Source organism: Seriola aureovittata, chromosome 11 (assembly GCF_021018895.1).
Source record: "Seriola aureovittata isolate HTS-2021-v1 ecotype China chromosome 11, ASM2101889v1, whole genome shotgun sequence".
Taxonomy (NCBI): Eukaryota; Metazoa; Chordata; class Actinopteri; order Carangiformes; family Carangidae; genus Seriola; species Seriola aureovittata.
In genome coordinates, this window is record NC_079374.1 from 14,782,030 (window position 1) to 14,997,445 (window position 215,416).

Genomic DNA, 215,416 nt, shown 5'->3' on the forward strand with positions numbered 1-215,416 from the left:
TGATCTAAGTATACTGCTGCAGTACATTTACACCAGTCTATAGCTGCAGCATGTAATGCTACTGAAGCACTGAGTGAATAATTCAGATATCACTTTTTTTTTTTTTTTCCCCAACATCTTCAGTCTATATAAGCGATGCAGGGTTTCCATCCAAACCTGAGACCTTCTTATTTGACCATGAATAGTGCTTTCCTCTGGAGCCTTAGATTGTTATTGTACAGGATGGCCTTATTCCTGTTAAAGGCCTGGAGCCCAAGCTGGGACATCTCTCCTTTAAATCAGCTTTGGGATCTCATAGACTGCACTGATTTCCTTGTAGGCCTTTGTGCTCTTAAGAAGTGATCACCCTCCTTCAATGCCCCGTGGATTAAACAGGGCAGGCTGGTTCACTCCTCTCTCACTCGGCTTCACAACGACTCTACCTTTGTAGCCAATAAAAGACTAACTAGAAAAGAATGAAGCGATGGGAGAATCAATCTACTGGAAGCCTCCCCACAGTTTTCTCATCATTTCTCGTGTCGTATGTCATCTTGGATTGTAACACAAAAAGCAAAACTCAGTGTGAGGGATGGTTTCTCAGCTATTCAATGTTCAGAGAAGCCGGAGCGTGAAAGGGTTTCAGGAGAAGTGTGAGATAAGTTGTGTTTAGGAGTTAAGTGGAGTGTGTAGTTGTTTGTGGATCAGAAATGAGTATCAGTAAAAGTATCTCTATTCAAGACACACAGCCACTGGTTAGCTAAATGTTTGTTTTTTCTTTTGCCTACGTCGTTCTTTTTGTACAATGGCTTTTTAATTTATATCCTCTATGGAGAAGGCACCAAAGCCCAATCAAGGTAATTGTTATCTAATGATTAGGCTAATGATAACTGAAACAATCAAACAAATAACAAACAAAAAAACAAACACAAAATGAAAGAAAAGAGAAAACAGAGAAAATGTTTATTAATGCAACAGCCAATTAACAAGCTTTGCTGCTATTGTTCATAAGAGGTTCTATGATTCTTCATCAGCTATAATATGCATTTCACTATAATTAATTCTTTCACATGCACTCACAAACAGGCCAACATCAGCAATGCTGATGATCATGTTACCATGGCAATTTGATATATTAATTTAGTTGCATGCTGACACATTTATTAATTAACACATCTTACAAATGTACAAATCCATTTAAATCCATATATCCATTACACATCCATACTTATGTGCATGCTTTTATTTGCCTGTATAAGTAAACATGCAATCATCTGTCTGCATATTGCTAATTAATAATATTAATTTATCAATGTTTTTTTTCAAAACTATTATTAATAATAATAATAATAATAATAATCCATCTGGCACTAAAATGCTTTCTTTAATATGTTCCCTATTACTGCTACTGTACAGAACTATTGTATTTCCTTTGGTCTGCTTGGCTCTACTATGTGACTACTCCATATCAGGGGATGAAGCTGTCTGTTCAGGTGATTGACACAAGCCCACATTAAGAGGTGGTTTTGGAAATTAGTCCGTGGAGACCCTTTGGAGCTGAGCTGGAGAAGGAGGGCTGTCTCTGAGAGGAGCCGTGCCTTTTTAACCCCACTCATTGGTATGCCGATGCGCGAGTGGCAAGCTGCTCTCTAAATGGCTGAGGCATCCTGGCTGGTACCCCCTCGACACGTTCCTGCACAGACAGACCCCGTGGAGAGCTGCCAACAATATGCAGCACAGAATCCTCAAATTACAATGGGCCCAATTAATAATCACATAGTTAGTTCATATCTTAAATCTTATAGAGAGCTCTGCAGAACAAAGCGTCCATCAGAAATTTATATCCCCTTTTTTTTCTAACCATGACCAAGCTTTACCTTAACACTGTGAACTCTGTGTTTTCTTTTCCTCCGAATGTTACAATTTTGGATTTTTTTTTTAATGATGTGGTAGCTTGACCATTCTTTCACCCTCCTTTTAATTCACTATTATGGGCAGATGTGTAAAAAATACATAATAATGGGACCACTAAGGGATGGTCATGAAATTTGAATGAGTCTGTCTTGGTGGAATACACCATGAAATAAGACATATACCTAAATCAGTAAAGCATTGCTTTAGAGCCACTTTTTGACCGGTTACTTTCTAAGCACTGAATAGCTTAGTTTCCCATTTTAATTTATGGTTTTAGAAAATGTGGCCAGATGAAGCAACATATTGTTCTTACTTTCATATTCCATCCTAATCATTTGCTCATTTGTATACCACATTTTCTAAAATGCACATTTTCCCCCTGAGGAATATACAATTACCAAGATGCTTTAATTCACAGCAACTCTATATGCAGCATGCACATGTGTTAGCCAACATCATATGATCGTAATCACAGTTTGTGTTCAACGTTTTGTTCCATTACATCTTATGGTACAGAATCAACGTGCTTCTCTCCATGTCAGTGATGAACAATTTCCAGATTTTGACATGTTCATTTAAAGTTGTTAATCAGATGTAAATATGCAAAGTGGCTTCCCAGGGGCTCCCTTTGAAATGCAAATACAGGGTGCAAACAAAGGTGGGGTGGGTATAGGTTCTGATGCAGCAAAATCATGGCGGTGTAACACTGTTCATGTCTCATTAAAATATGAAAGACATCATTCCCTCAGCCTTTTATTAATGGACTTACTGTGATTTGGAGGATTTTGTGATAAGATTTGACATTTTTGAGTTTCATTTCCACCACTCAAATACTAGAAGGTTCTATCTATCTATCTATCTATCTATCTATCTATCTATCTATCTATCTATCTATCTATCTATCTATCTATCTATCTATCTATCAGTGAAGTCTACCTTGTATTTTAAATAGCAGATCTTATAAATGTGCCACTGAGAAGCATTTGAAATCGGGTGGGAGGTTGGTGGGAGGTTTTAAGTGATTGTATGAAGGCAATTTATGAAAAGTGCCCCATTATGTGTTATGCATTATATTAACCTATTATTACTTGTATAATTTCTATACATGTGTTCATAAGTTATATCAGGGGGAAATGTTTTCTGCTCGCATACAGCGAACTGGAAATCTTTAAAGTGTGAATCTCTCTCTTTATCAGAGCTGATGGATGTTTGGCTTTGCGCTCTGGTTTTGACTATCTATGTCATAGTCGGTAGAGCCCTTCTCTTTCTTTTTTTTCAACTGCTCCAGTCTTTACAAATGGTAACACAAATTTCTCAACACTGAGTTCATCTTTTTGAAAAAAACTCTTCACACAGTCAGCTCAACAGCAGTAGGTGTGGACAAAATGTGGATGCTGATCATTTTCCATTGCTGTGACACAAATTGCATTCAATGACCACAACTTTCAAAATTCATGGTCCTCGTTCTCACTCAAACTCAACCACCGCCAATTGTCTGTATATGCACACTCCATTTATACTATTGTATGCAATTTATACCATTTGTACAGTCTGCATGTCTACGTCTCTACATCTAATTTCTACAGTATGCAGCACTAGGCTACACATGCAATAAAGAAGTACCCTTCATTTTTGTTGGAATGGGTTCTTGACTTATGCTAAATAAATAAACGCTACTTCAAAGACAACAGTGATACAAGCTGTAATGTTGCCTGCTCTTAGTGTTTGTTGGGAGACAAATGTCACTTTTCTAGCTAGAGAGTTGATCCTGAGATGTGTCTCAAGTGTGTCGGTCACATTAGTGCATTTTAGATCTGTTGTGCCGAGCTGCATATTGGTAAAGAGAACGAAAGAGTGTGAAGAATTTTGAAAATTGGTATAGAGAATGGTGTATTACCAGTTGTAAAAATGAAACCTGTAAACATACGTGTATTTACCCGCATGAGATGGTTGAACTGTGGCGGGGAACTGACGCTGGAGTGAGTTGAAAGGTTTGGACAAGGAAGTATAATGCGTGGAATAAATATATCTCTATCTATATCTCTGGTTCTGCTTCATCAGTTATTTTAAAGTCCAACTTGAGTCCCATAGTGTTATAGGAGAGCAATGCTAAACCGGTGCAGTACTCTTTCAAACAACCAAAAGCCGCACTGGCATTTTCATTTTAATACGCCATATAGAAAATGATTGTAAGTAGAATCATTTATAGCATAGTAATAGCCAGACAGAGATTATGCGGACAGTTGAATCTAGCACTGCCTCTTGCCACTGGTCAGCCAAAACTTTGTTGATGATTTGCACCTCACACTCATGTCTACACATTTCCAATTTCAGGAGGAAAATTGGGATTCCTGAGTGTCTGAAGTACCATTTTCTGACTCTATGGAGTGGAAAATAGGATTCAATTCCTGTTCAACACCTCTTCATTAACTAACCACCAAATGCCAACCACAAAAAGTGCTTGTATCAAAGAACTTTGATAACTGTGTTTCCATGCTTCTTAAAAACATTTTGGGGCGTTTTGCACAGATGTTTTAATGCTTTGTAAAAAAAAAAAAAAGAAAAAAAAAAAGTGCACTGAAACACTAGAAAAGTCAAGTTTTGTGTAATTATTCACTGTGCCTTTGCAGAGACTGGTGAACGCAATTTTGTTTAAACAGAGTAACCCTGACCAATCCCTCTAGAGAGGTGTTTCAGCTCCCGGTGTGTACAGCCACTTAACCAGACTCACAGACATTAGCCACCCATGACTTTACCGCCAATCCAGAGTCGACACCCACTGTACTCCCCATTAAAATTTTACAGGTCAAAAATTTAAAAGGCAGTTAAAGAAATGTTCTTTTTCATTACATGGGACAAAAAATGAGTAGGTCAGCCTGTGGCATAATGGCACGGTAATTAGAGCCTTCCGCTTTGATAAAGTGTGACTGTGAATCAATGTAAGACTAATTAATCAATATTTTAATTATTAGACCTTTTAATGAGCATTTTGTTAAATTCCCCTGGATCTTGCTGCCATATTGGCCTCCTCTGTCATCATTAGCTAGAACACTGAGGTTTTACTGTGTTGAATGTACAATGCGTATAGTGACACCTTCTTTAGTTGTTTCTTCAAACCTTTTCACTACGTTCTTGTAATATGAAGTGTGGACACACTATTCTACTGAGATATGGCTCTATACATAAATAGGTATTTCATTGGCAGCATAACATGACGTCTCATCATTTACTTCCAGAATTTCTTTTTAAAATGCAGGTGATACGGTTGTTCACAAATGATATATATTGAATATTGCTAAATAAAGGTAGTAGACTCCATCTTAACCTGTCTTTGACTCTCAGCCATGCAAGATCTAAACAAGCTTTTAGTCAACAGAGTGCTAGTTGTGCTTCTCTACTATGCACTAACTATAGCTTATCCAGCTCTCACCTTGACCATGTAGTGATAGCAAGTACTCGCATATAGCACCTTTAAAAGTAAATTTCTTTTTGGCTACGTAATTTCAGGGTTTAAATTACAATGAGGCCCCTATATTCTGGCCAGGGCAATCCTTGCTCCATTTGAAATTAAAACTCGGGGTGGCTGTTTAATTCTGTCGTATTTGTTAGTTTCTATAACCGCTGTGATAAATTGTCGTCTCAGTTGGTGTAATTTTCAGCCACACTGCTAGGGGCACTGTTCTACTATCAACAGGCCTCTTAAGAAATAGTCGTCTGTGAGGCTTGTGAATTTTGTGATAATCGATGCTATGATGTATTTTTGAGTGTCAGTGATAGTGAATGTTACGAAGTCTATTATTTCTATGCTTAATTCTGATGTCCAGCAGTAATGAAATTAAGTTAAATGACAGACTGCTAGATTTGTAATATTTTTTTTTGTTGTTGTAATTTTCATGTGGCACACGTCAACACATAGTTTCCTTTATGTTCAGCACTAGTAGTGATAGTAATCTCTCTGCGTATCGGTGGATTTTGTTATTGTTTGTGTTTATGGCGTGTGGCATTTATGGTCAATATATGTTGCTGACAGATGTTTGTGGCCTACTACTGTGGGTGTTTGCTGCCTGACATACACTATCCTATATACAGTATTTGCCCCCACACATTTCTGTATCATCTCTCCATTTATACATCTGAGTGAATATAGGAACAGTTCACAATCGTGACAGATTGTCTGAGAATTAAATAAAGGGGTGATGGCCTGGTGAGAAACATTATTTCTGACACAGAGCTGAAACTGTCGGAGTTTAAAGCATGTGCACCGTTGGCAAATGCAGTAACGCAGTGATCAAAACTTCAAATGCATTCACTTATCTTGATTTCTGGTTTACTTCACACAGTTCTCACACAACGACAAAAGCGCACGTTGAAGAACACTTAACATGATTGCAGATACTTGGTGCGGATTTCACCTGAGAGTTTTCTGCTCACAATATTCTCAGTCTTCTTCCCAGTGAAAAGAAATGTGTCTCTGTTGTGTCGGTTCAGTCAATGTGTGAGAATTTGCAGAGGTACAAAATTTTGACTCCACAGTCTGTATGAATTCAAAACACCTAAAGCAAAAATGAAAGCAAAGAGATTATGTAATGCAGCTGTTAGAGATTAGAATGTGTGAATATAAACTGTGAAATTCTGCTGAGGGGCAACAGTTGCCCAGCCTTGTTTGTTACATCATATGGGACAATGTGCTGGTCCATGAGATCGGGAGAGGTTTATGTGAAGCCATTCAAGAATATAAAGGGTCCGTTTTCCGCCACACTCACCTTGACGTTTGGCAAAGGTGAAAGTTACATTAGATGCAATGTGGATGGAAATTGTGGGATGTAAATGACAGGACAGACACGGACCAGCAAACATACTGCCTTTTTTCACATAACAATGTTTTTTCACGTGTGATTTTGAGCATGAAGTTTTTGTTGCAGCATTTTTTTTTTATTTTATTTTTGTTCGAACACATTAGCATGTGATTCTGTTCGTTGCATGAAGAGATTTAACAGCGCAACACAATTTATATGCTCTAAAACAGTCTTGGTGTTTAAATCTCCTGCTCTCAGAGTGAGGCCTTTTTGTGTAACAGGGACAGGAGAATAAGAAATAGCTATAAAGCCTTAGTGCAACACATTAGTTTCATACCCTGTTTTGAAACTAGCATTGTCCCTATCAAATAAATAAATAAACCAAACATGCATCCAAACATCCAATGGAGACAAACACATCTGCAATAAATACACAAGAATGTACAAATACGCTGCTAAACGCTTAATTCATACCAGTGCTTGAATTTGCCTGCATTACATCGTCAGTACTGTCAGGACAAGGTTTCACATTTTTTCTCCTGATTGGGCTGAAAAAAGAAGCAAAGCGCCAACAAAAGCTGCAAAATAGAAAGCAGCCAGAGAGCGAACGCGTATGCGGATTCTTCTTTTAAAGATTGGTTTGGAAATCTTTTATCAGGAAGAAGATGCACCCAGCATACACTTAGGGATATACACAATGTGTTCTGGTGGGTAACAATGAATGTAAACACACTAAGGTCCTGGTATTGTGCACGCTGGCTCACTGTCACAATGTCATGGCCAGAAAAATGCTACTGTTCATCTATAATTCAAACTCCTCTATGCAGTATAGGTCAATGACGATCCATACCACCTTCTGAGGACAGATTACAGCAAAACAGATTTAGTGGTGTTATTTTCCATGCACACCAGCACATGGTTTTGGCCGAGGTTGGGTGGGGAGGTGGGGTTGGGGGTCGTATTAGCAGTGCTATGAAGTGGAAGAACAAGCAAGGTTAATGAGCAGGAGTAGACGGAGCAGTGCTGACACCGGTGAAAGAAGAAGGCTGTAAGACAGGTTAAAAGGGAATGCCGTTGTTTTTGATGGTTTAAACAAAGGTAACACATGGTAGAAAAGAAAAAATACCCACTTCACCTACTGCATGAAACGAAATGTAATGTTAACATGTGTTTAAACATGTTGACAAACACTAGTATCAGTTTGGGGAATTATGATCTGCCAGTGGGGTGTGCTATATCTAAATGAGATTACACAACTCATCTGAGTGTGGCCATTGAGTGTCAAGCTACATCTTAACCACAACTGGCAAAACTGTGTGGAGCTCATCTCCACTGAGGCAGAACTAAAATCTGGAAATAATCAGCTAGTGGGGAACATAAGAAATTCTCCAGAAAACACTTTAACGCCACTGGAGCCCACTGCTCCTCAAGATTGGATTCAGGTACCTAATCCCAGGAGGCAGCTGCCCCCCTCCCCTCCTCCTCCCTTGCTTTCCTTTCATACGGTGGAGCGGAGCAGCCATGGGGTGTCAAAGGGGGCAGAGAGACTGCTGTGGTTGACACCTGCTGGGCGCTATAAATATAAAAAAAACTGGAGCTGCCACTGTTAGTTTGTACTGTAGTTCTCTCTCCCAGGCTTCTCTCTCTCGTAGGCTGATGTCTGCTTTAATGCAGACTGAAGGCTTCTGCCATCACCAAACCATTAGATAAGCAAGGCATCCAAATGACTCAACTGATTCTCCCCAACAGCAAAGATCTTGGCCTAGATCACAGAGGAAAGCTGTCACTGTTGTTGGTGTTCCACAGAACAAGGGGAATAAAACCAGAGAAGAACAGTCTCTCCCACAAACATTTCAAACTGTTGGTGCCACATTGGACAACTTGTGATGTTTTCTTAATCCGTTCCTATTTGAAAATGTTCACTGTAATTGCGCATACATGGTTCAGCTGGCTTTTTATGTTCAAAATATCATGATTACAATGAGAGTGTCGCGCTTTCTTTTTAGGTTACTTTGCTTTCATCATATCTAAAACATAGCCAATGATTACAGCTATGATGTGATTTAGTGTATGACTGAGCTGAGTTATGAACAAGCACTGCTTTTGATCCTTTTTAAAAACCCAACAAGGTGTACAGTGTTACTGTAAGAGAATAGAGTAATGCCTCGGAAATCCCAAGATATCGGCTTGTGATTGAATGAACTCATAACAAGATATTCCCGCTAAGAAGCCAATATGTTCCTTAAGAAAAGAATTACTTTAATACGTGTAGTTAATCTTTGTATATGACCTGGTCAAATTCCTTTAGGTAATGCAATTTGCCCCACATGTTCTAATAAATACCCAGGGATCCTGGTAAAACTCAACATCCCAGCAGATGTCAGGGAGATGGAGGGCTTTTCGTTTGAAGATCAGCAAGATGTGAACCACACACTCCTGACAAACAGCTGAATGGCAACACATGACACAATATATTGCCTGTTCTATGTTACATTCATTTGGTAAATACACACGGGGAAATTATAAGCAGAGTTCCTTTGAATTTTTTTTTTTTTTTGCTCTGGAAATTTCTTGGTCGTATTTTGCTAGAATAGCTGGAATGCATTTATTCGTTTTACGCCAGGCTGTTTGCTTTCTGCCTCTTCCTCATCTCCCCTCTCTGGCTCTGTTGTATCCTACACCACCGGTGGACGTGTTCTTTACAGATGATCTCCTCTGGATTTCCAATTTGCAGTGCTCTGACTGTTACAGGCAGCAGCAGTGCTTTAGCAGGGCTGTCAAAGCCGAACTGCCCCTCCACTGTCTGCGAGTGTGACACCTCCATTCCATGCTCTTGTCAGTCTATAGAAGAAAAAGTGGATTAATGTCAGTTTCTGGGAGCCTCACAAAGCAAAGTGTAGCTTTGAACATGAGAGTGATTCTTGTTGAGATGGTCATCTGCAGCATCTGTCGGAGGGGAGGGAAAAACAGAGGGGGGTATAGAGAGAGAGAGAGGGAGGGAGAGAGCGATAGCACTACACCACATAGGATACACACACCAGCAGGGTCATCAGACGCAGCCTGTTTAGAGGCACAGGCCTAATCACATGTAAGCAGCATCAGACAGCCGACACCTTGATGTGTTTTGGAGATGTGATCCCTGTGTGTGTGCGTGTTTTTTCTGCCAGACCCTCCCCCCCCAATGGCCTTCCCCTCCCCTTGATTTTCCCAAGAGACACCCCGCTGAGAAAACGACAGGGCAGCAAAAATGTACAAAACCAGCTCTCCGCTGGCTTACACCACCTTTCTCTGCTCAGAGAGAAAACGCCTGAACCAAGCCAAAGGCATAAAAAAAAAAAAAAAAGCTGATAAGCAATCCTGTTCACTGTCATGCAAATGCATTGAGCTTGAATACCCCCAAACATGATAATGCATTAATTTAACCTTTAGTTTTTTTTTTCTGATAATACTGTTAAAAAGCTTTTCTTTTTTAAACAAAAACATTTAAAATGAGGGAATTGCATTTGGTCAGGTTGTAATGTTTTCAGAGGACTAAATGGTACACTGTATATTATTATTAACAACAAACATCCAGTAATCAACATATTAAAAAAAATAATTCTTATGATTTGAACATGAGATATAATTATTGCACTTACTATGAATACATGCATACCACAAAAATTAATGTATTTAAAAATAGAAAACAAGAACAAAACACAGTCAAGGCTTTAAAAGGTGCAACTGCAGCGTCACCACTACAATCTGCTGCAAACTGACTGACAGATCGTTTCATACACAAGCACTAGAAAACCAACACCAGAAAACATGCCAGTTTTCATTGTTAGTGTTTTCTGGTGGCATCAAAGGTTTACAGTACTATTTGTAAATACAAATGTAAAACGGGTTTAACTTTCAATTACGAGTAATTGATAAGCATTTTTAAATGGTAAATTCTGTGCTGTTCTGACTGTAGACCTGTTATTTCAATGACCAGAAGTCACTGATAGGACCTTTAAATATCAGCAGACTTGAAAGGATTAGAAGTGGTGGAGACTCAGCGGGAGTGGAGGTGAAATGTGCCAATAAATATGTATTGGACTTTTTTCATAGTTAAAGGTTACATACCATGTGTGCCGATTTGTTGTTTGTATGTGTTTTGGTATGTAAATGAGAAGGTTGGTGAGGACGTTTTCAAGTGTTATATACTTTATGTACTGTGCACTTTTTAAGCAATTGTCAGTCAGAATTGGGCGCATTATCGAGTCGCCCGTGCCGACACCAAGGTCCTAGAACAAACCTGCTATCACATGCCTGACCATTAGAACAGATAGATTTTGCTGCTATTTTTCTTGAGTGTGGTTTTTTTTGTTTGTTTTGTCTTTCAACAATAAATAAGTCTAAACAATTAGAGAGATGCATACTGCGGTGTCTTAAATATTGTTGTTTCAAAGTAGGACTAGTAGCAGTGGACTATGCTGCATAATGATCACCGCACAGTGTATGAAACCATTAGAAGTGGTCAATTTAAAGTTGTGACAGTTCAAGGGAACCGGGAGCCATAACATATTCAGAATGGTCCACAGCAAGGTCAGTGTTTTAGTACCTCTCCATGTCTATGCACTGAAGCAGACAAGGATGCAGCACATTTCATTTGGGACCGCCGGGGAAGACAATGTAGAGCCATGACTTGTCTAGACACCTGGTACTCGTCCTTAGCACGATGGCTCTGTGTTGAAATAAATCTGTGACCCAGTCTGCGTCTGCATCACGGAATCGATGGATTCTTTGCACCCCAACTAAGCAATGCACTTCATCTGCTTTGTAATGCATGCACTTTACATTGCGATATATATAATATTGGCTCGGACTTGCCTGATTGACCTGCATTCCAGAGCCAGCCCGCTCTCTGCTCACCACACCTGGGGCCCCGGAGCTGGCGTGTGGCTGTCACCGGCCATCGCCACGCCATGCGATTGATGACAGCTATTCACTGATGAAGCTGTATTCATCATTCCTGTCCAGGGCTGCACTGACCAGATGGACCCTGACCATCCATCCTCTGTCAGGGACACATCTGTTCCCGTTGTTGCTTAGAGTACTAACAAGTCACCTGCTCCCTGAAAGGCTGGTGTCAGCCACAGAGGGATGGACGCTGCTTCATGCTGCCTGTTAAAGACGGAGAAAGATCCCCAGAACAAAACTAGTGGATCTTTGTTCCACAGTTGGAGGCGTCTTTACTCGGCATGATGGCACAATCTCATTGTCATTTAGAAGGCATTCTGCGACAGTGCATTGTGATGAAGGGTTTTCATTTATTGAGCCATTGTTAAATCATTAAATTAACTTCCACATTGAGCAATTGAACGTTGAGGTGAAATTAGTTTTTTTTTTTCTATTTTCCAGGGAACTTTTGTGCTTTAAATAGAGCTGATATTTTCAGCTAAATTCCTCCCTCTTGTTCTGTGACAGGTGGACACTAGTCTAGAAGAAAAATTAAGAAAGTTGTTTAACAGCTTTAATCTTTAACGTGCCAATTTTGTATTATCATTATAATTTTCTTTCTAGAAGGTTGAAATTATCTTAATTTTCCTCAGAGATCATGTTTGACGAAGGTTCGACACTGACTGGAAACACTCCATCCTCTGTCACAAGACATTAAAACACAGCAGCCATGAGTTTGAGATAGTATGTACAGAAACACACCTCCATCCTCGTCAACTTATCCATTCGACAAAAAAGGAAGAGAGAGAGAAAAAAAAAAACAGTGGTTGCTTTGACTGTGCAATGAATATACTGTCGCGTTCTCCTGCTGTTTCTAAACATGTAACCTTCTGTCAGCACACAGCTTCCTATTCCAAACTCCACACAGAGGAAAGAATGATTTGTATGAGGGCTCCATGCAAGGTTTCAGTGGTCATCATCTCTTTCTTTCTCTTGTTACGAAAGGTTTTTGCTGCTCCTAGCCTGTGCGTGTGCGTGTGCGTGTGTGCGTGTGTGTGTGTGTGTGTGTGTGTGTGTGTCTAAATGCATGCTCACAGGTGAGAGCTGGTGAGTGTGGCAGGCAGCAGTGCAGCAGGGCCAGTCTCTCAGGATCTTTAGCTGAAGTGGTTTGGAGGCCTATTTAGCAGGTCTGAGTTCATTAGACTCCCTGTGAGGAGGCTGAGTGTGCCTGAGGAAGCCCCGCGAAGTTCTTCATTGTCTTAAGACTCAATTGTAATCACCTTACTCAGCGTGACTGACAGAAGAGCTCTCTGGCATGATTGAAAGTATTGATCTTTTGGCAGCTCTCTCTAGACGACTTGAAGATGCACAATCACAGCTCTCACTTTCAAAAAAAAAAAAAAAAAAAAAAATCTCTTCATCTGCCTTAATCATCTGATCAATAATTAGCATCAGGACAGTGGGGGCTTTGGCCACGTGCTCGGTTTAGGTTGCTTTCAGCTGCCTGCTGCTTCTCCTCTGTTTCCCACCGGAGATGAATCTGCTGAGTAAAGCTGATCTGGTGGACTGGGGCAGTAAGGGCAGGGTGGAAGCCCAAACAGCAGTGACTTTCATATTCATAAGCTCCACCCAGCCGGCTCTGTCCATCCCCCTCCACTGTCGTGCAAGATCGGCAAGATTTCTGTCACCTTCAGCGATGGCAAACAGCCAGATGCACTTGGAACCAAAATTCACTCTCACAGCATCCTGTCGTACCAGCGTGAACTTGTTAATCTTCTGATAATTGCAGCTTTAGAGGAATATCACAACTCAGGTGGAGGGAGAACGGCAGGTACTTGATCACAGTGTGTCATGTTGATAAACATCTTTCTGCATCTAATTACCAGTAGCCTCTATATGGACACATAATGAAGACAATATTTAACTGCTTTTTTTTTTTTTTTTTTGTGGACAGTGATATTTTGTTTTCAGTGAATTCATTAAACAGGTTGCGGAGAAGTGCTGCAAATCTGGCCCAGTCACAGTAGCTAACTCAGTAGTTTGCAGAACTATACACCCTCGTTAAAACTGCTTCTGACACATCTTTTCCATGGTAACGCAATAATGACTGCCCACCTCGCTGATCATGACCAGTTTTCTTTGGTTACCCTCAAAGTAGCACTATGCTGTGCGTGGTGACAATACATGTACGGGTCAGTGTCCAGAACCAAAAGGAGGAAATCTGGAATCCATTATTATTGGCATAGTACTGGCAAACCCTCGATTTGAATAAAGCGGCTCAAATCTATCGCTACACAAACACCTAATTGCTGGTTTATACAGCAATGAGTGCAGCCTGTTGCCTCTCTCTCTCTCTCTCTCTCTCTCTCTCTCTCTCTCTCTCTCTCCCTCTCCCTGCCTAGGGGCCAGTACGGTGGCCATAAGGTGCAAAGCACAACAACATTGGACAAGCACGCACTAACAAAAGAGGAAAAAAATACATTTCACAGAGCACTTAAACAAAACATGTTGTCTTAAAGCAGAGATAGAATGTGTTGTTGTGGTGTTTTCCTAATGACTTTGGTAAATCACTGACTTTATCTTTAGCGCCATCATAGGTCAAAAATAAACATTTACTTTGGTTTATCGTAGAAAAATAAAATAAATTAAAAAAACCCTGCAAAACTAATGACATTCCCACCAGCCTCAGCTGTACTCTAGTGTTAATTAGCTAATGTTAGAATGCTAACACTAACAAGCTGACCATAGTAAACATCATACCTGCTAAACACCTGCTGTTAGCGTTGTCACTGTCTTTCACTAAACTTGACAAAGGCGTTTTAGTAGCATAAAGCGAAACTGCACGTCGGACTCTGGACACTAACCTCGGTCTCATTAACCTTTGACTTCTGTGGAACAATTGCTGGCGTGGAAAATACCTTGCAAGTGAACACACTCCGCATCACATTTCTGATTCTGAATGTATTTGGATGAATAATTTAGCAGTATACATAAAGTTGATTTTTAGGAAATACAGTCGGTTTGTTGTTCCGGTATTTTCGTGTTTTGGTTATGTGTCGGAGCCTCTGCAGTGACCAGGCATCAGCAAGTTGAATCTTCAGGAAGAAAAACAAAAGAGCCTTGTGATTCCTGACATGGACCTTTCAACACATGGCAACTGCTTGTTTTCTACCCAACAAGTCCTTTCACTGAGGAGGGTAATGAATATGTGCATGATTATGTATTGCAGCATTCTTGATATCACACATCGCTATAGCCTTATAGGCAGATAATTACAGGGATGAAAATCTTCCATCTAGAGTTCATTCGGATGATTTTGCTGTACTTCTTGAATACTGCATCTAGGTTCACATTTGTCATGGGCCTCCCCTTCATCAAACACCATTTGATTATTGTTTTGTAATTAATAAAATGCAGTAAGGTAAGGGTGCTTGAATGCCAAGCTAGTTCCTCTTCTGAAAAGCCTCCTTGTGTTTGTGTTGATTACAGCCCGATGATACTGACCCACAGTACAGACAAACTCATCAGCTAATTGCTGAGGGTATATGGAAAGGTCACTGAACAATTAAGAGAAATTGAACCTTCTGGGGACTGTGACTGCACACGGCTCACAAAAAAAAAATCACAAAACAAACGTTAACTTTCCTCATGCAAGAGAAATGAAAATGAATATATCTCACAAACTAGATGAAGTGGAGAAAATATAATTATAATCACTAAAACCTAAATTTAAATAATCTTTTTTTTTTTTGATACAGCAATATCATTTTTTACTTTTACGCATGCTTCCTATGAGATTCTAGCATTACAGGTACTTTAAGCATATTTCTGTCCAAAGAAAGGACAGACAAGTGTATAACATTATCATAAAATAGAGAGCTGGCTTCTCTGGAAGCTGCGGTCACACCTCTTCTCTGCACAATAGATGTGTAAAGTGTTTCTGGTTTGGATTAAACTGCTCGGAACATTTTATTAATCATTATCTGCTCTGCAGTACAAAAGCATGTAATTTTGTGGTGTGTATCCAGATCGTGAATCACCTTCCCACAGGGCTATTCAGCACCTTATAGTCAGTACAGTGATAAAGGAATTGATGATAAGAATGCAAAAGCAAAACAGGGCTTTTTAAAACCAACCTCGAGTGTTTTTCACATTCAGGATTGCGCTCCTACTATCATTGCAATGACTTTGCAAACAGGAAGAAATTCATTCTGGTGTTTGTCAGGATGCATGTGCAGTGCTCGGCTCATTCTGTCTATGAAAGAAAGGAGAAAGAGAACACGACAGGAACACACGAGCGTAAATGTGTCTCCATTAGGAAAAATTCTCCTAGCAGATTTTTCTTGCCTTTATATTCATTTGAAATAATTCATATAAAATGGATGGCATGGTTGTGTGATTAGCAGTCATCCCTACACAGAATAATATATAGGGATGACTATATATAGACTGTAATGTCTATAGTCCAAAATGTAAATGTTCAGGCAGGCAAGTAGGCTTCTTCCTTATTGGGGCTAAGAACTTTGAGTTTAAGACACATGCAATTTTTCTGCGTTGGTGATTACAAACAATTGGCAAGGGAACCAATTAGCGTTTTTCAAGTGAGGGAATAATTGAAAAAAAAAAAACCTACTCCATGTTGTGATTTTCTACCAGGAAGCATTTAGTGAGGTATCTCTTTGTTTGCGTAATTGTAAAGCTATTGTAGCATTGCTTTCCTTGGGGCCATGTCTTGTTGGAGATATGCCAGTGGTGTTTCACTTGTTGAGTCCATTACTGTGCTAGCTCAAAAGCAAGCAAAAGCACACAGATGGACTAGCCCCAGCACACACAGCGCTGTCTCAGAGGCCCAGAGGGCTGCATTGTTATTATCTGCTATTCAGGAACAACAGATGACTACCATATAGCACTCAGTAAGGCACTCACCACTCCATATCCTTACATTGTTGAAATATGCTTGTCATCATACTTTTGACTTCTTGTATATGCTTGTAATTGCAATTCTGCAAATGGCGGTAAATTCATCTGGTGGTTATGATATTTAACATTTTACGTAAAACAGAGAAGACGGCTGCATGCCTCACTTTGTGTGGATTCAATCTTTAAAAGATTTCGACAAACCTGTGCAGCAAAATTTGTGCTTCCTCCAAAAGTGGTCATTTTGGTTGAAGTATAATCTCTGGGAAAATGATTCAAAGAGTAGCAGGTATTTAGTCTCTAATAATTTACAATCCAAATAGAATTTGTGAGAAACGTATTTGCTGCCTGGATTATGTGGACTACAGATTTAGGCACCTTTGGTTAAGTGTAGGATGAAACGGTTTTGTTTAAATGATGAGGGAAACGTATCCTGCCTCATGCTTCTTTTAACTTTATTCAAGGCAATGATCTTTCTTTAACCTTGACCCAATGTTTTAACTCCAAACCTCACTATAAAAATCTTAATCATGTAAGTTGCTATGAGCAGATATTGTATTGCAAGAGTGGATACTGTAGCAAAACAAATGAAATATGTTGTAGTTTCATTTGTGGATATTTTGAGGTTCAGTATGAACATTTTGCTACTCGGCAGATAAATTCATTAAAACGTTTTTTTAATGTGTTGATATAAAATGCAATTTAGGTGGCATTACATTTCCTGCGCAATGATTTGGAGACAAAAATAATTTATGAAACATAATGTAAACTCAATTTCTTTTCACAGTGAAACGTAAAAAATAAAACAAACTAATATTAAACTCCTCGTTTATTCTCGTGTAAGTATATGAAGATGTATTTGTGTGTTTTATGTGTTCATGTTTGTGTATTTGCCACCTGTGTACATACAGTACAGGTGTCAGTGCCCACGTGTATCGGTGCATGTACATGCGTGAACGGGTGATTCTGTGCATGAGCTTGAATACATCTGTTTGTATGTGTATGTGTGTATGTGTGCGAATGTGTTTTGCTGATGCCCATTGTGTGCTCCTCTGCTCATGCACAGGCACTCCAGAGATGTCCGCACTAATGGAAGCTGAAGCTGTCGTGGCTGTATTGATTGCACAGACCTGCAGATTATTGCTCTGAAGAGTGACCAACAGCAACCCACTGAGGTAAAAAACTTCTCTAACCAACAGGAGTCCGGCTGCTCTACCCTGAGAAGCAACATGTTTAATTGTTTGTGGTGTTCTCCGGCCCCTCTTGTTCAGAGCCCTGGGGGAGAAAGGCAAGTCCAGGGCCTGACCTTTCCCTTCCATAGCCAGCCTCATTCACACATAGACTAGGAAATGTATCAGTGCTCCTCACTTCAACATTCCTCCAATTACCGGACACAAACAAAATTGGAGCCCTTATCAACTGGAATAGGAGCACTGTATCCTTCGGAGACTGTGAGGCAGCTTATGCACCGAATCCAACAAAAGTGAATCAAATACGCAGCGAATGAGGCATTTTATAGTTTACTGATAACGCCGTGTATTTCTGAATTTATATCTTCCCATGACAGCTGTGATGTTTGTACTGTACGTGCATGTTATGACTGTTGTATGTTAATTTCTCCTGGGTGTCATGAGCTTCCTGATTGAGTGGAAAAATGAGTAGAAGTCAGATTCTATTATAGACATCTTCCTAAACACCTCCATTTATTGTTCCGCAGATGCCATGAGAGATGCATTAGAAAAAGCAGGCCCGTGTTAGCATCTGAACACACTCCATCAGCATTCAGCTCAGTAGTTTGCAATTATAATGAATATTAATGACTGTTTTCTCATACATAATATTCTCATAATGACTCTACAAAGTAAATGCAGCCCTCCTAAAACAACCATTTATCATAACTACATACCAAAGCAGTAACACTGTCAGCCGCTGGAAAGATAAAGCAATCAGCTACACTCTTTAAACTCTAACATGGACGCAAATGACAGAGGAAGCAGCTATTATTTTTGTGAAGAAATTGTGTTTTATATTACGTTAAAACCATCTACCGTAGTCTGAATATCCATCCTACTTTTCCATGTTGTTAATTGGGGGGAATTGTATGAATTTTGGCATTGAATGTGACTGAGACAATATAGGTAATTTTAGTGCTATAATGTTAAGTCATTTACACACTATTATAAACACTGTCCGCAGAAGAAATGCATTACAGGAACCAAAGTGAAATGAAATCCAGTGCTGTGTATGTGCTTAAGAGTACTTCTTTACTTCCGTCAAATACCTTTTCCCGTGGGCCATTAAAACAGCAGAGGAGCCAGGCTCAATCCTCACAGACATTATCTGTGAGCGACTGAACCCTATTTGGGAATTGGTAAAGCGTACAGAGAAATAGACTTGGGATAGAACACCCTGGCAAATTCCATTTCACATCTGAAGTGGTCTACTTGTGAAAGATCATTTGGTTTGGAGTGAGTAAACAGAGGGGACTCCATCGCTCTCAATGACTTATGTGTGAAAGCTGGGGATTACAGCCGATCAGGAAGTCTTGGAGCTGTTTGGAAAAGCATTGGCTTGCAAAATGAATCCAACTCCAGGCACCGTGTTTCACAAGCCTCCGCTTCTCTCACATTTGTCTGTGCTACACGAAGCTGCACATACGGTGATGCTTCCCACGTAGTGTTAATACATTATGTGTATTAATGCTTATTAATGCTTTGTTTAATGTAAATATTTTCATTGCACCCGGGAACAGAAGAAAAAAACAAAAACATTAACATAAAGGAAATTTTTGATTTTTGTGTAATCAGTTTTTTTTTTTTTCATTTCATTTTGATGATATTTTAATCACCAGTTCCTTTGCTGAGATATGAAGATTTGGCTTCACGCAAGAGTCCATTAAACACAAGTGTTTAAACATCAGACAGATTTGAACCTAAATGCATGGCTGCAACACTCCTACATACCTCAGGTCAGCACCATCACTAATTTTAGAACATAATTATAGCAGTTATAACCTCAATCATTTATACATGTCAAGAAATTTTATTTTCAGAGCTTACTGATGTCATATAACAGTCAATTCATAATAACTGATGTTTGAAATACGTATTGTTCTACCTTAAATACAGGCACTTAGCAGACAAAAAGAAGTCGGCACAGTAATCATAAATCACATACATTGTCTTGTAGCCATTGCAAAACGGTTGTGCATACTCTGCTGTTTGACTGTCGAGCTCATGACCTTCGAGCCAATATTTTCACACTCATTCTCCAACTCGACACAAAAAATAGAATACTTCAAAAACATTTATAATCCTTCATCCATATTTTTATTTTCCTGTTGTCAGAGCCCTCCTCCCTCACACAAAGCGTTGCTCTGCAGTGAAGCTGACACATTATGTTACTGTGACAAAACACTACTTAAGAAATGTTCTAACCATTGTGTCCATGACATTACCTCCCAAGAAAGACCCTACAGACTTTTCTAGGGACAAAGAGGAAAACAATGATTTTGAAAATTCTGAACATTCTGATAGCACAAATGTTCTACAAATTACTTTGAGTTTGAGTGGATGGGACTTGAGGGCTTAGTTGTATGTAATAGATTAATTTAACAAGGGAGTACTGTGGTTTAAGAGACCCCGGTTTTACAATATGATCAACACTGAAAAATTGTAATGGTAAGCCTGTATTCATTTTAATGTTTGAATTTGTTGCTTTCAAATGATTGAAACAAGATTGAATGAAAAGTGACCGTGTCTTCACCTGGTGATTGAAATGTCTTCATAACTAATAATAATAGCAAAAATACCACCCTGTTTGTACAAAAGTGGGAAACAAAGGTAATTTTATTTTTTAAATATCTTCATGATTTCTTTCCACTGTCATCAACCAGCAACAAAACCTGATGTTGTGTGATCATAGTTGGCTTCAGTCTTGGGCACAAAGGCACTTGTATAGAACGGGCAAAGTGGCACTGAGTCACCATGAAGCTACTGAAGCTGATAAAAGGAAGAGACATTAATTGAATGACCTTAGCATCAGTGGTTGTAGTAAGTGGACTTACTTCAATATTAACAGCATACAGCTGGAGATAATTGTGTCATAGAGCCTATTATAACATCTAGACCACAGCCTCAATCCTGTTTTACTGTTGGCAAAAATAATGTTTAATTGTTAACTGGAGGCGCCTTCTAGAAAGTTGAATAAATTATGTTAGAGGTGATTATAAGTCATTTACAATGCAGGAGGTTATTTATCATTTAATTAAACAATTATTTTAACTGATTACTGTCAGGTTATCTGGAAAATAAAGAGATCACAGCATCTGGATTGTCCTTCAAATGCACCTGTATAAAAAATAAATAAATAAATAAAAAAGAGAAAATAGACTAAAAAGCTAAGCTTGGATAGTAACATGTTAGTGGTGGGTAATACCTGAACCCCAGGTGAGGGCAGACACTGGCTGCTATCACAGATCCATCAAAGCAGCAGAGGCTGTCTCTCCTGATGCGGACTCCGGCATGGGCTCTGCCTGCTGCTGAGAGCTGAGGCCTGCTCTGCATTGTCCACTGGCACTCAGCCAAACTGGCCCTGCTACTATTGTCCTTCACCCTCCAAGCTCTGAAGCCTGCTATTCAATTAAGATACAGTAACTTTGTAATCCATGCTTCAAGAGATGCTTCAAACACAGTCCCAGCACGAGGAGCGTGCGACTAAATGAAGAGCGAGTCACTGCGGAGGATCTTTAAAGTTAATCGTGATGAGGAGACTGTAGAGAGACTGTTTTTGTCATGCTTTCCTGCAGACCATATGACACCGTGCTGTACAGTATGCCTTGGACCAGACTTTCAAACAGTCCCTGCATCATCTGGTGTATCTGTCACATCCACAATTACATTATTGCTGTTTCACTCACACGAGCCACTGTGTCAGAGCTCTCAAAACCAAACAGATGGAGCGAGTTGGCAACAGAAGGCATGCAAATCATGGATCATTTGATTGGAGATCTTATTTAATTATTCAACCAAGTGGCCATTTTGGAAAAGACTCAATGCATGCTGCCTACTGTACAATATGTGTAAGCAACTGTTACAACATTTAACTAATAATCAGTAATACGGAGATGAAAACTAAGACGAAGCGTTAGAGTCTGTGGAGTGGACATGAAATATCATGAGCTAATAAATGCCGCTTCAACCATTAGTACTCTGACTTTGCTTTGTGAAACATAATGCAGTGATCAAGAGGAGGCAGCTGCACTGATTTCTTTATGGCTGCATTGTATAACATATAGCATACTTACTTATCGAGCACATGCAAGAGTAGCTCATAAAGTATCACTCCAGCCACATTCAGGTGCGATGTTCATTTTATGCGAAACCTTGAAATGAAGGGAAAAATAGTGGGAACTGGAGAGGCAGCTCTGACAATGAACCAAAATTACAATCATGTGGAACGAGACCAAGGATCTCAAGTGCTGAAGTAAATTAAATGAAAATTTAGTGTTGGCTGAAATAGTTTGCAGAAAAACAAAAATGAGCTGTATTTAACATTCAGGCACAATGCTGAAAAGTGACAACTGCTTATCTCCATGGAGATCAATAATGGCTGCAGGATCATTGTGTAAAGTGTCTGCAGGTTTAATGCAGATAGGATGTCATTATTATTTTCTTTCTCCTAATGACCATCATTATGCACGGACACTGATTGAATTCCATTTGTTACCTACGTTTGAGCCTGAGTGGAATAATTACCATTTAAGTATCTCCATTAAAATTCATGCACGGATGTTCATACTCAGACCTTCTTTTTAAAATAACGAAAATATTCTTTGAATACAAAATGCATTGGATATAACCCTGCCTTGCTTTCATACTTCAAGTATAATTACATGTGAGTGTTATTAAAGCCTGTCCTCTCTTTTAGCTTGTAATTTTTTTTTAAAATAATGGCAAAAGAAAGGCAAGAAACAGTTGCTGCTCAGTTGCTATCAATTCAGCACAGTCCTTTAATATTTAATTAAAATGGATCTGCTGGTAAGTGTGATCAATATCCAGTACACTGTCTAAATTGCTTTTTCAACCGCTTGTGCCACATACAAAATAAATATGTTTTAATAGTACATACATATCTATTACAATTCTGTTTTTATATCACAGCATGAAAGGCGATTGTGTTGCACGAGGACATTAGTGTGCATTTCTGCTGGATGACAGTTTAAGATGTGATTTCCTCCTCGCAAAACAACTCAGTCATAGGTCTATTAACCTGTTGGTTTATCCATCGGTGCATGAATTCAGTGCCAACAAGGATGTGTCACTTCTTGTTTCGTGTTTTACTGCTGGTCATTCTGAGCGTATAGTCGCCCAAGTGGAAGTAACTCTGTTTATGTTGCAGGTAAATAAGGCAGCCTCTTCCCTAATACAGCCATCTTTCTGTAAATACACAGCTGTGGCTGAACAGTGAGCCAGCAGAGGAGAACGGAGAGGGGATTTGGCCACACCTAATCAATCACTGACAGATTACTGCTAAAGCCACTTCCATACACATTAAAGAGGGACAAATGCAGAATTGCAACTGAACAAGTTCTAGTTTTAAGCCAACAGTGAGACTTCCTGGTGATTTATCAAAGTCACTGCTGCTGAGCAGCATGCCTGTGTGATTGTAGTTCACAGCAGACAGAACTGAGGCGCAGCATTGAAAGGAGTGTTTATGCCCTCAGCTGTGGCACTGTCAGCCTTGTGGAATTTACTGTAAATCACATTGCTTTTATTGCAAGATTTAGTAGCTTATCCTCTGTGGGCTCTATTCACTCCAAGCTTGTCCCTATTAGGACTTTAGCTCTAGCCTATACAAGGACTTGGATACACATCTTGAAATAATGTGGGAAATCAAGCCTGTAATTTTTCACTTTTTGCACATCTTAGTCTCTGTAATAGCTGTTGCTCTTATGTAGTAAAAACATTTCATTGCTGAGACTAGACAACAGTGTCTTTCGCCTCGGTGTGTGTATTATTTCTACTCAGAGATCTCTATTCCTGATGAGAATCACTGCCTCTGACAGCCCAGAGATACGATACAGCATCTTGGCAAATGATGTTGTTTACAGCGATGCTCCATGAAAAGCCCCAAATCAGATTTGGTTAAGTTGTTAAATGATAGAAAATATAAACACAGTTTGAAAAAGGGAAAGCCTCACTTTTCAGCCCCAGTGGAATTACTCAATATATATTTTTATTTCAGCTAAAGATTGATGCTAGGTACGACTATTATTACACAATGTCAAACAACAACCACTGCAAAGATTAGTCAATGATTCTACAAACCACTGATCAGGGGAATAAAAACTCCTTTGTTATATCAAGATGCATACTCCTGTGAGAAAAGAAAAGACACCACAGCAGCTGGTATCTCTAAAGTCAGTCTTTAATGGCAGAAATAATAACCGCCCGGCAACATTGCTGAAGTGATCACACATGACACAAGAGTCTGTAGGCAGAAGGTTAAAAAACAGTCAGTCACGTGTCATGTAAACCCCTAACCTCATTCCTGGGGAAATGAACAAATTTTGTGTGTGTGTGTGTGTGCGTGTGTGTGTGTGTGTGTGTGTGCGTGTGTGTGTGCGCGTGCGCGTGCAGGAAAGCGAGTGTCAGCAATTGTAGTAGATTCATTCACTTTTTTTATTCGTTCAAAGAATGTTGTTTCTCTTTACAGCTGTAATAAATTAAAAAAAATATAATCTGATATTCCTCTATAAATTACTGTAATATTCTTGCTTCAGGAGAATCAAAACAAATATGTTGTTTTTCTGATATTCAGCAACATCATCTTACATCCTTTAATCTGGTTTAGACACTTCCCAGCAAAATCCATAATCTGAAATTTTGATCTGAAACTGCCTGACACCAAATCATAGAAACTTGATGACTTCTTTTTCTCGAGGTTTGATCTGTGTCAAGGAGGATTCGAGTGTGTGATGGACATGAACTGTGATCCCTGTAGCTATATGTGCGGGTGTCTGCATGATGTGTGTATTGACGTGCTGTAGCAAGAGTTCAGGGAGGCAGCTGAGCAAAATAATGTAGAATGTCCTGCCTGCTGACACAAGGACAAAGGCACAGTCTGAACATGCCCATATGAGGAAGGAGACAATGGACGTGACCACACCTGGAAATGCACTGCTGTTGTTTTCACCGTGACCTCCACAGCACACAGAGATTTTCACAGGCTGTTCCTACAAGCATTGGACATTCACTTCTGGTCGAGTCAGCTGAGTATTAGCACGATATTGTTCCACTATGGCTAGAAAATTACCTGATGAGCACTGGCATCTTTAAATAGCCAGCAACTCACAGTGTGTTATCATGGTAGCTTTCTCTACCTTTTATTTGTTTATGTGTTTAAATGTTTAAATCTGGGATGATTTTGAAGAAAATCTGCGAATATTGTCTCTAAATTTTGCCGATTGGACTTTATGCATGTTATTATTCTAAGGCAGGGTTTTGCTTCAAATTAGCAATGTATGTACACTACATTGTATGAAAAGACTTACAATGTGCTAATCCTGCACAATACCAATGACTGACACTGGGGTGTATGAGCTTAAACTGTTACTGCCCAGAGCAGCTTAGTGGCTGCTCCATGTCCTGCCTTATAGGTAGGATTTCTCCAAAGAGCTCATGCAGTTGGAATTAGCATGGTGCAGCCAAGGGAGTACTGAAGGCTGAATCAATGCATCACTCCTTGGGCCTTGGGTATGGATATGAGAGGGCATAATGGGACTTTTGGTGCCGATCCTCATATCATGTGTCTAACCAGGGTCTTCTTGCAACGCCTCCCCAAAGGAGAAGAGATCACCTCCCTCTTTCAAGGTGGCATGTACAGATAATAGAGAAGGCTGGAGAATAACCTGCTGAAGTATATGTCAAAACAATCAAATGAAGATGTTTTATTTTACATTTTGGTAGAGTTGGATGAGAGGATTGATGACACCTTGATACCACATTTGCCATATAAATATTAAGCTATAGCCATGCAGCCGGTTAGCATAGCCTAGCATAAAGATTTGAAATGGGGGAAGGAGCCAATCTGGCTCTGTCCAAAAGTAATAAACCTATAACCTCTATAGCTCACTAATTAACACATCATGTCTTCTTTGTTTAATATATACAAAAAGGAAAGTCTATAAACGACAAACAGCAGTTTTACGGAGGGGTTATGTGAGGGACTATGCAGTGACTTCCTGTCATCGCTGTGAGGTTTCCAGGCAACCTGCAGAGGCCCCAGATTCCCCATTTCCAGTCTTCATGCTACGCTACCTGCTACTTCATATTTAGTGGACAGATCTAAGATTGGTATCAGTCTTAACTTCTAACTCTCAGCATGCAAGCAAATAAACAGTTTTTCTACATGTGTATAAAACTATTGCTTTAATACATTTTATTACCTCTAAGAAATATGCAACTCTAATTGCCTCTGCAGTGAAATCAGTTGAGAACAATGGAGTATACATGCTGGTTGGTGCTCCATATAGAGATTATTCTTAGTGACAGATTTGCAGCAGTGTTAAGAAATTTATTTGAAATCTGTTTACATCTTTGAGATAATACACCATGTTTACAGATGAATATACAATGAAGAGATACGCAGACTCTCATGCAATGAAATAAGCACGACCTGCCTCAGTATGTGCAGGGCACTACATGTATTGGCTCCACAGTTCAAGGCACAAGATGGCAGTTTCCAGTAGCCTCGTGCTTGCAGACAGTACAATTAGATTGTTAATACACCAAATTGCCTACAGCGTAATGTCATGATAGGCTACTTGTGAACTGCTGCTCATTAAGGCCGATTCTCTTTGAATTTGGCTCCCGCCGCAGAGAACATGCGCAGTATGCAGCGTGCTGCCTTCAGTCAGTGTAGCAGCTGTCCAGGGTTTGGAATTCCAACATGGCAGAGGCTGTGGTCAGTCTTCCCCTCACTAACTTGGAATGGTTTCAAATCGCGAGCAGCCGTGCTTAACCCCAGCGAGCCATTCATCTGCACACTCACCGGATCGATGCTACTGTAAACCCTGAGGCTGCCCTGTCACCTACACAGGTAAGTCTCGTCCTGTCCGCCAGTCATGTTAACAATTCTGAAAGAGAAACGGAGCAGCGCTGTGTATATACGCGCAAACGCTCGCGGACTGGGAGACCGTGTCGCGCATCACAGTAACTGCAGCGCGGACTGTGGTCGCTCATTCTGCGTTTTCCACAGCAGCGTTTACTTGTCATCGGCTAAGAAAAGGAAGAAAAATTACCGCGTACGTTTCGGGATTACACAGACATTGCAATGACTGTTTCACCCCCGCGCTTTGAGCAGAGGGCTGCTTGCACACACGGCTGGAACCAGTCTCTTAAATAACTTTCCCACAACGAGAAGTTTTTGCATGTCAGCCTGAATAAAACTTGCCCGCGATATCCGCAGGCGGGAGGTTAATAGATGGGTTGTCATTGCGCTCTTAGTGGGACAACTGCTGGCAAGTAATCTATTTTAAAAGTAAAGGGAGGAGGAGGAGGAGGGGGGAGGGAGGAGGGGGGCATCACGCTGGTTTAGCCTCTTCCTCTAATGGGCGGCATGAAGAATGTGTGTTTTATGTCATCTACTCTCTCACATGCTTCCTATTCTCTTGTTTCAACTCGCGCAAGAAGTGACAGGCTCCAGCCGTGCCTGTGTGGCTCTAGCGTTCTCCGTACAAGGCTTTTTTTTTGTTCGTTTGTTGTTTTTGGGTTTTTTTTGTTTTGGGTATTTTCCTAGCCTATTTTATTCTATTATATCATGTTCCGTTTCCCTCGGTCTGCTTTGCTCTTAATTACACGGCCTAAATGAATACCTGAGGAAAGAACAAGGGACCGTGCGTGTTTTAAAGTTGTGAAATCCGATAGCTGAGGAAAAAAGTGCCTGTAATGAGAAGCAACCTTTGGAATTCCTCCTCGTGAAAATTCCGATTCTGCTGTTTTCCCTCTCCTCTTGTTTTTAGGCTTGAAGACATGATCACTAGCACCAGTTTTTATGGTATGTTCATTTTGTGATTACCTTTCCTATTATTGTATTATTATTTCATATTTGTCATATTTGAAAAGAGGCTGTTATTGCAGTAATGTATTTGTTTTCATTGTGCATGCATGTTTCATCTTCAAAGTTTATTTAATTCAGGTTATAACAATTTAATGACCATAGTCCAGAGATGAGAGCACATTATGTGATTAATTTCATGCTAATGGCATTATCATCTAGGTTCAAAGTACCCTGTGATGGCTAAAGAATTTGCCCCCATTTTAATTTGGTTTGGTCTCTTTCTGACATTCTTCATGTGCAGTTTAACTTTCTCTTTCTCATCTGCTCACTGCTTTCATATTTTTGCATGCATAACTTTGGATATATGATTATTTTTGTCTAATAGACAGTGGATGTGAGTTTATCCAGAGGAGTTGCAAATTTTCATTAAGAGATTCAAGTCTAAACTCACTTATTTTAAACAGGTTTTTGTGTGTGTGTGTGTGTGTGTGTGTGTGTGTGTGTGTGAGAGGAATCTGCATTTCACCCAAAATTTAATATTTGCTCTTAAAAGAATTTACAGAAGATATTCAGCAGCCTTAAAGATGTAATTTATTTTAAAATTTATGACGTAGCTGTCAGTCAGGAGCTCATAAATGTTAAGTTATTTTTTAAATTAAATTATTATCTCTTGTGAATATATGAGAACTGGATAGAACAAAAGATTTAGTATCTCAGTTTCATCACAAAAAAAACAGTAATGTTATAAGTAATTATAAATATGAAGGATGACTGGAAAGAAGTAGTACAACAAAAATACTTGTATTATAACAATGCTATACTAAGTAGACAATATAATTATTGTAAAACCTCCTATGCCAAATAGAATGACTTTTAGGGAAACACACACATGTGGGCTGTGTTTTAAGTTTAATTTATAAAGTTACCATGTGCTTCTTTATTTACTTGTCACACTCTGTAACGATTCACTGGTGCAGCTTTGAACTAATGTGCTCACAAATTAGTGAGCAGAGGCAGCGTCTGAAATAGCTGTTATTCATGTTCCAGTGGAAATGGTCTGTGACAAGCCAGTAAATGCATCTGAGCATGGACACAAAGTCAGGAGAAGTAACAAGTTGTGTTCTGTCTCTCTTTTGCAAACACTTTGTCCTAAGTGAACCTTTCCCACCTCCATAGAACAATTTACTTAATTGTGTGCACACATTTCATTTGCATGTTTTGCTTTGAGAGGAAATTAACATCATCAGCAGTGAGCTGAAGTATGTTTTTATTCCTCTTCAAAAAATAACAGCATTGCAGCATCTGTCACTCAGTGGCGAAAAAAAAAATGTACATTACTACCGCATTCATTATGATTGAGTGTTTGGTTGTAATGTGTTTTTGTAAAGTGGGTATTAAATTTGTTGGTCAGATTTTTATGTTTTTCATATTTAGACACCCCCCCACCCCACCCCCCCCCCCATGCATGTGTGGTGGGTATTGTTATTACAAAAGAATTTTGATTTGAGCTGCTTCGATATGGACACTTAACAGATTGGCACATAGTTTATTTTATAAAAATATATTTATATCTGTAGTCACAGCTTGCATACACTCCAAGTCTTAGACACCCTGTACTATCTCTTTAAATATACCATTTTATATTTGGAACTGCATCATTTAATTGTGAACTTCTCAAAATCACGCTAATGCAAGTATCTTCATGCTGCTGTATGGTCACACCTAATGTTAGTGGAAGTTGAGGTGGAAGAGTAGCTGTATCTTGATAAAGTACAATGCATCTGCACAGAAAAAAAAAAAAACAATCTTGCAATTGTCAAGTCTTTCTCTCAGAGCTTCCATCTTAACTATCCTAATTATTGAGTACTACCTGAGGACATTTATCAGTTCATGCCCTGGAAAGGTTCCATGTCTGAGCTCCTGCAGTGTGTTAGGTGGTTCTTGCAGGTCCTTACTTAACCCCAGAGACCTCTGGTGTGCATGGAAAGAATTTGACACCTCTGTTTATTTCTGATAGGATAGCACTTATGATAGCAATCTAAGCTGTTGCTTGACATGAATCTCTGAGCTGAATTTGATGACAGATGCTGACCCTCGTGTTTCCATCGCCCTCTTTACAGAGTGATACACATGTTCACACTAAGAGTGACTGTAAATAACAAGAAGTTGCATGAAGTAAACTAAATTGCATCCACTTATTTCACAGTGACACGAGCATATAGAAATGTGGTTGTTATATTTAGTCGTGTTACATTTACAAAGAGATTGCTTGCAGATGGTGGCCAAAGCACTTTCCCGTTCCACGACGCACTCAGTGCACCTTTTATGTAGGCAGAAGGGTTAAAGAAAATATTTTCCAAAGTAGTTTTGAATTTTCTAAATCTTTTCTTGTCTTCTTGGAAAATGCTGCTGTAGAGGCTCATATTTATTTTATGTGTACTTGGCGCTGCACATAAATGAAATTAGATTTCCAGAAATTCAGCTTTTGTGTTTCTGACTGTTCTACAGTTTATAACTATTCTAACATACTTTATATTTCCAATTCATTGTTTGTTTACTAAACCCAGAACACAAAGGCATAGCTCATCTTTCACTCACTCATGTGTCAATGTGAACTCATTTAGCTGCTCTAAATGTTCTGTCCATAATCTGAAGTGTGTAACACTATCAGTGATCACTAAAATTGACAGCATCACTTAAACCATTAATACAAGGGAAGTGGTGAACGGCAGGACTGACACTTTATACACGTCCACTAATGATGACAATTAAAGCCAGCTCCTGGATTCCTCGAGCTGAGTCTGTGTAAACACCCCCTGGGATGTCTGCAGGGCTGTTGTAAATTGATGAAATGTTCATCTTTACAGAGGGATCTATTTGTCAGTAACTACAAGAAATGCCATTCAGCCTCCTGACTGTATTGTACGAGATCAGTGCAGGATTGTCATCTTTAAGCAAATATGTTAAGTGGTGTCTTTCCTGTTTTTCATATAAAATGCGAGGGAGTCCCCCCAATGGAGTCGGACTTGGGCAAAAAAGGGACAAAAAAAAAAAATCTTTCTTCCAAGTATTCGATGTGTTCCTCCCTCTCTCCTCTCTCTTCCTCTCTTTCTCTGTCTGCCTCCCTCTCTTGTATCCACATCTCTGTCGTTTCCCTCATGGCAGCTTGCTATGTTATCTTTGTGTGTTTCTCTCTACACTGACAATTCTTGCAGTGATCTAAGTTGGACTGCATTAGAAAGTGGAGGCAGCTGTCTGTTGCTATACTGAGGGACGTGTTTGCTCTACTGCAAAGATGAAGGACCATGAATCCTTGACATCCTCCCTTTCTCTCCCCTCCTCCTCCTCTTCCTACCATCTCATTTAGACACAGCGACTGTCTGCTCAGACTTGTTTTTTTTTTTTTTTTCCTCTGAGTGACAGCATATGGCATAGACATTTTCTAAAATGCATGTGCCTACCACTGGCTGCTTGTAGTTACCCTTCATATGTCTCCTAGCTACAGGCCTGTCATGTTATTTTTTACTGTAATTCAGACAAAATACTTACAGTTTAATTTAGTTGAACAGATTCTGGTGGATAAAGCAGAGGCTGTGTGTTGAGGAAGCAGGCAGACATTTAGTCTGACTGTTTCACTGCCTGCAGTGCCAATCTCTCTTTAGATTCCTTTAGTTTTATTGTGCATATATTGTATTTTTTTATTTTCTAAGGATTATGTGCAGACATATAATTGTGTGTGCACACATTGTATGTGTGTGTGTTTGTGTGTGCATGTATTTTTTTGTGTTTTTTTTTTTTTTTGCAGAACCAGCTTGAGAGAGAACACAATTCCTCCTTCTAATTAGTTTTTTCTTTTTTTAAAAAGAAACTAATCCTTCCCATATACATGCTATGATGTTATAGTGATCCATACCATAATGCATAATGTGCTTATAGAATTTAGGGGTCATTACATGACAGATTATAATAGAAACGCTGTCGTAACTCATGTTGTAGAGCTGGTTTACTCAGGCCATAAGTGCCAGGCATATTATTTATACAGAGTATAGCATTTGTTGACTTAAACTCCTTGTTCTCCTCATTTCCAACACATTGAAACAGAGGCTTTGTTTCATCTCCTTCACATGAAGTGTCTCTGCACTCATAAGGAGACAAGGCAGCTCCGAGCCTGTTGGGGATTGGCTAGAATAGACAATCCCCAGGTGTACTAAACTAGGTTTAGCACTAAGGCTTTTAATCTGGACTTGTAGGAGATTCATGTGCATTCATAGATTTGCCTCTGTAATTATCATACCCCCAGTGGCAGCCAAAGAGATGTTTGCCTAAATCACTGATGTCCTCATTACACTGTTTACATTTTAATTAGACATGCTAAATTCTGGATTTTTTTTTTTCTTTTTAGTGGCCAGAAAGATAGGAGGTTTTCCTGCCTTCAGTTCAGCAGAGACAGACTATGTCTAGAGTGTTGTGTGGCTGTTGAAGCTGAAGTCTTGTTAATGTAGCATTCTTTACATCCCCCTCCAAATGATTTATAGAGCAGTATTTTGTGGCTGAGAATATAATCGGTACATTGCTTTATGAACAGGATCTGAATGGAGTGGCAGTTGACAGCTCTAGACAACATAATGAACATGTTGTTCATCCACAAGAAATCATACAACATTACATGCTTATGACTAAATCTGCCTCCATATATTTAAATGATGTCTTTGGCCAGATTATTTACTGCTGCTCTCAGGCAGTGAATATCTAACGCTCAAGGACTATAACAAAATATACAATTCCATGACTTTTGAAAATAGCTGGCACTTTGAGCCGTCATTGTGTGCCTGAGTGCTGTTGCTTATCATTGAATAACCTTGGTGAAGACAGGTGTTTTTTTTTCTGTCCTTCTTCCAAGGTTTTTTTTATTATTGTGTGCTGTTGGTGAGTTTCGTATTGTGAGAGAGCAGCAAGCCTTTCACAAGAGGATAAGAGAAAACTGTATTTGCTGTATTGAAATTCCTCTTGTGTTCCCACAAAACAGCGTCTGACTAATCTGGTAATCGAGGCCGCCATTCTAGCTGGACTGAAAACCCATGCTGCAGGAGACGTTTTCACCACACCACATTTGTCTGTTTCATTATAGGCTACTCCGACTAGTACATGTTTTAAATGCCTACTTTTTTCCTCAAATTTGTCTTGATTCTGGCTCGTCTCAATCAATTTAATACCTTAATTATGATAACAAAAAAAGACTGTGGTCGTACTGCTGTGATACAAAAATGAATGTAATGAGAAATAAGATATATAACTATTAGAGGAAAAGTAATTGTGAATACATTTGTTTCACGTTCTTAACAGTTTATCACAACCATTTTATTTTGCCATCGTAGTAATGACGATATAAAAGTGTTATAATTCATGTATTGTAATACATGCTTAAATTAACTTTGATATTCTTATTCAAGAGCATGCATAGATTTGCTTTGAATATAAAAGTTCATCTTTTGACTGTTTTTCATCCTCCCATTCATCACATCCCGTCCTAATTGCCTCAAATTGATATTTGAGGCAATTAGCTAAAACGATGATCAGACGAGATGTGAGCTATCAGTGGCTTTCGCAAAGTTCTCAGCGCTTCATTCATCCTCGGTGGCGTCGGGGTGGCTGACAGGTTGGCGTTGTGCCAGGTGCTGGCGGAGGGAGCCTTGAGTGCCAGGACGAGGAGAGGATGGGTTGAGGTCTGCCTGATGGTGTGGAGAGGAGGGGGATGAGAATGAGCAGGGGGAAGGGAAGGGAAGGGAAAAGGGGGGTGGGGGTGGGGGTGGGGGGGGGGGAGTACTCGCTGCCATGGAGGTTCAAGGTGTCAGGCTGCGGCAAGGCAGTCGGTGTCTGCAGTGACACCGTGATGTGGCCACAGCAGCCTGTGCAGGAGTGAGGCAGGACGACTGGATATTTGGGGGCAGCCAGTGATGCTGTGCATTTTCTCTTATTGTGGCCAGCTGATTAACAGAGCTGTGCTTGTTAGCTGCATAAGCCACAAATAACCTTTGTTTTCCTCAAGGTGGGTGTTAGGAATGGAGGTGAACCTGTGACTAATGCTAGCTGCTTTCAACAGAGATAATTAAATATGCAACAATCAGGAAATATTTTTCTTTTGATAACTGACAGAACAAAACATGTCATTTGATTTTATAAAGCCTTTTTCTCACTTGCATGGCGTAAGTGAATAGTTACTGAAAGTCTTGTCTGGCGTGTGGCCTATTTGACAATCCCTCTTAGAGTCTACACGGAATTAGATTAATTTAAGTCAGAAAAAATAAGTGCAAAAAAAAAATGAGCACTCAAGAGTTCAGCATCATCACAGAGCTTTATGAGGGCTGACACTTCTTTTGTGTTCATTATCAGGAATTCACCTCAGGGAGTCGTGTTGACTTTGCGTGGTCTAAAATAGCTGTTAGAGTGGACTGCCCCGCGCTCGCTCACTTGCTCGCTCACTTCCACTCTGTGTATCTGGGGAGGGAAGGTGGAAATACCAAATTAAGGTTTTTGTTGAGAAAAGCTAAACACTGTTTTAACTCCCACTTTAGCGAAGAAAATTAAGCCATTTGCCATTTGTGCGTTTGCGTTGCCTGGGATGTTGTGTGCAATCAACAAAAGTTGATGATCTGTTAAAACAGGTATGACTCCACTGTGTAATCTACAGTAATATTGTATCCGCGCGCTACCGAACTGTTTCAAGTCTTTGTTTGTGCTGTGTCCAACTCATTTTGCCCACAGATCATTTCTTTCACCAATCGTTGTTTTATTTTTACTCTCCTGATTTAAAGGAAAGTGTTAATGTGTCATTGTTGGCATTGACAGGCTTGCGGACAGTTTATAGCGGCATTTCTATACAGTGCAGAACAATAGTAGATTCATTTACTCGGAGCGTGATGTTCCTGCAGTCCAGACCCTGACTGCATCGCCTCTCCCACATCTTTAAATGGATCCCATGAGTCTTCGGCTCTGTTGTTTCCATTATTCATTTCAAAACTTCCATGTAGCATGGAGAGGCTAGAGGGGTGAAAAATAATTTTGTGTCTGAAAAAAAAAAAAAAAAAAATGATGTAGAGCAAAGTCACTGCTTTATGCAAAGTGTGCCATGCCTTGGGAGCATGTGAGCTGGCGTACTGTAGGAGTGAGGAGTGAGTGCTTGGGCAAAGGATGGACTGTGTGTGTGTGTGTGTGTGTGTGTGTGTGTGTGTGTGTGTGTGTGTGTGTGTGTGTGTGTGGCTGTCTCTGTGTGTCTGTATGTTCCTGTCAGTCTGTCAATAGGCCTAATGTGGCTCCCTAGAGGTACCTGGGGGAGACCCATCTAGCACCCAGTCAGCCTGTGCTGGCGTCCAAGTAGTGACAACGGGTTCCCACAGAGAGAGGAAGTGTCATAGTATGTATGTAAACTAGTGACAGATGACTGGAGACATGTGGCCTGTAGACACTGGGCCTGAAAGTAAAGCAGTTTTGCCTGTTCGGCCTCCTTTCTTTCTTTCCCACTTGAGACTTCAGAGAGGGAGCGTCAGGCTCCACAACAGCACGGAATACATTGACAACAAGTCAAAGATGTGAATAAAAAGGATGCAAATCATTTGGCATGAAAAGACACAGGCTATGCGCAAAGGTTTTGTTTGCCTTTGAAAGGCTGTAGCAAAGAAGTGAGGAGTTTTTAGTGTGCAGAGCTTCAGGCAGCTTTTCTAGGCCACAGGTCATGTGGGTCAGTGTTACACTCCCTGCAGCCTCACTTCAACCTTCGGTCTGGAAATAGAACATGCAACGTCACCCAGCCAGGAGGGAGGTAGATTCCAGACCTCAGTGGCCACGGGCTGCACATGTGGAATCTGCTCATGTAGTTGACCCCAAGTGTTTGAAACTCAGAATGCTCCCAGTAGGATATTGTTATTTCATGCATACCCAAATGAGCAAGGCTGTACGAATTGCCTTGTACAAAGTGGACTAGTATACTTAGACTCTTCGATGTCGGCCGTTCACAATTCATCAAGGGAACTCGCACTAGCCAGGGGCAGATTTGTTAACAGTGTGCACATAACCTGTAAGAGAAGCAAAAACTGTGGAGTAGATGTTTTTTATTGCATATTTCAGCCAGCAGGCTATTTGCCTACTTTCCTCTTTTAAGCATTCAATGTAATAGATGGAAAGCTGGCACATACACATTCAACCAGTGTACAGTAAAGAATCCAGCTACCTTTTTATAAGGATTTCATCATAGACTCTGAAGTCCCTCTTATATTAGGCGAATTGCTGTTTTTTCCTATATCAGTCTTATCAGTAAAAGTCTCTTATTATTTTCAGGACATTTAAACTGAACTTCTGTGTGTAACTCACATTGCTAGTGTTAAATTAGGACAATTTTAATAAAGAAATATTTGTCAGTGTTTGAATATTATAAAATGTGACTTGGATGTTAATACCATAGTTCTTCTAGTGGCTTTTTGTACCTCAGTTTTCGCACTGTATTGGCCATAAAACAAAAGTAAAAGGGGGTTTGCAGAAAGAAAAGGCAGGGAAAATGACTCATAAAAACAATAGAACAAAACAAGAACACAAAAATGAAGAATAATTCCTAGTACACACTCATTTCGGCTGATATTACTTGGAAATACATATAAGGAGTCAATAGCTGGATAGGGTGCAATGAAAGGTCACCAATCAGAGTTAAATTCAAACTTATATTGTAAGGACACAATATAACTTCAGATGCAGATTTTACCATCTAATACTATTGAAAAAACCTGAATATTTTCTATTGTGTTTATTTTTGTTTTTTGCCTTTTTCATTTTTATTTTTTCAGTGGCTTTTTTCAGTTGTTTTTACTTTTGTTTTCTTTTGAGATGTGGCAATGAGTTACAGGATTCAGGATTACAGTAACTTCCTGACCACATAGACTGGAGCAGACATTTGTTCCACCGCGTAATTCACCAGTAATTCGGATTCCTTTGTACCGTATTACTCGCATTAAACAGTTGATCAGTATTTTATAATTAGAGCTGAGGTACAGTATGTGTGCACAGTTGTGTATACAGTGACATGTGCGCACTGGTTGTGAGAGAAAGCTGTATGTCCCGGTGATGCCTCGTGGTCCTGCTTTCTATCCAGGGAAGTAAAATCTATCAGCACTGATGAGTTCATGCTCCATCGAATATATCCGTGCCAAACTGCTTATTGTGAGCTCCAATAGTGCTATTGTGCTATTCTCTAGTCCATGTGGTGCAAAGAGCCAATTCAAATTTGAGCAATGGGTGACCCCAGGTTGTGTATATTGATGAGTGGGATTTGTTTCTTAATAGAATTGTGTCTAATTAATTAGCTTTTAATTGGTTGAACTCTGAACATGCAAATGCAGCACAATGTAGAACAATCATTACTTTAAACTGCATAAAGAAACTGCATATTGAGGTCGCCATAATGAAAGGTGGGAAGTGTTTTACGTCTGTTTATTCTGTTAATGATAATTTATGCTTGGTGGAGTAAAATTCACTTCTTACCTCCAAACTTACCTGAGGAATGGATTCATAAAACCCGAGAAGGGGCTAGTTGAACAAAGAGAAAATAGAAATATTAGAAATACCTACCTATCAATTTCTATTAATTATCTCATTTATTTTTCACAATTGCTTTGTGCCACAGATTAACCTTTTTTCTTCCCTTCATTTTGTAATCTATTAAGGAATGCTCTGGAATAATTTTCATGGCACGGTAATTCTTGCTTTCTTGCCTTATTTCTGTCAAAGCAGTGAACTCTTTGAAGGCTGCCACGCTCCCATCCACCTGCCTCACACAGTTGCTTTCAATAGACACTGACAGTTCTCATTCATTTCTGCCATTAGTACAAATTACACTACCGAGACGATGACAGTGTTGCTGGGCTACAGTGTGCATATGGATTCACTGTCAGTTACACTTAAAGCCATTTATACATTTATACAAAAGAAAAATCTTCAGTGATATTTTGTGTTCTTTCATCTGGTATATATTTTGTTGTGATCATTTGTGTGGACCAACAGCAAACATCTCCTGCTTTTGATTGGTCGATTTAGAGAAGCTATGGAGCTATACAGAGCACACTAGTGTTTGACCATGTTACTGTGTCGACCCTGTTACCATCTTTCACTTGGTGTTTTCGAAGTTTGCAAATTTTTCAGTACATGGTTGAAAGGATGAACGTGCTTGTATTCTATAGCTCAAGTGGGCATTTTCATGATGCAGACAGAGACACACTAACTGAATACTATATAAATAATGGAAGAAAATAGAAAATGAAAATTTCATTATTATTCTGCTATTGTAAGACACAGACATATGTTATTTTACATCATATAAATAATGGAGCCACACCAGAGATTTTAGGTTTTTGCTAGCACTCAAGGCGAGTCACAACATTTTCTCCTGCCTTTACAAAACAATGGAAAAAATAATGTAACCTCAAAGACGGTTCGTGAGGTGGTTAAGTGATAATTTCCTGTCCATCAGCTTCCTAGAGAAATGACAACAACCACTGTGATTATGAGCAAGCTGTAAAAATCCATTACACATCTTGAGTTGTTGGTTTGACAAGATGCACTGCACTCATCAAACAGACACACAGCAGGTTCACTCGGTGTATCTGTACATCACCCAACAGGTGTTGTCTTTCTGCATATGTTCACATATAACTATATATACATGTACATAACTCTAGTGGTGCTTGTTTCTATTTATGAAAGACTTTTATGATTGCTGAATGCTGGCAGGATGAATGCAGACTTCATGATGGTCAATGCCTCATTCAGAGTTCCCAGCTTTTTTTTTTTTCATGGTATCAGTATTTGTTTTCTGTTTCACAAAGGGATTTGGTGTTCTTGTTTTATTTTTCAACCCCATCACAAACTCGTGAAGTATAAATATGCACAGTATATTAAGATAGACAATTGTAGGATAATCAAATCCAAAACATCTTGGATTTGCTTTGAGAGTGCAGCCACAAAAACATGGCATTCTGAGTGTGTCATACTCATTGTATAGTTGCGATTACATGTCGGAATAAGCATATACAGAATTTGACATTCTCGTGTCATCACTTAAAAGATACTTCAAGGAAAATTTTAAACCGTATCAAGATTCAGACTAGTCTGAATTTTTTCAGAGCAATATTTTTGTCACATACATAACAATAAGTTATATTGAATTCCTTGTAAAAAAACCAGACTTACTTTTAAAAGCGAATGCTGTAATTCAACTCCATGCTACTGTACTGACCATGCCACCTTAGCTCTTAGAAGCCACTGTTTGCCAGTGGGCGAACCAATCTTCTAGACAGCTCTTTCCTTGTAAAAGTTCCCCTTTATGGCTTCACTACTTCACTTCAGTAACTTTATTACAGTATAGCTGAGAGATTTCTATTTCATATTGACCTAAGATTGCTTCAGTTGTCTCATTTCACCTTTTGTCTGGCCTGTGTTGGAGAAGTGACCTTCTTTGAGACTTGCAGTCGATACCACAGAATGCTTCAGAATGCTTCAACGAAAAGCTAGCAGCAGTCACAGGCAAACATCCTTTTTCTCTTCACTCGGATATTTTCAATTAAAGTTCAATTGAAACTTTTAATCACTTTAATGTGTAGGTAACAATAAATAGAACCTCAGACTGCCCGGGTTTTCTATGTATAAGCAAAACAAAATTTCTCTTTTGAACTCCAGAAGTGCATTTGCATTCATTTATGGAGAAAGTCATGGAATGATTTTAGGCAAGTCCAAACAAACAAAGTGTTGACTTTAGTTTTCTTCAGTTGAACTCAATGTAAGACAAACAGTTAGCAGTGTTGTGTTATTTGTTGTTTCTGCCATAGAGAAAGGAATCTTAATTACTAATACTACTAATTATTTTCTGTTATCAAAATATTTTTTTATTGTATATATTGCTGTTTATCACCTGTAGAAAGAACAGATGTGTATCTCTATTTTCATTGTGCATAAATGCTTAAACATTGGCGTGTAGCAACTGACTATCTAAGTTAGGTTACAACTATATGTTGAGGACTCAAAGTAGAGCAGCCGTCGTTCTGTGGAAGGTTAAAGTAAAGCCACTGGCTGTGCAGCTAGCTGTTTCACATTTAAAAAAAAAAAAAAAAAAAAATCATTTTACTCATTTTCATTTTCAGTCTGATTTGTGTCTCAACATCGCACTTGGAACAATGAGGTTTCTTTACAATGTGATTTCCTTCCAGGTTAACACAGCTGTAAAGTCTAATGGTTGGAAGTGTGGAGTAATCACAGTTGTGAATCGGACCAGTGAACAAGATAATCTTTTAATTTCCAATGGGGCTTGGCCTGTTGGTTTGTAAATCAGATGACTGGTTCCTGGCGCCATTACAATAAAAGTCACAACGTTCGCTAAATTGTGATGAAAAGTCCAGAAATTCCTACCAAAATAAATGTTCATTTTACTCCTTGCGTTTTTTTCCCTCACCATTGTTCCTCTTTGATTGGAGTTTTCCTTGGGGTAACAGGACTTTAGGGATTGAAGATGTTAGTGAGTAGCTTTTGGTCAATGAGCCTTCATGTAGCAAGGTCACAATCTGCCTCTTTTCTCTTTTGAAGTGTGTAAGTGATCCCTTGAGAGGCAGAGTAGCCAAGTTCATAGAGGCTCGCAAAACCACTGCCTCTACTGTACATGTGCTCTATGGTTAAACAAGTTTCACCAAGTGCTTGAGTTCAACGACTGTGTTCTTTTAACTAACAGGCCATTCGAGTATTCATCAGTATTATGCACTACAGAGCAGGCTGAAGCCTGCCTCCTATAATTGTCTTAGTTTTATTCAATGTGCAAGTTCTACTTGTGTGTTTGAGTGCTGTTAGTTTAGCATGTGTGTGGATTTAGCTATACTTATGGTAGTAATGGAAGATGTAGCCTCGGGGGCCTCTTGGCCTGAAGAGTCATGGTTTAATGAGCATCACTGAGACAGAGAAATGACAGCTCAGAGAATCTCTCAACCTCACGATTTACGGTATTACAGGGGAAAATGAGAAATATATGTTCCCCTCTAGCCAATATAGTTTACCATTAGCTCAGACCAAAGACCCAGAGGACTTCAGAATATCCAGGATATGCAGCAAAGAAGGCATTATCTTGTAAAATTGAAGTTTTCAACATCTGTGTGAATTCAGTCAGAATCACTGTAGTTTAGTAAGTAAATTTAGCCAATGAGATATGGATGAATATGAACATGCTTATTCTGCTATATGTAAGGTTTGGTTGTCACGCAGCAAATAATCGTGTTGTTAATTTGTTCACAAGTAACACATTTATTATTCTAATGATTGTTTTTAATTCTATTATAATCTTTATTATATTTTCAAATACATAGAAAAAGCAGTTGTACATGCAAATACCCCAAGCCCCATTGGTTCCCTACTGAAGATATAAATCTTTAAGTGGACACAAAGATTTGATTGGATGTTTTAAAAACAACAGATGGGCACTGTAGTCTTTAACATAATTTCTCAGAGAGGATTACATTTTTATTTGTTGGGGACTATTTTCAGATGCAGGTTAAGATGCATTTGGAGCTGCATGTGGAACTGACTCTTTGTGCTCTCCCCAGTACTTATTTTTTTTAATCATAACTTTGAATACCAAAACATTTACACAGATACTCTCCAACAGTCATAGGTTTTATACTACCTCTTTTAAAGACGGATCCAAAGTGGGCATTTGTACAGTAAAATTATGAAATTATTTCTGAGTGGGTACATTTACATCTTCTCATCACATTTCAGATGAATTATTCAAATCATTAACAGCTCTGTGCCAGAAAACATTTTTATTCTCTTACAAACTCTTTCAGCTGCTGTTAGAATAATGTGCTGCTCTGTAAATGAGTTTTTAGACTGACTGTAAGAAGACCAGGCTTTTCTGTTTTTTGTTTTTTTTTTGTAACCACCATCTTGTGTGTAACAAAAACACAAGACATGACTTAAGCTGCAAGAGTGCATTTACTTGTAGCTCCAGTTAAAACAGGTATTATATAATGAGGATTCAAATTTCCATTCAGGGGTAAAGCCTTTGTGCCAGGCAGCCTCTATCCTGCCAGCATGGTATACAGCTACAGAGAAGGCTGGTGGGCTTAAGTAGTTTTTCAATATAGTTAAACTGGCAAAATCATTTCTTTCAGTCAATTGTAGAACTGCCAAACAACTGCAGAAACCATCTTTCTCAATTCTGTATGATAATAACAGGACACTGTTCACACTAGTCCAAGCAAACCCACGGTCGGGCTGTCCTTATAGAGGTAAAACAACTATTTACTTTATCTGTAAGTAGCAAAGTTATTATGTTAAATTTCTTCAAGACTCAGGATCAAATGTTATCCTTGTTTTCAGGCTTGTGTAACTGCAGTATTTGTAATTCTCTATTTTGTTACTTCTTGTCTTTTTGTGGTATGAGAAGTGTTTGATGAGAAGTAGCGATGCCTCCATTTTGGCCAAACGTTTCTAAGGAACACACAGTGGGCAGGGTTTGTGTGGTAAGAAGCCAGTGAGGGATGACGTAGCTGCACTAAGCAGTTCCTACTGGTTGGTTAGGGCGCTTGTACCTTCACCTTTCTGGCAGACTCTTTGCATATAGCTTACCTGTCAAGATGTGTCAAAATACCTGCACTCATGTCGCGCTGTGCCTCACCTACAGGTTACAGTCCATGAATATGTACTTACAATGAGCACTTGAGAGTGTCTTGCTGCTGCAAAACTGCAAACCCCTACCACTACTGCCCTGTAGTAACACGATTAAAATCACTACGTGCTTCCTCAGCCGGGTGGTATGTAGGCTGTTTAGCTACTGAGCCAGAATGCGAGGTGAACGGTACTCAGCCTGGAAGTGTCAGCCTGTGAGGCTGGGCTCAGGGCAAAGTAAACCCTGAGAAAGGACAGATTGCCACACACATTAGCAGATCTCAGGCATGGCTTGTGTGTAGCAAAGGTCACATGCAAAAATGCAGACGATTGAGAGGCAGACACAAGGTGGAAAAGAAGAATTCTATTTTGTATGTCCAGCTCTTGAAGCTACATACTCACAGCTTCGCTCGTAATAAACCGGCATTTTTAGTGCACATATTTTCAGATTCTTTTGCAGGAATCTTACTCACATTTATAGATGTGTATACACATTTATAGTTGCATTTACATATACACAAATCATACTACACATTTAAAGATGCCTGCACACCTCCACCACCACACATGTAGAGATTGAGATACAGTTCCACAACTCTCCACACACACACATGCGCAAATAATATTACTATGATAATACCCTCATATTATTAAATGGGCTAACATCCACACACTTATCTCCTTTGCACCAAATTAATTATCTAAGCTTTCAGTCAAAAGACCTTATCTATTTTATCTAATGTTTTTAAAGTTTTACTATTATACATTGTTTATCAATATAACCATTAATTAATGTTTTACTTGTTGTGATTTAAAGTTGTTTGGTGGCATATTTCTCAGACTCTTAGTTTTTTTACTGAGTTTTATCTAAAACATTCTACCACAGGTAAATGTGTTTATAGGTACACTTTCAGATGATTTACAAAGTGTTAACAGCTCAGTCATAATGGACTGTACAGTCTAACTCCCTCTGCAATATTGTAATTACAAAGAGACATTCTGTCACGGGAAGATGTCTGTCTGACTGGCAGGTTAACTACAATAAACATACTGTAAGTGTGAGCTTGTACAGTCATTTTCCGACTTTTATATTTGGATTAGCAATGGGATCCACTGGGATCGGTGGACTTTGATAGTGTGGAGACATGTAGTAATTTGCTGCCATGGGTGGTCAGACTGTGAAATGTATGGGCAGTAGCCCTGGAAAAGACAGTGACTGAGGAAGGCATATCTTTTCTAAATGAGGGGTTAAATGGCACCCTGCCGTCTAAAGATTGGAATTACTGCCACATGGAGCTCTAAATTGAGTTTAAATAGTCTTAACTTGATATGTGAGATGAATGAGACTCTGTAGCCATACCGATTACCATTTCACATTGTATTAGAATGTTTTGCTCCACCCCTACTTAGAATTTCTCCAGTGAATTTGAATATGAATATGAGCTTGTTTTTATTTATAAACGTAATTACTGTCTGTCTGCAATATTTGCACGCTTGTCAAGTAGAGTGGTCTGTGTGTGCAGAATAAAAGCAAAAGCTCCCATAATTATGTTTACGTCCGGCGATGAAAATCCCAGGGTTGTAATGATCAGTAATTATAAATACTTTTCAGCATGTCTACTGCCTCAGCTGGGACTATTGTGTGGAGTGAAGTGCAGAGTTTGTGCAGCTTAATTATGACATTGTACATGACTAAATGTACCAGTCTGCTTCGGCTCTGCAAAACACTTCCAGTGCATAATCACGCTCAAGTCTGACTTTAAAGAGCTCATTACAGTTAGTTTTCTAAAGAGTGGCTTATTAAACACAGTTACCTAATAGGCATCTTTGGTGGTGCAAATTGGTAAAAATGGTAATGAGTCTGATTAGGCCACGTTTCAATTACGACAGCTTTCACTTCCCTCCCCCCTCTCCCTCAACCCTCCCACCTTCCCCTCCCCCCAAACCAAAAAAAAAAGAGGAAGGAAAGTCCAGCTCTATATGCTTGGGAATCCTCCTGGAAGGCATTTTGCTCTCTCCCTCTCTCCCTCTCTCTCTCTCTTACACACGCACATACACTCATGCACATACACAGAAAAAGGAAAAGAAAACCGCTCTGCCACCTCTGTGCTTCCTTTCAGCAGCACAGTAATGAATAGAGAATTGTGCAAGCGGCGGTCCAATTTACGCGCTGGGAAATTGGATGGACAGAATGGAGGCCCACTCTTGTTTGCTTAAAAACGGCCTAGGCTACCAGATTAATAGTTCCCAAAAAGGTCAGCATCTCTGTTTCATCGATGATGATCACTGAACCAGAAATTAAACACCATAGCGCAGTATAACACCATGGCGTCACATGTCAAATGCATTGCGGCTCCACCTGGTCTTCTTATCTTTAATGAGTCTGAGATTGTATATGAAATACACAATATATAACATAAATTGTCAGGACTTCGCTTTTAATCACAGTGATGATTGTATAGATTTTTGTACAGGACTAATAAACCTCACATTTAACAGAGGATCATTCAGATCTGAGTCGAGCTGTAAGACAGACACACATTTTGGACAAAAGCTCATTTTCTTATATGTTGACCATCTTAAATTTACCATAGAGGATTATTCAGATCTATGAATGGACAAACAAGAGAAGAGTCTAACAAAGGCCTTATTTGTTGGTGGCTGATGAGTGGAATTTGAGCTCAAGCCCCAAGGCTATCTGAAAACATTCCACTAATAGAGCGCTCTGTAATTGTACCAATTCACAGAAAGACAAAGGAACCTATGCACGTTGTATTTGAATTTCTATGCAGGTGGAATAAAGGACAAGGTTTTATTGTAAAAACCAAAAGATCATTATGCTAATGTTCTTGCCTAAAATGGTACATAGTCTTAACTTTCACTTCTTCCAGAGAAATATGGAAATTATTTTACACTTAAACACACAAACTGTGCAGACTATTTCATTATGTTGTTATTACTATATCCAATACTAAAATGCTTTTGTTCATTTAATATGGTTCAAAAATCCTTGTATCCCTGCATTTCTCTATGTCAGTAAGTGATATATTAATGGAATTCCTTACAGAAATAGCATGGTTTTTCTCAGACTGTTTTAAGCACTGTACTGTATGTAGATAATCATCTTGAATGGTTTCCATTGTATAAAATACCTGGTGCTCAGCAATCTCAAGTACACTTTGCAAGTAGCACTTCTTTGATTGTCCAAAGTGGCACATTGTTCAGAGAGGATTAACAGTAATAGAGGAATCTCACTCAAAAGGCTGTGTGCAATTTTGTTATTGACAAAGTGTGCCTTGAGTGTTAATGAACTCTACTGAATGATTTTACGAAAACCATTATCCTGATACTCGCACTGCAATGTCAGTAAATGCTGTGAGTTTTTTTCTTCTTCTTTTTTTTTTTGCCAGACAATGCACTGCGAGTTTCTGTTGCCCGAATACAGTTTTGTTTGTTTTAAAGATAACAGTTTTCTCAGGGATAATGTGGAAGAAAAAAAGTCATATTCAACAGTTTGTATAAAGGTATTTTAGTGTAGTAATAATAAGAGGGGCGGTGGGGCGGGGATGTTTAAGGCTTTTCCTGGAAAAATAATTTTCCACTCAAAACCTCTGCTTTTGCATTGCACCCACCTACACACCTAAGAAAACAGCTGCTGACCTAGAACATAGTGGGTGACTAATACTTGAGAATGTAGAGCATTAGTCAGTGAGACTTAGCTTTGATATCCTCAAGAATGTCAACTCCTACATTTTCTTTTGTTCATCCAGATTTCAAATAAATAAGGTTTTCTTTTATATGAAAGATATAACTCTAAATGTAGAAATCATAATTGTACTGTGATGATAGAATTTGTTTTCATGCTTTTTTTCTCTGTAGGTTAATGAGCCTCTGTGCTCCAGCACAGTATGGCCACCATATTTGTCTGCTCTGGCTTTTTTCCTCATAGCTTTTTTTCTTAATCATTAGCTTGGATAGTTGACAACCATGTGAGCCATAGCATAGATCTCTTTGACTAAAACCTTGTAAATTAACACAATTAGTGCAGCATCATCCTGCTAATTAGCTCCTGGTGTCTAGTGTGGCGGGTGGGGAAGTAGCTAGGAGGGAGTCGGAAGGGAATCTGCTTTGGCTCTGGACAGTCGCCGTTTGTTGTCGAAATCCTGTGATATGGATTTAACCTACTGAAATTTAAAGTATAGCAGTGCTTTGCAAAGGCAAGGGCCATTGTAACAGCCAGGGAAGGCTTGGTTAAATACATCTGCTCTCGTATCATCTTGTAGCTTTTGGTGAGATTAGTGTTGATGTAAGATGTGTGAGGCTCAGCACACTATCTCTGATTGTTTTGAGCCATAATCTCTCTAATAGTCTACATTCTTTGGGGGTATAGTACATCCTCTGATAATCCCAAACAGAGTAAAAGATGACAGCATGTGTAAAAACTTTTATTTGCAGATTGACTTTAGGATTTAACATGATTATTTATGTCATTCACACCCTTAAGGCCATATAGAGAGGCTGCGGAGAAAAAGACAAGTGAAGCCTGTTTTTGTTTTTTTTCTCTCCTCCCTCACTCTGTGGACTAGGAAGCAGTAGGCAGACTGGATGTGGATGTAATTCATGCTGGGCTGAGGGGTTTGTGTGATGAAAGCAACAGAGCGCTGCCAAGGAAGATTGCTTTGCTGCTCTCCTCCAAGCAGATTTGAAACTGTCTCAGAATGCCTCAGATGAGAGTTGGATTATAGACTGACCCGCAATGTCGGTGTCATTCTGCTCTGTGTTGGGTGGATTATACCACGCTAACCAGGTGTTAGATCCCACATCCTCATCCTGACCATGATGTGTGTTCAGTTGGTGTTGTCTGTTTGTCTTATAGGAGACATGTGGGCATTATGGTGCAAGTTGTATTAAAACACATTTTCTGGAAGAAAATGTGAAAAACTGTTGTTTTGTTTTTTTTTTTATATCAGAATATTTTTTCTTTATAATTTCCCACCTTTTCCTCACCTAAGCAATTAGAAAAAAACAAGCAATTCTTGCATAATGAACCATTTATCAGTGTTTGAATTATTTTCTATTTGAACATTGTAGAATTTAGAAATATCAGAATATATATTTTTAATGCTTGAATGATTATTAGTTATAATTTATTGCTTATTTTGACATATTTCTCCCTTATGCGGAAAATCTAGGTCTAAAGATGCAGTGGACCCCAGAGCACACACAATGGGCAGAGCAACACTTTGACATCTCATCTACTACCCGCTCGCCAGCACACAAAGTAGAAGCCTACCGGGGGCACTTACAGCGAACGTACCAGTATGCGTGGGCAAACGATGACATCTCTGCACTGACTGCTTCCAATCTGTTAAAGAAATATGCAGAGAAGTACTCTGGGATCCTAGAGGGCCCGAATGAAAGAGCCCTGCTGTGTTCCTACTCTGATAGCAGCACTGGACTCATGAATGGACGAAAGTCAGAGAATGAGTCCTGGCAGGAGGGGATTTACCCAATGAACTGTGCTCCAGATGTTATATCTGTGAGCAAAGCTGGAATGACAGCTGCCCTACCCCCTACAGATGTGTCCGCTAGCATAGGCAGCTCCCCGGGGGTGGCCAGCAGCTTGTCTGAGCCTAGCTATTCCAGCAGTAACTGTGGGAGCCACACAGCCACTACTCTCCACTCGGGCCTCCCCTCTCAGGAATATACTGCCAGCTACAACGCCTCCTACCTACATTCTAGCTACAGCAGCCAGAATACCCCAGCCCTCCCCTCCCCACATCCATCTCCTTTGCACAGTGCTGGGCTCTTACAACCGCCACCCCCACCTCCTCCTCCTACCTTAGTGCCGAGCTACAACACCGGGTCTCCAAACCTTCCAAACTACAATTATCCTCCAACAGGGTATCCTTCTCAGACTGCTGTTGGCCCAGGTTACAGCCCTGGGGGAGCACCCCCTCCTTCAGCTTATCTGCCGTCCGGTATTGCAGCTCCTACACCAATCCCTCCCTCCACACTGCCTGGCTACACCTACCAGTCCCATAATCATACGCCAATTGCACCAACACCTTTGAATGGCAGCACATCCAACTCATTAAAACGAAAAGCTTTCTACATGAGTGGACATGGAGATATGGACTCTAGCTATGGTAATTTCAACTACAACCAACAGCGCTCTTCACAGAGCCCGATGTACAGAATAACAGACAGCAGCGTCTCAGACTCAAACAGGGGAAATGGCTTTGAGAGAAATGCAGAGGCTTCGTCTTTAGCGTTTAAACCAACCAAACAGCCAATGTCCTCTGATCAGCAAAGAAAATTTAACATGCACTCTGGCAGAGCACTAACTCCTCCCTCCTATGGATCAACCAAAAGCTCTGTGGGTGATCTCAGAACTAGTGAGCCCTACAGCAAGTTTGGATCTCCCATCATGAGTGAGCAAACTGAAGAGCACAGAAGGCACCTCTCTCACTCCCTAACAGGGCCTGACCTTGGTACGGCTACCTCGTCCATCCATGCTGCGGAGGAGCAACTGAAGAACAGTGATTCCAACCTGGTGGAGATGGTGACCACGGAAATCCTTCAGCAGGGCCCTCCGGTGGACTGGAGTGACATCGCAGGTCTGGAAATGGTCAAAGCAGCAATTAAAGAGGAGATACTATGGCCCATTTTAAGGCCAGACATGTTTAGTGGACTTGCCACATTACCTCGAAGCCTCCTTTTATTTGGACCTCAGGGAACTGGTAGAACGCTGCTGGCACGCTGCATGGCCAGCCAACTGGGGGCTGCCTTCTTGCGACTCAGCAGCTCAGGTCTGGTGACGAAGTGGCTGGGGGAAGGCGACAAGATCATCCAGGCTTCTTTCCTGGTGGCCCGGTGTCGCCAGCCGGCGGTGGTGTTCATCAGCGAAGTGGACCTGCTGCTGTCAGCCCAGCTCAGCGAGGAGAGCCCTGTGAGTCGCCTCAAGGCCGAGCTCCTCATGCAGCTTGACAGTATTCTGACCTCTGCTGAGGACCATGTCCTCGTGGTCTGCTCCACCAATAAGCCTGAAGAGATCCCAGAGTCCCTAAGGAGGTACTTTACCAAGCGACTGCTCATCCCCTTGCCTGATGGGACAGCACGACACCAGATAATCAGCCAACTGCTCTCACAGAACAACTACTGTCTTAGTGACAAAGAGATGTCACTGCTGGTTCAGAGGACAGAGGGCTTTTCTGGACTGGACGTGGCCCAGCTGTGTCAGGAGGCTGTAGTAGGTCCTCTTCATGGCATTCCTGGTACTGACTTGTCAAGTATCCATCCCAGTCAGATGAGACCGGTCTCCTACCAAGACTTTGACAATGTGTTCTGCAAATTTCAGCCTAGCATATCACAAAAAGAACTTGACATGTACACTGAGTGGAATAAAATGTTTGGTTGTAGTCAATGAAAGAGATCCATCAAACACAATTTCTTTAAACCCAGTAATTAAATACAAATATGATTTGGCCTTCAGTGAAGAAGAAAAATATCAAACAATGGTGAAATGAACACGTTATACACAGCAAAGGGATTGTCCTTGAAAGACAGATGACGACAGTCTGGATATCACACATTGGTAACTATTAATTAAATGTTTTATATGGCTGAAGCCATGTACTCACTAAAGTTCAAACAACTTGTAGAAGACGCCCCCTCTTTTTGTATATACATATGTGTGTATATATATACATATATATATATATATATATGTATGTACATATATGTGTGTATATATATGTATGTATATATATGTATATATATATATATATATGTATGTATATATATGTATATATATATATATATATATATATATATATATATATATTATATATATGTATATATATACTATTCTGCTGATCTTGAGATTTAGTTGCTATCAAGTGCCTGAGGTGGTGCTGTTTAAGTTGGGTTTTTTGGGGTTTTTTTGCCTCACAATCTTCATTGGTGACATGTGGTGATATAAAAAAGCTTTAAAATGAGACAAAAAACTTTCCATTTCCATTTGAGCAGTGTTCTACAGCTGTGTCGGTTTCGTGGTCTCTGTGAACAGTTGTGGTTAATTTGAGGTAATTTAAATTTATTGGCATAATTTCAGTTGGGCTTCATTACCTTACGCAGGTTTTATGTATGTGTAAATCATTTAATTACAATAACACTGACATTGAACTTGTTTGCTAGATTACATGATTTGTTTTCTGGCAAACTTGAGGTGAATTTGGTTTGCTTAACTAGCCTCTCCACTATCGATGAAATAAAAAAAATATATATATTATTTTACAATGTGACTTCAATTTAAACAATAAATTACTATGTAATTGCTGTTAAAATATTGTTACAGTAGTAATTCACAGTGTTTCGCATAAATGTAAAATTCTACCATTTTTTTCTTTCGATGTTCTCTATTTGAAAACTCAGGAAAGTGATAATGACATGTATCGTACCTCATAAGCTTGTGTCGAAGCACTACACACTACAAGAGCATTTGGCTTGCATTTGAAATTCCATCATCAAACCATGAAAGGCTATATAATACCTCAAAAAGCTCAAAATGAAACTAGAAGGTTCCTACAATGAATGTATGAGAGTAATTGTGGTTTATTTGCAAGAGACAAAAAAAAAGTTATTTTTGGGGGGTTCTTTACATTTGGATTTGTTTGAAATAGAAACTTGTAGTACGATTGGAGATTTGCCTTTGAAAAGAATCAGAACCATAATGTAAGTGTCAGTTGTAGCCTTGAGGCCATTTCTGTTTGGAACACAGTTTTTATTTCCTGTTGGGTAAAAATCTTCATTTCCATCATTTACAATGATCCTGTTCTTTAGTTCGCTGTTTGCAGACACAACTGTTCAGCTTGTGGTGACGCAGAGCGGAGAGAGATTTGAGAAGTGCAGACAAATATCTTGGGGTTGAGGAAGACAACTGCCCTGAGCTGTTTCATTCCATCCTGCTGCTGTTTTATCATTAATAAGACCTAAGGATTATGTATAGCCTAAGTTCCTTTCTACCTCAGTTTGTTCGTTATCTCTGAAAGGCAAATTCATGAAGACAGCGAAATGTCAGCACCTATTCTGCTTGTTTGATGCGGAAACCTTTTGAGAGAAACAGTGTTGTGCTGTTTGCAAAATCTATTAGCTTTACATTTTGATAACTCCCAAGAACCCTGTTTCTCACCACATAATGCACTTAAAGGGGAATACCACTGAATGTCAGGTTTGGTATACACTATGCCTTTGCCTTAGGACAATTTGGTCTGTGTTAGCTAACATCCGCCAGTGGATAAGGTTGCTATAACTTCTTTTGCCCCTGAATCTGTGATGTCAACTAGAGAATTTAAAAGTGAAAGCATCCACAATGATGTTATGTACATATTTTCTGGCCAATTACATTAGTTTAACATGAGGTATACGGAAAAATTGGTTTGACCTTTGTAGGCCATAACTGTAACATTCATGAATTGAGTGGCATTCCTTTTTAAGAACATGTCTTAAAGGCTCGTCTCACAAGATCTGTGCACAAAATGCAACTGTTATTTTACCGTTTGTCATCGTCACGTTTAAACTGTTACCGTGTTATTAATCACTATTGGCTGCCATTAATCAGTACATTTCCATGCAGCATTTCTAACAATGAAAAAAGCAGGTCTGACAGCTGAATTGGCAAGTAAAAGTATTGAATGTATTATGTCCTCTGAGCAGTAAGGAAAGCAAAGCACTTGCACATTGAAAAATGCCACTAAAGTAGAAAGCACTGTATGTGTATAATACTGCAGAGGTGTTAAAGGACCTTGTGTTTCTTTTCATAGGAGGTCCCCTCATGTTTGTTATCTATTGCACATGTTTATCCTGTTTCTTTTTTTTTCTTCTTCTTCTTTTTTTTTAGACAGTGTGCGTATTGATTCACTGCCACCTGCTTTGGAATCATTAACTCCTCCAGACCTGAATCAGGATGTTTTCATCCAAAACAATAACAGAAAACACTTCTCAGCAGCAAGGAAAGCTAGCAAGCTTGCCAACAGTAATATCTTGTTGTGGTTTCACACTATCTGTGTTATATATTTATAGATGTTAACTGCAGTCATAAGATGGATGGCGTTTTCAGTGAATGCGCACAAACTTACATTCATGGGTAAAGTAGTAACCCAACCCCACACCATTTGATTTACCTAGGAGCATCATTATTTCATTTGTTCAGTTAGAAAACATTCACCACACGAGACATTTTGTGGATGTGTTGTACATGTAACTGAATAGACAACAGTGTTAATATGTGTGTTTGCTTTTAAGAATTGTTTTTCTGTTGTGTCAAGTATAATCAAAAAAACATGTAGTTACATAAAATTAGACTAATATTCATGTGAAACGCATTTTTTAAAAACTGATTTTACTGTTTTCACTGGATGATATGAAGGAAATGAGCAGAAAACTTAAAAATTGCAGCGCTCCCCTTTAATATTATGTCATTAATTATTGCACTTTGATGTGTTTATTAATAGATTTTTCTTTTCTTTTTTTTCCCTTGAAGCCAAAGCAAATCATCTTTCTTTTGACGGCGTTATGAATTTCACTGTCTTTAATGCCACAATGTAAACTGTGGATATTTTTAATTGGAAATTTTAGAGCACTCTCACTGGGCAGTGTCAAGTTATCGTATCACAGTATGTCAGATATTTTCAGGAGACGTGAGTTTTGTTAAACATCAGTACTTTTTTACCCTCTCTGAGTTAATGAACAGTCATTCACCTCTGCCTGGAGTACTCGTAGACACATGACTAATTTGTTTATCTTTAGAATACAATGCAACACAGATATCAGCAGAAAATGTCACCTACCACACAGACGTATTGTCACACTGGAATATAATTGTTTCTGTGTCCGTGATTACTAATTTTAAGAAGTCACTTTATTCATGGCTAGGTTTTTGACAAGACGATAAGAAGCCCTAAGTGCCATTAACAAGCACAAATCTCACAAGTTTAAGAGGTCGACTGTTCATGAACTTAGAGAGAAATGTGTGTTAAAAAGGCAGAAATGTTCCACTCGCATTAAGTACTACTTATAATCACTTAGACAATAATAGATCTTGTCACATATTTGCTTCTTCTTTTTTTTTTTTCCTTTTTTTTTTTTTTTTTACTGTCTCCCAAACAGTGAAACAGAGCACAGTGTAACACAAGGCACATGGATGAAAAGTTACTGTAAATTTGTATGTTTTTTAATTTTCATCCGAGCTACACAGTAAAAAGACTTACAGCAAGATCTGACATGAGGAAAACTATTCTACACTTGTGTGTATATTTAACATGCTGTAGATGTTATCATTAAAAATAGTCATTCATTATTGAGGGTGATGTGATGAAAGGGCCTACAGTCACAAACAACACTTGAGCAGAACCTTTGATAAGCACATCGAGTCTCACAGTGATGCTGACTCAGTCACTTGAATCGCTTTTTTTTCAGAATCTGTCAGTATTCCTGTAATTACATTTGTTGAGAAACTGCTTAAGCTTTTGATTCCATCCTTATGTAGTTTTATAGTCTGGCATTCTTTATAACCATTTCTACCTCATTACTACATATTGTACATGTAGTACTTATGTCCTGTCATTTTGAATGTCATTACATTTGTGGATAAAAAGTTAAAACAACAACAATAAAAAAAAAAAAGTTAAAAAAAGTTAAAAAAAAAAAAAAAAAAAGTGAATAAATAAAAGCTTGCCCTTGAATCTGAGCAGTCTACCTCAAAAAGACTGTCTTTACACTGTCAAGTACAAGTCAAAGAAAAAAAATGAGGCACCTTGAGGGCAAACATGAAGTTAACCTGCACATACTGGCATACAGTTTATTTACAATTCCACCTTTTCATCGAATTGTTGTGGACTGTGTAGGTCTTCTACAAGGTCTCCAATGCAAATTCATTTCCTGAAAAGTAACAAATTGCTTTAATCTTTTGTGAATTGTTGTAGTGCGCATGTTAATGTGTATGTATGTGCACTTGCAATTCTACATGCAAGTATGAGGGGGTAACATTATGATATGAAGAATTTGATTTTTCACTTTTCATATACATGTACAGAGAATAAACTTGCACATAGCTGTATGTATTGTACATTTGCTAATGATATACAGCATACATACGAAAATGCACCACATACATGTTTATATGTGTGTATGTATTGCCATACTTACAGTACAGTCGATTTAAATGTATTTTAATTTCAAGGTACATAAAGGTTATTGAAATACTGAATAAAGATGTTTTCCTTTTTTTCCTGAAAACTGGATGCATTTTGTACCTTTACTTGATTAAATTTGCGTTGGTGTGATTGATTTAAGCCTGTGCTATTTCCATTCTGAGCTATTTCTTGTGCAAAACAATGTTCAATATGTGACAACTTAAATCAGAATTTCTCTATTTCACTGGTGTTTAGCAAAAACACAGGAATGGTAATTGAGTTTTCAGCAGTGTACAGAGGCTGAATTAAAGGCTTACTTTTTTATTGCACTCCTCCCACTATATACCTCTTATGATCCATAATATTTTATAAATCCTTACTGGCTGCTTTTTGTTAGAAAATGAACAGCTATGCTTGAAAAAAATCCTCTTTCATGGTATCATTAAGTAGTATATGCGTGGGAAGTTTATGTGCAATTAATATTCATGAGAAGAGACACTGCACATTGTATCAGTGTTGACGATTCTCTTTTTTTCTATCCTGCAAATATGTCAATATCAGATGTAGTGGGTGCAGTTTATCCTCAAATCTAACATATTTCTATTAGTTCACGACTGTAAACATGAGGTGAATAACACTGGTGTCACACTTTAAAAAAAAAAAAAAAGGAATACATTTTGTATGTTTTGTTTGTTTCATGTATTATGTTATTTATGCCAATAGCTGAGGGGAAATATCCATTCTTTGCACTGCGAATTTTAAACAAAACAAAGCTTTCATTTCTATGAAGTCTTTCTAAATAAAGACTTGTACATGAGTTGTACATGTTGTGGAGTAAAATTAACCAATTCACAAAAGCTAAGGGGTGTGAAAAAGGTAATTTCTTATATCAGCGCATTGTGTGTGTCTGAATACTCTCTCTCATAAGCACTGATAAGCATGTCAAGGCGAGAACACCAACACTTAAAAACACTGCACTCTCCCATGGAGAACTGTCCTTGGAGGATGGAATTGTTCACTAGAAAAATGGTCTTATTCAGTATGGGTATTATGCTGAAGCACATTACCTGACAGATGATGTCTCCAGGAAGAGAAGTGTAATTTAGTCAAGTTCATTCTAAACAATTCATCTTTTAATTAAAAACAAAAAGTTATAAAAAGACTATTTTAACATTTCTGATACAAGAAAAAAAACAAACTCTAACCCTGTTTTACTCCACCACTGCAGCTGTAACCACATCCATATTATTATTTTAGCCTTGTGTTAAACAACAAAGCAGAAGAAATGAAGCCTGTGTCTGTGTGAACATGCTGTGTTCTATTAACTTTAAGAAAAACTCATAAACGCATGAATCAATTGTCGCTTTTCAGGCTCTTTGTGTGCATTATTATTTACTAAACTTAAACCAATCCGACAAACTGCTGAATGCTAGATCCAGACGCTACAAGGAGGTAAGTATATAAACAATTTATATATCTGTGATGACAATTGAATCCATTTTCCACAGTAAGTTGTAGCCACCACCCAGTGCGCCCTTAAACTGAGTCTCTACAGCCGTGCTTCTCCTTAATATTGTTTCTTTAGCAGGCTGTCCCTTTCACAGCGTAAAATGTGACTGGTGTGGGTTGTTTGATAAACAGATCAAAACACTAACTGCATGTGCGTGTGCATGCTTTGTTTTCATGTTTACCACTTCACAGTGTCTGTCTTGGGCTTGTGCCACAGCAGCATGTCTGTCATAAGAGAGAGCCAGTGTATATCTATCTATGTCTGTGTCGATATACTGTAGATGTGTACAGTACACATCCTTTTCTCCACCCTGCTGTCTCCTGCTGTCTCTGAAATTCTAGCAGCAAACAGGCTCTTTGTTTCTTTCCACTGAATTTTTAAACAAGAGCCATTTGACCGGGAGAAAAAAAAAACAACAAAAAAAAAACAATCAGGACTGATAAGAGAAAAATAAAGTTGAGTCAAACAAATTACACTCAACTTATTAGTGGCTATTTTGTAAATATCAAAGATCCACTTGTCCCAGTGTTCTGTGCTTCATTTGCATTCTGATGAAACTGGAGTGGATGTGTGTGAACTCGGAGGTTATCTGTGGAGCTGCAGCGCTGAGCAGTCGAATCAGACAGCTCCGCAACCACATGGCTCAAGAGGATGAGCCACGGACCTCTCTCAAATCACTTCCTTCATAACAATTAAAATATGCAAAGTGATAATTTTCCTTAAGTAGCCTTAAATGTGCAATCTATTTAAATGTGAGGGAAATTGCCTAAAGCTTGCGGCGTCTGTGTGTGTGTGCGTGTGTGTGTGTGTGTATGTGTGTGTGTGTGTGTGTGTGTGTGTGTGTGTGTCTATGTGTGGGGGTGGTGGGGTGGGGGATAAATTATGCAAATAACAGAAAGAACTCTTGAAAGCCTAATTTTTCTGTAATAAGCATACTGTTTCATTTAATTTTTTGCCTCTTATTAAAAGTGACAGTTCTTTTGCTCTGTCTGATGGCTATATCTGACACAAGCCCATGGAACTGACTGCTAGACTAAATGGTAAAGCATTTTTGTAGCTTTTAGATGATGGTTACATTCACAAAGTAATTATGCACTAGAGAGTCCAGAAATAAGGTTTAATTACACAGTAATCGCTTCTGATGGACACTAGGAAGTGTGAGCACTGCCAGACTGCAATCCATCAATGACAAACCTCTGGCCAGTTTTAATTCCTCCTCATTTGCATCATAACCTCGGCACCAAGTTGCACAAATGCTGTTAAATGTTAATAGGACCTGTCTCTCTTCTCAAAATGAATGCTTAAGCCATTTCAATTCTCCTTTTCTCTCTATCTCTTTCTTTCACTCCCTCTCTCTCACCCTCTTTCCCTCATAACACACACACACACACACACACACACACACACACACACACACTATCTCACACAGTCCATATCTCCTCTCTCTCGCCTCAATTCTCACATTCTCATGAGTCTTCACATAAATAGCCCCTCTTCAGAAGAGAAGCTGAGCACAGGAGACGGTGCACGGTCACTGCTGTGCTAATTGGGAGCAACATGTAAAGTTTTATCTCTTGAGTGCTAACAAACCATACAGACAAGTATAATTCCTTGCCGTGTGTGTGTGTGTGTGTGTGTGTGCGCGTGTGCGCGTGCGTGTGTGTGTGTGTGTGTGTGTGTGTGTACGTGTGCGTTTGTGTGCGCGTGTCTGGGCACAACTGAGATAGAATGTCTGAGTGTGTCTTGCTCACGCAGTCACACATTCACACAGCTTCCAGAGCTTAAAGGTTTGTTCACACTATGTGAGGGAAGGCCCTCGACTTATCCCCATCCTAGGGGACTGGACAAAATTATGTTTTTATTAATTGAAAATTGTTATTGGTGCAGAAGACACATTTCTGCTCCTCTTCAGACTTTCATAAGGTCGATTAGAGCCAGGATGTCTCATTATCAGCCAGTCTCTGTCATATATTGTAAGTATAGCTCTTATTATACATGGGACATCCCAGTGTACTACAGTGTATTTCAAATACACATGACAGCTTGCCAGAGGTGGACATTAGACCCAATAGACCACCTGTGTAAACAGAGTGCACTATGTTTATTTATTGTAATAACATGGAAAACAGCACATTTTGTACTTTACAGATCCCTCTGCAATATCAAACCCACCATATAGTCTTAGATACTTATGATGACCTTGTTAATCCCCAGGCATTCAAAGCAATTTTATCTTGATCTAGAAAATAATGAGATGTATGGAAACAAAGAAAAAAAAAAACATATTCGCAAGTCAAACTGTGACCCATGAATATAATTAGCATGTGGATCTCTTAAGCATGATTTCCAGTGTTTTTTCTATCAAATTTTTAACTAAGATGAATGAATACTTTTAGAGACATTCAAAATTTACAGTAATCACGAGAACCATTATCACTTCTCTAGCACAATGCAGGAATATTATTGGAGAGAGAATAAGGTTTAAAAATATTCTTCTGTTGTTTTAAGAACTTTCTCCAGCACATATTATTAACCAGCATTTGAAACCCCTGCAGTGCTGTTCCCATTGTTCCTAAAGCGTGAGCTACAATCTGTATCTGAAGCTGCAGCTACATGTGTCTGTCTGTTCTATGTAGTCAGCTAATCCATCCCAGTCACACCATTTTATGCCTCAGCTCAATTGGTTTTATGATGGTTAATGGTGAAAGTATCTTCATACTACAGGTACTATTATGTAAATGTTTCTATTTACAATATATAGTATAACAGAGATATTTTACAATATCGAAATACAGTATTTATCTATAATTAAGGTTTTAAAAGTAAAAGTAGGCTACTCTTGCAAAATAGCACCAACAATGAGTGTTGGTATATTGTATGTATCATGTGTTCGATATATACTGTATGTTATTCCAGTGTTATTATAGATTCATTAATGTATAAGTAGCATTTTAACATTATCAAAGCGAAGCAAATTGAAACAACTTTGGTAGTTTGAATGTAAAAAATGCATCATATTTTATAAACTCACCAAACGTTTTATGTTTAAATGTTTTTTCTTAGTCTCACATTCATGTTCCTTTTAGATTCACATTGTTGTTATAAAAGTGGCGGTCATTTTCACATTCGACCACATACATATGTGGAACGCACCTAGCTCAGATAAACTTGAGAGGAAATCTGACGACTTTGCCGTTCAACTCATCAGTGACCACAAGAAATTCACAGACAGCACCCGAGACATTCCCAACTTTCTCTCTCTTCAGCCGTCACAGAGAGAACAAGCCGCCTGACTCCGAGTGTAGAGGTCAACATTTTCAGATGCAACCACCAAAGTGAGGAAATATGTGCTGGAATCACCTGTAGTTTATAGCAGTGTTTAATAGTGTTGCGGCAGCAGGAGAGATGTCTCCTCTCTCTCAGCATACACTGGGCTCAATAACAAGCTGGCCCCCTGCAACAGTGTGATCACGTCTAAATGTCGCCAGGTCAGTGCCGTCAACTATCCACTTCCTATGTTTATAACAAATTCTGGGTTGTGCACTGTAATATGGCTTTACAAATGCAGTACACTCGTGTGTGTGATCTCCACGATTCAGATAATTCCATGTCACATTTTCGCAAAGTGGCCAAAGTGGTATAGTTACCATTACTGTGTGATCTCCTTTGGAAAATGATGGGATCACTGAGTATTCCTGTAACAGCAGGGCCAGTGCTGCAATATTAAGTCAATGGGATGGCAGTCAATAGGGAGGGGTTTTTTTTTTTTTTGTCCGTCTTTTATACATTAAATAATAATGATATCACACTTAAATTGGCATAAATTCTCTTTCTTTTAAGGTGTTGAATAGTCAATTAATGTATTAATTGTATTAATTAATGTCTCTAAATTGAGATGTAACATCACAAGTGACCTAAAAGTCTGATCATTTCTTTTCTTACCATCTTAATTACTGTTATGAAATCTCCAACTAATTGTAATATTTGGAGCTTTTATGTGCTGCTGGTCACCACAAATTTGAACACTTCAATGAGGTGACCAATAGGGTGGAATTAATTAGCATTTTCACAGTTTTACAATTTCTTTACTTAAAAGTTGACTGATGGATCTCTTTAGTCCGCCTTAACCCCTGGTGGGGAACAAGTGGAGCTAATGGGGAGCAAAGACAGTGGAGTGCATGTCCGATAGCCGCACATCCTCCAGTCAAGGCAATCATGGGAAACACAGAACGTCACTCTTTCAATTTCATCCTTTCCACTGTTCAAGCCGCCCTCTATAACGTCATTATCTCCAGCAGATCTGCAGGGTCCTCTGACAGGGCCATGTTATCCAGACACCGGGGAAATGCAAATTGATTTCATATCAGCCATGGCATTTTTAAGGCCTCCACATGTTACATAGACTGTCATTTCAAGCAAAGATATGAAAATCAGAGGGAAATGTCAAACTGTGGAGGGACTATATTATACGCAGTGTGTTGTTTAGTCTGATCACCAGCTCTAGTTTTCTAGTTTTAGGACTCAAAAAGGCAGAACACAGGCAATAAGACAAGGCATAGTTAAAAAGTAGTTTTTATTTTCACTTAAGCTGAAGAGTTGTGGCAGGTCTGTTGAAGCAGAGATAAAGTTGAGCTTGTGGTGATTGTGGGAGGGGGGGGGGGGGCAAGTCTGGCCAGAGTAGGAGCTGGAGCAGAGGTGGATTTTGCATGAGGCGCGATCAGATGGCGAGGGTTTGCAGGTTGGAGTTGTCATGCGTTGAGACAGACAGTACGAGGCAGGTGAGGCAAAGCCACGGCTGGAGAGCAGGAGCTGGTGGCGGTCTGATTCTGGTGAGACAAAGGGGAGCGAAGCTGGGCGAGGGGAAGCAGCAGAGCTTCCAGAGAGTTATGGGCAGACGCAGACCTGGTGATGACTGCAGAGCAGCACCAGGCTTAAAATACAGGAGAGGCTTGATGGAGTTGATGAGATGATGAGCAGCAGGTGTGAGAGTCGAGTTGGCGGGAACAGAGACCAGGAATCCACGCCCAGTAGGACACACGCACTCTCACACACACACACACACACACACACACACACACATATACACACAAAAGAGAGACAAACTGGGAACAAACACGACACACCAGGGAGGGGGAAAACAGAGGAAAAGGGAAGAGGAACCTGCCTAACCATAACAATTACACTTGTGATCCATGAGGGTGTAGATTGATTTTTCACATCAGAATAAAACTAGACCAACAGGAATATGCATGATTAATGTAATGCAACAGCAGCTAACAAGAGGACAGATGCTGAGAAGTGATTAATTTGAGTGACACCTTTAAAATGGATCTCACAGGCATGTTATTAAAGCTGCTATATAATCAATATTTTTATGTTAACAAAGAATCACATGGCTACTTGAGCGTGAAAGGGCTCGCTCCTAGCGACTAACCCACACAGAATTAACACCTGACTCTGCAGTCGTCATCAGCTTTACAGAGATGTTAGCATCTCCGAGCTCATTGTTTTTGATTTCCAGCTTACCTGTTTTGGTTCACAATCACTGCTCTCGTGTTGTCGCAGATGACATTAGCTGCAAGATAATACTTTCTACAAACTGAGAGTACGCCACTTGCGTCGCACCAAACATCAAAGTTAACGGCTAGCTGGTGAATAAGGTGGAACATTTAGTAGGCAGACATTTCCCTCAGGAGCTGGTGGAGACCAAAAACAGAGCTAAAAGGAGAGTTAATTTTGAAATAACATTCATCAGGTGACCAGAACACACCGTCAAATGAATGCTAATGTTGCTCTGTATTTGCAGGACGTGCAGATGGGCAACTGTAAGCTAAAAAAGTTTGCCATATCAACTTAAAAACATTTAATATGTCAGTGTAAGACTTTGAAACCAATAAAGATACTAGCAAATAAGTGTAGCCTGCTCTAATAACTATAAATTGCTGTTGTCTACAATAATTCAACACAGTCTTTGGAGAATAACCTATTTAAGGTACACAAATACTGTCAGGTGAAAATATATAGACTGAGAGGGAGAGGAGGAGGAGAAGAAAGAGTGGAAAACAGATGGCTAAAGATGAAGGTCAAAACCAATTGAGATGTTTGTCAAAATTTGATGACATAAGCAATCTGTAAGCTGTTATTGCACCCAAGCTCTCGGTCTAGAGAAACATATTGAAATTACAAAAAAACACTGCAGCTGCCAGCACACTGCCAGGAATGATTGCCCCGAGTGTTTTTTTCTTGCATTGCCTCTCTCTTTCTGTCCCTTAACCCCCCCTCACACGCATGGCTGCCTGCCAGATGTGAAGAGAGGCATATCTGGATTTAATGATATTACAAATGGCTTCCTTTATGCTCAATAATAACTCAATTTTGATTGATACACAACTGTCAGCGCCTTATCTTGATACAAATAGAGTTGTCTGTCATCCAGTATTGAGTCATCAATTTTAGCCGGTGATGAGGCTTGTTTGCCGCACCTAATCATCTGTCTCGTTGGGAAGCCTCTGAGGCTGATCAGATAGCACTTGTAAATACTCACAGCAACAACCATCACAACACAAGCTTTCAGGGAAAATTGAGTGGGCCCCATTATGCTTGGACTCTTAGCAATGTCCGAGATTTCTTTGTACATAAAGCAAAGCCTGGAATAAATCACACAGTACACCCACATTTCTATTGATTAAAGCCATTCCCATGCCTGCATCTGCTGAATTGTCCACAGAATAAAGAGCAGCTTTATATTTTGTCCTGTCAAAATGTTAGGTCATTCCATCAAGGCCAGCCAGTTCCATACAATAGCACAGTAAGTCTTCTGTTGAAAAACACCAAGAGGCTGAGAATGAATTCTTGTATTTTCTGCAATAGGAACCTGCTAGGAAAAAAAGTGTCCTTTATTTTGACCACTAGATATTATAGCTTAGTACTGTGTGTAAATACTGCATGTTCTGTACAATGAGTAGACAAGTATAGACTAATTAAAATTGCTCTGGGGCAACACTTTAGTTTTAATCCCCCTATTTAGCACCCATAAGCTGTGTGTAAACATTTGAACAACAAGTGTTTTATAACACACTATAATGCAGTTGTAAGTAGATATGTATACTTATATGTATACTTATTCATGTATTTGTCAACAACTATAACTCCTGTGGGCACCCGTAAGTAGAGACTGGGCTATAAACAAATATATGTCAATGGATGTATGTCCTCACACAATACGTATTTTATTTGCTGACAAATACTATACATCAATAAACACTTATAATGTCTTTATAGCTCCATACAACTACATTTTTTACATTCTTCATCGAATTTTTGTGTTCTGCTTAGAAATCCTAAATAAGAGGACAATATTTTCGTAAAGAAATAATGAGACAATACAGCTGTATACTTAATAATAGTTGGTTTAAAAGTGATTTTCCCTCCATCTATAACCACTTATTATTATTACTTGTTATTACTTTACAATTACTATAACATGGGTACATATTATCACGTAAGTAAATGTATCTTAATCAGACTGATGACAAGTGCTGCCTGGCTTCTCTAAACACTGTCTCGCATTTTTACTGCATCCTATACAATTATCCTGATGAGAACTTGAAAGACCTCTGTTAATGTGGGAGTGTGAGAAGGCCTGTAGCCTATAGACCCCTGCTTTCATTCATCTCACTAACATCAGGGAGCTCAAGCTTGGCGTCACTCAAAGCTTTTTTCCTTTGAAATTCCCCAGGCAGACCCACAAATTAAGCTCACTTCTGTTTGACCAAAGATGAGACCAGCCCTGAAGTAAGACAGCTTTCCCTCCCTTTTCTCACAAGAGTTTGCAATCTATCCCTTAGAACTCCACAGACCTATAAATCTCTTGAAAATCTCTCCATTCATTGTGAGCCCGCTATAAAGAAGCATATGGAAAATTCCTTCTGTCGAAATTTCAGTCACGATCTGACAGCAAAGGACAAACACGGTTTGCTTGTAAATGTCGAGAGTGCAGTAGCAACAATATGTCTTACTTTTAAAGCATTTTCTTTAAACTATTAATAGAACTGTAGCTGTAAACATATCTCGATGCTGAATGTTGATAAAAAGTATAGAAATAATGATCACAATTTTTGAACAGAAAACGTTGCTTGCTTGCCTTTAGGATGTAAACACGTAGGTCTGCTTGCTTGAGTATGGTACTGAAAATGTGGCATTTTAATCCATAAATGTAAATAGCCTGCTCCCTCATTTGTAATGATAATATATTGTTTGGATGAAGCTTGATTTCCAAGGAGGAAAAAAAAAAACACTTTTTATATAAGCTGGTGGGTAGAATTTATTGATTGAGGATTCATGCAGCTTGCAAATAAATATTCATTATAAAGTATGATTTTGAAATCGAAAACTTGCACGGATCTGTTTTTTTTTTTTTTTTTTTCTGTTTTTTTTCAGTTGCATCCATATTGCATTTTTGTGGTTTGAAAGAACCACTGTGGTAAGGTTACGTCCTCTGACAGCAGCTGGGTATGTGTGCCCACAAGTTAAAACTACCCAACTTGGAGGACATCTCATGACAAGCAATCACTCTTAATAGGATTCTTCTCCTCCAGAAAGATTCACAAGGAAAGATTATCTGAATCTATTCTGAGCACATTCAAAGGCAAGGGACCATGCACTCCCCTTGCGAGTTCATTATCATTCTCAGGTTATCCCAGGCCCAGTGAATCTGGAACGCAAATGAATTAGTGAGAATTAAGAAGTCTCTGTGGTCTGAAACCTCTCCAAATCTCCTCCAAGATGAAAGGTACATAGCAATGGCTTATGCACAGTCGCTCTCCTCGCCTGAGCCCCCACGGTAGTACTATATCTCCAGACCCACCACGGGACACTCCCGGCCCCCCGCACCACCCCTCACACACACACACGCAGACACACACACACACACACACACCACCACCACCACCACCACCACCACCTCTTCCTTTTAGAAAATGGAAATGGTATGGGCAGTTAATGTTGCCTAACATCGGCTGACCGCAGGTTTTGTCGGGAGGGAGAAGTTGAGCAGGGCTGCAGGACTGAAGCTGCCATCACTGGCGATTAATTACAGCACTGTGGTGCTGGCACTTCGGCATGGTTGATCCCTCTGCAGGCAGGGCTCCCTCTCATCTCAGCCTCTCTGTAGCCTTCAAAGGGCTCTCCACTGCCTGTAAGACTGAACCTAGGCCAGGTAAGAAAGATGCCATGGCTCCATTGTGCCTGTACTTCACATATTTCAATGGGACTTCAGTCGCAGCCTGTGTCAGTATCACTCCCCCATTGTCCTGCTATCTTGGACAGTTCTTGTGTCATAACAAAGGTGATGATAGCTTAGGTTTTAAAAAATAATGTAAAGAATAGATATATAATAATGATAATTTTGTAGCATGTAGTATAAGATGTGACTTTATGGGTTTTGAGAAAAAAAAAAATGTCCCCATGTTTCCCCCCCACACCAGATTCCTACATGTGCTTCGCGACCATTTTCTCTCTGACAAAACAGATGAAATATAGTAATGGTCTGTCTGTGCTCAGTATTTTTCCCTCCTTCCCTACCCGTCAGGCTGGGCCTTTGTAACAGACTGCAGAGTCTGCCTCTCTCCCTCAGCTCATTCAGCATCACACCCTGCCCTTGTGCTGGACATCAAATGACCAGCTCACCCCCTGAGGAGCTCTCAAGTTTCTTCATTTCAGCAGCCGCCTGGCTCTCCCCTGGTCAGCAGCCGGCCACGCAGGGAGAGGGGACATCTGCCTGTCTGAGGATAAGGGACAGGCTGGCTCACTATCCGTCTGTCAGCCCCTCAGACTGGACCCCTCACGTCACTGCTCCACTCCCTCCTTGTTATTCTGCAGAGAACGCAGGGATCTGATATGTGGCATTGTTTGTGCCATACTGGTCAGAAAGACAGAGGGGACTGAGGCTAATGCACTGTAGGCATGATCTGCAAGAGAAAATATCGCTGTTTGGCACAAGCTGCTTATAACACAAAACCCTGCGAGCACATTGTTAGAGGAAATTTATCATAAATTTAATCCGTGTGACAGCATTCTGAAACCAGAAATATTCTAGCCACAAATTAAAGTCATAAGTATTAGAAATTCTTGAGTAGTTGTATGCAACAGATCATCTTTTCTAGGCTGATGTAAACATGCTCCATTAGTGATTATTCCATAATGATTATCTCTATCTAATTACATGCGGTTTTCTCCATCCTGTTCCATCAAAGAAAGGAAGGGCTAGCGATCGATAGAGATATATTTGCATAAAAATCTATTTCACCGTAACTGAAAGATCAGGACTGAGCTCCCTGGATAAAGATGCCTTTGGCCTTCTCTCCTGTATAACCTGCAAAGTAATTTGTTTGCTTCCTAAACTTAATATTTGTTCTCTTCCTCCACTGATTTATAAATGGGGTTAGAGTGCAATAGCATGTGGCTAAAGGAAGTGAGGAGTCTCACTGAAATCATGTACAAATGTTAATTACCACTCAAGCTGGTAACCTGCTGCTTGAGTTTCTGTTTAATTGGATTTTATAGAAACTATTTGAACACATCCATGTAAAAGTTCTACAAGTTGTGAATCTCTACATTTACAACAAATCATTATATTTCCCCAGTTTTAGCGTGTTCATTCGTGCCCGGCTATTACCAAAGCAAAAACAGAACAATGGTGTAGAATCTGACACCCTGGTGCACAGACAGAAGCAGTGTACTGTAAATGATCCTGTGCGTTTGACTGCTGGCCAGCAGCCACATCTATATGAGCAGTGGAGGACCACTCCGAAGAGCCCACACCTCCTGGACCGAGCCGGAGGTGAAGGAGAGAGTATCACACTCTCCTTGTCAGCTGCAAGGGTAATTACTGCTGGCTGAAATTACTCAACATTTGTTTATTAGCTCCCCAGAGCACACTGTAAATAGATTGTCTGTTATAGTCCGATCACATTAAAACACTGTGCTGCGTGAAGCCCCCCCACCACCACCACCACCACCGCCGCTACCACCACCACCTCCTGTTTGCTGTGAGCCAGCCTGCTGCTCACTTATTGAACAGCTAGAACCAAGGAGCCATGTTAAATGTGATTGTTTTCCATTAGCTACATCCTGTCTAATACCTCACTTGTGCGTTGCAATTACTGAATTCTGCCATGCAACATAACCTTCATTAGCTGACTGGAGAGTCCTGCAGCTCCAATAGCCCCCTCACCATTTTTCATTTTTGTTTTTTTTTTTATTCATGAGTGGGGAGTGTTTTAATTCAATATTGATTTCTACATAGACACTCTGTGCCTTTGCTTTGTGTACAGCATGTTTACCATGCTTTAAGTGTATGCAGTGATCGAACAGAAAAAAAAAAAAAAAAAAATTCAGCAGGCCGTGTCTTTCCTTGTATTCATCGTGCTGGTTGGTTCCTGTCAAAGATGACATTCTGAAACATTTGACCCACTAAAAATGAATTCTTGGCCAGAGCCCAGTGACAGTGGAGAGCAATTCATTCCATGAAAATGTAAGGAGATAAAAAGCAGAGGCATGCAATGGTCCTGTCAAAAGAAAAAGGTAGAGAGAGTGAGAGAGAGAGAGAGAGAGAGAGAGAGAGAGTGGGAGGTGGAAAAAAGGAGAGAAATGGAGTATATTAATGTGAATGAAAAATGTGAATGAAATTCATATTCACGGCTGCCTGCACATAAAATCCTTTCACACAGTTTGAAACATTACACCAAATAACTCATCTCCAGACAACGCTGGAACACTTTGGTGATAATAGCCCAAATGTTGTTCCATAGACAGAGACATTTGTAACAGAGATATTTAGCTGTAAAATGAACTAAAACAGCATGCTTTGTGTGCCTGTGACAGGTAGAGCATGGCTCCCTGGGAACCAGAGTAATAAAACGCTCTCTCTCTGTGGCATCCTCCCTTTTCCTCTAATGTTACCCTAATAAAAGCAACCGCTGAGGTGACTGCGCACAAATAAAGGCCTAAAGCTGCTGGACATCTATCCCAGCCCCCTGGAGCCACATTACACACACCTAATGGCCACTCGAAGCTTCATTAGGATATTAATTCTCCACGTTTCTGAAGTGATTCCATCCGTAATGTGACAGTATCTGGCTGCTAGCAAGACAACTTGTTGTTATTGTTGTCCCACTCCCTCCATTCCACTCATTTCATCCTCCACACTCACACTCCACCCCCTTCCTTCTCTTAGCATATTGTTATTCTTATAGTGCCACTGTCTCGGTTTTTTTTCTGGGGAAGAGAAATCTGATAATACTGGGTGTCCTTTGAGATGGAGGCCAATGGAACAGCTCTGAGCACTGCCAAAAGCATAGCTCCATCTGACCAGGGGAGCAGATGGTCAGGTCCACCACGGGTCTGGGAAACAAGCAGCAACGCAAAACATTAGATGTCATTTTGCATTTTTAAATACATATCACCTCCTCCCACCTGCAGGATGTCAGAGTCCAATAGCCACAGCCAGCAGTCATGCGGAGTGAATGTGGCAATAATAGATTTGTTTCTAAACCACACAATTCAGCCTGAGATAAAATGAGGACAGCACAGACAAGCACCTTTAAAGACTTACCAGTAACATTAACATACACTGCTCTTATATCTGCTAACAACTGCATTATAATGCGTTATAAACCACTTATTAATTGGTTGTATGGTGCTCATAAATGCTTAACAGGGCAGGGTTAAAAAGTGTAAAATATATACATGAATTAATGATTTATATATGTATGACTGAATAATTGTAAATAGTTCCATTCATTTTAATTGACATTCTTCCCAATTCATACTAATATGTAAATTTTCTTTGTTTGATATTGTTTGTTTTGAGTGAAAGCAGTGTGATTAATTACATGTGGTTAGTTTAGACTCTTGTGTTTTTAATATGTTCAGATTAGTCTGTTAATGGATTAGTTGACTGACAGCGAAACAATCAACAATTTGGCATTCGAGTGACTGTTTCGCATATATCAAGGAAAAATGCTGTTTTATGTGATTGTAAATGGACTATCTTTGAGTTTTGGACGGTTCGTCATTGTTTTTTCCGCACTTCTTTTAACAATCCCATGAAGTAAATTGTTAATCAGTTCATTCGTAGTTGCAGCCCCAGTGATACTGTAGTTGGTACAGTTTATATTCAACCATGCACTCACACACAGCTGGGCTAATTCAACGGAAAAACACATTCTCCGTTACAAGAATTTCATCCCGTCACTGCTTTCACACCAATTAAACCTTGAACCTAAAACCTCTCCATCAGTGTGATTCTATCACTTCTGTGCTCTCATCCTATATCTTGAAATAACACAGCAGTTTCTTGGAGAATATCAAAGTAGGGGGAGGGGGAGGGTGGGGGTTGAATTAGGAATATTTAAAATGCAACAAAAAAAAAAGAAGAAGAAGAAAAAAAAATTCCTCTCTTGTTTCAAAGGCTGCAGTATCAGAAGGTTCGGGGGTTGGTGGGAGAGGGCTACTCATCTTTGTCGGTGAAGAATCCCATTCATCCCAACAAGGCTCCTGAAGATACAACTGAAGTGTAGGATTCTGACACTTCTGAAGTGAAATGATAATTGGCTTTAAAGAGTAAGGAGGGAAAAGAGAGAAGAGATGAAAGATAAAAAGGTTGGAACTAAAGAGAACATTAGGGTGGTGAGAGGGAAAAGCAAGCCACAGACCAGCCACATAAATAGTCATGAAATGAGAACTTTCTGCTTTGTATTGAAGTTAAGAAAGAAACATTCAGCGAGAGGCCATCAGGCCAGACTAAATAATCCTTGACTGAGCCTCCCATTCTGAATCCCATATTAGCTGCCCAGATTTTAATGTAAATATGCCATTACGCTGTCATTACAGTGATCAGACTGCATGGCTTACAGGTCAGCCCAGCCACTGTTAATTTTGCAGGCAAAAGCTTTTTTTCTGTCTTTTGAAATGTTAATAACTTTCTATTAGTTAATGTAGCGTGACTAAAATTCAAATTAGACATAATTTATTTTAATATCTGTGACTAGCTTGTCTGACCATTTAGCAATGGTCTCCCGCTGAATACAACACTCTAAATTGTGGTAATTTGCATTAGATGGTTGAGGCACGCCTTGTCTCACTGTTGTGCCGTTGTGAAGTCAAGGATGATTCATTTTTGCTCCTTGAGGTACAAGTATCCAGAATTAAATAATGCCATCCGTCACATTTAATGCAGGCTCCTTTGTGAGGCTGTAATTCCAGCAGTTGTTTAAAATGGGACATTGTTAAGATTTATTTTAGGTTTCAGAGCCACTGACCATCAAATATAACAGGAACAGCTGACCTTTTTTGGTACAATATTGATGCTCGTACGGCTGGATTAACCTGTTCGGGGGCCCATGGACAAACAGTTGCTGTTGGGCCCCTGTTGACCCTCAACCTACCTCCCTCTGTGCATTGTGTTTGTACCCTTTTGACTCCAAAGTCCCATCAAGTACAGTGCACACAGCACACAGTTCATACATGGCAGCTGCCAGCTTCAATATATAACCAGAGACCCAGAAAACATTGACTCCTCGTATGACAGAATAATACTTCCAGGCCCCAAATCTTCTCAGTGTCAGTTAGGTTGAAGTATTTTTTATCAAATAAAACTTTATTTTGGGACATACAACATATAAGCACAAAACAAAGGGTCTTAATACTAGATTTTGATACAGTACCCTAAGAAAGTGCAACAAGTTAAGCTAATGACGCAAGATCCATTAGTATTAATATTGATCTGCTTGATGAAGAATTAATGAAATCACCAAAGCCAATTTACTCATAATGAATCTGGGATTTCTGTGGCCCCTGGTGGTCTGGGGCCCTTAGATTACCCACTTTGTTGATAATCCTTCCTTTAAAAGTCACTGTGATGTCATTCATCATCTATTTTGTAGGGGTTTCTTTTGGTATGTTCTATTTATTGTTATTCATTACTTATTTTGTACAAGGTTAAAATATTTTCATGCACAAAGCGCTTTATGGTTCTCTAAACAGCATACCATCTAACAAAATTACACGCGCCATTTCCTTGTACTTTGAAGTTTGTCCATGTGTACTGTGAAGGCTGATGTTAAGTGGTCTACATCACACCTTTTTCTCAGTCCCTTCATCGTGCTATTATAAATGATTAGCACTGTTGCTGTGTCTGTTTGACTTAGAGACAAGGTCACTGGTCCGAATGTGCCAACTTGTCTCGGGCACTTTTTCCTCCTACAGTGTCAAATCATAGTAACAGTTTTACTGTTTTACCATGTTTCAGATCACGTTCGACACACAGGCAATTTCACTACACCTTATTATTGTATATTGCAGCTCCTGCAACCTTCATGTTGTAAAAACATGCTTTTAACAACATACACAAATATATATACAAGCTGTGCTAAACTGCAGTTTGGATAAATCAAGCTAATTGGTAATCAGTCATGCTGATGGAAAATACTGTCAAAGAGGGGAAGAATTACTGTCACTGATTAGCACTGTTAACATGCACAGGAAATGGATATGGGTTAAATATAAAAAGGTTAAGAGGCACAAAAACACACTACAGCACCCACCTAACACACACATAACCATCCTTACAAAATCATGCAATTAGAGTGCACCTGAAATTTTCATTATATTTCATGACACTACATAGAGAATTTTTAAGTTTTAAAATATTCAATTAACAATCTGTTACACAGCAAAGTCAAAACTTGCCCACAAACAACTGCTCATTATCTGCACAATACTTTTATTTCATTTATTTGAGTTTTGCTTGTGCCAAGAGTTAAGGTGACAAGTCACATAGGAAAAAAAAAAAAAAAAGGAAGCAAGTTATCATTGGAAATGTCAGCACAGGTTTCAATTAATCAGATTTTCTCATTCACTTTCATGAAATGTTTCCAGTGGTTGATGGTGGCACTCCAAATCCAGACAGTGCCGAAAGTGGTTGAGGAGGATAGGAGAAGCCCAGCTGATTGGAAACATCTGGGTGATTGTAGGGAGCACTCCCACATCATCCAGCGCTGGCTGAGATTTGACAGTGCCCTCTGAAGTGACAGCTTTGACCTCAGCCAGTGTGCATGCGTGCAGCTGCCAGAGACCAGTCTGGCTGAAAAAGAGGACAGAGCCAGACGCTCTAGGCACTGGATGGTACTGCTGCTTTTGATGGGAGTTCTGTTGACAGCCAGCGTTTCAGTACGGGTAAAATACAACCAGCTTGTTGATGCATTTGGTACCAAAAAAAAAAAAAAAAAAGTGGCAATGCAGCAGCTTTTCAGAACATTTGGGGCACATTGGTGAGATGTATGCCATAACATGTTTTCTTTATGATAAGCTGCGCAGTGTGTTTCTTGGGAGAACTACAGATATACAGTGTCACTGTGTGTAGATATCAACATGCCAAGTAGCTCCATGTCAGTGAAATATAATGTATACTTTTTTATTTCATTGTTTTGTTTTTTTTTTCCATCATAGACTTGTTTTATGTTGTTTGCCAAAAAACTCCCATGCACAGATGAAAATGCAGCTGCTTTAAATACAGTGATTTTCAGCAGATGTACATTGTTATTCCAAACAGATGTGACTGGGAGAAGCAAAAACATAAGAGAGCAGACAAAGCTTTTTTAGATCTTACCTGCCTGCAACCCACTGAAAGACTGCAAATTGTAAGTATGTTATGTATGATCTGTATCAGTTTTCCACAATTGCTGTCTTAACTTTTCTTTCGATAAATTGCATATTTAAAGGAACAATTACAAAGAGCATTTTGGTTTCCTTTTTTTTTTCCTGCAAACACTGGCATATTGAAACACATCATTAAATGTTTTAGCTCAGCATCACCACATAATGACATTAATATTAATGTTTATGGTAATGGACTTTTTTTGAAGGGGAACACTTATTCATATTTGATTCATTAATGTAATGAATGCAAAGAATGATCAGATATTATGTTCTTGTGCCCTTGATATGCAATGAGGAGTGTTAAATTCAAGATAGGTATGCCTAAGCTGTATTAATCTATGCTAGAATATAGAAGCTATAAACTCTGTGAGAAAAGACTGCAGAAAACCTACAATGTTATAGATTAAACAAAACAGAGGGAAATGGAGTTCATTTGCATCACCCTCCTCTTTTCAGAGGAGCTAAACTGCTTACCATTATTCAAAGATATCTTTTAAATAAGGCCCAAATATGCGGGTGAAACCAATTTAACGAGTGGCCACCAAAGACGTTTGTCAAATGATCTATATTGAGATTTTGACTGTGTAAGCCTCTTATCATAACTGCTATAAAACACACATCATTCTGTTTCAGGACTGAATTTCAGAGATATGAAAATACAATAAATGTGACATTTTAAAGCTTGGCTTACTTGTTAATTACAAACCCGTTTCAAATTGAACTTGGGGAACTTAATAAGTGCATATTTGTGTTGAGGAATGAGATTCACTCTGAAAAGGGAATGAGTCGTGGCTCATGTGTTCCACAAGAGATCAACCAAAGGTCTGCTATTGCAGGTCATTTGATTTAACTGCTGATCAAGTTGCATCGCAGGTGCTTTCCTTATTTAAGCGACTTACAACCTCTGCATTCCTTAAGTTTCACCCAAAAGTGAAAATTAAAATGTTCAACTTCATGTTGTGTGTGTTCTCTCTCAGCGTCTGATGGAATGTGCACGAAAGGCGGCTTCAGTCAACGCAACAAAAGATTGGAGGAAAATCACATTTGCATGAAGCAGGGGACAATAAGGACAACATCACTCATGCGGAAGAGCTTAATTACCTCAAAGAAAAACAAATTAATGCATCCTCTTTAATTGTCTGCTGATAACCAAGACAGAGGGAGGAAATCACCACACACCTTGTCCAACAGCGGCTGCGTGCAGCATGATACAGCATGTGTAGGCTGTGTAAGCTAGCGCATTGATTGTTGTATCTAACTCTTAACAACCAGCATCCCACCTATAATAGACGCACTCTGACACTCACCAGCACTACAGGCACCGCCCTGTCAGGAGATGGTGCAGCTATCTTTTGTGCCTTAATTACAAATTTATTCAGCATTTATTCTTGTGTCAAGTGAAACAAAAACAGTTCCTTATATATCAACAGGCCCCCCGTAACAAGTCTGATATACCTGGCCAAACATCTGCTAATGAGCTGCTATGACACTGAAAAACTGATTAAAATTCACAAACGTGACGGCAAAACGTGGGAGACTCTATGTGATTGTTATGGATCAGTTATGAAACTAGCACAGACACTAAGATACAAATATGATTTCCTTAAATTATGGGGCAGAACAAACTGTCACTGTAAATGCCAGGAATCTAATACAGCATGTTACATTCTATACTTTGTGTCCTTACACCGGCTGTGTGGCTTATTAGGCTCTCTGTCTAGCTCTGTAAACACTGCACTCTCCACACACCGCACGGCAAAGATGGATGAGCAACACTCCTCGGTTACTACAGCCACATTTATTTAGAAACAGTGGGGAGAGTTTTGGAGGTGAGGAATAATTCCAGCCAGCGGTTGGTGCCCAGTTTGAGAAAGAGGAGGAGGACCACCATGGGGCACCTGACAGTGATGAAGAGCATGGGCGCATGCTGGCAGATTCATCTTGAGCCACAATGAGAGAGAGAGGGTTTAGAGAGAGAGAAAGAGAGATAGAGGGAGATGGAGCGCAGGGAGGGAGGGCAGACAATGGCTGAACACAGGTTTAACAATAAAAACAGCATAGAGTGTCGTCTTTGAGGTTTGTTCTGCAGCAGCGAGGTGCTGTAACTCTCTTTGCAACCTGCAGGTATTCTTACACATAAGTGAAACCGCTGATAAGGAAAGAGTGAGGCAGAGAGGGGAAGAGAAAGAAACAAGAAAAAAAAAAAGACTGAGAGACCTCAAGATTTCATGTGACTTACAAATTGACACAGGGCTTTCAAAACATTACCTGCTACCTGGCTGGTGTTGGTCAATTACCTGTCACTCCACCATTCTTTTTATTCCCCACTTCCTCCACTGTGTCCCCCTGTGTGGTACTGTGATAGGGTTGATGCTGATCACAGTCCCCAGCTCTCTGCGGTCCAGGCCAGCTGTCAGACAGGAGCTGAGCAGTGTGTTGGGAACCCAGGGATGTAAATGAGCGCATGCCTTTGATGACTGAAAGATGCACCCTTCTAGTTTGTATTTATGTATTCAAGCTGCCCTCTGCTGTTCGCATTCCCAATGACAGGAGATGGAACAAAAGGAAAAAACGTCAAATCACATCTAACGTGCTCCTCAGTCTGACATGTGAAATCAGTAGCACAACCCTCAGCTTTCATTCATGGCCCTTTGCTTGAAAAATCCTTGCTGCTATTTGATTCACCGTGCTCTCTGTTTTTCTTTTCTTTTTCTTTTTTTTCTTTTTTTCTTCATGATACATCTCTATATTGAACCTCTTCCACTGTGTGTCATGATTACATGGGTATTTATAGAGCAATCAGAGGACACGTGTGAAGGGTTATTATCACAGCTTTTTCTTACACACAAGTGACATGAGGAACGTAGATGTAAGAGATAATTCTGGTGGGCAGGAGGCGGGGAGTTGAAGTTGGTGGTGTATTTCGCTGATTATACCTGTGGATAAAACTTTGAGTTTTCCATGTAATTCATCTTCAGTGAATCCTTGCTTCCTGTCTGAGGCTTACAGTGGATGGCACAGGTTTCAAGACAGCAGAAGCAAAGACGCTGCATATGTTTTCAGTTTCATTCTTTCTTTTAATCTCTTTCTTTTTGTTGATTTTTTTCTTCTTTTCTAGTGTTCTTTCACAGCGTGTTAATTCATGATAATCACTGATATGCATACTGAAAAAAACCTTTAACAACCTCTTTCGCCACCATTTGATTTACAAAGGCATCCATCTTCCCTCTTTTTTCTTTTTTTTTTACCACATTATCTTTGACCTTACTGAATGAAAATGATGCATTTTTTTTTCCTACCTGACAATTAGATTATTACTGTGATTTTCAGAAATGTGCAGGCTGAATCATAATAAGTTTCTGAAATGCAAGTGGCCCATATGCTAACTAGGGCAACATATTTCCCCTTCACATTAACATATCATCTGAATTCAGTTACCTGACACAATTGCAGAGATCAACACAGTTGATGTGTCAGCTGCATGTATGTGTTGGCTTGTAAAATCGGCTGCACTCAAAGTCAAGTGGATGTTAATGCCCCACAGACCCGTCAGTCTGATTTCCCTCATAAAGTAGCAGTGCATTTGAGCAATAGCTCTCCTTACATCTTTTAAGAGAAAATTGTGGAGTTTAACCTCCCAATATTATCTCTCCTTTTTTCTTTGTGCAGGGGACAGGCGTATATCCACAAGGAATTTGGCACAGTCTACACAGTCAAGACGCTGATAATCCCAAGTCTTTGACTACTGATAAGACGGCCAATTTAACATAATTATAAACCAGTAGTATGAATAGTAACGATTCATTAATTCAGTACATAGAGGATGATGATAATTCAAATCTAGCATTTACTCACAATTATCACTCATGATAATGATTTCATTAAATCCTGCTAGGTTTTTGGCATTATAAACATAATTGTTACACAGTAAAAAAAAAAAAAACAGTTTAACATAATAAAATTGTGGAGTGTAAAAAAAGGATGTCTGTGCTGCATTAGAGAGGTGAGGCTGACAAATCCCTCCCTCAAAACAAATGCTGTTGACCAACACTATTATTACCTCCACACTTAATTACTTTTTGCTTTTTGGTTTAATTGCTTCAATAAAAATAATCTATAACGCTTTTTTAATTACACTTTCCGAGCGACCTATGTAAAGAGAATTTTATAATGTGCGCACAGTAATTACCCTGTCACAGTCCAGTTAGGGGCTATTGTCTGACTATCCTTTGCATAGCTGTTACTGGCATGACCAGCATGCCTAACTACCTATTTACTGAGCTCATAACTTTTTCAGTCTAGCCGCACAATATGTTACAATGTGAGCACATTTGCTGTTGTTTTGTGACAGATACCCTTTAAAGGAAAAGAAAAGCAAGAGCAGCAACTCAGACACATCTGGATAATATTTGTGGGCAACAACAAGGTTTAGCTACTAATGAATTATAGAAATGAAACATATGATTTCTTAATCAGAGTAGTTTTATTAGAGGTTACTGTACAGTAACTATACAATAACTGGTCCACACACTGATTTTTAATGTGGAATTTGTCAGCTCCCAGGTGTTTCTCTGCCTATAAATTAAAAGGGGTGTGTGGGTGGGAGTTGGAGGGAAAGAGGGAGGGTGTGTGTGTGTGTGTGTGTGGGGGGTGGGGGGTGGGGGGTGGGGGGGTGAATGATGAAATCACTTTAATTAAATGGCTGAGGACACTGTGCAATATGTATGCTGCTAATGAGTTGCTAATACATACATAGTAATTGTGATGTTTTGTCAATCTCAGAAATGGCATGCTTACCTAAATATTATTGTGGCTCTTAATTGCTTTTAGTTCAGTTTGGTTGATCATGCAGCTCGAAAGCCACACGCAAGCTGTAAATGATGTAAATGAACATCCTCTGACTGCCGCCTTGTCAGGGCGCTGCTCCATGATCCTCTTCTACTCCATGGTTGTAATTTTAGAAATCCAAATCCTTTCCTCAGCTGGCAAATGTTGGGAGCAGCACGTCGTAATAAGAAGCATCATTTAACAGAAGACGTCGTTTTTCTGCTGTATAGCTGCTGTTCGATGAACAAAATGAAAAGGTCTACGGGTGTTAAGACTAATAAAAGACTACAGTACATAGTATGGACAGAAAACAACAAGCAGCAAGTATCAAAGTAATCGTGTGATTATTATTGTGGCTGTACACATTCATTTGCCACCCCTCCCCCAACTGTATCACTAGAGGCCAACCCTTCCTTTGTATGGGTGGCCTTGTCAGTCCTCATCCATTTCCCAGCAGCCATAGCCTCCCAGATTCCTCCAGCTCTCACTAGTAGGTTAACATCAGCTCCTCTAGAAATGTGTATATCCCCGAGACACAACATAAAGAGATAAATTAGCGAGGTTTGTGCTGTAGTTAATAGCTACTTTAATTATAGAATCTACTCACGAGGCCACTTATCACTGTTACATTACATGCAACATAGGTACATATACAGCATTTAGAAACTAATAACCAATATTTTTGCAACAGTTTCAACCAGGTCCCGAGTCAGTCTCCTCAGCGAGTGGAAAAACTTCTATCTAGGAAAATTCAGTACACCCCTGCGCTGTACTGTATTTTTATCTGTGCTGTATACATACAAATATTTTAGTGCCTTTTTATGACACTATATTTTGGCAGTAACAGATCACATGTACATTGGAATATATCTATGTCAAAATAAATATCTATAAAAAATACATTCAGCCTTGCCCTCTTAGCAAAACACAATTTACTGAGGCCTATATTTTTCAAAAGCTCTGAGATTAAGAGGCAAAAACCAAAAAATGTTAAAACTTCCGAGAGAAATACTGTGTGAAATTCACAACACATTTACGCCACGGATCATAAGCACCATTTGAGCAGTTTAGTATACGACCCTGCTGTAACACTAGCACTGACTATGCTGAAAGCAGGCTTTCAGAGAAACTCACAATTTCCAGCTGTACTATAGGACGGCCGCAGAAACGTAAAGCCTCACAGCAGATATATATCGTCCTCAGAATCTCGGCGCGAGGGCTGAGTGGGGAGCAGTGGGACAGCCTTGGGACTGGGGGCCTTCTTCATGCTGGCTTGCCAGAGAGCCGCCCAAAGCATGGACAATTAGAGGGGTCCCTGGTGCCTCTTTGCTCTCTGTGCGTCTGGTGGGCTGCTCTGTAAGGCACCGGGGGGCTTGAGGAACCGACTGGGCTGGCTTGGCTGGCTGGGCCAGAGGCATAGAGCTGGGGGAGGCCTGATCTCAATAATCCCTTTGCCCCAAGAGGCTGTCACACCACTCACACTGCTGGAAGCTAGAATGGAAATTGACCGAGGGCTTTCTGAAGCTTTTACCTGCTGGAAGAGCTCATCATTGTGAGACAGAGACGTACGGGGAGCTCAGTGTGGTTCAAACACAGAGACAACCTGTTTTTATAAAATTGAACCAATGCCTTTGATTTGACATGCGGCACTGTAAAACACCCCTCTTTATATTAAGACACTCACTTGGAATTTCATACACATATGTGTAAATTAATTTTCTGCTTAAGTAGCTCTGAACTCTTCTTCATTTGTACTGCCACAGAAACAAAGAGGCATCATCAGTAGTATTTTACACCCTAGACGTCTCCGCCTCTCATGAGGTCTGAGGCTCCTTTACTTAAAAGATGGAGAGGAAAAGAGCAATAACCCTGTCGCAATTCTTCTCCGCAGCCATTCTCTGCTTTCATTAATGTACAATTTCTTCATGAAATTCCCTAGACCATGGCATAATCTATTGGCCTGGTGGAGTATATATGCTGTAGAATCACCTTGTTGTACAACTTAAAGTGAGCTGTCCCATATGAATATGGCCACAGTCAAAACCATTGGCCTAATTAGACCGACATGCTTCTGAATGTGAGGGGAAACTTAGTGCAAATGGATAAAGGTCTTTCAGCACTGTGCCACTGGCTGTCTCAGTCCCTTAATGTATTACCACCTGCACCCGCAATCAGCACAGGAACATTTAAATGACTGCGATTCAGAGGAGACCAAGCTCCAAACTGGTGGGAAACACATGAGAGGTGATTTAAGATATTGGCTGTAATGAAGCTGACCGTTGGCAGGTCTGCTCTGAATGTGATGGGGGAAATTAGGGGCGGGAACAGGTCAGAGACGTACGTATACCGGGGGCACGGCGGCAAATGAAATGCAGAGTAGAAGTCTACAGTCCACCTTGCTGTTTACTTCGTGTCAGGTAAACATCAACCATGGTGAGCTTCGGGTGTCTGTAAAGATGATATAATCAATGTTTTGTGTTTGTTTTCCAGCAGCTAGAGTATATTGTGGTGTTCCCTTCTTATCACCTCTGACTGCTCTCTTCCCCAACATCAGCCTTCCCCTTTATAGACTCCAACACAAACACAGAAACAAACAGCCTCCCTTGAGGTTGAAAATAACATATTTCCCTCACCCTTTTTTAAGCCGAAGGAATATATTTCTTTCTTCTAAACAAGCAAGGAGTAAAATAATCAAAAGTGTCCGACAACATTAGTTTATGATGTGTGAAGGCAGAAATCTCAAGAACAAAAAGTAATGGTTGGAAGAAAAAAAGGGGCAGCCTTTTGAGCTAGAACATGAGGAGATGGAAGACAGGCAACATCTGGGTATGGCTTCTCAGACTGATGGCTGCTAACTGATCCTTGTGATTGTGATTGACAGGCACTGACCACCACTCTACTGGCCCTGGCTTCTCCACACTGCTGAGCACAGCAGGTAGTGTGAAGGCTCGCTGAGATTCCCAATAAAATGGACATTACAGGGATAAACAACAGCCGGCTTCGCAGAGGTGAATGTTGGGCACGTAGCACTCCCACTCACACACAATGTACCAGGGTTCACTGACTCTGCACTGTTTCAGGATTGCAGAATATAGAGCCACACTCAGGCAAACATCTTATTGAAAAAGTTAAAATGACCAGTGAGTTCTCGCAAGATGTGCTCGATGTTCAGTCGAACAAGAGCTCACCCAAACGGAAGAGTGAGAGGCAGACACTGTAGTGGTTAGTGTTGTACAATAACGTTGGAGATTGTGTGCATATTTACATCTATATGGAATTAGGTTAAAAAAATAAAATAAATAAATAAAGAACAGAGAAGCCTTCATGCTTCAATTTATTTATTTTTTTAAAGGTGCAGTTGTTAAAAGCATGCTTTAAATAAGTGTTTAGTGTTTGTCCTTGAAAATGCTTGAGCACAATTCATGCAGTTTCCAAAAATGAAAGTATATGTATAATGTAGGTTACGTAAGTGTCGTCTTTATCCGGTAAATATTCCCACGAGCAATGAAAATAAAGGCTCAAAGCCATTTACATCCCTAATTTTCACATCCATTAAAAAGATGAATGCTTTGATACCATTGCAGTGTTTATCTGCGGTCTCCGGGGATTCATTAAAGTGAACACTCCTTTCAAAATATAATCTATTGCTTAATTAAACTTCCCAAATATGAAATTTGAACCCACATATCTGGAGGGAAGTTACTGCTTTGTTGTTTCCTCATTTGCACAATATTTTAATGAACAAGTTGCTAAGATATATTGCCATTTGCATGTAAATAAAGCTTTTCTTCAAGCACTTAACAGCTTTGATTTGGATTATGTGGGTTTTTTTTCCTTTTTGTTTTTTTTTTTTTGTTTTTTTTTTGTGCTGGATGAACCTCCCAAGAATAAGAATTCAAGCCCACTGACTGCTTAGTAAATTTCACAGCTTCTAGCTCTGAAGCACATCATTACAATGTGTGAAATTTTAATCAGAGATGTTGTGAAGAAACAGCGATCAGCCAACGAACATAATTAATGTCCTCTGTCATAGAGATTACGATGGCAAATTTGAATGTGCAAGTGTTTTAAAGAGCAAGGGGAAATGCATTAACTAAATTACATAGCATGACGTGAATGAGCCATCATGCTTTTCTGTCAGTTTATGTATGCACAGATATCCTTTATTATATAGGATGCCATTACTTTCCTTTTAATTGAACAGTGTTTTGTTTGGCACAGGCCTACTGAACTTTTCATCAGCCATGCATAAATTTTATGCATGGCTTCCTAATGCGTGTCTCAATCAAAGCAGATTTGCAAAGACCCAGATGCAACACATGACTTGGTGTATATTGAATATACAGTAAACTAAAGCAAGATAAGACAACAATAAAAAAAAATCCTTTCATGCACTCTATTTAATTTTAAATCAACAATAAATGTGTTTAAAATAGAATTATAATGATAAGTGATCTGATAAATGTGTTGATAAAATATTTCATTGCTATATTAAGCCATGGCTTTATTGTAAGCGTTGCTGTTGCCAGGACAATTTGTTTTATAATGTTCACTTGCTTATTAAAATGCAAATTGTGCATATGCTTTCATTTTCCAGTACAATAATCCCGACTCTTTATCCAATCATCAACTTAACTCAAACATCAACACTATAAAGACAAGCTGGGGTTTACAGTGTGCTGCTGCTAAGGCCAGTCGTATGCACCGAAACATGCACCCACTTGGCCTTGCGTAGATGCACGCGCACACACACACACACACACACACACACACACACACACACACACACACACGTACAAACTTTTTCACTCTGCAACACACAGTCATACATTCACTGATATAGTTTCAAGCTCAGGTCAGAAATACTCCAAACTAAAAAAAAGTACTTCAAAACTATACTTGACTGAAGCACAATTCAGGACTCATCGTCAAGGACCAAGTTTAATGCAAATCTAGGAATATTTCTCTATTTCATTAATCCCGTAAAAATTACTTGTTTTTTTTTTTCTTTAAAATAGAGGTTATACATCCGGAGAGTACTGGCCCACAAGCTTTCTATCAGTGCATTTCAAACAAAGCTGCTCCAATACATAATCACATGCAGAGAGCTAAAGCTGCTGAGTTATCCCAGTGGTCACATTGTGTGTGTCGTTAATGTGTCGCTAATGTGTGTATAAGAGAGAGAGAGAGAGAGAGAGAGAGAGAGAGACAGAAAGAGAGAGAGCGAGATGCTGCAAGGAAAGACTGTACACCTGGCACTGTGCCCAACAGTTGCCAGGGCCTTACTCTCATTTCTGTCACCAACGTTTGTTTCACAAGCCTCCTAATCAATTGGAATGCAGCCCCTGAAATAGAACTTGGCACCAGACTCAACTCCGCTATTGTGCCTGCTGGTCAATGCTCAGAGAATACCACCCGTCACTCATGTCACTTTCCAATTTCCCCCCCTTTAACAGGGTGAGCGGGGAGGACATTAAACAAATTTTATATTATTGGCCTGCCAGCTTGTAAGAGGAGGATTCCTACTGTACAATAATTTACTCTGGAGTTGTCTGCAGCGAGTGTTCTGCCAGGTGTGTGTCCTTTTGTGTTCAGTTGACAAGCAATGTTAATGAAATCAGAGCTGATGGCAGGGAGAATAAAGAGGGCCAGTTAGGTTGGTTAGTGAACACTCCCAGTGAGGACAACTGGAGAAACTGCATTCATTCTAATTTACTTTAGACAGCACGGAGAGGGATCAGCACCCAAGTACACTGTCATTAGTCCACTTGATACACTGTCAGGCATTGGGATGTAAATCGCGGATTTCTCTCACGATGGATAAACAGTGGATAAACAACCCCCAGCAGGAAACTTGAAGACTGATAGGCCATTGCCTCCGTGACATGCCACTGCATCAGCCTCTGCATGTTGCCATGTGTTCCCCAACTAATCAAGGGCATCCTGCTTCTCATTGTTTCCATCTTGGCCTGCCAACAGATTCATCACAGGCTGGGTTAAACAGGAATAAAAACACATTAGTGTCATGTTAGACTGATAGAGAGAAGTGCCTGGATTGGCGCTCCACAATAGTAAAAGTCTGACTGCGTATTGATTTGTGCTACATAAATCTTGTTTTCTGTCTGCGCTAGTGAATCAGTCGTGACCCCTAGGGTTAACAAACATTGTCGAGGCTTTCAGCTGGCGTGTGAGCCAACACCGCCCATGCATTGCAATAGCCATGCCCCATCTTGTCATTTCTCAGCCTGTCTGGCTTTACTAATTGCTGGCAATCAACAGACAATTTGATGGGGCTGAGAGAGGTGGTGGGTTTCTTGTGGTTTTTGGCTCTAACAAGGAGGTTTGAGGCTCCTGCAGCCAAAAACTATCAACAATGGATGTGAATTGGTCAGCAGGAGTCTGTGAGTTACAACCTGGATTAATTGGCATAAGGGGATCCAGCATGGCTAGCGCCAGATCACATTAAGCTGATGAGATTTGACTCAGTAAACTTTCACAAAGGCAAATCCCTCGTTACAGTGACTGAATGACACTATAGCATGGAAGCTCAACTACTTATCTGTTACTCCTCCACTGAATAGACATTCTTATGTTATATCAACTGCTGCACAATGTACATTCACTGGGGAAACTAAGAACAAACAGCTGTGTCTTTAACAAAAGGCTACTGTACGCTTTCCGTCGAGATGAGCTGAAAGCAACAAGGTACGCCATACGTACGTCGAGCAATATAACGACTACAGTATTTTTGCAGGTCCCTAATGGCCACTTTTTTTTTATAAGTCATGGAAACATCAGGTGTTAAATTGTTTAATCTTTCAGTAGTATATGAAATCCATTTGTTTGTGGGCTTGGGAGATTACCATTGAAAAAGTAATTACATTATTACAGGTGCGATCATCATCATTTATCTTTCTGACATTTTAAGACTTAATAAATGCCAAACTGTTCCTCAGAGACAAGAGCTTGATCCTATGTGATGTGCAAACACTTTTAATTACAGGATCTTGAAATTCTACTGGTGTCCATCTGCAAAATTTGAAGCATAACTGAAGCTTATGACAAAACATTTTTATAACCTTGGGTATCATCATGATGAAAGAGTTCCTGTGCTGCAATTCTGAAATGGTTTGTTTCCCTTGTATTTGACCAATCTGCCTAAACAAGTGATTATGTTAATTCCTCATCATATCGGACACACATGGGTCCTTAGGAGGCATAAATGTTCATGAGTAGAACAAGCTAACATTGATCAGCACGCCTGCTGAGAGGGAGGTCTATGTGTGTGTGTGTGTGTGTGTGTGTGTGTGTGTGTGTGTGTGTGTTGGTGGGTAGGGAGGGAGAATGGAGTAAGTTAAAGAGAGAGAGGATAACAGAATTAAACAGCTAGATATAGAAAAGGGGGATGGCATGTCTCTGGAGGCCTCCACACCAGTGCTCACCCTGCTGCTAGGCACACTACACACACCAGAGACCTTATTTACCCAGCAGCCCCAGAGAGGCCTGGGCCCCAGATCTTATTTACTCAGAGCCTGGGCAACCATCAGGTGCTGAAGGGATCTGGCCAGCAGCAAAAGCAAATACCCCAGATCAAAACCAACCATGGAGGAAGAAAGGGGCGCTCAGCCAAAGTCCTGGTCAAGCACTAATGTTTACTCTTTGGTTTGAAGGGCTATGGATGGACTCCATTTGAAGAACTCCAAATTGACACCCCGCCCCCGCCCCCACCCTATACCTCCTATAAAAAAAAAAATTTTTAAAGTCTGAAAGCTACCACTGTCTCATATCCATATGTCTAGAGTACCTGCGGTAATGTGGACTTTTCTCGTCTTTTAAACCAGCACTGCCACTGGTCTTCAGGATCAGACACAGTGTCGGGGGAAAGAGAGATGAAGACGGAAAAAAAAGCCCAGCTAATGACTAGCTCTTATGCATCAGTGCACTTACTAATGAGCTTCCAGGGAGAGGCTGGCAGAGCCAGAGCGAAGGCTGAGCCGGGATGTGAGAGGCCTGGGCCATCACTTCCCCGCTGTGATCCCTGCCTTCCCACTCGCAAGGAGCCCCGGATCCCAGCCACTAATGAGTGTTAGAGGGAGAGTCCAAGCTCGCGTCCACCTGCCAGCCTTCAGAGCCCAGCCTGCTGCAAGACAGTAGGGGTCAGACACATTCCTGAGCTCTTAATAATTTACATCATATTGATTTCCTCACTGTTAGACACTCTCACCTGCTCTCACTCCCACTTTCTCTCTCTGCTTCTCTCTCCCTGAAATAAGCACATTCCACCAGAGAGAGGAGTTCGAATGATACAAAAGCATGTAACTTTGCCCTGGCTCCAAACCAGTTAAATACAACATTCAATTTAAAAGACTGTGCACAATGTCTGTGTCAGTGGGGACAGTGGGCGCTCTGTGTATGTCAACTACTGGAGCGTGGGCCTTGAAAATGGGAGACTTATTTTGTACTTATCGTTATGGAGTAGGTTTGCTGCACATAAAATAGCTTGCACAATGAAAGTTGAGATACAGCTTTAACTTTATTTGACATGTAATTATCCCTCATTTGCATGCTGTACCTTAACAATGTTTAAGTTTGGAAAAGGGTGGACGTCTGCACAAAGAAGTTATCAAAACCTTAAAAAAGAAGAGCCAAATCAAAAGGTACAAAAATGCAAGAATAAAAATAAATTATGCAGTTTGCATTCTGCTTAACCTCTAATCAAACTCAGAGAAGAGGACATTAGTATTCTCCCTTTGTCAATATGATGATCTGTATACTCAGTCCGTTAAATATTCATCAGCTTAGAACATAGAGTTCTCCTTACTCTGATTCATAATTCAAATGATATGAATGTTACATAGGTATGCCACCATTTCCCCCTCGCAAGCACAACTTTCTATCATCAGTGCCACACTTAAGAATGACTTTTAACACCATCCACCTCTCTTCACCGGAGACGCAGCTTCAAAGTATACTTACTCTGCTCTCTAACAGATTTCTTGCTAAGAATTTCACCAGGAAGGATTTACTTGACATTTTAATACAATTATTTACCAGTTCGTTCTATCTATCTATCTATCTATCTATCTATCTATCTATCTATCTATCTATCTATCTATCTATCTATCTATCTATCTATCTATCTATCTATCTATCTATCTATCTATCTATCTATCCCCTTCTCTCTCCATCTGCACATCTTTGGTCAGGTTACATCTCGGGCTGTCTCTGTACTTCTCACCCTGCCTCTGGCAAGCCTAGACAGGCTTATAACCTTTTTTCTGTTCATTCCCAGTGTGGTAATCCAAGACACACTGTGCCATGGGTTTGGTCCTTCCAGTCAGGTCACTCTGAGAGCATCAGTCTGAAGCTATCCAGCATAATAACTTTAAGCTTGAAATGAGTGCCAAGTTACAATGGAACGATTGTGTGTCGTGATCCATAGCTTCTTTCACGCATAAGCACTGAAACCTGGTACAAATGTCAAGTTGTTGTTGTTTGTGGTGTAGTTTGTAGGTTATACTGTAATAAAGATGTAATTACATGTTACAGTGATCTTACATTGCAAATGATTCAAATGGAGTATCAATACAATCAAGCATTAGAGACGCCAAACAAGTGAAACTGGTTGACCACTTATTTTCTCTGAAGTCTTACTTATGTCTTGGTAAACACTGCCCTCTTCTGTTTTACACATGTTGCCAAGTAAGATTTGACAAATCACAATATCCTCTTACACATTTTTTTTTTCTCAAATAACATGTGCCAGCCCGTTTATTAGAGTTGGCCATAACAATAAAGTTTGAGGACAACATTACTTACAGTAATGGAGCAGAGATCCCACACACTTAAATGCTAAACCAAATTTATTCAACACAGTCTAGACTCCAACTCACAACCTACCCTGTACCGCCCAGCACTCTCTATGCACATGCCAATGGACACATGCACATACAATATGCATGCACAGATATACAGCACGTTTTGAGCCAATTTCCTTGACTTTAAATTCTTTGCTTATTTACTATATTTTCCATAAAGAACCCTGTGAATTATTTTTTTTTTTTTTTCTAAAGGCTTCACTTGCCCAGACTTCATTTGGCATTGGAGAGATTTATGCACACAGTAGTTTATGTGTTTAGAGCATGTGCCACCCAATTACGCCGCCACTCCCCATCACATATAACAAGACAAACTCATAATAAATGTCAAAAGATCATTAATATGTTAAAAAGAGAGTTTATTCAGTCACTTTTAATGAACATCATTATTTTTAAAAAACGTTTTCTGAGACAGATAAATTGCTAAAAACACTTAATATGCGCACCATACATAAAACATGGCTCCAGTTGTTTTGGATGTTTTAAAATGCACTTGTCATTTGCATACATTTGGAGATTATATGAATGACCAATGTTCCCAGTGTTTCTTTTGGAAGGAGATGAGGTACAACAACAATAACAACAACACATACAAAAACACATCTGCATTTGTAAAACCTTTATTTGCGTAGCCTGCTTTTGTTATTCAGAGGTTCTGTGAAAAGTGAAACTTCAAGCCAGGTCAAATAAATTTATATAGCCAGAAACATAAAAATCACTCTGCCAACAATCTTTACAAGATCAGGTGGAACTATTTACACCGGCTTTGAGGTGGGTTTATCTGTAGGTGAAATCATACTATAATACGTGAATCAAAACTGAAGGTAACCTTGGGGTGAGCCGGTGGCCGAGTGGTTTGGGCACACACCATTACACAGTCATTCAGTAACTTTACCGTATATGAAATAAATATCAAGGTTACGTACTCTAAACCCATTTCTATGAGAACAGGCAGAACCCTTGAACTGGCTCTGCACACAATCAGCCCCCACACATGAACTGCACTTGATTCGCCTGCACAACCATCACCCACGGCTAAACAGAGGCTCTGTCAGAGCAGCTGCTTTTATTCCAATATTGCAAGCATCACAGGTCAGAGTAGGACAGTCTGAACACAGTTGTTTGAGTTCTTTACGGCAGTGCCACGATTGGTTTGTTTTGAAACTGAAGTACTTCATGGCACAGACATTCACCTGTAGATGAGAGATCAAATAAGCCTTAAGAGTTGCAGATACTCTAACACACAAGAATCTACATGGACAGTGTAAAATGAAACATGACAGATCAAATGTAATATTTTCTTACTATAGCTCATGTAACAATTATGACTTAGGATAGACAGACTCTTAGGAGAAGCAAGGAAGAAATCCAGGAAGAGGAAGTGTTTTTAAGTGGGGGGTGTGGCCTGTGTGAGCCTCTTTGAGACCATACGGTTAGTCCAGGTGAGGTGGCCTGTATTGTTTGCTTGTATTGTTTGAATTGGTTTGTAGTCTTTGGCTGTTTAGGTGAGTTTGTTTGTTTTAGGTGAGTTGAATGGTGTGGTGTTGGAGAGTTGGGGGGGTGGGGGGTGGGGGTAGAGCACAGCCTAATCCGGCGGGGGAGAGTTTAGCTCAAAAAGGCATCTCTCCTTGACTCTACCTCCCTCATTCAAAATGTCCGCCACTTTCTCCAACTGTTTAGGGGAGTTTGTTTGCTGAATCTGCTAGTGTGTTTTGTCAGAGTTGATGATGGTGTTGTTTGTGGTAGCATAGGCAAGATAAAGAAAATAGTCGTGGTGTGTGGAGCAGTGATGGCTGGCATTAGGGGAGTGACTCTGGGACGCCAGTGATCACTGTCTAGCCTCCTGGAGGTGTCGTGGGACCAACTAGACGAAACACTGGTGAAAGGAGGTTCCCACCTGATGACCCCAAAGACATGTTAGTTATCACTGCTCATTAGTCTGTATAGATAAATTAATAGTTATCATAGGACATGTTAAGGTTAGGGAGCTATTCACTGAGTCTGGTCCATTTTCTGTAGCACAAGTTTCTTGTGTTTACCTTAAAATGATATTTTGTATCGCAAATATGTCAGGGTTAGATATAAATCAATCAAACTGAGGGGTCAAACTTTACACTTCCATGGCTAAAGCACAGGAATTAGAACTTAATATGTAGGAAGTGTTTCAATTTATTCATGTTCAACTGTAACAGTCATTTAGAAAATGTTATTTTATATATGTTATAAGATAATATTTTATAATAGATAATAAGATAATATTTTGGGGCTTACCGTATATTTCAATATCTTTCCTATACCTACCTAGAGTGAGCAATTTTCCTTCCCACAATCTTGTCATATAAATATGAGGCCTCTTTATTATCATCAGATTCATTAATATTCATTAATTCATTAATAGCATGTGTTCAGCTGTCAAAAGATTAAAAACATGGCACTGCGCAGTCTTCCAGCTACTTTAATTACTCTTTGTTCGCCGTTACTGTCAAAATGCTGCCCTAGCAAAAACTGGAACAGATTATGTCCTTTTAAACTGGTCACATACTGACTGTCTTACTGTTGAATTCAGTGATCATCCATAAATACACAGAGTAGAGACTGATGATCTTCCGACAGGTTAGCTTTTACAATATTTCGAAAATCAGTCTTTGGTCTCTGATTGGACTCTAACTTTACAGACCCAGTTCGATTTCTCACTGCAGGCAGAGAAGCAGATCATGAAAATAAAGTGCATGCATCACAGTCTTTTTTATAAAATACAGAGTAAGATGCAGTGCTCCACTGGGTGTTGGCTTATTGATCCAGAACCAAAATACACAAGGATATAAGATGTATTCTCCAAGCTTTTACATGGAGATCACATGCTTGTGTCATGTGTTGTGCATGGTTCCAAAGGGGTCGGGATACTGACCAGGGTAGGAGACGCTGCATTTAAAATCTTAAATGTAACTTGCCTTGGTAACCACATGATGTCAGCACAGAGCTATTTATTTTTGCATAGACGACATTTCTAAATTTGAACAGCTTACATCCAGTTTTAAACTCTGTTTGTTCATGTTCTACAGTGAGTTTTGTGTAGCCATCAAAGTTTTTTTTTTTTTTACAACATAAATTGTCTTGTCTGGTTATAAATTAGCCTATAGTTTGGTCAGTCAGCATTTGAGCTAATCCCAAGTCATTTCTATGATATTATTGCCGGACATGTATTTGTGTAGTTGTTTGTTTTCGGGTATCTAAAAAAAAGGTTTCCCAAACAGCCAGGACATTGTAAGAGTGCAACAACCAGAACAGTTCCCCATCAGCTCAACAGCACCCCAGCATGACCTCTTACATACCCACACAGAGAGTGAACACAAAACAAGCAAAGTCATCAAAAACTGCTCAGTACAATATAATTCCTATGCAGTAAAAGCCACCTTTATGAAGCTTAGATCATTCAAGTCTGGTTGAACAACACAAATAATATTACATACGACAGCATGCATCTCAGACCATAGGCTACACAACGCAACACCAAAACACAGCATTATAGTGTTAATTGCACAGTTATTGCATTAGACTTTACTAGACTAGTGCTACATTAAAGCTAATGTACTATATAATGAATGAATTGGAAGTGGTGAAGGCTTCGAGAGATTTGCACCATGCCTGCTTTCATCTAAGGCATTTATACTGAGGTCACCTCCTCATTTTTCCTTGGACTTCAGAAGTCATAAACCTCTGTTTTATTTTTAGTCATTACAGATAATTGCATCTGCATGGTTTATAGTACAGTGGATGATAGTGAAGATCAAAGAGATGTATAGTACAGTACAAGAGAATATTCATTAAAAAAATGCTTAGTTGGCTGGTATTGCTGTACAAAAATAAACCTTACTCCTTTGAGGAAAGAAGCAAATATGCAAAGATGAAAAGCCTCACTTGCTAGTGTAGTGGTTGCATATCTCCTCAATGAAAACACAGTCTTCACTGTCTTCATAATTATACAGACTACATCCTGAACTTACTACATTGTTTTTCATATTCATCATTCAAGTATTTCTTACAGATACATATACAGTACATATACATATATATATATATATATATATATATATATATATATATATTATATATATATATATATAAAGTCATATATATATATATATATATATATTATATATATATATATATATGTATATGTACATATACAGTCTGTCTGTCCATGGTGTGTGTGTGTGTGTGTGTGTGTGTGTGTGTGTGTGTGTGTGCGTCTGGGCTGTCTGAATGATGCATGATGGCATCTGTGTGTTAGGTAGCTTGGATGTGGAAAATGACTTTCTTTTTATTGGCTGCCCTCCAGACAGACAGAGCTGTGGAGACTATTTACAGTGAGAGTCCCTTATGTGAGCTGTGCCAGCCAGACAGCGCACAAAGAGATAGTGCTTTTTTAAAGCATAATACACACCCTCAAACTTCTCTTATCAACTGTACTCCTATCAAGTATACAATGACACAAAGGGTCGTATTTGGTAACACTGAATCTTTTTATATTAGCTACCGCAACCTGTTGATTGCAATAAAAATCAAAAGCCTTTTATTTGTTTATCCCCTTGGTCCGTCAAGTTATAGTGTATTTAATACCATTGAACTGACTTAATTCCCAGGTAAGACAAAGTTAAACTAAAGTTATAATGAGGAAAGCACCACCATAGAAAAATTGCATAAAAAGTAGCCAACAATGGAGAGGGGAGAGGGGCAGTGGCACATCCACTGGGGCACACCAGTTTCCATGGTAACATGGAAATCACAGAGGGAATAACTGAAATGAGGTAATCACTTTCATTGAGCCCTGCCAGCAGTTTGACAACAGTGGTAATAAACTGCTCCTCCTAAAACTTGTCAAGAGGGCGACGATGGCTGGCACTTCTTTCTATTTTCCCACATCTTAATGACATCTATTCTCACCCAGGAATACGGAGACGATGCTGTCACTGTGTCCTTCAAGGATATACTACTAATGATGTGATATAACCATTTTCAGCGACGCAATGATCACAAACATATTCCTATTTTTTCCTCATTATCATCCAATCTGCACAGAGCAGGAAACAAAGTGAGAGGATCCAAAGTAGAAGAGACGTCTCCATATTTTGTAATTTGTCATGTGGATGAGTGAAACTGACTCATCACTATCTGCTGTCAACACAAACGCTGTTTATATCAGTGTGTAAACACAGCTAATGAGTTACTGTCTCTGAAACTATTGTGTCTTTAGAGTCTCTCGACACTCTTGGAGATTCAGTGCTGTTTGTTGCAGCAGCGGTAGCAGAAGACATACAGCAGTTGCTGTTTATTTCATCTTAAATGATTTATCTCCAGTCGGATCAGAAGGTCAACAAAGTGATTTGGAATGGTGTTCTTTTCAGTCAGCTCCAGATTTTAATTGGCGACATTTTAATTATTCATAAAGGTAAAACTGTTACTTGGTGGGAAAAAGTTCAGTGACGGTGCCCTTTGCATGTCATCTGGCATTAGACCGTCCCTGAATAAATGATCTATTATAATGTTTTGCTGTAGAGAGCTTAGAGAGCCATTTCCACTGGAGGGGAAAAAAAAGGATACTGCTAATGACCTCAGAGGGAGACTCCAACCATTAGCAAAATATGAAAGGCTTTAAATTCGCTTCCGGTAGTTTTACGTGCACCCTAATTATTTCAGAGTGTGAGTGATGATTGATGATGGCTGGTGGTAAAGTCAATTCTGATCTTAATGATCTTTTGTTCAGGTAATCTATGAGAAATTATCCTTAACTCGAACTAATATTTCCTACATGTTTATTTCATATTATGCTTGCAAATATGTATAATCCATAAATATAATTTGCCTCCAGCTGGCTCTGTGTAAGCTTTATGTATCAGGACTAATTCTCCCTCCACTGCAAGTCTGATATACAGCAATGATGGCTCACCTGCAGAAGATACCTGGTTTTGTGATGAATCAGCATTCACAGCTTGGACAAAGGCAAATGGCAAAGCAAGCCACACAGGCGTGGTGGTTCACTGTAACGAGACTTTGTAGCCTATTTGTGGGTGGCAGCATATGGTGCTTGTGCCTGGAGACTGCAGCTGCATTCACACGGGACCTACCAATAGTTCCCTCACAGTGGTGACACAGGGGACAGATACTGCAGTATTTCTGACCTTGCAAATTAATGGAAACATGTGATGCAGGGTGGTTCAAAACAATCTTTGTGCCCAAGGCACCAGGAGAAAATAATTGTTTATGCATTCATTAATTGCTAAATTGCGTTGATCTAGTGTTTTAGAGTATGTTATTTTGAGAAACACGTTCTCAAAGCACATTTATTACCCTATGTAACAGATCTAACATTTTCAGTAGAGACCATGGGTCAAAGAACTGACCTCTGGCAGATTAAATGATATTGTGAGGTCACATACTAAGCCAAAAGTGCAGGGTGGCCATTTTTTTTTTTTTTTTGCTCTATTTTTTATCACTGAGGGCAGATGGTGGAGAATGTGTGCAGTGGCATATGGGGTAAGGAACAGCAGCAAAAGCAGCAATAGCACTCTGGTGTTTTGCACTAGTGGATTATTCTCAGAGACAGGGTGGTAATGGTTTATATGGACAATGAGTAAGCCCTGTGATTCTGCTCCATGGGTGTACATGTATGATGGGCCAGAGTAGCAGGGATGGGAGAAGGGGTGAGAGAGAGAAAGAGAGACAGAGAGAGCTATACTGCCGTGAGACCTGGATTAGGCTCTGGACAGTGGATGCTGCTGCTGTTTTTCAGATTGCTCTAAATTCTAAGAGATTATGTGGAATGAATGAATGAATGACCGAGTGAATGAATGGCAACTTGATTTGCAAAACAAACCATACAGTATCAAGAAAGTGTCACTGCTGTAGCTCTTTGAAACTGCACATTGCACTGTGAAAAAAACAGATGTTGCTCCTTATGTAGACATTGTTTTTTTTTTTCCTTCACCCTCCACATTGTTGAACTCAGCTCTGAAACGGCAATCGCTAACAGAGCAGGGAGGCATTCACCTTTGTTGCTAAAAAGATGGATGCTTGCTGGCACGGACGTTTGAATCTGGGTGCTCCTTCTTCACTAAAGCACTGTCCTCACATTTGAAATCACTCAAAGCTGAAACTATTGTAACCTGACAGGCCAATTACTACTCCCATAGCCACAAAGTGATGAATCTCATCCTCTTATTCAGTCACAGGCACATCTACCTGTCATTGACTGAAGATTTAATGCGTCTGTGCATCTTGTTTGAGTTGCAGCATTTGAGGATAAAAGAACAGGCACCATCCCATTAGACTAAATGCTCTCTTTCTATCAGCATACTAAGACCTGCGTGGTACGGGTTTGGGGTTTCACTCACTTAATTTCATTCCACATAGCTGAGTGGAGTGCAGTCTGCTCATCAGATTTCTGATCCCAACTTCTATCCTCTTTACTGTAAATTGAACAACAGTCATATCAGATATTATATTTAAACTGCCTCTGAACACTGCATCATACAGTATATGGCACTTTTAACACTCACAAACCAAACACAACATTCAGCACATACAGTATACTTACAGTAATAACTAACAAAGAACTAAAGCTCACACCTTTGCTCTTCTTGTCTCCACTACTTGAAATGGCAACATAGCTGTGGTCAAATAAGATATCTTTATTTCAAGTGTAATTCCCATGCAAGGTGCAGATGAATTGTGAGATGAGTGAGAATGCAGATGTAGTTGTAGCTACACTACTGTATGTCTTTACCGTAGGGCACACAGCTCTCCATGGGCTATACTTTCCCTTGTGTGCAGCTCTCAGTAAGTATCACCCCTCACCCACCCAAAGCTACCCTTTGCTTTTACAAGTCAGCGTATATGCCAGTATTAATCAAGCACATTTCCAGAAGTGAGATACACACAACAATGATATTTCTCTCATTAGTCACAATACTGTAAGTAATAGTTTGGACTACGGGTAGTAGAATGGACAATCAATCAACTGAATTTTCATCCAAAGATGTTAAAGAAAAAAAATAACAACATGATCTTCAGACTTAATTGTTAGTGAGTAATGGCTGTCCTCTGAAAGGTTCAACTAGCTGTGTTGTGAGTAATGGATACAAGCTGCAGATTGGCTTAATGCAACAGTGATTTAATAAAGTACAGCAGACAAAGCATTGTGGCCCGGGGAGGTCTGTGTTTATGGGTACAGGAGGATGAAAAAAAAGTTCATCTTGCATGTTACTTGCAAAGTAAAAAAAATAAAAAATAAGATAAAAAAACTCTATCCAAGCTGACTTTAAAGTAAACTCTTTTCCCAGAGCAGTGCAAAACAAGAGAATAGATACTGCCACAGGTTTTTCCCCGATTTTTCAAAATGTAGGCCAATAAGACTGTATGAAAAAAATGAAATGCTTCACCCTAGGGCACATGCTTACAGCTCCACACAAGCTCCCAAGAAATAGGTACAGTATAAGGCAACAAAACACAAGCCAAGCTTCATTAGTATTGGACAATAGTGCCTTTTATCAGAACACATGATGATGTGTCCTGCCAATTAGAGTAAAACACCAAAATGCATCACATATTGGGATGGTAATTGGTTAAATACAAATAAATACACAAGACATCTTGATGTTCATGAAATATGTATGATCTCTTGTCGGACATGATCATGTTTGTATGTACAGTATGTAGGTGAGCTTTTGCATTATTTATGCATTTTCATTTTTCACCACCAGGCTGTTGTTGTCTTCACAGATTCGTGTGTGTGTGTGTGTGTGTGTGTGTGTGTGTGTGTGTGTGTGTGTGTGTGTGAGACAAAGAACAAGCAACTACACAACAGTTGAGTAAAACAGCTTTTCCCCAGCTCCCAGAGTTTACAGAAAGTGGGACTGAAACTGCAGGACCATGGACAGCGCCTCACTCAAAACTCACCTCATCCAAATGTGAGTTTGACTTCTTTGGAAAGTTTTGTCGATCCTCCAGACAAATAAACAAGACTAGGCCAGTACCTAGTATATGGCTGGGCCACATATGGTCAGTGTGCAAAGATGATTCTGCCCTATTCCTAGATCAGCAATAAAATTCATGAAATTTAAACACATTTGGCATTGACCGATTTCATTTCTTTGTACAAAAAGTCAGATTTTCTTGAGTTGTATCCCTTCCATTGAAGCATGTGTTCAGATGACACTCAGGTGGATTTGATTTACTCATCAGAGGCTTGATCAAGTAACTCAATTTGTAACTCAGCCAGTGTTCACCTGTTATAAATAAGGTTGTGCCTCATGTTCCCAGTATATCATTGCTTACCAAGCAGCATTGTGACATTAGGGAAAATGGCATCAGAACTAAGGGAAAGTATCAGAAGTCAAATTGCTATTCTAAGCAAAGAGGGACTTTCTCAGCATCAAGCTATGGCTAAACTAAGTGTTTCTCGGGGGACAGTACATGGAACTCTAAAACGCTCTGCAGAAACTGGATCAGTTGTATCCAAAGCACGATCAGGCAGACCAAAAGTGACCACACCATCAGAAGATCAATACATCAAGCTCAGTTCCCTGAGAGATAGAAAAGCAACTTTATCACAGATACAGAAGTTGCTAAATAAAGAATGCAAGTCTTCAATCAGCAAAACTACTGTTAAAAGAAAGCTGTCTTGTGGCGGTCTCAGAGGAGTAGCAGTTTCTAAAACCACTTCTCAGGAGGGGAAACAAGGCCAAATGCTTGGGGCTGGCTAAGAAATACTAGCATTTCGAAGTGGATGAGTGGGAAAAAGTCCTATTTACCGAACCAAAGTTTTAGATTTGTGGCAATAACAGAAGGGTATATATAAGGATACGAGAGAGATTTTTGCCTACACCTGAGTTGGACACCTGCACTGAATTGGTTACGGCCCAACCGAGGAGAAGCAACACTCCATTCCTCATGCTATGCCCTCTGGTTTGCATCTTTGTGGAGAAGGATTCCTACTGCAGCAAGATAATGACCCCAAACACACATCAGAGCTTTGCAAGAACTACTGGTAGATCAAAGTGAGGGACAACACTAAAGTTTAAGTGCAGTAGGAGACTCTGGTGTAAATTCTAAGTACAGCATCTATTCTGTAAGTGCAAAAAGATCAGTTGATCCATGAGGTAAAAGTGCACTGAAAGACACGTGAGCAGACAAATTGACTCAAGGAAGTGTTGTACATTGTAAAGAGAAGGGGTCCCAGTATTGATCCTTGGGCCACCCCTGTGGGGAGGGGATAAGATAAGGATGTTTGTCCTTGGCTGACACACTGAAGGCACATCCAGTCAGATAGGATTCAAACCAAGAACTTGCTTTCTCCAAGATGCCCATGTCGGACTGTGCAAATGGTTCACCGAATCAAAGGCTGTTGATAGGTCCAATGAGTTAAGAACTAAGGACTGAGCTGACTTTAGGGCTGCTGTCACAGACAACAGAGCTGTTTCACCTGCTCCTGAAGCCCAACTGATTTGGAATGAGGGGGTCATTCCTTGCTGGAGTTTTGACCTCTTTAGAAGTTTTCCTTTCTCCATGCTTGAAAACTGCTCTTTAGATACACTTACATAAGAGTGGAAGTAGTGAGACCAGTCAATAGTTCTCCGCTTGAGCAGGGTCAAGTGAGGGCTACCTGAGCTTGCTTGAATGTGGTTGGAAATGTTCCCAAAGCCAGTGAAGCATTTATCACATGCATGAATGCTGGCACAATGGTGGGAGATTTGGCTTGAAAGAGTTTTGTGGGAATGGGGTCTAGTGCAAATGTTTTAGGACTATCGGTCAGAGGTTTAAAGTCATCATTCTCATACTGGCTTGCAGGTTTGCCTCAACCCAAAAACTTTACATTGGGATGACATAAGAATTATTCCTTTAGGTTCTGGAAAAGTTTTTGCAAATATAAAACCCATGTGGATTAAAAATTCATAATACAAAGAGTAATAATTGACCTTTTATGCAGTTGGGGGTGTTCTGTCAACAGTATTACCGACATAGCTTTAATAACAATGGTCTTAACAGAAAATGCTTTTTTGGGCCATAGGGGATTTTTCTGTTTTCTCATTTTACCAGGAGTGGACACTGAGCCAAACTGGCAGCAAGACTGAGTGGCAGTGCTGTGTCCAGCTCTATTAATACATCCATGAGGTAAAAGCAAATAGATTAATCCACAAAATTTGCTAATTAGGTGGATAACAACAATATAGCCACAATAATTTTCTGTATCCTGCATGAAGCAATATATAAGTACCTTTGAATTGACATTTTGGTATATATTTATACCATTAAATAAAAGGATTATCTGTAATTGTCCAAGTGTTGCTACAGTAGTATTTAAGTCACTGAGAATCAACAGTCAGCTGATTGTTTTGGACCACCAAACCTTATGGTTGAGTCCCTGAAACTCTAATTAGGCCCTGATGTAAAACTGGGTAGTTGATTCCAACACACAAGATCAGAAAGCTTGAATGGATGGTCCTGCAACTATGGGCCAAAAAAGAGCAATTGAAAGTTGAATATTTTTCTCAGGAGTTGGTGGACCAAACCAGTACTGAAACCAGTGAATACTGGACAAAACCTGGACTAAAATTGCACTCAATTTTGGATTTCATATGTGTGTAATTCACGGTGGTGCCTAATGCCCTAATCTGTAGTTCCATCATCACCTGAATTCACCATACACTTCAGCACCATCGACATAATCTTTGAGAACCTCTTGGCAGTTGAATGTCATAACTGGCTCTTAAAGGTTCTGCACACCTAAGCAAGCATTTTAAATTATTCTGGCTGAATACACCTGTCTTCAGGTTAAAGCTTGGTGAATTATGCTGAGAATGATATAAAGTCATCAAATACTATATACTAGTAATTACTTGGGTGCGATTTTGTAATATGTGTGCACCAAAAGTGAGAGGAGATGTGTGTGTGTGTGTGTGTGTGTGTGTGTGTGTGTGTGTGTGTGTGTGTGTGATGATTCATTCATAAATGGCACAGATGATAGTTTAATCAACGTCATGAATCGGTGAAGGTTCTCAGTCATCCAGGTCATGAGTATCCATGACAAGTTCAATCAGACCAACTGGACTTGTTTGTAGATACTTGAAGACGTTTCATCCCTCATCCAAGAGGCTTCCTCACTTTTGACAGAATGGTGAGGAGACCCAGGTATATAGGCTATAGTCTGTGGGGTCGTTATCAATACCATTGATGTCACTTGATTCGTCAGTGCTCCTGGCTGTTGAAACGACAGTCGTTACAGTCATTGGAATCACCTGAGGCCAAGTGTAAACAAACATTGTTTTTGCAGTCACATTAGGCCAATGCTGAATGCTTGTTAAATCTCCTGGGAAGGGATGAAAGGTCATCCAATACGTGTCTGGAATGTCTGTGAAAATCAGGAGGATCTTCAACAAGCACTGCATTTCTGTGTTTTTCAAATCGAGCAACATACTAAGACAAGAACTGGTCCATCCAAAAGACCGCAATCTAGTGTATGCAGTCCAGTGCAGTGTGGAATGTACAGATCCAACTTCTCAGGTCAAGACTCAGCAGTTTACCTACACCTGAAGTATAAGGGACACTCCTTTGATGACAACTATGTACATATTAAAAATAGGGAAGAGAGTGAAGGAGGTTATCCACGTCAAAGTAAAGAAACTGTCCCTCAACACCCTTTATCGCCCACCTACAATGTTGTCCTTTTATTCCTTTCCAGGAGAAGTATCACACTTGGCCTCAGGTAACTCCAACTACCAAGGGTGTAGGTTTGCATATGGACAGTAGGGACATGTGTTTACCAATATTTTTGGATGACAGAATTGTCCCAACCAATATTTGAGTGAACTCGTTCGCACTGTGTTGGAGGGGAAGTCATATTAGATCATTCCGATGCGGGCTCGGCTCTAGGCATGAGCATGTTATTGTTGTTATTTTTTTTAACCGATAATCGATCAAATAAAGTAATTTAAAAATGAGCTCTCCATGGTCCACTCTGTGGTCTGACGCAATGCCCCGCCCACAGCACGATCTGATTGGTTATACGTCACGAGCAAGAGCTTATCACGCTGAAGGCTAGTGTGTACACAGACGGTCACAGACGAGGGTAGCTCCGGTTAAAGAGCGGAGCTGTGTGTTGAAGGTAAGACAGCAGACGTCACTCAAGCTGTTACAAGCATCACAATTCTCTACACTGAAGTTACAACAACACCACACTCTGATGGACAAGTTTATCTGTTGGTTCAAGACACACCGAGAGAGAGCGAGATAGAGACAGAAGCTAGCGCTAGCCGCTAAGCTAAATTAACTAGCATCTGAATAGCATGTAAACAACTGCTGAATTTGTGAAAGTTGCTAAAAGGAGCAGAGAGCTCTGCGTGTTGGAGCAGAACTAGTTTAAGTTTAAATGTACAGCGGGTAGTTAGTAACTGTGATGAAGAAAACAGCAACGTTAACCGTGTTCAGACAGAGTAGCAATAAACTTATCAGTAACAGAAACTCCAGAGACAGGAGATGAAGCACTACAACCATGAACGTGAACGGCAACTAACTACTGTTGCTGAAAAGACATTTTACTACAGTAGAAGTAAAATCACTGTAAAAATATTCTCAGATAAAAGTACAAAGTAAGTCAGTTAAAATGTACTCTGAGTAAACTTGTTAAGTAAAATTTTGAGAAGAGAGGTAAAATATGTTAAATTAAAGAGCATCTTTAGGCTGCCAGGTGAATCAGTGCACAGGTGAGAACAGCACTGAGGTCAACCAATTAATCCCAGTCAGGCACTTTGCAGCTATTAAGTACAACTGACAATTATATACACTCAGTGGGCAATTTATTAGAAACATCCAGCTAAAACTGATGTAGTCTAATTCAACAGTCCTGCAGTAAATCCTCCTTAATGAAGATGATAATGTTCCGTTTTTATTAAAATTGTTTTAGACAGTTGTTGATTCAACTGTACGATCATTTTTGACGAATTATGTTGTATGCCGGAACAGCAGCAGATCAGAGAAGTAGAGGAATATGATGAGGAAACAGGTTCATAGCCAGGGTTTTAGGTGAGGTTTTAAATCATAGTGTGACTAAATGTACACTATTATGGATTAATTCAGGTAGTCAAAGCAGAAGAAGCCTCTTGAATGAGAGGTGAAGTATCTTCAAGTATCCTCAGCCAAGTCCAGTTTCCCTCAATTCAAATTTCCTCTGAGAAACAAGTTTGACATATGCAATGCTGGACATAAAATTCTGTAGGCTACATTGTGTAGGAGCTAACCCAATCTTGCCTTCAAAATAAAATACAATATTACCAAAATGTATTATCAATTATTCAGTGAATCTTTAATTAAAAGAAAACAGAAATTTCCTTTGATTCCACAAGAGCTCATTAAAAGAATTGTTTTTTTTTTGTTTTTTTTGTTTTTTTTTTAACATTTTGAAAAAAAATTTTGGGCTTTCTTGCTGAGAGGTAGATGATCAATCAGTGTCATGCCATAACCTCATGTCATGGTAAAACCATAAAAAGAGTTTTAACACTGTGGGTTTTTAATGAGATGTTAATTGGTGAGCTGGGGAAGAAGGCCAATAACCATATTTCCCTGAACGTTGAACATTTTTTTTCTTTACAGTAACTCATTAACTCCTTGTTTAAGAGGCTTAAAATATTCATCAGGCTAATTTACCAGTGGAGGAAGCAAATAAAGAAGAGCTTAAATACAATTTACAGCATAATTTCAGTCATTTAGTGTAGTTATATATTATGCTTGTGTTTTTACTTTAGACTTCAAACCAGTAGGAATTATTACACATGGGTACATTTAGTGGTGTTTTCACGAGTCCACTTACATAACTGGAACAACGCTTTGATTGTATGAAACTACTGCATACTGTAAATATACTATAATTTATCAGTCTTCAGTAAAAGTGCATGGTCAGTGTGGGAAAAACGAACTGTTTTTTCACACGGGGCAGCACTTGTGGGGAATAAAATTCCAAATAAGCGCATATTCCGATAATGCTCAGTCTCGGTGCACAAGGCTGGGACTTATCTTTACCCGAGATGGAGGGAACTAAGCCCCCTGGGAGCAACGTCACTCCCCTTGGCATATCAACCACTGTCCGCTGTATGCGCCCAACACAGCTCTACAGAGGACGTCAGGATCGCATCCATCCTCAACGCGAAATGCTTTGCGAACAGAGTCTAAGTCAAGCAATCCTCCCCGATTCCGTGCGTTTCGGCGAGGAGGCATTTACATGCTCGGGCATACAAGCGGGCTAAAGAACTCCTCGGCGAAGTAAGAAGGTCATTTAAAGTGGGAAGAGCGCTCGTGTCGAGTATGGTCTTTGCTAAAGGAAACATCACAAAGAGCCATCATCAGCTGTAACTTCGGGATTTACTTGTAAAGGCGCTTTTACCGGAGGTCGTGGGATATTCTGTGTGTAAACATGCCTGTAAGAAGAGGTCACGTTGCGCCACAAAACACATTCCTTGGAATAATAATTCGGAAATTCGAGGGTCAGAGTAAGTACGATCATGTACATTTTCTGCTAGCAGATTCGGGAAACCTACAAAGTAAATGTTTTTACAAATAAGAACTCATTGGGGGAAATCAGTGGATACATTAATGTTTTTCCTGTAATAAAATAGTTCTTTAGGATGACTTTCTTATAATATAAACAAAAGACAGGCTGAATTGTTGAGTTTTTTTATATGCGGTGTGCTGGACAAAATCATAAGTAGCCTGCTTATTTTTCTATATAACATCAGTGAAAATGTTTAAGAAGTGACAATGAACTCAATCAGCTTGATTGCTGATTGGCTTTATTCACTGTGAGGTCATGTATACCACAGCAGGCAGTAGCTAAACACTGCATACTTTTTCTTCTCATGCAGACCGGAAATTTGTGATAGCCAATGCCAGGGTGGAGAACTGTGCCATCATCTACTGCAACGATGGCTTCTGTGAGATGACAGGCTTCTCCCGACCGGACATCATGCAGAAGCCGTGCACCTGTGACTTCCTCCATGGTGACCTGACTGACAAAGAAGCCATCAGCCAGGTGTCCCAGGCTGTGCTCGGGTCTGAGGAGCGCAAGGTGGAGATCACCTACTACCGTAAGGATGGTAAGTCAGTGACTCAGGGCACAAGAGTGTGGCTGTCACAGCATTCCTGTAAGCCAAGGGGAGGTCTTTTGTGACATGTTGCGCCCACTCCAGCTCCTCACTATGTCCATTTCATGAAGTGGCCTGTCAGCCAGAGGCAGTTACAAGATGTACAGCACACATTACCCCTGACAGAGAAAAACAGGAAGGGAAGCCAGCTCTAAAATAACTATTTTCTGTAAGTTTATGCTGGAGGTATTCATGTCTTATGTGAAACCTTGAGCTGCTCTAACACATCAGGAATGTTATGAATAGAGAACAAACAAACAGAACAACAAACAGCACATTGCATATAATATCCAGATCTAAACAACAATACATCGTAAACATGCTTCATATTTAGTGCTACTGTTTGAAAATGGTTCCAATTATGGTAATGTGTGCAGCACAGAGGAGGTCTCACTGTCAGTGTGTCAGGTACAACAGTAAATAGCTCCATATGAGAACACTGTGAAACATAGAGGTAGAAGTAAGGGGCACATCTTTTTGGCACCTGCCTCGATTCACAGCATCATGTGCCTGGGTGACACCAAAAGAAAAAAAGGAAAAAAAAAAACTCTGCCTGCCAAAATTATGGTGCACAGCTCTTCTTGGTTTTGGATTTAATATTGAACTAGGAACAGAAATAGGATGAAGCAGTAGGTGCTAGATCAGATGATAACATGAGGCACAGTTTTTGTGCTTTGATGGACACAGTGAGAGACAGTGGTTGAGACTGAGCTCACCCTTGTAAAGTTGATCATGCTTTCTGACTTTAGCAACTTTAGTAGGCAGTGGATCAATCCACTAATCTGCAAAACTGCTGTATATGTGATGGGGGTACAGCTTTGCCAGCTATGCGTGAAAAATGCTTTCCCTTTAATGCTAGACTGGTGTTAGTCATGCATTTTAGACCAATCCCAGTCCTGGTATGAATGGTGTACTGCAGAGACAGCAATCCTGAGTCAGAGAGAATTATTACGATGTTACCGCTCAGTGGCATAAATCCCCGGATTGACCACCTCCTGCCACGCTCTCACATGAGCTTTTTATGGTCAGCATGACATAGCTGTATAGAGTCAGTCCGAAGGTACTCCTCTTGTAGAGCAACACAACAACAACATGCTTTTTCCCGTTTATTTTTGCACCAGTGTTTGTACCAAGAGAGGCCGTGCGTTTATTAATGCTTTGAGCTCATATTATTTGCTCAATGATAACTTCCAAGACATGTACAGAACAGCAGTGCTGAATGTAAAGAGTCTAAGCTGGGGGGGGCGTAATATTTTATTTAATCATAAGGAGCCAGGGTTTTAATTTTTAATTGTGAGTTTGATTAGATTCTAGGCCATGGATACATGTTTAATCTACTATCAGCAGCCATCAGCTGAGCCTTTTTTTTTTTTTTTTTTCTTGGCTAATCATGAAGAAACCAAGAGCCAGCTGCTACTCTGCTAAAATAGATTGTTTTAGAAACCTGCAAGACAATTACAGAAAACACTCAAGGGTCTGTTTGTGAGAGCACAAACAGCTTGGTTCTTGACGAGCAGGATTTTTAAAGCGACTTCATTTAGTTTCCCATCCTCCCATCTTACTGTACTGCTGTACTCTGTCTAAACATCATGTGCCTGTAATGTTTAAAGCGTGGTGGATGAGCACCACAGAAAACCTTCCAACATAATCGTTGCACCCTGTCGCTTCACAATCCACCCTGGTGTGCATCACGGCTTCAAGACACAACTCTTAATACTCCTCAGAGGAATTTATGGTGAGCATGTGTGCTCATGAATAAAGATGTCAGGGCTGACAGTGCGGTGACTGGGAATGAGCATCTTACAGGGTAAATGCATTAAACTGGTATGGAGGACACAATCCACACGCTCCCACTGCTATAGAGGAATGAAAGATTCATGGCATCCTTGAGAGCGATGGCCCTATTGATTCAAGTTGCTCTGCAAATTGAAGCTGATGGGTGGGAAGTGGATGTATTCCATGTCTCCTCTCCTAACTGTATTTCAAGTTATCACTCCTCATGCAAATCAGTTAATCCTTTGTATTAAAGCCCTCCATTTTCCATGCACCCACTGTATGTCAGAAATCACTCGGGCATGTTAAAAAAAGAACATAAAAAAAAAACTGGCAACCTCAGAGAGGTTGCCAGTTTTTCCTCCCTCAATTTCTCTCAGTTTTTCACTCGGGAGATGCAGTTGCTCTTAATGTTGGTTGAATTATGAGAGGCCTTAAATGAAAAAGTCTAGAGGACTGACATAGTGTCATTTTGTTTTTGCTGTCCCATCAATAACTACAGTGGGAAATCTTCAAAAGTAAGGTTGGGATGTTAGGAAGCTGTGTGACATCAGGAGCAACAAAAGCTTTTACTCTTTTCACTGAAAAGGCAAAAAGTTAAGCTGCTTATGTGTATGCTTAGATATTAAAGGTAATGGAACAATGGGGACCGTGAGAGCACTGCAAAGGCACAAGGGCATGTTCTTTTCATTTTTGTGCTCCCCTCCACGTGAACGACCAAGAAGGGCCGTGTGTAAAGATACCGCATGCGAAGTCTTCCCCCAACGATGATACCTAATCAATGAGATAAATGCTTTCCCTCGATGGCTTTGTAAGGCTATCCTATTCCATGGGGTGTAATAATACTTTGTACCTGAATGAGTCTTAACAAAAGGAAGCTGACACCGTGCAGCAGAGAGAAGTTAAATGGATAATGGCTACATAACAGCGGCAGCTTAGCTAACCGTGCTGAATGATTTGGACATGTGGTATGCGTGGGTGCAGGGTTTCATAGGTGACTCCCCACAGAGGGGACCGAAGGGACGTGCACCCCTGCTGTGGGTTTAGTGGGGGGGGGGGTGAAGGGGGAGGGGACACAGAACACCTACAGTGCACAAGGTATGCTGCAGGACACTTGGATGACTTGCATCCCATAGAGCACATCCATTTTTCATCACACGCAGCCCTCTTTGGTGTCTCGCAGTACGAGGTGAAACACATACAGAGCTTTCCTGATCAGGTTGCGTTTGTTAGAGAGAAATCAGCTTGGTGCCTCTCATCTTTGCACTATGGAAAGTGTGGATGACATACTGTACCTTTAGCTCATTTCAAAGAGAAGAAATTCTGCTTCATTATTGCAAAAAATTGCATATTTACTCAGATAAATATGGATCACTTGCTACCATTGCTGTCTTTTAAGGTGGTGGAGGTGCAGATGGAGCTCTGACCACTACAACGATACAGGTCTCACTTTGCACTGGATAGGAATGTTCATCCACGGCTATTTTCATCTCATGGGGTGCTTGAGGATGAGGCGTTAATCTAATATTCCTTTCCATATCATCTGCCCTTAATCAGTTACTGTATGAAAACTTAAATTTTCTTTAATGTGCCAACATTTGTGCTAAATGAAATGGAATAAAATATCATGGCGCGAAATATCATGATTGTAGTTAATCAAAAAATGTAAGCACAAATGAAATGGAGTTTGAGCCCGAGCTGCTAGTTATCCCTGATGGCTCTGGAGACACTGATTGAAGATGAAATTAGGCCATGCTGTGTGGCTCACAGCAGTCTTAACTGAGGCGAGATATTGCCACAAGGCCCAAGCACTCTAAACAAAGGGTTAGCTTGCATGGCCTCTGCCTACATGCCCTAGTCCCGATTGGCTATGCCCCAGTAACGTTGCGTATTGGCTTAAGCAGAATAGCCCTAAACAAGAAACATGTCAGATTTCATTATACAAGACTTTCTACCAGGCAGTAGTCTGGGGCTGTACTGTTTAAAAGCTGCAGTTGTGGATAGGACATCTGTAGGAAAATATAAAAACAAAAATCAGCGCTCAACAATATTACTCATGTTTCTCCCTCAAGCAGATCAGCTTATGCAGATTAATTGGAATCCTCAATACATCCAAACCAGAAAAGTGAGGTTCAAATAAGAAAAAGCTTCTCTCTTTGAAATAAGATTAAAAGATGTATAACACTACTCGCTCGACTATAAAAACATATATGCAGCTATATGTTTATGTATGTTACGACGTCTTGCATTTCAGCTCTGCTTGACTCGTGAGTCATCATTGTAATAGTGCCCAAAGGATCACTTGATTAAGCAGCAATGTTTTAATAATTGATGATGGAAATAGAATCTACAGTAATGAAATTTCCATCATGAAAAGGGAGCTAGTCTTAATACACTGTCCATTCATTCAAGCAGGTGTAAATAACATTTCTTGGCTCATGGGGAAACACTATATATAAAGGTCAGGGAATGAATGAACATTCCCTCTTTCACTGGTCCAAGCTATGGGCATGTTTGGGGAGCATTGTGTTGTACTGAGTGTTGGAGAAGAATTGAAGGCTGGATAGCCTAAAACTCAAATGGTCAGCAGTCCTCAGTAGCACACACACTGTACGCCATAGCTTGTGTGTTACTGTTTACCAGGGTCAGATTTTAATCTAACCCTAAAAGAAGAATCCAAAGCATCTTAAGAAAACACTTGCAAATGGACAAAGACAAGAAAATTAAGCAAACATCATTACCTGTCGGCTTAAAAATAAAACATAAGCCTCTTAAAACACACTTTCACCAAGTTGAAAATACATGATGCAGCGTAAAGAAAAAATGGAGCATATGCAGATGACACAAGCAGAAACACTGCAATAGTTAAATAGTTACACAACACAAAAGAAGGAAACAGATGAGCATGTCAGGATATGCGATAACTGACGATATTATATATTATTATTTCTGGAGTTATTAGCTGAACTTCTATAGCATTTGTCTACTGATTACTAGCATGTTAATTAGTGGCCCCTGCAAACTCCTTTTGTGTTCAGTTCTGTGTATTGTTCTATACAACTTGCAGCATTTCTTGGTACTTTCTTTACTTGTGTTTCCTTAATTTGCTATGTGTGTCTGTATGCTGTGTTATGTTTCGTCAAATCAGTGAATTTGTTTCTTAATTTAGCATAAGAGCCCCCAATTCCACTTCCCTGGCCCTCGCCCCATCCTGCCATGAGTTCGGTGCAAATTGGTTCAGTACTTTTTGTGGAATCCTGCTGATAAAGAAACAGACACAGGTGAAACCACAACCTCTGTGGTGGAGGTAACAAGAGGAGTAGGACTGCATACTAGCTTCATAAAACTGTCTGACAGTTTTGCTCATCATGACACTTCAACTGATAAGTCATGTCTGCCAAAGCAATTTGTCACTCAGCAGGGGGTAGCATCACAGATCCAGAACTTGGGATCTTTCCTGAATGTAGTTTTGAGCCATATATTCTATGGGTTGAGGTTTACTTGAAATATAAAGTTTGGTTTTGATTGTACTATATTAGGTTATGACATTTGGTTTAAACTCTCTCTATAAACCTCTGGATTAATATCTTGTTAAATAATCATTACGTAGTAAATTTACACAAGTATTATGGAATACTATGGATCTCCGTCAGTATAACTAACTATGGGATGAAGTGAATAAGGTTTTGCTGAATAAGAATATTCAAAGATGGGGACTTGTGAAGCGTTGAGTTCACTTAATCTTCGCACCTAAATGACTTCAGTAAACTATTTGGCTTGGTCAAAAAGGAGATGAATAACACAGTTGTCTCCAATCAATAGACAGTGTTTCTTCAGGTCATGAGTAGCTCTGCTGATCACATGGTTTACTGCCACTGCCTTTGGTTGGAAGAAAAAAGAGATATCCCTATTTTACTCACAAAAAAGTTCCCCTTGTTTAGCAGGAGAAGAGCACTGTAGGCAGATACGCAAATTTACAAAAATGATAAAGGATATCATGACTAGAAGCTAGAAGATCAAATTTAGAAGCGCAGTTTCTGCTTATTTACGACTGCAGTTATAAAGAAGCTTTCCTTTGATCCATTTTGGTAGAGGTGACATTCAGCGGGAGACCAGATGAGAAGGGACCCCCATGGCTTAGCCTTTAAGCATGACCATTGTTTCCCCATCTGGTTAGGTAAACTCCAGCCCAGAAATATAAATATTCCCAGTATTACTCCTTTTTCCCCATTCTTCAGGTGGGTGATTTCAAGCTTTTCACTTTCTAACTAAGCTTTTTTTTTCAGCATTTTGTTCACATTTTGCATTTCTTTGTAGATTCACTTACCTCAGTGTAAGCTGCCAATGCAGCTACATCACTTTTCTGTTAGGTGGCTATAAAACACAGGGTGCTCGTGTTGTCTAAAATATTCTTTTTTTTTTTTTTTTTAAGTGTATTTTTTGGGGCTTTTATGCCTTTAATGGACAGCACAGTGGAGAGTGACAGGAAACGGGGAGGCAGAGAGAGGGGGAATGACATGCAGCGAAAGGCCGTCCGATGCGGGATTCAAACCGGGGCCGACTGCAGCGAGGACTGTAGCCTCTACACATGGGGCGCCTGCTTAAACCACTACGCTACACGACGCCCCGTCTAAAATATTCTGTAAAGAAAAACATACTCAAGAGAATGAGTACGGTATGAAAGCATGGGGAAACCCTAATGCAATTAAGAAAAAAAAAAATTAATTTATGTGCTCATTGTTGCATTCAGTGAACTTAAACAATTCATATTTAATGCGCCAGTTATTGCTCTATTCAGAAAAGTTTAGAAAACTGACAGCAAGCAAAATTTAGATCTAATGTACTCACATGCTGAAGCAATGAAGCAAAGGGGACATCTGCAGCTTTTCCACACAAAAGGAGAAGAAATCTCCTATTTTCATTTTTATAGATAACTAACTCACTTCACCTTTGCCTTGCTCTATATTAAGGCTGATAGACAGGGAATTGTCATGTTTTGTTGTCTTACCTGGAATGAACGGGGCCAAACATTTCACAGTTTCTAATACTGTAACTTGGGGCATTACCGTTGAGATTAAGACGCTAACCATGAAAGTTGGAGGTACAATTCCAACCAGGACCCTTTGTTTCATATTACTCTCTCTCTCTCTCTCTCTCTCTCTCTCTCTCTCTCTCTCTCTCTCTCTCCTCCTGTCATGTCTTAACCATTGTCTAAATGGTAAAAAGTACTGCAAGAAGTAGCATATGAGATATACCATATACTATCACACACATCATCTCAATATATCTTATCTCAAGTGGCTGAATTTCCCAGGCCATACCTTTATTAATATATTAAATTATTGTAAGAATGCCATTTGTACATGTTGGTCCTGTACAGCCAGCTGCATTCCAACTGGAGACCTTTTTTGCACATTATTCATGTCTTCTCTCTGTGAGAATAGATGCTCCAGAATCAATAATTATTAGTATAATTTTGGAGGAAAACGTATGCAGCTTTTAATTTTAACCATTTTAATTTATACAGGATTTCTCTGATAACTCAAAAACAATAGTGAATAACTCTCTCACTCACCTACTTTTTCTTTTACCCTGAGAATTGAGCATACTTTAATCAAAACAGATTCAAATAAAAACCAAAATGCTCCCTTTTATAGAAGGGACAATGTAGAATTAGGTGAAGGATTTATCAGAAATGCAGGAAAGTACTTTTTATGAAAAGGGGATTTTGTGGGGAAGGACTCACAGTTCCCTTGCTCTCTAAGCACCGCTCTCCTACTTTAAAACATAACATAACCAGGCGCCAATGACACTAGACAAGATGGGTGTGTAGTCCACACCCACTGGCCTTGTTATCCACATACAGCACGTGCACAAGTGTTTCCTAATTTTCATCCTCATCAAATCACATGACGCTGTTGAAACACTGAATTGTACCTGTATTTTCAAATTAAAAAAAAATACTTTCCATCATATTAAAATCACATTATCATATTGTCAGTAGTGACAATGAAGCAATACCCACCTCTGAGGGTTTTGATGCAGATATCCTTCCAACAGAACTCTGGCATGTTGAGGCAGACCAAGCTTGTTATATTTAGTCAGACAGCAAGTCTACTGCTAATGAATGCTGCTGGCAGGGTGTCTGTGAGCCCTGAGGAGATTACAGTGAACACTGGTAAAATGTGTCCTCTGTGAGTGGGAGCAACACAACAAGCCAGACAGAAAGACGGACAGATCTACATATTGTGACAGAGGGACAGTTTTAGTATTAGATATTTTGGTGAAAAAAAGGCAAATGCCTTAGCTTAGCCTTAGCTTTATGATCCTCTGAAAAGATTCAGTTAGACTTTTTGATTATGTGCTGAAAATTGGAGCTATTTCACATGTAACAGAAAAAAACTCTGTTAAGATAGCTCTCTCCCGTACCTGTGATATTGCATGTCACCGTTGCTGTACAGTAGCTACTGTGTTGGGTCCAGTGGGTAGAGAGTTTTATTATTCGGCCGTTGTGCCCACAGGCATCAATAGCTTTTGCTAACACAGCCATAACCAGTGCAGTTAAAAAATTGTGATATTATGGGCTCAAGACTAAGTTTAGATCATGGATTGGTTTCTGCTCCACTGCCTCACATGACACTCAGTTCTGGTGATTATTCCTATGAGCACATGGCAGTCCTCTAAATTGGCTGTAATCTGTCCTGCCTGTTTGATCTATCCTGCTAAACCATGCTGTCTACACTTTACTGTGGCTCTTGCATCCTATTTGTCTGATTTCTGCAAGTTTAGTCATTTTCATGGTGTATATTGCTCATTAAAATACACATGGTCTATACATATATATGGGTGCAGATGGGCATGCAACACATATGAACACATAAGCACACACCTAAACTTTGTTTAACCCCGGGGTATACTTATTTTATCTCAACTATGTCATTTGTTCTGACATGCAGGCATTGACCTCTTAAATCACATCAACGTTTTCCCAACATTCATGTGAATTCAGACAGAGGAGTTAGCCATTTTTTAAGCTTTCTGTTTAATTAACATTCTAAACAACGATTGTGATAGTACATGCTTATAAATTTCCCGAGCATAATGTTTTTTCTATAGTTTCAGATTCAATACAATAAAGATAAGATATATCTTGGAACATGCTAACGCTTTTAGAGATGGCAGATAGAGAGGTGACAGAGAAGGATAATTTATGATTCAGCTGTTTGGCACTGACACTTTGTTTCTCTTTCAGGAACTGACTTTCAGTGTAACACTCACATAATCCCAGTGAAGAATGAGGAGGGCGTGGTGATGATGTTTATCTTAAATTTTGATTACGTTGTGGATGAGGGAAGTGACAGCTCAACCGAGAAGATAAGCCCCACGTCCCCTACAAAGTCAGATCAAAGTGAGTATTTGATGGTCCATTCTCTCCTAACTATGATATAACAGTCGTAAAGCGTTGCTATGGAGTATAAAAATTGGATTTTGTTCTGCCTCCACACCAGAGTTTTCTGCTTTTGCCTCCAAAGCTAAATCATAACATGATGCTGTACCAAAAAATGGTTCCTTGGATTGTATCTCTTATACATTTGTCACCTTTTTCTCATTCTTTTTCAAATTAAACCTGTTCACTTTTTGCATTCCTAAAAAAGCTCCCTGTTTTAACAAAGGGGAGTCCCGTAAATGGATAGCTGTAACATCTGTTAAACACTAATTAAACACTAGAGCATTTGATGCAGTCCCCTGTCTTCTCAGTGTAACTTCCAAACTTGCTGCAACTTTCTATCATTTTCAAAAATGGAGCATTATTTTGTTTGCATTATACACAATGCATTTTCAGTACAGCAATAAAATACATAGTGTGCATGCAGGGAGGGAATGGTTGTCTTACATAACCTTATCTAGTTAAAAATATTACATTCTTTATATCTGTTTCATGTCTTTTGGGAGAGCAGCATATACTGCACTCCTCATTTTTTATTTGGATGTGTGTCAGGAGGTGTAAATGTCAGTGAGACTTTCCTGCTCCTCCCTGATTGGAGGCACTCAGCATCTCTTCTCTGACTGGGGCTCAGCTATCCACTTCACTCAGCATGAATTCCTCCAAGGCACTGTCATTCGGCTTGTGCTGTACTGTGTGTATTTAAGTGTGCACGTGCATGCATATGCATGTGCACGTGCATGCACGTGTGTGTCTGCTCGTGTGTGTGTGTGAGTGCCTGTGCCTGTTGCTAACGTTGTTAATCAGAGTTGATTGCTTGTGACCACACTTCAGCAAGGGCACCTGTGGGTAGATGGGTAGATAAACATATGATGTGACTTGAGATTAGAAAAAGTCCTGATGCCATACACACATCACACTTAAAGTATGACCTTACCATTGTCTTTGTCTTTGAGCAAGCCCTAGATAACAGCAGGAAATTAAAGTGTAATTCTATGATATACATGGTATGACTTCAATCAGATTTTAAAGACTGAGACTAATAATCTTGTATTGAAGCTGCATGCTATCAAACAACAACATATTATGTGCAGATATTGTCATTCATATTAACCTTTTTTAATGCCATACAGTATATTCAGTATTTCTTAAGATGTGTATTAACAGCACTTGTACAGTATTTGACTACATTTAGACCAATGCTAGATTCTATAAAGTGGCACTGGAACCCAAATGTAATTATTTTCAGGTTATCAGGCCTTAAATGTAGAATGACAGAAGGAAGCGGCGGAAGAACTTTGACACGTCACTGATTTAAAAAAGGAAACCCTTTTTTTTAGAATTTCATCTGAAATGATCAGGAAGAACATTTCTACATAGCCTGGTCCTACATTTCAGTGTAGCAGCCTCTGAAAAGGGATTTTTTTGACATTGTGGCTATAAGCCGGCAGGTGTCAACGAGCACAATATTCAACCTGGAAGAGAGTTATCCCTCCTTCCCTGAGCTGCCACCCAGAGCACACCATTCAGCAACATCAACATGCCTTCAAGGCTCAAACTAAAGACAATAGTTAGAGTATAAACACATTTAAAATGCAGAGTAAATATAGAAATCATACACTACAGCAATGGTTTCCTAAAACTATTAGTATAGGACCAGCAGATCTACTCTGAGCTCTATGTAGATATTCACCCTATCCATACACCCCGTGAAAAAAACTGATGATGTCCACTTGTATCAACAATCTTATTTTCTGTTCAACTATCCACAGCTAAATCAGGAGCTTTGCCTTCAGGCTCAGATAGGCTTTTTCACCACAACTCTCTGGTACACCATCCATATTACTGCCAGTGTTGCATCCATCCACCTGTCAATCTTATGCTCCATATCTTACCCTCACTTTTTTAGACATTGAGATACTTGAACTCCGTCACTTAAAGTGGCAGGATGCTCATAGTTCAAAGGGCTCAACCCTTTTTCACTCAGCTGCAAACTGTACCTGTAATAAAAAAAATTTAAAAACACATATTTTGTAGAGGGCTGGTTGACATATCTACAACAGTATCACAGGAAATCAACCTTCCTTGTTAACATTGTCTGTCATTGTGGTAATAGGGTATTTAGAAGAACTAAATCACAGGCAGGTGGAGGTTCTGTTTTCACAGAATCACTGTGTTTTAATCCCAGCAACAAAGGCAGGCACCTGTCAACTCTGATAACCGTAAACCCAACTGTACACACAACAATATGCTATAATGATATGTATCCAGTGAACAAGCCCAATATGAGAAGGGCAACTCCAACCAGCAGGTGGAAAGCAAAGCCAATGCGTCTCTGTCACGTCTTTTCATCTACCAAAGTTAGCACGCTAACCAGCTAGCCTGTCTCGTCACATTCCAATAGCGGCTCACTGTAACTTCCAGGTATAACCTCTTGTCTTGTAAAGGCAACGATGACCGAAGCTCTTGTCAAGGGATAATCACCACCACCCACAAGAAACCACATTTATGCGGCAGAGAAAACTAGCCACATTAATCTTACCCACTCTTATGAGACGTCAAAAACCCAAGCCTTGGATGCTCCATGAATCATGAAGCCTCTTGAAGTGACATGTCTTCAAGACATACAAGTCTAGTTGTCTTTGATTTGTGATGTGTGGATATCTGACTCCCCTCCTAAATTTACTTTTTCTGCCTAAAAATATGTGTAATACATTTTTGTGTGACTAAAATAAGTTTTGACTTTGGTTACCAGCAAAGCTTGTTTTCCCTGTTTTAACATTAAACAGGTTAAGAGTCTACAGCCATGCTCTGCGAGGGTGTATGTGGTACTTTGCGCTAAATGCTAACACTAGCATGATAAAATGCTCAAAATGGCAGTGCTAACATGCTGACAATGAGCAGGTGTATTATTTACATTTGTTGCCATCTTAGCTAAGTGTCTTAAAATGCAAACATTTGCTAAGTAGCATTAAGTACATAATAAAACTGAGGCTGATAGTGTCATTAGTTTTGCACGTGTTTGGTCATAAACCAAAGTACTGGACAATTTGGACAATTTTGACCTGAGGGTGGCGCGAGACGAAAAGTTAAAGGATCACCAAGGTTATGATAGACATGAGTGTATATATGACACATTGTCCATCAGCAATCCATCCAATAACCTAACTGTCAAAAAAATGTTATAGTGGTGCTAGAGAAAACAGTTCCTGAGATATCTTGACTGAAACACTAACAGACCAACTGCCATTCCTTATTTTTAGCCACTCGTGGCTAAAAATAATTCTTTACTTATAGTTGCTCTTCATTAAATGTACTTTCAGAATAGAAATGTGATAACACTTAACAATTTCATTCCAAATGAAAGTGATATTGGCCAAGTTGAATATGAGTACTATAAGTATGTATAGTATAATGCAAAATTTACTGTAGTACCATACATATATTTTTACAAGATGTTGTTTGCGTGCCACTGATAATTATATAGAAGGGCTCAATCATGATCATTGGTACTACATTGCACCAGAAGGATAGGCTTATATCTTGCACAATCTGTTTTCCTTATGGTACTCTAACAACAAACTGCATCTTATTGGGTTGATATGAGCTACACTTTTCCAAGAGCACTCTCAGGTCAGATGCCAGAGTCTCCCTGCAGAGAAGAGACGGCAAGGTCGGCCATATCTCCTGCCAGCTCAGGATGTCATTAGGTTCCTCTCCAGGAAACTTGTTGAGTGTCATTGCTCTATTGTAAGCTGCTATAGTTGTAACATCAGCACATTTGGCCAGGGGATGGAAACAGATGGCTATGATGTTATGTAAGGAGGGTGCTGAGGGATGGGTGCCTCAGGAGTGAGGCAGGGTTCACTTTCACCCTCTTTCTATTGTTAATGAGCCAAAACTTTCACTCCGTCCTAAGAGGTCATTAGTATTGCTACTGTGTCTATTCTGAAGATGTGGCTATGCACAAAAATTGGGTTCCTGTCTAAAATCAATGAGGCCTGGAAAAGGGATTGCACAATCTGCTCCTTCTCATCCTATAATATGTATCAGTATTGTCGAATCACTTGTTTTTCACTTTGTCTTAATTTTAAAGTTTAGTGCACTAATCCGCTAAGAGTGAACATATTTAATAAACAGTAGAACATAGAATATGCTGCTATGAAATATATATGTATATGTATATATATATATATATGTATATGTGTGTGTGTGTGTGTGTGTGTGTGTGTGTGTGTGTGTGTGTGTGTGGCTGAAGAAGCCTATTATCCAACCATGCATGATTTGATGCTTTTGGGATACTTTAATTTTTAATGCAGTGTACCAAAAAACTTAATAAGGTCTCACATCATTTCTTCTCAATTTTTAGGGAGGAGTAGATTCTTCCGCTTCCGCCAGGCTGCTTTGAGCCTAATGAATACCAACAAGCAATCTCTTCCGCAAGAGGACCCAGATGCTGTGATGGTGGACTCACCCAAAGAGAATGAAGACTCAGTGGCCCTACAGAGCTTCCCCTCACCCACCAAGAGCATTTGTAGTCCCATCGAGGCAAATGACACACATGCCCTCATAGGCTCAAGCCACCACTCTTCCCAGGCAAGCGTCGGCCCCGATCCACTTGACCATTCATCCCCTAAACTCCCCTGGGAGAAACTGTACCAGACGGAGCCGCACCAATCCTCTACCTCCCTCTCAAACACCTTCCCCAGAGGCAGCATCAGCAGCATGAGGCGAGCCTCATCGGTTCACGAAATTGAGGCTTATAGCTGCAATTCCAAAAGCATATTCAGGGATCGGCATACAAGTGAAGGTATGTACTACAGTAAAACTTCTGTGTTTAGTATACAGTGCCACATTGAACCAACCTATCACATTATGACTGAGTTTGCATTTGAACGCAGACCCGTGTTAACTCGACACACACTGGGATCAATACAGCAATGTTCAGAAATAATGTTTAAGAGTTTTTGTTTTAGTTAACACTGCTATTCATTTTGCTCTTATGTTTTACTTTTTATGTATAGGTTTATTCAAATGTTTATCCTTTCTCTGTCCACACAATGCTACCGTTAGACAATTGTAGCCATGTCAGAGGTAATCGTGTATTTCTGCACATAATTTCATTGCTGTTTTGGAGCATGACTTTTAAGCAGTGCAATCAAGCATAAATGCTCTTCACAGATCCACTTTTGTGGGATAGTTTGAATGAGCCTACTGCACTTAATTATGTGAAATTATTGTACACTTGTATACTTATGTAGTGATTTTATCACATCAACCATCTATAAAATCACATAACATAATCACATAAGCTTCATATCTCATAGCTCTCATCGTATGCTAACCAAACCATTGCTTTTAAATTAACCTGCATGAGCATATGCTTGTATTATGTGGTACTGTTGTAGCTCTCCTAACTGGCTAATGTTCCAAGCTAGGCTAGCAATGAAGCATACAGTATCTGTGGGAAAATCCCAAACAGTTGAATAGCTGTCCATAAACCAACTCAATGTTACGTTACAGAAAACTTACTCTGTACTCAGCAGCTCACCAGTCCACTATACAGTTAACATTTTACATGTGCATGTATTAACAGTGATGCTCTAATACATTAGTATTGTGGTACTGTAGAAGTGTGTAGTATCATAGGCTGCAACTGTACAGTTGGCTACATTAAAACACCTACATTTTAAAGTTATATCACAGTTTTGCTACCTCAGTATCTAAAACATGGAGATAAGGTTTAAAATCTGCGAATTGTTCCTTAAATATTTGTCCATGCTTTTAAAACTGTCTCACTAAAACTGTTACCTGTAAATGCTTAATCTCTGCCCACCAAATCAATTTCATGACCACATCATTTATATATTGACGTTTTCATTTTTAGAGCCATCATTTCGTGACGACTTATGTCGTACTGTATAATTTTAACAGTCTATTGATGAATTTAAAATATTGTGTCACATAAATGGCCAGTCTTACAGAATTTTGTTAAGTTAACCTAGATATGATAACTTTACCAAGGGTACTAATGTGTCTGTTGTTTGTTCTAAACCATCAGGCCCTTTTAATCACGTGAAGTCCAGCCTGCTTGGCTCTACCTCTGATTCTAACATCAACAAGTATAGCACCATCAACAAGATCCCTCTGATTGCACTCAACTTCGCTGAGGGGACTGATAAAAAGACTCATTCGCCGCAAACATCTGAGAAAGCCATTATAGCACCAAAGGTCAAAGACAGAACTCACAATGTCACAGAAAAAGTCACACAGGTGAGTGAGGAAGTTCTGCTTTTTTTTGATATTGCAGTATTTTGCCATGTGTCCTGTGGCATCTGCAGGGGGTCATTTTGAAATGCACACGTACATAGGTGACACAATGGCAAGTTTCTCAGCCACAGTCGCAGCACGGAGGGTTCCAATTACCTAGAGTCCTTGGTTCTGTATTTCAAAGAGCACAATTGGCTGTGTTTGTGGGTGGAAGGCTGGCAAAAGGATAATGTCCTTGTCACTACACTAATGAATCCTAATGTAGTCACTGGGTGGGGTGCCTCCAAGGAAGGATGTGGGATAGCGTGATACACTGATACACAGCACATGTTACACCCTGCCAGTGAACTTTCCTGCTGGCAGGTTAAAAAAGCAGCTGGTGATCTCATGTGTCACGTAGGTAACACATGGCTGTCTGCTGCCTACCCATGTCAACAGTGGAGCAGTGACATTAAAAACAAGAGAGAGGGGTGATTGGGCATTCTTAATTGAAGAGATAATATTGAGGTAAAATTGTCAAATTCATACCTATTAACATCAGCAGTGGTTAGTAGAAATCAAAGTGCAGGTTGCTATCACCCAGCAGACAGCAGGGATTCAGTTTCTTGCTGAAGGACATTGCAGAAGACCCAGTACTTCCTGTCGTGTGGCCGAAACAAGGGCTATCCGGTGGCACAACTCCCTTTTGACTAGACAAGCAGCACAGCTGATGCCAACACATCAAGGACGGATAGGAGTCCAGATATTCAACACAGTCTCAATAAACTACAACAACTATCCATGTTTCATGGATTTAAATAAAAGAAAAAGACAAAAATGTATATGTTTGTGTTTTGGGGTTATCTTGAATCATTCTGACAAATGTGCACAAATATGCGCCACAAATTTTAAAAACTGCGTAGGTCACACCACTTCACAAAAACAATATTGTCAATACCCCCTGGGCAATGTTAGCGACAACCAAGCACAAGAGAGGCCCAGAAACCTTATATTTCAATGTCTTTCAATACAGCTTTCTCATTTATAAATAAAGACAAACCATCATCATGATTAAATACCCTCTCTCCCTGCTGACTGTAGTTTGGAGTTTGGAGACACTGCTGTGATGTGAACACTGCATCTACTTCCTGACTCCTAGCATGGGGAAATATATAATTCATGTGTTGAAGATAGGAGGATGTGCCAAAATGAATAGAAAGACCCGTCGCCCTCATCCTCACTCCTGCACTATTTTCTGCCATAAGTAGAAGCTCTCTTTTTGTCTGCCCTTGCTTATTAAGCCCAAAAACGGGACAGCTTGGCCATCCTGGGAACACTGAATAATTTACCATCCAGTCCAGTTCATATGGTGAAATTAAAACAAATGTTTGCTTACTGAAATATATGAATAAAATATCTATGAGCACAAATCTATACCGCTTTTCTCCATCTGTACAGTAAAGTGCTCACAGTTTTTCCAGGAGTACACAATGTACCTCTTGCAAATATAGAATAAGTCAGTGGCATTCACATTATTCATGATGACATGACATAGGCAATCTGCTTGTCATGCTAGAGTGGCTGCCTTTACCCAATACAGTTTCACTGCAGAGTGCTCACAATTGCTACAGTCTGTGAGCTGGGTGAATTACCTGCTGTGCTTTACTAATAATTATCATAAAAATAAAAACCTAAGCTGTCTATGGTAAAATTGTCAGAAGGATCCACAAGCAGATGCTCAAAGTGGAGTGGTGTAATCAGGTGGTTTACCTCGCTGCTCTGACCCTCTCTTACCACTCCTCCAGGTCCTGTCGCTTGGAGCAGATGTGCTGCCGGAGTACAAACTCCAGACAGCCCGCATTGACAAGTTCACCATCCTCCACTACAGCCCGTTCAAAGCCGTGTGGGACTGGCTGATCCTGCTGCTGGTTATTTACACAGCAATCCTCACTCCCTACTCTGCTGCTTTTCTTCTCAATGACCAAGAGGAGCAGAAGAGACGTGAATGCGGATACTCCTGCAGTCCTCTTAATGTAGTGGATTTAATGGTGGACATTATGTTCATCATTGACATCCTGATAAACTTCAGGACCACTTACGTAAACCTGAACGAGGAGGTGGTCAGTGATCCAGCTAAGATAGCGATCCACTACTTTAAAGGCTGGTTCCTTATAGACATGGTGGCAGCAATCCCCTTTGACCTTCTTATCTTTGGCTCAGGATCCGATGAGGTATGTTCTCTCTAATGCATTTTTTCTTTACCTGTTTTTTTCTCCCAGGGAGCTTTACTGCACATCACCCAGCAATGCATGCACTGTTCTGTTCTGTTGCACTGATCCATTTACTAAGTCCAGACTTGTGCCCCTGGGCCACTACTTAAAGCCTGAATCGTCATGTCTCGGCTCTGAAAGGATTACTTTAAATTGCATGTTTTTTTTGTTTTTTTCTTTTTTTTTTTCTTTTTCTGAATGGCCCTCATTCTAGAATACATTACCACGGATTAATGGCTTACCAAATGGCAATCAATGATGCATTTATGTGAGGAGCAGGCCAACAGGGCTGTGTGCACAGCTTACATGCAGATGTGAGATGGCCATTGGTAGGCTGGCTGCCAGGCCTCCTGGCTTGTTTGTTGGTAGGATATGTCCCCCTCAGGATCTGGATCCACTTCAGTGCTTTATCGTGCTTTGTAGGCACTCCATTACACCAGAAAAGCTCCTGATTATAAACCATAATCATCTTTTCCACCACTGCTGCTGCTGCTACTGCTGAGTCAGTTCAGTGAGTGACAACAAATAAAAAAGGAAATGGATGGCTGTGTCTCTCACAGTAGAGGCTGTAACAAAAACCAAATCAGTCCTGGAAAATTTGCAAATGAGTTGCAAGAAACATATTCTACTTTGCCTCGCCATAGCTATTTGACACCATTACCTTGATTTTCATTTGAAAAATTATCTTTAGTGGAAAACTAGTCTTTTCCCTTTCTGGTCTGTACATGGATTGACATATACTGTGATAACATGAAGATACATTACTTCTAAATATAGCTTTACAGCTTGGTGTTTATACTTTTCAGACCGAGCACACAAAGTCCTGCTCAACTGAAGCCTCATTCAGAAAATAAAAGCAACCGAGGCAACGGCAGATGGTTTCCACAAGGCTCATTTAATTTAGCAGCTTAATAAGATGGCTTTAACCTACAAGCGCTTAAGTAAACCTTTTGATTAGAGCAGGGAATATTTGAAATAATTTTCAATCAATGTCAGGTTGCTTTCAAAACAACTTAGTTTTGCCAGGAGATTGAACATACCGTGAGGGGTATTATGCAAAAATTGGCATCAAGCAGTGTTTTGTTCACAATAATAATTATAGAATAAAAAAAAACAAAAGATTTTTTTCATGCCGTTTTACTGTGAATACAGTGGAAAAGAAGTTGAGTGCTTTGTCCCCACTTGAACCACTAAATGATGTTCCCATTAGAGAGGGAGAGAGAGCACAGCGTGGGGTGGGGTGGGGGGGGCTGTGCAGCTATATTATGTAATTACTTTTGCAGGTACATTTAAGACTCAATTTAACTTTAATTAGGTTGTAGTGTGCTTGTAGCTTTAACCAAAACAATATCAGTGAAGTAACAGAATGTGGAAGATTAAGCACAATACTTACAGACTTATTAAGAAGGAGAGTCTCTCTCATCTGGAGACATTAACTTTATTTTCGAAGGCCTTTCTGTCAGGGAGATAAGTGACTAGGCTAATGGGAATGGTGGTTAGTGATTCTTGATGACACACAAAAGCAGCTACAAACTCCCAGGGACCCACTAAGTGAGTGTTACTGCCTGTTCAATGAGGATTCACCTGTGGGCTGCCGCTTTCTTCACTTCTGTATTAATTGCAATTAACCAAAGGGCCATGGGGATAAAATCTTTGCCTTTTTTTCCCCACTGTTCAGGAAACTCATTACTTTAGTTTGTCAGGTGACTCTCTTTGATTTGTCACAGCTTGGATTTGTTGTTAACATGTCAGATGCGGTGATAGATGTGCAACAAATAAGCTGGCTTCTTAATGAGAGAATTTTTGACAGTAGGGTTATTGTATTAAAACACTGACATATTAACATGAAAACCACTAGTGCTTTTACTAATAAAATGCCCTGCTGTACATTTTGTTTAGACTACCACCCTGATTGGCCTGTTGAAGACAGCTAGACTCCTGCGATTGGTGCGTGTAGCCAGGAAACTGGACCGCTACTCTGAGTACGGAGCTGCAGTCCTCATGTTGCTCATGTGCATCTTCGCCCTCATTGCCCACTGGCTAGCCTGCATATGGTACGCCATCGGCAATGTGGAGAAGCCCTACTTAGAGCACAAGATTGGCTGGCTTGATAATCTGGGCGTGTCCATAGGAAAGAGATACAACTATAGCGATCCTAGCTCTGGTCCATCTATCAAGGACAAGTATGTCACAGCGCTTTACTTCACCTTCAGCAGTCTGACCAGTGTGGGCTTTGGAAATGTTTCCCCAAACACCAACTCAGAGAAGATTTTTTCCATCTGTGTCATGCTGATTGGCTGTGAGTATGTTATGGTTTTTTTTTTTTTTTTACATCTTTTATTATCTTCTAGCAAAACTTAGTTCTGATTTTATCTAGCATAGCACTTAAAACAGTTTAAGGCATAGACGTTTATTTTTAATCAGATCCCGATCAACAGATTGTCTGTGTTTATAGCAGCATTTGTCCACATTCATTCTAGTTAACAGTGTGTCTGTGTGAGTGAAGGCAATGAAAATGCAAAGCAGTCAGTAGATTCTAACCCTCCTCATTTATTGATCGCTGCCTGTGTTTCAGCCCTAATGTATGCCAGCATTTTTGGAAACGTCTCCGCCATCATCCAGAGGTTATACTCGGGTACGGCCCGTTATCATGCTCAAATGTTGCGGGTGAAGGAGTTCATCCGCTTTCACCAGATTCCCAACCCACTGAGGCAAAGGCTGGAGGAGTACTTCCAACACTCGTGGACCTACACCAACGGCATTGACATGAACACGGTAAATAAAGAAAACACATCTGTATTCCACTGTTATTGGATAGCATATCCACCCAAAATGAACTAAAGTTGTTCAATAATATTTAATCATCATTTTGCAATACTCTAAAAAGAGCTTTCTTTCCCTTGTCTGCTTTTCACCTGGATTAACATCTCTTCATTGGTAAGAGCAGGAGGTACATATTTTTATTTCTTGTCGTTTTCATGGCAGCATAACCTCTTATAATAACCTCATATATACTATAAACATTAGAAATTCCATCAGTTATGCATGATTTTTTGTTCATTCTATAGTTTCATCCAATAGCAAAGAAATAACAAAATGTCTCTGTGAAAAAAACTATATGTATGCATTGAAATGGCGCTGATATAAGGCTTCTGTCTTGTCTAATTTCAGTGTCCATCGGAAATTTTGTTTGCACTAATTTTTTATCAGTAACATTGATTTGTGGTAAACTTAATTTTAACTTAATCAGCACTAATAGCTAAATACAGTACATTTGTACTACAAACTCTTCCTCACTAAACTTTTGTATATAAGTAATTTATATATTACTTGGACATTTGAGTAAATGAACTGCAATTGTCATTAAAAATGCAGCTTTTACAGTTTTTTTAATACATTTTGGTCAAACTTCTTCTCAGTCTCACATTAGTTCAAGAAACAATAGCCCAAAGGGTAAAATTAAAGCATTACTTGAATTACTTCCCATGAATTAGCTCCTCATCCATTGCTGTGATAGTTTAAATTAAATATAAGTTATGTACTGTACAAGTGTATCTCTGATTTTGTGGCATGCATATTGCACACTACTATGGACACATCTATGGATCCACCCACTTGAGAGAACCATTATTTTACAAGATAAACAATAAGAAGTTTATTAAATTAAAGTTTTTATTAACAATAACATCAACAGTAATTACTTCGTAATTTTCTGTCGACACCATGTATTTACCTTAATATCTAGTAGTTAGTGTTTCCCATCCTTGTAATGTATGCCATATAAACATATGTGATGTATTTTATTAAGGAGTGGGATAAAGCATAAAAGTTGTGGCTTATTAAATGTGTTTACTGGCCAAACTGGTAAACTCTGCTTTTCTGCTTTATGCTAATGATAATATTAATGATATTGCATGCAGTCAGTTCTTTCCTTTTAAGGTGGATGCCTCCATCAAAAGTCTGGATTTAATCCTTGGCTCCGACAAATGAATGGATTTAGAATATAAGAATGATGGCTTCGTTCTTGCTCGCATTTATCACACAATACACTTCCTCCTCATTCTGATATTATGCGTTACCAGTTCAGCCAAAACTGAGCAGGCATTGTGCTGTGTGTTTAGCTCAGGGGGCGGTTACATAAATCCAAGTGGCTTTTATTTTTACATGCTACATTTCTTTCAGCAATTATTCCATCTTGATCATTTATACAATTAGATATTAGATATCTATTAGATATTTTACACTATTAGATAACCTTGTCTACATTGCTCTCTACATTTAAGATGTATTGTATATTTATTGGACTGTGTTTAATGGGTCTATGACTCTGTGACGTGTTTGTTTTCATACCATATCCTCATCTCTGTGCTGTTGTCGAGCTTAATTACAACTTCTCTTAGTGGAAGTACACTCATCTTAACACATTTGCTGCTCACACTGTCCACTGGGTTGCAGAGCAATTACTCAAATGCATCTCTTTGAAGGATATCAAACCAAAATTTGGTGCATTTTGCTCACAGATTTTCTCTGCATCATAGGTGTTAAAAGGTTTTCCTGAGTGCCTGCAGGCAGACATCTGCCTTCACCTCAACAGGAATCTTCTTCACAACTGCAAAGCATTCCAAGGAGCCACCAAAGGCTGCTTGAGGGCCTTAGCCATGCGCTTCAAAACCACTCATGCCCCTCCTGGAGACACCCTGGTCCACGGTGGTGATGTGCTCACTGCTCTCTACTTTCTGTCCCGCGGCTCTATTGAGATCCTGAAAGATGACATTGTGGTAGCCATCCTGGGTAAATACAACCCCTTGTTGGTTAAGTGTTACTGCCATGTTGTCACATCCAGAGGCAAATTCTTTAGTTAATTGAACATATTGCCTGAATTTTAATAAATAATACTGTGATGTATATCCTTTATGAAAACTTAATTCAGGTTCAGGAAGGTTTGGCAAATCTTCATCAGTACATTTTTTAGCTTTTTTTTTATATAATCAACCAGGGAGCACTTATGAAAAGGTCACACTGATGCCCACATGAGAAGTCAAGGTACATGGTTGTTTTAGGCACATGGTGGAAATAATATGTGTATGAAAAGTATGTTTTACATGATGTCAGGAAATTGTCAGAAAACAGAGAATGGGCTAACACAGATGTTGGATTCTACCATTGGCTTTTTTGTGAAGGGTATTAAATATGTAGTTTGTTTTGATTGATTGAAATATTTGAATTATTGATTGAGTTAACCACCCACTCCACTCAGGATGCTTGATATTTGAAAATATGTGGAGATTGGGATGTCATAAGCTCTGGAAAAGACAGGCAGTGGATTTTCCCAGTGGACACAAACTATTTTAACACAGTAATTCTTACAAAGAGGCTCAGCTTGACTTGTGTGCACATCAAAGAATGAAGTGTTATAATCGGAGTCCTTCCAAACATGAATAATTTTCAAGTCATTACAGCAACTAAACCACATCATGTTCACACACTTTGACAAGAATAGCAAGGTGTGCCTGCCACCCCCCGCATCCTCCCATTAATGTCCTCTGGGCAATAGCGCTGTTCATGTGACAGGTTTGAGACTCTGACATTTCTATTAAGTGGCTCCATGAAAGGTTGTTTGGCAATTTCAAAGACCACGGTGAAATAGCTGCCATATTTTTGACAGCACAGGGAAATTAGTTAAAGCTGCAAAGGAGGAATTATAAAAAACGGCAGTAAAAGACAGCTTCGACTAAAACGACTGCTTGCTCTTAATTTGTATTCATATTTTGCTGTAGTAATATTGTGATACTGAATACTCATTACTCTTATTAGGGTAACGAGTATTTATCTTTTTTTTCTTCGCGGGTAAACCACAAGCAGGTGCTACAGGCCAAGCCTGGATTAAACCTGCCATTATTCATGAGATGAATGCTCTCTAAAGCTGTGCCTGACAGAATGGGGTTTAAGCTTAGCAAAAGCTGCTGCATCACACAAAAAAATTAACAAACATGCTGGAAAAGTCACTGATCTCATAGATAGCTCAGCCCATTTGTATTTGATACTAATATAATGCTCCATCAGCACTATGTTTGCTCCAATTTTCTTTGTGAAAACTTGTATATTGCTCGGTCTGTTATCAGCTACCAAACCTCCCAAGCCTATAACAAGGTAGTGGTCAGCCAGTGGTGTTAAAGCATTTTTCTCATGTAATGATATCGGGTCCAACAAGGCTAATAGCATTGTTCCACAGGTGAGGAATTAGTCTCTCGCGCTGCCATCCAAGCTAATGACTATCTAAATCCTCGTGGTGAGGGCTGTGTGCGCAGGAGAGATACACCACTCTGTGTGGCGCTGTCCTCTGTGGTGGAAAGGTGTCCGGTGCATGCTGTGAAAGCCACACTGGCCGCTAACATATCATATCTCTTTCACCTGAACCCCTGCTTACAGTGTTGGCATTTAGTGAACCCAGGGACCAACAAAGGGATTTTTCACGATGGCCTTTAAACTGGACCTCTAGTCCTTTGCACAATGGATGCTCATTTCAGCAGAGAAAAGTCAGTTTGAAAACTAGATTTTATGACTTGCTGGAGAACCTGCTTCATTATGTGATAGCCATTATCAACAAAAGTCCTTTGCCTTTGAAGTGCACAACATTTAAAGTGTGTCAGTCACAATCAAGCCCTCCTTTCCCTCACACATCAAAGTTGGTGCGAGTTAGCAGTTATTCCTCAGCATTAATAATGGATCAAAGATAGAAAGACAACTGATGCACGGGCCTTGGGAGAACATCTACACAGAGTGGAGAGTCTGTTTGATTTTCATTATCCACAAAAACAAACACGTCTGCTGCCCTTTAGTGAGAGCCTGAGGAATATCTAGATAAGTCCCCATAGAGAACACAACACAAATTCTTCTCTATAATATGCATGAATACTCGTAGAAGTCATTGCAGGTAAAACTGATGTTTTCCCCTATTCCCAGTGAACATTTTGAGAAGATTTATTGTGTGTGTGTGTGCGTGTACGTGTGTCTGTGTGTGTGTGTGTCTGTGTCTGTCTCTCTCTCACTACCAGGAAAAAATGACATCTTTGGAGAAATGATCCATCTGTTTGCCAAGCCTGGGAAGTCCAACGCTGACGTGCGAGCTCTGAGTTACTGTGACCTCAGCACCATTCAGAGGGAAGATCTGCTGGAGGTGTTAGACATGTACCCAGAGTTCGCTGACTGCTTCTTCAACAACCTGGAGCTTACCTTCAACCTCAGAGATGAGTCTGCCAAGGTAGATAATAAAGTGCTGTTTAACAAGCATTCACATTGTCATGACCATGGACATTTATATACTTAAAATTATATTATATTCATCTTCTAGCAGTATGAGATTGATAAACACATACTATTAACTGGTTTAACTAATAGATTTTAACACTCACATTTTTATAGGCCTCCGGTTCCCAAGACGATGATTCAGAGGACGAGGGCACTAAAAGCATTAAAAGAAGAATTTCCTTCACCCCAGATCTATCTAAAGGTAAATTGAGACTAATCTGCAGGTCCAGTACAGCCTTGTTCAGCTTTGTGGTTGCAAATTTGTCCTTTATTTATATTGTTCACAGAGCGTTGCTGGCTGAGAACAGCTGTTCTCTGTGGAATAGAGTGCTGTGTTATTCCACTAACCCCTGTTGATTGCAATTCTGCAGGGGAAAACAAGGAAGTGGTTAAAGACATGGGGAGGGAGAGGGAGTCCAACTCGTGCCTAAAGAGATGTTCAGGAGTCCTGGGTCCCTCTTCACCCACTCCCCCAGTCCTGGACTCAGATCTTATTGTCAGAGACAGTTTAGAGAGAAGTCCATCTTTTGAAGGTAATGTTCCTTGTTTTACTAATGAACTGTAATTATTTTTACATCTTTTCTCCTAGGTGGTGCTAGGCAAAAAACATAATTGGCGGTCAGGGGAAGCCAGTAGGGGATCATGTCCTTGTTACCACACTACCAACTCTTGTTGGTTGGTTAAAGCATATGTATGGAGGGTATTGAAATCTTCCCAGGAATCCAAGCCTGGTTTGAGTAACAAATCTGTCCTTCTCTTTGCCGAAACACTGCACAGCGGTTTATTATAGTATGAGATATGATTTCAAATCTCTGGACAGTTACCACAATTATTTTATCCTCTAGGTAAATTTCAAAATTCATATTACAAAGTCATCAACCGGTTGATTAGTCAACATAGTTGAATTGAATAAGAAAGCTGCTTTTTCATGAAGTACTAATGTGAACAGAGCATTAGGAGTGACAAGGACCATGGTGCAGGTGCATTAGCCATTCCTAATCAGGGAGGAGAAATGAGGAAAATGCAATGGTTGAGTTGAATCACAACAATAGTTTGATATAATCATCATCCAGTTATTGTACACAGCCTACAAAAGCCTAACATTACAAGCTTCACAAAAGCAGTTTTTATTGTGTGACCATTGGCATGGATAGCTTCATATTTTTCAGATGTTTTTGTGTCCACACCTGTGTACATATCAACAACAGCCAATCCACTGACCTATTTTTCCACAATAGAGATGTGACTATGACACAGGCAAACATAAACGAGAGACGTGATTCAACTCTGTGCTAATTTCTGAGTTTCGGGTGTCCACTTTGTATAAGTGGGCCAAACTTTAAAGACATAAATTTGCAATTTGCATACTAAATAGGATACAGAATGTCTAGCTAAAGCAGTATGCTGAATATTGGTTTGCAAACGTTTCTAAAACAAACTACAGAAAGTGTTAATTACAAATTTACAGCCAGATTATTTTTATTATATACTGAGCTAAAAGAAGTAACATACGCTACAATAACTGCAAAACTTTGTCCTCTTACCATAACTAAACATCTGACATGGAAATCACAGGGTTTCGTATGGACATAGTGCATTCTATTAGCAAGACTCAGTAGCCAGCTATTACAGCTAGTCTACTAGTCAGTTGTGGATATGGAGAAACAAACTGCTGAGTGACAAACCGAAGCTCTTGTTAATCACTGCTGAAATAAGACCATGTGAGAGGGAAGTTGAGTACCATCCATAGTGAAGGCACACTGAACAGCTAACACTGATGCTCATATCTATACGGCTCAACATGGTAGTACAAAGCCTCCTGCACAGCCTGCTGCATGAGATAGTGTAATCACAGAACTAGTCATCTATGTTTTTCCAATCACAAAAAGAAGCTCAACCCATATCACCGGACAACAAGCTAAATACTACCAGGTGCCCAGCAGAGATAACAGCGGGGTTAGTTTGCTACTGGAAAACATTGCATTAACAATTCTCCCAGTACATGGGCTTGATAGATTACAACAAAGGAGCTACACACAGCTCTTCTGTGGAGATTAATTATATTCTATTTTAGTAGGTTTTTTTTTTTTTTTTTAGTAATGACGTTGTTCTGACCCACATGTGATGATGTAAAGCATGCGTGTTGGTTCGGCCTTCCAGATCTGTGCTGTGATAAATGGGCCTGTAAGAAGCCTACGGACTACCTGGATGAGTCAGCACACTTCCAGGACCTGAGAGAAGATGATAACTCTGCCAGCGAAATCACGTATGGAGAGGTGGAACAGCGCTTAGGTCAGCTCCAAGAGCACTTAAACAGGTACATATTCATGGAGTCAGCATATGGACTGTTGATCCTCCTTCAGTTGTCATCAACTATGAATAACCCCAGAATGTGAACTTAAACCTTGAACCTTTTTTTCCTTCATGTGACATATTGTCAAACATCTCAGGTCAGACACTCATATTGGTTGAAATTGCTGCATCTTGGGTTTGTCTTTGGTGCCCACTCACCTCACTTGATGTTAGTACACAGTGAAACAGTTTACCAGGCTTACCAGGAGACTGTATCAAATAAAGGTGGTTATCATCTTTACTAGGGCCACCTGCAGGATAATTGTAACTGAAACAGATCTGACAGAGCACAGTGCTTGGACATAAATGCATCAGTAACAATCATTCATTCTTTTACTTTGTAAACTTTGTATACATTTTGATGATAAAGTATGTACAGTAAGTATCATCTCGTGTTATTCTATACATCTTAAGTAAAGATCTGAATGCTTCTTCCACCACTGTTAGACTGGCAAGGTAGCATTTTGCCACTGGTGGGAAATAGACATCAACAGAATTTATTCTTTCATCCATTGCAGCCTCTTCTACAACTCTGTAAACTTTAGCTTGCTGATTGGCTCAAGCCATTCTTCAACTGAAGGGTGGAACACTTGTTGTTTTACCTTAAAAAGACTGGGGGATACACTACCAAATGCACCTATATGTCTCTGGTGCTGTTTTATAAACTGGATTAGTTACAATGGACTCATGCACCTCTAATGTAGCCTGAAAAGCAGCACACCAGAACACCATTTTGGCCATGCTCATGGCCCATTACAGATCAAACAAATGGTAGTGGTTGGAAACCAGCCTGTGCAGACATTTCTAAACACACCTTTGAAGCCAGGAGGGCAGGACATTTTGATAGATAAAATTTATTTTTATTCTCATTTATTATCCTATCATTACATTTTCAGTTAGTGACTTAATTATTATGGAGTGCGTTGTTTTTTAAATTTGTCACCTCCCACACTGCTAAAAGTAAGCCACACTTCCACTGCCATCACTGGCAGCGTGTAGTTCAATTGCTGATGTACTGTACATGAGTAGGTGGGGGAAGGCAACTAGCTGGCAGAAGCTGTTGCTGGACTCAGAGTGGGAGGCTGGATCTGCTGGAAGCAGGATGTACCGCTGTAGAACCGGAACATATCAGACTTGAAAATGAATTAGTACAAAAGGTTTTGTTTGTGAGATTTTATAGTGTAGCGCTCAGAATCTAAAACTGATGACTGAGAACAAAGTGTATCTGAAATATCTTCGAACAAAAGCCACTCTCTAGCAAAACTCTGTGATTTAAACAATAAAAATGTAAGCACACTATCCCTCCATTTTAGTCTCATCATATTCTGTAGTTTACTGGTTGGCCATCGTTTTAACGACATACCTGCAGCCAGCAGGCCACCTGAAATAGACACTCAAATGAACAGCAGGTGGTATTTTTAGCTGGAATTATCACAGACAACGGCAGACAGCATCGGGCTGCCTGAAACACTGGGCTGGCTCATTTTATTCAGCACAAATAAGACATTTTATCCACTGCACTCTACCTGACCTTGTTTTTTTTCCTCTAATGCTAGCTGGCTGCAGGATGAGCAGCACTTCTCTGTCATTTTGTGTTTTTATGGCTTTGACTATTCTGAAAGGATATGACAGGGGAAAACAAATGTTTGTGTTGCAGTATCCTCAACAAATCCTTATAAATAACCAAGAAAAATTCGGTTTGCTGCACCTGTAATGAATATGTGCTCTGTCTCTTTAATTTACGCATCAGTCTTTACCTCAGAAACAAATGCCTCGCTACAGGAACACAGTAAACCAGGAACATAGCCAATTTGACATTGTCTATGTATATTAAATGGGCTACGGGTAATTAAAAGGTTATTCTGCATTATCCAATTTTGCCTGATGCCCTAAATATAGAGCTTGGATGAAATCTAGTCATAATTAGATTGACCAAATGAGTGTGATACAGTCATTTCCCCAGTAAATGCTGAATTCACACCTCCCACACAAAGCTCATTATCACTCCTAGCAGGAGGAGCGTCTTTGGTCTACTACTCTGGCAAAATGTTTCTCCACACCTTTGCCATCTCTTCATTTGTCCACTGTTGAGGCGCAGAAGCTCCATCTAGTGCTCAGTGAAGTACAACTGTGTGTTTTCAGCCCTTAAATGATCAGACATGACAGGTATCAGACAAAGTATGGATTTGTCTCCTCTTTTCAGGGATAAATTTTCTTTCTGCACGTCTTACTCTTTTCCTCTTTGTTCTTTTTTGAGGCTGGAGTCTCAGCTGATGTCAGATATTCAGACCATCCTGCAGCTGCTACAGAGGCAGCCGACTCTGGGACCTCCAGCCTACAGCACTGTGACTGCCAGTCCAGACTATCACAGACCTGCAGTGAAGGTTCAGCCAGTTGCTCTGACTGCAAGCCATTTTTTCAGCCATACAGGAACTCAAGTAAGGATGTTCTCACGTCTTCATTCAGTAGAGTGTTATTTTTTTTTTCACACAAGTCAGGTGATTTTTGCACATAGGAACATGAAGCATTGTATTTTTTTCAACTGAAGCCAAGCATCAGCCGGCCATCACAGTCATCTATCACAGTCTCTGTAATCTCACAATCTCCCACTGTTTCATAAAGCTTTGCTCCTAACTGCTTCACACTGCTACTGATGAATGTCTTGATGGATCGGTTTGTCTGCCGCGGTTTTTGCAATAACATTTGGACAATCACAGGAAAGAATCTGAGCCTATGTCTGAGAATATTTTCTAAGGTTATCAATTTACCTGTCTTTTTTTTGCTGTTGAAAAATAAAGTTTTGTAAGCTTGATATACAGTACATTTTTTATATTATTTATATTAGTTATTTCATTCGGTCAATTAAACTTATTTGCTGAGAACAGGTTACCAGGTTGAAATATCTTAAATGAGAACAAACACTGAATAAAATGAATTGGATTCACTTCTAGAGTAAATAAAGTCCATTTTCCCCAATGCTGACCTTTAACCTTTACCTCTACCTCTGTCACTCTTCTTGATAGGGCCCCAACCACAAACTGGAGAGCACCATTCAGGAATCCAAAGACTCTCTGTCGAGCTTGGCCAACGTGAATGCACCCATCGACGACAGCCTTACAGCACTGCTTGTACAAAGACATACGGGGCCACAACAACAGCAACAACAACAGCAGCAACAACAGCAGCGACAACAACAGATCACAGGGCATCAGCATTCTGCATTGATCCTTCTTCCAACTGAAACCTCCTCCACCTCCTCCTCCTCTTCCTCCCCATCCCCTTCTGACTCCAACCTCAACACCACTGGACTCCATAGACCTGTTTCAGACCCAGAGTTTCCAGGACCGTAAACCTTTCAGCAGCACAGTGCTCTAATATCTGGGTTGTAATGCTGTAATTACTAAGTAGCAACTTTTTTTATCAGCATGCTGGCACAGACATCTGTATTGTTAATTTGCAATGCCTTGGTAGTAGAAATAAGATGTTTTTTTTTTTTTCATTATGCATGTGGATAAAACACTGTTCTCTGCAGTTAACAGTGTGATAACAAAATGTTTTCTGCAGTTATCAGTGTAATAATATTGGTTACATATTGTAACAGTAGTTCTAGCTACACAGGCGCCCTCAGATTGAATCTATAATCGTCATCACTCACTCACCTTTCTCACTGAAAACGTTGATGCCCAACCAATCAGGATGAACCGGTTTACTAAATTCTACTTAATCAGCAGAGGTGCTGGTTAAAGGGCTCCACCTGGTTGTGATAGAACTAGCACTACAACAGCTAACAAACTTACCAACCAACCAACCAGGCTTTATACTCTAATGGGCTCTAATGGGTTCTGTGCTCCTTCCTGTCCTAACATACAAATTGGTCTCACTGGAGTGGGACACCAGGATGAACATCACATGACCTTCTGTCATAAAAAGCTGGTCTTGGTGCATAGCACTGCCAGACAAAAGCACCTCTATCAACATTCACAACTTTACTCATGGAGCTAGGGAAAAAGCCTGACACGCTTGACGTTCACCCTTGACCTTCCCTCCCTCAATCGTTACTTGCGAAGTCAGAGGAGCTGACTGACCTACCTCACACTAGGCTGGTCCCCCTGTCCAGACACTCTAGGATAAAGGAACTGGTCTATCACATCACCTTGAGTTCATCCTGCTGTCAGCTACAGAGCCAGAGAATGTACCTGCGGGTGCTGATGATGCTTGGCAAGGATCCAGGAAGAGAAAGGGGGGAAAAATGGACGGACTTAAAGACACACACTCAAAAACCTTTCGCAAAAATCCTTTCTGTTCCAGCAGAAGGTGAAGGTGACAGCAGCAGCACTCTGAAGTCTCATTACCATATCTGCGTACTGATACCGGGACACAATAAAACATACAAAATTCATTGTCCTGCAACAACACAACAAAATTACAATGCCACTCCCTCAGTTTAAAGCAATATTAAAAAACAATTAACACAATTACTTTGGAAGCTGCCAATCCTCCACTAGCAGGACTGTGCAGAAAGCAAGGGAGAGTTGCGAAGTTAACAGGGATCATTTCTTTGGACAGGAATTTGCCAAAAAAGAAAAGAAAAATCTGCTGACCTTTTTTCCCACCTTTTCACGCCTGTGGTCAGATGAGGGAACAGTTATCTGAGTTAAGCTGAGTGTCAACAGGGAGCAGCTACTGTACCATTCACTGCCAAAGTGGCCATAGAGACGGGGGCAATGCAACTGACAGCTCAGCTTCCTACACTACAGTCATTGCAGCAGGCAAGGAGCGCTGGTGAGGCCAAGACTAGAAACTGTAAATGCGGACTGGAGGCAGCCTACCACTGTAACCAAGATACTCTGGCAGCTGATGGTCAAAGAATTGGTGTCCAAGCATTTCGAGGTGCAAGCCAAGACCCATCGCACAGGTGTGAGCACCTGTATGAGGAGGGGAAAAGATTACACAGCCATTTGTAGCAGCTATTTGTCGAAACTGAGGCACTGCAGTGAATTTTCTCCACTGTGACAGAAGATCCTGCCTGATACTGGCCAGCAAGCAGTCACTGATGAGCCTGGTCATCGCTGTTAGAGCTTATTAGAGTCTAAAGCCTGTATGCGATACATAGACAGACTCTACCTCTTAGAGGGCCTGAGCCTGCATATAAACATACTATATGAACTATTTTCTGCAGCTATTAGTGTAATACAGCATTATTACAAAGGTGTGAGAACTGTTTTCTTATCCTTAGTTGTATGCCTGTCTTCTCTGAAGTGTGACTCAGGGGTTATGGACAATTGCACTGCAATATACAGTACAGTATCAAGTATACTGTAGTTTTCTTTAAACAATGTGCATTATTTCCGCGGTCACTGATGTGCACCTACTCTATTACATTAAGCCAACGGAACACACCATACTTGCTTGTCTGGGCAGATATCATAACATGCAGATTGAAAAGTATTCTGCTGTTATCCCAGAGCTAGTCCTCTGACAAACAAGTATGATGTAGGCATTTCTACAAGGCAGTGCATGTGTTTTATATCTATATATTTACTGTTTTGCACTGCTTATGAGCCCAAAGTAGCACATGACGATATAAAATGATGTCAGCATACTTGTCTCTTTTAGAATGCACTTAGAGGGTGTGTTGGGAGCAGAAGGTGGGCGTGGGATTTTGAACACAGGGAAAGTTAGTACTTGCGCATAAACAGGTGCCTATACAACCAATCCAAATGCTAAGTCAGCATCTTCATGTATAACTAACCATACAAAAACAAATCACATTATTTCCCTGAACTCTTTGTAGGTGATGTACATTAAAGATGATATGTTGTTAGATAGCTGTTAGAAAATAAATACATCCTATTGCCAGATGTAAAAAAAAACAAAAAAAACAAACATTTTTTTTAACTTATAAATTATAAGAGAAACTCTTTAGCGAAACAGTAGTACATGTTTGTTTTGAAGCTGTGGGAGCAATAAATTAAAACGCACTTATAATTGTATCACTGGTTTTGCCTTTTTCAGACTGAATGGCCAAATTCATAAAAAGAGTATGTACTTCTACAATATGTAAGGAATCAGAAATAGCATGAAATGACCAGGGATTCTTGAGTGTTGCCTTAGGAAAGTACTCTCCTTCGTGGTCATAAATTATTGTTAAATTAACCTGTAACCAGCACTGTATTGCTGTAGTGGAGCCATGTCTATCAAGACAGCAATATGCATTCGATTTGTCTTATAGATATGTCCTTACCTGCAGCAGTAATAGTAACTACAACTGCAGCTAATTAAGGCATTTCCTCAGGTTGATACTGAGCAGAGCTCGACTGGGAATTACATGAGGTCATTGAAACCAAAGGGGCCAATAACAATGGGAAAGGTGTTAGGTTGTCCTTTACAGGTGCAACACGGGAGTGAGAGAGAGGAAGTCCAATCAGCCACAAATGCATATTCCCTTACTAACAGCTGGGTACAAACAATAGTCCTTATAGGTCATTGAAACATTTGTCTGAAGTGTTTTACAGGAGTGAACAGCTGTATGTGCTTCAGTGTAATCCATGGGAAATGTTAGGAGGCCTTAGTGTAACGTGCAGAAACTCTACCCACTGTGTTCCAACACTGACATCTAGTGGCCACTTTGAATTCCTGATCGTTTTGGGGAAACGAAAGTGAAAGTTTCGTTTTCTTGGTTATAATCGCAATGAATCGTCAGATGAGCTGTAGGTAGTTTCAAACTTCGCTGCAGCCAAGTCTGTCGCAGTTACTGCTGTCAGAGTTAAAGGTGAGGTGAGTCGTAATGGCATCTGATAATGATGAAACATGTGAGACTCTCATCGAAGACTTTAGGCCGAGGCTGCGAGAGCTAGTTGTGGTGGAGCGGGTTCTGGATCACATTCATTTTATCGAAGGGAAGCAAAAGGAACAGATCAGACAAAAGGCGAGGAGCGAGGGTAACACAGCGGCCGTGGAGCTCCTCATTAACGCAGTCGTTAAGAAACCTCACACCGCCGGCTGGTTCACGGTGTTTGTGGACGCGTTGCAAAATGGGGGTTGCAAATATGCAGCGGACTATATGCAGCTCAACCTCCCGGGGCCTGAGGCGGAGGCAGAGAACGATTACTGTGTCCGGCTTATTCAAGTCCTGTCTCCAGGTCTTCTGAGCATGAAGACCGATGACGTGTGTGATCACTGTTATTCTGAAGACCTGCTCACCCATGAGGACTGTGAGATTGTAAGTACACTGTAGTGAAGGAGATCTGTCAAAACACTGCTGACATTTATTTATTTATTTGTCGACTGTTGAACTGAAACTTTTGTCCTATACATGTGTTTGTGGTTGTTGACCACAAGGTGGCAGACAAATGCACACATCCGTTTTGTAGAGCTCTGCATTTCACTCTGATTGCATAACCAGTCTGCTCCACCTATTATGTTCATCATGTTTCATCTTTTTTTTTTTTTTTTTTTTTTTTTTTTAGATTAGAGCTGAAATAGCAAACAAAGGGTCCATAAGTGGAGCTCGTGAACTTCTGAGAAACATCGTGAGATGTCGACCAGGGTGGTTTTCAACATTTCTCAAAATTCTGCGTGACACTGAACATCAGTACCTGTTTGAGCTGACTGGAGGTGGAGCATCACCTGACTGTGAAAAACCAGGTGACTAATTTTACTAAAGCACACATCGATCATTGGGGAATTCCATCAATCTTTTGCAATCTGTCGGTGTAGAAACAAGTCCATGACTACAGCTGAGTGCTGATCATCCTCACCCCAACTTTATTAGAGCTCATAGACTTATGATTCATTAAAGTGTTACAAGCAATTATCAATGATAATATCTAATACACTCAAAGCTATCTTCTTACTGTTGTTTAGGATTCAATTCTCCAATTCCAAAATGTTTATAAATTTATTTATTCTTAGGCTCAGATGAGAAACTTCCCTCCCAGAAAGATGAACCCAAAGGAAGCGAAGGCGTCACATGGGAAAATCCGGCATCAACTGAAAGCCGCTGCAGTAGCCCAGACTTTATGGACACCAGCACAACAGAGGATCCTGAAGACACAGGTCTCACAGAGAACCTCTGTTCAATGACAAGTGAAAAAAAAAACACATAAAGATATCACTTATAACAGCTGACAGCAGTCAGAGGGGGGTCCTGATTGAGTACATGTTGAACAAATCAGGTCATGTAACTGGGTGTGTTACTCTTAGTGGTGTCTAACCACGTAGATGGTTTTCATTTTATGTATAAAGGTGTTACAGGGTCATGTTTATCAGTATTGTATTGAAAGTACTTTTTCTTTTTTTTTAAAGAAAAAAACTGCAACCACATGTGTGGGTTATCATGGGTAATTGGGGCGTTGCTTTAAAAAAAATATAATGTAATTTAAATGTTTTAAAGGGAATTCAGTTCACCTCCCTTATATTGGAGAGAGAGCAGAGGCTGCAGAGACAGAAGTCTCAAATCCCTTTTAAATCTGAAACTAACTGTATGGCTAGGGATGAGTGGTGAAATTAGCTTTTTGGGGGTTGTATTTGTTTTTTTTTGTAATTTGGGTGAACTGACCCTTTAACAGCTGGTGCTGCCAACTACAGTGACTTATCTCCTGCCTTTCTCGACTGTGATGTTTACACCTCGGCTGATATCTTTTCAGACCTGTACGAGGGAGCGAGCACTGACTCCAGACGACTGCCAAACAGCCTGGAGCCCTCACAACCAGGTGGGACTGATTCAAGCTCACTCACCCTTGATGCTGTTAATGTTGTTTAAGAATGTTGGTAATCTAAAAAAAAAAAAAAAAAAAAAAAGCTTGCTCTTGTTCTGCCTCAGTAAGCCACACACAAAAACCAAGCTCAAGTCATAGTAGGAAAACTTTATGTTGGATCTGCAGATGCCTTATAGTATCATAAAGGCATTGTGTAGTAGTGGGAATGTGCTGCAAGTGGAACATTTATCTGTCCTGCCGGCTTGACACCAAAGAATATGTTCCATGTGTGCACCATGATGAACCGCATAGAGGCCAAAGAGGTACAGAGCATAGCCAGCGCTACAAATTAAAACCACATGCTGATTCTGTATTGGCGGATTGTAGAGAAATGTAAAGGAGCATTTTAGTTTGACTCGTTGTGTAGTGGGGCCCTCCTCTACACCTCTAGGTTTATATCATTTTTAAATTCTTTGATTATTTCAATAGCCACTGCATCAGCATCGTCTGTCTTTGCACTGTCATCATATGAAGTGCTTAGCTGACATTCTTTTCACACAATGAATGATTGCTTCAGGGATAACCAGCCCAGAACAGAGGAGTGGCACATAATGTGGACTAATGAGACAACGGAAATGATCATATGAAAGGAAGAAACGGAGGAAGTGTCTTTGCTTTCATTAATATAAGGTTACAGTACCGTTTGCCTCATTTATTTGAGTAATACCTTATACCTGACCGTTGTCGGCCAGACTGCTTAGTTTGAACAGAGCAGATTACATATAAAATTGTTCCACCAGTCTGTGTAAAGTGCAAAATTGTTTGTGGGTCATCAGAAATAAACTGACTCACACTGACTCACACACAGACTGACTGACACAGGCCCATGAGTTTTCTGTTCTTCTCGCTGACTGTTGACTTTTCTGTAATAAGTTTAGCATCTGGGAATTGCTGGTAGAATTTCAGGGGGCTAGAAAGGCCACTGTTTCCTTCTTATTGTTGTTAAAGCTCTATCTCTCCATCGGCACAGACATGTATTTACTTAATGTAGTTGCTTGAAAGAGCACTTTAACCTCTGGCATACTAAGTCTGAGGAGGAAAATTAAAAGCCGTCTGCACTGCTGAGAAAAAAAAGTAATGTTCTGGGGGTTTGAACTCATAACTGGGGGGAAAGGGTTGTAGGGCGGGGAGGGGGCAGGGTACATGAACATTGTGCATGGTTCCTTAGTCATGTTTTATCCCTGGCCTAGACAGAGCAAGTGAGTTATAGCTTACCAGCAACTTAAGGGCTGACTGATGTGGATCAAAGCAAGTCTGCTGTCCTCAAAAACAATACCAAAATGACACAGGATGAAATGATACACCCCAAGCAATTTGACATAATATGATTAATAAATACATATAGATGTTGGCTTGTGTAAGGAAAAACAGTGCCTGATGTTTGATTGTTTTTGGAAAATTTCAGGCATTTCAATTGGCTCATGGGAAATCTTGTAGTAGATTCTGGCATAGTTTTTAAATCTTGGGAATTTATGGTTTGAATGAAGCAGAAATGGTCCAATAGTGTCTCTCAGTGACATGATTTATAGTGAACAGTGTTCATGTCTTAGATAAGACATGGTTTTATGGAAGTTCCACTCTGTGCTTATGTTGGTTTTGTAAAGTGTTCGGACGGTTCAGAGTTGGGTGTGTTGCTCTATGTGTTTTGACAATTTAATAGCAGCATTAAGAAAACATTCCACTACAAGACCAAAACCACCAACAATGACAAGCACAGTCTTTTCCTGCCTGTAATTGTGGGCTGCTGACATGGACATAAGTTTTGTCTGTCTGACCCAGCAGCAGCCAGAGGCCGAGAAGACGCTGATATTGTTCTTCGAGATTATCAGATGGACGTCGCAAGACCTGCCTTGAAGGGGAAAAACATCATCATATGCCTCCCAACAGGAAGTGGTAAAACCAGAGTTGCAGTTTATATTACCATAAAACATCTGGACTGCAGGAGGGCAGAGGGGCAATCAGGAAAAGTGGTTGTCCTAGTGAACAAGGTACAACAACCAATGTCTGGTATACCTGACTTATGGCTTTGCACTATTTTGGTAACCTAATTCTGTCCTTTTTATATCCAAAGAAAACAGTCTATCTTTCAGTCAGTTTGCACATGTGGGTCAGCTCACCACAAATTGCATACCGTAAGGTTTAGATATTCCCCAGCACTTTGTTACTATCTGGCACATATGTGATCTGCTCTGCACTGGAAAAACATCACTCCTTACTCCATTTGTGACTAAAGCTTTTCCAGCTATAAAACTATTAATTTGAGTTTTAAAACAGCTTGAGAAATGGTGAATGGTATGTGACTGAAACTCATCAAAGTGCTTCATTCTCCAATACTAGAAAGAACAGAGTCATAACTTGGCTCTTGTTGTGTCTCTTCCCTGATCCTTAAACAAGGAACAATATAATCTCCTAAATCATTGCACAACTAATTTGAAACCCTGTCCCAGGCAAAGTTTAAAAAAAAAAAAAAAAAAGTTCAGGACATATTTATCTTTACCAAACTGTTAAATGCTGCAATTATTGTGAGCACAAACAACCAACTCTCAAATCACCAGGAGCTTTGTAGTAACAGAAACACTGCAGACATGTCTTGTTTCTCTTTGTTACATTTCTTGACTTTGTATCGCCATCGTCATAAAAATGAATTTGCACTTGTGTCTTACAGATTCCTCTTGTTGAGCAGCACTTCACTGCAGAGTTCTTGCCATTTCTAAAGCAGAACTACAAAGTGGAGAGAGTCAGTGGAGACTGCCAGCTCAAAATCTCTTTCACAGAGATTGTGAAGAAAAATGACGTCATCATATGCACGGCCCAGATCCTGGAAAACTACTTGGAGAGGTCTAACAAAGGAGAGGACGAAGGGGTGAACTTAAGTGGTATGATTTTACAGTGTTTCAGGTTTTATTTTTATTTTTTTAATGTAAAGTAAATTTGATCACACAAAAACCGATGAGCATTCAAAATTAAATTAAGGCCGTGACATCCCACCATTGTTTTTTTTTTCTTTTTTAAATAAAGCTTCCTAAAACCTGCAGCTAAAATCTGTCCAGACTTAAACCACAGACACTGACAGGTTTTGGAATAAGAAGCCACTCAGAGGACTCATCCCCGCAGCGCCTCCCCTGATGATACCTGACAGGATCTTGTCAAAGTATTCCGGCTCTGCTGTTCACTCCTGTTGGCACTCACCACTCCAAGGTGGAATAGCCACCTCAGTGGAACATATGCTGTTTGTTGAAACGCCTGAAAGAGTGTACTTTTTTTTCTTTTTTTTTTTTTTTTCCTATCTCCTGATTTCCAGGCCACACGTCTGTTCAAGCCATCAGTGTGTGGCTGATCAAATTCACATGAGAGCTGCTATCACCCACAGTACATCAAGCTGCCACTCTCCATCCTCTTTTTCTCCAGGGAGATATTTGTATCACTCTGGGTAAACTTGTATATGCGCATTTACACTTTTGTAAAATACAAAGTAGCTTAAGTTGTTCTTGAAGTCGACACTTTCCCAGCGTATGTTATTGTGTGGCTTAAACTGCTGCTTCAAAAATTCCTGAAAAAGGCGCCGGTTTGTGTGGGAGGATCTTTCTTACAGAGAGAAGCTATAATCTGTAAGGGAAAGAATCACCTCTATTTGTTTAAGAAACGTAAATAAATAAGATTAGAATAGCACTGCTTGGTTGAGAAAAGTCTCATCTTACTTAAGATGTAAGCAGCTTTGTCTCTTGATGATAATGTTACAGCCCCCAAAAAAAACAGAAATGTAAATATTGTTTTAAAGCAAGAGGTAATCTGTCTTTGTCTCTGTTTATTCTCCCTATACTGCAATAAACTGCTCATTTGTCTGTAGCAAGCACATTATCCAGAGCCGACTTTACGTCTCATACAATGTTGTTGTTGTGTCTCCTGCTCATGTAGATCTGACACTGATCGTAATAGATGAGTGTCACCACACTCAGAAAGGAGGAGTCTACAACCACATCATGATGCGCTACCTGAAGCAGAAGCACAAGAACACAAGGCTGAAGAAGGAGCAGAAGCAGACCGTGCCCCTCCCTCAGATTCTGGGCCTGACCGCCTCACCGGGGGTCGGGGGAGCCACGAAAATGGATAAAGCGGTGGATCACATCCTGAAAGTAAATACCATTCTCATCTCTCTGTTCCTACCCAAAAGTGTTCATAGTAAATATTTACTAATGCGATTTAATATAACACCAACAACACCAGGTTTGGCCTCAAAAATCAATTTAAGAGATGAATGACACATGAGCAAACACTGAATATATGCAAATCAAAAAGAGTATTTTTATTGGATTGGTTTACATTCTGCAGCTTTTAAGTGCGTCCACACCTAGCATACTCACGTGTCACTATAAACAGTTTCTGTTTTTCATCTTGTCTACAACTAAACCCTGCCCCACTTTCTCTGACTTAGTCATCAAGGTTCCTGTTCGTCCAGCCAAGCTGCTTCCAATGTTCCACACCGCCTGTGCACGCAGCGCAGCCCTAAAGTTTCCTACTGCCACAGAAAACAGAACTTGAAAACACCCTGTAGATTTTAACTCCTTGTTATACATGCAGAGGTTTAGTAGAAACAGTGTGACAGACATGTATGGTTTTGATTCATTCTTACACTATAAATCTGTGTCTATTTCATAGATTTGTGCAAACTTGGATGCTTCCAAAATCATGACAGGGAGCCTTGGGGAATACAAAAAGGAACCAAGGAAGAAAACTTTAACTGTTGAAGACAGAAAAGAGGTGTGTTTGTTTAACAGATATCAGCGTCGTAACCCTTTGATACAGTTTCTCTATGGAATGGGATTAAGAGTTTTGTATTTTTGTACGACCAAAATGTATTTTTTCAGGATCCCTTTGGTGATGTCATTAAGAAAATCATGAATGCCATTCATACCCATGCCGAACTGAGCCCAACCTGCGACCTTGGCTCTCAGAATTATGAACAGTGGGTTGTTCAAAAGAAGGTAAAAGGTGAGTAAAACTTTTAAGTGGCTGATAACTGATAACAAACAGAGATATAAAACTTGTTTCAATTCTGTTTTATTTTCTTTCTTTTTTTAAGCTACAACAGACGAGGATCACAAAGTGCGGGTTTGTGCGGAGCACCTTCACCTGTACAACGAGGGTCTGAATCTCAGCAACACCATTCGCATGCGTGATGCTTTCAGTTTCCTCAACAAAAGCTACGAAGAGGAGTTGAAGAAAAAAATATCCCCAGATGAGGACCAGAAGATACAAATCACAGACACTGAGAGATTCCTCTTCAATCTGTTTAAAGGTATTGTAGTGTTCTGCTCGCAGCGACTTCTAGTGTTGCCAAGAAAACTGAAACAAAGTAGTTTTTGATTTTATTATGATCACGTCCTTTAGAACTTTAACGCGGTAGTTTGAGGCTTTAGGAAATGCGCTTATTTAGAAGAAAAGATGGATACTGCTCTCATATCTGTTAGGTAAATATAAAGCTATATAAAGCTGGTTAGCTTATCTTAGCATAAAGACTGGAAACAGAGATGAAGCAGCTAGCCTGGCTTTGTTTGAAGGTAACAAAATCCACTAACCAGCACCTCTAAAGGTCATGAATTAACTATTAACTATAACTATTTCTTGTTCAGGAGCAACAAACAAGACATAGTGTGTTAATTAGAAGTGCTAAGTAGGTGGATTTGGGCTAATTTCCCATATTTTTGCTAAAATAAGCTAACCAACTATAGCTATATATTTACACATTAGACATGACAATGTTATCGATCATCTCATCTAACTCAGCTAGGAAGCAAATGAACATATTTCCCAAAATGTCGAGCTATTCCTTTAATCTCAAAAGATGACACAAAGAATTTACCTCGTTCTTCAAAATCTATGTCTTGCAGAGAACAAGGAAGAGCTGCAGACACTCGCACAGAATCCAGAGTATGAAAATGACAGCCTGTCGAAACTACAAAGTAAAATTCTGCACGAGTTCAGCAGCAGGGAGGAGGCCAGAGGGATCATTTTCACCAAAACACGTCGCAGTGCCATTGCTCTCAGCCAGTGGATTCAGGAAAACCTTAAGTTTGCTGACATTGGAGTGAAAGCCTCGTATGTCATTGGAGGAGGAGACCAGAGCGTTGTTAAACCCATGACCTCTGTGAGTGCACACCTCACAAACCACCCTACATTTGCTTCTTGAATCCTGTGCAACTTAAAATCCAATTTACACTTTTGTTTGTTTTAATTCAGGCAGAGCGAAACGACGTGTTGAGCAAATTCCGCAGTGGTGATGTCAACTTGCTGATCGCTACCACGGTGGCAGAGGAAGGTTTGGACATACCGGCCTGCAATTTTGTTATCCGATACGGGCTTGTGACCAATGAGATCGCCATGATCCAGGTCAGTGATTTCAGCAGTCAAATGAGTAAGGACCTGTTGTCTTTCTTAATGATTATTGCTGTTACATACTGTTTGTATTGACTCAGCCATCACCTTTTTCAGGCTGAAGGTAGAGGAAGAGCCGGGGACAGCACTTACACTCTGGTCGAGGTGAAGAACTCTGGGGTGGCTGGAAAGGAGTATGTCAATGAGTACCGCAAGGACATGATGCACAAAGCCATTGACAAAATCAAAACCATGAATCAGGGGGATTATGACAAACAGGTATGTTCACTTCAAAGTTTTATATTTATATTTATATTTATGGAAATTCCTCGTTGCTGTAAGACTGATCTTAGTTATTTTTTCATTTTTCCTTTCATCAGATCTTAGAGTTTCAGATGCAGGCCATATTGGAGGAAAAGGTGAGAGTGACCAAGAAGAAGCACAAAGACATGAAGACTGAGAACCCATCCGATGTGAAGTTCAGCTGCCGAAGCTGCAGCCTAGATGTCTGCTCCGGCGAAGACATCCAGATCATCGAAAACACACACAGAGTCAATGTTACGCCAGAGTTTAGGTAGCAGTTACAAGTTAACACTGACTTTTACATTATCCTGTACCTCTTATGTATGTTAAGTGATGTAAAAACTGTAAACCACTGTTGTTATTCTGCTCTGATCACTAATTACACTTTTTTTTTTTTACAGTGAACTCTTCAATCTGACGGAAAACACCACTCTTCAGGAGCGACTTCTAGATTATGAGACCAATGGCTTCATATCTTGCAAGAACTGTGGGCAGGTAAATGTATTTCGTGATATTTAGTAGATTTAGAGAAGAAGAAAGCTGATTTTTGTATGAACCTTGAAGGAACAGTTCAACATTTTGGAGAAAACCTTTGTTTGTTTTCTTAGCTGGATAAGATACATGCAGCAACAGTAATCAGAGGAACTAGTTTCTGTAATAGTGTACAGCTGACTTTTTAAACAGAATAAGAAAAAAGCAAGCAAGTGAGTCGAGGTCAGCTGTTAATTAAAATAAGCTGCTCAAAATGGGAGAGAGCATGCGTCATACGAATGATATGATACAGCTACCACTAGAGAGATCATGACCGCCTCAGATTATTATTTGAAAGCTGCCCAAAATTATAGCTGAGGGGGAAAGCGGCTGTATGATTGTAAGCATTCATTAGTGCTGTCATTGAACAAGTATTTGCCTACTCAGTAAATAGACATACATATACTACCACATCATCCCTTTATTGTTTTTTTAACTTCTCTTTAACTTCCTCCATTGCAGAGATGGGGTTCAATGATGATGTACCGTGGCATCGAGTGCCCCTGCCTCCATGTGAAAAACTTTGTGGTGACGTGCAGCGGGAAGAAGATTGGCAAATGCACCAAGTGGAGTGAGCTGGCCGTCAAGTTTTCTGCCTTTGACTACGCTGAAAATGCAAGACGGGTGGCAGAGAGCTCTGACGATGACGAGACAGCATGAATTCAAACTATGTAGAATCATGAAAAGGCTGATTACTTAGGCTCATACAGCATGAATTCCCCATCACACTGTGTTTAATGCAAATGCTTTCTTTTGAGTGTCACATTGTCATTAGAGCTGGACTAGCTGGTGGTGGTGGAGCTATTTTATCATCTTACTGATATGTTAATCCACAAATCTCTGCACAATGTGGGTTTGCACTGTGATTGTTTTTGATATTATACTATAAGATATTTACTGGTGAAACACTTGAACAATCGTAAAAATATACAGTATATGTAAGTGTGCATATCTGGTAGACACTAAACTGGGGGGAGGGGGTCGAAAAATAAATAAATTTCCTCTCAAACCCCTGAGGTCTCATGAGACGGGAGCCACTGAGCCTGTGATAGCCCCTTAGAGCCCACCTGTCAACACACATGCAGACAAACAGATGCTGATGATTTTCCATGAAACCCATCTGTTCGTGAGTCACTACTACCGAGCTATTTATAGATCTGGTTTTTAACAATTGTTCCCGACATACAGATAAGATACGTGATATTATTGTCTGGGATGTACGAACCTATAGACCCTCAAGTGTAAAAACTGTGCCCACTATTTCACTTTTTTTTTTCTTTTTTTTTTCTCCATTTATATTTTGAATAATTAATCCACAATATAATAAAAACTCTTTTCCCCCTGAATAACCTGACTTTGCTCATAGTGAAAAAAAACAAAAAAACATTATTGTTCTTATTATGGTGAATTTAACAATGGGTAAAGTATAAATAAACATGTTGGATTGAAGTGGGAGGTAAAGCTGTAGCCGTTACCGTTTCTGCGTTCTCACATGTTGCTGAGTGGTTGACTCGCGCCCTCGGTGAAAAAGCCACTTCCCAAATACCAGCAAGTTGTGCGCTCTTGGAAAGTTGCAAGCTGCTGACTTCAGGGAGTCATCTCTGCCTGGTGTCGGACTCCTCTCAGGAATGCGGCGGGAAGAGTGAGGAGTCTGCCTCAACTGAAGTAGGAGCAAGCTCAGTTTTCTTTATGTTGCCATGTTTAGTTGAAAGTCATTGTTTTGTGGAGTGAGTGTGTGTTGTAACTGTGGGCTGCTTGTCCAAGAAGTCACTTTTAAACCTAACGCCAGCGACCTGTGAGGATTATTACAGGCTGAGATCTTCACTGCGACTCCCATCTGGCATCATGGTCAGTAAATCGATTTACTATCCGCTTCTAGTAGTGAAAAAGTTTTATTCATACAGAGAAAATATTTGTAAATGAAGGATTAGCTCCTGTAGACGGTGTCAAACTCTTTTAGGGTAAATTAGTTGGCTGCTAAACGGGAACCTGCAACGTCAGCTTGTGTTGTGTGATTCCAGAGAATTTCAGGGTGTGTGTGTGTGTGTGTGTGTGTGTGTGTCACCTTTCACAGGGCTGCAACAAGGTGCTGTGGGGGGTGGTAGGAACTGCTGTCGTCATCACGTTAATAACGATCCCGGCAGTTTATTACAGCAGTAAGTCAGAGCTCAGGCCTGTCTGTTCATTTCTGTCTGTCTGTCTGTCTGTCTGTCTGTCTGTGTTTGTGCTGCCTGTCAGTGTGACAATAACCAAAAACGGTCTGTAACAAAGATGCCTGCATGTTGTTCTGCCGAAAATTGTTCTTTTTTTTTTTACACAGTGACAAACTTGTGACAGAACAGAAGGCGATTATATGACTTATATTAACTGTGTTTTTATGGGGGGGGTCATCAGCGTAATACCATTCCAGCGCCACCGTGTGGAGGGTTTCTCTTTTCAGATTTCACAGTAAAACTGTTCCACTTGTCACTTTCTGACATTGTTCTGAGCAGCAAAGCTCTGGTGCTAAATTGACGCAGCATCTCATCTGCATCATTTCAGAATCTAATGGCATCAAAAGGCCATTCACCCTTGAAGATTACTTCAATAACACCATAAGGTGGAGAGCCTACAATTTGTATTGGATATCAGGTACCAGTCAAGTCACCTTTGTTGTATAAGTAGTTCTTTTGGGCAGCGTAATATAAAACTCTCCATGTTGTGTACAAAGCTCTCACAAGAGTATTCTTGTCCTTCCTATCTGCAGATAAGGAATATCTGCATAAAACAACAGAGGGGAATGTCTTTCTCCACAATGCTGAAACAAATGAGAAGTCGCTATATTTGAGCAATTCAACCTTTGTAATATATATATATATATATTTTTTTTTTTTTTTTTCAAATATGATCTTTTTTTAACAACAAACAATTTTATCAATGCTGAACAATATTTCATACTAATATTTCCATAATGATTTTCACTGTAGGCCCAAGTGGATGCCGCACATTACATGCTGTCTGGTGATTATAAATATGTCGCTTTTGAAAGCAATTACACAAAGGTGAGAAAGCCCTCCAGTTGCCTTTTTTTTCCCAATAGTTCAACTTTTCAAGTGGTTCAGTGTAAATGTCACCTGACGTCTGCGCATAACAAACCTGATCCCAGAAGTCTGAAAACTGAGATTTGTGCTTTAACATCCAACAGAAATGGAGGCATTCATTCACAGCCTCCTACTCCATCTATGACAGGGAGCGTTCGTAAGTACCCACGCTTTATTGTGAAGGTATTGCTCTTAAATAGCAGGATTTCAAAACTCAAACAAATGAAAAGCAGGTGCAACTGAATTTTTTTTTTTTTTTTGTTACAGTGGCAATGTGTTAGATTCAGACAAAATTCAAACAGAGTGATAGACAGTGATTATGATCCTCAATCATTTTCATATTTCATTGCAGAACATTTGTTACGCCTGTCAATATTCCAACTGTTGTGCAGTACTTTGCCTGGGCCCCAGCAGGACATAAATATGTAAGTTTACACCATGCCATCACGTACCCTTGTCCTCACATTCAGTTGAAGTGAATAATTTTGCAGCTACTTCTACATCACTGGTTTTTACATATGCTTCCTCTATGGGTGATGCAATAATGGGCTGATTGCATTTGGCAAAATAAATAGAAAGTCCTGTAAGACTGTGAAAAACATGTGTCTGTGATTATGTTTATGAATCCGAGTATGGATTTGGATTTAAATTAATTGAAAACTCAAACTACATCGTATTTCGCAGGCTTACGTGTCAGACTTCAACGTTTTTTTCAAATCTGACGTCAATGCTGAAGCTGTACAAGTGACTCACAATGGGAAAAAGAATGAGATCCTTAATGGTGTCCCTGACTGGGTGTATGAGGGTAAGTAATGTTCACTGTTCTAGAGGTTTGTAAATTTAATTCAAATTCAAATTCAAATAAGCTTTATTGGTATGACAGATCCGAAACCCATATTGCCAAAGCGGTACAGAAAATTATAAACATTGACAGATGATTGATTAATGATTATACAATAATATGCAAATATCAACAATAATATTAAATACAATATAATAAAAGGCATTTTTTACAGATGTAATCACACAGAAACTTGTACTACAGAGCTTATTTCTCTCAGGTTATGACAAGATTTAACATATTTTGCAGCTATTACTGCATATTGACTTTTCTCCCCACGTACAGTAGATAGGACAGTTTCTGTAGTTCTAGGAGGTGGATAAACTCAGGATATAAACAAATGTTTTTTGTTTGTTTTTTTGGAAGAAAACTTCTCTCAAATCCTTATATCTGTCACAATATAATAGGAAGTTAGATTCTGTCTCAACTTCTCTTTTATGACAAAGTGAGCACAGCCTGGCCTCCCAGGTTGTTTCCACTTAGTCTGCACATTGTCAGCCTTTTCCTTAGTTTTCTATTAGTCACGGTGGTGAGGTACTCTGCCGCCATGTACTCTCTGTTTAGAGTCAAACAGAATTTTAATTTACTTTGTGATTTGGTGGTTTCATTCCAATATTTGTGCAACTTTTTGTATTGATTGATGATTCGGTCGGGCCAGATTGTTTTTGGTGTGTGTGGGCAGAGCTTCAGCAGCAGGTGGCATAAGGGACTCTGATCTTTGTTCAACTGGTGGCACTGAAGGGCTTTGTACTGGTAGGAGTACCATATAACATCTCTGTCTAAGTTAGTTACTGAGTGTTTTTTTGTTTGTTTTTTTTCCCTCCAACTATTTCAGAGGAAGTGTTTGCATCTAACGGGGCAATATGGTGGTCGACAACTGGGAGATTCTTGGCCTATCTGGAGTTGAATGATACAGAAGTTCACAAAGTGGAGTTCTCTTGGTATGGATCTGAGCAATATCCTCAAACAGTGGCTGTTCCATACCCAAAGGTGGGATTTGTATATGTCTTTCTCAAGCATGTTAGTGGTAGTAGTTATTAACAGGGAAGATACCAATTAAGAGATCAAATGTTGTAGTTTACACTAAAAGTCAGTATCTACTTATATAGCAGAAACTCTAGAGGCAGTTCTCTGTTCACATTGCCCTCTCCGTAATGAATCATCCTCACACTCTCATGACATATGCTTATTCATCAAGAATGTATCATATCATTGTGTTTGCTGAAGGCTGGATCGACACTTACCAAGGTGAAACTGTTTGTGGTTGATACAACAAATCCATCCCGCCGCACACAGGTGCTCCCTCCTGCATCCATCGCGTCCGGGTCTGTAGATTCTTCGGTTCATAGCATCACTTAAATCCTAAAACATTTAAAGCAGAGGCAAATACAATATCTTCATGGTCTGCCTTGTGTGAAAACCTTGTCACTTTCTGTTGCCTTTACTCAGTGATCACATTTTGTGCTCAGTGACCTGGGTTACAGACGAGCGCGTCGCTGTGCAGTGGCTCACAAGGAAGCAGAATTACGTGGTTGTGCAGATCTATGACTTTGATGGGAGCAGCTGGAAAGAAGTACAGGTATCTGTCCCCTCTCTAATCACCTGCCTGCTCAGGGTCAGTCTTAAACGGTGTCCAATTAGATGATTTCAAGGATCATGATCAATGAATTGACTTGTTGAATGTTCATGGCAGTAAATGCTGACGCACCGGACAATGTCTTCATGTGTCTACTCTCTATAGAAATTCGAGCAGACAAGCAAGACAGGTTGGGTCGGCCATGTAAGTTTCCAAAAAAACGTTACCACCACTGATGCCATTAATTGATCCTCGGCATTTGATTTGATGTATGACTATAAGATATTTCCTTGTTTTTCAGTACGTGCCCTTACCTCTTTTCTTTGCTGAAGATAACCTCAGTTTCTACAATGTGATGAGTGACACTCAGGGCTACAAACATATACATTATGTGAAAGATGTAAGTATTTTCAATTATAATCACATGAAAATATACTGTCCAGTCGCTTTCATATTATGCCTTTAGTCTTGAGTGTTATATTCATATCAAGAGTGTTTTGTTAAGGGCAAAGCACAACCTATTACCTCTGGGAAGTGGGAAGTCATCTACATATCCAAATTAACAAAAGATGCCATGTGAGTAATCATACTGTACATTTCTTGGAAAACTACATGAAGATTAAAAGAATATTAGAAAGTAAATATGTAAATCTCTTTTCCACAGATATTTTGTGAGTAATGAGTACCAAGGAATACCTGGAAAGAGAAATTTTTACAAGTAAGCAAATTGTTTTTATCTGTGTAATGGCTAATCTAATTCTCTTTTTAGTTATTATTTTCATTTTATTTTTGCAGCATTTTGCATTCTTCATATTAGTTTTCCTTTTGTACCAGTTAATGTCAACATGTGTATTTACTCATGGATCCCAAGAAGACTAGCAAACACATTAGCCAAAGCTAACTGGGATCAATGAACAAGAGAGAAGATACTACATGTTGCAGCATTAGCACGAACTGAATTTCATAACTGACACGAGTTGCTACACTTGTGTTGTTGATCAGGGTTATGATTGGAAGCAGCCCGTCTACCCCTCAGTGCCTCACCTGCGATGTGTATAAGGACAGGTGTCAGTACAACTCGGCTTACTTAAGCTTTGATGCCTCTTACTTCCGAATGGACTGCTTCGGTAAGTTACCCCCCCCCCCCCCCACACACACACACACACACACACACTCCTCTAAAGCAATGATTCATCCATGGTCAATGTGTGGGAAATAATTTGTGGTGTGGAGCATGTGTGAACCATAATCTGAGCTAAATTAGGCATCGCTAAAGTCGGACAGAAGACTTGATGTGTCATCAACTATTTGTACATTTCCTGTTTTTTTTTTCTCTCTTCTCCAGGACCTGGATTGCCCCTCTACACACTCATGGACAACAGGGGCTCAGGTGCACGTACGTATCCTGGCAAGATTTACCAAGTTTCATGCTTTGACCCCAAGCCCACTGTTGAATTACTTATCCCATTTTCTGTGCTGGTCAGATGTTCACAGATAGACAGATTGCTATTTATATATATATATATATATATATATATATACATGTACTAACTGTCTTTGGTTGCACATAACTGATTGTACGCTAGACTAGACCAGGTTTGGTTCCAGTAATCAAAAACAGTTACACACATTTTGTTTCTCATGACTAATGCAAACCTGCCAAAGTTTCTTGTTGTTATTTTCACACCTTAAAATGATCTTTGAAAATGCACTTCTGCAAACCACACTAGATGTTTGTGGTGGATTTGATGGACTCTCATTTTGTTTATAGACCTGTTATTTTCATGCATTTACTGACTTTTGTAACCACAGTACACATTTGGTTTGAATACAGTTCCAGCTTGAGAAACAAACAAAGTAGGCTAAGAAAAAAAAAAAAGAAGAGGACCACAAGAATGAGAAGGGCTCATTGCATGGCGTCACCGGTGATGATTACACCAAGCTCGACAATGTATTTTGTATATGTTTTTGACGTAATACTTGAAATGATTTTCTGTTTGCTTTTATATTTGATATATTATATAAAATTATATTTGTTTTTCTCTTATCTTTTTTTTTTTTTTTAGAGCTCTCCGTCCTTGAAGACAACAAGGAGCTGGAAGATGTTCTGTCACAATTCCAAATGCCAAAGATGCAGCACGGCACACTGAAGATTGCAGGATTTGGTGAGACAATACATGTTTGAACGTCCCCTCCAGAAATGTTTGAAGACATATTTGCTTTGAATGATGATTTGATTTTTAATGGTTTTTCCACCAAAAAAAAAAAGGAACTAGTTGAAAATTCCTTAAAGCACATTTCAGCCTCCTAGTGTCCAACTCTGCACATACATCACTGTGCAGGGTGAATGTCAAACATCCAAGTAAAGTAACACACACGTTTGTCGGGATGGGGGTCGTGTAGTGTAGGGGGACTACAGTTGATCATATAGGAAGTTCCAAATGAGGGTTTTACTGTTAATGTTTTAAAAAGTGACATCCTCCCTTTTAAAGACTTAAAGCATTTAATATAATTGGTGGATTAGCGTTGGAGTAAAGATTTTCTCCGCAGAAACACTGATGTTTATAAGATACTAAATTTAGATGGATACATGTTATTTCATTTTCTAATTACACCTTCATATTTGACATTTCCTAACCTATGTTTTTCTCGCCACAGATCTTTGGTACCAAATGATGTTGCCACCAAATTTTAAGAAATCTAAAAAATATCCTCTTCTCATCGATGTGTGAGTGAACGACCCTCCTCTGCAATACATCCCATTATAACCTAGTGAACATCTTTTAATGAGACAATACATGCTGTTGCTGTCCTGTGCAGGTACGGTGGCCCCTGCAGTCAGAGAGTGGACTATCGATTCAAGCTGAACTGGGGCACGTACCTCTCCAGTTCACATGGGATCATCTTCGCCAGCTTTGATGGAAGGGGGAGCGGCTACCAAGGTGATGAAATCTTGCATGCAATCTACCGGCGTCTTGGGACATTTGAAGTGGAAGATCAGATAACAGCTGTGAGGTAAACATCCAGTCACCTATGTGACATCACACGCATTGCACCATTCATAAAAACATGATTACTGTGAAGGTAAAACTGTGGGTTAGTTGATCTCCAAATATGTCTCTATTGCTTTTGCTGGATAATAAATGATTTCTGTGTTATAGGAAATTCATTGACATGGGTTTTATCGACAAAGACAGAATAGCAATATGGGGCTGGGTAAGTTGTGCTGTGTCTTGTTGCTCTCTATATTTCTCACATACTTATCTTCGTATTTAATGTTGTTGCACTAATTAATTTCATCCCTTCTGATCTTCAGTCATATGGTGGTTACGTGACCTCAATGGCCTTGGGTGCTGGAACTGGGCTCTTCAAGTGTGGAGTAGCAGTTGCCCCAGTTGCAAAGTGGGAATATTATGGTGGGTGTACATGCGTGCATACTGTAGTATATATTTCTACAGTTTATTCTGCGAGCACAGTACTCCTTCTTTGACGTCATTTCTGCACTGGAATTAAAAGATTTCTTCACCGATTTAGCAGTACACTCTTGCAGCTGATATACTTTCTTTTAACTGCGTGTTCTGATGTGCATCATGGCTACGGCACATGTCCTGTACTCGTTGGGAGCATGGGTTCAGCAGGTCCTCAGAAATAAATGCTGTGCATCCAAGAGGTGCAATTCACCACATGACCGGTTGGGGGGGGGGGGGTAGTGTATGAACAGACACTTGTTATTGAAGCTGTCGTCTACGTGTACGCGTTGAAAAAACACAGCAACCTTATGGCGTTGTCAGACTACTCGTGGACAGTTTTGGCAAACACACTACCCATAATGCAATTCGACTGCTGACAGTTTAGTCAGAAATTTGATCTTCTGGGAACTTCTCTGCTTGAGGGTAGCAGCTTTAATGCTACTTCCCAAGACCTGTGAACAGGTTTTGATGTGTGAAGTCAGTGTGATATAGTTTATGTTTGCATAGTGTGCACTATACAGTTGTGGTATTGGTTTTATTTTGCAGATGCAGTCTACACTGAACGCTACATGGGGAAGCCCACAGAGAACGCAGACGCTTACACAGTAAATATCAAACTGTGATAATCATCTTTTCAAACTGCAGCACATTTCTGACTCGAGGCACGTGTGGTTAACTGTAACATGTTTCTTTTGTTCAACAGAATTCAACTGTGACGGCCAGAGCGAAGAACTTCAATACTGTAGACTATCTATTGGTTCATGGCACAGCAGATGGTACGTTCATTCGTTTCATTCAAATACTCTTCACCTTGACATGTGATAGCTCTATTTCTGATCAGTGTACCAAGTAACACACTAAAGCCTTGAACAAACAGACTCTGTTTGCCTTGATGGAAACTTGAGCTTCGATGTTCAGTCACGTAGTGACAGCACTGTCTTTCCTATAGACAATGTCCATTTCCAGCAGGCAGCACAGATCTCCAAAGCTCTGGTGGACGAGCAAGTGGACTTTGAGACGATGGTAAATATTGGCTCAGGGAAGTGGGAAGATTGGCAATGGTGTTGATTTAAAGAAGGTTTCAAATAGAAAAAAATGTGTATTATTATAAACAGTCTAAAATATACATTTTTCAAAATGTGCATGCGATACATATGCTTTACATGTGAATCTGAATTTTGCTCTATGCACCAATATGATTTTGTGTTTATTTCAGTGGTACACTGACAAGGATCATGGTCTCAGTGGATCAGCCCTGCGTCATACATACAACCACATGAGTCTCTTCCTGCAGAAATGCCTCCTTCATCCCAAATAGATGTGAAGAATGTAACAGCATTTATAGTGAAGATCATCACAGTGTTATTTTGTGTTCTAATTAGTGTATTTTTTTATGTTATTGATTTTCTGAACTGTCCAGTTGAACGTTTTGTGGACGTTTTAATGCGCAATGGATATTCGATTACTTGTACAAATGAGCGTTTGTATTTTTTGTGGAACTTTCGTCAGAATATGTGATGTTTAAAACATACTAAATCCATTGCATGCATTTATAGTCATTTTGTGAATATGATAACATACAATATCAAAATTGCACTGCACTGATTTGTTGTAGAATGCTGTCATTTATGTTGCAGTCGTGTTGTAATGAAGGTAAAATAAACATAATTTTGAAATATTCATTATTTACTATTTCATTATTTGATTATTTTAACATGAAAATTATGAAGAAAGAATATTAGATTAAAATATATATGTCTATAATATTTTCTTTAATAGAAAAAGAAATAACTAAAATGAACAACAGCTTTTGTTTTAATTTAAACACGTATAGATTCCAGTATTTATTTGTCAGAGTAGAGGTCATGTTTGATTATGACACCTGAAGTAGCAGCTTTCATCATTCAGATGTTGGAACTTGTGTGGAAATGTTTTTTTTTTTTTTCCAAGTCAAATACATTCAGTGGACTGAGACGGAAGCTGACTAATGGGTTGAGAGTAACAGAGGACATGCTGAGGTTTCTGTGACGGGGGAGTCACCTGGGAGAGTGCTGCTCAGCTCCACCATATAAGACGGAGCAGAGCAAGAGGGGACCATGAAACAGCTCCAGAAGCCGAGAGAGAAGAAGGGCACCAGTCAGCGCACTTTACAATCCCTCTCTCAGACGCTCGACAGGAAGGAGCACAGGTGAGGATTTTTTGTACCTTAGTTCTTTCTAAAAATCCAGAATATCTTGTCAATATAAACTTTATTATTCCATTATTCTAATGTGCTTTAGTGTAATTGTCTGTTTCTCTCTCTCTCTCTCTCCTTGCACATCTTTCAGAAGCTCAAACAATGAAAAGCGCCCACTCTTTAGCTGGACTCCTGCTTCTCATCATCATCCAAAGCAGCTGGCAGGTGCCAGACCAGGACACAGATCGAAACTCCATGTAAGATCTACTTTCAGCTTGATTTTGTTCTCACATGGATCATTGATGGCACCATCCTCAGCTGTGTTTTATCAAAGATTTAGATCTTTGGAAGCATCAACCAGATGTTAATATTGTTCATATGTCCCAGTGATTCAAAGCATGTTTCTGAGGGTTGCAGCATGGTGTAATAGCAATTCAGTAGAGCTAGCGTCTAAACTATTCAGGCGTGCTTGCAGACTACATTGCCTCTGACTCTTCCACATGTTGCATCAGTTAGGGAACGTTTTTTTTCAATATGGTTCTTTTTTGTTTTCAACAAATACGTTTGATGCATTTTAAAGACTTCTTTCTTTCACAAATTGTCATTTTAATATTTTAATGTTCCTAGTTATAATGTGGTTTCACCTGTTGCTTGTAAGTGTAGCACCTTCTGATGCATGACAAGCCTTTTCCAAAAGCATTGCTGATTGTTCACTGAATCTTTTGAAAATGCAATTTCACAAGCAAGGACCAGAGCATCAGTGAGATCCAAAGTTACAGTTGTGATGATTGATTAGTAGTGATTGGTGGATTAGAATGATGGAGCAGGATGAAGAGCCGTGACCGTACAAGAGAGAAAAGGGGGCAGGGAGGCTAGGTAGGGCATGAACACTGAGAACAAACAGGCAGGTATGCAGGGCAGGTAGGCAAACAGGAAGGGGGAGTGTTTGATGTGAGAGTGTGTCCCACTCGGATCATTCGTTTCTATTCCATGGCTTTCCTAGGTTACTTACTGAAAACTCCATGTTGACCGAACCCATTGAGCTCCCATACATGAAGAGACATTCAGAGGGAACATTTTCCAACGACTACAGTAAATACCTGGAGACAAGAAGAGCTCAAGACTTTGTCCAGTGGCTAAAGAACTCAAAAAGGAACGAGTGAGTGTCTCCTTTTCTTACTCAATCTCCTCAATTTGGTGTCATACTTTGAACTATTTCAAATATACAGTATTGGTTTTGCATCTGAACCACTGATGTGAATTTAAGTGAAACAATTTTAGTTACATATACCGTTATTGTGACTGCATCATCTATATGCATCTGTTTGTACAGGAGTCTATATAGACGCCATGCAGATGGCACCTACACCAGTGACGTGAGCTCCTACCTGCAGGACCAGGCAGCCAAGGAGTTTGTGTCCTGGCTGAAGACTGGCCGAGGCAGGAGAGAGTAGACTCGACCACAGAGCCCCACCAGCTCCCTGAATAATGCAACAGTTCCCACCGACTCTGTGCCGTTATATGTGTCACAATCTGTACTTGCCTTTTCCTTGGTCATGCTATTAAATTCAATAAGGAGCTCAGTCGGCCTTCAGTGGTTGAAGGTAATGTTGTCAAAATGCAAAAAGTTACTGTATGTTTTAAATGTGTCTCAATCATAAATGCTGTGTGATTTTTAATTTTTTGATCTAGCGTTCACATTATGATTGTTTCTCCTTTTTTTTGGCATTTTCATCTTTCTTCTCACCTAAACTTGGAATAATAAGATACAATAACATTATTGGTCTGAATTTCAAGTTTAATGATAATGTTTTAGGCACAGGATCCACCTGTTAATGTCCGTCAGTAATTGAATAAAAGTGTCATTTTAATCAATAGCAGTTTCAAAGAGAATATTTTTTTCACACACAGTTGGTTAATGAGAATATAAAAGCTGCTGAGCATCTTCATCAAATATTATTTTTGAATACCAATGTTAAAAAACAAGATTTGACAGTGTGCACCATTGGTTTGTCTTAATCCTCCTGTTTATGGGGGCAGAACAAAAATCAATAAACACGCTGCTCTCCAGGGAAAAATGTGCTCTGGGATTACTACCTGGTAACAAGATGATGTGTGTCACCTGTCAGCTGTTCACTGGAGAAGGATTTCCCAGCGATGCTCTGACAGCACGCCAAGGAGGGTTATGCTAAATGAAAGAAAAGGAAATTATGTCAATCAAGTCGGACTTAATGGGAACACTGACTGGGTCGATACTCTTGAGTTGCTCCTGGCACTGACACAAAACAATAATTCACGAGCCAGCAGTTTGACATGCTGAGGGATGTGCCACATCTCGAAACTGTCATCTGTGGCGCATCAAACCATCTGTTGATTACAAAAGCCCTGCCCACTCCTGTCTGGGCCAAATCTCTGAAGGTTAGAAATGGGCATTCCTGCTCAGCGGGTACTATGTCAATAATTACCACACTTGTGCACCCACTTAATCATTTGACAGCTGATCTGATGTGGTTTGAGCCTAAACAATATTGTTTAAGTAGCTAGGATACTGTAAAAGACTGTGTTTACTGATCAAGAATTGATAAACACCCATGACGCATCTTTGTTTGAATTTTTGTGCAATTTTTTTTTTTTTTTTTAATTTGCAATATTGGGCCTTATAAATAAATTTGACTTGACACAGTGTGAAAAAGGTGCATGAAGTGTTCCTCATTTTATTATTACTTCACACAAAATCACCATTACTCACCAGTTACCTGGTTGACTTCTGTCCCCTCAAGTCATAATACTAATTAACAAATTATTACTTGCAGATTCACTATAAGCATAGGTAGGATAACCAGTTGCAAGTAACAAGAAAGCATAAATTCATTACATATCCTGCATGAATTCACATATTAAATCATGAGCCATGCATTACATTTGTGTTTTGTACTAGTACTGTAAAATGTACCCATCTTTCCATTGTTGCAGTGCAAAGTTAGGATTGAATGTATGTGACAATAACAAGACAAACGAGTGCTCTTAGAAATTTATTAATACCACTGACAAAATATACATAATAAAATTGTGCTTGTTAAGTTTTTTCCAATATTACAACCTCACTGTAGTTCTCAGATTAGGATTTGAATGTTTTAGGCTTAAATTCCTTTGTCACAAAGCTTTTTAATTTATGACAACTTAACTTCATACCATCTTTGAAACACATTATGAGATTATTTAAATGTACATTTACAATATAAGCAATACACTGACACAAGGAAGCAAAATACTGTAAGTCTGTGTTAGGCTACGAGGTATTCTGTAGCAAACATGTTTATTTTATTCCACAAAATAAATATAGATAAATCATTTTCTCATACAAATATTTGAGTATATTCTAGCAAAAGAAAAGTGCTTCTGTATTTGGTTCTGAACAGATGTATATTGTCCTTTAGTAAATGTATTTTAAAGCATTTAGGCTTGCTAGTCACAATCATTAGGTGGGAATAAAATTGGTCCCATAAACACACATCAGAAATATGTGTTTTGCAGACTTTTGCATGTTATACAATTTTATACATTTACGTATGGCTTTTTAGAAAGTTTTTACATGGTTATTGTCAAGAATGACCTTAGACTTATAAAATATTTATTAGATCTTCATATTTAATTTCACATTATATTCAATGTCTAAAGAGAACTTGAAGATTAGAGAATTATAGGGATTCAGTATATAAATAGATAAAGAATTCAAGGATATATTAATATGATGGTATCTCAAAATACAAAGTATATACTAAAATAAATACAAACTTGAAAACAGACCAACCTTTTCCATTTTTGTAGTTTACATTGAGTGGAGCAATAAAGTATCTAGATTTAGAAAGTACAATTTGACCTTAACGACATGAGAAAATTATAAAGTAGGTTTCACTGGTTCATGAACAGGCAGAATAATAATTTGTGACACATCAGATAACACGGTTATTCACTTACACACATACATTTACAAAACTAAACTTGAAGGATTCATAAATTGCAGCACATGATGCAGATTTCTCTACAAACACACAGAAGGGACAGTGACAAAGACTCACAACACTGTCCTTCATCTTCTTCGTCTTACATTTCTCATCTTGCACTCTCATTTTGTGAGGAACTGTGACTGTTGTGGTATACTGTTAGCTTTAAGAAAGAAAAGATGAATGTACAATCGGGTGATATACAGTAGGCTATGTCAACACTGTGTCAATACACTGTGAGTAAAGATACTGTATTACAAGTAAAAGTTAAAAAATTTTAGCTGAGTAAAAGTATTATCATTCAAATGCACTTATAGTCACAAAAGTAAAATAACTCATTATACAGTACGGCCCCTTCCAGAGTGTCATCCTACTGTTTATATTGTATTGAATTATTAGATCATATTGTAAGTAACAACTCTAAATCTACAAAGTAACTAGTACAAAGACCAAAATGTAAAAATGATACTGCACCTGGCCAAGAAATAGTCCAGCACGTAACACAGCAGATCATTTTTACTCATGGTTTTTTGTAGGCAGATTCAGTTACCCTTGGACAGAGCCAGGCTAGCAGTTTCCCTGTGTTTCCGCTCTTTGTGCTAAGCTAAGCTAACTAGCTGCTGGCGACAGCGTCATATATCGTACATTCATGAGAGTGGTATTGACTGTCTCATTTTATTTTCGGCAAGAAAGCAAATAAGCATATTTTCAACACTTTGAACTATCCCTTTAAATTCCTTTTGATTCTAATTTCCAAAAACTTGCATCAATTAATGGTGAATGGGCTGTGTTCATATCAAGAGGGGTGGACTTAACCTAAAACAGCAGGTAACCGGCAGCACGTTGGGCCTCTTCACTTCACTGCATTAAACAGACATGGATGGAGAACATTTTTGAAACACGTACGTAGTGACTTTTTTTTCTTTTACTTTTATGGTTTTGAAAAAATATAGCTGGGCTTTTATTGGGACTCTCACACTGCTTCCTAGAAAGATTTCTGTAAATTAAAACAGTCACAGATAAACATGAAGCATATGCCACCAGGACAGGAAGCCAAAGATTTAATGAGCAAATGGCAGCCAACCTTGTGGATAAATACTAGCACTATTTCCTTATTGAAATGTTTAACTCAGCTTATTAGTGCCCACACATAGGTTTTTGGGATTCTTTTTTTTTTTTTTTTGGATGTTGCTTGAGTAGCCTAATTTGTAATAACCGACGAGGAGTTATAATGATTGAGTTTTCTGTATATTCAACAGTGCAAAATGTCTTACCATTATGTTCTGAAGACTTGATTCTTTCTCAAAAGTCTTAGCCGTTGGCATTCCAACTATTTCCAAAAGAACCCTTTGACATTTCATCTGTGATGTTAATAATGGGTATTCCTCTGTGAAAAGAGAAGCCAGGTAATAATTTACAGATTTAAAAAATGTGCTGTTCATAAATGGAATTTAGTGAAACCAGCTGACTGGTTTAAAACTTCACGTGTGTAATATAACTTACTTGTAGCCTTCTAATGGCACTTGCACTACTCCCTCATCTTCTGCCAGTATACTCTGCTCCTCCTCCTGAAGATTGAATGAAACACACTTTAAATGCATGTGAATATTAATAAAATGAAATTAACACTGGCAGGCATTTTGTGGTGAAAAAGTATATAGTTTATGATAGACAACAGCACCTCTTCAGCATCCTCAAGCTTCTTCTTCTTGCTCTCTGGCATGAGGTCATCCAGCCAGCTCAGCTCTCTCTTACTGAAGATACAGTCCATTAGCTTCCTGATAAACACCAGAGCTAACACCTGCAGGTCACACAGAATCAAAACAGCTGAGTGCGCAAAAATCACATGCGTTAATGAAGGAGCGTGCTACGCTGAAGACATAAGATGGAGTTAAATTTAGTTAAATGGGAAACAGGAAATGGTGGCAGCAGCAAATAGGTAATGCTGAAAAATGGGGTATATGCAGAAAGAGAAACAGCCAAATCAGTTTAAATTTTCTCAATTTGAGCTAGGTCATGGATGTGTATAGTTAGAAGGTGTAAGGTGTATGTGACTTTCAACAACTTCCACATGAACTGCAGCAAAGCTTCATATATTTTTTACCACACGAAACATTATATACAGTATATGGTGTTCTGTTTTTTGGGGAAAATATCTCTGACAACCTGCACATTTCAAAGCAACGTAAGACTAAGAGGCCAAATTATTTGTGGCAGGTGCAATGATTAACAAAAACCTGCAACGTTGTCTTTAAAATGTATCAAGGAGAAATGATCCCTACCAAAATTTTAAGTCATTTAATAATGTGTCTACAATTTAACTCCTACACTAGTGCTGAGCTGACCCCACTGACATACCTGTACTCACACACTGAGCCCTGTTAACACTAGTTAGGTGTGTAGTGAAAGTGTGCATATTGTGTGATGGGCCTGCAGATGGTATAATTGGAACAGTTTACACACCATCATAGGAAAGACAATGGCAGCCTTGGAGGTCTTGATGACCCAGAGCATAACCAAACAGGTGAGCTGGATGATGGTGAACAGGTGCACCTTCCTCAGGGGCACATGTCGTAAATAGATGAAGTCTGGCTGGTGCTTGGCCGGCATACCAAACAGTGTCAGGCGGTCAAAGAACTGGAGAGGACAAATGATTAACAATTCTTAAATGATCTTTCAACAATGTTTTGTATTTGGGTTACAACAACTTACGTGTGTAACTAACGTATATACATGTGATGTAAAAGTCTTAAGAGCAACAAACATCAGTTAAACACGGCTGAGTCTGCTATTATCAGCTGTTTTAAACAAAAAAGCTCTTGTAAACCTACAATACACTGCTTCCCCAACATGACACCAAACAGACAAAGTTATTGACTAGCTGGCGGAGAAAGTCCAACACCTAACACGCTAAAAGTAAAAGGTAAATGCTGTGTTTGCTTATAGTGTAACTACAATGGGCTGGATCCCCTGATAAGAATATTTTTGTCTTAATTTAAATATAATTTTCAAAACCAATAATAGAAAGTACTCCAAATTGAAGAAAAGAAGAAGTAGGCTAAACAGGGCAGGCAATTAAATCACAGTCAGGTGTTCTGTAAATGCTGGGAACACACTAGTGGCCAATTAACACTTTTTTCTAGGCAGCCAGACAATATGGAGGCGATCCCCTATTGTGGCTTGGGGAGAGTTAACAGCCTATACAGATTATCTGGTGAAAGGGTCTACAAATTAACAACACTGACCAGTTCTGTGTCTAATCTCAGTCACACAGATAAAAAACAACTCAAATTCAGTACAGGTGTTTCTTAATCACATTTATGGGAGCGCAGATCATTGTTTTCATGTCAATTGTGAGCAGAGAAACTAACAAAATTTACATGATAAAAAAATGTCTCCTTTAATTATCACTTAGTCAGATGTAGTATTAAAACCATTGAAAATTGCAAAGGCATTCATTTCAAACATCAAATGGTGCAAGTGGTACATCCTTCTGTTTCCTCATGTAGTGATACCATATAATGTGTCAAAAAAAAGCTGCATTAAATGCAATAAAGCTCAAATCATTTTACCTGAATGCCTCTGAGAGAAGACGCTCCCATGTAAAGGAATACTCCATATAACACAGGCATAGGAATGAACTGAAGAACAATAAAAGCATTATATTAGCCAAGAGATCATAATACCACAAGGAATATCAAAATGCCTTCAAGAAAAAGAACAGATAATACAGGGAGAATAACAACACACACATCGAAACAGACAAATAATAAAAAGAAAATGTGACTGACCTTCAGCACAGATGTCATGAAGACAGAACTGCCCATGAGGGTGAAGATCATGAGGCCAGTAAAGCGTTGCTCTCTGATGCCGAGGAACTTGGGCTGCTCACCAGGAGCTGAGCACTCTGACTCAAGCTTCAGGCTGTTGACGTGAGTGATGGAGAGGACGGTGGCTGCTACGAACCACGGCAACCCCATCAAAGAGCACACACCAAGCATCACCCCCACCATGAACAGATCCAGGTGGTACCCACAGCCTTTCTGAGGGGGAGAAAAGACCAGCGCATGAAGTTGAAAATGTGTAATTCTGATGTACTTTCGGCAAGACACTACACCAGCCATCTTACTAATGCAGTCTACTGCCAGAGTTCAAAGCTGGGACAGGAATGTACCTTGAGTTTGTGCTCCTTCCTGTTGATGATGACGGCTGTGATTTGCTGGTCCATGAAGATGAGGATGGTACAAAGCAGAGCTGGGAGCACCGTTATGACTGCCGTCCACCAGGGGTTGGGCCCCAGCGGGTTGATGTACCAACCTCGATCATCTCTGGTTGGCTTATAAAAAAATTATTTTAGTTGGTTTGACCTAAGTAGTAGATTGTTGAAAAATGATGATGTAACTTAGCAATTTGTAAAATCAAATCTGACAAACAATTTCTTACCTTAAACACACTGGGAACCTTTAGCTTTGGAGAGGGAATCCCTAAGGCGTAGTCGATTAAGACCATTGTAAGGATGGCGAAGAAAACAGCAAAGTCGCTGATGATGGACCTCACCTGATGAAAAATGATTCAAAATGCTCTTCATTAATACAGTTTCCTTTATTTTACCTAATGTAAACTCAAACAAAAAGGTTGCAGCAAACTGGACTCTTCATTGTCAATTTTCCTTCTATCACGCAGTACCCACATCACACCACTAGAGTGTACCACTGCACCATACTGCATGACCAAAGCCCTGTTTGGCAGAAAATGAAGCCTTGTCATCATGCTTGGAACATTTAAGCACAATAATGTGAAGATCATGAAGGATGCACCGTACCTTTGTGGGAAAGTAATTGCTGAACTTGAACTCCTTGAGGAAGGCGGACATGAAGACAGTAGAAAAAAAGAGAATGACACACCAGAAGAGGACATCAGGAACATAGGGTCCATCCGGGCCACAGGCGCTGCCCACAAACTCGCCTCGCTTTTCAATACAGTCCTGCAACAACAGGTAGAGGGCAGTTATTCAGGGTAATCATATGATTAGCAATACACCAGCTTCAGCAGATTCCAGGCTTCCACAAACAGGGGTTTATGAGCATCCATGGCCGCCAAAAAAAACAAACTTAACGAAGTACCAAAAAAATGTGCTTTTAGAGTGATTTGCAATGAGTAATCCAATATAATCCAGCCCACATGCCCTTAATCTCCTCTGTTGAGCTCTATCTGGGAGAGCATGCCACTTTAAGGTGGAAAAACCTAAATGTATTCTTTTCAGTCTGTCTTTGTGTAATTTAATCATCCCTGCTGTTGTGTGCATTTAAAACTCCATGGATGAATGACAGATTCCTATTGTCCTATTGTTTTTTTTTTGTTTGTTTGTCTGTTTGTTTCATTTTGTTTTTATACTGAAGGCGTGTCTAGTACCTTGACCTCCAGCGCTTCCCAGTAGATTTCTGAGGCAGTGACGTTGTTGATCTCCCAATACTTCAGGGTGCCATTGGTGGGGTCAGAAGGCTCAACGCATGAACATCTGTGGAAGCACATGAACATCTGGGTGACTAAATAATCCCTTATCTGTCAGGGATTTACTGTACCTCCAAGAAATGTACTCAGTAATCATTCTTTTTTCTTTCTTTTTTTTTTTACTATTTTAAAACAGTATAGCCCGTTTGAGAATAATTGTGCACATACGAGTACATGCTGAGTTTGTCCAGGTTGTTGTTCTTGTTAAAGGGATAGTGTTCGCCCAAGTGAATAAGTTTCTCCAAGGCTTCGTAAATAAAGATGATGCAGATGAGAGAGGCGAAGGCTTCCTCTGTAAACCGCGTGATGTAACAAACGAGGGAACTTGCATCTGTGGCCACCAGCACAATACAGAGGAAAGCTGTCCACAGACCAATACAGGCTCTCAGTGACAGATAGGATAAGCCATATTCCCTATGTGGAGATAAAAAGGGAAGCAATCATTGTGGAACATATCAAATCACATCATATATTGATTATTTAGTATTTGCAATGTGGCAGATTGAAGAAAGTCATTAACACAATGAAATGTGATGCAATAAATGATCTATAGAAGGCCAGATGTTTGGGAGATGGTACATTGATGTTCACAAAATTTATCCAGCAGCAATCTGATAAGCATCGGACATGTAATCACAAAATGATGCAATGATCCGAGTTCACTGGTCCTTTAGTGAATGATTTATATGTGCAGTCACATTAAATCGAAACGTACTTGCAGAATTTGAACAATATCTTTTCAAATACAAGCACTGGCCCTGTGCTGCCCAGGATGGTAAGGGGCTGCCCAGCAAATAGGGAATAGGCTATTCCAGTCAGCGAGGCTCCAAACAACGACTCAATTGCACTCTGGAAAATGGAAAGAGGACAGAAAGATTACCGAATGAAAGTTACCTTCAAAGGCTTTATCATACTGAACTGCAGCTGTTTCCTGGTTTATGATCTGAAGGGCTAGCACAGTGCACAGCAGTGTACAACTAGTCTTGGCAGAAAGCTGTGAACATTTAGAGGAAAGAGCAGGTGATTTACTATGCGTCCTTCTGTTGCCTCGCCCAGTAGTCCTCCAAAGGTGATGACAGGGGACATGCAGGCACAGTAGAGGAACAGGAAGGAGGCCACGCACTGCAAACTAAACGCATCAGTATAGTCGGACAGGTAGTGGGGTGCCTTTCGCTTGATGTCCAGAATGAGACCACCAAACCACCTGGGAATATAAAGAGAAATTTGCTACTTGTGTTGCTAATTGACTTGTGAAATTTTCATTTTCAAAGCATAAACGATTCTCTCCAGCAACAAAAGAAGTTAAGTTGTTCAGTATTCAGCGTTTTCTTTTAAAAGTGTGCAAGATTTTTTTTTCGGTTTCCTTAACTTCCCTTTCTTCTACCGCCCCCTTCCCAGTGTTCAACTGTGAGTATGGTTTAGTGTGATTTTCCCTGTACTACAGCAGGCTAGTTGCAAATAGAGAGCTCAAGGCAGGATGTTTCTATGGAAACCACTTTATGACTACAACTACAGACCATGTTTACCCAGAAATAGACGATGAGTATTACAGCATAGAGTCTGCAGAAAAGTGGTGTTTTTCAGTTTTATGGGCTTGATTTTTGTTTTTTGTTTTGTCCAATGCAGAAAACCTGCAGTAAGTAAAGAGTAGTGTCAAATAAACCTTGAAGCACATTAATTTACTTAAATTTTATCCACATTTCCAGGCAATATATAGAACCCAATGCCAAATGACTATATTTCATGTTGAACACCTAAGTAAAAGCTCTAAACACTCAAAAAAATGCCAATATTTTACAAAATAACTCAGTTGAAGGAGCAAACAAACAACAAAATCTCATATCCTATTTAGCAGCACTGCTTCTTCTTTATATATTACAAATCACAACAAAATAAATGTATTGCAGTGTGAAGCTCAGGAGGCTGAGTTGAGATGTAAATCAATTCTCTGCAGGAGAGTAGTGACTGTAGAGAGTAGGTTGCATGGTGTAGTACATCAGCACTGCATATTTGCAGTTTAGTATGAGGTTACTTAAAATAATATTTCTTTACTTCTGTTTATAGACTTTATGCTATTCTACTGATCAGATCAGAATTTCAACACAAATACTGCACATTGTCCTTCCCTTTGTGACTCCCCCACCTTCCAGTGCGTTCCAGTTCTGGACCACCATGGCCATCGTGCTCCTCTTCCTCCTCACCCTCTACTAATCCGTTAGGTAAAATGTTACTTTTCTTCCTCTTCTCCTGTTTCACAAAGTGCACAGCAAGTTAGTTCTTTTTTCAAGTACAGATTGTTAAAGTTGGCATGTTACAGAAATCTAAACCAGAAGAAAAGAAGGTAACCAGCTAACTGAAGTCCTACTAACCTGTGATGGTACATTCTTTGGTGGCTCTATCCGTATGGATGGGTCCCACTCGCCTGGGGGCAGGACTGTCACTTGATCGAGGAATTCATCGACCCCAGCGATCAGATCATTCCGGTCTTTAGCTTTATAGGCAACATCATGGAAAACCTGGAAACAGAAAGGTAGGTTGGGCTTTTGTATGTGCATGTGCATTGCACTGTATGCAAGCCTCACAAGTCCTATTACATTTGAAGCATATATACTTCGATGTTCGATGTCTGCCAACTTCAACCATGAATTCACAGTGTCTCTAGTCAACTTAAGTCCATATAAACATGTGTTGAACACACTATACAAACTCTGTACAGACATAAGCAAGGCTAGGACACTAAAACATGGGACTTACTCGCTGTGAGACAGTATTAATCACTTGCTTGCTGAAAAATTGTCAAATCTCATTCCTCAAATCTACTCATTCCAAAGAGTGTATAATAAAGCCCATCTTTTCCTCAGTGATGGATGGCAGCCTAAATCCCAGACAAAAAAGGAGGATATGATGACTGACTAATGGCCAAAAGCATGTCATAGAAGCGCTGAGCTGTGTTTCATGCTGAGAAATGTTCCATCACTTCAGTAATTTGTTGAGCTCTGCTGGACTGTGAATTTATGCAAAGTGCCTGCAGAAAATCTGAGTTCGACATCTGGTTGACATTGAAACCAATCCACCCTCCTTTTGAAAACATTTGTGTATAAAAAATAAAAAAAAATCCATAGGATGTTGATTGGAAATAAGGGGTTCGGTGAGGAATTTTTACCTCATCTGTCATAAGTGTTGCAATGGATCTTCCAATCTCATGATATTGAGGCGCTCTACCCGAGGGCCCCAAGAGAATAAACAGAAACCTAAAGGCAAAAAAAGATCTTTGAACTGTCCTATTTTTAAAAGCATTATCAAATCAAAATTGAATCTCAACCACCATAACAGCATATTTACTATAAAGGTCATAAATGGGTCAGCGGGGTTAATAAGAGATATTAGCAGAGGAGGTCGAGCGGGTGTTACACTATCAGCCTGTATTAACCTTGTGGCGATGGGGACTTCAGCCAGCCCGTTGAGCAGAACTGCTGGTGAAAGGCGGACAAACGCCACCACAGGCTTGTTCAGACATTCTAGCTCTCCCACTAACACATTACAGGCTTCAGCTCCCGCCGGGATCTTCTTCATGAAATGAAGGTCTATCTGAAAGAGGACACACAATACACTGATTAGAGTATCATATAAAAGTCCCCAACACCCTTTCCAGTTATCTTATGGTTTAAGCGGCTTTGACCGAGAGCATGCTTTGACAAGTAAAAACAAATCATTCACATTTGAAAGTGCAATCTATAAATATGCCATTATTTTTTACTGTTTATCCACACACTAAGCCATAAATGCAATGATTTCTCTGGATTGTCATCTAAATATAGTCCAGCTGTCCAGGCTTTATGTGTCATAGAACAATTCATATAAGTGTTACAATTAAATATTACAAAAGATTATTGAAATGTAGCTATTAGCTCAACCTATTGCATAATATTTGATTTGAAGATGAGGTATCTTTCATTTCCTATAAATATGATGCCTATAAGTGTGTAAAAGCTGACCCTGACTAAGACACTGATCCTCTTATAGTATATCTGCTTTTCACTCTTAAATGCAGCGGGACTGCACTGAACAGGAAATCTCTGTATATTGAACGTGTTGATTTTTTGAGATAATTATGTGGAGATAACAAGTGTTGACTGGAGTGTTGTTTGTTCATACAGCTCTGGGGGAACTAGATCTATACAAAATAATTGCTTTGATACTTTGATGGGTCATCACTTACATCAACTCTGGCATAGTGCTAATTTTGAAAGTTTCATAGTTAAAACTGATTATTTTCCCATGTGTGTCAATTAAAAAAATATCAGGAATGTACAGTATAAATTGTAAGAAAAATACTCCCTTCCATTGGGCATGTGGTGTCAGTGAACGGTTTGATGAGTATGAAAATTCACATGCAATCACATGCCATGGACTTCGTGTCACCAGATCTCAACCTGATTGAATGCCTGCGGGAGATTTTGGGACGACGTGTTAGACAGCGCTCCCCGCCACCATCATCAAAACACTAAATGAGGGTGGATCTTTTGGAAGAATGGAATGGTGTTTATCCCTCCAGAAGAGTCCCAGAGACTTGTAGACTCAATGCCAAGGTGCACTGACGCTGTTCTGGTGGCACGTAGTGGCCCAACACCTAACTAAGACTCTTTATTCGTTTTTTCCTTTAATTTGTCACCTGTCTGTATGTATACAAAAAACTACTATGGATTGACATTCATTTCAACTGTTAAAAAAATACATTCCTTATAGGCAGTGCACGTTTTATAACTGTTTCACTAAACAGGCTAAAGTACATGAAACAGTTCAAAATCTGACCCAGATAAAAGGTTAAACTCATATACATTATGCAAAAGGTTTCAACAAGGATTTTATCTTTGTCTTTGCTGTGTGTAGTTGTCATGTGGTTATCATCAGTACTGAATGACTTTTAGAATATTTAACATGGTTATAATCCTAATCCCTGACTAGATGACCTGTCCATTAAAAAAGACCAAGACCTGCTGTTCATTGTTTGAAACATACAAACAGGTGAAACACACAATTAAACAGGACAACAAGCTGTACAAGCTTTATACCATACCTTACTGAAGTCAACTGAACTGTTCTCTCTACTGTCTCCTTTGCCGTCCGCACCCGCTAACTGAGACTGTGAGGACGACATCTGACCTGGATGATCCAGATAAGAGAGTTATAACTCAACACTAAAAGTGTCCCGACAAAGCAGAAATGATTTCTGTAAATACCTCTAGAAAGGAAAACAACAGAGAGGATCACACACAGATCGTGGAGGCCAGGTTCTACCAGTGTTTCTCTGGATAAAAGATTTTCATCACAGCTGTTGTCTCAAAAAATCCAGGCTCATGGTAACATGATTACTGCCAAGCCGGCTGACAGGTCTGGCCTAATTTCTGTATTCATTAAACAAGCGGGGAAAAAAATTAACACTAATTATAGTGTTTAATTGGCTCACAAAGCATGAAGTGAAGTTTATCAGTTTGTCATTGATTTGAAATTAGCTTTAAAATGCCACACTAGGGAAATTATATTGCATAAAAGAAGGATTTAACAAACAGTTTGGTGTGCTCTGCACACCTAATTTTGTCATGTGGAATTCTGGCAGACCTGAAGCTTGTAAAATGGAGTTGGCAATGATATGGGCAAGAAATGCTTCCAATTATGAGTCAGTCCTGGTCTAAATTTATCCCAGAATGCAACCAAACAGCTCTTGTACTGTGAAGATCAATAACAAACAAATTTGTATATTTATAGAATGTACTTCTGAACATTGTTTTTTAATCAACCTTAATTCAACCTAACAAAAACAACCTATTTTGAATTGCCAAATATCAACACAAACCATGAGAATACTGCCCTCTAGAATATGTTTTTAAGTATGAGCTGGTGGGGGCAAGTGCAGGCTGTGTAAATCAGCACCTGTTGATTTCAGTGGGGCTGTGGCAGGTGGGTGGGCAGATGGTGGATGGAACATACGCAAGTTAAGCCCATATGCATATAAGACACATACACATATTGCACATTTATAAAGTATCCACACTTCAATACTACTGACCAGATTCAACACAAAATCCAATAAAGCAATGGGTACAAAATTTGGGACTTGCGACCCCTTAAAACAAAGTTATGTCTATATAGGATCCCTTCTCACAGTTTGCATATGGTACATCAACAGGTGGTGACCAGTTCAACTGATGACTGATTCCTCCATCTGAGAGTAATTTAATTAATTATTTAGAGACTTGAAAAAGTAAACTTGTTCAATAACATACAGGAAAAAAGTTTGATAAACATGTTTTTTTCTGCTTTCCTATCTCCTATCTCATGGCCCCTCAGATGTCTTGATGATCTTGCAACCCCTTTTTAGAGGTTCCAAGGCCCAAGGTTGAGGACTACTGCAACAGAGGACAGAATCTCAACTCTCTGGTTTTCTCACCATTCTTGTCCAGGTGGAGCTCCGACGTCCGACGACTAATGTCAGCAAAAGAGCGTACAATTGGTAGCCGGTTAGCAAGCTTCTTCTGGTTCTGGTGATGGTGCTGCTTCAACAGTGTTTCCCGCACTTTCTGTCTGAGCTCATCCCCCAGTGGTGAGTATAACTCCTGGTGGTCCAAGACCATGTCTAAGGGAAACACAGACAGGCTACTTGCATTCATGTGTCAGGGATCTAAGTGAGAAACTTCCGTGTTGCTGTAATTACCTGCAATCTCTTCAATGGTATTGGCTCTCATGTCAAGCAGCACAGTGCTGTTGATGATGCAGCTTCGCAGCTCAAACAGACTGTGTAGAGAAAGAGTGGCTACGTAGGGTTTACTCCATCGCTCTCCTCCATCTTCAACATCCTCTTCAAACTTCAGCCACCTGAAACAGCAGTGTGAGTTCCAGTAAGGAGAGACCAGCAGACGGCAAACTGGCCGTCAATCTGTTCTAGCTGTAACAACAACACGCATTCGTTCAGGGTCCCACTTTCCTTATTGCTTCTCATCAGGGTATCGCTGTAAATAAAATATGTCTGATTTACCATTTCAACGGAAGACCATAATTCACATAATGAATATATTTTACAGCTTTATTAAAGCTGACAAGAATCAAAGAAAAAAAGAGTAACATGAAGTGAATTCCTCTATGCAACAGTGAAATGCAATTACTTAACGTAATGGAAACACAAACATGAGACACACAGCTACAGCTCTCATCAGTATAAGTGGGATCACCCACATGACAGGTCCATTCAATCACAGCTTTCATTAATGACATGTGGGTCATGATTGTGTGTAAATGCTATGTCAGTGACTTGACAGTCTAACAGTACCTGGCACTTTCCCTCCACTCAGAATCCTCTCCATCCCTCACACAGATCTCATCCATCTCTGTGAAGAGGTCATGAGGAATATGCTCCTCATCATCATCCTCAGTTCCCAGCAGGAACTGCACTCTCTGTGAGGGAGTGTCTGGGAACATAAGGAATTGCATGAGTGGTCAAAACTGAAATGATCATATCAAGTAGCTTAAGATCACATGAGGTAGAAAGAAATATGTTTCTATGCTATAATGCATACAAGTTCATGATTGTGGCCAATACCATAAACAGGAGACTCTCTACCCTCAACCAAGGTGAGGGCCCGGTCCCTGCTCTTCCTCCTGTGCTTGTTTCCATGGTGACGGTGCCTGCGATGGCTGCGGTGCCTGGTACTGCCCAAGGGGACATGGACCCCAATGTAGAGAGTCCTGTGGCCTGCATGGGGAAAAGTCCCACAACAGTTAAAGAAGGCAACTATCTTGAGGTGTGTGTGTGTGTGTGTGTGTGTGTGTGTGTGTGTGTGTGTGTGTGTGTGTGTGTGCGTGCGTGTGTGTGTCTGTGTGTGTGTGTGTGTGTGTGTGTGTGTGTGTGTGTGTGTGTGTGTGTGTGTGTCTGTGTGTGTGTGTGTGTGTGTGTGTTTGTGTGTGTGTGTGTTCTCAGAAGCTTTACAGATAATTATTAGGATTTCACTGATCATGGTTAAGCACTACGTCTTTGCATTACTCTATTAAGCTTTTTTATTATTCACCACGGGTTTCTGCTTCATCCTGTGTGGTTTTACTTTAATGAAGTGCATTGCTGAACAGATAATATGTGATAATGTGATGCTTACTGCTACTATATAATTTATCATACCACGCTGAGTGTCAGTTTATACACCACCTGTTATAGCTGTACAATGAAAACTTTGTCAGAATTACCTTGTTGACATGAAAATGAAGTAATTGAAGGGTTTTCTGCTAGTGATGTTTGGTTCTGTTTAATGACAAAGAACTTTTATTTTATTATAATTTTAAGGTTTTCAAAGAAGATTTGGGAAGATTCCGTAAGAAGACATTTAATATTGACTTCTTAACTAAAAAACAATGGAAACAGGAACAGGAACAAGCCATAATAATCCACATCTACATTGTAAATAAACCTGTCCCCAGTAAAAAGAAAAGGGCATTTCATGAACTCTACAGACAAAAGTATAGTATAGTAATAAGTAGTATTAGTATTCTTGGTCAGCAGAGGCATTTAAGATGACAGTATATAAACTATAGTAAAGGAACTACTGTATATACTGTATTTCCATGACAATGAAAGTGTGAATTTACAGATCAAATAAATGATGTGCAAAATGTTGCAATTATCTAGTCAGGGATTTGTGTTTGTGTCTTTGTTTGTAAATTATCTTGGTTATGTGCACAGCCTGCAGCTGTGTGAAATTGCGTTGCCTGGTTGCTAATTTGTGTATCCTTTGTTTTTACAATTTAAATGCCTTGCACAACTGTGTTTGTGTGTCGAAAGTTTGTGTTTGAGACTGTGTGAGCGAGATGGAGAGAAAAAGAAGCGAGAGTGTATCTTTTTCTGCAGTCATAAGTCAACCCACTCAGCTCACTCCAGTATGATACGAGGATTCAAACAACCACATAGAGTATATACAGTGCTCTCCAGTATGACTGCTACAGCTATAACAAAATATTAGACATAGGCATAAAACAAGTAATTAATTAAGGTATGGCTTTTTCTTTTTGAAGTTTAAAGCCAAAACACGTCACTACCAATGCACAGGACATAGGATGTTGTTTATTGTCAATAAAGAAAATCACTGTATTGGCTATTGAAACACATCAAACCTTTTCAATTTTTATTTTATTTTTGGTGCATTCAATTTGGGTTTAATATAGTTGCATTCTTTAAAGAAATGCCACACACAGTGTAATCCTTTTTACAAACGCTTACACGTCTAAAACAAATTCATCTCAGCATCTCAATAGCTGCGCATCACTATCTGTGTCTGCAGATTAGGGGTGTTGCAATATACCGCTATTGATGATAACGATTATATTTTTAAAAAATAAATAAAATGTTGATTATTGTGCTAATAATATCCAATAATACTGTGATGGCAGATGTTAGACTTTTTTGTTTATGAGTTCATACGGTTGCCAATATCACTATCCATTAAGTGTAACTGTTCTTTTTGTATGCTTTTGTACAGTTATGGTTATGGACTCTCTCGCCAACTCCCTACACTTGTATTTGAGTCCAATTCATTTGCCAAAAAAGAGACAAAACACTCAATAAACAAAGTTAAAGTCTTTTTTACTAATTTTCTATAGATGTTGCAATAATATTATTGTTATTGTGAATTCTTTTGGCCATGATAATCGTGTAGTGTAAATGTGATATCGTGACAGCCCCTCTGCAGATACAGATGGGAGCAGTTTACTCAAGTTACTCAGTGGTACTGTTTGTATCTTTGTTGTGATTATCCATGTTTTTCAGTGCTTATAAAATTACTGATGTGAATTCATCTCACCCACAGTTTCTGCCTCCCACTCTGCTCTTATCTTTTAACTATGAAAAAGCTGTCAAGAGGACTGCAGCAGTTGCGAGGACAGAGTGGGCGGACTCAGCTGCAGCAGCCTTTTAGTGCTTCAAGCTCTTTGTGTTCCTGACGCATTCAGTGTCAGTCAAGGTACCTTCAAGATCTTCCTGCTCAAAGTTGGTTCCCTGTTGGGACCGTGCTCCTCCTCTGTCCACCACAGCCTCATCGTCGTTCCTCTGTTGGACACATTGATAAACACACGATCACATATTCTATACAATGATATTATAAGCACTATTCAATACGGTTTCTGATCAAGCACACAGCTGGAACTGGATCATGATACAACATAACTTCCAGTATACTGATGTATTCTGAATATAACATGTGATAAAATGTTTGTTGACTTGGTGTTCCCTCACAGTTGGGGGCATTATGAACAAACACATTATCCCACAGAATAGCATGGTTTCCATGGAAACTAATTGCACAACTCATCTTGAAGAGTATCTTAGTCCAAACAAAAGCTTTTTATGATGGGAACAATAAATTACCCACCTACAATTAAAGTTTTGCTGCTGTTCAAGGTGCTCCCTTTGCAGTGACCTGTGCTTTGTTGTAAATGGAACCTCAGTTCAAAAGTTGAATCATCGCTTGACTTTATTTTGAAAAAGTTAGAAAAAGTAAGATAGTATTTTTCTAAAGTGGCTCTTTTCTTGTTACTTATTTTATATTGTTGCCAAAAAAAAAAAAATTTTTAAATTTTAAATCACTAGCAATCTTTCTTCTACCACCCCTACCACCACATTTGTTCTTAACTGGTGGAGAAATTTAATAACAACAATTCATTAAACTATTGTATATTCCAAAATAAATAGAATTGTTGATATGATGATGAATTTACTTTTTCACTGCAGCTGAAATTAAGAGAACAGCACTGGTCCATACAGACCTTCAAACGTGGAAATACCAGGGAGCAAAAAAAAAAGAAAAAAAAGGCATAATCCTCAGTGCAGAGCTTTTGTCAGATTACAGAAGAGAATACTGAATGACCCCTGCAAATGTCATAAAGCTGTTTGAGCATTTCCTATGAACCTTCCTGTACAACAGCATCACTAAGCTGCTCGTTCCACATGTGACAGCAGTTAATGAGCAGTTACCAAAACTAGCTACAATTTTTTGACTGCTCAACAAGAGAAATGCAGCATGACAGACTGAGAGACAAACATTGCCATATCAGGAGACGACTTAGACTCTCATTGTGTGGTGTGAATGTTGGCCTGCTTATGTAATCACAGAGAAAGAATATGAGGGGGAGGAGGGGGTACGAGAGAATTGGTAAAACCAGGAGAAATGTTTATTTGTCATTTACTGGTGCACATGCAAGGATAGAGTTTCAACACCTGCTTGTGCTTATTTTCTTAAAAAACAAAAAAACAAAAAAAAACAAATGTAGGTTAATCATGAAAGTTTTATAGTTTTTCAACATTCCTTTACAAATCTGAACATACTACCACAACTCACCATGAACATTCACAGCTAAATTGTACAGCCTTAAACTGTGAATGGCCACGCTGAAGAGAGCACCAGACAAAGGTGACATAACCACTCCAGAGGTACATGAAGAGGCTTATAATAGGCTAATCATAACAATAATAATGAATACAAAAACATTTAAATCTGGGTTACTACGATGCTATGAAAGTAATTTCTAAAAGCTTGAGAGGCTGAACTTTACAGTAGTAGTGGAGAAGTAAATGTCTAGAGCCATGCTAGTGGCTATAATTCATGACACTATAAAATATTAAAATTGTTTGGTGGATGAGAAAATAAGAGATAGGTGGTATTCTAATATCTTTTAAGTTGGTTCAATGGGGCTGCCAGGGGAAATGCCATGATATTCCTTCAAAAAGTAATTCAGCATTCTGGGAAATACGCTCATGCTCTGTCAAGGGGAACAAAATCCAGCCACTGATTAATATGTTATATCTTGTCTGTTTTATCAGTACACAAGCCGAATTGTTAAAGCAATCTGAAGTTTTACAAGGGGTTATCCATCATTTCTTCACAGGTTGCAGGGATTTCGTGGCTTACAACTTCACAATGACAAGAAAGACTCCGGCAAGTCAGTAGACCAATTGACTGCGTTCAACTTTTGCTTTTACCCTCATTTCACTAACCTTTGATTCTAGCATGCAAAATTTAGCAACATGTTAAGATGACAAGCTAACTGGACACGTGAAACTCAAGCGACAACTTCCGGGGCATCCGTAGGCTGAAAACAGAAGTTAGCACGGAAGTGCCAAAAACTGCAGTTACTCGATTGGCAACTTGAAGTTGGCTCCAAAAGCGAGTCAGTCTTTATAGGCTGCCTTATTAAAATGGCCAACTCAAAAGCAGCAATGTACAAGTTCACAGCCTGTCACAGAACGGTTTTGGTTTCTGTAGCTAATTTCCCACTTCATGACAACTGTACGAGGGGAGAATTTTTATATAACTCACCCATTTAAATGGTATTAACGCTTAAAGTTATGCATGGCCACTTTAAGTGACAGGTGGGAGCCTCACTGTTGGCTAGACGCTTGCTATCGACCCGGCGTCACCTTAGCTAACTCGAGGGCTAGTCAATGACCGCTCGGCCGTGTTTGTGATGTTTGGAAGATTTTTCATGGAAATATCGGACAAACACTGTGGTTTGACGAGCTTGAAGACAAACGTGAACATCTGCTCCTGCCTTTTGAGGTGAGTGAAACTGTAGTACATATATTTTATTTATGTCAACACTAGTGAGCAGATCTTGGTGTCTACACTCACCATACCTGGCTTGTTAGCTTAGCTTGTTTAATAGTTAATTAGCCAGCAAAGGCATTAGCCATGGTTTAGCTTTTGAGCAAGATGTCCAGACGCCCAGCTGTGCTAACGATGCTAACGGGAGTAAATGCTTGCGGCAGTTATTAAAACGTCATGCACCAAAGTCTCTGCTCCTCACACGGCCCACCCAGGTGGAGTCTAGCTCAACCAAGATGGCGACGGCGGTGCAGCTCATCCAAAACTGCTCTTAACAAACCAATAAGTAATCTCACGGAGGCTACGTTCATTTTTATACACGGTCTATGGGGAAACTGTGATCTGACTCAGGATCTCCAGAGTCTTTGGGATTGATCCTCTATGGACCATGAATGTCTTTACCACTTGTCATGAGAATCCAGTAGTTCTCTCTGGACTTAAGTGTTCCACTGACAGACTGAGCAGCTGCCACTGCAGACAACAGACTATAGCCTTTAGTTACATTGTATACTTTTACGTGTTTGATCTGAGAAGTCTTAAGAATGTGAACAATGAATAAATACATATAATAAGATCAAGAATATTGTAACGGACCGGGTGACATGTTAATGTAACTGTTCTGTTATAAGGTTACTGTGTTAAGGATGTTAAGTGCAGTTAAGGTAGAAATGGCTCATAATTGTATAATTTTACAGGTTGTCAGTGAATGTGTGTTATGCTTAGAGGGTGTGAAGCCTGTCAGTTATCTCAACAACCTATGACAGTGATTGATGTGAGACAACATACCTGTGATTGGCTGATAGTGTGGGGGACAGGTTGTTGTTGTGGCTGTTATCTGGGAAGCGAGAGCTAGTCTACGGCGGGAGTTGTTGAAGTTGTGAAAAGCGCTGAGATTACACGGTGAAAGCATTAAGGGTTTGTTGTTTTGGCGTTGGCTACGACCTACAGTAGCCTGTGTTAAGTGAACGAATAAAGTACTGCTGAAATAAGCTCAAGACCCGTAGCTTCATTATTTAGGGACGCTACAATATTACTATTACAAGCTTTCATCAAATAACTGCTGTGATGTGAACAGAACAATCTGTGAGATGTGTGATGAATAAACATTAATATGACATTAACACATGATTCCGTATTAGAGCTGGGCACTGTGCTGGTGTTGATTAGTGCGCCAGAAGTATGGACTTAAGTGCAAAACTCATTTGACACTGCCATTCACTGCAAATCCAACCAGCATCAGCTAGGATTCAGGAAGCAAAACAAACACATAACTGCCTTTACTAAGTGCTGAAGTGAGATGTGCTAAATTTTTAGGGTTGGCTGTTCCTCAATAGAGCCAAACAGATTTAGAGCACTTATTACAGTAGGTATTTTTATCCTGTCAAATGCTTGCTACCAGCTTTTCCCTGAGCCATCTTGACCACCAGATGACCATCAAAGCATTTTGATAGTGAAGGTCGCTGCTGGTCACATCTGCAGTGCCACATGGGCTGGCCAGGCCACTTGGCTGATGTTGATAATCTGTCTAAAAATACACAGGGCATGGATCAACATCCATGCTCAGATTAAACTGCCAGTATTTGTTACTAAAGCTCCAGCCACATTAGCCTATATTAATTGTGTTCTGTGCTGACACACAATAGTAACATTTTAAACATTGTATAATATCCAGCACCTTCAATATAAATTAAAATGCATCCTTTTGGGAAGAGCTTGTATATTGTACCCCTATATTTTTGAATAAGTGCACCATAATCAGTTAAGCCCTCTCAAAACAGATATCCACTTGAAGGGGCTGCCATGACTCGTACACTAAGCTGTTTTATGTTTTTGTGCTGTTTAAATGGGTCGACTGGACAAATGGATACAAGGATGTTAACACCTGTTGGAACATACCCATAGCAGATTGATACTATTGATTGATTGATTGATTGATACTATTTTCATACACCCGAGTGAAAAATGGTCTCTGATCTGAATTAGATCAGATCAATGAACTACATTGTCAAGATATATAAGAAAAATAGGAATCCAAAGAAAAGTGTTGTATATATAGACAGGTGACAAATCAAAGGAAAACCAACATAAAGTGTCTTAGCATGGTGTTGGGCCACCACATGCTGTCAATACAGCTTTAAAGCTCCTTGGCATTGATTCTACTTGTCTAAACTCTACTTGAGAGATGAACACTATTCTTTCAGGAAATATTTTTCATTGATGTTTTGATGGTGGTGGTAGAGAGCGCTAACATGTTGACCCAAAATCTCCCACAGGTGTTCAATTTGGTTGAGAACTGGTGACTGTGAAGGCCACAGCATCTGATTCACATCATACTCATCAAACCATTCACTGATCCCTCATTCCCTATGGTTGGGGGCACTGTCACCCTGTCTCCCCACTCATTTTTGAGGCTTTTCCTTTAATTTGTTTCCAGTGTAGTACAAGTATATAGGTCCACTCACAGCTCAGGCAAAACTAAAGCCCACTGCTGCTTTTTAGACTAATGATCAACTACTCACCATCAAAATCATGCTAAAGGACTGGCTAGCTGTGCAGCTGAAGTGATATCACAGGATGTGGGACATTCCTGGATCTGATCCCTACAGAGAGCTGTGTCAACTTTGGAGCCATCAGTTGCAGCAATGTCATGAACTGCACAGGCTTTCATGGGGCGCAGAATGCACTGTAATCCTTAAATATTTCTGCTATAAACTTCAACATCCTGTAAGAGGACACGTTAATCCTATTTTTTTCAGAGCTGCTATCTAAGGTGTTTTACAGCTTTGAAAACCTCATTTTGTCAAACTCAATATCTGCTTCCTTTAATTATCCTGCCTTCCTCCTTCTTAAGATACATCAATTGTGGTCAGCAGGAAAAAGGTCTTTTTTACTTTTGCACAGTTTTATCAGGCTTTACTCATTTTGGACAAGTAGAGAGAACGATATCTATAGAAACTGTCCTGGAATTCTGACCTGAGAAAGCATACACCTTCCCCTCTGTTAACCACAACAATTAGAATATTAACTCCATCGTGTCAGAACAGTGAAGATCCCTAGGGGTCAAGTCTTGTCCTACCTGATATTTGAAGAGCCAAGGAGCCTCTGAATTTTCAGGATGCATGAGCTTTCCCTCTGTGTCTTTTTCCATTATCAGTTTAGTCGGAGTGCAACGCAGTCTAAAAGCTGAGCTCTGCAGCGCAAATTCCTGCTGCCCTGGTTCATACCATGCCTGATAAATACTGATGCCCTTCTGGTGTGTCAAACAGCAGTAATTTGTGATTGAGCATCTATCAACAGAGCAACCAGACTCACGAGATTATAGCTATGACATCAGTGCTGCTGCCCAGCAGCATCTTATCAAAGACTAAGCCTGGTTCATACTGAGCCTTGTCTCTCTCCATACTGTAAAGATAAAGAAAAGCTTGTCATGTAGAATTGAATCAACTTGGTCACACCAAGGGAACTGTTTCTGCAGCTCCACCAGTGAGCCTGTCTTCTACTTGCCCTTGCCCTCTTGAGAATTTGATCAAAGAAAAATCAATTGCAATAACAAATGCACATTAGTTTTTAATTCTAACTTTGATCCTTGTGGTAACAGAAACCATAAAATCTAGGGAATGTAACTCACCAAACTTCTACGCCCAACTGATGAGACAAAGGAAGAATTCACCTGAAAGATTAAAAAAACATCACTTTAGTTCAACAGATAGAAGGTTCATGAATATTTAGCAGTTTTATTCAGTGTAATCTAGAAAGTTCCAAACTTTAGGAATCAACCGCCCAAAACATTTTCACATTTGAACATATTTTTCTCTACATCAGATAAAGATTAACACTGAAATGTTATTTTTAAATTCTTAAATGACTTTCGAGGTCACGTTGTGACCCAACATTTTGAAGCCAAAGCCACTAAAGTAGTACCAAAAGCCTGTGAGTCTAAAACCATCGGCTAAATGGAAAAATCTGTTTTGATGTAAACAGCAAATGGATAATGACAACAAATCTCCTCCAGAGTGATCAGCAAAGACCAATGGGAATGGGCCTATACTTCTCTTTGAGAACATCCCCTGAGAGACTTTATTTTCTTTTATCTGGATTGGATCTAAGAATTTCTCCAAAAGAAAATGTTAAAATAGCACTTGACTTTGTGAGGATATCTGTGTGTGAGCTGCCCCCGTTTGCATTTGGGCAGCTATGACAGAGCAGCATCCTCTCATGATACATTTACTGCATTTTACATGAACTTTAATCTAACCAAGTGTATTTACATGAGGAGATGACACAAGGTCACTTCTGTCTGAATTTACTATATTAACAGGACATCTGTCACAATAGCGATTTGTTTAAAATTATATAGCACAATATAATGGGACCTCACTCAATCACTGCTACAGCATAAATGTTCTACTGTTAAACTGCATCACATTGAAACCTCCTACCTCCTGGTAGTGAAAGTAACTTTCTCATCATGCCTCTAAAGATGAACTCACATTTTGGCTTCACTAAATGAATAAGATTTCAATCAATATTGCAGCACCAGCATGTTGAAAGCTGACACACTGTCATTGCTCTTGATTAAAAAGACAAAGTCATTTTCTGTTGAGTGAGTATCTAGAGCTATGCGGGTAAAAGCTCCACAGTGAGCAGCTGTATCATCACCTGTGGAAGGATACTGACTTTAACACTCTGCGTCTGCCTCCTGGAGCATCTTTTACATTTCTCCACCCCCCCACCCCTATATAGCACACTGATTAAGCTTGACATATTAATCTACATAAGTAAATATTTGTCCCAAGAGATCAGTGCTCTTTACCGATGGCAGCAGCGGCTCTATCTGAGCACCCTGGTCCGTGGTGTCCATGATCTTCTCTCTCAGCGCTTCACGGCAGCAGAGGGATGGAGCAGAGCTCTACGCTGTGTGTAAATCCCTGTCAGGTGCGGCAGTGACTGAGCGACCACACAGCCGCTCACATGTTTAAATCGGCGTCGCTCAGCAGCTCGGAGATGATTAACGCTTCTCAGACGCTGTCCCACTTCATAAAAAAAATAAATATATGCGCATAGCTGACGTGGACGCGTCACTCCTGAAATGTTCAGCCTTTGTTTCAGACAGAGGGGATGAAGACTGACATATGATGAAGGCAGAAAACATTAGGCTACTGAAGTCAGCAGAGACCGTGTTTCTCTCCAAACGATTTGATGTTACAGGTTATACAAATATTTCATATTGTGACTCAGTGGGGATAGACTTACTCATGAGGACTATTTTAGCAGAAAAAGCTGCAGCCCGACTCTCCTTTTCCACACAGTGTCTCACTCATAGTTCATAGAAATCGAACTCCAAAAAAAACAGGCACAGAAAACTATTAGATACTAATTTTAAAAAATTAAAATAAAAAAAAATCAACTGCAAATACTTTTTACAAATTCTCCGGGGATTTGTGTTAAAGGATAAAATTAATACTTGTATGACTCTGATACAGCTGCCTATCTGAGTCCTCTCAGGCATTTTCCTCCAACCTTAAAATGAACGAAGTATGGAAAGCAATAGATCTGTGTTGACGATGTATTACTGCTGTATTACTGCTAAATCAAAGCCGCATGTAGAATATCTCTGTGAATAAAAATAGTGAAACTCAGGGCAATGCACACAAAGGGATCAAGGCCAAATTCTTAGAGATGTGAAAGGATTTCATAATTTTAAGTCTGAGAGAGACATTTATTATTGTCTTAAATTGTCTTTAAATGATCACCTTTCACCCCCAGCGTCAAAGGCAGTGGTCGCTGTGTTGTTGGCACATTTCCACCTTTCCTCCTCTACCTCCCTCTGAGGACCAATAGCTATATTATTGTTGAAAGACAAATAAGTGCCCATGGATTGTATTGAAGTTACTGAACCTGAGGATGACCAGGCCTACACACATCTCATTTAGTCCAACTGAGTGCAGGTATTCCAGCCACCTATGCCAGCAGATGAAAAAAATGTTTTTGTTATTTTCACATTGGTGTTTGAACTGTGACTTGACTTGTGAGTTCTTATAGTTTTACTTTTTTTTTTTATTATTGTCAGAGAGTGTGTTTACAAGCCTGTTGGTGGTGTTCATTAGAGCTTGGGGATTGCTGTTGAAAACACATTTGGCACCGCAGTTCTGAGTCCTGTTAACAGCAGGGATCCCTTTAATAATAGTGAAGTGCCGCCATCTGGTGTAAATCACAATCCATGTGTGGTTGAATCCAGAGGAAAACCGCAGTTAGGCTCTATAATTGAGACATAAATAGAAGTTATTATTAATAAATGGTAATTTAAAAAAATCCGTGCGCTTCCTCATAGCTGCCCCTGGACTGTTCTGACCTCCCGAGATCCCCGAGCCACAAACTGAGGAGCTGCTCGATCACAGGACCTGCATTCATTTATCGCCATCTGCTGTTTATCCCTGGGAAGGCCCATCGCTGCCTGTCAGAGTGAGCGTGTGCACACACACACACACACACACGCATACACACACTCTTTGTGACAAGCTAAATAGCACAGCTCTTATCGACAGCTGTGAGCATCTCCTTCACACTGAAATTCCAATTAAGCGCACACTGACTTTATTATGCGTCAGCTTTAATTATATGTATTCTTAACTTCATTAATTTGGTATCAGTGTTCAATCATTTTTCAAATTACGCTATTAAAAAAGACAGAGCATAAACAGAGGTTTAATGATTCAATCGGCAATTAACCAATCAATGTGCAATCAATTATATTTGAAAAGATTTCGCACTTTCACCACATATTTTATAAAATCACGTGTTGTTGGTTCCCCCACCCCACCCCACCCCCCCGGCTGCTGCGGGTCTGTGCACATTTTCACACAATCGAGACTTTCGTTTCATGTGTCACTTCCTTTAGACGTTGGACAGAAAACTTGTCAACTTCACAGTTTTTCAGATATGACCACACACACACACACGCACACGCACACACACACAAAAGTTTTCACCCTCCTAAATTTCTTGGCAAACTATGGAAATGCCAAATTCATTCTAACCAGCTGCTGCAGCAAAATTATTGTTGAGTCAGTCTATAGGCAGATCCATTCAGTCAGGTAGGGACATCAGGGTTATCATTAATAATAATAAATACCACTTGAATCACTTTGAATTATGGAGGATATCATAGACATTGTACAGTCTCGCTCCGTACACAGTGTTTCCCATTATTAATCTCGCATTATTTTTTTTCCCTCTTTGATTGAACTTTTTTGCTGTGCGTTTGTGAAGTCCCTCATTATTGAATTTGAATTGTATTGAAACCACCGGTAGCCTGTTTTCTTCGCACGCTCTCCAATTTGAAGGAAAAGTCTCGCGGAGCCTCAGAGAGTTTGTGAGTGTGTGATTGGGATCATTAACTCGTTAATCACCCGTTTCACGGCCGCATAATTCAACCGCTTCGTATTTGTGGAAAAATGATGCGTTCATGAAAATTTGCCAAATATAAACTCTTTGCCTTTTTAAAGATAAATAACCAAATGTATGTCGGTTTTCATACTGAATAAAACATTTCTTACTTGTCCAGATGATAACATCGTTTATTATGTTTCAATCACGTTACAGCAGATACAGAGATTTTCACAACAGCAGAGCGTACAGGCTATGAAAAATAACCATCTGAAATGAATAAATAAATAAATAAGACCCTAAGTCTACATTAACCAACATTTATAACTTCTTTAACCACATGTATCATGAATGTAGCAGTGATCGTCATAAACTTTTGGTAGCCTACAGCTTTGATAAAGTACAAAATACATTGTTTTTTGTTTTTTTTTTCACTGACAGAGATTATTATGCCAGTATATGCTACACAAGAACATTTCATGTACAGATCCTCAATGTCTTTTTTTTTCTTTTTCTTTTTTTACTAACAGTTTAGGCTACTTAACAGAATTAATCAGATTTAATCTATTTTGTGTACATCCAATCACTATCACCAAATGTCCAGTAGTATGTACATTATTTTCATAATTACAGTGTTTGTATTTTTGATTTAACAGTGTGAATAGAAAGTGCCCAACCCATGATAGGGCTGAACAGTCAGTAGAGGAAGAATTTACACTTTGGCCATTAACTGAGGAGGTGGCAGTTCTTATTATCTTTTTCTTTTATTGTTGATGAACCGATAGATAGATAGATAGATAGATAGACAGATAGATAGATAGATAGATAGATAGATAGATAGATAGATAGATAGATAGAGTTTTTTCTTCGTTTTAACTGTGAGGATAGAAACTGTAATAACCAATGTCCTTTGTGCAGTTCTTTTCACACTCTCTCGGTGCCAGTAGCTCAGATTTTAACGGGGACACCGTTTCTGAAACCGGCGTGGCAGACGGTGAGATTCTTCTCCTTTTCGCCTGTTCAAAGATACCAGAATCACTCGAATCAATTGACTTAATGGAGGACGGCGTCTCTATCCAGCTTGACTCAGATGTCATGTCTTTGGGTTTGGCCTCCTCAGAGCTGCCGATCGGTGATCTCTCCGTCGGGATGGAGTCTCCCTCCTCGGCCAGGTAGTTGGTGCCCGCTCTGGCACCGATTGAGTTAGCGGGCCAGCAGGAAAAGACCGAGCTGGATTTGCTATTTACGCCACAGTACTGCGGCGGCGTGCGTCCTCCCCAGCCTGATGGGTCTGCGTAATAGCCAAGAGGCCGGTTGGAGCAGCCTGCAGTCGGCAGGGGAAGAGCCTTAACTCCGGCCGCTGCGTAGGACAGCAAGGTGGCCGCGTTACCGGCGAAATCAGCGGCGTCGTATGCCGAGGCAGCAAAGTCCAGTCGGTTGTTGGCAGGGGTGACAAACCATCGCTGCGGGGGGGTGGCAACAGTGGGCTCCTCGGTTTGCTGCGGGGATAGCAAGCTGTTGCCGAGTGGGACGCTGCGCTCCGTGCCAGGACCAGTCCCCACGCCAGGGTGAAAGCGAGATTTGGCATAAGTGCTGACAAATTGGTCCTGCAGGAAAGAGCTAGGCATGGCATATCTCGCACCCGGCACGATCTGTGAACGCGGAGAGTCACCCGGTGATGGAGTTAGGCGGTCAATGTCGCAGCCTGTGTAGACACTGAAAAGATGGAGAGAAAAACAGAGAAACAATTCAGCAACTACACTGTGCTCTATAGCTGGTCATCTAGAAATCAAAGATATGTAGGATCCATTTGACCAGTTCATTTATTTAGTGTGGAATATCACATCTAGTAAGAGAAGAAATCTCCCTTCTTTTAGAGAGGAGGTAAAAACATTTCAACTGCCTTACACAATGAAAAAAACATCAATATGTTAAATTATATTTTCCATCGCTTATCATTAAGATATCAATATAAATCTTCAACATGCAAACAAGTCGAAGTTACATGAATGAACAGATTATAACGGAACGTCTTTAAAGAATATTTGGTTAATAATGTTTTTTGTTTTTGTTGTTTTTTTCTCAAATATGTCCACAGTCATTCCTATCGGTTAAAATGAAAAATGAAAACTCCTTGTTTCATTTGCAATCAATACAAAATCGATTCATTTTCGAAATCATATGAGCCCCCTCTAATTTGAATAAGATTTTTTTTTATAAATCAGTAAATAGGATATTTACTGTAGAAGAATTATAGAAGTGCATTTAACCCTTTTAATGAGAAATAGTCTGATTGTAAAAAAGTTTTTAGAATGAAATCACAGCAACGTGAAACAATATTACAACTGAATTAAAAAAGAAAAAAAGAAAGAAAAAAAAAACTAAAGAGGAAAACAGGATTATCTTACGTGTCATAGTTGTCCCGAAATCCTTTAGCAAACGGGTTGTGGTCAATTTTTAGTTGCGTAATCTGTGGAAAGAGGATGGATTCATTAGAAAGACAAAGACTTGTGCATGGAGATTAGAGCACTGCAGAGTCAATCCCAAAATATTTTCTTTATTTAGAACTGTGTGTGTGTGCGCGCGTGTGTGTGTATGTGTGTGTGTGTGTGTGTGTATGTGTGTGTGTGTGTGTGTGTGTGTGTGGGATGAGGTCATTCACTATCAACCCCTTGTTAGAATGTGAGACTTTTTTTTCTCGATTTGTATTTAAATCCACTTTGTTATGTTTTGTTTTAAGATAAAAATAAAATGTAAAAATGCGATAGACTTGTCAGGGTGTGAATTTGCAGTGTGGTGTCGGATATCACGCGGTCGTACATCGGTGTTCTGGTAAGCTGTGACGGCGATGAATTGCGTTTCTGTGAAGGTGAAAGTCTGGACTCTTCCCGGTTGGCTCGTGTCCTCTGTCCCATCCTCGTTTACTTCCACCACATGGAGCCTGGGCTGGTACTTGTGAAGAGACTGGAGAACCACCATCTGGAGATCCGGTTAAAAGAAACTTACTTTCAAACTTTTGATTAACGATTAAAACATCATATTAAACAGATCTACCTTAGTTTTTTTTTTTTTTGTAAATCTTTATTATAATAAAACCGAAAGCATTGTTGCGCTGAAAATGATACAGTGAGTAATAGTAATAGTAAACGCCCTCAAAATGAAAAATAATCATCATTAGTCATTGCATATTTCCAACTGATATTACATTAATTGTGCAAAAAAATAATTGTTATTGAATCATTGGATATAATGTTGCATTACCTGCCCCGTGTTGTTGGAGGCACCTTTATTGTTTGTAAGCTTTAGCTTTCCAAATGATATTTCTTGACGCATCCAGTGCGCACCGGTGTTTGGTGAGTCCGGGTGCATGTAAACCCTATTTCCTATAAGAATATACAAAGAACAGAAAAATGAGACAATATATTTGATTGATTATTATTAAAGAATTAAGTTTTCCACCAAAATCTTAAATCTGAATTTCTAACCACTTGCTGTGGTTTAAACAAACGATTTTTTAATTTATTTGTGCAATGAATGTGCAATAAATGTAATAATTAAAAAAAAAAGTATGATACCTATTACATTTGTGTCTGCTTTCCCACATGGCACCCACTTCCCCCCTTGAAATCGCCAGTGATTTGGATCCGCAAGTATTACATCCACAAATATATTGTAGTGAGCAGTTGGATCAAGGCCAGAAATGTTGAAGCTTAAAAATGGGAACATTCGTCTGTGGAAAAATAAAGAAACAGATTTAGAAAACGCCTCCATAACTAAAAAAAGAAAGAAAGAAAAAATGCAGGAAAATCAGATTCGATTCCCCGTTTTCTTATCAGCTTGCATGGGTCACATGTCAGGTCCGATATCCTTTTTTTTTTTTTTTAGCTGGGGAGAATAGGGATTTGATTCTAAGAGAGATCCATTACAACTTTAAAAACAAAAGCTTCACAGTGGTGAAGCCAAAAATTGACTAATTCTGCAGGTGTATGATAGATCAGCCCGTGTGCGCGAACTTACCGTCCTTGCTTTGTGATGATCATTTCTGTTTGGTGTCTGTGAAACTTCAGCCACAGGGCCCTGTTGCACAAATACACCTGCGCTTTCCCCGGAACCAGTCCTGCTTGCGCCGAAGAGAACTGGTAAAAAGCTCCTCCTTGGTAAGTGTGTCCATACTGTTGCGCGTAAGGGTAGCCCGCTGTCGGGTAGCCTTGAGGAGAAGTGTTGGTCAGAAGGCTGTTGTAAGCTCCATTGGTTATGACCGGGTGATGGGCCATATATCGGCTGGGACTTCCAATAGAAAAAGCCGGGTGCGCTGGTCCATGCTGGCTCGGGTAAGGAAACATGGCACTGGGAGCTGCTGAGACTGGCTGCGGCTGGGTAGATGGAGAAAAGATGCACCTTTCTCCTGCAGATCCATCGAAATTATGACGGATGTCAGAGACTCCGTGAAGATCAGGAGAGAGTTTGCCCCTCTGGACGTCCCCTGATGCGTCCTTGGAGTCGGGAAAATTGTCTGCCTCTGACTGATTCGTCATCTCCCTAGAGTTTTTTTTCAGAGGTGAACTTCTCTCCAGGTTGTCACTCGCAGATATAATAGGATGGTCCTGTAACGAAAGCTCTGATCCATCGGAGCTCGAAAAGCCACTGCCCACATTCATAAATTTCTTGGAGAGATCACTCGCTGGCGAGATGCAATTCTCGACCTGCATAGCTCAATAGGAAGCCACTATTAGCTCAACCTATATCACAAGCGTTTGCGCACGCCTTTCCTAATCTAACACTATGAAAACGCCTTGCTATGACTTGAGGAACCAAAGGCAGCAAATTAGCCAATTGACACTATCGTGCAATCAGGAAGGATTTTCTTTCCATCACTCTCCCTGCTTTGCTAATGAAACAAGTACTGCCATTGGTTAACTCAAGGCTGTAATTTAATTAGACAGCTCTTAATTAGGACAATATGAGGAGCGCTGTGCGCAAAGTGATTTGTTTGTAAAGTGACATGGGCCTATATTTGATATGGACCCCGACTTTTCTTCTAACATATATATATAATATATATATATATATATATATATATATATATATATATATGGAAAAAAGTAACATAACATGATAAAATAAAAGTATATGGTTTTAAAGATTGTTTTCTACTGTCAGCTGCACGTTTGCTGCGTTATTTACCTATTTATCCGCGTTATTTACCTATTTATGTGCTATGAGTGCCAAAGTATGTCTGCCCAAGAAACCAAAATATATTATTAACACACCAAAAATGACAGTCCATGACAGGCAGTGCATCTGATGCCTTAAAATGTTTGTGATATAGCGTGAAATCATGGCGTCCCACTGAAGATGTGTTTATGAGTCCCAGTGCTGGTAAATATTTTATGCACTAAAGTTATGAACCAGTGCACTGATAACTGGGACTGCTGTGGCAAATACAGCTCACACAGAGTAAAGGAAAACCTTTGAAAAATATGTGTTTGGGACTGTTGGTTTTAAATTATTATTAAATACAATTTAGTTCAATTTCTTTCTTTTTTTTATTGTAAGACTAAACATCAAATGCCTATTGAAACCCATCAAGTCTGAGGTTGAGAAAAAACATCTTTCTGAAGAGGATATCCCACAAAATAGATCAAATGTGATGTCAGCAGGATGCAGATCCTTCACATAACTAACAGAACAAGGAGTATGTTTAGCGAGTTTGTTAGCAGCTAGAGTTAATGTAAAACCTCCGAACTTTCCATCATTGAATTACTTTTATAGACCACCTGAAGTCAAAACTGATGAAACTTCATCAGGATGTTAATGATTCAGAATTTGAAATAAAGTGTCTGTAAGTTCTTGTGCCTCCAATGCGGCGAGAGTGGCTGCAGTCAGTAGTCAGTATAAACACCTTCCAGCTTAACTTACTAACAAGGTTATTACCAAGTTAACACATAGGCCTACTGCTGTTCAGGGGGAGTGGTTTGATGTACAGTTGATTCTATGATTGTAAGGCCCTTTTAAACTCTGCTGAAGTTTCTGATACACCTGAACAACAATTTAATTCAATGCAACATTTATGAGGCTTATAGTGTCAGAAAGGTGTTGATTCAACACTGTAGTGTGTTTTTTTTTAAACTGTAGTTTGTAGATGTAGATATATTCAGTTGCATTATATTAAAACATGTTTATCTCTCCCCCTCAAGTATGTAAATGAGGGCAGGCAAAATATTAGAAACACCTTTTTCATATAAAGCTGTATTGTACAACATACAATTCTAAAAATAGATCATTTCCAGTCCACTGAATAAGTTTTGGTTTAGTTCTACTGCAGTGTGATTAACCAGCAAGTGTGCGTAGAACAATCTCTACCAGACAAGGTTAAGACAAAACCGATCAAGGCCTGATTCACTGTTGGGTACATCCACGAGTCTGTATCTCTAATGAACAGCCATGAATCTCTGCAGCTAACAAGAGGGGTCATTACAGTAGGGCTATAGGGTCCAGCAATCTATTCCTGTGAAATATACAAGCACAGGCTTGTCTGTGCCCAAGCAAAAGAGGTCACTCTCTGCTCTCCTCATTACAGGATTATGGTTCACTTCCAACACTGATCTTTAATAAGCAAAACGAGCTTGTTTCCACCCCCCACCCCCACCCCCACCCCCTGAATAAACCAATTGTTGAATCACCCATGCAGCAACTCGGTGTGTTTCCCCAGGTGCTCTGGTGCCTGTTTATCAGAATCCTCTCTTTTTTTTTTTTATTGGCTCAGTCAGCTAGTGGACATAACCAAAGAGGAGGGGGTTGATTTGTTATGCCCATGGCCAACCTTGTCCCTTGGGGAGATTGTATTGTGCAGGTTAGGATCTCTGCCCCCTGCCTTGCGCAGACTCTCCGTTGACCAGCTGAGCTTAATGCACAGGCTCTCTGTGCTATTTCTGCTCCAAAAGAAATAGACTTTTTCATTTAAATTGTAAAAAGTGCATGTATATGTCTACAATTTGTCAGTGCAGGTATATTATTCATTTCAATGACAACAAACCTCTTTGAAAGAAACATCCTACAATAATCTGAAAAAAATACAACAATAGACTGTATAATTATGAAAAAAAATATATATATGTTCTTCTTAACAATGTTCAGTTAAGCATAAAACAGTGTCCTTTTTTCAAGTGCGTTGTATCACCATTTTTTATTGTTGTGCCAAAGGAATCTGCTTGCCACCTGGGTCTAATCTAATCAATGTGAATGACAAGGAGAGAAAAAGCCTGAAAGTGAGCACCAGCTTAGGGACTTTACCTAATGCCCAGTACTGTCACTTCAATGATATGATCACAGCACACAAAATGACAACAAAATTATAGCCAGCAAGGATATGGGGACATAGTGTGCTGCTCCAGTCAGGTGAAATTGCTTTTTCCGACTATGAAATGGCTTGTCTCTTGTCGGATGGGTAAACATTTCCTTGTCAGGCCAGTAATAAGGAATGAGGCACAGTGGGCTGAACTAAGAGGATAGAGCCAAGGTTATTTGGGATTCATGACAGGTAGTGGCTTATATTACAGCGGCACTAAAAATTTCATGGGAATGCATTTAAGATGGCCTTTAAGTTATTTATATGTTGTTTGCCAGACGTCACATTGCAATTTCCATCAATAAATCAAAGTGAAGTATTTCGTCCCTTCTTCCTGCAGGTCTTTGATTTTTTTTAAAACACACAAAAAAAACAAAAAAACAAAAACAGAAAAAGAAACCGGTATTTACCTTAAGTCTTTAATTGCCTAGCACAACTAATCTGACCAAGTGTGGTGGTGCTTTGTGCTATGCTAACATAACTATCGCCCCCTGTGGTTTCCTGCCAGCAGTGATCTGCTCTGTCAGAGGGAATCAGGGTGCTCTTTGACAGAAAAGACAGCTGGAGGCCTGCAAAGGGGCGGAGTGGACAGTTGTGGCTTTTAAACCCTTATTAGCCGTCCTCCCTGGACACACCAAGACACGCGTCCTCGCAGAAGTGCACTCCTACACCTGCTCATTATTGATGGCCTTTAAGGGTCGCCCAGCCATACCAGACCCAGCCGTGATTCTTCACCACAAAGCTCACTGCAAATTAACCTCAAGACAGGTGATTATGATGTTCAGGGAAAATACAGGTGACATGGCACCCTGTGCTTATACCATACCTGAGCCTGCACTGAAGGGGCCGTTCACCCAAAACAAATATCTATACATGTGTTTCTTTATCTGGAGCAGAGTAAAATAAAAGCATGATTCTAGCTCATTAACAGTCACCAATCCAAGACACGTTGTAGCCCCTGGTTCATTTTATCCCTTTATTCTTACAGTATTCCCACCCATTTAAATACATTACTCCAATTACTTTCATAGTAAGTGAACACATTTACACTGTTTTCCCATGCAATGTAAAGCATAAACTAAGATTTTTGTTAACCACATAATTTAGATTTATTTTCTTTTGATACTATTTGTCTGACTGTGCATTTATTCAGTGACTGTTTTGTCATCTCATACACGCTTTTTTTTTATTATTCAATATACAGTTTGTTGCATGGTCATAACCACAGTCCTGCGCGACACATCATTAATATGCCATTTCCTATTCAATACAATTATTTAACACATGTCTTAAATTAGGCAGCGCATATGTTGTAAGATATTTTTAACTATAGTCTTTCTGTTGCTGCCAGTTGTTTCTACATCACAGGACAATGACAGCACGATAATTAACACACTCCTATGGAAATGATAGTATAAGTCTATGGGAGAATGAGCCATGAGCTATCCACGCTGCTCAGCTGAGCTCTCCCCTTTATGAAAACTAAATAACGTGAATACAGATGGTGGAATGTAAATTCATGCATAATTATAGATGTGTGAATTTTGTCTCATACCAATTCTGCAGCAAAGTTAACACCTGCAAAATGTAATAATCCTTCGGGTACTACTATCCCTGAGAGTAATGTTGTGTATTATTTGTCTTAACAAATGGTGAGAATATAATGTCAGGAATCACAAAGTTAGTGGAGAGGCTAATGTCCCAACGAAAACTTCTTTTATCACCTGCTTCTGAACTGTTATCAACTGTTTGGTTTGTTGCTAGTCTCTTTAAATTTTAAAGAGCCTGTGTGACCCAGCGAGTGCAGTTGGGGTTTGTGACCATTTTGTTATTTCTGCTGCCATGCACTGTCAGATGTCTGCAAGTGAAGAACATGGCCACTGTCCCCAGTATGCCCAAGGCATAAAAAATTCAGAATAACTCTACTTTTTAAGCCATTTCTGATGAAAAGCACACAGAAATGAAACTGACTTATGCCAAATGAATATCATTGGATTGCCGTGATTGTGAGGCTGATGTTTGTAACTTTGAAATTATTTATAAAACATCAGTTCCATTTTAAGAGTAGCCATGCCATGAAGTGTGCACTTACTCCTCTGAGAATCCTCTGAGATTTCCCGAGCACTATCAGCCTAAACCTGAACAATAGAAAACAGAAGGCTCCAGTCCAGTAACTTAAGCTTTGCCTATTTGATGTGAGCCTACGCTGCTTAGACAGGATGAAAATAAGTACTAATTACCCAGTCACAGCTGTGTCTCTATTGTTTAATCAATAACTAGGTTGACATGATGATGAATATTTAATCCAAAAACAACAACTCACTGTTACCTGATTAATCAGCGTCCAGGATTTGCTAACTAAATATCCTGAATTATAACCACGAGAAAAACTGGTGATTCACCTGCAAAAGGAATACTTATAAAATTAAACATATATGCTGCAGAGATCCTTTGAAAGAAAACAAAATTCTTTGTTTGAAGAGAAAATATTTTGGGGAGAATAGGAGCAAACAGGCGACTGTCGTGTTACAAGAATAATCTTCATTAAAATCACAGGCAACAACACCAGGCCAACACACAGCTCATTGGGAATGCAGTGTGAAAAGAGAGGCCCACAGATTATCACTCTACGTAACTCATGTTTAATTTATCCAGGAGCAATATTGTCAAGAGCCCTACCATTCCAAAGACCTAGACGCTGATAAAAGCTGGAATAAGACTCAGGGAAACCCAAAAATAACACAGGCTTCAAGTAAAATGTCGCAAAATGGAGAGAGCACACTTGAGAGCGAAAGCATTAGAGACATCTACCGATATGTTTAGCACAACTTCACAGTAGTGTAATATAACTGCTTTAGGATTGTTAATATTTCAAAAGATGACTTCTAAATGGATTTGACAATAAAATGTGCACACAACAACCAGACATGATACACAGCACTTAACCTTTGCTCTGACTTGGAACTATTCTACAAAAACCTGCACCTCCGCAGCTACTGTATAGTCTTTAAATCTGAGCGATACAAGTAGAAAAACAAAATAGTCTTACATTCGACTGTAAGAAGTAACCCTAAACCAATTTCTGTGTGCTCTATGGTGTGTTTTTTCTCCTACTCCTCCTCCTCCTCCCCATGGCTGAGTGAAATGGAATTGCCTCTCACATTCAAAGACAGCTCTAGGAAGGTGATAATAGAGCTACTCCCTGCTGTCTGCAGGCAGGAAATAGGAAAGTGGCATATGGGGCCAGGAACCAAATAGAGAGGAAATGTGACCAGGCAAGGGAAGGAACTAAAGGAAAGGTTAATGATCAGCTCTGAATTCTACAGGGAAGAGAACCATGTTCCAAGTTGAGAGGAAAAATAAATGTGACATGATTTATGTCTCCACCACTCACATCTAGGCTGTCACAAACAAACACATGGAAATCAGTTTATTTTCTTGAAAAACTTTGCCAATGGTAAGGCTGAAAAAGAAATAAATGTAGAGATGGGGATTTTTTTTTTTTTTTTGTAATATTTCATCCATACAGCTGCACAAGTGAGGAAGAAGATGCTGTATGTTTTTTAGAAATGGCATAGAGAAAAGAAAATATTGCACAGTGTCATAATTTCACACTGGTTAGAAAGATGAGAAAGACAGACAGTACCGTATAATCAAGAAAGAATCCATCTTCACAGCCTCACCAGTATGCTCCAACAAGTGTGAACTACTGCCTGGTGTCCTACTGTTGCCTTTACAGCAGCTCCCCGGCCTGCAGCCATCTCCTTTAGGAACTGATCCACTCTTTAAATGACCAGGAAACTAAGCCGCTACACTGGGACTAAATTAAACATTGGACACCGTACACTGATTCGAGTATGAGAAAAGAAAGGGAGGGTGGGAAGGAAAAGATAAATCATAGAACAACTAAAAACGTTTGCAGTGAATGTGAGTGAAAACATGAAAATTAGTGCTGTGAGTGCAATGCTGTGGGTGTGTTATCATTAAGGGCGATGTAGGCTACATTAGCAGGGAGTGAATTTGCTTTCAAATTTTCACCCTGTTACCACACCTTGGTTGAAAGAGTTTGTGACCTTTCACCACGAGACTGGATTCTCACCCTTTAACTATCAGTTACATCTGCTGTAAAGAAGGAATCAATTTTGAAGCAATTTGCACTTGGTTTGTGCTGCCACTGAGCGTCTGATAACATTCATTGTAAGTTGTCTTTTTAATTATCTGAGGAAGTGGTTGACACCAAGGCAGGAATAAGATGAAAAGTGACTGGAACTGTGGACTTAAAGGATCAACTGTCATACATAGTGAAGAATTAAGCAGTATTTTACAAATACATAGGGGCCCAGACGCACAATCACATCTAACATGTAAAATTAAGAGTTATATATTATCATCAGATATCAGCAGATTAGACGTAAATCTTGACATACTGCACACAAAACTCCATCTAAACACTGGATTAAAATATCTTGCTGGGAGACATTGTTGTAGCAACAGCTGGACATTAGAGACAAAGCAACATCACGCAGGCCAGCTTTTCCCAGATCTGACAGCTAGATCATTTGAAGCTGACAAGATAACACTTAAATGCAAAGGTGACATGACAGTGTCTTCAGAGCCAGATGGATCAATACTCAGCTTGGCTCGTCAGGATATGAGCAGTGGTTCTGCAGCCATGTTTTTTTTTTTTGTTTTTTTTTTACACTGCCGTTTTGAAAATAGGCTATCACTGTCTCGCACAATGTCTGGTACGTTATCAATGAGCAGATTTCCTTTCTTATGTTGCAACTGAAATATTGATTCACTGAATTTAACAAAACAGCCCAGGATTCCAGAGGAGACCTAGAACCTTTTACCTATTTTAAAATATTTTGCATAGTCTTCATAGCACTATAATGAATCTTTTCAAAGCTCTTGAAACCCCCCGCCAGGTGTCATGAGAGTAGCAACTGGAAAGGCCACAAAACATGGAAATGTCGAGGTGACTAAAAAGCTCCATGCAAGGAGGTTTGATCAAATTCCAAACCAACTGGTGGCCATAATTATGAGACTAAAATGATCAATGATCCGTCAACTCAAAGTCGCAGTCAAAAGGTGCTCGAAGAAGCCCACTTTTCCAAAACGTCCCCCAGTGAGACAGCCAAGAAGTCCCGTAGATCAGTCAGAAAAACTCGGCAAGTTGCCTTGGTGACCATCCAGGCTGCACCGACTGGCACCATCTCTATTTTTTCCCCCCCTTTTTCTCCCATCTACATCTATACACTTAAATAAAAAATCAAATCTATCTTTCAAATATTCAACAGTCCCCTTTCCCTGGGAGAGGTAAAGGAGCATTGTTGAATAATGCAACCGGACAGGGATCTCCCAGAGATGGTCTCTACAGGCATCACTGAGTAGGTCTGATCCCACTTGAGTAGCATCTATCATAGTGACATCATCATTCACACAAGGAGATATGATAAGACAGTAGTACACTACTCTACTACTTGAGCCAACTCTAAAGCAGGCAGTGGTGTTACTCATTTAAACCAATCTACTGGCCATCTGTTGATGCTAAAATCATGGTCTGACTGCCATTTCTAAATCAAACACCATCAGTGTGCCTTTATTGCTTTCTGTTGAACGAGAACATGTTTTTGATAGAAAAAAAAAAAGATTGGTGGCTTGCGAGACACTCGCATATTCTCTTTTACCTTGTGTGATTCTGGTGGGTGTGTAAATGTAAAAACCACAGGGACAAGCAGCTAAGGAAGAAGAAAACAACATCTACATGCAGCAGCAGCAGCAGGTCTCTACCCTGCAGATTAGGGCATTGGGAGCACTTTGCAGGTTGTTGTCACAGGTATGACGAGGGAGAATCGCGCTTACTATCCCCAGGTTACACGAGGTGTGAACAAAATGTGCAGCCAATTTGTTTTATGCTGAATTAGAAGAGAAAAAAACATAACAGGAATATGTTTTGGTTTATCTATAGCTGTCTCCCATTTGATTTGAGTTGCCTGTTTACTATGTGTAATTCAGGTTTTTTTTTTTTTTTTGTTGTTTTTTTCAGTAGCTTGGAGGTACATCTGAATACGTATGTTCTGGTTCAAATGGTTATTTTAATCGGACTGCGAATGACATCAAATCAACAACTAAACACCAGACACAGCATCAGAAAGAAACCCATCCAATCCAACAAGCTCAATCAAACCACAAGGACAAAGAGAGAGTGTGAGCATTGGCACAGGAATTACTGATCTTGGGGGAATTGGCAAGACCAACGGCAAGCAAGTGTATTACATATGGCGTGCCATTTTCACAGCTTCCACAAAGAGAACACAAAAAGTGTTATATCTCACTATCTAAGACTAATAAACAACAACCCAGATATGCTGAATCTGTTTAATACTGCAACAAAGACTTGAGGTAAATGGAGCTTGTGGAGGACTGTGCAGTTGATATCTGAGCTCTGAGTACAGCGGGATGATAAGCAGTGTAGTCTGAGCTAAGCAAATACAGTAAATGAAGCCGTCCTCCCACTAATTCTATGAGGTGTCAGTCAGGAAACTGGCCCGCCAGGATGACTTTCAGCTCTAATCAAGCCAGATGGTTTCTTAACACTGAATAAATGAATTGATTTGAATGTAGCGTCTCTAAAAAGGTTCTTCTGCACATGACACAGAGGTGGTCAGCATGAGAACAAGAGAGCCACGGTCTGCTAACCTCGAGGAGGTATATTTTGAATCCCTTCAGTCCTGCTAACATGAATATGACTTAACATCTTTGCGGTGTTTGTATCTGTTATGTTGACAAAGTGTTAAGAGAAGGCTTTTGTCGTCACAATTGTACACAGCTCACGCCTCAAGTGTTATCCTCTGTGTCCTAACCCACTACACTTTATTACTATCATTAGATGGATCACTGCACTTTCCCTGTGGTGTGAACTGCTATCAATTATGCAGTCATCTTTCAATTATTATATATTGTTTAAGTACCTGCTAATGAATTGTGAAACTGCTGTGTTATGGTGTGATTGTACCGGGCAATAACCAGCTACTGTACTCTTAAGCACATATTTCAATTAGATCTTGGTGGCGATTTTTCAGTCATTAAGCACATTTGGTGTAAGAATGTCCACCTTACACTTAGCCAAAGGTGTTTCTGCAGTTGTTGTTAGCCAGCAGCCCCAATGCAAAACCACTGCTGTATGTAAGAGGACTCCAAAGACGACACAAGAGTACCCACTGTGATTTTCACTTGGGATTTTGATATTCACACCTGTACTAGGTGTTGTTTGGGAGTCTGATAAGCATGTGTGAAACCAGAGGGGCGACAAGAATGGGGGCCTTATTTGAAGGGACAGATCTTTTCAGATATCTATCAAGGACAGCACTGTTGTTTTGTATTTTCTTGTATAACAATAAGAAGGAACAAAGCTAATCAAGCACAGTGTATCTTAGATACCAGCCATGTGTCTAATTGAAGCTGCACATGGCCATATGGCCGTGTGCAAAAAATAGAAGGTCCAATAACTACATAAGGATTCAAGCTGCACGTGGAAGAATAAAATATTTCCAACATCATTGCCAGTGTGATAGTCAGTCACTACACTGCCTATGAACTGAGGATTTATCTCAAAGCTATTGCAACAATTCATACAAAATTCTACTATGAAAGAAAATGTACCAAACTGTGTATAAGGCAAAATAATTTTCAGCGTATGAAGAAATCACAGACCTTATCATTACAGGATCAGAGGCTTAAAAACAAAGTGCATGAGAGTTGCTCCTCCTCCCTCTACATTGGTGATGTTCAGAGGCAGCCTGTTATTGGAGGTGTTAATTGGCAAATTCAGTACAAGTCAAGAGTATGTTCCCTGTCGTCCTCGCCCAGCGAGGCTAGGTCATTAAACCGAGAATGGATTCTTTCATGCTGCCTTAACCCTTGAATTGCAAGTTACCCTTCCACAAACATCCCCATGCTCAATCCCACCCCCATGTGTCAAGAAGAAAAGCAACTTACACTAATTTAACAGTGACAATAAAATAACAGGAGGATGACATCTTGAGAGCCAGACTTTCAGTCGTACAGTTATTTCGAATTGGCAGCCAAATGTCTTCAAAAAGTTCAGAAGTTTACAAATGTCCAACACTCCAACCCTCCCCTGATAATCATAAACACGTCGCCTTTGCTATAGTGGCTGAACAATGTGAATTTTAGAACAATGGCATCAGCAAACTCCACTGATCAGTGCTTTTGTGTTCTGTGTATTGAACAAGGCTCGCATCCGCCTGAAACGTGAGCCTCCTTTGGGGTTCTGGGTGCGATCTCACCACTGCCTCTGTCATCACTTGCTGTGACTGCCAAATCTCTGCTCCAGAAATCAGGGCTCTCAGACCAGCACTGAAACAAACACAATGGAGAGGGGCTGTTCTGAGACTTTGCACAGGCAGCGATGGCTTCAACACATTTAATCGAACACAAAGTCAGCTCCGCCACTTCTGTACAGAGAGCACGAGGAGCCCAACGCATGGCAAGACAACTGTGAGGTGATACTCTCAGCTCGCGACGCCATGAGAGTTGGCAGTCTCTCATGCCAACGGTGACCAGTGCACACACAGTTGAATATGCTTCTCTCCTAAGTTGTTAATTATCTAAATGACATTGATGTGAAGAGGGCATTCTAGCCAGGTGACCTTCATCCACTTGCTATCTCTCTGTTTTGTTTCAGTTTGATTAAACCCTTTAGCATTTCTTTTTTTTCCCCACTTGTGTTATATCTTCTTGGCAGTGGCATGATCTGATAAACATTGTTAGATATTTAGAAATATAATATTTAGAAGAGTAATTGTTGAAAATAACTACTTAGTGGAATGGTGCCTCTTCTGTCTATTGGCTACTGCAATTATAATCCAATTACTGGCCAAAAAAAAGAAAAGTGTCTGTTTCATGGAGTTGAGATATTTTAAATATTATTATATCGCAATAAGAAATTGTTTGATATCAATCAACATCAGAAACTAAACTTACCCAGATGTGATGCCAATAGGAATTCATTCATTCAAAAACATTTAAAGGACAAATATGTAATTTTTGACTACATTAAATTCAAGTGGAGTTACTATTGATATCAGAATTGAAAATAAGTATTTTTCCCTGTTTTGCAAACCTCTAAATACTTCAGCATTTACAGATGTGTTTACAAAAATTATAAACAAATCCTCATCAAATGCATCAAGCAAATAGTAGTTGTCCATTATAAGTCCTTGTATTAAAAGTCAAGCAGTTTGGTTCTGACAATAGCTTTCAGTTGTAGTAAGAGTTTTGGTTTCAGGGGCTACACTTTTACACACAATTGAATTATTGATTGTACATTAATGTAATAATGCTTTTTGTTAATCAAGGCTTTACCATTAGACAAAACTACTGTTTTAAAATTGAAATGGCCTTGCTCAAAAACATAAATACACAGCTGCGTTCTAAATCTTCAGGGACTATTGTTGTGTAGCATTCCTGCTTGTATAATTCACCAATAATGCTCAATCCGATTTGTATTGTTTTCAGTGTGCTCTGCAAAACTTATTCAAAACGTGACAATACAGCATCTAGTAAAAACAAACAAACTTAGTCTCATTTTTTAAATTACTATTATTATTATTATTATTATTATTTTACATAACATATCTCTGCTACCTTTATTATGTTAATACAGCTTAGTTATTCTAACTTTAACATGCATTTGTAGACAGCAAGTGCAACATTTATAAGTGTCGTGAACATTTTTTGGTATATGCAGTAGTACGTATTTGCAGTACCTTCTGAAGGCTTAAAACTTATTCTTTATTTCTGTTTAGAATTCAAACTTTTCATGTGATTACCACATGTATATTCTGCATTACACCATAGAGTGACCTATTGTTCCACCAGTCTACTTAAAAACACTCCAGCACAATCAGCTCATCTTACAAGTACAAGCTGATAGCGCAGGCCACAGAGATCGGTCTGTGCATAGGATAACCTACAAGCTAAAATAAGCAGTGGTAGCATGCCAACAGCTATACCGTGCATCACTTCCCTCTCTCTCTCTCTCTCTCTCTTTCGCTCTCTCTCTTCTCTACTTGGAAATGACTGTGGTCCCCTGAAGCCAGTGACTCTCCGTCTCCCCGAACTCTCTGCAGCACGGACTGGTGGTGCAGAAGCACTGCTGATTAGCATGCAGTAATGATGGTGAGCTGGGCTCCATTGTTCTAACACCTCCCCTCTCCTCCGCACCAATCTGTCACCATTCAGTGGGCTAGAGCTGCCTCAAATGCTTCTCTCCACAAATGAGATGGATAATTAGTTGCCCCTCACGAATGCTGCACTCTTCTCACCCCTGATTGCTTTCACCTTCTTGCTCCTGGCAATTTTGACACCTTGTAATCAGCCTTCTACTTCTCCGTCTCAATCCATATCCCTCTTCTTTTTTGTCCTCTTTCATTTTTTTTTTATAGCTCTTAAATCTATTTCAAATTATCTATTTCTTCTGCCTCTGGTAGCAAATGTCCCAAGCAAAAAGATAGCACATATATCTGATATTTTACTGGAAATGATTGCAATAACAATGCCTCAGAGCTAAAGTTGAGTCTCAAACAGTTCACATTACTGTACACGCAAGTGAGTAAATACACACTGTACGGAAATACACACGCACACAAAAAAAAATCCTAGCTGTCAGTACGAGTTTCCTCTTCCAAATAACAATGAATGACAACATAATTATGAGCAAGCAGCTGTTCATGATCCCAGAGAGAAAAGCTCGCAGGCTGCACAATGTTCAACTCTTCGCAGATTAACCAGAGAGCATCATTAGGGATATGTATTTGCCAAAAAATCTGAAAAAATTCTCCCCTCTGTGTCCATGATGTGATGTGAAATGTTAAATTATGAGGTTTACATCACTCTAAAATAAACATGCATTATGTGTGGCATGCTGCATTAAATAAATATGTAATATTCAGCTTCTATTTCAGTTTAATGACTCATTAGTTGGGAATAGTTAATATCATTATAACATACCATTTTTTACGCACTTCGGATCTATTTATGAAACAGTGAAATGCCGTGCGCCAAAAATATCAGTTAAGGTTGAAATAAGAAAATAAATCAGTCTTTAATGCACTATTTGATTATTGGAAGTGAGTTATAATGCCTAACACTTGTACAGAAAAAAAAAGGTTGTTTACAGACTTCACACCAGCTCATCTACCCAGCACAAGTGTTACCAGTCCATAGCTGAAGGGCTGCAAGGTCCTCTCTGCACAACTAAGTGTTCCAACACTCGCGTCTCCCGTTCCTTTAAACATCATCACATTGCTTGGTGAAAATCACTGCAATTGTTTGCTAAGGTGTGAATAAATACTGCAGAAATCACAAGCCGATGCTGCTGTTTAGAAAGACTCAGGTTTAGTCAAATGATAGGTGTGCATACTGTAAAAGATGCACTTTCACACAGTGATCAGACGGTGACTGACACATCATCTGCTCTGTTCTATTTCCAAATTATGATTACCTGTATTTCACCGTTCAGCACTTTACTCTAACATTTTGTGAAACTGTCAGATATTTTTAGAATTATTAAAATGTACTCTATTATGTAATTTAAAACTGGCATACCTAGAATGTATTATTTTATAATCATGTATAGCATAATTTAAGTAAACTCTTCATATCATGTTCCTTTAACCATTAAAATAAAATTTCTTACATTAATACATTATAATATTGCATATGGTAAAATCATTACTATATAAATGGAAAGGTAATTGGGCAACTAATTAAACAATAAGCTTGGGCCTGATGTTGTGCGTTACCATCTGTGTAGGCAATTTTAACGAACACATGGCAAACTAACTTTTAAACTTATTTCAATGTTATAAATATTGTCAGATCTGCACCAATAATGACATACAGCTGCTTCAAATTATCCTGGCGTACAACTTAGAAGAACGATGGGGGTTTATGTGAAAATAGTGTTAATCAACATGTCCTCCATTCTATAAAAGCTTGATTGGTTTATGTTTGAGTGATTTGATGCATATTGTTGGCATTCTTAATACACAGCATATGGTTGTTCTATGAGATATAAAATCCTGGCGCCAACATAATAAGGGGGCAGAGCTGTCATATTTCAGCAGATTATCGAAAATTTCAATGTACAAAGAGAAGAATTAATGTCTCTCTAAAGGGATTTTTTATTTTATTTATTTTTTTACAAATTATACTTTGAAATGAAAATGTATATAAATCTGTTCAAGAAATAATGGTAATATATACACATGATGTCTTCATGTATGGATGTGGACTACCCCACTGTGTCTTCTGTTTGCATGTTGAAAACCATTCAAATGATAAAATTGTTGCATGAGTAAATGTCGGCTTTATTTGCTCATATATACCATATTATGCATAATCGTCACTTACTATAGTAAAATCTCAGCACGATATTAGAAAAATATAATGGGAGGAGAAGTGTACCATTCAATTCTTCAATATTAAATAAATGGATTCAAGTCTTATTGCAGTGTCATTTCAAATCCAGTACAGCGCATGTACTTCATGGCATGCAGGACCATGGCAGACCATGAATACAGTAAAGTCTTGGGAGTAGTTAAGGCCTTAGCCCGTCAGTCTCTGCTTCCACTGTCAATTGTCGGCTTCATTCGTATGAGAGAAATGCGAGTAGAGGTGGCTGCTCATTCGCTCCTGAGGAACCACAGCGTTGCAGAAAGCACATTTATCAGGACTGCTGCTCTGAGGCGTCGCCAGCTCTGTCCCCACGTCAACTGCATCACACAGCTCAGGGCTCCAGAGAGGCTGCAGAGCAGGATGAACCACAAAAAACAATATATTATTCATGCTCTAAACAATCCTTACACTCACTTTATTAAAGCATGCTGGGCCACTTGGTCTTCACGTTGAAGTATCTGTTGAACAGGTCCTCTGTCAACCCAACATCCTGTACAAATACTCAGCAGCACTAAAGGCAAAAGGTTTATTCTCAAGTGTTTAATTATCTTACTATTTATGTGTTCATCCTGGCTATTAAAACAGTCTATTATAAATGCCGATGTTGATTTAATCCAGGGGAAGAATCATATTATGAAAAACTGGACCAACTTTTTTGCAGATCTTGCTGCATGCCATTCACAATTTTTTATTAGGCATTTATACACATCAGCAAATAAAATCCCACTTAACCATCATACTTGCTTCATCAGATTCAGACAGTGTAATGTGCTTCCATCTGGCTCACACTTTCCAGCAAAGATGCCAAATATAACCAGAGCATCCATGCTTAAGTAAAAAAAGAATCAGCACACATTACACAGTAATACATTTCAAGTTAAGCCAAAGGGATTTTTTTGGACTTCACACTGTTTCACTCCTCCATTAGCGAAGACCAATCATAAACTGATAATTTGCTACTAGTTTTCTCAGACCTTCTCCTGTGATTCTCACCTGCTGGGGTCCCCGCACATTCTCCTGGGAGAGCGAAGATGATGTTGAGTGGGAGGGGGATGTAGGGTAGACAAAAGGCATGGGCAGGTCCACGGGCTCCTCCTCTGTCATTGCGGACGGGACACTACTGAGAGGTGGCTTCATGGACATAGTGAGACCAATGTGTCTCTCTGGAGCACTGTTCAGGAAGTCATATTCACTGTCCGCAGAGGGCGGGAATTTGACACTGAGTTTGGCGAGAGAGTCTACTAAGTCCCTGTCCTCGGGGCTGGCGCCACGGGACGCCAAAGACGTGGGCGGGAGTGGGATATCCACTGCTGACCTTAGCACTGAGGAAAAGGGTCTCTCTGCCTCTGCTGTACGGTCTGTGCACTGGATGGGCATGGAGAACCGCTGATCTGTCAGATGGCAGAAAAACATGAGATTTTACACAGTTTTTCTGTCTCAGTCAACATGTTGACGTATTTCAGTGCTGGCTTTAAGGACATTTGAGCTTGGCAAGGATTTGAGAAGTTGCAGAGACATTAAATATATTTCAAGAGTATTCTCACATTGGTCCTTTCAATATGTATATAACAAAAAATATTTTCTAATCATACTTTACATTATTATATGAATAATTATATTATATTATTGATTATACATCCCGTCTCCAGAGCCAGCTTTGTACATTTGTCAGTGAAATTATTAAATGTGTTTATCCATGCAATTTTCACAGAGGTGGCCAGCCATGGTTCGAAAGGACAATGAGGCATTCGTGTACAGTCCTAGTTAAGGTGTTGCTATCTAATTATCTTAAGGAACAAAGCAAAAGCTAATAAACACATAAGTTGTTATGACATATACAAACCTATTTAAATTCAACACAATTTATTTTAAGTAACTGAATTAATAAAAATCTGGAGTTAGATTCAGGCCTTTAAAAAACAGCAGATAATATCAGATAAATGTTAACATTACCATTTGATGTATCACTTCCTCCATGGAATCTTTTTAGGTGATCTTTTTGTCTTTGGGTTAGAGACCGAATCTGCCGGAATTTCCCTTGAATTGCTTCAAATACATCCAGCATGTCCTGGCTGACAAACAAATGAATTAAGAATGAGAAAAAAATCCAATCTTTAGCAGTAAAAAAAAAAAAAAGAAGTCTGTGCAAAGAAAGACACATACTAGTCAACGCTGCTGCTGACTGGCAAATTAGGAGCAACAGCAACAGTGCCTGTATTCTCCTGAAAAAAAGACACATTACATTTATAGCGTTCATTAACACCTATTATCCAAGGGCATATTGTTAATACATTTGCAGTTTTATTAATACATCACAACTTTATTTTTACTAGTGAAAAATGTAAAATAATGAACAGTAAAGCTCAGACTGCTCCAGTGTGCACTGATATTATCCTCTAGCACCATCTGGTGAAGTAAAAGTGGACACACTTTGTGTGCAGTAAAACAGAGGGTGGATACTATTTACAGCAGCAATGCAATCGGAGGTCTCCTCAGTCGTTTGAATAATTGGAAAAAAATTAATGGAAGCATGGAAACGCTATAAAAAAAACATCTGTGCCTTCTCATCAGGGCAAACGCCTGAACAAGAACAGAATTTCTTAGATTTAACTATCATGAAATGATCTGCAAACTGCTTTAGAGCAGTGTAGACAAGGGTTAGCAACACTGGAAAAAATGTTATATTTGTGTTGTGCAGCCACAGGTACTGAGATAAACAAAAAAGTTACTTAAAAGATGATGCTTACACCTTAAAATCACAAAGATAGTGCTCACAATTTGTCTGTCACTACGAATCACATATGAAAAAACATATTCTAAGCCTCATAGTTAACAAACATAAAATGTGCCTTTAACATCCTTGTTGTGCAGCAACATCAAGCAGAAGTACTATCAATGTGTGCTTGTGTGTGAGAGGAAGCTGTATATATGCTCGTATATTATTTCACGTGGGAGAATGAAGTAAAACCTGTATGGGAGCCAACATATAGGAGTTTTCAAACAGAGTAGACAGAGCATGAGCACAGTGTAGTGCAGTCAACATACCGGGTACTGTTTTATCCTATAAGCACTGGCCCCATCAAGGACATGGTTGCAAGGCTCACATGTCATCTCTCCTTAGAATCCAAAACAGTGAGAATTAACAGTTTGTACAGGAGGAATTGCTAGATAAAACAGATTCGGTATTATTCATGACAATCCATTACAATTTGTTCAATGCCCAGAATGCAATGCAACGCAAGAATAAATTATCTTGTTGGAATATAAGCAGAGAGATCATCTGGCATGTCTCACTAACCTGATGGTTGCCGTGTTGCTGACAACTTAGCTTGAAGTTTTGAAATCAACAGCTGCTGGTCCTCTATCTGCTTTTGAAGTGATTGAGTGTATCCCTCATAATATTTAGTCTGTGAAAATGAAGTTATTTTTTTTAAGCACCAATATCTGGAATCTGGCCCATATACGTCCGATTGTCCCATTTCATTTTCATATAAGTAATAATCAAAACAAGACTTCTTGCTATTTGACAGTGCAGAAACATAAATATAGTAAACACACTTTGAGTAAGTGAGTTACAAAACCTTTTTTGAGAAACTGGCAATGCATTCTGCTCTGTGGTGTACTATCTGTGCTATATTGGTAATGTTTGGCTCAATTCACACAAAGCTTGAAAAAGCATTACCATTTCTTGCAGCTCCTTTTTAGCATTGTCCTTTTCAATGGAGACCTGGCGATAAGCTTCAAAAGCTTTGTTGAGCTGGTCTCCAATGTTCCTTTCCATGCCGTGTGCTCCACAATCATCACTGACACAGCAGACATGAGCCCTATGAGTGAAGGTAAAAAAGGTACTCACTTTTAAAGAGAGCACTTTTTTGACTAGTTAAAAAAAACATGGAGATGCTGAGTGAATCTTTTTTGCTTGTTTTATAATGTCTCTGAACACAACTGTCAACTTGTCTTCACATGCTGTTAAAATAAATAAAAGTCAATGAACTGGTGCCAAATGATTTGCTTGATTTATGTAAGCTACTGATGCAATAACAAAACTGTGCCAAAACTGAGTAAATACACTTCCTAATCTTTGCTTATTACCAAAAAATATTGGCAGCACCAGTTGAATATCAACTAATGTGCAACAGCAGAATTTTAGTATTCACATTTCAACAACTGATACCTTGTTCTAGCTCTACATGAAATTATGTGCTGAAGATGTTGATGAACAACTGAGCCACTGAGAAGACAAATAAATGAAGTTACTCAATGCATTTGCAATATCTTGCACAACAAATATGAGACTACTGACCTGGACGGTTCTTACATTTTTGTCATTTCATGTCCAGTGTCTGGACTGATATTCAGACAACTTTTTGAGCAATTTTGTTGCAGTTGCAGCATCCTATTTACAGTTGTAACAGTTAACATGGACGTATTGGAGTGGTGCAGAATAAGAAAGAAGCTGATGCCACTCTCACCCTGAGCTGCTCATCAATTATTGCTGGATCTTCACAATAAATGTCATAGCAACACACTAACTGTCAGTGGTACTACACAGCAACGGCTCCCGGATGAAGCCAAAATAAAAGCCCACGGGCTGAGTTGTAAAATGACATTAACACTAACGCTGGAGCCTACCGGGACACAGCAGTGGAGCACTTTAAGAGTCCTTCAAAACCTAATCCACACAGTTCCGTATTCTTTACGCTGTTAGTGACTGGTTAGCCATAGCTCATTCAACCGGTGGTGGATACAGCGACCGAGCAACAACTCCACAGATCAGTTTACCTCGCTGCCAGTGAGTGTGTCCGCTTACCTTCATTCGAGTAACAGCTAAAGTCGAATTTGTTGTTTTGACACCACCGCAGCGTCGTCGCCTAATCTTCAAATGCGAAGCTACGAAGCGCTGGAGAGGATATTGCAATGTATGTTTTACATAGCCTAGTTGAGTTGGGAACTTCCCTCGGGGAATCCCCGTCTGTAGACTTCCGCCTTTACTCGACCCCGGCCAATCAGCGCGGAGCTCGGAGAGGAGAGCTGGGTGGTTAGCTGGTTGAGGGTTCTTCCAGCCTACGCGTCTGCAAACCGACCGCTGTGCATGTTTAAACTGTCTCCAAACCAGAGGTGTACTGTGCTCATTTTACTCACCAACATTTGTTTTGTTGTCTAACTAACCTTTCTGCATTCTGTCGAAAAAACTGAGCTTTGCTTCATTGTAAATAAAGCTACAACAAGCATGGTTGCATAAACGAGTTGGGGGCCCAAAGGCAAAAAAAAAAAAATGCTGTTGGGCCCCTGTTGTGGTATAGAGCTCCTCTACATGACAAGGCAACACAATAAGCAAATACTGCAGGATCTGCTTTAGTTAACATTATACCACTGGTTCAAATTCCTTAACAAATATGCAATTAATTAAATTACCCAAAAAACAGCATCAGTTGCATCCTGCATTATTACATGAGCTCTACCCTTATACAAGATTTAGAAATTGTAGCAAACTAAATATGTATTAATGATTAATAAATGGTTTAGTAATGTGTTCTACATCAGTTATAATCCGTTTCAAGTATATCCTGCATGACTGTGTCTATATGACAACGTAAATAAATAACTTATATTCTATATTTTTCATATTGTCAACAACTTGCATGAAAAAAACTGAACACTGCGTTGATCCTACAAACAAGTATTTCCTGTGTACATATACAGTAGATTATTCCTCTGAAACATAGACTGCACAACATTGAGCATTGTAGTTTATTTTGACTTGGGCCCAACATACATGTCCCACTGCCATTAATTAACCACCACATCGGTACATCAAACCCACCACTGAAAATAGTCACTATTTAATCCTGTTTGAGTAAGTGCTAAAAACTGCACTGCCCAGCTGTTTCAGGAAATTATTTAGACTTTTTCAAAAATCAAAGTATACAGTCATGATCCTTTTTTTAAAAATATTTAGTTCTAAGAGCCACAGACAGAAATTTTGCAAAGTATTGCGAGGCGGACTAATGCATTGTTTTTGGTTTTATTCTTTTTGTGGAGATTGTTGACAGTAAGAAACATATTTAATACCAAAGGCCTTACTTGGTATCCAGGTAGGCTAAGCAGTGATAGATGCTCCCAGAGTTTTTCTTAAAATGAAAGGAGACTGAGCATTTACTGTCCTTGCTCATAAACAGTGAAATAGTTCAACTCTCACTTTTACATCATCCAGCTGAACAACCTGAAAAAGTGAGTCACACATATTTACTCACTTTTATTGTTCAGTGTTTTGCTTTTTTGTTTGTTATTTCTGTTTTGGAAATATCTAGGTAGGGAAATATCTCTATAACTCTTTTGTTGTATTTTGCCCTCATATTGCATAGTTTATACCTAAAAATATATCCTTCACAAAACAACTCCCATCTAACATCCAGTGACCTTAACCTGACAGTTCATCAGCAAACAGTTAATCGAGGGGTGTGCTTTGCTAAGTTTTAGTGCCCCCTGGTGAGTTCAAATTTAAAAAAAGTAGCATGTGGCCACAACTTATACCACATGGGATCAAGTTCTTATGTTGTTGCAAAGACTCAGTAAGGTAGGCTATGATGTTAAGGCCTCCATATGCATGTCTGAAAGCCTGATCAGTGCCAGACTTATGAAATACCTAATCAAGAAGAAATGTTGAATGATAATGATAGAATATTAAGTTATGAGGAAAAACTGGGCCACATCACATGTTTGTGCTTCTTTTTCCAGTTTATTTTAATTGGCAATGATATGCTGCTAACCTTGGGTTTAATTGGGCAAATTAGAGAGAAAGATTTCTTAAAAATCAACATCCCTAAAATAAAGATGAGTATGTATCTGCTACCCTAATTAAATATGCAACTTGTTTTTCTTAATGCCTTGGACATGTTAGTAATTTCCCCACGTGTATCCTTTTAATTCTTCTTCTTCTTCTGTCTGTCTTCTTTTTTTTCTTCTTTTGCAGTGTGAACATGTGGGTCGTGAGCAGTGATGCAATACCCTGCCCTGGTAACTTCATGGTAAATGCCCCTTCTGTTTCTATACACTGGTGCGTTTACATTTCTCCAAAGCTCCCATTGTTTCATGTAGAGGTACGACCGCACATGATTTAGGTTATGCCATCTGACCATGAATAAATGCATCCATTCTCACTGTGGCACACAGTGCACCTCCCTACAAATGTTGTAGCGGCACAAAAATAACAACCACTAGATGGCAGCTAAGAGTGAGATGAAGTACCTTCTTGACTTCAATGCAGAGACCTTAACCATTAAGTAATTGAAGATTCACAGAGTTTAGAGGCAGAGTATGATGTGCCACCTACTGAAGTGATATAACCAAGTGAAACAAGACATTTCTATTGTCAATCTTATTTAATGATTACTTGATCAAAATTGCCGGTTGAATTCCATTTTATTATGATATTATTGTGCACATAGACCCATCCCCATAACTGTCCTTAATGACAAGCAACTTTAAGATGTTTTACTATCCTGCTGATATTGCTCTAATTTCTCACTCGCTGTTTCAAATGAAAGTGGTTGATATATTAATGTGGATCTGACATGATTTAAGGCCCCTTTAATATCAGTGGACATGGAAACACTTCTACAAACACGTTTACATTAACAACAACAAAATCAAATCAAATGAAAATATGTATTTGTCCAGATTAAAGTCATATCTTCATATACAGTTTACTAAACTTAGCAACAGCTTATAAGTGATGTCTTTTGATATTACTGGTCTCCAAACAACTCCGCTTTCTTCTGTTGCATTTGAAATCATCTTGAGTATCTGATAATTGAGCATTGCTTGAGTCCTTTCAGTGATCACACAATCATTTACCTCAAGTACCATTTTCTCTTTCTGTTCAGTCCTCAATCCTCCTTCTGTCCATCTTTTCCTGAGGGGGAAATTCAGTTACCCAGCCGGCTGCTCAGGAT

At 39.6% G+C, this 215,416-nt stretch overlaps 8 protein-coding genes and 1 long non-coding RNA gene across 13 annotated transcripts; 6 read left to right on the forward strand and 3 right to left on the reverse strand.

Annotated features, from left to right (window-relative positions):
• The first annotated feature begins 26,100 nt into the window (after positions 1–26,100).
• On the forward strand, positions 26,101–49,940 carry fign (fidgetin). Of its 2 annotated transcripts, XM_056388598.1 has the most exons (3): positions 26,101–26,627; positions 27,550–27,584; positions 47,465–49,940. In XM_056388598.1, exons 2-3 carry the CDS (start codon positions 27,560–27,562, stop codon positions 49,699–49,701), a joined length of 2,262 nt encoding a protein of 753 aa, XP_056244573.1. In that variant the 5' UTR covers positions 26,101–26,627; positions 27,550–27,559; the 3' UTR covers positions 49,702–49,940. The 2 variants fall into 2 exon arrangements, with proteins under 2 accessions (XP_056244573.1, XP_056244574.1); XM_056388599.1 differs by lacking the exon at positions 27,550–27,584.
• A 52,614-nt stretch (positions 49,941–102,554) lies between these two features.
• On the forward strand, positions 102,555–136,971 carry LOC130177049 (potassium voltage-gated channel subfamily H member 7-like). The gene is made up of 15 exons (XM_056388464.1): positions 102,555–102,936; positions 103,309–103,539; positions 112,613–112,768; positions 117,174–117,614; positions 118,866–119,077; positions 120,859–121,284; positions 123,223–123,622; positions 123,899–124,098; positions 125,862–126,114; positions 128,379–128,584; positions 128,746–128,833; positions 129,003–129,164; positions 130,792–130,948; positions 133,241–133,421; positions 134,007–136,971. The coding sequence occupies exons 1-15, from the start codon at positions 102,861–102,863 to the stop codon at positions 134,331–134,333; spliced, it is 3,516 nt and encodes a 1,171-aa protein (XP_056244439.1). The 5' UTR covers positions 102,555–102,860; the 3' UTR covers positions 134,334–136,971.
• Positions 136,972–137,639: 668 nt separating this feature from the next.
• On the forward strand, positions 137,640–148,409 carry ifih1 (interferon induced with helicase C domain 1). 2 transcript variants are annotated; one of them, XM_056388814.1, is made up of 16 exons: positions 137,640–138,205; positions 138,453–138,630; positions 138,898–139,041; positions 139,632–139,697; positions 141,522–141,730; positions 142,408–142,618; positions 143,658–143,875; positions 144,399–144,500; positions 144,608–144,731; positions 144,823–145,038; positions 145,631–145,887; positions 145,980–146,129; positions 146,232–146,393; positions 146,495–146,688; positions 146,819–146,912; positions 147,411–148,409. In XM_056388814.1, the coding sequence occupies exons 1-16, from the start codon at positions 137,771–137,773 to the stop codon at positions 147,606–147,608; spliced, it is 2,958 nt and encodes a 985-aa protein (XP_056244789.1). In that variant the 5' UTR covers positions 137,640–137,770; the 3' UTR covers positions 147,609–148,409. The 2 variants fall into 2 exon arrangements, with proteins under 2 accessions (XP_056244789.1, XP_056244790.1); XM_056388815.1 differs by having other exon boundaries at positions 141,525–141,730.
• A 98-nt stretch (positions 148,410–148,507) lies between these two features.
• On the forward strand, positions 148,508–157,597 carry fap (fibroblast activation protein, alpha). Its single transcript, XM_056388816.1, has 26 exons — positions 148,508–148,796; positions 149,023–149,104; positions 149,490–149,579; positions 149,695–149,789; positions 149,915–149,989; positions 150,133–150,185; positions 150,381–150,453; positions 150,713–150,833; positions 151,705–151,859; positions 152,097–152,194; positions 152,319–152,448; positions 152,611–152,649; positions 152,747–152,845; positions 152,951–153,021; positions 153,110–153,163; positions 153,448–153,572; positions 153,791–153,841; positions 154,512–154,610; positions 155,104–155,173; positions 155,266–155,460; positions 155,607–155,661; positions 155,762–155,861; positions 156,462–156,520; positions 156,619–156,691; positions 156,865–156,938; positions 157,132–157,597. The coding sequence occupies exons 1-26, from the start codon at positions 148,794–148,796 to the stop codon at positions 157,231–157,233; spliced, it is 2,241 nt and encodes a 746-aa protein (XP_056244791.1). The 5' UTR covers positions 148,508–148,793; the 3' UTR covers positions 157,234–157,597.
• Positions 157,598–157,666: 69 nt separating this feature from the next.
• gcgb (glucagon b) lies at positions 157,667–159,956 on the forward strand. The gene is made up of 4 exons (XM_056388818.1): positions 157,667–158,103; positions 158,243–158,348; positions 159,095–159,250; positions 159,425–159,956. Exons 2-4 carry the CDS (start codon positions 158,254–158,256, stop codon positions 159,543–159,545), a joined length of 372 nt encoding a protein of 123 aa, XP_056244793.1. The 5' UTR covers positions 157,667–158,103; positions 158,243–158,253; the 3' UTR covers positions 159,546–159,956.
• Positions 159,957–160,148: 192 nt separating this feature from the next.
• slc4a10b (solute carrier family 4 member 10b) lies at positions 160,149–185,450 on the reverse strand. 3 transcript variants are annotated; one of them, XM_056388813.1, is made up of 26 exons: positions 185,055–185,450; positions 183,870–183,911; positions 177,609–177,690; positions 175,201–175,353; positions 174,931–175,069; positions 174,319–174,479; positions 174,055–174,240; positions 172,684–172,769; positions 171,037–171,194; positions 170,770–170,857; positions 169,976–170,122; positions 169,750–169,853; positions 168,636–168,810; positions 168,322–168,455; positions 167,775–168,020; positions 167,508–167,613; positions 166,918–167,079; positions 166,539–166,652; positions 166,270–166,431; positions 165,887–166,138; positions 165,668–165,736; positions 164,559–164,732; positions 163,777–163,896; positions 163,599–163,663; positions 163,370–163,482; positions 160,149–160,279 (listed from the first exon to the last, which is right to left on the reverse strand). In XM_056388813.1, the coding sequence occupies exons 1-25, from the start codon at positions 185,100–185,102 to the stop codon at positions 163,407–163,409; spliced, it is 3,249 nt and encodes a 1,082-aa protein (XP_056244788.1). In that variant the 5' UTR covers positions 185,103–185,450; the 3' UTR covers positions 160,149–160,279; positions 163,370–163,406. The 3 variants fall into 3 exon arrangements, with proteins under 3 accessions (XP_056244788.1, XP_056244786.1, XP_056244785.1); XM_056388811.1 differs by lacking the exon at positions 160,149–160,279 and adding an exon at positions 161,111–162,956; XM_056388810.1 differs by lacking the exon at positions 160,149–160,279 and adding an exon at positions 161,111–162,258 and having other exon boundaries at positions 185,055–185,447.
• On the forward strand, positions 179,819–190,676 carry LOC130177253 (uncharacterized). Its single transcript, XR_008828992.1, has 3 exons — positions 179,819–180,196; positions 186,573–186,703; positions 190,497–190,676. It is a non-coding gene; the product is annotated as an uncharacterized LOC130177253 (long non-coding RNA).
• On the reverse strand, positions 187,800–192,386 carry tbr1b (T-box brain transcription factor 1b). The gene is made up of 6 exons (XM_056388817.1): positions 191,645–192,386; positions 191,203–191,357; positions 190,889–191,010; positions 190,448–190,606; positions 190,036–190,097; positions 187,800–189,343 (listed from the first exon to the last, which is right to left on the reverse strand). Exons 1-6 carry the CDS (start codon positions 192,334–192,336, stop codon positions 188,500–188,502), a joined length of 2,034 nt encoding a protein of 677 aa, XP_056244792.1. The 5' UTR covers positions 192,337–192,386; the 3' UTR covers positions 187,800–188,499.
• A 14,789-nt stretch (positions 192,387–207,175) lies between these two features.
• Positions 207,176–212,457, reverse strand: tank (TRAF family member-associated NFKB activator). Its single transcript, XM_056390292.1, has 8 exons — positions 212,272–212,457; positions 211,144–211,285; positions 210,760–210,868; positions 210,507–210,577; positions 209,625–209,683; positions 209,415–209,533; positions 208,455–208,852; positions 207,176–207,809 (listed from the first exon to the last, which is right to left on the reverse strand). Exons 2-8 carry the CDS (start codon positions 211,240–211,242, stop codon positions 207,639–207,641), a joined length of 1,026 nt encoding a protein of 341 aa, XP_056246267.1. The 5' UTR covers positions 211,243–211,285; positions 212,272–212,457; the 3' UTR covers positions 207,176–207,638.
• Between the last annotated feature and the right edge of the window lie 2,959 nt (positions 212,458–215,416).

What these genes read in the sequence shown, in the direction of transcription:
- fign (XM_056388598.1), top strand. Translation starts at nt 27,560, where the DNA reads ATGATCACTAGCACCAGTTTTTATG. An exon ending in CACTAGCACCAGTTTTTATG is followed by an intron (nt 27,585 to 47,464) that starts GTATGTTCATTT and finishes CGGAAAATCTAG; the next exon opens with GTCTAAAGATGCAGTGGACC.
- LOC130177049 (XM_056388464.1), top strand. Translation starts at nt 102,861, where the DNA reads ATGCCTGTAAGAAGAGGTCACGTTGCGCCACAAAACACATTCCTTGGA. An exon ending in CCCTACAAAGTCAGATCAAA is followed by an intron (nt 112,769 to 117,173) that starts GTGAGTATTTGA and finishes CTCAATTTTTAG; the next exon opens with GGAGGAGTAGATTCTTCCGC. An exon ending in TCAGAGATGAGTCTGCCAAG is followed by an intron (nt 128,585 to 128,745) that starts GTAGATAATAAA and finishes ACATTTTTATAG; the next exon opens with GCCTCCGGTTCCCAAGACGA.
- ifih1 (XM_056388814.1), top strand. Translation starts at nt 137,771, where the DNA reads ATGGCATCTGATAATGATGAAACATGTGAGACTCTCATCGAAGACTTT. An exon ending in TGTTCAAAAGAAGGTAAAAG is followed by an intron (nt 144,732 to 144,822) that starts GTGAGTAAAACT and finishes TCTTTTTTTAAG; the next exon opens with CTACAACAGACGAGGATCAC. An exon ending in CTTGCAAGAACTGTGGGCAG is followed by an intron (nt 146,913 to 147,410) that starts GTAAATGTATTT and finishes CCTCCATTGCAG; the next exon opens with AGATGGGGTTCAATGATGAT.
- fap (XM_056388816.1), top strand. An exon ending in ATATACATTATGTGAAAGAT is followed by an intron (nt 152,846 to 152,950) that starts GTAAGTATTTTC and finishes TGTTTTGTTAAG; the next exon opens with GGCAAAGCACAACCTATTAC. An exon ending in AAGTGGACTTTGAGACGATG is followed by an intron (nt 156,939 to 157,131) that starts GTAAATATTGGC and finishes TGTTTATTTCAG; the next exon opens with TGGTACACTGACAAGGATCA.
- gcgb (XM_056388818.1), top strand. Translation starts at nt 158,254, where the DNA reads ATGAAAAGCGCCCACTCTTTAGCTGGACTCCTGCTTCTCATCATCATC. An exon ending in GACACAGATCGAAACTCCAT is followed by an intron (nt 158,349 to 159,094) that starts GTAAGATCTACT and finishes TGGCTTTCCTAG; the next exon opens with GTTACTTACTGAAAACTCCA. An exon ending in AAGAACTCAAAAAGGAACGA is followed by an intron (nt 159,251 to 159,424) that starts GTGAGTGTCTCC and finishes CTGTTTGTACAG; the next exon opens with GAGTCTATATAGACGCCATG.
- slc4a10b (XM_056388813.1), bottom strand. Translation starts at nt 185,102, where the DNA reads ATGGACACCACGGACCAGGGTGCTCAGATAGAGCCGCTGCTGCCATCG. An exon ending in TGAGCAGGAAGATCTTGAAG is followed by an intron (nt 175,354 to 177,608) that starts GTACCTTGACTG and finishes TTCCCCATGCAG; the next exon opens with GCCACAGGACTCTCTACATT. An exon ending in AGGTTCCCAGTGTGTTTAAG is followed by an intron (nt 166,432 to 166,538) that starts GTAAGAAATTGT and finishes TTTTTTTATAAG; the next exon opens with CCAACCAGAGATGATCGAGG.
- tbr1b (XM_056388817.1), bottom strand. Translation starts at nt 192,336, where the DNA reads ATGCAGGTCGAGAATTGCATCTCGCCAGCGAGTGATCTCTCCAAGAAA. An exon ending in ATCATCACAAAGCAAGGACG is followed by an intron (nt 191,358 to 191,644) that starts GTAAGTTCGCGC and finishes ATTTTTCCACAG; the next exon opens with ACGAATGTTCCCATTTTTAA. An exon ending in CAGCTTACCAGAACACCGAT is followed by an intron (nt 190,098 to 190,447) that starts GTACGACCGCGT and finishes CTCTTTCCACAG; the next exon opens with ATTACGCAACTAAAAATTGA.
- tank (XM_056390292.1), bottom strand. Translation starts at nt 211,242, where the DNA reads ATGGAAAGGAACATTGGAGACCAGCTCAACAAAGCTTTTGAAGCTTAT. An exon ending in ATAGGATAAAACAGTACCCG is followed by an intron (nt 209,684 to 210,506) that starts GTATGTTGACTG and finishes TCTTTTTTTCAG; the next exon opens with GAGAATACAGGCACTGTTGC. An exon ending in ATGTGCGGGGACCCCAGCAG is followed by an intron (nt 207,810 to 208,454) that starts GTGAGAATCACA and finishes CCTGCTCTGCAG; the next exon opens with CCTCTCTGGAGCCCTGAGCT.